Consider the following 243,793-nt stretch of genomic DNA (forward strand, 5'->3'; position numbering starts at 1 on the left):
AGCACGCTCAACACACACGCTTTGGTGTGTCTTTCCTATCCCTCCTTGGTTTGATTTCCACAGCCTCCACTGTTAAGGTTGTTGGGGACAGATGTTTGCATCTTCCTGTGCTGGTCACACGGCAGGGGGGGCAGTACTGGGATGGGTTGTTGGGGACAGATGTTTGCATCTTCCTGTGCTGGTCACACGGCGGGGGGGGGGGGGGCAGTACTGGGATGTAAGAGTAACTCAGAGGCCAGGCTGCGTGGGTACAGTGTGGCGAGAGCACTTAGGAGTCAGGCTCACTGGCTCTGGGCCCAGCCCTGACTATGACTCTGCGTGACTCCGGACAGGTCATTGCCTTTCAGGGCCAAGATCCTTCATCTATGAAATCCAGGGGGCAGGAAAGATAACCACCAAGGTTCCTCCCAGCTCTAATGTTCCATGGCTCTCTGGCACAGAGAACATGACCAGGACCAGTTTAAATATTACAATCCAGGAATATGGACAGTGGGCAGTGGGAATGGGAGTGAGAGGTTATCTTCATACAAGAAGTCATTGTTTGAGCGGTTCACGCCCCAGGGGTTTTATAGATGGTCTGAAATTGTCTGGGTCTCCTGCCAAAGAGCGAGAAGATAGAGCGAAATGTGGAAGGAGGCATGAAACCAATACGTAGGATGGAAGGAGATGTTTGACTTCCTGGCAATGAGGAGTTTAAGTCAGTTGCGTAAAGCCTATGCAGGGGACAGAGTTAGTCTCTCTTACCACCACGCCCCTACTCCTCTACCCCTTTCCCAGTGCCGCTCTCATGGCCGCCAGCCTGACAGAACCCCCTCTGCCCCCAGATGTGTGGCATCGCCCTGACTGCAGAGTGCATCTTCTTTGTATCCGACCAACACAGCCTCTACCCGCTGCTTGAAGCCACTGACAATGATGACATCTATGGGGCAGCCTGGATTGGCATGTTTGTCGGCATCTGCTTCTTCTGCTTGTCTGTCCTGGGCATTGCAGGCATCATGAAGTCCAACAGGAAACTTCTTCTGGTGGTAAGACCTTAAAACTCTCTACATTTCTCTCCTGGACCAATTTAGATGGATTGTTTCTTCTTCCCTGAGCACAGTGCTTCGGTTTTCAGTGGGGTAGGAGGGAGCACAGAGTGCCAGGTGAGGAGGGAGTAGAGGGGAAGACCCTCCCTGCAGTGAAGATTATCCAAGTGGGGTCAAAGATGCTCTCCTCTATGGGAAGTCCAGAAGAGTCCAGCACAAGAGAAGCTGAAGGGGAGACACCTGGAGGTCACCTGTTGAGTATTTTCCAGATCTTCGCTTCTCTGACTGGTGTCTGCATGGACCCAACAGATACAGCCAGGAGCTACACAGGCCAAAGGAGAGACAGTGAGAACTCAATAATTAGACTTTTTCTCTTGAGAGTAAGTAGTTTAAAATATTGTTTTAATAGTAATCAAGTGTTGATATATTAGGATATAAATCACAAAATATGCACGAATTTTTTAGAGAAAGCATGAGCTTTGCAGACATTTTTGAGCTCAAGGCTGATGATGTTGTGGGATGGCCTACACTTCCCATTTCACGCATTCACTCTGCTTTTCAGGGACCCTAGACACCCATGCTGGGCAACATGTAGAGAACAGCTGCAGCTCCCACCTGCCTGTGGAGGCTCTAACTCTGTGCACCCATAGGGAGGCTTCTGCCCCAAACCTCAGACAGTAGGTTGTGCCCTGCCTTTGCAGATGGGAGCAAATTTGCAGCCAGCCGGGCTAAGAACCCTCGGTGTTGGGTCTAAACTTCTACTCCCTTCCCCCATGCTCAGGACAGCAGTTTCTCGCCCTGTGATGGGGCCCCATCCCCACTCCCTACCTGAAATAACTCTCCTAGCCAAAGGCTGCAGGACCTGAGTTCCACCTTCATGGAACGAGTCCAGCAAGCTAAGGTGCTTGTTGGTTGGAACGAGTCCAGCAAGCTAAGGTGCTTGTTGGTTGGCTTTTCCTGTGAACTAACATCATCCTGGTACCTAGGGAATGTAGAATGTTTACATTCTCTGGGTCTTTAGTGTGAGTTAGTTCCAGGGCAAAAGAACCCACTTTTTCAGGGTGGGGTTAAGGAATGCAGGGAAAGGTAAAGAAGGGGCAGGTGTCCTTAGAGAAGAGCTTCAGCTGCATCCCAGCCTCACTCTGGGCCAGTCATGTGTGTCTCGCACAGCCGGGAACATCCTTCACCATGCCTGGCAAAGAGATGGAGCAGCGCGCCCTCCGCGCGGCTGGAGGAGAGAACACCTGCACCCTGTGCCTCCTTTCTGGAGCGTCTCTAAGGGGCTTCTGAGCCTCTTTAAAGGGAGCCAGCAAAGCTCTCGACAAAGAGCAATGCAGCCGCTAATACAGAGGGAGGCAATGCTATGAGGCCTCTGAAGGGGCTCCTGCTGTTAACTGAGTGTTAACAGTAGCCAAAGCCTTTTTCTGGGCGGAATGGTTAGGGCAGCAGAGGGCGCCGCTCTGAGAACCGCCCCTGCCCAGGGAGGGAGAACCGTTTGCCCTGCGCTCCTCCGCTAACACCGCCGCAGCGCCCCTTCCGCAGAAGAACCCAAGCACCATAAACGTATGTGGAAGGCTGAGGACAGCAAAGACAGGACTTTTGCAAAGAGTCCCCGTCCCAGCTTCGGAGAACATTTGTCCTTCAGATATTTGCCAGCCATAAACAGGGACAGTGTGTTGTGGAGCCATCACGTGTGCATGCGCACTCTACCACACACACACGCGCACAAACACACAGCAACAAAACACACAATGCGCTGTTTCACTCAACTGACCTGATGCAACTGGAGTGGGAGTGAGTGAGACAAGATGCTGGTGAAGAGCTGTGTACCCGGAGGCTGCCTGCTTCTCTCTAATAAGACTGGACGTTGCCAAGTGGGAAGACAGTTATTAAACGCAGCCCTATTCATCTTTGACCTGGGTAATCCTCAATTCTCAGTAAACCATAAAGAAAATGTCTCCCAATGAGAGGGGAGTTATGAGGCTCTACATAGTGTGTGATACACTGATTCTCTTGCCAGCCATTGGACGAACACACACACACATACACACACACACCAGTTCATTCTCTTGTATGTTTTTCCCAGTTAAAATGGAAATGCAGGGTACGGAACTGAGAAAGCTCTGTATTCAATAGTTGTTTGTTCTCCGGGGAAAGGAGAAGAGCTGATCCGATTAGCACCTAGCACCAAGTCTGGCTCTACGCAGCTGATCGATGAGGGTTTGTTGAATAATTATGTAAATGATCAGAAAATTATATTTAGGTGAATGTGCTGCAGAAAACATAACAGTTATTTGTAAAAACAAAAAACAAAACAAAAAACTCTCTTTGGAGGTAGATGTAATTCTTGTATTCCATTTGTTTCCCTTCCAGTATTTCATTCTCATGTTTATTGTATATGGCTTTGAAGTGGCATCCTGTATCACAGCAGCAACACAACGAGACTTTGTGAGTACAACCTCAAAAGACAGAGCAGAAATGACCATATGAATCATCATGACCATCATAACACTATAATAACTGACACATATTAAGCCCTTACCCTATACCAGGCATTGTAATATGCATATTAATAATAAATATATAATTTTTCCCCTCATAGTAACCCTATGAAATAGGTATTCATTTTATAAATAAAAATAAAATGAGACTTAAAAAAATAAAGTAACTTGTCCAAGGTTACGCAGCTGGTAAGGGAAAGTGGGATCCTGAATCAGGCCGTGTGATTCCCAGGGCCCAAGCTTGCACCGCCGTGCTCTTCACTACTCTGCCACAGCCACTGCGATGAGCAGGAATCCACCACATCTGAGACACCCTCCCATCCAGCACCCTGCTTTCTCTCCTTTTTTCCATTCCCTGGCCTAGGCCACCCCACAATGCCTGTCTACCCTTATCTCACTGGAATTTCTTTGGAGATGGAGGTCTTCTCCCTACAAGGGGGACTTCCGCCACCCAGAGCAGCCTTACTCCCACCCCCAGCCCTACTCAGTGACTCTGAGCTCAGTTTTACTCCAGGAGACAATGTTCAGGGACCCCAGCAACATGCCGAGCAAATCACTTCGCCTCCTTGAGGATTACTGTGCTAACTCTTCCTCTTGTGTTGCCTCCTCCCATGATAGTTCACACCCAACCTCTTCCTGAAGCAGATGTTGGAGAGGTACCAAAACAACAGTCCTCCAAACAATGATGACCAGTGGAAAAACAATGGAGTCACCAAGACCTGGGACAGGCTCATGCTCCAGGTAGTGCCTGCAGTCCTGGGGAGATGCCATTTGGTGCCTAAACCAGTATCCAAGGGCATATGGATGGTTAGGAATGAAGTTAAAGTGTGGGGACCACTGCCTCCAAGGGGGCTTCCTTCACAAAGAGACTTGACATAGGCAAGTTCCTCTGTTCCTCTCATTTACTGGCAGGGACTAGGGGGTGTACACATGACTCAATGGGACCCCTAGATCTATATTTTATTTTAAGCCAAGATGTTGATTAGCTTCCATTTATAGGAGTAATGACATTGGTAAGAAATTTAGATTAATCACACACTCTGCCTCTTAGAACTCAAGCATCACTTACATGAAAAAAATGTTGCCTCTGGGCTTCCCTGGTGGCGCAGTGGTTAAGAATCCACCTGCCGATGCAGGGTACGCAGGTTCGTGCCCCGGTCCGGGAAGATCCCATATGCCGCGGAGCAGCTGGGCCCGTGAGCCATGGCCGCTGAGCCTGCGCGTCTGGAACCTGTGCTTCGCAACGGAAGAGGCCACAGCAGTGAGAGGCCCGCGTACCCCCCAAAAAATGCTTTTAAGATAGTCACTTTATCACCAAGTTTGCTGAATATATTTATCTTAAAAGTTGAGAGATGCAGTAGTATTTATTTCTTCCCTTGAAACATTTTAGCAGAATTTATAAAATGGAAGGAAAGTGATGTGAATTGTGTTTTATCCCCTATCCTCAATTCTATCTAGAGTAATATGAGCTACGTGTTAAGTGATCTTCCTTTCCTATGTAGAGGCAGAACCATGTGCCACTAGGTTTTGGTTATTTTTTCCAGTTTATTTTCCCCCATTATAAAAATAATACATAATTGCTCCAGAAAATGTTAAAAATACAGAAAAGTAAAACAAGAAGAATTACTCACGATTTCTTCACCACAAAAATTTTAATTTTCTGATTCTCAATTTGCTCATATGTAACATGAGAATAATTATAACTCTCTGACACTAGTGTAGCAAGATATTCGTACTAATAATGATTAACATTTTTTAAGGGTTTACTATGGGCCAGGCATTGTGCTAAACGTGTTAAATGTATTGACTAATTTATTCCTCACACAGCTCTGTGAGGTAGGTACTATATTTGTCCCAATTCAGTTAAGGAAAATGAGGCTTAGAAAGTTTAACTCGTCAAAGGCTACAGAGCTCATTAATGGCTAGTAAGGTAATAAATGTAAAAGTATTTTGCAAACTCTACAATGTAATACCTTAAAAACACCTTCAGCTCTCATTAGGGGATTTTTAGTAAATGTAAGATACAGTATAATTTCCATATCTTCTTTCTCCATAAAGTCTCAGTTGCCACCTTGGTGGCTCTAGCAAGGATTATGGAAGAGAATTTTGTTTCTCTCATGTGCTGACAGGACAATTGTTGTGGTGTAAATGGACCATCAGACTGGCAGAAATACACCTCTGCCTTCCGGACTGAGAATAACGATGCCGACTACCCCTGGCCTCGTCAGTGCTGTGTTATGAACAACCTTAAAGAACCTCTCAACCTGGAGGCCTGCAAACTAGGGGTACCTGGATACTATCACAACCAGGTGAGTCCTTGCTTCTCCCAAGACCTGCCAGGAGGTTTTTCTGCTGTTTATGAAGAAAATACTGGTTAACTGTAGGTAATAGTCTCTCACTAAGGAATTCTGCATCCTTTTTCCTAAACCTCATGTTAACTATTTCCTTCTCTGTTAGTAAAATGTAAGTGCTAATCTAGGGCTGATCTGGGAAAATTTACATTTTAATAAATGAACAGAACGCGAGAATTGCAATAGCAGAATCCAATTTTGTTTAAATGAACACTATTTGTATAATGTATAGAATTAGTATTTTGAAAAATATTTATATCAAAGATTTGCTCTATTTTTGCAAAACGTAAATTGAAAGGGATGATATACAAAAGGAATGTTTTGCCAGTTCCAAAGCAAAGGCAATTGCTGAGGGTAGATGCAGTAATGGTACACCCACCTGCCTCATTCAGTGGTAATGTAGGATAGTCTTAATAAAATATTAGATTGGTGATTTGGGTAGAAGCTAATTCACATACAAGTGGTTTTTGAAAAAGTGTTTCCAGCCTGATGAGAATGATATGATGATCATGAAAACAAACATCAATTGAGTACTTATCAAATGCCAGACACTGCTCCAAGTACAATACAGATATTAATTCATTTAAGGCTCCGTGGGTAGTGCCACTTTGATCCTTATTTTACAGAAGAGGAAATGAGATACAGAGATGCTAATAATTGCCTTGCCCAAGGTCATGCAGCTGGTAAGTGGAAGAGTCAGGGTTCAAATGCTAGCAGCCTGGCTCCAGAGCCCAGACTCTAAGCCAAGAAAGAACTTGGTAATAATCCCAAAAAGCCCTGAAGAGAATCCTCATACACTTGAAGTCAGCCTCTGAGATGCTTACACTGCTGTGCATTACCACTTTGAGGAAAGCTAGTTGTGTGCCAGTACATTAAATAATTGAGAAATGCCAGACTCTTTGGTCTTGCAGGAAATAATACAAAATGCATTTTCAGAATGAACGACACGGCACTGCTGGTCATCATGCCACCCTTGGAAGGGTGCCTGGACTAGGATTGGTTGCATTAATCCGGAAAATGACATGGGAGTGATATAGATTATTTTGCAGAGTTGTTCAGAGCAACCCTCATTTAGCATTTTAGAAACATTGTTTTGGTATCATTTTAATTAGTTATATTCAGACTGCTAAAAAAATTAAATTTATTGCCTATAATCACAATATGCAATATAACGATCACTCTGAGGAATAATAAACTGCTTTTAACATTTCAACCTTGGAACTAGTCCATGCAGACGTATCTTGATTGGATTGTAATTCCATACAAACTGTATCATATCTTTGAAAGAGACCAAAAAGGATGTTTGCCATCAGATGATTGGTTTATTTCACAGCCACACTATTTTCCCTCACACATAGAACATTCTAGTAATAAGGGACACTTTTGTCACACCCTCCCTAACAGTCCTTGGACTCACCACGTCCTCTACCCACTAGGTATACCACAACTACAAAGTCATGTCACTGAGCAGTACTCCCACACCAAATTCCTGCATCTTGAAATTCCTCTCTGTCCCTGACTCCCTGTGCTCCTACTTTCTCAATCTCACTCATTCTTCACCCCTGACATAATCTCTTATCTACTCATCCTTCCTGCTTCTCCCTACCCTGGTCTCCCAGATTCCCACATGCCACCATTCTCTCCGAGTTACAGGTCCTGCTAATTCTCCTATAACAATCCTTTTCCACAAAGCAAAGTACGCCACCTCAGTACCTCATATACTTTACTTCTATTATTGCAGTTGATACCTTGAAATATAATTATTTGTTTGCAAGCCTATTTTTTCTATGAGTCTCCTTGAGGACCATGCATCCTTCAATTCTGTATCTTCAGTACTTAGCATAATGCCTGGCACAGAGAAGGCATCAATAAATGTTTGGTGGGTGGGCAAATGAAGAGGTGAATGACCCTTTTTCACATCCAAATTGTAGCTTTGCGAGATCTGCAACGCACAAAGAAAGGCTAACAAAACTAGGGAAGTTGTCACAAGTGTAGAAATAATAGAAACCCACCAAATATCACATAGCATGTCAGACGCAAATATATATGTTCTTACATCATGGTTCATCTGCCCCCAAAATGCTGTGTGCAAATTCTAATCACTGCACCTCAAGAGCATTATGATGGAACTAAGGAAGATCAAGGTAAGCGCCACTACAATGAGAAAAAAGCATCATGAAAGGCACTAAATGAGAAGAGGTGAAAAACTGGGGGTTTTGTCTGTGAGCTTCATGAGGGCAACACCCATTTCTGCCTTGTCACAGCTGAATGCCCAGCCCAGTCCCTGGCACCTGGCATAAGTGGGTTTTTATACATATTATTGGACAAATGACCACTTCCCAGGATTGTCAGGGGGATCAAATGAGTGATGGATATAGGCGTGTTTGTGAACCATCAAGTGTGTCACAAATAATATCCTTGTAATTATTACTTCTTATCACATTCCATTCTTCCTAATTAGGTGCCTGCTTTGTGCCAGACACTTGTTCTAAGTTCTAGAGATTCAACAATGAACAAGACAAAATCCCTGCCCTCGTAGAGCTTGCACTGTAGTATGGGAGACAGACCACAAACAAGTTACCAAACCAATACACAATAAATTCCAGGTAGTGATAAGTGCCATGAGCAGAAATAAAGCAGGATATAGAAAATGATGGGGGGAAAGGTATTTTTCTCTATGGTTGTCAGGAAAGGCTTTATTAAGATGATATTTGCACAGAGTTCTGAATTAAGTGAGGAAAGGAGACCCTCACTTAAAAAAGATTAAAGAAGAGAGTTCTGTAAAAAGGAAGCAGCAAGTGCAAAGGCCCTGAGGTGGAGGCCCTTAGCTTTTTGGAGGAACATCCGTATGGCAAGGCTGGAACAAGTGAAGGAAGAGTAGGAGGCAAGCACGAATCTAGATTTTGTAGGGCCTGAAGCTTATCAGATTTGTGGGGAGGGGTTCTCCTCAGGAAAAACAGTTTAAACTACACATGCAAAACTAGGTACAGGACTTTGAAATGGTCTTGCAAGGAAGCAGCCCTGAGCCCAAGCTTATTAGCTTTGCAGTGAAACAACCTCCTCTGGTGGCGGCTGGGGTCACAGAGAGAGGCAGGGCCATATCATACAGCACCTCGTAGCCATTGTGAAGACTTAGAATTTCATATTAAGGGTGGTGGGAAACTTTCAGAGGGTCATGAGAAGGAAGGTGAAGTGATCTGACATGTTTTACCAGGATCCCTCTGGCACTGTACAAAGACCAGTAGGGCACCGTGGGTGGACTCAGGCCTCAGGGAAACCAGCCAGGAGGCGATTGTAGGAATCCTGAAGTGAGGCCGTGGTGGACCAAGGTGGTAGCAGGAAGTAATAAGTGTTTGGATTTGAGATATATTTTAAACCCAAAAGTGTTTGCTTAAGAGAAAAACAGTTAAGGATAATTCCAAGATTTTTCATGTGAGCATCTAGGTGAGTGGGGGAGTCAGGTAGATGGAGAGGTGTAAATGGGGGAGAAATCAAGGCGTATATAGCGAAGGCAGGACATGCAAGTGGATGAACCAGGGACTGGGGCAGGGTTAGAAAGGATAGAACTTCAAGTGGCTACCTGGAGACCCTGGGCGGGGCCTAAACTTCAAGGTCAGCCCTTCTAAGACATTTCTCTCTGGATCTCAGTGTTCATAAAACCAGCCTGGTCATGGCATCTCCTAGGCATTCCTGTGATTCCAAGGGCTTTAGTGGAGGTCGCTCAGATGGCAGGTCTAGCCCCATACGTGTGTATCACTCCAGTACTTTGCATAGAGACTAGAACAGAATGTGCTACATATAAAACTTACCAGATTATGGCATGCATGAATGAATGACTCGATGAATAAAGAATGATTCACTCTCTCGCACGCACCCCGTGGCTCTTCTACAATACTATAAAGATATGTTGAAATATGATGTCAAATGAGAATTTACAAAGCATGGTATAGGAGTTCCTTAAATGACTAAAAAATAAAGCCTCTAATTTTCACTAACTGGAAGAACTTGTACTGAAAAACAAATCAAAAAGTGACCCTGCCCTCAAACAAATCACCAATAAAATCTTTGGGGAGAGGAAAAAAACTCAAATTTTATTAAGAATACTTTACATTGCCACATATTCAATATGAGAAAAATGTTATGCTAAAATAGCAGCACCTCGGTTAGATTGAATGAAAAAACAAATATGATATAGAATAGTTCTTCATAAGGATTATTCCTATAGATTATTCCTATTTCTTCAGTACAGCACAAGAACCTAGTTGTCCACAGGAATGTAGAAATAGCCTGGTTATGTTAAACTGGATTTTGGGGTGACATTGATTCAAATCAGCTTCCCACCCATGTCTTACATCTCTTTTCTGGTCCCTTTCATGTGGATATGGAATCGCCCACTCCTCCAGGGCTGCTACGAACTGATCTCTGGACCAATGAATCGACACGCCTGGGGGGTTGCGTGGTTTGGATTTGCCATTCTCTGTTGGACTGTGAGTATTTCCCATCACATGTTTCATTTCTGGGAGGATAGTGATAAGGAGAGACCTTGAGATTGCCCCTGGTTAACCCAAGCACGCTAGACTGACTAGAAAAAAAGCTTAGACCTGAAGGCTAGTCAAGAAGCTGCTGGCACCAGGGCAAGGACAGTGGATTCCCTCAGGAGGTAGGGCGTGAACTTCCCCTACAAACCAGATCCTTCTCTGGCTGACTGGGATGCACTTGTGTGCTCCTCCATCTCTCCAGATCTCATAAATTCATTTCAAGTAGATATCAAAGACAGTCATCTCTCTAGATGCCTCCTCTAACCTGCCTCCCTCCTTCCAAAGAGCTGCCTTCACCAGTCTCACCTTGTTCTTCCGACCACTCTATGTGATGCACATGCAGCAAGAGGGTAGAATGGTAGGTCTCAGCCCTGAATGCACATTTAAACCTCATGGGGGAGCTTGGGGGACAAAAGCATACCTGAACCCCAACCTCTGAGATTCAGATTTCAGTTGATCTAGGTGCAGGACCCAGGTCTCTTTTTTTTTTTTTTTTTTTTTAATTTTCCAAATGATTCTAACTTGTCGTCAGGATTAAGAGCCATTGCATTCAGGAAGCAGTCCCAAACTTTTGGTTTCAGAACTCTTTTACACTCTCTCAAATATTACTGAGGACTCCCAAAAGCTTTTGTCTATGGGGGGCTGTATCTATTGATATTTACCCTGTTGGAAATTAACACAGAAATTTTTAAAAGCACGTGTTAATTCATATAAAATAACAATAACAAACTAATTACGTTACTATTAACAATATATTTCTGTGGGGAAAAAGTGACTATTTTCCCAAACAAACAGATATGAGAAAAGTGGCAGTATTTTTTTTTTACATTTTTGAAAATCTCTTCAATGTCTGGCTTTAATAGAAGACAGCTGGCTTCTCATAGTTCATCTTCATATAATCTGTTATAATATGTTGCTTAGGTTGAAGGATTTGAAAGAAATCCATCCTACACACTGGTATGTAGTTGAAAACACAGAAGTGTTTTGGTAGCCTTATCTAAAAATAATTGTGAATATTCTCCTTTGGTACTACACAAAACTTGCTAAGTAGTAGTTTCTTAAAGGTTAGTTGCAATATGAAATCTGAAGCTTCATCAAAGAACTTTTAGGACTCTGTTACATTAAAATACATTACATTGGTTTGTCTTGCAGTTTGCATAAATTTTTTACCCATTCGTGATTCTAGAACATCATGCATTGGTCATTTGGGAAAATATTGGTTCACTGTGTGACAGGATGGACTCAGAGTCACCTCTGCCCCTGTGATGATGCTTAAGGCAAGATCATTCTTAAAAATCCAGTGTCACCTGAGCCTGAACGAACCTCATATCATTTTTCTGCAAGTACCAGATGTTTCTAAAACAATTCCTTATTTATTTTTCTTTTCCTTTGTATTCCAGTTTTGGGTTCTCCTGGGTACCATGTTCTACTGGAGCAGAATTGAATATTAAGAATAAGTGTAACCACCATACCACTCCCCACAGTGACTCTGGATTTGGTGCTGGAACTCCTAATATTCCACCTCTGTGCTCCCCGGGAAATTATGCATTCTTCCTCAAATTGCCAAGTCAGTTGGTGTGGAGTTTCTTTAGGTTCTTTAGGCTCTCAGACTCCTGAAATTCTTACCACTAATGATTTCACCCTGATCTAGGATTCTGCAACATTGTTATAGACCGTAGGAAAGGGAGAGTTTAGGATAGTAGATAATAACTATTGCCATCTCTGTTTATTTTTAATTTGGGGGCACAAAGACATTCACAGGAGCCTGTCTTATCACAGCAAGCCAAGTCTCTATTTGGACAGCAAATCTGCCTGTATTTCTCTCTGCTTTCTAAAAGAAACCTTCAAAGGCTTTCATTCATCTCAGTATTGTCCGCGTGAGAGAACTAAGGAAAAGACTGCTGAAATATATGTTTTGCCTTTGTTCTATGGTGGCTCCCATCTACAGAGACTCAAGTGATTCTCTTAATGCCACCTTGGGATCCTTTTATTCTCCAGGACAATACCCGATCTTGAGCGAACAATGGTTGAAGTTTCCTCTCAGACATTGCAGAGTGATAGGTGTTAGTAACCTCAATTCTCCCGCTAATTAAAAGTATGTGGACTCTGGGGGACAAAGGAGGGGCCTGTTATATATTTACCAATCTCATCCCATCCGAAAGCCCCTTTCAAATAAGGGAGAAGCAAGCCCGCTGTTAGATAGGTGATTTATGGTGATTTTTTTTTTTTTTTAAACATCTTTATTGGGGTATAATTGCTTTACAATGGTGTGTTAGTTTCTGCTTTTATGGTGATTTTTTTTACTGTCAAAATATTTCTCTTCTGATCTATGTTTCCTTTTGCAATCCTGAAGGAAGTTCTTATAACAACATTTGTCTACTCTTATAAATAAAGAAGGCTTTTAAATATGTTCACTTTCTTTTCTTTTTACCAGTGTCATAATTGGTCATATATGAGGCTAGCAAAATGGGTCTTCCAACAGAAGAGCTTAGTAGGCTCACGGGAATTAAAATTTAGGAGATGGAAAATGCAGTCAGGTGTGGCTTCCCTCTGGATACCGGGTAACCCTGCTGTACAGTTGAATGATTGGAACTTCCACGTTTACTTTTTGCTCCTGCTGCCCTTTGCCCAGAAGCGGGGATGCAGTTGCTGCTCCTCAGATCCTTTCCCCCTGCATCTCTGACTCCAACTGCTCAACTGTGTCCCCTAGGAAGGAAATGTACCTGTCACTTCAGGGTCCCACTCGCAGCTGACTCAGTCACATGGAGTAGCCCACTCCCAGGCCTCAACCCAGGTTCCTGTGCCTCAGTCTGAGCCCCGGGGCAGGGAGGGACAAGGAGGGGGAGGGCGCTATAGCCTGCACCTGGGCGGTAAAGCTGGGGGCAGCAGCCGGATCGCTGATACCCAGGACAGGGAGCCAAAGGCTCCTGCTCTGACACACAACCAGCTTGCCCCTCCCCTGCCTCGCTTGCCTCTCCAGGACAGGGCTTGGGGTGTCAAGATAAATGACACCTGCACTTGACTGAGAAGGTTCTCTCTGTGGTCTTTTTGAAGAGAGGAGGAGAAGGAAATTCGAGCTTACTCTGGGCAAAGCTTTGAAGCGCCTCTCTCCCTTCTCTCTGTCCATCCTCTCATGTGTTCTGGTGCCTTTTTCTTCTGCTGCTAACTGGATTTTCCAGTGCCCTCATGCGTGAGCAAATCCTGTCCCAGACTCACTCCTGCCTTCCCCCTCCAAGGCTTCGGAGCTTCAAAATTCTCTCCCTACAAGATTCCATTCTCCTTGTGACTTGATCTCAGCTAGGTTAAGGGAAAGCCTTTTTGCAAGCTAATTCATACTAAAGGGTGAGTGACAGCTAGTCCCCACTCTCTTAATCTTCTCTGCAGATTTTTCCTTAATAACTGAAATTGATCTCAGTTGGTGGAATCCAGTGCAACAGTGGGATCAGGAAAGAGCTATTGTGGAGGAAGATGGCCCACCTGCTGCTCGTTAAATCTTACCACCTGCCTTCTCTACTAGAAGTAACTAGAAAGACAAGGGGCCTTCAATTGGTCATTACCGTCCGCCCCCTCTCCAGCTAGCTGCCTACAAAATAAGACCCTGAACCCAGGTACTTACTATGTCCAGCCCCCAGCAGTTGGGGAGGACACACCCTTCAGCTGAGACAGACCCAGACCTGAGGACTTCCCTATGGAGAGTCCAGCCGTTCAGGACTCCTGCACTTCCTGCTACGGGGGTCTTCAGTTTAATCTCAGGGCAGCTCATGCTCTGCCCAGTTTCTGCTTCCATCCCCTCCACCTTCCCTGGAAGCCCAGACTTGTCCCTCTTCCATCTGGCTTCTGGGACAGAAGTGGGGCTCACAGCGAGACCCACGCCACACTGTTCAGGGTGAGGCCCTCACCAGCCCCACCAGGCCGGGGGGCGGGGGGAGAAGAACAGTAGGGCCTGGCTCTGGGTTGCTGGTAGGTTGCCGGGCTTGAGACACACCCAGAAAAAACCATCTTGAGAAACCTCCCAATCGTGCAACAGGCCTGCTTATCAGGTGGGCAAAGAACAGTTACCAACCTAACACTGAAAAATGGGTCAGGCTGACTCTGGGGTAGGTTTTACCTGATTGCAATACCAGACGGGTCATCACGCTCCTCGGTTGGCTTTTTCCTCCCCAGATTGTTACTCAGGTTCCTGGCAGGCTGTTCACCCTGAGCGTTAGGAAGCCCTCTGCTCATTTTTTTGGGCCCTATAACTTTTTTTCCACATCAGCTGTAATAAACGGGGACAGCTCCCATTCTAAGCAGCAGACCAGGTAGTTTCTGACTATCCATGAGGTAAAGAAGGAATAGTGAGTCATGCGAGTTTGAAAATCGCATCTCCGCTAAAACCCCACCCCCATCCACGTGACTGACAAGCCGGGCTGTGGTTGAGGAACTGGAAACTAAGCTGCTTTCTCATTTCTTGTTGTTGTTGTTGTTTTTTTATAAATTTATTTATTTTTGGCTATGTTGGGTCTCTGTTGCTGTGTGCAGGCTTTCTCTGGTTGCGGCGAGCGGGGGCTACTCTTCATTGCAGTGTGCGGGCTTCTCATTGCGGTGGCTTCTCGTTGAGGAGCACGGGCTCTAGGCACCTGGGCTTCAGTAGTTGTGGCTTGCGGGCTCAGTAGTTGTGGCTTGCGGGCTCTAGAGCACAGGCTCAGTAGTTGTGGCACACGGACTCAGTTGCTCCGTGGCATGTGGGATCTTCCCAGACCAGGGCCCGAACACACGTCTCCTGCACTGGCAGGCGGATTCTTAACCACTGCGCCACCAGGGAAGTCCCTGCTTTCTCATTTTTATAGAATGAACAACCTCCTTTGTCCTGTGTCATTTCCCTTTCCTGTTTCACCTCATGCAGATCCTTATCATCTCCTATATGTGAGACTGAATCAAAGAAGAAACCCAGAGGAGACTAGTTGTAAGCTATTGAGTTTGCTTTCACATGTGACGTTTTTATCACAAGGCTTGAATGGCCACATCCAACGAGGAGATCCAAAAACATCTTGGGAAAAGGCGCATTGCTGAGAAATGTATAGTTCCCAGACCCTTCTCTAACCCACCCTCCCCCTCACTCCCAATCAACTCCCAAAGCGCGCACACACACACACACACACACACACACACCTCCTTTGAAAAAGACAAATAGCCAGATCCTGGAGTTAAATGGTGCCATCATGCCCTACTTTCTAGTGGCCTCCACCCTGAGTTCCTCTTGAAAAAAGAGCAGCCCCTGACATCCAGAAGCTAGCCTGGCACTCACAACTAAGCCATGCTATTCTCCTGCTAGACGTAAACAATTCACAGAATACCAGCCTCAGATAAGGTCATGTAAAATGAGGCAAAGTGAGGCCACTTCATAATTCTGTCCAAGCACAATAACAAGGTCACCGTGCCACCCTCAGAATACCAAACACACCCTTTTTTTTTGCTAAAATAAGTGACTGCTACGTGCTCACAATTACAGCTCTATTCTTCCTCTAGTCCTCCCCGTGGGTAAATCAGAACTGTCTTGGCTTTCTGACAACGTCCAATACAGAACACATCCTGCTGGCTTAGAACCTCCCCAAATGACCCACCCCAAACCCAAATGCTCTCATAGACTTTGTCTGACTTCTTTTCCTGAGACACCTCAAGCTTCCCCATGGTGTGTTCTCAAGAACTTTTTTTTTTTACATAAGAAGTGGATTTATTTAGAGAGAAACACACTCCACAGACAGCGTGGGCCGCTTTATTCGATACCATGAAGTTGTTAAGAACATGAGCTTTGGAGTCAAAAACCTGGCTCCAAATCCCAGCTCTGCATGACTTTGGCAAGTCAGCCTCTTGGAACCTGCTTCAGGAAGACAGATCTCACTGGGAGGATTCCGTAAGATATGTAGAGTGCGTTAGAACAGCTAACAGCCTGTAAGAAATACCAACAGGAAGTTATACCATAAATCTGGTCTGAAGATCTCTGCTTGGCCTGTATTCCCTGGGAACATGCCAACTAATATCATGTTACTTCAATTTACTGCAACAAGCTTAATGAGCAAATATATTCGTCCAAATTCACTGACCCTCAAACAGTAGTTGAGTAATAGCAAAACTCCTATTCAATAGTGGAAGAATGTACTAGGGTATGAAGATAAGGCATTTTAATGGATATATCTCAAGTTCTGTACATTATTTCCAGAATCCTAGCTACAAATGAGATCTCTGCCCTTACTGCCTTCACAAAGAAATCTCATAATCTCCTGACAATGTGATATTCTGGGGGGAAAAAACAAGACACTAGAGTCAAGAGACTTGGGTTCAAATCTTATCTCTTCCTCTTACCAACTTTGGGAAGTTACTTAACTTGAATCTGTTTTTTCTTTGCAGTACTACATACACACTTACAGGAATATTGGAAAGTTAAAATTTAAAAAGCAAGGAAAATTCAAATACAGAGCAAGCATTCAATTAGTGTGCCTCACCCTTCACCAACCTCTCCACCAAGGCCCCAGATCTCTCTCTCTCTCTCTCTCTCTCACACACACACACACACACACACACACATACACATCACACACTCTCCTCTGTGAATATCTTTGAGAGACTGGTCTGGCCCTCTCAGCAGGTATAAGATGGTCTTCAGTGGACTTAAAACTAATGAAGGTGGCAATAGCTTAAACATTTAAAGTACTAAGGAATAGACTTAAAAATTTTTTTTGTAAAGTGATGGGCAAAAAAGAACCTATGAAATGTTCCTGAATATGCTCCATTTTGTGGGACATACTAATGGCTTTTGAGAGAGACTATATATGTATAGGACTTGGGGAAAGTGGAGGTTTTTAGTCCAGCAGAAAATGTCTTTCCTCTCTCCCAAGAGTCCATTCACAGAGCAGTTGGGGCCCCAGGAGACCCCCAGGGCCTTGAGTGGGAGTGAGGGGGCAAAGGGCAGAAAAACCAGGGAGGGAGTCTGGAAAAAAGTTTACAGACTAGATGAGAATGGAATGCACTTTCTTTTTTTTTTTTAATTAATTATTTTTCGCTGCGTTGGGTTGCTGTGTGCGGGCTTTCTCTAGTTGCAGTGAGCAGGGGCTACTCTTCGTTGTGGTGCGCAGGCTTCTCACTGCGGTGGCTTCTCTTGTTGCTGAGCACGGGCTCTAGGCGTGCGGGCTTCAGCAGTTGTGGCTCGCAGGCTCTAGAGCGCAGGCTCAGTAGTTGTGGTGCACAGGCTTAGTTGCTCCACGGCATGTGGGATCTTCCCGGACCAGGGATCAAACCCGTGTCCCCTACATTGGTAGGCGGATTCTTAACCACTGCACCACCAGGGAAGTCCCTAGAATGGAATGCACTTTCAAGTCCAGAAGATACCAAACTTCTCTAGGAGCTAGGACAGGGATGTAGAGTCAGGAAACCTTCCTTAAAGAAAGTGAGAAGCCCAGGGAATTCCCTGGTGGTCCAGTGGTTAGGACTCGGCACTTTCACTGCTGTAGCCAGGGTTCAATCCCTGGCTGGGGAACTCAGATCCCACAAGCCGCATATTACGGCCAAAAAAAAAGTGAGAGAAGCCCAGATGGAGGCAATATGGTGTAATGGAACCTCCACTTCCTCTTCTACCCTACTTAACTCTAATCAATAAAGTGTGTATAAAATTGTCATAAACCATAAAGCGCTATAAAAAGGAGTGCTACTATAAGTGATAAAAAGCCATAAAAACTTTTAAAGTAGTACACTCGTGTTAAGTATTTGTGGTGTTCAAACAGATCTCAGCAAGTATAGTAGGCTTATCTACAAAACTCAGAAAGCTTGGCCTCTTTGTGGCAAATGACAGCAAAAGACACACAGGGCGGGAAATTGGGAAAGCTCGGTTCCTCTGAGGCCAAACTGCCCAGCAGAGCAAGCAGGCAGCCATATGCCTCCTGCCAGTCAGGGGCTTCGAATGCCGTTGCAGGTACAGTGGCAGAGAAGGAAAAAAAAGGTCTTAAAAAACTATCTTCCAGGGTTCCCTGGTGGCGCAGTGGTTGACAGTCCGCCTGCTGATGCAGGGGACGCGGGTTCGTGCCCCGGTCCGGGAAGATCCCACATGCCGCGGAACGGCTGGGCCCGTGAGCCATGGCCACTGAGCCTGCGCGTCCGGAGCCTGTGCTCCGCAACGGGAGAGGCCACAACAGTGAGAGGCCCGCGTACCGCAAAAAAAAAAACAATCTTCCACCTCCAGAAGTTTCATAGTGAGTCATTTAAATGACATGTACTTTATCTTGGTTGAAAGAATTACCTGAAGAATATCAATAGGCAACAGTGGTTTTGAACATTTTAAAAAATGCAGATGCCTTGTTAATAGCTGAAAATACATAGGGAGTTCCCACATGGTACTAATTGTATTTTGTTTCCATTGAATGAGAAATTGTTCTCAGTATGGATCCTCAAATTCCTTGCACACACTATTCTCTTCCTTTACCCTCCCCAGCCATGACCAGGGACCCACAGCCTCCAAATTGGAGGCCCCTGGCACAGGCTGTTGGCAATTACAATAGTTCAGTCTGCATTAGATTATAATTAAGAAAATTGGGATCGTTAACAGATACAAACTACTATACATAAAATAGATAAACAAAGATTTATGGTATGACATAGGGAATTATACCCAATATCTTGTAATAACCTATAATGAACATAATCTGCAAAAAAACCCTGACTCACTATGCCGTACACCTGAAATTAACACAATATTTTAAATCAACCATACCTCAATTAAAAAATTGGGATGGAAAGCTAGAGGAAGATTCTGCAGGACACAAGAGGGTGGGGGAAAAGTAAGAAAACCATTATTATTTCTTTTCTAAATAAAGAAAAAACACAGCATTTACTTGTCCCTACTGGGTTAAAGGTAAACCAGGCCAGCCCTAGGTAAACCTGTCACGTCCACAAAATGCACTTTTCTTTCTTCTCCTTCCCCACGTGGGTGGTGACTGCTGTCTTTTTGGAAGCCCCAAATCCTCCTATTCCCTCCCTCTCCCTGTTTGGGAAGGATTATTTACACTAACTGGCTGGCACGCACTCATGTTGAATTTTAAAAATTAAGTGTCATGTAATAATGATGGATTGAGAAACCCTGGGGCACAGTTGCATAATACACGCTCAAGAACATCCACATCTACATTATTTGTGTCCATTCCCCTAGGCGAACAAAATATTCTTATTTCTGCTCTGAGCCAGTATCCATCCCCATTAACCTTCCTTAGATTATCCTCCCACATTTCCCGCCCCTCTCCCAGGAAGCTCAGCAGTACCAAATCAGTGCCATGGCCCCGCCTTCCTTCCAAATCAAAGGCCTCAGGAGCCCTGGCTCCACCCCTTCCTTTCCTCTCACCAACGAGGTGTGCCCCTGAGGCAGCCCTGCTGCGCCCATTACTGATCACAATCAAGCACAGGAGGATGAAGAGAACAAAAACACAACGCGGCCCAGGAGCCGAGACTCAGAGGCACCTGCCACAGGCCTGGAGCTGTCTCACAAGGAGGCTGCGCACAGAAGAACAGGATGGAACAACAGAAGGATGAACACGGGAGAGCGGGGGAAGGCTTAGTCTCATCTGTTTTGTTTTTAAGCAGTAGGATTACTGACATGAATACATCTGGAAGCTAGAACCAAGCAGGACCCTACGGGGCCTTCCTGGAAAAGACCCACCCCCATGTCTTGTTTGTAGAGAAACTTTAGCCTCCTAGGCCTTCCCTGAGTTCCAAAGAGTAAATTTAATCAGAGAAGTGAGAAAATGCAGAAAGAAAGGAAAACAGTCAAACAAGACAAAATAATAGTAGTTTAGCCATTAGACAAAGTCAAGGGCCTTTAGTTCCTTCTCAAGGGCTACGGATAATATTCTGAGCCATATCCTTTGAGCTGTTTGGCAGATACTGAAACCCCCATCAGGTGGAAGCAGTTAACTGTGTGCTGCCCACAAGCAAGTAGACCCCAGACCAGTTGGAACCAGAAGGTTGATGATGTTGACTCCTGGTTACATCATCACCAGCCAATCAGAAGACTGTCCATGAGCTGATCACACATCCCACAACCCCTCTTTCACCCTGTCTTTTAAAACCTTTCCCTGAAAGCCTTCAGGGAGTTTGGGCTTTTAAGCACTAGCTGCCCAGACTCCTTGCTTGGCGCCTGCAGTAAACGCTGTGCTTTCCTTCACCACAACGCAGTGTCTGTAGATTGGCTTCACTGCATGTGGGCAAGCGGACCCAAGTTTGGTTTGGTAACAAAACAATAGTAAAAAACAAGATTGACCACCCAAAGCTTTTTCATATTTTACTACAGAGGTACTTCCGATGTATTATTAGTTAATATGTAATTTGTAAACTGCTACTTCATATCCTACACGTACAAAATCATTTTACAAAAATGTTCTAAAAACTAGTAGATAAAATGTTACTGGAAGGTGTATCTGGGCAGGTGACACCTGCCGCAGGGCAGCAGCCATAGCAACAGTACAACCACCGCAGCTGCTCTCCGCCTGATGCGGTCCTTCTGCCACCTCTTCGGTCCCAAGTTCGTGGCATCTTCATTCTTCACCTTTCTCCCCTCTTCTTCGGCCTTCATCTCACCTGGGACCCACCTCTTCCCAGATGACCATGCAGGATAAATGAGTAACAGAAATATATCTTCAACCCTTTCCTGGTTCTCTGGGACATTCAGCAATCTTATCTCCTGTGGCATTTTTTATCCCAGAAAATATGTGTCACTTCAAACTTAAATAAATCTCCTTCAATCAGAGTTCTCAAATAGCCTTCATGGCATCTTCTGAGTGGTCCTTTTATACTTAGTCCTTCAAGTATCTACATTACAATATTTAACCCTCATGATCAAAACAATTGTTTTACATTCTGTATCACCAGGAGTTCTGCTAAGGAAATATGAAAGAGGGAGAATCAGCTCAATAACTGGCTGCAACAAGTTCTTAATGTGTGCTACTAGGGGAAGTCTCTAGGCCAAAATTATTGCAATCAAATACTCAGTTCCTCCAAATGTCAGCAGAAGAGCCAGGGTCATGGGCCAGACCAGAAATCCACTGTGATGTTGACGTATAAAGGATTGTAATCCACAGAGAGTAATTTATAATCACAACTGCTCAACCCATCTGTTCTCCAGACACGTGACACCTGATGTAAGAGCTTCATCCTAAAGATAAAGAACAAATGTGAAAGATAAGAATTTAACATCTATTTCCACTGCTTTTTGCCTTGTCACAAAGTTTGGCAAACGCATCTTTGTAAATTATTGCACTTGTTGGGTTTCCTACTGCAAAAGAAGTTTATTTTCCCCATCTAAGGTAACAGGTACTAACGATAGCCATGTGTTCACATGGCAAACCCCATGGAAGACCCTGAGGACCAATGATCAGAAGAGTCCTTCATGCAGTGAGCCCCCAGTCTACAGGACAGAAGGATGTACAGTGATACATCTCATCCACTGCTGACAGGTCCTTGGATAAGCTTCAGGGGATCTATGAATGCTCCGATGTTGCTGGGAGAACTTTGTGTCTGCAGGCAGGGCGGGGACTCATAGGAACCTCAAACAAAGTTAAACTGTATGCAGAGGAGGCTGAATGAAGTGGCACCTAACTTCATGAGGGTCACAGAGAAGGTAAATTTGACCAAGGTTTGAAAAAGAAGAAACTCACAGCAGAGAAGATGAGGGAAAGGACACCCAGGAAAAGAGACCACCCTGTGCAAGACACAGAGACATGTCAAAGAGCAGGATGTGTTTGAAGAAGAGGAAGTAATTGTGTGGCCGGAGCTTGAGGATGCAGGGAGAGGGGTGGTGTTGAACTGAATTGGTCTAGGAGCTGAGCAGTGAAAAGCATGCATTTCGGTTACAGTAACAATGTGGATGGAGACTAGAAGCATAAAGTTGAGCTAAATAAAGTCAGAGAAAAATAATACAGCATGATTTCATTTATATAAAATTGAAAAGCATGTAAAACTAAACAATCTTTTGTATATGAATACAAACACATGGGAAAATAAGAAAACCAAGACACAGCAAAAATAACTTTAATTATCATCAAAATTCCGGAAAGTATTTCCTCTTGGGGTAGGGGGAAGATGTGGGATAAGGAAGGGCCACACAGGGAAAGGGCGTAAACTGGCTAGAGGACACGACCAGTGGTCATGGTATCAAGAATCTTCAGATTCTTCATACAGTTGATAAGTATTCTTTTGTATCTATTAATTAATTATTATTATTTTAATTTAGAGAGAAAAATGCACCCCTATGAGCAAAGGCTCAAAAGACACATGGAAGATAGAAATAGCTGTTTTGTTAAAGTGGTAAGTTCTAACAAAAGGGCTAAAAGTCTTTTGATATTGTTTTAAAATGTAGACTCTAGCAAAAAGGCTAAAGGCCCTTTAATACAGTTTCAAACATTAGGAAAAAAACCCCCACCAGAACAAAGAAATGTAGATTTTTCAGACATAGCCCCCAAAAGAATTGGTTTATCTGCCAGGATTCCTTGGTGAAAGGGTTAATTCCTGGGGCAGGAGCACAAGAGGAGCCTAGAACAGCTCATCACACCAGAGCAAAGGGAAAAAAGCTCACAAAACGACTGCAGTTATGTCAAAGGATTCGGGAGCCCACTGGAAAAAGATAACATTTGCCAAAGACAATCTGAGCATCGAAAAGAATATTAACTACATCCAGAAGGCTGTAGGAAGCATCAACTCATCATTTTGAAATAAAAAAATCAATGCTGATTCTTTCCCTTTATCCTGCCTTTTCTATAAGAACGGTACCCCAGGGTACTCAGACAGCTGAAGAAGGCACATCATTCTTTGTAGAAAAATCTATCTAATAAATGCAGAAGGACTGACAGAATATCACAATTTTGCAATCCCTAATTGAATAATGAATTTAGGCAATGATCACCAATGGCTCCTAAAATAATTAGGTGAAGACTAATGGGGACCCTCACAATGACTGCATGAGGCCGACAACACGTGAACCCACAGAACAATCCTGACATCACCAAAACATGACCAGACATCGTGTCCCCTTGCTGGGATACAAAAGGAGATACATGGCACTATAGAGGAAGCGTTCTTGCCCCCAAATAGTACCAGAATCTGTTTAAGCCTCCAGATCGAAGACCTAGCTTATAAGGAAATGCAGAGGCACAAATTAAGTTATAGCACAGGGATGTGACTGGCAAAACCCACAATGTAGGAAATTCCATCAGACGAATGACCTGGTTTGTTCAATAAATTACAAGGGAAAAAAAAAAAGGAGGGAAGGGGGAACCTACAGATTAAAAGGGATTTCAGAGAAATCATTCAAATGCAATGTGTGGACCTTGTCTACAATCTGAATCTGAATAAACCAACTGTTTAAAAAAATTTATTAAAGCATTTATGAGATAATTGGGGAAATCTGAACACTGACTGGACCTTTGATGACAATAAGCAAGTATTGATAATTTTATATTAGGTATGATAATAGTACTGCAGTATTTTTTTCTTAAATTAGGAAGTTGAATATTTTATTAGTAAACTGTTTCTTATTTTCCTGCAAGGCTGTTGCTTCACTGTATAAAAATAGCACCAGCAAACACAGTATACTGCAAAATTAAGAGAGTAACGTTCTTCACTGGACACTGTACAACTAACAAACTTTTCTCCACTGCCATTTATTTCCAGTGGCAAGTTCATTGAGTATTTTGACCCAAATCCAGGGATGGCTGTAGGCAAGTTACAATATGATATACAGTTAAGATAATAATGTTATCCTTGAATTACATAATTTTCATAACTAGTTTTACCACAGATAATTTCAGGAATTCTGAATATTATAACTGGAGACTAGCCTAAAAGTCATAGGTGTTGTGAAAAAGTTGCATAGTGTTTATCTGAAGTCATTAGGAAGTTAAGGGGTACTTTCTTCAGGCAACATCGTTGCAAGTAGTTTCTTTTGCTAAAAGTTGCTTTTTAAAAATCTATCCACCACTAATTTAAGACAACTATGCTAGATTAAGTTGTTTCAAACTAGTTTATTTAGGGGTTCCATTTTCACTCCTCAACAGATTTTATGTATTTCTCATATGCTTCTTCACTCATTAGTTCATCTAGTTCTGAAGGGTTACTGAGTGTCACCTTGACCAGCCAACCATCTTCATAACAAGATCTGTTGACAAGTCCTGGATTTTCTGCTAGAGCTTCATTAATTTCAGTTACTTCTCCTGATAGAGAAGAAGAGAGTTCACTAGCAGCTTTCCCACTTTCCAAAGCAACAAATTCCTCTTGTTTGTTCAATTTTGTCCCAACTTCAGGCAGACTACAGTAAACAACATCTCCCAAAGCTTCCTGTGCAAAATTGCTGATTCCCACTGTTCCAACACCGTTTTCTCTTGTTACCCATTCACGTTTGTCTGTGAATTTACGACCTGACAGCAGAGTGGGTCTGGTGTGCAGCGCCCGGACGGCACCTGCCTGCAGTCCCCAGGGCAGCGGTGGGCAGGGCGCGCTGGGCGCAGAGATGGCCCGCACGCTCCGCGCCGCTTGCAGCGTCGTGTTTGCAGGGGTGCAGCGGGTCTCTGCGCAGCACCTCTGCAGTTCTTTTTTTAAGACTTCTCTTAAGGATACTATTGAAATATTTACACAGGAAATGCTGTGATATCTCATTTGCTTCTAAAGGATCCAGTGGGGGAGGAGAAGAAAGTGGGAGAAAGAAGAGAAGCCATGAGTTGTTAACTGTTGAAACTGGGAATGTGGTACATGTACATGTGAATTCAATAGATGTTCCCTCTGCTTTTGGGTCTGTCCGAAAATTACCTCAATAAAAAGCTTTGAACAAAATAAACTGGTTTATCTGATCAAATCTGGCATAGGACTAGTGACAGAAGAGACTACGCAGGTAGCCTGCCAGGCGCGTGGATCCAGGACTTACCGTTCTATATTCACCTCATTGCCTTGGTCTCTCTTGTGGAAGATCATAGTATATTTACCCACTTCAGGCAGTGGCCGGGTTATTTTCATTCTATGAAGCTCAACCCTGGAAAAATAACAGAGGTGTTAAAAAAAAAATTCTATCCCAATTATCTACCACTAGGCACTTAAAAAAGAATCATTTGCAAAAATTTACATATATATGCACATACACATATCTTGATCATTTAGGTATTAAAAGAAAAAGAATTTTCTTATGTTGGGCCTCAGGCAATAAGTCCAAAGAATCACCCTTAACATTTACTACTGAGGTACAAAGAAGATGTGTCAATTTACACTTTGTCATTTTCCAGAAACACCTGAGAAAATACACCTTTAAAAAATCAAGTGTCTTAGGATCCCTAATTTACTTAGTGTTTCCTTCTTTTAACAGGGAAAATAATGACTGTTAAATGTCACAAACCTAGGTTCAAATCTAGACTTTGTTATTTACAACCTTGGTAAGTCAATTCATTATTCCAGGCTTGGGTTTCCCGAACCGTAAAATGGCAATGGTGTTACAGAGCTGATCTGACAGCCTCAAATGAGACCGTCCACATGGAACATTCTTTGCAAACTGTAATGTACTATATAAGCAGAAAGAGGGTGGTGCCTGTTGCACAGGTGAGTAAATAAGTATTTAGTAAAGAAATTTCAGCAAATGTTTATGCTCAAATCTTGTTGGTTTATCCATAGCGTTAGTCAAGAACCACTCTGGAGGCCATGATGTTCTTATCAAATGAAAGCAAAACTTGGGGCTCCCCTTCACCTTGAAACCGAGGAGCAACAGGAAAAAAGAGAGTGAAGATACATCAGTGTAAAATTCTACTAGCCGTCCCATCTGGGCAGTGAAATAGATTTGGGGAACATGATGGATACGGTTGACTCCGAGCCCTTGCTATTCCTGCCCTGAAATCTAGCAGGTACCCTCTGTCCACTTCATAAGCCATGGCCACACAGGATGCTGATGGGCTGGGCCATGAAGTGCCGCTGCCCATCACTACGGCCATTTCTATGCAGCCTTTGGTCAGGGAGATCCGTTCCCTCCTGCCAGAAACATTCCAGAGACTCTCAGCCTAGACCTGGAAATGAGACCAGCATGGAGCCCGGCTTCTTCATGCTGAAGCAATGGAAAAGCAATGGAAAACATCTGGCAGCCACACGTATATTAATTCAGAATGCCAGCTGAGAAATTTTCTTTCTAAGAGGCAACAACAGGAGGAAAGGGGGGTCTCCTAATAGAAAGACCTTGTTACAAGTCTGAAGATACTGGCCCCAGGCTCTTGAATAATTACTTATTTCTGGGAGTTAGGGATACCCATAACTATCTGGCCATGAAGCCCAAGTTCAGGGAAGGGGGCTGAGAGGGGAGACCAGGCATATCCCCTTTGAACCCCCCAGAGCAGAAAAGAATCCAAGAGAATCTGAGGGTCATGCCAGCAGCCCCGAGTCAGGCCAGGGAGTCAGGCCAGCAGCTGCTCCCACGGAGTGCGGGGCTGGCTCGTGTATAAGGAGAGGACATCTTGGCCTGCTTCGGGGTGTGCAACTCCTCACAGGCTGCTGACACTCCCTGCTCTGCACGCTGGGAACCACCAGGGTTGCCTGGGGTCTGAGAGAAAGCAGAGGCTTAGAACAGGCCTCTGGTCACTTTCCTCAGGTGGCATTTTGCAAACGCTCTGGTCTGGGACTTGCCATTCACGGGTGAGACTCTTATCTCAGTAGGTAATACCTGCTGACAAGTCCACAGAGACCTCCACCAACACTCCCGGACCCCGGACACCCATTAGCCAGGACTACACCACCCTCCATCATTTCTGAACTGCCAGTGGCAAAGAGCGATTTGGGTCGCCCTTGCTCACCCCCCACCCCCTGCCACCCTTCAAGCCCAAGTCGGAGCCTCATGACCTGCTGGCCTGGCCTCCACAGGAACCACACACAACCACTGCTAGCAGAGCCCCATGAAGGGGACCTGTCTCTGTTGTTCACCTGAGTCTGAGGTCATCGTCTTCGCCTCCCCATCCCCAGTAGTTGTTAGAGAATCCATTCACCTTGAAAAACTGCTCTCGGCTTAGGGCGGTAACACCCCCAAAATACCCACTGTAACGTAACCTGGAGCGAAAGAGAGGAGAGAAATGGTTAGAATGTTAGTGCAAAGTCCTTTTGTTCTCCACAGATGCTTCAGAAGTCTCTGACTGCAGGGTGGGCATTCTAGGAACACTTTGAAGACCATGCACTTCCACCCACCCACTCCTGCTTGACATCCACCTCCCCACGTTCTTGGCCTTCCTTGTCTGGCCTTCTGTCCTCTGTCTAGACAAGCTCTCACATCTGCTCACTAAGCAAGGTGCCACCCACCTTTTATTGTTAGTGTTTGTGTGCAGAGGTCTACAGAGGTACCTGTCAATGTGCACTATAACATCAGATCTGGATGAGTGATTTCACCTCGTGTGCCAATCCAATGAATAGTTGTGGCTGCCAAGGGCTCTGGGTTAAGAGCATTCTGAGGCTGCATCCAGGTTCCGCGTGAACGAGTGGCTTTTTTACTTTTACTTTCTTTTAGGGAGTGGGGTGGAGACCAGGAGAGAGCTCCTATACACACTTTTTATGCAGACCTCCACTTATATGCATACAAATTTCCGTCTCAGAGTCTGTTTCCTGGAGAACCCAACATACCTTAATAACCCTGAGGTTTCCAGCTTGGGCAACTAGGTAGATGACAGTGCCTCTCACAAAAACAGGGTATACAAACTGATAATTAGGTTTTGAGAAGAAGACAAATTACGGTTTGGATAAACTGAATATGAGGTACCCTTGGGGCTTCTGCCAGTGGTAAAAAGGTTACAAGGTCCAAGTTCAGTACAGAGGAGTGGCTACAGAGATAGCTTTGGAAATAAGCTGTCAAGAGGTGGTACCTGAAGGCACAAGGGTAGGGAAAGCTGCCCGAAGACAATGTAGTAAGTGAAAAGAGGAGAGTAAAAAGGGTGGAGCTGTGGGTATACCAACAAGGAAAAGGGGAAAGAAAAGAGGTCAATCATTTAGGACTCATGGATTATTGGTAGACAAATTAACAAATCTGAGAAATAAAGATGTCCCTTGAATAGAACACGGTAACAATTCAGAAATGCAAATGAAGGCAGCTTAATAACTTGGATGTTACTGAATAAGAGGATGTGAATATATATGGAGGATCTCTAACTTTAATTAATGTCAGTTCAAAGTATTCCAGGACCAATAAAATATGTCTGCTTTTCTAGATAATAAGAAAAACCAAAAGGAAAGATCAATAATCATGTAGACACTTGCCATCTAATAGGTGGAGTCCCAGAAGTTAATTTGTAGCTCAGCTGTTTGTTTCTATGTTCTGAGTACAGATGGGGAGGACCCCGCTTAACCCACAATGGAAACAGATTTACTTACATACCCCCAACCTAAAATTCTGGAAAATAACAACCTAAAACAAACAAAAAGAACAAAGTGCTCAGAAAGCAGCTATTACTGACCAAGACATTGACTGCAGTGACTTGTTGCCATGGTTACTGGACTCTGGCTGGGAAGGGGTTCCTAAGCTACCTGAAAACTAGAAGCTTCATCAGAACACTGAGTGGAACCACTGCCCAGGCATAACCTGCCACGTCCCAAAAAGGGGTCGCCAGGAGGGACCCAGCACTGATGACTTGGTAGTGACCCATTAAGTAACGACCATCCACTGTGTGCAAAGCAGCTGGCTAAACGCTAGAATAAGTGGGCCCTGCCCTCACACAGAGTTGATAACCCAGCAAGAGAGGTGAACATTATCAGGGCTCTGAGGAAGGAGGTGCCACACGTCAGGGCAGGTGGGCCTGGGAGGATTCAGACAGGTAGAAAACTGGGGGAACTCCTGGCGATCAGAACTCTGTGACAAAAGGCCGAGGGGGAGAGAAGTGCAGGCTGTGTGAGGAGCACCGAGAGACCAGTTTAGCTGCAGTGGGAGGTGCAGGAGGAGACCAGTTGGAAAGAAAGGTTAAAGAAGTATCAGTTCCTCTGTTGCCTCTTAGGTGCCAAATATCTACATGTTTATTGATCTTTCCTTCTGGTTTTTCTTCTTCTCTAGAAAAGCATAAATAGTTGATTGGCCCTGAAACAGTTTTACTTATTTTTAAAGGACTGTAAGGCCCAAGGGTGGGGAAAATGGAGTCATCAAATAACAGTAAAGTCCTTGTAAAAAGCAGGCAGGTACCAAAGGAATTCTTGGCCATAAAATTTCCCACAGGCTAGTACAGATCTTTATCACTGACCCATAATCACTGGGATAAACAAGATTTATTTCTGTCTTCATCAGAGTCTGAGATAGTTGAGACAAGTTGCTTTAACTTCTTCCCTCTGCATGTGTGTAAAGTGAAAACACTTCTTGCGCTTCCCTTCATCCTCATGGGGCAGTTGTGACAATGAATAGTGTGCTGATTTAGGCTCTGTGGCACAGGGACACACAGTTACCAGCAGAGGGCAGACACTTAGCCACCTGCAACTGCACCTGCCAGCAACTAGTGGGACTTTGACCAAAGGAGGAAAGACAATAACTAAGGAGGAGGAAGACAACTCCTACATTACCTATGCAAACCTCCCCCAAACCACAGAAAATGAGGCAGTTTACATGATACATACAATAAATTAGAAAAACATAAATGACAAACCAGGACGAGAGGAAAACTTCAATCAGATAGAAGATTAGAATAGGAAATATATTAGAACTCTGATCTGCAAATAAGATTCTTTTCAGCTTCTAAAAGAAGGTCATGGATTTGACTCTGAGCTTCTTGCATCCAGATCAAAAGAGGAGACACATTCAATCACCTGGTTTACATTAGGAAAACTGTCAGTTACTCAAGGAAGACAAAGGCTTCCTGATTTCTAGTTATAAAAGAAACGTCTGGCCAATTACAATAGCAAGTTAAAACAGCAACATTCGTACAGAGGCTGTTTTTAGAGTGAGTGGCATCTGATAAAACCCACGATCATCACACCAAAGTTTTACTCAAGATCAGTTCCCAGCAGGAATGCCCAGAACTCATTTTCTTATGGTCCAGCTTAATGCAAAGATAAAATCTAGAATCCCAACAAAAGGCCTGTCCTTGATACAATCCTGTGTATCCATACTCCAAAAACAAACAAATGAGAAAACAATCCTGTGTGATTGTAATTTCTCACCACAGATGTCTAGAAAGACTGGGCAATGGGAAGTTATCACCCATGTCAAGGGTCTGAAGTACAGGTATTCTGTGTCGTAGAGAGTGACATCTTAATACCAATGAGTGGGCAGATGGCTAATACGCTTCTGAAAATACCAAGGTACCTGGCCATGATATGCTGCTTTCTTCAGTGCAGAGGTGGCTCACAGACAAGAAAGCAAAATCTCCAGATAATGATCAAGTTCCCCAAAAGAAAAAGTCCTGGGATTCTCTCCCAGACCCTTCTCCTGCCCTCTGGCCCCACTGCCCCTGGAGCATGGAGGCAGGAGTGGGCATCTGCCCCTCATCTTCTCCCCTCCTGCCTTGCTCCATCCCATACACTAAAGGCCAGCTGAACTGACCTTTCTCCTGTCATTCCTGGCTGTAACCATGTGTCAGCAGCACTCTAATTCCTTCCACAGGCACTCCAAACTCCTTACCAGACTGAACAACACCTGCCTAACCTGGCCCCTGCCTACCCTCATCTCTAGCGTCTCCTCCCTCCACCATCCCAGACATTCATTCTCCAGCACTAATGAACTACCCGCCTTTCCTCAAAACCTGTGCCATGTTCTCTCTTGCTTCCACATCTTGGAACTCTGCTGGGAAGCTCCCACTGATTCCACAAGATGAAGATGCCACATTTCCTGGACAACACCTTTAAACCCTTCCCTAGGTGTTTCTTAAAGAGAGTGTGCTCTCACCCATTGTGGCTTATTCTAGGTATTTGTTTATATCCCACACTTTACACAGGGACTAGGTTTAAAGTCTGTACCTGAGGCAAAGATCGCCTGCAGTCAGCGTTACTCCTGGAAATCTCTTGAACAGGCCGAAGTGAGAAACCTACACAATAAGAGCAACATGGAAACCAAGAGCAAGGGAGGCATCAAGAGATTCATGGTTTGCAAAAACTTCTTTAGCACTATTCTGTACCCAGTTTTGTACGGATCACTGGGATCTCTGCTTAAGACAGCACTAACCAACAAAACCTTGCTGTCATCTTCAACTTCTCCCTCTCTCCCAGCTCTCACTTCCTCCCAGCAACCAAGGCCTGCTGAGCCAACCTCCCAAAAGACTCCTAACTGATGTTACAGCTCTCCCCTCCATCCTCACCCTCGCTCTCCAATCCAGGCTCTCTTCCATGGATGGATCCGACCTGGGATCTTTGAAAGCCTTGGTAGTCGAGGTGTGATTCACAGATCAAACCCTGCTGCCAAAATATCACCTGGGAGCTGGTGAGATACACAGAATCTCACAACAGAATCCCCAGATGATTCATATGCACATTTGAATTCCAGACTCACTGGCTGAAAATGCAAATCTGATCCTGTCATCCCAGTTGACATGCTATTATAGGGACCAACAAATTATAGCCCGCAGGCCTCATCCGGCTGACCACCTGTTTTTGTATGGTTTGTGAAGTAAAGATGGTTTTTACTTTTCTAAATGACTGAGAAAAAATAAAAAGAAGAATATTTCACACACACACAAAAAGAGATTCATGGTTTGCATCTCATGCTCACTTCCCAGAGTAGACACTGGTGGAACCTCCCATTTTATTTTATAGTGTTATAGCTCTCTCTCCCTTGGCCTCACCCCCACCCCAAACTCTCCCCCTCATTAGCACGTGCTCCTAGTTGAATTTGCAGAAGTGAAGTGCAAAGCTGACACAGCTCCACTGCAGCTGCCTGTCTCCCCACAGCAGTACACACCAGGGAGTGCTGTGGGGATGGGCACTCGGCCTCATTCAGATTGGTCTCAGGGTCCCTAGTGCAGTAGCACCCCACATGTGAGCACACACGAAGGGCAGGGCTTGGTGGAGGCTGACAGGTAAGTGTGCACATATATAAGTGAACATATAGTTTCCCTTGTGGAGAACTTTCTTGGTCGCTATTTCCCCTCAGTTGTTCTCAAATAGGAACTGGTACAAAATAAGGTTGAAAAGCAGCTATGCCTCTCCGTGTGTGTGTGGTGGAGGGTGGGATGGGGCCGGGGGGGCGGGGGGCATGAAAGCAGAAATGATGGTGCCTGGCTCTTCCCACAGTGACTTTGAGAGAAGGGAACTTGTCCTGGGTGTCCTGGCTCCTGAGCAGACCACTTGATGGACATGCCCCTTCCCAGTCTCCCTCCGGACTCGGTCTGGAAACAAACATCACAGTCTCACAAAAGAGGCCTAAAAGCTGACCTGGAGGCACACTCTTGTTGTCTCTTAGAGGCAGAAGGCAGGGAGAGATAGCTAAGTTACTTGAGTTCTATTCAGCGTGGGAGCCCTTGCAAAAGTTCCACCAGGCGGGCCCTACAGGCGAGGCTGGCCGCCATTTGCAAAGCTTGGACTATTTTCCCTCCCATCTTCTCTCCCTTTTTATCTTTGTGATCCTCTGCCAAGGCTGCTGGCGGATTTTTTCCTAATAAGAAAAAAAATCGAATTTCTCTAATTCCTGTTTTGAACTTTAAGTGATATATCATGGACCATTTTTCCTATTTCTCATTTTCTGCAGACACGCTGGACACAGTGTCTGCACAGCCTTGATGATAACAGGCCAGGCTTCTGACCTAAGGCAGCTGTGAGCAGAGCCGCCTTACCTGTACCCAGTGCTGTTCCGGCCAACCACCAGATGCCTGGGCTGATCCTCACACTTGTAAAGGTTCAAATCGTTCTCGGGCACCAGGTCCACATCATGGAATATGAAGCAGTCCCAAATTTCATCCTTGAGAGCTTCTAGATAGCCCACATTCAGGAGTTTGGCGCGATTAAACTTTTTACTTCCAGCCTATAGATATGGAAATTAAAACTTGAAAAGCTCCTGAGACAAGATTTCACACTGTTCCCCTGTTCAGTTCACATGCAGGAGCTGGTATTATTCTTGCTAATGCACAAGAGTATACATATGACATGAAAATCTGACACAGTAGATGCAATAACAATAACAGGCCTTTTGTGTTTTTCTTTACGCTTCATACATACTTGTATTCCATAACTAAAAACACCTTGAAATGAGGAGCTGCTGTTTAATAGGTTTGGAGTTTCAGTTTTGCAAGATGAAAGATTAGTTGAGATTATTTACACAATAATGTGAACAAACTTAACCCTACTGAACTCTACAATAAAAATGGTTAAGATAGTAAATTTTATGTTATGTGTATTTTACAACAATTTTTTTAAAAACCATAGTTTTAAAATACTAATAAAGATAACGCTAAAAAAATTTTAAACATACCTTTATTTATTCCGTATAAAACCACAAAACCTTTCTTACATACCAGTCATGCCAAGTAGAATCACTGCTTCGCTGTTCAGCTCTTAGCTAATCCCAATCTTACCCCATGTAACAAACTTACACTAAGCTCCCCAAAAAATATAGCTTGCCAGAAAGGATCAAGAAATCCTGACCTATAAACAGAGAAGGTTACTGCTCATATACCTAAGCTACTTAAAAGTCTCGTGGAATCACTGTAAGAGAACCCGGATTTAACACTTCATGGCAGACACTAATCCTCATAGTGGCCTTACAGAGGACATTCGTTACTGGGTAAGGAAAGAACACAGTAAACCGGTAATATAATCAAAGCTATAGTATGAAACATTTTTTTACAGTAATAATTTTTTCATGGCTATTTGGATCAAATTCCTTAAGAATAAATTCCAGTTCAATAAACAGTTTATCATAACAAAAGTATAGGCAGTTCTCAAAACTCACCACAGTACTTTCCTGAAAAGAATAACATAAAGCAGACATAACTTTTCTATTCATAAAATTATATACTGGGGGGGTTGCTGTCCTGAGTAAGAACTCTGAATGACTAACAATGTTAAAAACAAAAATAATGATAAACCAATATAACAGTTAAATTTTGTTTCAAATCCTCACAAAATGGGGATAGATGTAATACATACACACACATTAATTTTTAAGACCCCCAGTTTATTATAAAGTATACATTGCAGAACAGCATCCTCTGATCTGTCAAAAGTTTTCCTAAAACAAATATTACCAGTTATAACCAATATTAGGCATATAGTTAATGATATTACTTGCATTCGGAGCATTTGTAAGGATTTGAGGGGGAATTATTTGGATGGCCCAGGACAATTCTGAAAAGATAGCCATGTATAGTTGTTGATGTCTTATTTTTCTTTCAATAAATGTTAATAACAGATAGAGGCACCTTAAATCACCCACTCCACTTAGAGCTAAACTCTTCAAAGCAGGCTACACTAATACTTACCGTGTTCCTACTAAATCATGCTTTTGGAAGCCAAAAAAGTGAATCATAAAAGTGAAAACTAGTGGCGTCCCTGGTGGCGCAGTGGTTAAGAATCCGCCTGCCAATGCAGGGGACATGGGTTTGATCCCTGGTCCAGGAAGATCCCACATGCCGCGGAGCAACTAAGCCCATGCGCCACAACTCCTGAGCCTGTGCTCTAGAGCCCGTGAGCCACAACTACTGAGCCCGCGTGCTGCAACTACTGAAGCCCTCACGCCTAGAGCCCGTGCTCCGCAATGAGAAGCCACCGCAACAAGAAGCCCACGCACCGCAACGAAAGAGTAGCCCCCGCTCGCTGCAACTAGAGAAAGCCTGCGCACAGCAACGAAGACCCAACACAGCCAAAAATAAATTAATTTATTTTAAAAAAAAAAGTGAAAACGAAACATAATGTTCTACATAATAGATAGTGGCAAAGTTAAAGGCAGAAAGGTGGAGACAGTCATAGAATTCCATGGCAGTTAACACACAGTAGTCAACTCCTCTGTCTAGATCCCCATTGAATAGCCAGGCTCAATAATAAAGCACAGTTCCAACATCTCATTGTGTAGTGTATAGCAAATGCAGAAGGCAATGTAAGGTCAGTCCCAGGGAAATATCTTTGGGCTTCACTGTCTGCAATGGAAGGGCTCACAAAAGAAAACAGGCTTCCTCCAGAGGATCACTTAAGAGCCAGTAAAATTTCCCAGCACTTATCCCATTATTCCACACTCTGGAACAAGAAGTGCCTTTACTACTTTCAAGGATAAATGAGATAAGAGACCTCACCTTTGATGACAGTTTGATGCCCTTTTACCCAAGACAGACGAAGCGCCTCACAGAGAGGAGGGTGTGGCGGGCAGAGGCCTGGTCTGCCCACACACTCACCTGGTGGATGACATAGATGCCATACTCCAGCTGCTGCCTCTGCAAGAAGGGGTGAAGGTGTTCTAGCAGGTACAGCAGGTGCTTCTCTCTGTGCCGGTGAGGGATGAGGATGGCGACCCGCTGCAAAGCCCTGCATTCCTCAGGGTGATACCGGCCTCTGTGCACCTTGGGGTTTTCTGCCTGTACTTCTTCCAGAGTGAGATCTGGTTTGAAAACGAGCTTGTTCTGGCCTTCTACAATAAAAACAGGACACAGGAACTAATATGAACAAGCTCGTCAAAGGCTGACAGGCTTACAGGAGCTAGTACATGTCACACACTTTGTGCTAGTTGTCTGGCACACAAGGAGCACTACTGTAAAGCCTCATTTGGTCACAAACTATAACCACAGAATCTATGACTCAGGTTATTGGCTGCAAAAACAGGCAAATGACATATAAGACCATTCTCTTGTGCTGGGTAACCAGTCCTGGCTCTATGATTCATCCGTAAGTAGAAAATACACTCTGTTCTGAGGACACTGGTGAAGAGCAGAGGTCAGGGGTAGACTGAGCAACTTCAAATTTGCTCTAACCTCTTTTCCTTCTCAAAATTCCAAAGGGGGAAAAAAAAAAGGAAGCCTCACCCATGGAATGAATGAATGAATCAATCCAACTTTTTTTGTTGTCATAAAAAAAAAAATTCCAAAGGAGGGTGAAGTCTCTTAAAGATCAAGAGCATTCCATGGAATCAAGCTCACGGACAAGGCCCTTTTCCCCAAGGTCCTTCCCTAAGCTCTTGAGAGCTATTCTAACTCCCTGAAACTAAAGCAGCGAAAGGAAATAGAAACTAGCCTCCCTCCCTAACTCAGCAGTAACAGGTATGGGCAACACCGCAAGAATCCTCCCATTGTTCCACGTGGCGAAATCCCCAATGGGGCATTGCTCAGTGAGTCTGGACACAGCCTGACTGGATGAAACCCAAGACCATCCATGGTAACCAATCTCGTGCAAGGCTTTAAAGATAAGGCTGAAGCCACTGACCCTCGCCTCAGACCCGATGAACTGGGAATACTGACTGGTAGGAGAGGAGGCAGAGCTCTGGTTAGGGAACACGCTTTTTACAGCTCGGGACCTCCCTGGCGTCCAGTGGGTTAGGACTCCGCGCTTCCATTGCAGCGGGCACGGGTTCCATCCCTGGTCGGGGAACGAAGACCCCACATGCCACGCAGCGTGGCCGAAAAAAAACAAGAAAAACTCCACCTATACTGTTCAAGGTACTTGCAAACTGAGCTATCTTCTTCTGGAGCAAAGCAGTCACCCACCTTTCCGATGTATGTCACTGTGCCTTGCTTCATGTGACCATCTCCTACCCTGGCCATGGCTGCTTAGACCAGGCTCTACTGTCCACAGCATGGCTGACAGACTCTGCCCAACAGCACCAAGAGCAAATAACTGACCTACAAGAGCCTTTCCACAAGGGTCTACACACAAGACATAGAGTCAGCAGGCAGTAATCCCTACAAACAGTAAGGAAAGGAGTTACAAGGAAAGGCAAGCTACCAGAGCTGCTGGGAGACGATGGGATGGCTGTAGAGATGTCTTCCTGTGTAGCCTGTCCATAAACCCCATCATCTGAATTAACCTGACCATGTCTCTGCTCTCGGCCCCGGAAAGAGCCCCATGCAACAGGTCTGATGTAAATCAGTCCCCTTGCTCACTCCCTCACTGTAGTAGCTTATTATGTGCCCAATCTTTGGGTGCCTGCTTCCACTCACTCTAGCAGTCTCCCTTACCGCCCCCGTCATATTTTCTCAAGTTTTATTCCTCCTTGGGTCACTAATGGCCCATCTTAATTTGTCGCTACTTATGTCGCCCTCTGGATCCATACTCAGTACCGTGTCACTGCCCATCTGTTTTCATGAATGCATCTGTTGCTTAAGTATGTTGAGAGAATTCTGAACAAGGGGGATGATACAGTCAGATATGCATTTCAGTAACTCATTTTGCTATCTCAACTTGTGTAATCTGTGAGCAGAACAATTTCCCTTGAACAATCCGGAATAATGTTTTGGCTTTTCCATGACTGAGTACAGAGAAGCAGCATGCCAGTATGATCACACTACAAGTCTGTGATGCAATCAGGAAAAAGGATCTGCAGGTTTTGTGCCGCTAAAAGCAAGAAGCCTCTGAAGAGCCCTAGACTGCCCCCCAGGGAGCTAATTAAGTGTATGCAGAGAGCCACCTCTGTAGGACCAGGGAGGAGCTCTGGACTTCATAGAGCTGGAAAGGATCACCGTGCCTTCATCCCGCCTGCATACTGTCTCCAGGGGAAGAAGGGCAAATGTGTAAACAATACACTGACTAGCACAACAACAAAATGTGTAAACAATACACTGACCAGCACAACAACAGAAACAAAGGTGGAGGAGCACCCAGGGAGCCTAAGATTAACTCTGGGGCAGTCCCAGAAACCTTTCTGGGAGAGAAGTGATCTAAACTAGATTTCTGATGACTAGACAGGAATCCGCCAGACACACACGGGCTGAGGAAAGGCATTCTGGAAAGACACTCCAAGGATTATCTGGAGAACTCTAAGCGCTTCGATGTTCTGGAGAATCAGAGGTCTGACAGAACCTTTGTGGGTTACATAGAATATCGCTGTGGAGTTTTTCCTAATTAACGTGCTCCCAAAGACCAACTTCTTATTCATTTAAATTGAAAGGCAAGATGTCAAAGGAGAATCAAAACATACAACATATTTAAGAAATAAACACAGAAATAAACTAAGACAACACTGAAAACATAATATCCTGTCCCTCGACTCCATACGGTGGACCAGGGGGATGTTAATAGATATGCCATGAGTGGAAGCTTGGATGTGCTGTCATTTCCCTGCAGATGCCAGGAGAACATGCCCAGGTTAGCCCGCTGGTCCCAGGAGGATGAGAAACACTGGGAGCAGAGCCACCGGCCTGGGTCAATCGACCCCCAGCTCATCACACATGCCTATCGACATGCCTGCTGAGACTTCTGCAGCTGGAGGATCAAATTGGGCATGTTCACGTAATAAATACTATCTGTCAGCAATACAAATACAGCTCACAAACATAATGTTGAGCAACAGAAGCCAGACACAATAGAGTACATAGTGTATGTTTCCAATTATGTGCAGTTCAAAAAAATCTAATGGATGGAATATAAGCTTAGAGTATGGGTCGTGACTCAAAGAAGCATCTCTGGGGTTCTGGGAAGATTCCATTTCTTAATTTACATACTGGTTCCACTGGTATGTTCATTTTGTGAAACTTAAGTGAGCTGCACACTTCTGATTTTTGTACTTTTCTGTACATTTGTTATATTCAAATAAAAAGTGTATGTACTACTTGTTAAAAAGAAAAAATAAATACTTACTGAGGTGTGGAGACACAGAAGAGCAGTTGTTAAGGTCTGCTTTTTTCACAGAGGCTTCCTCTGTCACAGTTCCTTTCTTCCCCAAAACTACACCCTTGTTCAAACTAGCCATGAGATCCTTTGCTTTAGAAATCTCTTGAATAGCACCCACAAAGTAGTTACTGGTGGCCCACCCAACCACCGTCAGGCATAAAGTAAAGAGCAACAGTAATCGGAATTTATAGGAAAGGTGGAGAGTCACGTTGAAGCTCATGTCTTTTATTATGCGAGCAGTAGGTATCTCTCGGCCTCACTGCAGGCAGGAAGCTTCAAGTTCAGCTTTTCCAATCTGATTGCAAACCTGATGACAACTGACAGTGCAATGCCTGCTTCTGCTTGGTAGTTCCGCTCCAGCAATCCCTAAAATGCAATCACAAAGACATGCTGTTTCAGATGGAAATCCTATCCTGAAATTATTCACATCAGCACAAACTGAACACCTATCCCCAACTGATTAACAGTAGTGGGAGTTCTCCAACGAGAGTTTAGAGATCAGAAAACCAGAGATTTTGGATGTAGAAGGATCCAACCATCTATATACCACAGGAGTTCTCTCTGGGTTCTCACCCCAGCTGTCATTCACCCCAGAAGAAAAGCCATTTCCAGATGCTGCACCGGTGGAGAAAGCAAAGAAGAGACGGTCAATGCCTCCTCAGTTCTGAGCTGGCACAGCCCAAAATACAGTCCTAATGGTTCCCTTTCTTAGTTGCCCCTTCCTGGCACAGCTTTAAGAGAAGGTGAACTCTTGTTCTAGGGCATATTTTGATCCAAAGAGAAAATAAGGGAAAAGACAAAAGCTCTTCTCCCTCTGTAAGAGCTGGAAAAACATGTTCCTTGAAACAGAGGATGAAAAATCAAGGATTTTTCAGTTATCAATGTTATCGTCACAATGAGACATTGGCACAGGGCACATCCCAGGAGGTTGGGGAGACGGCAAGGAACACAAAAGGATGCCAACACAGGAGGCCAAGTATCTGTAAGAATAACAGAACTACAGCACAGTGTTTAAGATCTGGGGTTTGGGTTTAGACAGAAACTATGAAACCTCGAGCCCATCACTTCACTGAGCCTTGGTCTCCTTACCTGTAAAACGGGGATAAAAATTGTACCTTCCTAGAGAAGTTACTGAGGGACTGGATGACCTAATATATTAATACGTAAAGTGTTAGCCCACCTCCTGATGCACAGTAAGCACCCACTAAGTGGGGACCATCACTGTTGTGATCGTTATATTATTTTACTTTACATTAAATGACTCTAGACTAGGGATGACCTACAGGCAGACACACTGGTGGCTGCTGGAATCACCACTCTACTGTACTGTATTTCTGTCAGGTGATGGGTTGTTATTTTGATTTCATACTTCAATTGCATGTAGTGGGATAGTATGAATTCACCTGCGAGAGGTGGCTATGGTCTTAGTTCCTGAAAAATCCAGTTTCTGAGGCCACATAGCTGAGGGCCCTCCCTGGACCATGGTAAATGCACTAAGATGATGAAGGCTACTTCTCAAGGCCCCACATCCTCTCTGCATTACCAAAACCACGTCTCTCCTCAAATTCTAAACGTGTTATCAGAAGAGTGCAGAAAATGCTAAAGCCAGGACACAGAATCTCCACAGCAAACATATCCTCAATTAAATGGACAGAATGGAGACCAAAATATATTCTGTGCCAAAATAACACAAAAACACGTATGATTAAATATTAAGTAACAAAAACAGAAAATAAATTCTTGCATATGATTACCACTAAAATTATAGAGTTAAGAAAACTCTATAAAGAAATATTACCAAAAGCTAGCAATAATTCTGTTAGGAGTATGGGATTAGCCAGGGGTGCTTTTTACCCTTTTCTTTCATTTTTGTAAAAGTATGACACACTTTTGTCCTTTTGTAATGAAAACAAAGTTGATTTTTTACATGAGATGTGAGGGACTTCCCTGGTGGTCCAGTGGATAAGCCTCCGTGCTCCCAATGCAGGGGGCCCGGGTTCCATCCCTGGTCAGGGAACTAGATCCTGTATGCTGCAACTAAGGATTCCACAGGCCACAACGAGGATCCCCACGTGCCTCAACAAAGAGCCCGCACTGCATGCAGCAACTAAGACCTGGCACAGCCAAATAAATAAATAAATATTAAATAAATAAATAAATAAATAAATGAGACGTGGGGATGTGGTAATTTACTGTGAAAAAGAAAAACAAAACACTCACACTTCCCTGGTGGCGCAGTGGTTAAGAATCCGCCTGCCAATACAGGGGACACAGGTTCGAGCCCTGGTCCAGGAAGATCCCACATGCTGTGGAGCAACTAAGCCCGTGCGCCACAACTATGGAGCCCGTGTGCCAAGAGCCTGTGAGCCACAACTACTGACCCCAGACGCCTAGAGCCCGTTATCCACATCAAGAGAAGCCACCGTAATGAGAAGCCCACCACCACAACAATGAGTAGCCCCCCCTCGCTGCAACTAAAGAAAGCCCGCTGCAGTGAAGACCCAACACAACCAAAAATTAATCAATTAATTAATTAATTTTTTAAAAACACCCTCAGCAACTCTCAAGATAGCCTCTTACTTACTTAAGGGTAGTATTCCAAAATTTTAGCTCTACATGAGTTTGAGGGAAACCTAGAACGCATTTCTCTCTAGACACCATGTTATAAACGTAGGTTAGGTTCCTGGATCAAACCACAAGAGAGATGATTTGGCCCAGGAAGCAATTAAACAGTATGGCGTGTGTTTAGGGTCTTGCTTAGGGTCTTTAGGCCTTGCTTAGGGGCTTGCTGAAGGCAGTAATAACTAATTAGAAGATTAATCGCTAATAAAAAGAGTGATCTATTTGTGCATTTACTCTGTGCCATGCACTGGGGCTAAACCACTTGTATTAACTTACTTAATTCTCATCTCAACTTTGTGAGGTAAGAATTATTAGTCTCCTCATTTTATAGAGGAGAAAATGAAGGTTGAGAGATTACGGAACTTGCCTGAGCTCACACAACTACTAAGTGGTAGAGCTGGGGTCTGAGCCCACGTGCTCAGCTCCAAAGCCTGGGCTTCTGCCACATCCTTCACATGGATGTTTCAGTCTCTTTCCTCCCCTTGGTACCTGGGTGTGCCCGGCACAAACCCTTGAAACATGCAGCCTTCTACCTGTCTCTTCCTGTCCCTTTCCTTGAGACTGTCTCTGAAATGGTTTCCTGGAGGTCTGTTTTCTTCCCTCCAGGTAACAGTAAGTCTGCAGTTTTCTGGAGCCAGACTACCTCTTGCAGACTTAATTGCAGGAGGCTTAAATGCTAGGATTGGCAACAGTTTTTGATAAAATCTCAGTCTTGGAAAAGTTAGACAGGGAACATTGTTTTCCTAAGAGCTGCTTATAGAGGGATAATGTTTCAAGAGAGATCTGCCCGGCCTGCTTATCAGATTGAAGGCAAACACTCTCCCCATGTTTCCATTTCCCCAGCTATAAAATGATTTTTAAAAATTAGCTTAATTTACAACATGGCTGTAAGAATTTAATGAGATGACACAGCAAACACACCTAGTACATTCCCAAGGATATAATAAATGTTGATTCTGATTACCAATATGATTCATGCTCAAATTTTATCAGCATGCTAACCAAGATGTTATCTCTGGAATTACATATTGAAATACATATTGAATAATTTTATTTTCTATTTCTCTGTAATTTCCTCTTTTCCTTTCAATGAGTATATACCACTCTTATAATTAAAAAATAATAATAATGATTTTTTAAAGAGAGCTCTTTTTAGGGCAGGTCACTCCTCGTTGGTGTTTGGGAAAACATCATCAGATTGGACTTCTTTGTAAAAACATTTAAATAAATGAGAGACCCTGAACTCTTCCTAAAAAGAATTTTCTCTTTCAGTCAAGGCTGTCTTAAGGCGACAGGGGAATCATGGTTATAGAGAACAAATTCAGGTAACATGAAAGAAGTTATTTTAGGGCAAGACTCACCACCCTTTTCCTTTCCAGCTCTGCCCTAGGGTTAGTTCAAAATGATGATGTTCTCATAATTTTGTTTTTCCTCCTCTCAATTCAACCAGTCTTTTCTGAGCACCTGCTATTTTCAGGCATAGTGCTAGGCACCAAGGGAATTAAGGTATAGTCCTTGCACTCAGAGTTTATTTCAGTCCTTCCTTAGATTGTAATGTCTGCAATTTGCTTTCAAATACGCCAGCTCCAACCCTGAAAATGGGGGAAATAGTTGAAATAAAATTGGCAAAATACTGAAAAGTACTGAGCAAGGTGATAGGTATCTGAGAGTTCATTTTCTTTTTCACTCTACTTTTTTGTATACTTGAAATTTTCCATAAACAAAAATCTAGCATGGAAGACAAGTTATAACAAAGGGTATATCAGCATGAATGCCAAGTATCATTCTCATTCTCAGAGAATGTCTATATGCACACATTTTTACACCACCATGGGAGGTCAGGGGAGGACACCAGGTGTCACTCCATAAATATTCACTAAGCACCTAGTACCAAGGAGAAAGAATGTGGTCTTCATTCAGCAGCCAAGAGCACTAAAATCAGCATTTCAATGTCTCTAAATCCATCTGGTAATCCTGCAGACACTGGATGTCTCATAGTGGGCAAGATGTGGCCCCAGGCACACGGTCCTATTCCCTTGGGCCTCTCTGGGGTAGCACCAATAAAAAGGCTGATATTTTGCTACTCCTTTTACTCCTGCAGAGCTCCTGAGAGCTGACTATTTGCAATCACATTGTCCTACCTTCCGTGGACCTCTGGTATTCATTCTCCCAATTATAGTTCCTTTACCTGGCTTCTGAGTGATCACTGCCCAGACCCTAAAGAAGCAATGGTTCTGTGAAAATTAATAAATGGAAACCTCACTGAAGTGGAACTGGGAGGCCAGAAGGGGAGATACAGATCACATCAATACAGATCCCAATAGGAAGAGACCCACCTTGCATCTTTGGCAGGAAGTGACCCCACTTTACTACCACCAGCAGGAGGAAGAAGCTCTTCTCTTTGCCCGGCAACACCTCAGCCAATGACAGACTGTCACAACTCAGTCAATGAAAAGCCACTATATTTCGATCTCCTAGTTTCCTCCAATGGACTTTTTGTTTATGACAGAGCCTCCCAATTTCCCCTTCTCCTCTATAAAAAAGTTTCTTTTCCTTTGCTTTACTGGACTTGCATGTGGTTTGCCATAGTTGCATGCCCCAAATTGCAATTCTTTGCTGCTCCAGAATAAACCCATTTTGCTTGTAAAATAACTGGCTGTTTTATTGTTTTAGGTTAACAGTTCCCTGGGCAGGGGGCAAGGGTGGGATAGAAATGATGACAGCCATTTACGTGTACAGGTCATTTAAACTCAGACTGAGTTCCTAATGACCAAAACTGGAAGCATTTGAGCAAGAAGATAATGATGGCATTGTATTTTAACCCACAGAATAAAATGAATAGCCATGAGTCCATACTGATATAAATGATCAAATAAATAAATGGGAAAGGGCAGCTCTTTCTTACACTAAACTTCCAACCAATAAGGAAGCAGGAAATGGGGGGTAAAATCACCATTAGGCAAACACCACTGTAAATAATTGTTGCAGACGAGATCCACCAATGGGTGCTAAAATTAGTAGGTAAAAATTTGAGTTTAAACAGCTTGCATAGTCTCAAAGTATCTCCCCTCAAATAATTATTAGCTACAAAGGGAAAGTCAGTAACTTTATAGTGAAGAAACCTAGCAGATATCACCTTAACCAAGTGATGAAGGTTAATATCAACAGTGATGAGACCTATCAACCTCATGAATCAGTGATGTATTGCTCTCTACAAAATAACTAATCAGTACTTTTCTACAGAATAACTTCATTCTACAAAATAACTAACTGGGACTCTTCAAAAGGGTCAAAATAATGAAAAACAAGGCAAAACTGAGGAATTATCTCAGATTGGAGGAGACTAAGGAGAAATAACTAAATGCAAGGTAAGATCCTTGACAGCCAGTGGAAACAGAAAAAAATTCATTAGCAGGAAAGCTGATGAAATTCAAATAAAGTCTATAGTTTAGTTAATAGTATTGATAACTGAACAATGGTTATGTAAGGGGCTAATATTAGGGGAAGTTGAGTGAATTCTCTGTACAATATTTGCAACTTTTCCCTAAGTCTAAAATTAATTAAAATTAAAAGTTAAAAGAAAAAGTCGAAGACTGTGTATAATCCAAGTCAACATACAGCAGTAAAATTAACTTACTTCTCAAAGAGAATCACTGTTTTTTGTACTCCTAGTGCCTCAAACTGACCTGACACATAGTAGGTGCTAAATGTGGTAAATAATGAATGACTTTCTAGGATATACTAGTTTAAACACACAAGGACACACAATAATCCCAGCTTACTACTAAAATAAATGTGACATGGTATAAAAGGAGAAAAAATAAAGACTAATAAAGAAGGGGAAAAATTAACTGGTATAAAATTCCATTTGGGGAAGATTTTTTAAATTGAAAAAGGCTCATATACACTACCAAATGTAAAATCGATAGCTAGTGGGAAGCAGCCGCATAGCACAGGGAGGTCAGCTGGTGCTTTGTGACCACCCAGAGGGGTGGGATAGGGAGGTTGGGAGGGAGACGCAAGAGGGAGGAGATATGGGGATATATGTGTATGTATAGCTGATTCACTTTGTTATACAGCAGAAACTAACACACCATTGTAAAGCAATTATACTCCAATAAAGATGTTTAAAAAGAAAAAGCCTCACCCCCATGCTAGCTCCCTTCGGTCTACTAATACCAACGCTCTCTTAAGGACAGAGGGCCCCACCTCTAATAAATGGCCCTTTCCCTTAGTCATGCCCACCACCTTTTGCTTCTCAGTCATTGAGTTTCCAAAAGCAGTACTCCTCTCTTCTGACTCTGGGAGGAGTTGCTGTCTAGTCTGCCACTTCCTCCCTGAACCCACAGAGCACACCAGGGCCGTGTCCCTGCCTCTGGGCAAGAGCTGCCTGCAGGTCCTACATCAACTGTTTTACAACAAGGGCTGGCATGAAACAGGAAACATGAAATCAATTTAACAAGCAAGGGACTGAAATTGTTTTATTTAGTCTTTGTTATGCAGCATGAAAGAATTCCTAAGAATTTCCAATGGGGGATTTTAATGGAGGCTCGTTGTGTACTTATGTGCCATTCTCAGCTATCCCAGGGAATCCTGTAGTGGGGTCACTTGCAGTTCCCTTTCTGCAGTTATTAGAGGCACATCAATGAGAAGGCTTGAGAAGGTCTGAAGGTCTGAGGTAATGGAGAAAACAAGGGCTTTGAAGTCACAAAGAGCTGAGTACAAATCTGGTTACCAGATGCATGAATGGCTTTGGGGAAGTGACCTAAATTTGATTCCGTTTTGCCATTTATTTTAAAAACATTTTTCAAAGTGTGGTTCCAAGAGTGCCTATATCAAAGACAGAGGGAAATTTGTTAAAAATGTAGATTCCTGGGCCCTACTCCAGAGCTAATGGGTCAGAACAACTGGGCCTGGGACTCAGGAAAATGAATTTTTAACAAGCTCCCCAGTTGAGTCTTATACGCATTAAAGTTTGAGAACCACTGAAATAAGAGATCGGACCTGTAATGCAACAGATCCCTCAGAAACATTCATTTTCCTTTGGGTGAGGAAAAGCAGTAAGAAGATATGTGAAAAGGAGATTTTAAAAATGCATTTGAATAGCTTTCAACTCCATCATTTAGAAACTTATTCTAAGAAATAATCAGAGAGGTAGACGATATTCAAACCAACATTACTAAAATAACCAAAAATTCAAAAGATTCAAAATGTTAACAATAGGGAACTGATTTAATTAATTACAATACCTACATATAATGGAGCACATGCTTTCCTTAAAAATGGTGCTTAAAAACTACATGGGGGGGGCTTCCCTGGTGGCACAGTGGTTGAGAGTCCACCTGCCAATGCAGGGGACACGGGTTTGTGCCCCGGTCGGGGAAGATCCCACATGCCGCAGATCGGCTGGGCCCCGTGAGCCATGGCCGCTGAGCCTGTGCTTCCGGAGCCTGCGCTCCACAACGGGAGAGGCCACAATAGTGAGAGGCCCGCGTATCGCAAAAAAAAAAAAAAAAAAAAAAAAAGAGAAGAACACCACCACTAACTTGCTTTGAATGTTTCCACTTAGAATTAAAGATCTTCAAAGAAATGGTTAGTTCTCAAGTCTTGCAAGCATCTCTGGAAAAAACACACATTATTATTAGCTCATTTTAAAGTAGATACTAAATACTTATCCTATAAAGTGGCCCACAGAATATACTAAGTGGCCCATAAAATATACTAAGAGAGTTAGTTTTATTGCCCCCTCCAAGACCGTGTAGTCAAACAGTTCAGTACTTCTCTTTAACCGACATTTTTAATCAGATTAAAAATGCACACTGAAGGGAAGCAAAATATGCCACACCAAAATATGCCACTTTGGCATACTGATTACTTTGAATTAAAGTTACTTAAGAAACAGCCAGTACAAGGACACTTTCACCCTCTTTTCTCCCCCTGAAAGCAGGAAATAAATCTCCCATGTGAAAGGTACCTTTTCTATACCAGGAGGGAACCAGGATCAGGCATCCTTATTATCAGAGATAAGAATTCAAGGTAGAGGGACTTCCCTGGTGGCACAGTGATTAAGAATCCGCCTGCCAAGGCAGGGACATGGGTTGGATCCCTGGTCAGGGAAGATCCCACATGCCATGGAGCAACTAAGCCCGTGCACCACAACTACTGACCCCGTGTGCCACAACTACTGAAGCCCACATGCTTAGAGCCGGTGCTCCACAACCAGAGAAGCCATCGCAATGAGAAGCCCACGCACGGCAACGAAGAGTAGCCTCTGCGGGCCACAACTAGAGAAAGCCTGCGCGCAGCAACGAAGATCCAATGCAGCCAAAATATAAATTTAAAAAAAAAAGAATTCAAGGTGGAAAGCACTGTATCAACTAGAGAAAGCCCGCGCACAGCAACGAAGTTGTCTTGCCAATTCTTCACGTATGTATTGTTTCTTTGTCTAAAAGATATAAAAACTGCCTACTTTGGTTACTTCCTGAGCCTCATATTTTTATGGGATCCCAATGGTATGAAATTTAATGTTTCTCTCCTGTTAATCTGTTTTATGTCAATTCAACTTAATTATTAGACCAGCCAAGGAACCTAGAAGGGGCAAGAAGAAAAATTTTTCTCCCCTACAACACAAACAGGCACATGAACATTTTGCAATTTCATGGAGTTTAAAGGCCAACCCTGCTCTAGAAGATAAAATTCCAAAAAGATAAACTATGGTCCTATTAAGCATTATCTCCTCCCCCAGAGACACAGTAAAGCACTCTGGCCCACCAGGCCAGCCCAGGTGCCTAGGATAGCCCTGGGCCCCTCTTTTTAAGCCCACTTTCTCAGCCTGGACCCTGAATCTTATTTATCTCTAACCAAGACTCCTTGACTTTCTTGCATCCTCAATGTTATTGTCCTTTCTTAACAGAAATTTAGAAATTATAAAAAAACAAACAAACAACAGCCTCAACCCTCAAATTTGTCTTCTTCCTACTCCCTTTCGTCACCAAACGGCTGGAGAGGTCTCCCTGTGCTCCGGCCGCCTCCACACCCTCATCCCTCACCCACTCTTGAACACTCTGCAACCCCGGCACACGCCCACCCTGTTGATAACTGCTCTCCTGAGCCTACCAACCCAAAGGCCTTTTCTCAGTCCCAATACTCATGGACTTTTCTGTTTTCTTCAAACCTAGAGTTAGCCCTTATCTAATGGAAGACCGAACACCAACAGATACGGATTGACAGGCAACGGATGGACGCAGAGCCAGACTAAGGGCAGGTATCTCAGGTACTTTAAAATCCTGTCGACCCTCACCACTCGTCGGCCCCTGAAGGTCCCAGGCGGGGATCAGCAATGGGTTTCCCAGTAGAAACGCTGGGGAAAGAAGGCTCCAAGGAGGAAGGGGCTTCTTCACGTTGATTCTCCCGGCAGGGAGAGAGGTGCTGGTGGCGACTCCAGAAACGCGACGCGGGGCCTCGGAGGCCGACCCCTGAATTCCCACCTGGCAGCATTTCGCCTGGGAGCGCCGCGGTGCCGCCCGCACCTGCGCTGGTGCCTCCCGCCGAGCTCGGCCTCCGCAGGCCCCCTGCCCGGCCCCACCGCCTGGGCGGAGGCAGAACGGCCCTCCAAGGCCCGGCCCGCGCCCGCCTTCGGCGCGGGGGACTGACCCGGCCCGCCGCCCGGGGATGCCCACACGGCGCCCGCTACCCTCCGTGCGGAATTGCGCTTCCCGGGCGCCGGCGGAGCGGAGGCCCCGCTAACTCACCCCTCACGCGGCCTCGACGAGCACCTCCCGGAGAAAAGGAAGGCGGTGAGAAGCGGCCGCAGGGACCGCCCCCGCCGCCCGGGAGGAGGCTCCGGCGCGCCGGCTCCGCCCCCCGCCCGCCCCGGGAGTCTCTTCGGCCGGGCCCGGGGGCGAGTCTGCGCGGTCCTCCACTAGACCCCCCGGACGCATTCCCCGCTCCCAGCTCCGCTACGGTCCCCCCGCCCGGCCACCCTCCCCGGGCGATGGAAGGAGCACCTGGAGGGAGAAGGACAGCTTGTCCTTTGGGTGATCTTAATAAATCCTTGTGCCAATACTGCGCTAGGGTCTGGGCGCTTCCCAAATTCCATCCTCGTAAGTACAAAGCTTTGGGAAGGAGGTAGGAACTTTCCCATTTTACGGAGTAGGAAACGGAGGCTTTAGAGGTTAATAAATTTACCTTACATTACCCTGACAGCTTTCAACTTTGTCAGCTGCACAATGTACCGAATTAACTGACTCCCATTTCACAGGACTACTGAGAATATTAACTGAACCAGTTGTGAGATGAGACATCCAAATTTCTTCAAAGATATTATTACAGAAAGCCAAGCAGAATCATATTTATACTAAAGATTAGAGTGAAAAATCAGAGTGGGTTCTGCTTAGGCAGGCAGGATAGAAGACTAGATTCTCCAAGACACCCTTCCACTCAATGGGGAAGTAAGAGAGTCTCCAAGAACCATCCCTACCCCAAAAGGAACAAACCATGGGAAGAACCAGTGCTGGGATGCTTAGACTCTAAGCAGGAGACCTGGGCTGAGGGCATACGGAAAGTCTCCGCAGACACTGATTTGGGACCGACATGAGAAGAGCCAAACCTGCGCCTTCCTCGTCAAGCCAAGGCTGCGGAAGAGCACTAAGGAGTTCCCAAGCCTCTTGTGCTCTGAGCAATGGAAACACACTTTAGAGGATGTATCCTCAATACACACTCCATAGGACTCAAACAAATTCAATTTTAAAAAACAATTTAAACAATTTTTAAAAAAATCACCAAGCACTGGAGGCCCACATGTAAGGACAGCCGGCAGAACTAATACCCAAGAGATTTAGACTCCCAAGGACATCAGATACTGGAATTGTCTGACACAGGATACAGGAAAGCTCTTTTTGAAATTTTTAAAGAAAAACAATATCCTAGAGGTTACTTACCAGTTACAAAGAGGATATACTACGCATTGGAGAAATCTGGCAGATAACACCTTAACCAAGTACTCAAAGTTAATTTCACCAATAGTTCAAACTGACATCACACATGAGGTGATGCTCTGAGGACATAACATCACCATTTTTGTATTCCTGCCAGAAATACATGACTAGAATTTAATCATGAGGAAACAGTCAGACAAGCCCAAATTAAAGGATATTCTACAAAACAATTGACCTGTACACTTCAAAAATGTCAATGTCATGAAAGACAAGGAAAGATGAGGAATGTTTCAGATTAAATGAGACTGAGGAGATTTGACATCAAAACTCCTGGACTGGGACTTCCCTGGTGGTCCAGTGGTAAAGAACCTGCCTTCCAATTTGGGGGGACGCCGGTTCGATCCCTGGTCAGGGAACTAAGATCCCATGTGCTGTGGGGCAACTAAGCCTGCGTGCCACAACTACTGAGCTTGTGTGCCTCAACTAGAGAGAAGCCCGCGAGCCACAAACTACAGAACCCACACGCCCTGGAGCCCGCGCCACAGCTAGAGAAGAGAAAACCTGCATGCCACAACTACAAACAAGCCCACGCGCCACAACGAAGAGCCCGCACCGCAACTAAGACCCGATGCAGCCAAAAATAAATAACATAAATAAACAATAAATAAATCTTTAAAAAAAACAAACTCTTGGGGGCTTCCCTGGTGGCGCAGTGGTTGAGAGTCCGTCTGCCGATGCAGGGGACACGGGTTCGTGCCCCGGTCTGGGAAGATCCCACATGCCGCGGAGCGGCTGGGCCCGTGAGCCATGGCCGCTAAAAAACTCCTGGGTTGGAAAAAATTTTGTTACAAGATATATTATTGAGACAATTGGAAATGAGTATGTACAACATGGTAGATTTAAAAAAGGAGTGTGGAAGTGAAGCTATGCCAGTTCTGAGCCCAGCCTTTTTTTTTTTTTTTTTGCGGTACGCAGGCCTCTCACCGGCGTGGCCTCTCCCGTCGCGGAGCACAGGCTCCGGACGCGCAGGCCCAGCGGCCATGGCGCACGGGCCCAGCTGCTCCGCGGCATGTGGGATCCTCCCAGACCGGGGCACGAACCCGCGTCCCCTGCATCGTTAGGCGGACTCTCAACCACTGCGCCACCAGGGAAGCCAAAGCCCAGCCTTTTAAAGGCAGTTTCTGCTTCCACTTTCACTCTCTCCCATGTGACAAAACAGTCACAGGCCAGCCCAGATTTAAAGGGAGGGGCAATATAGCCCCATTTCTCAGTGAGAGGACTGTCAAAGAATTTGAGGCTATTTTTAATCTACCATGCTGTACATACTCATTTCCAATTGTCTCGATAATATACCTCAAAACAACTTTTTTCCAATCTAAGACCACATATAAAGAAATCTCCTTAGTCTCTGTTATGGGCTGAATTGAATCTCCTCCAAATTCAGATGTTGAAGCCCTAACTCTCAGTACCTCAGAACTGACTATATTTGGAAATTTGGCCTTCAGAGAGGTCATTAAGTTAAAATAGGGTTTTTATGGTAGGCCATAATCCAACATGACCAGTGTCTTTATAAAGAAGAGGAGATTAGGACAGAGACAGCATAGACTGGGGATGACCATGGGAGAACACAGGAAGAAGGTGGCAACCCGCAAGCCAAAGAGAGAATCTTCAGAAGACACCAACCTGTCAACACCTTCATCTTAGACTTCCAGCCTCCAGAATTGTGAGAAAATACATTTCGGTTGTTTAATCCACCCAGTCTGTGGTATTTGTTATGGCAGCTCAAGCTAACTAAAACGGTCTCCATTAATCTGAAATAGTTTCTCATCTGTCCTTTTCTTTCATGACATTGACATTTTTGAAGTTTACAGACCAGTTGTTTTGTAGAATATTCCTTAATTTGGGCTTATCTGTTTCCTCATGATTGGATTCAAATTGTGCATTTTGGGCAGAAATATGATAAAGATGATATTATATCTGCAAACATCGCCTTATGTGTGATACCTATTTTTATTATTGGTGATCTCTAGAATCACTTTTTATTGGAACCCTGAGCCACCATGTAAGTAGCCCAGCTACCCTGATGCTACCATGCTATGAGGCAGCCCACACTGGCCATGTGAAGAAGCCAACAACCACTCAGATCCACCTCCAGCTGAGGCTTAGACATCATAAAGCAGAGATGAGCCCTCCCCACTGTGCCATATCTGAATTCCTGACCCACAGACTCATGTGATATAATAGTACTACATTTTTCTTTTCAACCTCTAAATTTTGGGGTCATTTGTCACATAGCAATAGATAATCAAAGCTGACCATATATTATATGATAATATTCTATCAATGTTAAATTCCTTGCATGTGATCCTTGTATTGTGGTTATATAGGAGAGTGACTTTATTCTTTTTTAAATTTATTTTATTGAAGTATAGTTGATTTACAATGTTGTGTTAATTTCTGCTGTACAGCAAAGTGATTATTATACATATATACATTCTTTTTCATATTTGTTCCATTATGGTTTATCACAGGATATTGAATATAGTTCCCTGTGCTACACAGTAGGACCTGTTGTTTATCAATTCTATATATAATAGCTTGCATCTGCTAATCCTGAACTCCCAATCCATCACTCCCCTCCCCCCTCCCCCTTGGTAACCACAAATCTGTTCTCTATGTCTGTGAGTCTGTTTCTGTTTCATAGGTAAGTTCATTTGTGTCATGTTTTTGATTCCACATATAAGTGATATCATATGGTATTTGTCCTTCTTTGAGATAAACAAAATGGATTAAGCTCTAGCTGGACTAGTCAGGAAAAAGAAAAAAGACTAAAATTCTCAATATCAGGAATTAGGGAGGTGACATCACCATGTATACTATAGGTATTAAAAGGATAAAAATAGATTTTTATGAATAACTTTATGCCAATAAATTTCACAACTTAGATAAAATCCCTTGAAAGACATAAATTACCACAGCTCCCACAGGAAGAAATAGATGAACTAAACACTTCTTTATCTGTTAAAGAAATTGAAACTGTACTTAAAAGCCTTCCCACATAGACATCTCAAGGCCCAGATAGCTAGTAAATTATAGAATTATAGAATTCACTAGCTAGAAGAAATAATATTAATTTTACACAAGATTAGAAATAATACACAAATTCTACACAAATTAGTATTTGTACTAATACCAATTTTACACAAAGAAGAAATAATACTAATTCTACACAAGATTGTCCAAAAATTTGAAGAGCAGGGAATACTAACTCATTTCATGAGGCCAACATTACCCTCATATCAAACCCAGACAAAAATATTACAACAAATGAAACAACAGATGAATATCTCAAATATACATAGAAGCAAAAATTCTAAACAAAATTTTAGCATACTAAATCCAACAGTATGAAAAGGATAATGCAACATGACCAAGAGGGGTGAGTTTATCCCAAGAATGCAGGATTGCTTTATGTTAAAAAATCAAACAGTAATTCACCATATTAGCAAACCAAAGGAGAAAAACCACATAATCACCTCAATAGATGCAAAATCTGCACTTGACAAAATCCCATAGCCATGACTGACAAAACATTCTTAGCAAACTAGGAATATGAAGGAACATCCTCAACCTGATAAAAGACATTTACAAAAATCTATAGCTAGCAACATGTTCAATGATGAAAGACAATGCTTTCTCACTAAAATCAGGAACAAGACAGGGATGTCTTCTGTCACTACTCACATTCAACATTGTATGTAGATACAAAAACCCTAAACATAATTTTAACAATCAAATTCAACAACATATAGAAAGAATACTACATCATAACCGAATGGGGTTCACAAATCAATCAACGTAATTCACTCAATCAATGTAATTCAAAAATCACTGTAATTCATCATATGAGCAAACTAAAAAGAAAAATCAGATGAAATAATATTTCTTAAAGAGTAATAAAATGAATCCAGATTGGAAGGAAGAAAAGAACTTTTTCGTAGATGACATGATTGTTTCTATAAAAATTCCAATGGAACATACAAAAATGCTACAAAAACTAATGAGTTTAGTGAGTTTGCAAGAAAAAGATGAATATTCAAAAATGAATTTCTGTATATTAGCAATGAACAATTGGAACTTGAAATATTAAAATACCACTTATAATAGCATAAAAAATATGAAAAACTTAGAGGCTAAATGTGACAAAAGATGTAAAAGGTCTTATACTGAAAATAACAAAGCATTGTAGAGAGAAATTCAAGAGACCTAAATGAAAAGAGATATATACTTTGCTTATGGGTCAGAAGACTCAATATTGTCAAGATGTCATTTCTCCCCAAATTGATCTGTACAGTCAATGCCTTTCCAATCAAAATTGCAGCAGATTGTTTTCCTTCAGAAGTTGAAAAGCTAATTCTAGAAATCATATGAAAATGCAAAGGACCTAGGATTCTGAAAAACAATTTTGAAAAGGAACAATTACAAACTCTAAGTAAAACCAAAAAAACAAAGTTTTTAAAAAGGGAGCATGGGGGACTTCCCTCGTGGTCCAGTGGTTAAGAATCCTCCTTCTAGTGCAGGGGACGCGGGTTTGATCCCTGGTGGGGGAACTAAGATCCCACATGTCTTGGGGCAACTAAGCCCGCACGCTCTAGAGCCCGCCCACCACAACTAGAGGAAAGCCCGGTGCACCGCAATGAGGAGCCCACGCACCGCAACAAAGGATCCCTCAAGCCGCAACGAAGATCCCGCGGTGGGCCGCTACTAAGAGCCGATGCAGCCAAGTAAATGAATAAATAAATGAATATTTTTTAAAAATAAGATTAAAAAATGGAGCATGAAATATGATATGAATTGAGCAAGTTATGTAGTATAAGAAAGAAGAATCTACTTGGCCTTGATGCTTGTTTCATTCTCCTTTGAATTGCTCAGATTTGGAGATATTGAATGTTAATCTTCTGAGCCAACCACTCAAAATTCTATAGTAAATTATATTTGCATAAGCACAAACTATGCTACAGAGTAACTTATTGATTTCAATTTTTAAACTCAATCAATAGATAAAATACAGAAAAATTAATAATACTTATAGAACAAAATGCAAATGCTATAAACCCTAACATTGTAAATGTAAGGGTAGAGAAGACAGAAATTGAGAGGTACAGAGATTGGGTGGAAGTGAGGGGAAGGGGAGAGGTGTAGAGTAATGTGAGGGGGCTATTTCTCTCTTGTTACCTAGTAGGGAATCAAGAGTCACTACCTATTCTTGATGGAGCAATAATTCAAAGGTTAAGCATGGTATTTAAATTTATAATGATAACCAAAAGATACATGGTAAATAATATCATTAACAGAGCGCATGAAGGGGAAAAGAAATGGAGAGATAGTTTCAATGAACTAGATTTATTATCATTCATAGCTTGGGGGTTAACAGACCTTGGATAAAGTATATAAATTAAGAAATAGTGATATAAGTATAGAGTTTATAATTATAGTGCTAACCATCAAAAGAATTAAAAACAAATTCTTACAGGTGGTTACCTTTGGGTGGTGAGACATGGGGGTGGGGGAGAGGTTTAAGGAATGAAGCAAGAAGCGTTTTTCTTTTTCCATTGAATACCATTCCATACCTTTTGAATTTTTTAACCAAGTGCATATATTGCTTTTATCATAGACAGTTCTTATACAATTTTATCATTTTAGTTTTGTTTAATTTTAGGTTTAAGGCACATGAGGAAATTATAATGTACCTATTTTTAAAGTTTTATGGTCTGAACACTTATGTTTTCCAGATAAACCTAAGACACTTCACAGCCTGTCTCCTCATGGGCTGATTTTAAAAAAACAAAACAAAACAGAAAAATGCTAACCCAATCCAAAAATAACAGAAAGACAAGTTAAATCTTTACTACAGTGTCATGAAAACATCAAAGGGGGACTCCACTCACAATACATTATAAAACCTTTTCAAATCTTCTTTCCCTGCCCCTCTCTCAATGTCTCACATCATATGGTAACTGCTCCCAAATCTCTCTCCTCTTCAAACTTCAACAAAACACCTCCCACGCTGACTCTAGTCTCCTTTACTCCCCTTTCTTTCTGGGCCTATTCTAAGTCTCTACTCGTTCAAATAGAAATCAACGTTCCCCTGATGTTCATTTCATCTTTTACCACAAGAGTCCTTCTTCTTAGTCAGGAGAAACTGGCATTATTATGATGCTATTTCTAAAAGAAAACCAAATTCTAATTTCCCCAAAATCTACCCCAAACAAATATTTGAGACATATCCTGCTGGAATTTAGTTACAAGCTAGAAGTTTCTCTACTGTAAGCATCTTAAAGATAGAAGTGGAGTTTTATTCATCTTTGTATTTGAGGAGACAACAACATGCTTCACACAGAGTAATGCTTTACACCAAATGCACATTTTACTGTTGAATTATACTTTGGAATAGCTTTTATGGAAAGTATAGGGAAAAGAAGAGGAAGAAAGCTAATGTTTACTGAGTATCTACTATGAGGCAGGCACACTATACCTTTATGGTGGTGATATATATTTCTACTTTCTCTTCTGGATCAGTAATTCTCAAACGGAAGCAAGAAAAGCAGATGCGGAGGAGTGCATGTGGGCTCTTGCTTTTCTTTTTGGAAGGTTTTTTTGTTTTGTTTCGTTTTGTTTTTAATTGAAGTATACTTGGTTTACAATATTGTGTTAGTTTCAGGTATACAGCAAAGTGATTTGGTTACACATGTGTATATATGTATATACCTATATAAGTACATGTAATTTGAAATGAACCTCCATGTGAGACTATTATTCCCCACTGTGTGTGCAAGCACACACGTAATAAAACATTCTCGTAACCCTGATTCATATAAACGAAGACACTTTTACAAATACTGATGTGTCCGAAATACCATTTGACCTTTAAGTGTCGAGGGTAGGGGAGGAAGATTATGAACCATTGATGGAAACTCTGTGTGTGTGTATGTGTGCTGTATGTGTATCTACAATGCATACACACTCACAAATGCCCACTAGAGGGCAAACGCACATCTCAGACGTTAACGATTACTGGGATGCCCCTTGTGGGCATTTTAATAATTCAAGCCAAATTCCTCTAAGGCGAAGGTATGATATACAGTTTAAGGTGTGTGCAAATTAACTTTGTGATGATGTTCTTACAAATAATTCCCAGGGAGAGAAGCTAAACTTACAGCTCCACAGTTTCTAGAATCTATTGTGACTTATTTTTCGTGCAAAACGTAGTATTAATACAGATAAATTCCCTTAATAGACCATCTGATTTCATATTTAGGCTTCAGAATGAACTAGTTGCGGGACTAAAGCAAGTGACAAGGCCAGGATTTGACCCCAAATAGTTCAACTTCAGAAACTAGGCATCAACCAGGATGCATCTCCACCTCTCAGTAAGGTGAGAGAGTAGGCAAGGAGGGATGCTGGTGCCCTTCCCCCTGGTTTGCCGCCTCCCTCTGTCCCTGTCCTGACCCCCACATCTCTGCCAGGCTTGGCCGACACTGCCTTGCTCCAAGTTCTTTAATGAATTCCCACTGCAGGATCAACTCCGGACTGGCACAAGCCAGCCATGCCACCAATCTCTCCCACACCCAACCATGCTGACACTTTCCACTCCCTGCACAAGTCCTGGTCTCACACACGTCTGTGTCCCTAGAAACGCTGTCCTTGTTTTTCTGAAAATCCTCTCCCCTATTATCTGCAGGAGAAATCGTCATGCTTCAAGCCTCCACCAGAGTCACCTCCTCTAGGATATCCCCTCGACTCAGCCAGGCAATCAGTCACTCCGACTCCAGGGCTCCCATCTGTCTCCTGATATTGCAGTTGCCAGTGTGCTTGGCTCTCTTGCCACTAGGGTGAGGGCTCCCGAGGGCATGGATGGAGTCTTTTCTGCTTTGTGTCCTCAGCACCAAACCCGGTATCTGGCATGTAGAGAATGCTCAGGAAATTTGACTGGCTGAATAAATGAGTAAATGCTGAGTGTAAACAGACTTTGCAGACTCTTGAAAATTCCAGCCTTCAGGAAGGTAATTCCTTCCTGGATCCCTTGCAGAGGTGTGAGAAGGGACGGAAGAGCAAGGGGCCGGAGCCAGAGTGGCCCATGCAAGAGGCCACAGCGCCATCACACAGGCCCCGCAGAGCTTCCTTTCTCTGGTACCCCAAACATGCTTCAAAACATTAAGGTATGTGGGAAGGAGCCTGCCCCCCACCTCCGCCAATCTCTCATATCCCACGCATCCTGTACAATCAGGTGAAACCCTGTATACTTCTGTAACTCTTCTCCTTGACCTCCATTGGAGCTCCTTGCTGAAGTGAGCATTCTCTGTATAAAAGTGCTTAACCGTTAGCGCCAGCTAAAGATACAGATATTTCCACCAAGAGACTCCTGAGTTTACTTAGACTCTTACCAATCTGATCATTAGAGTAACAGTTTCCAACGCAGGACTGGGGGCTAGCTCTGCTTCTTTACTATGCTGGCTACATTAGTTTACTAGAGCTGCTGTAAAAAAGTACCACAAATTGGGTGCCTTCTACAACAGAAATTTACTATCTCACAGTCCTGGAGGCTAGAAGTCAAGATCAAGGTGTTGGCAGGGTTGGTTTCTTCTAAGGGCTGTGAAGAAGAACCTGTTCCATGCCTCTCCCCTAGCTTCTGGTGGTTTCCTGCCAATACTTGGCATTCCTTGGCATGTAGAAGCATCACTCCAATCTCTGCCTTTATCTTGACATTCGTCCTGTGTGCATGAATGTGTTCACATTTCCCCCTTTTCTAAGAACACCTTTTGTATTGGATGAGGAACCCATTCTACTCCAGTTTGATCACATCTTAATTCATTACACCACAACCACCCTCTTTCCAAAGGAAGTTCACATTCTGAGGTACTGGAGTTAAAACTTCAACATGTGGGGCTTCCCTGGTGGCGCAGTAGTTGAGAGTCCGCCTGCCGATGCAGGGGACACGGGTTCGTGCCCCGGTCTGGGAGGATACCATGTGCTGTGGAGCGGCTGGGCCCGGGAGACATGGCCGCTGAGCCTGCGCGTCCGGAGCCTGTGCTCCGCAATGGGAGAGGCCACAACAGTGAGAGGCCCGCATACCGCAAAAAAAAAAAACCTTCAACATGTGAATTTGGTGGGGGACACAATTCATCTTATAACATTGGCCGTACTTTCTAAAGCAAAAATCAGTACACATCCTTTGGAATGTGGTTTGACAATGGGGCAGAATATTTGAAATCAGGACTGTCTGGGAAATATAGGGGTTTAGGGAGGATATTTTAGGAGTAAATCCAGGCATGTGCATGTTAATCTGAAAGGTTTTAACACACCACAAGGTAGATATCCATCTGAAGAAGTTCTTCTAAATAGAATAATTAGAGGGGAAACCTGCAGCTGCTTTAAATGATCAGTTCCCACGAAATCTGTGAGGACTTCCCATGAAATTAAATTAATGTGTGATAAGCTGGTGTTAGATAGATATACACACACAATCTTACTTTGAAAAAGTGCACCAGTAAATGATATTTGTGTACATCTGACTAGGTTCTTTTAGGATCCACATGGAGAATTAAATACTTGTATACTGAGGATTGAAAAGAGCAGAATGTTCCCTGAAATAGATGTAAGATTTTTCAAGTATAATCCTTTTTACAAACTGGTACCATTTTCCCACCACTGCCAACCCCCATGACTTTGAAACATATCCAAAAGGTATAATGAAAAACAATAGGAATATATTGTCCAACTTCCAAATGTTTACAATTTGGGGGATATAATTATATATTGAGGTAACTTATATCTGTAACCTCTGATAATTCCTGTCCTCAAACTAATTTCTGCATATTGTGCTTTCAAGATAGGAGTAAAAACAGGTCTGGGGACACCAGAGATGTAAGAAAAGTGTGAGCCACAATCAGAACTGCTTCCCAAGTTGCCCACAAAAGGCAACATATCTTCAGTGTTAGAAAACTGTTTAACAAGAGGCAATCTTACCTTTTCTGAAAATGTTTCCTGGTTCTAAACAGTTAAATGTAAAGTAAATCATCTCAAACTATGTTGGAACTGGGTAAGATATAAATAAATAAATGAAAACAAAATAAAGTCTTATAAATGTGTTTTATATGGGAAATGGGACCAGGCTGGGGAAATGGGAAAAATAATCCCAAGGAACTGGATCATGATGGAGGAAACAGAAATATTGCTCAGTGAGAAGATAGTAAAAATCACTCTACAATGGAATATTATTCAGCCATAAAAAAGAATGAAATAATGCCATCTGTAGCAACATAGATGGACCTAGAGATTACCATATTAACTGAAGTAAGCCAGACAGAGAAAGACAAATATCATATGATATCACTCATATGTGGAATCTAAAAAAAAAAAAAAAAGGTACAAATGAACTTATTTACAAAACAGAAAGGAGATTCACAGGCGTAAAAAACAAACTTATGGTTAACAAAGAAGCAAGCAGGGGAGGGATAAATTAGGACGTTGGGATTAACCTACACAGACTACTATATATAAAATAGATAACCAACAAGGACCTACTATATAACACAGGGAACCATTCTCGTTATTTTGTAATAGCCTATATGGGAAAAGTATCTGAATCACTTTGCTGTACACCTGAAACTAACACAACATTGTAAATCAACTATATTTCAATTAAAAAAAAAAATCACTCTCCTTTGTGTACTGAGCACTGGCCTGAATACAGGCCAAGTGCTAGGCTATTTCCTTATCTTATTTAATCCTCACAACAACTCTGCAAGGTAGTTATTATAACCTTGATTTATCAGGTGGAGGAACTAAGGCTCAAAGAGGTTAAGAAATTTGTTCAACCCAGGTCAGCCCCGGACCACAGCCCATGCACCCAGAGCTGGTGAGGGGCCTATGGGGGATCTGAAGCTTCTATCCTGTGCCTCTAGAGCATCTTCATCCAGAGAGGACTGAGTGAGAACGCCAGGCATGTTGAGGAAGGTTGGAATGTATGAGGAGGGGGGTGCAGAGGTAGACCACGGGGCGGGGGGCATGGAGGCCTAAAAACAGCTGTGTACTGGGAAAACAATTTTGTTCAAGAGGGCTATTTATAGGGATGTTTTTCCTCAGTACTCCCTTCCCCCATCTCCTCCCTTTTGTGTTAAAAGGCTCCTGGCAGATTGGTAAAGGGTTACAGGCAATGCACAGGAAACTCTGGAACACAATGAGCGGGGTGGAGACAGATCCCCACCCACCTAAGAAAATCACTTGTTTCAGTATTCGGAGACCCTGGGGGAGACAGATGGAGCTGGAACCACATCTCTGCTCCTTTTATTGGCTTTCTCCCAGCCAGAAAGGAGGCAACATACCCAAAGGGGTGCAGAACAGAGTAAAACGGGAAGCAGAGGCAAAATAAGAGGCAACAAAACAAAACAAAACAAACAAGACACTAAGATAAATGAAATCAGCCAGATAGCTAAGTTATCCCCTCTCCCAGGGACTCCTGAATTCTATGAGGAATCTAGTTTTTTCTTCCCAGAGTCTCTGTTCAGATTAGGAACTCCCAAGATACAGAGCAGGGAGTGAGAGAAGTGATCCCAAGCCCAGCTGCTGAGAGGAACCCCAGAACCTATTGCTAGGTCCTCAGGACAGACCCAGCCAGGCCTCGGGGGGCTGCCGGTTCCTGCAACGCCCCACACCCCCCAACCCAGACATCTTTCCCTCTGGGCCACCGAACAGACACCTCCACCCAAAGGGATACAAATTCAGACTTAGAAACTAAGGCCACTACTATATATAAAATAGATAATCAACAAGGACCTACTGTGTAGCACAGGGAACTCTACTCAATACTCTGTAGTAACCTAAATGGGACAAGAAGTTGAAAAAGAATACACATATGTATAAATGAATCACTTTGCTATACACCTGAAACTAACACAACATTGCAAATCAACTCTCTATTTTCCAATATAAAATAAAATTTTTAAAAGAACTAAAAAAAAAAAAAGACCCTGCACAGATTCCCATGTTGGTATAATAGTGATTCTACCCAGGGCACTTGGCTCTCCCCCTGGCCTTGTGAAGTCTCTTCTCTGCATGTGACTCTAGGAAGGAAGTTTCCCACTGCTGTTTGGCTGAGTCCAGCGCCCACGTGGAGTGGGACAAGAGGGTCTTGTGCTGCCTGGTTTGTTCATCGTTTCTGAAATACTGAAGAATCATTTAGTGCTACACTGTGCATTATGGGTCAAATGTGGCTACGGTTTTTAAAACACTCTGCAGGACACAAAAGATCTCTAAACCTCTTGCTTTTGAACAACATTCAATGCAAAGAAATTAGAATGTAACTAAAATATTGGAGGGGGAAAACTTATTTCTCAAATAATTTCAAATACTGTGTGCAGGTGTCTCATCTAATCTCTAGTCCTAACCTCTCAATTTCTACCCAGTCCTGCATTTTACACTATCAAAGGACTTTTCCTCCTGACAGCTCTGACATGGCCCTTGACAGGTATGTTTTATCTTTCTCCAAAAAATAGTATTTACCCTTACCAGCCCCCAATCCGATAAACTTGGGGTCATCTTGGGCTCTACCCCCTCCTACATCTCGTCTTTTAAATAAAAGCCTGAGGTTCTGAATTAGCGGGTAGGGGCATTGATCGATGCAATTTTATTATAAAAAGTTAGTAAGACTTTCTTTTTTGAAACCAAGTCTTTTTCTTTCTCATTATTCCCTCACCTTCTGCCCTTTCTACTCCAAAATGCCTAGTTGATGGGGAAGCAACTGAATCACATTCTCAGCTAGGGAACTGAGGCTGTAAAGCTGTGTTTCCCAATGTGTTTTCATTTATTTATTTATTTATTGCCCTGAGGAATACAGTTTTGCAACTCTAGGAACTGAAAAGGAACTTAAATACAGAATGCTTCAGAAACAAAGAGAGAGAGAGAGAGAGAGAGAGAATATCATTTATAATAATAATGTCTGTCTTTCACCTTTTAAGCTGGGAGTGGGACCATTTAAAGCCTTCCTCCTTCTTCGTTATCACCACAACTGCTTGCTCTTAGAACCACATTTAGAAGCAAAACTGGCTTTCATGGTTGCAGAGTTGGTGGAGCAATGGGAGGTTAGCTGCCATGTTTCAGGATGTAACGCCTGCAGGCTAAAGGTTATTCCTGCTTCTAGGATGGGGAGACTGATTCTGGTTCTCGTTCCTTCTCTCCCGTCGAGTTGACCTCTCCTCCACTCTGTTCTGTTTGATTAGAGATTGGTAATGTGGACCTCCCTCAACCCCACTGAGGATGCTTATCCAATCTCATTTGGACATTTAGAAGCAACAGTTTGCATTATAACCTACACTGGGAACCCATAGCACAGGGTAATGCAATAATGAGTTTGGCATACATAACTTTCTAGAAGCCCTTTTGCTCTGGCCATCCTCATCTTCTACTGGCTTCAGACCCTCAGAGTAGTGGTGGCTGGGCTCAGAAGGGGCACAAGACCTCTCTCATGGAAGAACCTTACCCAAGATATCAGTCTGCTAGGGCTGCCATAACAAAATAGCATACAGAAAGTGGCTTAAATAACAGAAATTTATTTTCTCACAGCTCTGGAGGCTGGAAGTCCAAGATCAAGGTGTCAGCAGGTTTGATTTCTCCTGAGGCCTCTCTCCTTGCCTTGCAGATGGCCACCTTCTCACCACCTTCTCATAAGGCCATGTCCTCACATGGTTTTTTCTCTGTGGTACACATCCCTGGTGTCTCTCTGTGTCCTAATCTCTTCTTGCAAGGACACCAGTCAGATTGAATTATGGCCAAATCTAATAGCCTCATTTTAACTTAATCACGTCTTTAAAGGCCCTATCTCCAAATACAGTCAGATTCTGAGGGATTGGGGATTGGAGCTTCAACATATGAACATGGAGGGGGGCACAATTCAGCCCATCACACCCAACAATCAGTGACAACACTAGCATCTTTATTTTTTTTTTAAACAGAGAACTATTGTTTTGTTTGTTTATTTTTAATTTTGGCGGCATTGGGTCTTTGTTGCTGCATGCGGGCTTTCTCTAGTTGTGGCGAGTGGGGGCTACTCTTCATTGTGGTGCGCAAGCTTCTCATTGCGGTGACTTATCTTGTTGCGGAGCATGGGCTCTAGCTGCGTGGGCTTCAGTAGTTGTGGCACGTAGGTTCAGTAGTCGTGGCACACGGGCTTAGTTGCTCTGCGGCATGAGGGATCTTCCCGGATCAGGGCTCGAACCCGTGTCCCCTTCATTGGCAAGCAGATTCTTAACCCCTGCGCCACCAGGGAAGTCCCAACACTAGCATCTTTAAACTGGAAAGGGGGAGAAGAAAGGGGGAGAGAAAATGTACGTAGCAGAAGGGTGTACCCCAGAACAAAGAATTCAGAGCATATTAACCACAGTCCATGAACAAGGAGTTATATGAATACTTAATTGGCTGGGCATGAGGAGAGGAGGGAGAACTCTAAAACTGCTGATTTCTACTCTAGCTTTATGGGCCCATTGGGTAAAAGAAAAGGCTAAATCACAGGTGACATTAAAATCTCCCAATACTGAGTGGGGGGTGAAGGAGGGGTGGATTGGGAGTTGGAGTTAGCAGATGCAAACTATTACATAAAGCATGGATAAATAACAAGGTCCTGTATAACAACTGTATAGCACAGGGAACTATATTCAATATCCTATGAGAAGGATATTTTTATCCATAATAGAGAAGAATATAAAAAAGAATGTATATATATATATATATATATATATATATACACAAACTGAATCACTTTGCTGTACAGCAGAAATTAACACAACATCGTAAATCAACTATGCTTCAATTAAAAAAAAAAATCTCCCAATATTCACTCTTGGTCTTCTGCATCTGTTTATTTACAGCAGAGAAGATTGCTACCAACGTTGGTGAGTGAAAGAAGCAGATGGCACATTTTGATAAGCACCAGTCTTAACCAATTGCAGATAAGATAAATCATAGGCAAGGACAGAACTCTTCTGTGGGAGTTCCATGTGAGCTAAGTGCTTTTTGCACCATGATAATCTGCTACAGGCATAATTTATATTATCACCAAATAGCTTAATTAGTCCTCCTGTTAACATTCCTACACTATTTCCATTTAACCTGCTTCCTGGGAAATCCTCAGCCCTGCGAAAAAACCCATCGGAACCCAAATCTGACTTCCTTCCACAGACCCAGAGAAAGGTACACATCTTAGAGTAAGCAAAGAGAAAAAGAAAAATGGGAAGAGAAAGAAAAATAGAAGGAGAGTGTCCAGAACAAGGGCTAGATTTAAATTCGGCAATTATCACAGGGCTTACTCAGCAATGAGAGGGGGCAGGGAGCAAACCGGGAGAGGGCAACCTTCCAGCTCCCTGGGTCAGGCTGTCACTGTGTAGCTTCATTATCCAGCCTGATAAATTGTGAGTTCTTCCCACCATAAGGTGTAGATAGTTGAGAGCTATCAGGTAGAGACAAAGAACCACCATGTACACATTTCAAATAAAGTTTGTTCAGTCGGTCCAGACGTAATGGACACCTTGTCCATTGTTCTGTATTACCTCAACCCTGAACCCTAAACAACCGGAAACCAGCTTATAACGAAGCAGGGGCTGAAAGGTCTCAGGCTGTTCCAGAATGAAAATTCTGTGATTGTGGGGTCCCTTTGGGGAATCCTCAGTAAAGCATAGAAGAATCTTTGGGCTGAGTCAGTCATTAGCTTTATGGTTCATCTAGGCAGCCCTGTTTTGTGACAACCTACACCTGCTGGGTTTGATGGTGCTTAAGGGGATCTCCTACATAGCTAACGTTATAAAGTGAAGTGTTTTGAGAATTACTTGTAAATTACTGTTTATTTAACTGGTGAACTTTATTGTCAGAAAGACCATATTTAATAAAAATTTTATATAATTAAAAGTAATTAATACTTGAATAAGGTCTGCTGATTAGTTAATATTACTGTATCAATATAAATTTCCTAACTTCGATAATTGTACTCTGGTTATATAAGACATTAATATTTGGGAAAGCTTGATGAAGGGTATATAGGAATTCTTTGACTATTGTAAAAATTTTTATAAGCTGAAATTACTTCAACATAAAAAGTTAAAAGAATGTTTTTAAAGCTTTAGAAAGGTAATTCACAGGGCTTGACAACTTATCCATAATTTGTGCTTAGGGGCCTGGACCCAGGAAAAGAGCAACCCTTTAGCCTCTCTCCTTTGCTACCAAAATGATGAAATGCACTGTAGGTCAAATACGAAAGTCTTTGGTACAGTAAATTCCTAAATAAATAGTAATAGTAATAATTATAGTCTCATGTGGAGATGCTTCTCTATAAATAAAGGAACAAGTCATTATACTAAATACCCTACCAAATATTCTCCAAGTAGCTTACAAGACGCTTAGAAATTGCTGTCGTGGGAGTAGGAAACAGGGAGTCATTGACAGGTTCTGAGCAAAGCAGGCAAACAACAACAGCAATACTTCAGGAAGACTCAACAGGCCCTTAGTGCACAGGATGAAATGGGAAGAGACAGGACTCAGCAAACCCCACTAGGAGTTATTCTAATAATTTAGGAGTGAATGGTCCTCACTGAATGGGACTGCACGGAAGAAGCACAGAGGAGAGGCATTTTGAAGGACTCATCTGTCTGGGCGGGACTAGACTGGAGGTGGCGGCGGAGAGAAATGAGTCAGTGGTTACTTGAAGATGTCTTGCCAAGATAACTGGGGCAATGCCGTTGTCACCGAGAGACCAATGGAAAATAGAAGGAAGGAGAGACCATACACAGAGCTTGGGCCGCAAACTCCAGTGGGGAAGACGGGCACTGGGGGCTTCGAAACTGGAGGGCTCACTCTCTGAAGAAGGTGGTGCCGCCATGCGGGCTGCCACAGCTTGGCATCAGCGGTCCTTGCCATAAGGAAATGCCCTTTCGGTGTGACCAGATCTTCCATTTTTGCAAGAGAAGCCAGAAATCCCGATCTCTTATGTGAAAAATGTTAACTCTTTAATGTTGGCAATTTATTTAAAAAAATTTTAAAGCATGGCATGTACTAAACCAAACACATCTGTGAGCCAGATTTGGCAGGCACGCTATCACTTGTAAGCTCTGACAAAGAGAGAAGGTCAAGGGTCAAAGTTCATAAACTGTCTTGGTGATACATAGGGAGATGAGAGACTGTAAAGGGATTCAGTGACTAAAATACTATATACCTAAAGCTTTTTCCAGCCTTCTGAGCTGTATGAATGTCCTTACCCCTCAAGCCTATACATGGATTTGAATTTACCCAGGAAGTTTAATCTAATCCTAAAATGGTTAAATAACAAGAATTTGAGTGCTTATTGTGTGCTGAGTACACAGAAGTCAAATTAACTGGAGAAGAAAAAACATGCCCTCCTGAACACTTGAGACAAATTATGAAATAACCTGGGAGACTGCTTTCTCCACATTAGGTCAGAATATCAGAGTCACCTTAAATCTGAGACATCCCCCCCAGATCACTTCCATTTAGCAAACTTTGCAATAACGTCTGTGTGAACGTTTGTGTGTGTGTGTGTGTGTGTGTGCGCGCGCGCGCGTGCTTGAATCTCTAACCAGAAATCTAATTTCCTGAGCAGTGGTTACAAAGCGGCAGCCTCCATCCCTCCCTCAGCTTGGGAGGGGACCTGGCTGGGTTGGGGGTACCTGGGCGCCGGAAAGGAGGGTGGAAGGTTGGGAGTGGCCGGCTGAAAACCGCTCCCCGTCAGGTTTCTCCGCTGGAATCCCTGTTTTTGTTTCCGTCATTACTCTTTAAGTGTCTGTGTAGGAGCAGACAGGCACCGAAATAGAAAGTGTCAAAGAGATGATGACAATGACGATAAAAACAAGGCAGGCCACTTTTTTTCAGTCCCACCTAGCCCCCTCCATCCAGAAAGCCAGCGCGCCTCCTCCTGCTGTCTTCAAAGAGCCGTCGGTGGGGCAGGAAGCGGGCGGCTCGGGCTGCGGGTGCTCCTAGGAGAGCGGCGATTTCCTCCCGAGCTGCCCAGTTATCTCCAGAGTCGCAGAACAGCTCTCCGAAGAGCGCGTTCTCTCCCCCACCCCGTCCTCCTCAACCCACCCACCTACTTCCTCCGGCTCCATACACACACCAGCACGGAGCTGCCAAAAATTTCCACCCTCCACCCCCCTCCCTAGCTAACTTCCTTCCAGCATTTCCTGAGCTGGATGATCCTAGGATTTGTAAGACAGGAAAAAAAGGAAGGCGTGAGGGCGGGCGAGAGAGACAGGATGCTTGTTTTTCGTTCTACCAAAGCCGTCTGAAGACAGGACAGCGCGCGCCGGACAGAGGACCTACGGCAGCCCCCGGGCTGTCTCCGCGCCCCTGGCCGCCGCCGGCTTCCCCACGCTCTCGGCCACTCCCGGTCTTCTAGAAGACGGACCGGAGAGCTCGCCCTCCCTCCGAAGCGGAGGAGAACGCCCGAAGACACCGCGGGAGCCCGTGAAAGTCCCTGGGACTCCAAGTGAGGAAGTGACATTCCCAGCGCGCCGGCCCGCCGCTGCCAGCTCCACACGGCCTGCGGTACCGCGGCCCTGGAGGAGAGCGCCGTGGATTTCAGGCTCCGCGCCCGCGCCGGGCTCCGCGCCCCGCGGGCTCCATGCGCGCTGCCCCGGGCCCAGGCTCTTCCCCACGCCCATGCGGCCCCCCAGCGCCGCGCCGCAACCACTGATCTAACCTCCCCCGGAGACCATCGCAGGCGCGGTGCCAAGCAGCGGGGAGGGGAAGACGGAGGGGCAACCTCTTTGGGACTAACTCATGAAGAACAAGGGTGCCAAGCAGAAGCTGAAACGAAAGGGAGCCGCCAGCGCCTTTGGCTGTGACCTGACGGAGTATCTGGAAAGCTCAGGACAGGATGGTAAAGTGCCTTCGCCTCCCTCCCCCCCCTCCACGCCCCACCCCGCTTCTTTTTGTTTGAGAGAGAGAGAGAGGGACTCTCGTAGGGCGTGTTGCCTTCAATTCCCAAGTTAATGTATTCCAGGCCTGAGCGCTCACTGTGCTTTTTTTTTTTTTTTAAACATACATGATTCTTAAGGTGCGTAACGCTGCCACCCCCGACGGGCAGAGGTTGTGTCAGCCCTTACGTTTGTGTCACCCAAGCCATTAATGGGCGGTGCGCCGGTGCTGCTACACGTTTAACAGGCCACCTCTGGGGCTTGGGGGTGGGGGGCTTGAGAGGTCCTGTTCCTAAACTTTGGATGTCGGAGGGGAGGGAGGAGGCCTCGATCTGTGGTGTGGTGTTCAGTGGGATTCTCTGGGTACGTAATTATGACCGCCTTAGGTGTCCCTCCCGGGCTCTCCGATTTCATCCGCTCACATCTTTTTTTATTAATGTGCTGGAAGGCGGGGGTGCGGTGGATCCTGGCCGGGGGAGTGGTTGCACAAACATTTTCTGAATTTCTGAACTGATGCCAGATATATAGTAGCTCCCTCCCTCCCCTTCCCAACCCCTCAGACCCTCTACCTCCTCTTGGTTTTCAGATTAGCGTTTGGTGTGTCTGACAAGAAGAGTGTTGTAAAAAGGTCACAGGGCCTTGATTTTAAAATAGTTTAGGGTCTGTACATGAAAAGGAGAGCCTCTATGTTTTCAAGGTCGGATTGGGAAAAAAAAAGGGAATCCTCCAGGGTAGAGACAACTTATTAAACGTTTGTTGGGGGGGGGAGGGCGAAAGAAAACAATCTATAATACAGTACCAGCATTTGAAGTGAGAAGTTTTTAATCAAAGGAAAGTTGAGGAAATTGAGCATTAAATGACTGCTTTTGTTAAGGTTGACTGGCCCTGCACTTACCCGTGACAAAAAGGCCTTGTCTTCAGAAATTTCAGTGAGGGAGAAAAAAGTCCACTATATGGGCCTTGTGTTTATACATAGATAGATACAACAAAGGGGGGAAACTGAAGGGCTAACTGCAGAATAACTCTGCCTCCAGGAAAATAATCTCAAAAACTATTTGATTAGCTCATATCAAATGTGCATCTCAAAAACAGAGCAGTGCTTTTGTTTCTATTTCATTTTTTTAAGGACTTAGTACCACCTAGTAATTTGCAGTGGTGTGATATTCCTGTGGTGTCCTTGAGTTCAGGGGCTGCCATGTCATTAGGACAGATGGCTTAGTATTTTACAGCTTGGGGGACCACAGGTTTCAAAACTGCCTCTTTTGAAACTGGGACACAACTGAGTCAATTCATGTAATCCTCTCCAACAATCTGGAGAGGTAGATTTGAAATAACATCCTTAGGTTGAGTTTTTCTGAGTGTGAGAGAACTCCAACTATGCATCTTAATCACTACCCTCAGAAGATCAGAATGAAATGGTTCTCCTCCACCTGTTTTTGCAGGGGGCCTTCAGGTTCATGTCCATGTTCACTTATGAATGCTCGTGGATACCACCTTTCACCAAGTGGGTGCTCTTCTGGGCCCTCACTCCAAAGCTGAGAGTTGCATGGAGGTGCTTATCAGTCCTGACTCATTCATACAATGTCACAGATCCTAGGATGAGCAAGGAATCCTAGGGTTCTGTGAAGACTCCTCAAAGGCAGCTTTAAACGGTTCCTCTTTCACCTGATTTATATTTTGGGTTTTTATATATGTTTTGTTCAGGAAAAAAAAGAAAAGGGGCTACTCTTAAAGAAAAAAAAATTGAAACCAGCACCCCGTGCTCTTCCTGCCCTGGGGAGAAGGGAGGGAAGCCGGGAGAGGTAAAGTGACCGGCCTAAGGTCATACAGTCAATCATGAGGGACACAGAGGGCTCTGGCCCACTAGCCTCCTCTCCCCTCCCTGGCATCCTTATCTAGGCCAACATTCTCCTCTAATGATTTTTTTTTCCGTTAATTGAAAGCAGACAGCCCTGCCCCAGAATCAGCAAACTTTCAAGATTGACATACCTGAATAAAGTTCCTTTGAAACAGAAGGAAATTGACCCACTTAATGATCCATACACCATTATTGTGCCACGTAGGAATTAGGCAGGCATAATAAGCAGCTTATATAAATGAGAATAATTAGGATTTCTTTTTTCCCACATCTAAAACTAGTTAAGCAGTTGTCTCTTATTTTTCTTTTAGTGTAGCATCAATAAATAGAGTCAGTGCTAATGTTTTCTCTAAAACAATGTGTCCTCCTCATGGACTTTCTGAAACATGTATTAGTTAATAGACAAGGCCTGGACTCTGCCCCCAGGGAGGAAAAACTGACCTGGGTAGTGCCCCTTTGCTCACCACCTTGGAAGTTCAGCCCAGAATCCTGAGGGTGACAAGTCAGCATGGTAACTAGGATCTAGAAGGCTGGGGAGGGCCTCACAAGACTGACATCCCAGTTACTCAGCTTTGGAGGTCAAGGATAAAATGAGGCAGAAAAGTGGATTCAGGTCTGGGAACACAAGGGCAGAAGGAAAGAACAGAGATGTGGGGAATCCAAGAGAGCCCATGTGTTTGGGGGGGGGAGGGAAATCTCTGAGCTGGGGTACAAGGCAAAGCTGGTGACAATTAGCTGTGCTCAGACCACCTGAACATGAGGAATTTATACCCCCGGACTGAGCACAGAGGAAAAATGTCATCCACTTCTGCCAATTGCTGTAACCCAGTCCTGCTACCTTCAACTGGACAAATCTAATGAGGCAGGGTGACAAATAGGTGTTTAACTTAGCGCAGACGTTGCTCGGGGCCAGTGTTGTCCTTAATCTTTAGGAAGCTGATGAAAAGCAGAAACCTTTCCTTAGAAACACACACACACACACACACACACACACAAATCGTGTATACAGTTTCTTCAGGCAGCCACACAGATGCCATGTTCAGGCTCTGCTGTTGGTTGTCCCAAGCTGCACATAGGGTTGATACGAATGGCCAATTTCCCCCTTTTGCTTCTTTGGCCACTTTTCTGCAGGCTGGTGAGATCACCCAAGAATGGCATGAAGTTGCTCCTGGCCAAGTTAGCCAGTGTTTCTTTCCCTTCCCCTCCAGCATGGTGGCTGCTGCCCCAACCCCTAGCTCTCCCCTGGGAACCAGAGAACTTTCTCTTCCTGTCTGGAATAGAGGGAGAAGATCATCACTTCCTCACTGCTGCTGCTGAAAATAGTACAGCTTTCTTTTTCTTCTTTTTGACCACTGAATACGAAGACCCTTGCTTGCAGCTGTGTGATGAAAACCACATCATTGTGTCACCTGCAGTTGGGAGGCTGTGGATGAAGCCCCGTGAGGCCAGAGTGCATCCAAGAGCATTTCCTACCTCTCCCCTCTGAATCAAATGCTCTGGGTCTTCCCACAGTGCTTGAAAATGCTGGGGCCAGGGGTCAAGGGACCAGTAAGAGAGCATTACAGGAAAGCTATCTTCTGCCTCCGTGCTGGTCCCACTCTAAGGGCTGAGGACTTCCTCACCCTTCCCAACAGTCTCTGCCATTTGACTCACTCCCTGGTAAAAAGGGATAATTGTCCATGCAGTGGTTTGCCATGATGGTAGCACAATAGAATCACTTGGGGAGCATGAAAAAAAAGTTCATGTCCAGGCCCCCTCTCAGAACAATTAAATCAGAATCTCTTGGTGCCCAGGCATAGGTATGTTTTAAAAGCTTCCTAGAGGGCTTCCCTGGTGGCGCAGTGGTTGAGAGTCTGCCTGCCGATGCAGGGGACGCAGGTTCGTGCCCTGGTCCGGGAAGATCCCACATGCCGTGGAGCAGCTGGGCCTGTGAGCCATGGCCACTGAGCCTGCGTGTCCGGAGCCTGTGCTCCACAACAGAAGAGGCCACAACGGTGAGAGGCCCGCGTACCACAAAAAAAAAAAAAAAAGCTTCCTAGATGATTCTGGAATGCAGGAAGAGTTGAGAACCACTGCTTATAGTGCAGGGGTTTACAGATCATTTTCTCCCTGGATAAGCAGCCTTGACTATTCAGAATGTACCCTCTGAATGTTTGATAAGAACCTTATTCCTGAAGGTTTTTTTCTAGTTCTTATCAGGTTGAAAAGAAAAAATATATACGTATTTGAATCGAGGGATTACAAAAGGTTCATAACAAATAAACACCCATTACAAAATATAATTTTAAGCTTGATGAGAGTAAGATAGCCCCAGCATTTCAAAGAACAAGGATAAGGCAATGGGAACTTTGAGGCGTAGCTATTCTACATTTCTGAAGCTAAGTCATTCTCTCACTTTGTTTATTCGCTTATTTAAGAAACCAGTATAAGGCGCTGTGGAGGTACGGTGGTAGAGAAAGAAACAGGCACTCCAGACTCAAGAAATTTACAGTCTAAGGGATGTGAACAAACTTTCAGAAACCAATGGCTCAATTAAGCTTTGAAGTTAGCTGTCATGACTGAAGGAGAAAATGCAAAAGCTTTTATCTTCAATTAAATAGACAAAAAATCCAAACATAAACAGGAGCAAAGTGTTAGCGAGGAAGGTGAATATTTTTCTGTTCACGAGAAGATTTAACATTGAATGGCAGGGGCATCCTCTTTGGGTTAGTGGTCTCCTTCCCAGCGTCTTGCCTGGCATTGTTTTCACACCTTTCCTAGCTAATTCTTCATCCTTTGGGTCTCAGCTGCTTCTGGAAACCTTCCCTGATCCTCCCAAGTCAGGTGCCCCCTGCTGGGGGCTCCCATTAAGAGTTCTGGAAGCCTACAGCCTGGGGTAGAATCCTAACTTTGCCTGTTCCAGCTGAGTGACCCTGGAGCAAGTTACTTACCCCCTCTGGGTCTCACTTTCCTCATTTGTGAATTGAGGATAAGAGGACTGGTGTGAAGAGAAATGAGTTACTATGGGCAAAGCACTTAGCAGAGGGTATGCGTAAGGTAAGCTCTAAATGTAGCTGTTGTTATCATAACACCCTGGACTTGCCCTAGCATAACCACATACTATCCATGACTGAATGCATGAGGGCTCCGATGAAGCGAGTAAATGATATGGTCAGATGGGTTAATTAAGCACCAAGAGGGACAGGAAGCAGATTAGTTGTCCTGCTGAATGGAGAGTTCACGGAGGGATTTCCCAGAGCCTCTGGGGAGTGGACCATCAGTATACAGTGGTGGGAGAGCAAAATGTCAACCTGAAACTAAGGGGCCCTCAGAAAGATCTGAGAAAGGTACCCAGCCACTCCCGGACCTTCAGGGAACTGAAAAAGAAGTCAGGTCCTGGAGGTGGAGTTTGTGCAGACAGAACAGCCACCTCATGGGCTTGAGTTCAGAGGGGCATCCCCAGATCTGGGCTCCCACAGTGAAACAGGAAGAACTAAAAGGAGAATTAAGGCTTTTAAACCTGGAGCAAGCTGACTGATTGCATGAAGCCAAACTGTAACTGACTCTGCATGGTCTGGATATGGTAAACAACCCACCCAGAGGATGGAAACAGCCATTCCGCCTACCCACATCCCTCCCTCCTGCCCAGTCTCCAGACCTCTGCCAGGAGCCCCTTGAGGACAGGCATAGCCTCGCCCTTCTTCCACCCTTACCACCCCCACTGGCAGCTGCCCAGATGCCTTCCAGCCGCTGGAGGCCCAGGCCTTGGGACTGCTAAGGTAGCCCCAGACCTGCCCTAGAGCCCAGTGGACCATCTGCTGGGGCAGAGGGAAACAAGTTGGAACTGGGAACACATTTTCCCATAGATGATGCTCTAAGTGGTGGATAAGCTCCCCAATGCCATTAGAGCTGTAGTTTTTGATACATTCTTTTTATTTCCCCCCTTAATCCATTAGGCATCTGTGGGCTAGCCTGGAAACCTTTTCCTGTGGGAGTGGGGATGAGGGGAGAACACATTCTAAATTCCAGAAGCTGACTGACCAAGGCAATTCTGAAGCACTTGCTAGGGACCGATTGTTCCTGGGGGTCACCTCCCTGCAGAAAGTTTCCTGGGATTCCGTGGCAGAGGGTGGGAGAGGAGGACAGGGCTGAGAGGTCCAGGACTCAGTCTGGGGATAAGAAGTGCCCCCCAACTCCTCTTCCATTAGATATTGGAACAAAGTAGTGATAGACCCTCTGGTTGGGACTACCCAGTGCTTATTTCCTCCAGAACAGGCTAGTCAGTGTGAGCTGCCGGGCACCTCCTCCCCTCGCCCCCCCCCCCCCAACCTGCACCTTCTGGGTCTTAGGTCTCCACTTTCCTTGGTCTGGTTCCTTCACCCCAGTCTTGAGGCCCAGGAACATGGCGCTACTAGCTCTTTCGATTTTCTATTTTGTTTTCTTTTTCACTCATTGCTTGCCCTGTATTGAAGCCAAAGTGGCATTTACCCACTTGTCACACTTCAGATTTAATTTTCTTTTTGCTTACAGGTGCATTCCCACCTGATTTTCTGTTTCTCTCTATGCCCCAACACAAATGTCACCCTTCAGTTTACTAGGTTTTGGTGTTCCTCCCTCAAAGTTCTGTCCTTGAGTCCTGACTGAGGTGGAGCCACAGCCTGATGGAACTTTAGGTATCTAGATAGCAGCCCCCCACCGTCCCGCTAATCTTCCCCCCAGTATGCAATTTTAGGTAAGCCTTAAAATAAGGGACCCCTGAGAAAGCATGATGACTTCAAATCAGAAGAGACAGATACTGGTGCTAGATTTTTTAAGAGCAGCTTTTGATAGAGAAAGCTGAGAACATTAGGCTGCTAAAGGAAGGGGGAGGAAGGGGGTGTGTCTTGGAAGGAGAGAAGGGACCCAGAAATGAAAGCTGAGCCCCAAACCACACCTGCTTGTTATTTTTAATTGTAGAGTTACAGTCTGCATTCATTGCTTACTATGTGCCAGTCACTTTATACGTACAAAGTAATATTTTCGAAATCTGTAAGAATTGGGCATTTTTACCCTTTTTACAGAGGAGAAAACTGAGATCCAAGAGGTTAAATCACTTGCCAAGATTGCAGAGATAAGATAGGCAAGATTTAAATCCAGATCTAGTGTGACTCCCAAAGCCAAGCCTGTCTTAGGCACAGACACAATCTCCCAAAATAGCATATTTCATAATTTGACATTTATGTTACAGTTTTGTCAAAAGAAAAAAAGAACTAACCTGCAAAAAGTAGCCTTTTCTCCCTTGCGTTGTTCTTCCCCCAGCCTAGATGGAGAATAGTAATAATAACAGCTAACGTTTGCATAGCACTTCACTCTCTGTCAGGAGCTTTTCACACACACGTACTCTAACCCCACCTACTAACTTTCAAGTCCCCTACCTTTTCCTCCCAGGCCCCTCCCTGCCTACTGCAGCCACAATCCTCCTTCCCTCCTGGAACAGCACTTGCCTTAGAGTCAGAGGCACCCAGTTTGATCCTCATTCTACCTGATATTCTGTTTTCTCACTGGCTTTGTGTTTGCAAGTGGACGCTGAGCTCGGCTAAAGGCGGGTGGCCTTGGGCAGCTCATGCAGATTGGGTAGCTCGCTGGCCTCCCTGAAGCTAACACACAGCAGGTGATTGATGGACCCTGTTTCCTCCTCAGGAAGCCAGAGTTAGAGCCCTTCTAGGAAGCTAAGGACCTGGGACATTGCTGATATGCTGGAACAGCAGGAATCCAAGATTGTTCAAGGTTCCCCACAAGGGCGCATAGCTACTCCCATTTAGAAATGGACCCAGGCTTTGCACGGGGTGCCCCAGAAACACTGACTATCCCTAGTGCCTCACCAGTCACTCCTTGGTATGAATCACATTCTTGGCGGGGCCCCAGAACCAACTGAGTTTCTGGGATCGAGTCTCAGGCACTCTTTGTTCTAGTTCAAGCCTGGCTCATGCATACTATGCCCTGGTACCATGCCCATGGCCTGATGCTGACCCAGTATGCCTCTGGGGCCCCCCTCGCCGCCACCCCCCAGAGGGAGAGGGGTGAATGTCACCCTCCCCAAAAGCACCTTATACCAGCTCTTGCTGTTACAGACAGCAGAAAACAGTCTGACATAAAAAGTAGGAGGCTGGCAAACTAAATCTATAGCCTTCGTGAATTGAGCTAATTTGTGTAATTATGCATATTTCTTTCCCTGGCTCTTTTCATGGTTTTATTCAGAAACCATCTTGTATGGGGCTTTCAATTCAATGCAACAAATATTTAATGGGACTCCAATATGCTGGATACTCTGGGGTTTACAAAGATGCTCTCAAGTTGCTCTCAGCCTAGTGGGTTGCGTAAGACAGGAAAATAACCAAAAGAGTACCAAGAATGAAATGAGGGTTCTACAGAAGGTGCAAGCGGGAGATGCTAACATTCAAGGCAACCGAGTGAAAGAGAACTATGAGTGGATTGTTTGTAAGGGGGGAATAAATCAATAAAACAGTAAACATCATCTGACCCGTGAGGAATGACGGAGATACGGGGAGATAGAGTGGTTGGTTTCTTCAGACAGGAAACCACATGGTTTTGCCTGACGCTTGTAATTGGTCACACCCTCCTGAGCCCTGGGGGAGAAGATGCTTAAACTGTGGGAAAGGTAGTTGACAGTGACTTGTAATGGCCAGGCTTGGAGTGGGGGGACCTCCAAGCCTGCAACCCTTTTGGCTGCACCCTTGGCCGGGGTGACAGAAGCTGTCTTCAGTGGCAGGAGAGTGATCCTACTGTCGGGAGAAGGCACTGTAGCTGATCACAAGTGTGGCAGTTGGTCTGGCTGTGTCTGCGCCTGGCCCAAGAGCAGGGGAACGGGAGATTCTGTTAAAACATAAAACTTTTAAAATGATGTCAACTGACCACCCTAAGTATGTTTCTTGATTAAATCTACATGTGCATAAATGTGCAGCCTCAATCTCTCCCCACTGCATGTGGAAAGTTCTCTTTTGCCCCCCCATTTTATTTTATTGTTATTTTAAATTTTATTTACTTTTGGCTGTACCACACAGCTTGCGGGATCTCAGTTCCCCAACCAGGGATTGAACCTGGGCCATGACAGTGAAAGCTCGGAATCCTAACCACTAGGCCACCAGGGATCTTCCCCCTCCCCCATTTTATATATGAAAACCAACTCAGAAAGATTAAGCAACTTGCCTAACATCACCCAGCTAGGAACTGGGAGAACCAGAAGTCAAACCATGTCTGTCCGACATTAAATTCCGCTTTCCTAGCTTTGTCTCCTCTGGACCCAAACAGCTGCAGTCATGCCGGCAGTAAATCAGGGTCTGATATGCAGAGCTGCTTTTATCCATGCATTGCCAAGGTGATAAGTTCAGCAGGATTTAGTTCAACTTTAATAAAACTGCTGGCAATGGAGTTCCCATCCCCAGTTTTTCAAAGTCAAACGTTGAGGTTCCAAATGGCAGGATTCTAAACAGAGAGCATGCCCTGTTACCATAAGTAGCCCCTTCCACCACTGCTTTCCCATCTGTTTCCTGCATGTTGAGTATTATTGGGAAACAATGATGTCAACTCTTCCATATAAATCTACACCTCCCTATTGCCCCTCCCCTACAATGCATATTTTTGTTCTTCTTTCTGGCTTTTGTCTTGCTGTTCTGTTCTTTAAGGACTCACGCTTTTTGGCGTCAGTTGTTGGCTTTCTTTTTAATATGTTTTAGCTATTTAAGCTTCATATTGGAGTCCCATTAAATATTTGTTGCATTTAATTGAAGTGCACATGCTTCTCGGGTCCATATTTGGAAAATCCTTTGTTTGGCTAATAGCTAGAGTATGGGCCTGGTGTTAGTGGAGAGAAGCCATTTTGCTTTCTGGAAAAGCAAAGCTGGATGCAGGGCTCTGAATCCGGCTCAGAGCTGAGGGCACAAACCCCACTCGAGGGCTCTCAGGGGCTGCATTATAGCTGTTGGACCCTGGACACGGAGCCTGCAGCTGAAGGTCAGGAAAATATATCCATCCAGTATCCTGTTTTCCCTTACCCAAGCCTGACTCTCCAATGAGACTTGGTTTCCTCAGTTCCCCTTTTTTTACTGCTCCTAAAGTCAACTTGGTTTCAGAAAGGAAAGGGGGGAGGCTGTTCTGGGGGCAGGTGGGAGGGGAGAGTATGAGTTCTGAATTATGGGTCCAAGAGTTCTGGGCCTCTCTTTTTAAGGCTCTGGCAATGATACTCAAACTTTACTGGGCATCAGGATGACTAAAAATGGAGTGTTTACTTTTAAAATTTCATTTCATTTAATTTCAGAATTTGAGAAATATTGGTTAAATTTTAGTACACTTTAAGGAGTATTAGAAATACTCCTTAAGTTCCCATTTGGACTCCTTGAAACAAAATGGACATCTAATAAAAGTTTCAAATGGGCATTTGCATAGGTCCAGTAGTATCTGGGTCTGTGGAGAACACACGATCCCACAGAATGAGTTCTACAGTTTTTAGGGCTGCAAGCTGTAAAGTGCCATTGCAGGTCAGTATTTGAGGTCAGTCCCTCAGAGATTCTGCTCTTGGAGGTCTGAGATGGGGCCTAGGGATCTACATTTTGAAGATGAGCTCCAGGAGATTGTGATATCTTTGGCCTACTGATCTCACTTTGACTAGCTTGTAAAAAGAAGCAGCTAAGTGAAACCACATGATTTTTTTTTCGTTATAGTTTTTATATTGCCCCAAATTTCAACAGTGAACATGTATTTTTACTACTTAAATTGAGGGGGGGAAATCTTTTTAAATTATTATGGGAATGTGGCATCTTGATTCATTGAATTTTTCATAAAGCCCTTTTGTTCCCCTCCTTATTTAAAAACATAATCTTCATAAAGCCTGTTAGTTTGGTATCCTGCCTTAATAGATGCAGTTTAGTGAAATCAGTTAACCTCTCTGAGAAGCAGTGCCTGTGGCAAAGTGGCTAGTATGTGGCTTTTATGCTGATAGTCTGCCTTGGTTCAAATCTCAGCTCTACCCCATGCTAGCTGTGTGACCATGGACAAGCTACCAAACCTCTCTGTGCCGCAGTTTCCTCATCTATAAAGCGAGGATTATGAGAATAATAGTGCCTGTCACACAGGGTCATTATGAGGATTAAATAAACTAGCGCACTGCCTGGAATTTAGTTAACCTTCCATAAGTGTTAACTGTGGTTCTTATTTCCTTGGTGATTAGAAATCTTATCCTGTTTCAGCCTCATTACTCAGAATGTGGTTCCTGAGTAATGCTACAGACAAGGAAGCTGAGAAGCAGATGAGAACAAATATTCCAAGTCTCCCATATATCCCTAGGGGTTTCCTTCTTTCTGTTTTTTTCTTTAATTCTCTTATATACACATAATTATTTATTTTCTTTGGTTGAATGCATAAAAATGCTGGTTTTAAGATTCATATCTGTTGATATAGATTTCTGGGGTGGGAATGTGGTAAACTTTCTAAATTGTACATTTCTGTAGTAATCAGAAAAAGAAAACAATTTAAAAGCAAAACTGGAAAGAAATAAAATGAGGGTTATGGGTTCTGGCAAAAGGCTATAATCATAGTGACCGCCATCCAACCTTCTACTTTCCATCTGTATTTCAGGAGAGTTATAAATCTGGAAAATGAGTCTGTTTCTGTCATTGATGGAACAGTGGAAAGCCAGGGTTTTAGCTGGCCTGTATGACATTTCACATGTGCCTGTTTCTTTGCTCCACAATTGCATTTTGACAGTTGACTGAATGAGGTGTATCTGGCTCAATTTTAGGCCATATGAACAGCATCTTAGGCTGTAGAGGGTGTGGATCAAGGGATCCACCCTGCACTCTTCACAGGTTGAATCAGATAGGGAGTCTGTGTTCATTTCTCAGTGCTCCATTTGAAGCTGGAAGCTTATACACAGGAGTATATTGAGAAGGTGATCAGGATGGTGAAGTTTAGACCTTTATTACGTCTCATCTCCAACGACTGTCATGGTTTCCTAAATTGTCTCCTTCCTTGAGTAGAAAGAAAATGAGCTCCTTGAAGACTGACCTTTCTCTGTTCACCTGTGTGTTAGGTGTCTACGGGGCTGGTTCTCTTCTGGAGGCTCTCAGGAGGAATCTTTGCTCCCTCTGGCCCGTCCTCTTATGGCCTTCTGTCTGATCTCCTGCCTCTCTCTTATAAAGACCTTGTGACTACATGAGATAATTCAAAATAATCTCCTCATCTCAAGATCCTTAGTTTGGTCACATCTGCAAAATCCCCTTTAGCTATATGAGGCAACATTTACAGATGCCAGGAATAAGGACCTGGACACTTTTGAGGCACCATTACTCAACCTACCACAGTCTTGTTTCCCCCACAGCATATGGTTGGCTCCATAGATATTAATAATGTGAATGAAGGGAATAGGGTGGTGATTGTGAGAGTGGAGGAATAGATGGACATCAGCATTTACTAAGCAGTTTCCATGCACCAGGCACGGGGTCAGCTGGGACACAGGGATGAGCAGGCATTATCTGTCCCTGTAGGGGCTCACAATCCCATGCAGGGGATGGACACATCCTCTGCTGAGCCTCACACAAACCACAGGAGGAAGTGGATATCATCAGTTCTGACTCAGAGGAGCTAGATCTTCTACGATGAGTGGAATCTAAGTAGTCTCTGCCTGAAGGGGCGATATTGCAGACAGAGGGAACAATATAAGCAAAGGTGTCGAGGTGTAAAACAGTATGGCAGGATCAACATTCTGGAGAGGAGAACAAAGGGAACAAGGTTGAAGCCTGAGCCACCTACCTTCCTGGATGAGGTTTATAGTAAGTTCCAGATTGAGAAAGGAAGAAGAATCTCGAGCCACATTCAAAGCGTGTGTCCTTTTTGCTGTTTCTATTGTTGCTGTTGAGAAAAAATTGGACCCTAGTCTAGGAATAAACTTCCTTCAGGGGGAGGAAAAGTGAGGTGCCCCAAGCAGCTGTAACTCAGGCTTTCAGAGTTCATTTCTTCTATTTATTTTCCATCTTAGGAAATTTCATTTCTCTCTGTCTTATGGATGATAACCAGAGTGATGTTTAACATTTCAAATCCACGTTTTACTGGAGGTGAAAATTTTTGTAACATTCGTTCCCACCTGCCTCCCGCTCACATTTCTACTCCATCCCATCTCTTTTTCCCTCCAGCTTTCTCTTCATCCTGTCATCCCCCAATTTAAGAAACCACAGAGCAGATATCAGACCTATTGTTCTTGCCAGTTCTACTCCCAGGTGCCCTTTTGAGCTTGGCCCCGTGTGCTCCCATTCCACTCTGGGCTGACTGGCCCCACCTCAGAGCGGTCTTCCCTCCCCACCGGCCTAGGTCCCATCTCGGAGGAGACCTCAGGGTCCCTTGGAGGTGGGACTCCCTGTCTTGTGCCCGCCTTGCCCTTGCCAAATTCCAGAACTCCAAGAACTAAAAATACTTCAGTTTTTGCTTCTCCTGCTGGCAGGCACTCAAACTGATTGTGTCCCTTGTGACTGAATAGCAGAGGCCCAGAAGGGAGTGAGACTGGCAGCATGGTCAGCCGCTGCCTGAGGGGGCAACAGGGGCTTGTGTTCACTGCGGACAACGGGCATCTCTCTTCCCCCTTCACTGGGGTAACTCCTCTAGCGGTGCTCTGCCATCCCTTGGCTCCTGAGTAGGAATGGCAGGGGTCATAAAAAAATGCAGGATGCGATTTTAATGAGCAATAAATACCTGCTACAGGTGTGAACCATCCTCTACTCTTGTAAAATTGTAAAAGTAATTGTTAAAAAGAAATCCAAACGATACAGAGATTTATAAAGTACAAAGTCCCTTCTCACATCCTTGCAGTCCCATTTGCCAGTTCACAGTCTGGGCTGGATTCATTGAGACCAGTTCTGTCACGAGAACTTTCCCACTGAGGGAAATATGCTCTATCTACACTATCCAGTATGGCAGCCACTGCCGCATCTGGCTGTTAGCACTTGAATGTGGCTAGTGCTACCGAGGAACTGAACGTTAACTTTTAATTAATTTAAATTTATGTAGCAACATGTGGCTCACAACTACTGCATCAAACAACACAGAGACCTTTCTCTGTGTATGTACTAAAAAATACACATATTGAATGATTCTCTGTTTTTTTCCCCCATAAAGTTAAAGTTACAACATACATATGTTCTGAAATATGCTGTTTTAAATAACAATAGATCTTGGAGAATGATCCATTTTTGTAAGTATAGTTCGATCTCACTCTTTTTAATTACTGCCTGAGATTCTGCTGAATGGATGGTTTTTTAAGTTAATTTTTTTTAAAAAATCAGGTATTACGTTCCTGTGGTTCAAATTGTAAAAGAATTTAAAAGGTATAGCAAAAAATCTCCCTCCTATTCCTGTCCTCATCCTCCCTGTTCCTCACCTGGGAAGGAACTAGTGTTAATTTTGTTGGAAATCTTTCATAGATATTCTGTGCATGTACAAGCAAATATATATATACTTTTAATAAAATACCATAATTTATTTTTTTATTGTAGTTGATTTACATTATTGTGTTGATTACTGCTGTACAGCAAAGTGATTCAGTTATACATATATATATATACATTCATTTTTTATGTGTGTGTGTATATATATTCTTTTTTTAAATAAATTTATTTATTTTTGGCTGCATTGGGTCTTCGTTGCTGCATGCAGGCTTTCTCTAGTTGTAGCAAGCGAGGGCTACTCCTCGTTATGGTGCGCAGGCTTCTCATTGCAGCGGCTTCTCTTGTTGCAGAGCATGGGCTTTAGGCGTGCAGGCTCAGTAGTTGTGGCGCACAGACTTTGTTGCTCCACGGCATGTGGGATCTTCCCGGACCAGGGCTTGAACCCGGTGCAGGCGGATTCTTAACCACTGCACCACCAGGGAGGTCCCTATACATTCTTTTTTTAATATTCTTTTCCATTACGGTTTATCATAGGATATTGAATATAGTTCCCTGTGCTATACAAGAGGACCTTGTTGCTTATCCATTCTATATCTAAAAGGTTACATCTGCTCACCCCAACCTCCCACTCCATCCCTCCCTCAATCCCCTCCCCCTTGGCAACCACCAGTCTGTTCTCTGCATCTGTGAGTCTGTTTCTGTTTCATAGACAGGTTCATTTGTGTCATATTTGGGATTCCACATATATGTGATATCATTAAAATACCATAGTTTATTTAACCATTTCTTTATATAGAAATCTTCCTCTTTTTTACAAGTTCCTAGAAAGCTTCTCTTATTGTCTAAATACTGTTCAGTTGATTTAGCATTTATTGAGTGTGTTGTATGGGCCATGCATCATTTTCGTTGACAACTTCTATTATCTGTTACTTATTGAATAGTAATACTGCTTCCCTTTGCTTATGATGAGGGTAGAATTTCCTAGCTCACTTACTTCTTATTATACCTTAAACTTATTTTCCAGTCTTCCTGAGGGATGTTGGTTAGTCAGCCCATATTCTGTCTGTGTGGAGTCCAGGCCCCGGGTTAAGGCTGAGGCTGGGAGCAGGGACCAGTAAGAAGCTATTTGCTGGCATATCCATGGCATCTTGATCACAGTGCTCTGGTCATCTGAGCCAACCTGGCCCAGACCATAGAGACCCAGGAAGAGCAGCAAAAGCAGGTGAAATGGAGGTGGCAGCCTAAACAGGAAAAGTATCCTAAAGTTGATCATACATATATTTTGCAGAAACTGAAGCCAGAGTGTATCTTAAAGTAGGATTGAAATTAGTTACGATCATAGATTCTTACAGTGGCCAAAAGGAGAATGTCTTGATGAGAGCTTGTCACCAACGTCACTCACTAAACCCTTCAATGGCTTCCCAATGCCCTCGAGACAAACATCAACTCCATAAATACCAACAAGGTTTACCAGCCCATCACACTCAGACACCTGCATCCTCTGTGGCCTCAATGGACACCACCTCCCCACCTGAGCAGGTCCCCTGGCCACGTTGTACTTCTCGTGGTTCCTCGAAAGTGCCGTGCTCCCCTCGCCTCCCCGTGTTTGTACATGCTCCACCCTCCGTGTAGAACACTCTCCCTGTCTCTCTTTTTAGCTCCACCACCTCAGTCTTGCCAACTCCAACCCATCTTCTGGGTCTCTGCTTGGATGTCTCGTCCTCCAGGATGCCTTCCCTGATCCCTCTGAGGAGGGGTTAGGGGCCCTTCCTGTGTGCTCCCATTGTACCCTGTACTGAATGTACCACTCTCACCCCCACCCTGTTCTTGCCTCATTCTAGACTCTAGCTGACCCTGGACCAACGCTGTGAGATCAGGAACCATGTCCCCTGGTTTATCAGTTTACCACTGGCGCCTAGCATAACGCTCACAGATATGTGTTGAATGAGTGGATGGACCCAGGGAAGGGCAGTGCTGTCTTGGGTGTGTGTGGTGGTGGGGTGGGGATGGAGGGTGTGTTCTGCATGAGTATTTTGCACATGTGTGTGCATCTGTCATGTGACTGTGTTTCAATGGGGAGACTGTGGAGGTGGAGGAGAAGCTGGGTGAGCTCTGGTGAAGCACTGGTGGAGCTTAGGGAGTCTTCATTTGGCAAATGATCAACATCTGGTTTTGGGCAAGTCATCCCACTCCCTGAATCTCAGTTTCTTCACCTAAAAGACAGGAATGAGAATTTGATGAGATAATATATGGAAGAGGGCTTTTAAAATGGAAAATAAATACTGTACTGATGCTACACTTTAGACACTAGTGCTCAGAAAGGGCTGAATGGCCCCAAAGGCTGTACTTACTGATACGCTGTGAATCTGATGCCTCCTTGTAGATATCACTCACTGCCATACTGGAAGGAAATCAGGAGAGCTGTTTCCCTTATGTGACCCTCCCACACAGCCTTGTGCCTCCCCCAGCCCTTCCAGCTTCAACCATCTGCTCCCAGCAGAGGGTCTTCAGGGTCTTGAAATAGGTCATGCAGGTGCACAGCTGGGGCTCCAGTGGCACCCCGTTCACTCAGTACCAGGATCCTCCGGTACCAAGGCAAACACAGAGATAAGTGAACCGGAAGCTAAATCATCATGTTCGAGCTGAAAGAATCTTAGGAAGTCTATCTATCCAAACCTCTCATTTAACACATGGAGAACCTGGGGCCCTGGAGAGTACAGTTGCTTGCCCAAAAAGATGCAGCTGGTCCAGTGAGGTTTTCTGGCTGCTCATTGGTGTTGGCCAGAAGTCATGGGTCAGCGTGTTTCTCAGAACCAACCAGCATCAGGGATCCCTGAGACAGGAGAAGAGGCTCAGATGACGATGCCTTTAGGAGAGAAGGAGGATTCATAAGACTACCTCACAGCTTGAGGAAAATATCCTTTATTATATAGCTGATTAAAAGGATGACATATATTTACTGGCACAGAAAAATGTCCAACGATATTTAAGTAAACGAGTTTACAAAACAACACCTAAAGTATACGTAATTCCATTTTGGTAACAATACATGTAAGAAAAATTCTGGAGGGATATGCTCAAAACGTTAACAATGGCTTTCTTTGGATGGATCCTTTTCTCTTTCTTCTGTATACTTTGCTGTGTTGCTACAGTCTGAATTTTTTTTTTTAATGATGAACATGTATGTTTATACTTTAAAAAAACAATAAGGTATTTTCATTTTTGTAAAAGCATACATATTCTCTAAATTTCAACTTTCTTTACTCTGGTTTTGTGTTCATCAGACACCTTTTGTCATCTGTAGCTTGCTCTCCTATGCAAGAGGCTCCATCTATATACAGCCTAGACCCAATTGTGAATTCCTATAAAAAATGATGACATTGCCATTTGACTTTACAAAGTCATCCCCTCAGAACTTGGTTGCAGAGGACAGATCACTCTCAGATGAACCTGCCAAATTCAGGCTCTGATTCTGCCAAGAAGACAAAGACCCTCCTACCTGTGATGACTCCATGGAGGCCCATGCACACACCTCTCGAGTCCCTCCCTAAACATCAGCTGGACCTACAGTCCTCATGGCCACTGCTTGGGGTTCAGGGTAAAGCAGTCTTGGAAACCTTTGGCATCGCATCCCTGAAGCCCCAACGTAGGGAGAGAGCTTTGGTTTGAGGTTGTGCAAAAGCATGGCTGGCTGGCTGGCTCCTCTGGCCACTAGCTGACACTCATAAGAGACTTGCATGATACCAACAGAGTGTGAGATACATTTTTGGGGGGTTTGTAAAAGTGAGGTCCAAGCTTCTAGAAGGACAGAGAACCTGCCAAGACTGCAGGGGACTGAGGGTTGGGGAGTAACAAACCCTTAGATGGCACCTTACAGAGTGCTTGCACCAAATCATCTCTTTGTGCTTCACAGTCCTGTGAGTTAGATGAAGCAGGTCATCATTACACCTGCTGCATAACGAGGACACTGCTGTTCCCAAAAGACACAAAACTAATCATGCCAAATCTGTGGCCTTTACTTACTACTCACTAGGATACAAGATTTATGTACATCGTGTTCATGTTTAAAGCTCTGGATTGGGAATCAGAAGACCTAGGTATTTGCCATGTGACCTTGTGAGATTCCCTTCATCTTTCTGAACCTTAGCTTCCTCATCTGTAAAATGGGGTTAATAATACCTGTCTAGCTTGCCTCATGGGGTGGGGATCTGACAAGACAATGGACATGAAAATAGTGTGCTTTGAAAATAGTGAATTGCTAAAGGATTATAAAGTATGACTAATTTCCCAGTGTGGTACTGAGGGATATGTGTTTGAGTAACTTTTGCTAAAGAGAACTGTTATTTTAGGACTGGATAAACTTAATACAGTCCACAACGATCCAATAACCCCCAGCCAGCTCCCTAGGAACCCAAACCTTCTATTTTCACACCCCCTGTCCCGCTTCGGGTAGATTCTCTGCTTTGAAGATAAGTAATCAGGTTTCCAGGAAAAGAGAGGCATCCCTGACCAACTGCTTCTTCTCTCCAAATCCCCTGGGTTGGAGTGGACTTGAGTTAGGGGCTCTTCCTGAAATAGTTGCTTGGGGGACCATACTTTAATCCTAAGAGACTGAGCTTGCCTGCTTATTTTGAGGGCTATTTAAGTACAAATAACTTTAAATCTGTGCTATGGAATTGGGAGATTGGAATTCACATATATACACTATTGATACCATGTATAAAATAGATAACTAATGAGAACCTACCGTATAGCACAGGGAACTCTACTCACTGCTCTGTGGTGACCTAAATGGGAAGGAAATCCAAAAAAGAGAGGATATAAGTATATGTATAGCTGATTCACCTTGCTGTACAGTAGAAACTAACACAACATTGTAAGCGACTATACTCCAGTAAAAATTAATTATTTTTTAAAAATCTGTGCTATGCTTTGCTTATAGCAGGGGCCACTAGAGAGGCCTGAAGGGAGGGCTCTGGGGTCTCCCCACCTTGCTTAAGCCAGAACACTCTGCCTTCTTCAGCGCTCTTTGTTTTATGCTTCAGGGTGAAATTTATCTGAACAAAGCACTTCAGGCTTAGAAGAAAAGTCTGAAAACCACTACTACTTAAATCTGCAAATCAGCAAAACTTTTTTGTCTCATGGTCACCCACCCAGCCAACTATTTATCTCCCATGGCCCCTCCTGACCTCACTAATACCTCCTCTCTGAGATCTGCTGCCCTTAGGTTTGCCCTGGAACCTTTCCTCTGGGCAGTCCAGGTGTTGTGTTGTGTCTTGTTTTGTTTGGAGATAAGACATTTCACAGAGCCTGCAGAATAGACATGCAAAGTCAGTTCTGGGGGTGAGGGAGGGGGGAGACTGCCCTGATATGTAACACACTGTTTTGTGTTTTACATGATGTGAGAAGGTTCCATTTTCAATGGAAACAGTAAAGAAATGAAGCAGAGCTGAAGGGCTGGCCTTAATGCCACTTCTCTAAATTTCTATGAATAGTTCCTGGCCTTTTCGCCATTGTGGATGTAAATGTGTCTATGTGAACACTGGCAACAAAGAATAATTTCTGAGAGGAAAAAAGAAAGGAAGGGGGATAGGAAGGAAGAATGGAATTGGAAGTTGGTACAGAAAAGGAACTTTAGAATTTTTGAAGCAGCCAACCTAGGTTGAAGTCCTGCCTTTGCTAATGATGTTTTGTGTGACGTGGGGTTAAGTACTCCATGTGACATTCATGGAGTAACATATATATGCTTTATGAGGATAAAAATATTTGTTTTATAGACCTCACAGGGATGTTATGAGGATCGGCTGAAACTGTGAATAGGAAGGGGACTTTCAGATTTCAGTTAAGAGGCCATTGTTGTTCCCCAGCTGAAGACCGTCATCATTTTTTTTTTTTTCACTGTTCTTTGAACAGATGGTTTCAAGGATTAGGGTCTTTCCCTCTTTCATTTTAATTTTGGAGCTTTGAAACTAAACCCAGCTGTGTCTACAGTTTTTCAAATGCTAGGTCTCAACGGTTTTTCACCAGGTAGAATTTAAAACTGATATAAACGACCTCCATTGGAACTCTTGAATAATAACTATTGTGATAAGAATAATTTACAGATAACACTATTGACAGAGGGGTTATACTCTAATCTTTTAAAAAAAATCATCTAATAATTTGAATTTTGCTCTGAATGTAACTTTTCTACTCTGCAAATGCAAGTATGCTTGGTTTTTCATGAACTTCACTCACATTATTTAGAAAAATGAGGTATTTTTTCTTATTGATCAACTAATTTAATTTAGTTTCACAGAGCCTAAAGAAATGACACTGTCCTTGTTTCTTGCCTAACGTAGCAAATTTCCAAATGATATAGATTATTTACATATTTTATTTAGACTTCCTAAGACAGCTAGGACTTTTTTACACTTGTGTACTCTTAATTGAATGCTGTGGAATCAGTCTCTCATTTATGATTTATTTTGAGTTAAACATTCAAATCTCTGTCTAAAAATTTAAAAACTAAGCTCAGCTAGTTTTGTGGAATGTAGTAATAATTCAATGAGCAAATATTTCTGGGAAAAAAAAAATTGAGAAGTAATGAAAACAAGCTAAACTACATTCCAGTATTGGATGGACATCCATCTCTTGGTCCAACAACATGCCCATTTTTGTTTTGTTTTGTTTTTTTTACGTACAGGTCACATTGCTCCCAAAAAAATGCCTTTCAAAATAAGCGATGCTGCTGATCTAGTCTATCTTGGGATTCATTGTTAAAAAATTCTTCACTTCTGCTGCCTTCTTTCGGGCAATACCAAACAAACATTAACAACTGTGGAGCAGATGTTCTAACTGAAGAAGATTCCAAAGCTGGGCTCAGACATATCCCCAACCAGAACAAGACACCAACCACAGAGATTAATCTTCTGGTATGGGTGTTATGAGATAAAAGCACCTTCTGGATTTCATCACATATTTTTATAAAACAGTCTAGAGGGTTTTTGTTTGTTTGTGTGTTTTAGGACAAGGTGAAAAAGTTCTTCCATTTTGTGAGCCCAAGTGTCATATAAATGCTTATGTTTGGTGTTTGGATTTTAGGCAAAGTAAACAGAAGTGCTTTCTGTTCCGCTATTATAATTTTTTAATAAGATGATTTCTCTACTGCTTTTTTTTTTGATGGAAGATATTAAGAAATCACTGTACCTTGTAGCATAAGACTTTTTAAGACGCTAAATTTCACTGCATTCCATGAGTTGCAGGATATCAAACAAGACAGTTCCCACCTTCCATCTAGGTACCCATACAAAGTCTTATGCAACCCAAACATCGTGCTCCCTATTTCTTCATTTAACCAACAATTGTTTGTAGAAATCCTACCATTGTCCTAGTGCTGAAACATCCTATCTCCTGGCTCTAGTTAGCCTTTAACTGTGAAAGTTTGAAAAGAACCATAATTGGTTCTTCCTGCCCACTCTAAGCTATTCCAGTGAATGGAAATAGAGTGATAAAGTTGGGGAGGCTGGAGGGTGATGATGTAGGGGAGATTAGAGTGTTGTTAGGGGAAGACAGCGAATCCACGAAGGTCCAGATTCTAGCCCTCAACTGAGTGGGTCCTCCCACCTCATTAGGTGGGGGCGAGGGGGAGTGAGAAATAATCCACACACGTTGAGAACAGCAAGAGAGGTGAGATCCGCAAGGGATCTCCCCTGGTAGGGGAAGAATCAAGGGAGGGGAATTGGAATCACCCAAGACATCATTAAGCCCAAACAGAGAGCTTTCTGTGTATGGTTTGGTAAATTCCGTGTTCACCACCCAGGGAATCCTAGATTTCAATCCCAGAACAAGAGCTTTGCCTTCTACCTAACATAGTTTCAACATAATTTCAGCTCCATCAGTTGTTTTCATACAGTATCTAGTGTTAGAGTATGTGCAGGATACTTCAGTTTTCTTCGTTCTACCAGATCCTCACACAAAACCAAAGGAAACCTGCTTTTATTAATTAGTGTATATTTTCACTGCTGCATAAGGATCTCAGGAACACACAGCATGTAGATATGAGGCTTTCTTGGTTTTCTCCCATTCCCCTCCCTGTGTAAAAGGAATGGGCTCCAAATAAGGGAGCCCATTTTGTTAAACCTTTGTTTAAGCATTTCTCAATCCATAATCAACTGCTTGAGCTGAGATACAAAATGCTGCTGTCAACAGTCTTGGACTCAACAGGAACACGTCGAGTTCATTTTGCACATCTAATCTCCGTGATTAGAAAATATTCTCCTGATAAGTACATTTATTATAAAAGAACTTTTCATGGTGCCATTTTCAAGGTGCCAAACCTTACCGTTTACTCCCTTATCTCCTTTCCTAAGTAATTATGTTTATGAATGTATTCTTTCCTTTGCCATTAAGAGTTGTATTCCGATCTTGTTCCCTTCCGCCCATGAATCAGCATGTCCTTGCCAATCAGGAATCAGCTGCGATCGCATCATTTCCTTTTTGTGTATTCTTATACTCAGACATTTGCCCCTCCTCTGGCCCATCGCAGGCATGTCCTTCCCTTTCATTAATGTATTGGATGCGTAAAAATTGCCCATCCCCAAACCCTACCACACTGTTGGTGGGAATGTAAGTTGATGCAGCCACTATGGAAAACAGTGTGGAGTTCCTCAGAAAACTAAAAATAGAGTTACCATATGATTCAGCAACCCCACTCCTGGGCATATACCTGGACAAAACCATAATTCAAAAAGATACATGCACCCCCATGCTCACAGCAGCACTATTCACAATAGGCAAAACATGGAAACAACCGAAATGACCATTAACAGATGAATGGATAAATGAGATATGTTATATATAGACAGTGGAATACTCAGCCATAAAAAAGAACGAAATAATGCAATTTGCAGCAACATGGATGCAACTAGAGATCATCATCCAGAAAGAGAAAGACAAATACCATATGATATCATTTATATGTGGAATCTAAAATATGGCACAAATGAATCTATCTGTTGGGTTGGCCAAAAAGTTCATTCGGGTTTTTCTGTAAGATGTTATGGAAAAACCCGAACTTTTTGGTCAACCCAGTACAAAACAGAAACAGACTCACAGACATAGAGAGCAGACTTGTGGTTGCCAAGGGGGAGGGGATGGGGAAGGGAAGGACTGGGAGTTTGGGATTAGCAGATGTAAACTATTCTATATAGGATGGATAAACAACAAGGCCCTACTGTCTAGCACAGGGAACTATATTCAATATCCTGTGATAAACCACAATGGAAAAGAATATGAAAAAAAGAACGTCAATATGTGTCACTCTGCTGCACAGTAGAGATTGGCTGAGCATTGTAAATCAACTATGTTTCAATAAAAAAATTTTTTTTTAATTACTCATCCCCTTTAACTCCCACATACCCTTTAAATTGTGGAAAATCTTTCAGTTAATGGGAAAATTGCTCAAGTACCTCTTTTCTTCTTTCACCCAGGACTGGTGACTTCCTTTATATATATATATACACACACACACACACACACACACGAATGAAATTGCTACTGAATATATATTTATATCTTTAAGAATATATATCCATAAAACATACATTATATATGTAAAGTTTTTGAAATAAATATCTCAATATTTTAATTAATGATACATGCTTATCCCCATTGTACAGAAATTAGAAAATACGTGTTTTAGAAAGAAAAAAGTACTTGGGTTAATCCTACCACAGAAAGATATAATTTATTTCCAGGATTTTTTTTTCTATGTATATTTTCCACATAATTGTGATTACATCGCATATATCTAATGATGGGTCTTACTTTTCTCCCTTAGCATTACAACCTAAGTCTTTATTCTAGTCATCAAACTGTACTTTTAACATTATTTTAAGGCTCTGTAATATTTTATCATGTAAATGTACCAGTTTATTTACTCCTCCCCATTATTGGACATTTAGATTACATATTTTTTAATATTATAAAGAAGGCGACAGTGACTATTTTGAGGCATATGGCTCTTTGTTTATGTTATAATATTTCTTTGGAAGAGATTCCTAGAAGTATAATTACTGGATTAAAAGGTGTATAATTAGTCAGGACTTTTTTGGTTGGGAGCGAAGGAACTCAAACTACTAAGAAAAAAAGGGGCTGGTGGTTATTGATTCATATATGTAAACCTGAGCAAAAGCAAGGGTAGGGGCTGGGGGGCTGGCTTCAGGAAGCTGGAGGCTGAGGCTGGAATTGTAGCTTTCTGATTTTTTCTTTGCCTCTGGAATGGCATAATAGCATTTAGCTTACAGAGATAAGTGAAAACAGATATAATGCAATTCAAGTTCCTAACCCACAGTGACAACCCTGCACCATCTTACATCTTTTTTTTAGAGCCAAGATTTTATCAACTTGCCTTGCGTGGTGGTTTAGCTTTCACCCATCACTCCTCCTGGCACCTTTTCTCCGTTTGGCCGGCTGTGTTTCTTGGACGTCTCCCGCGTGCCAGCCAGCTCTTGCACCTCACACCCCCATCTCTGTTTCCACTCGGACTGCCCTGCCCAACCATCTCCCACCCCAGCCTCCCACCCCAGGGCTGGGAGGCCAACGTGGAAAACAAAGCAATCTCTGATGGAGAACCGGCTGGTTTGGGAAGGAGAGGCCAAGCAGAGGAGGTTCGCGGGGCGCTCTTTTTCGGCAGAGCCCCTCACTTCACTCCATTTCCCTCTTTGCCTGCTCCTCTGTCGTTCGCTTGCTGACCTGGGTTTAGGTCACACCCGCGCCGGGCTCCGTGTCAGGGATGGGACAGGGGACAGGGGCACCGGCCCAGCCCGGCGCAAGCTGCGGGGTCCTGCGACACCCCCTCCCCTTCCCCTTGCCACTCCCTTCCCCTCCTCCAATCCGCATCCCCAGCCCTGCCCCCCACCCCCACTCCCCACCCCCGCCAGCTGGGGAGACGGAAACTCCTCCCTCAAGGCCCTTGGGACCCGGGGGCGCACAGCCGCGCTCTGTCCCTTCAGGCGGCCTCTTCAGCTTTCCTAACGTCAAGGCCAGGTTCCCTCGGATCCCTCTCAAAAGAAACAATGACGCTGGCTTCTGCTCCCTGCGCCTCGGCTTCCTCTCCCGCCACTCCGCCCACGGGTTTCTGATCCTCTTTAGGCGTCCGGAGCCCGACCCCCTGCGGCTTCGGGGAAAGCCCTGCGCCCCCGCGCGCCTCCCGCCGCTTCCCGAAACCCCTCGGACCACACTGAGTCACTCGGCGCCCGGCGGACTCCTGGGCGCAGCCCGGCCACTAGCTCCCGCCGCCTTCCCGGGAGCCGGGGTCCCCGGCCACCGGAGGCCCCGGCTCCGACCCGGCAACTCGCGTCGGTGCGGCCCCGGCAAAGGGTGGGGTCCTCACCCAGGGTCAGGGTGCAGACCCGCACCCAGAGCAAGAACAGAGGGAGGAGGGCTGCCCTGAACATCAAACACGAGTTTTGTTTGTTTGTTTTCTTAACCACATCCAGGAAGAAGGGAAACCTGTCAGATAACAGGAAAGGAAGAAAGAGAGAGGATACATCAGAACTTTAGAAAATTGTTTTAATTGCCTCATGTGACATACTATCAGTTGAGAGAGGGAAACCTGTGGAAACACCGGTGGGGGGCTGGCTCAAGGCCTGGTTAGGCCATCTGGGGCAGGGCGGGGTCCGGGGCTGGATCTCACCAGCTGGAGGGTGTCGGGCAGGTCCTCTGAGCTTCAGGGTCTCGGGCGAAACGGAGCGAATCTTTTATCACAAAATGTTTATATCACCTTTGCGGCTTATATCCTTTCAAAGGGAGGCATTAACTTCATTGTGAAAATCTTCAGCTATAGTGAGAGATTTCCTTTTGCTCTCCCCGCCTTGCAGATTAGTTACATTCTAATGTAGGTTTGGACTATTGATGCTGTTTCCATGTTTCCTCTCCTTCATCCTTGCCCTTCTGTCCAGGTGGGTCCCCCAAGGAGACAGAGAAGGTACACTCATGAGTGAAAAAGAAAAGTTGGCACCAGGGACCTTCTGCCACTGTGAGCATTCTTTCTTCAAGTATAATATGTGAGGTTCCTGCCATCCTTGCTTTTTAACCAAGGGATGAAGTTCCCTGCAGGAACAACGTGATAGGGATCTGTTATCTGTATCTGCAAGTAATCCGAGGCAAAATGATCGCTGTAGAGCTTTCCTCTCTTCTTTCTTTCCACTTTTTAGAATACGCCACCTTCTTTAGCCCCCCATCCACCTTCAGGACACTAAATATTTTGAATTCACTTCAAATCCTCCTAGCACAAATGCAGAGCCATAGGAAAAGTAGGGACCGTGTAATGTGTTTATCTGTGGTATCATTGCAGTTGTAAGACTTCAACTGTCCTCTCTTGTAAAGGACAGTCCTTTATTCTGAAATTCTGTTCTTTATAACTTTATTTATTTTGAACTGTCCATTCTACTATGAAATAATAATGGTTCTTATTGGTTTTAGTTGATGTCCTCTCTCAGAAAAATTAAAAAATCAGTAAACCTGTGTGAGTTCCCCGAAATCTTTTTAAATTGATTCATGAAAGCCAGAAAGCCTGGGCACCATTGTTCTGTTCAACATCTGGTTCACACCGAGATGCTAGGGGCTTCTTGTTGCCCCTCCCGAGGGCATTTGTATCTATTCAAAGAAACTGCCAGAATGAGAACCTCAAAGAATTTCTAAGGAGAGATGTGAGGAAAATATATGGTAAAGAGGCCTTTCTAGACTCTCTCAACAGCTAGCGCTTGGTCTAGTTAAAGGCAGTACAGTTGTATCTGTTCTTAACTGCTGGCATTTAGCAATTAGCATGACTTTCGGTGGACCACTCCTTTTAGTAAAACAGAGAACCTGTTTTGAATGTGCTAGGGTCTCTTGGTCTTTCAGTTTGCACATCAGCAAAAAGGCTAATGAAGATGCTATGCTTTTCCTTAAAAGGTGAAAACTTGGTCATGTGGATAAGTGATAAGTACTCTTCACTTCAACAGTGGCGTACTGTGGTCTTAACATGGCACCATCTTAAATTAGGCCTCACTGGTTAATATTTATTGAACGCTCACAGGGTGTTTGGTGCTAATCAAAATATCCTCAAGCCACAGAATCACTGCCTTCTGGTAAGTGATGGTGCAGCGAGGTCTGACTGTTAAATGGCACTTACCCACGTCAGTACAGACACTGTACAGTCATAGCCATTCCTTTGGGATGTTAAAGATCAAATTTTGCTTAAAATTGTTTGCTTAGATTTGAGAAGTAGGGGAAAGGCAGATTTTTAAGTTTGAAATGAACATCCTAGGACTCCTGGCCAGGAAGCCGTGCCAGCTTTCAGGCACATCAGTACTATTTTGCAAACGCTTTCACACACGACCTCTGTTGATCTTCCCCAAGACTGCATGAGGCAGACTGGAGAGTACTGTTGTTCCTCTTCACAGAGAAGGACTTTAAGCGGCTTGCCCAAGGCCACACTGCCGGCTGGGGAGTCTGCTCAGAGTTTGCTTCTCCCACTGCCCTCCTCTCCTTCAACTGTCATCTTCACTGCGTGCAGACCTCCGGGAGGGAGGGGACAAAGCGTAGAGGGGACGCCGCTTCCGGTGCCAATGCCTAAGAATCCACCTAAGGAAAAAAATAGCCATGCCGGAGGGCAGGGTGTTTGACAGCCAGGGAAAGACAGTGGGGAGAGGACTTTGAGGGAAATGAGAGCTACCAGTAATTCTCAAACTTTGCTGCATATTAGAATCACCTGGGAATTTCAAAAAAATCTCAGCACCCGGCTCTCGCCGCATGCTGATTAAATCAGCATCTCTGAAGGTGGAAGTAGGCCTTGGTATTTTTAAAAGCTCCCCAGGGTTTTACAGTGTGCAGTCACATTTGAAGATGAGTGACTTAGACTCCTGAGACTTCAGTGTGCGCAGGAATCACCCGCGGGTCTTGTGAAGATGGGGGTTCTTATTCAGTAGGTGGAGGGTGAGGCCTGCTATCATTTAGCCATACAATCCAATGGCCCGGAAGAGCTCCATGGAGGAGGACAAGTTCGGGCTGGGCTTGGAAGGTTGTGTAAGATCTAGAGCAGAAGCATTCCGGCCTGTGTGGTGGACAGTCAGAAGCATGCAAGGGGTGCTTTGGGGGACGATGGCTGGTCCACTGTGACTAAAGAGGAGAAGCTTTTCAGTGAACTGATCTACACTATTTAGCCCTTGGCAGTTGACTGCCTATTGTCTCAGATGCACGTGTGCTTTCCTCTTCAAGATCCTTGTGCAGAGACCTGTGTTTTACTTCTTTTTGTCACATGTGATGCTAAGCCCATAGCAGGCGTCCAGAACCTGACTGAGGTTTGCATCTCCACTTGCTATTCCCTCTGCCTGGAGTGTTCTTCTGATACTTACCCTGCTCACTCACTCACTTCCTTTGAGACTTTAAACTCAACTGTCACATTACAGAGTGGGGCTCCCACTATTTAAACAATATGTAAGTAGGGACTTGGCCACCCTATTTAAATGGAAACATCTTTTCTTTTGCCCACCCCTCCCATACACTTCTTCCTGCTTTATTCTTCTCTTTAGTACATCTAAAGAGAACCATCTAATGTATATTTCGTTTATCTTGTATATATTTACTTTTAAAAAAATCTTGCTTACTGTCTGTCTCATTCCGTTAAAAGGCAGCTCCACAGGAGCAGAGAATTTGTCTGTGTTATTCGCTGCCTCTTCCCAGTGCCTAGGACAATATTAGACACTCCACAAATATTGACTGAATGAACCGAATTGAATGCGTATACAATGCTGTTGCCAACACAAATAACTTCAACATTCGAGGCAGAAGAAACCAAAAGAATTGATCTTGCTACTGTTCCATTTTAGAAGGGGAAATGATGACAGTATTTGGTCACTAGGTAGGAAAATTTGGAATAATGTGTCCATAAAGATAAGTTGTCCTCCCCGATGGACAAGAGATCTGCTTTAAATGTCCTGTATTATAAATCTAGGATTAAATGTTTGGCTGATCAAAAAGGTCAAGTATCTGAAAAAAATATTTTTTTCAAGGATACCTCATAAAACCATCAATTATTAATTTCATATTGAAGTATTTAAAGAATAGAATTAATTCAAGTGACGGGAAAAAGTAAAGTCTACCAAGTATAACAGATTAAATGCAAATGAGCTGTTAGGAGGTAGAAATATAGGACCTGAGGGGATGTTTACGACGGTAAATGTACCGGTGAGTTGTGGGATTTAGGGGTTGGAAGTGACTTTAAAGGTCATGGATGATTGTTTTCTGCAGTGATGGTAAGCTCACTGCCCCACAAAGCAGACACTTGTGTCAGTGAACAGCTCCACGTATTGGAAACCCTTCCTTCTGTTGAGCCGTTGGCAACGTTCTTACACTATGCAAGTATAAAGGACTAACTGCTCATTACCATTACACTGGAGAATTCTTCTTCTGGACAGCATTTCAGAGTTGAAGATATCTACTGTATCCCTTCTCCTCCCCACCACCCCACTTCCTACATGTTGCCAGAAACTCCAACTCTGTTCCGAGCCAAATAACCTCAGTTCCTCCATTTTTCTGCATAGGATATTGTTAGGGTCCACTTGAACTTCAAGGTCAGACTCTTTTGAACCTGGCCCAGTTTTCCTGTGCCCCTCTTATACTGTGTTCCCCAAAAAGAGACCTGGGTGTCAACTGAGGAGCCCAGAGTGGTGTTCTCCCTCTTTCTAGACACTGTGCTTTCTGCTAATGCAGCCTGAGAGATTTCATTGTCCTTGTCAGCCACATCTCACTTTGGAAGTCATGTGCTCTCCGACTGGTAGAAGCAGCAGGGCAGTGAGTTGTGCCCTCGGGGATGAAAAAGTGACACTCAAAAGTGAATACACATTATATGGCAGTAAAAAAAGTTATAAAAAGTTTTAAAATTGAATGTGGCATTTCCCTGCTACTTTCTCGTCTATACTTATTATTATAAAGATACAAGCTTTGTACAACATTGTAAAGGGACTATACTCCAATAAAAATTAAAAAAAAAAAAAAGATACAAGCTTTGGGGTCAGACAGAAAAGCTACCTCTGCCCTTTCCTCGTCATGCAGGCTTAACCTCTGAACCTCTGTGTTCTCATTTACTAAAGGGGATTATAATACCCACTTTTCAGGATTGTTGGGGAGAGGAAATGAAATCATGTATGTAGATGTCTGGCATATAATAGCTGCTTGAAATGATAGCTCCTGGAAAAATAATAATTATTATTATTCCAAGAAATATCTATTGGACAATTAAATCACCCATGATGAGACTTCATGACAATGATCACATACCTTGGAAGGCACCTAAAAAGCCTACGGCAAAGAAGTCTGTCTGAGAATATGAGCTCAGGGTGCAGAGTCCCCAAAGGACACCCTGAGTTAGGAACTTTGGGGGTCCCTGCCACTTTTACTTTTGCCTTTTACGTCGTGGTGGCAGATGGTCACCGAGCTCTTCTTTCTCTGCTGCTTACTCTCTGGAGCCACAGGTCAGCATAGCCTGCGACGAGTCCCGTAAGGTTGCCTGACGGTGCCGCTGCAGGACCAGAACCATGTGCCGTGCAAACCCCACACGCTCCCTCCTACATAAAATCCTCGCAGCCTGTGTGAGCGGGAGCAGCTAAGAGGAAACAAGAGGGGGTGAAGGGGAGCTAGAGACCCGGAGAGCTTAATATGGTGGGTCTGTCCTGGCCGGGATCCTTTCTTCGTCGGCCTGCAGCAGCCCGTTCCCTCTTTCCCGTTCACTTCCCTCCTTCTTTGCCAGGCCCAGGACCCAGCTATCCACACCCTCCTTCTAAAGAGCCTCCAGTGACAAACAAAGACCCCTCACAAGGCCTTGCCACCCCCATCCAGCCGTATCCAAGGTTACGGTAGGGAACTTGGAAACCGGACTTGGCCGGGAGACAGAAGATGCCCTGCGTGCCCGCTAGCAGAGCCGCGCTCATTCCACAGCAGCCATGAAAGGACAGACTGTTCTGGGGCCGCGCCGCATCTGCAGTGTCCCCACCGCAGTGTCCCCAAGCCTTATTGTGTGGGTCCTCACTGGGGCAGAGAAACTGGTAAACGAAGACCTCAGATGGGTAAACAAACAGAGACACTGAGGGAGTCACCATGGAGAGGAGAATGAGGCTGTGTCTAAGGCGAGCGGCTTTTCCACTCTCATCAGCGACTCCCCCAGTTGCTCCATAAACCCAACTGGTGTGGTAGACATTTCCATTCAGTTGACAGATGTCTGAACTGATCTAATCTCTCTGGTTAGTGCTGTAGTCTGAGCCTTCAGGAAAGGCGCAAACCAGACTGAAAGGCAAGAGCGAAATGTAGGAGAAATTTCGCGTTGGCGAAATGTAGGAGATGGGGTTTGTGTCTTTTCCCACTTGCCTCTTCAAATCCTTAGTGGATTGAAACAGCAATCGCAGAGAACCCAGGGCTGCACCAGGGGTGGAGCGTGGCCTGGCTAGTTCTGCCCTTTGCAGGCAGGGTGATGCCAGCAGCTCAGCCTGCTAGCTTCGTAGGAAGGACCCACCGTCTTGCATTGCACATCAGTGGCATGACTGTTCTGTGACCCAGGGTGAGCACCCTGTGGTCTGTATTGCAGTGGCCAAAAAATGGGGCAGGGTGTGCCTTCCTTTGCTGGGATGAAAACCAAGGCTCTAGGCCCCCAGTGGCTTTGCCCGTTTTTAGCATTGCTTTGTGGTTTACAGTGTGGATGTTTTCTTTCCACCATCACGTAGTAAACTCTAGGTTTAGAATCAAGAAACCTGGGCCTAGGCTTAACTTTCTGACAACCCTATCACCTCCCCTCTTGGAATCCCCGTTTCCTCATCTGTTAAACGAGGAAGATGGAGATGGCGTGGAAGTAGCTGGCAGATAGGGCATTCTGTAGTACTTTGGGGAGAGACCTGGCCTTCTTTATCTCTTCGTCTTTCACCCCACAGCACTTAGGAGAAGCCGTTACTAAATGAGCTTTGAAATGCTTTTAAATAGACAGTCATGTATATATGCCGTGCATAGAAACAGACCCATGCCGTATATGTGCAAAACATTTATAAAGCGTGCGCCTTTGAAAGCATCAGAAATAATCTCTGCTGTCAAACTCTCCCCTCACCAGGGCACTTTAAAGCTGCTCTGCTTATCAATGGCTCCTTCAGATCCACCACGCTGCACATTCCTCAGGAGGTGGCAGGGCTGGTGGTGGGAGTGGGGTTGTTTATAATTTTTCAGATTAAAATGTCATTGGGTGCTCCTCTGAAACTGCTGACATATTTCAAACATTCACTTCTGATGGTCTGCCCTTGCTCTGATGAATTCAAGGGGTGCTTGGCTAGGACCTTAGGGTTCCCAGATCTCCTGTAGCCCCAGGGTCCCACGCTGAATAATTGAACATTGTGTGAGCAGTGAATCGTACTTCTGTAGCACTTCATGCTTGAGACGAGATAAAAAATGTCATTTACACAGTTGTATTTGGGGGAGAAAGAGGATCAAAACTGGCTCTTTAATCAGTTTCCTTCTACATGTGTGTATAGTATTTCTGCACAAATATGTTCTGAACTTTAGAACGATTTGAGAGAAAAGAATAAAAATGGAAGGGCTTAAGGAAAGTGATATAAACTATTTTTAGATTTTAAATTTGAAAATAATTTAACTTTTGGGTAAAGCAGTAATAAATAGGACTCTGACTCCAAGATGGATTTTGAGTGGGAAGGAGGAGTCAGGGAAGTTATGTATATGAAGCTCCTGGCACTTTAGGAAGTATTCTGTAATTCCAGACTGGAACGGAAATCGTCAAAAGTGTTCTGAATCTAATAGCCAAAGGCAAACAACTTGACATATTCACTGTCTCCTCTGGCTTTTAACATGTCTCAGGCATAATCACCTCGATCAACCATTTTTAAAAATTGGAGATTTATAAAATATGATTTAATATGGACCAAAAAATTATAACAGGATTGTAAGATCCAGGGCTCTGCTGAGGGCCTGTTGACTCAGAAGGGGCCTCACAGGGCAGCTAATCTCCGCCTAGCCCAGCGCGGGTATCCTGGACCCCAGGAGCTGCGGGAAGTGACGTTCCCCTAGGTGAAGAGCTCCCCGTGATCCAGAGCCCCTCCTGCGTTTGAGCCACACAGTGCATCTGTCATTTCTACCTCTGGGTCGTGATTTGCTTTCCAGGGTCACGGAGTATATGTCTTCACCTACTCCTGCATGAAACCCTTCACTTATTTGGAAACAGTTCTCACTTTGTCCTAAGACTTCTCTTTTCTGGGTTCAGCACCGCCCCCACCAGCTCTTTCAACCACTCTTCAAATGAGGTGGTGTTTAGGTCCTCTGGACTCCTCTTCACCTTCCTCTGGATGCCCTGTATTTTAAGATGGGCCTCTGCAAGCTGCAGCCAGAGCTCCAGATGTGGGATGTGTTCTAGCTGGAGCAGACTACACACACACACACACACACACACACACACACACACACACAAGTTCGAGACCCTATGTTTCCATTCGCAAGGCCTGGGGTGGGTTAGCGTTTTTGGCAGCCTTGTCTCACCACTCACCCACATTGACTAGAGGCAGGCAACTGCCATGGTCTTTGTCCCGGGCTTCCTGGCAGCGCAAGGCAGAGGTCAAGGTGCTCTCATAGGGACAGTGAGTCCCCTCCTCTGTGCCAGGTGCTATACCTGAAATGTGGTAGATGTTATTTAATTCAGTCCTCATAGCAACTCGATTAGTTGCTTCCATTTTCCAGATGAGAGCACCGAGGCTCAGTGAGGCTGAATGAATTGCCTGAAGTCACAGAGAAGCAGTCAGGGCCGGCTTGGTAAGGAGCCGAGGCTCGTCAGATTCCAGGCCCACACGTTTTCTATAACACTATGCTCCCTTGATCAAAGGTGCTGTTGGTTCCATCTGCTGAAATATTGGACCAGAACCGATCAACTCAGCATTCCGGTTTGAACCAGGAATGTTTGTTGGAAAGAAAAGGTTGTTCTTCCTTCTTCAAAAGAGGACTCTGAATTTCCATTAGTATGAATATTCTAGTATGGGCCTATCATCCCTGTATCTGTCCCAACTTTGGGGGAAGATATTTACGTTTTCTAACTGTTGTATGTTTCTAGAGGGAGGTGAGATTAGCAACTCCCACTAACATATTCAAGGAGCATGTAAAGGAGTATTTCTTTAGTATTTGAAGTTGTCCTGATTCTAGTATACTAGAATCTGTTTATTACATCTACCCCAGGTGTATTCTTTTTTTTTTTTTTTTTTTTGCGGTACGCGGGCCTCTCACTGTTGTGGCCTCTCCCGTTGCGGAGCACAGGCTCCGGACGCGCAGACTCAGCGGCCATGGCTCACGGGCCCAGCCGCTCCGCGGCACGTGGGATCCTCCCAGACCGGGGCACGAACCTGTGTCCCCTGCATCGGCAGGCGGACTCTCAACCACTGCGCCACCAGGGAAGCCCAGGTGTATTCTTTTTTAAACATAATGTTATTTTTCTGAGCTTCTTAATACAGATGATAAATGTCTGTTTTAGAAGAGATTGCTACATTATTATTATATTGGAGCTATGTCTAGCTTGTATTTGTATAGCACTCCACAATCTTTGTAATGCTTGTGTACCCATACTCTCTGTTTACCTTCACAACAATTATTTCCTCATTGACAGCTGGGGAAAATGAGCCGAGGGAGGTGCAATGACTCATCTCAAGAATCAGATCACAAAGAAGCAGAACCAGGATAGAAGTTCTGACTCCCACCCCATTATTCCTTTCTTTCTAATCAAGCTTGCCTCTTAATTAGTAGGTCTTTTGATCATTACACCTCATTTATGAGACAGCCACTTCGTGAGAAGTCAGGACTTTGTGAGAAGTCAGTACTCAGGTAAAACTGAAATAAGCTGCCAATTCTATTTATCGAACATGGCAAATTGACACGAGCAGATGGAGGAAACGTTGCCTTGGGAGGTTTAAATGGCACTGCCTCCATTATGTTTGGTCCTTGTTATCACTGGCAGTCTCAGAGTCACTGATCAATCCTGGCATATGTGCAATGTCATGGAGGGTACAACCTGGATGTGCCCTAGGCAGTGCCTCAACCCCTTTAAAGATGAGGAAGGATGGAGCCAGATACCACGGGGGCCTGATGCCCAGGCACCCGCTCCATGCACAGTGAGACCCGTCGCCCTTCCAGCACCTTGCTGACCTCCCTCACTGGCGTCCCTGACACTTTGTGTCCTGGCTCACCCTCACCTCCTGTTTGGCTTGCCGTCTTGGCCCCCTCTCCAACTCCCACCCTGCCCTTGTGTCCTGGCTCCTTGGCAGGAGTCCTGGCAGACCAGACACTTGCGTGACTGTTGGTTCCTTTGGCTGAGCTCCCTAATCCCTGCAAGCTCTCTTCCTGGCTTCAGACCCTCGACTCTGCTTCTGGAAACATCCCAACAGTAGCTTTCAGCTCCCTGGTGAGATGCTCTTGACAAAGGCCAGATTTTCCTGTAATTAGGGAGCTCCGGCCTTGGGGCCATGTGATTCCCCTGAAGTCACGATTCCTGGGCCCTGCCGGCCAGCCATCTGCAGGTAAGGTAACCATGTAATTTATCATCCATCCTGGAGCACCTTAAGAATGGAAGGGGGCACTATTACTAATTTCACCTGCACAACTGGATAAACAGGGGCCCTTCCTGGCCAGTGGGGGTATATTCCGGGTTGTAGTCACTCTGTAAAGCAACATTACACATTTACTGCAGATGGACTCAGTGCCAAGCACCACAATGGGCACTTTACACACCCACCTATTCAGGTAATATACATATGATAATCCTATATGTATAATGTTACCCCCATCTTACAGAGGAGGAAATTGAAGCTCAAAAAGGTTAAATAATTTGAGTGAGGTGACATCTAATAAGTGGCGGGCCCAAGCCTGACTCCAGAATCTTTGTTTTGAATCTTCCCTTTGGGTCCTGACCAGTGTAATAATGGAATCAATAAAAATGAAACTTTGGTGGAGAGATGATAGAGTCAGCCCCTAAATTAAAAATGAGTTATGCTGCAGGGGAACACTTGTACATTGAATGCTTAGAATTTGAAATGCGTTTTCCCATGGAAAAAAAAAGGTCTAAAATGGTGGTTAGGCTCCAAGGCCAATCAACAGAAGTCTATGCAGACTATAATTTCATTGTGGTTTACTCCTCTATGTAATACCGAACTGGAATAGGAAGCAGAAGCCATAGGTTTCTATCATAGTTCCTTTACTTACTGGCTGTGTGATTTGGGGCAAGTTACTTAACCTCTCTGAGCCTCAGTTTTATCATCAAAATTGCAAAAATGTCTAGAAAATGTTCTAGAAGCTAGAAATAATGTCTAGCTTCTAAAAAGTGCAAGAATCACAGGAGACAATGTACATGAATGTCTTTTAAAAATAGCACTTGTAGTACTATAAGAACTGACAACAACTTATGACATTGCCAGGAGGCAAGTGAGGTTTCCAAGAACCCTAACTCTGACCCTCAAAGTGGAGACAAAATCTCTTGTGGGCTGGGAGGGGTAGTGGGCAGGTCTGGGAGCCTCTGGGGAAATGTGTCCTCCCGAGGTGGAGCTGGTGGCATTGTGAGTGGGGGGGAAGAGGGATACAGGAGGAGAAGGGTGTGGAGGAGGAGAACACATAGGCTCCCACAGGGTTTGGAGGCTCAGTCAGGAGAAGGGCCATATGTGGTAGCCATGCTGCCGTGGGGATCTGGACTGAGAGGAGCAACGGCATTGGGCCATGGCTGGGAGGTGGGATAACCACGGGGCTAGTGTCTCCAAAGCCATGGGAACAGGGGCTCTTACTGCTTTTGGGTTTGGAAAGAGCAGCAGACATATCTATGGATTGTTCACAGTTCATCAGTATAGGGTGCTCTGTGTTGATCAACTGTACAGGGAATCTAGATCCTGGGGTTGAGTTTAAAAACAGTGATTTCTGAACAAAAAGTCTATAGAAGACTCACTTAACTATATAAAATTTTATTTCATTTTTAACAGACTCTTTTCAAGGCCCACCCATGTATCCTGTATTAGTACTTCATTCCTTTTTATTGTCGATTAGCATTCCTTTGTGTGGACATGCCACCAGTTATTTATCTATCCATTAGTTAATGGACATTTGGGTTGTTTCCACTTTTTTGGCTTTCATGAATAATGCTGCTGTGAAGATTCATGTATGAGGTTTTGAGCAGATGTATGTTGTATTTCTCTTGGGTAGATATACCTCGGAGTGGAACTGCTGGATCATGTGGTAAATCTATGTTTAATATTTTGAGGGACTGTGCGTTTTAGTAATATATGTGCAAACATATCTGGTATGTTGGTACATTTTTAATACTTGTCCTTTAATAAACATTGTATTCTCCAAGGATGTTAGTCTGGAGACCTCCAACTTGTACAGCCATCCCCTAACGCATGTGGATTCGACGACAGGTGTTCATTTTAACAATCGGTTCATATTGGTTTGAATAGTTTGAGCTTGTTTCAGATGCAGCTTGTGTCTCCAACCCCGTGGTTCTACACATTCCTGCATTTAAACAGTAGGTGTCAAGTAAACAACAGTAACAGAGTGATTACAAATAGGGGGAAACAAAACTTAAGTCATTATATGAGAACTTGAGGTTTTTATTTACAGCCAAAATTTAAAATAGTGAAATAGAGTGTAAACTACAAGGTATAATATTTTTGTTTCATAAGTGCAAATTTTAGTTCATACATGAAACACTTTACTGCATATGAATATCTTTAAAATAGAATTCTATTTTTCCTTTTCAAGTAAATTGATTTAAAACAAAAGAACAAAATGAGGGCTTCCCTGGTGGCGCAGTGGTTGAGAGTCCACCTGCCGATGCAGGGGACACGGGTTCGTGCCCCGGTCCGGGAAGATCCCACATGCCGCGGAGCAGCTGGGCCCGTGAGCCATGGCCGCTGAGCCTGTGAGTCCGGAGCCTGTGCTCCGCAACAGGAGAGGCCACAACAGTGAGAGGCCCGCGTAACACACACACACACAAAAAAAAAGAACAAAAGAAGAAGATAACAATGAATAATTATTACTGTATTACTATTATATGCTTATTGCTGAAAATAATTCCTTTATATAAAGGAAGATGGAATTAAAAAGGACCTGCTCTGGATGTTGGATATGCTGGGCGTGCTGCTGTGTATGAGCACGTACAAGATGACCGGGTTATTTAGGGAATATTTCTTGTGTGGAGTAAGCTTGAATTGGTAGAAGAAAATGGAAACAGATTAGCTTCGCAGTGTGGAAGGAATTCCTGGCTAAGTTCTAGGAATAGGGAAAGGTCCAGAGTCATGAATTACCGGGTATCTCAAGAATGAATGAGAAGTGGAAGTTTGGGGCGTTTGTAGAGAGGGTAAACCTGAGCCTGGGTCTGGAGTAGAAAGCCATTTGAGACTCCCAGACAAGAACCTTGTGGAGGAGGGCTTGAGGTCCATTATTTTGGCAGCAATATACAAGATGAATGGGGACAACAGGAGAACACAATCCAAAGGTGAGTTGTAAGTTAGTCAGGTAATTCAGACATGAACTAATGACACTCTCCTTTGGGTGGGAGTTACAGGAGTGGAGAAGGAACAAATCAAAAGGTTCTTACAAACTCAGTATAGGAAAGATGTCAGTTTCTCCTTAAATTGACCTATAGGCTTAATGCAATTCCTATCAAAATCCCAGCAAGTTTTTTTGTAGACAAAGACAAGCTTATTCTCAAATTAATATGGAACAACAAAGGCTCTAAAATAATAGAGCAATCTTGAAAAAGAAGAAGAAAATGGGAAGACTCACTCTACCCAATATTAAGGCCTAGTACATAGCCACAGTATAAAGGTGGTGTGGCAAAGGGATAGACACATAGACCAATGGAGCAGACTAGGGAACCCAGTAACAGCCCCACATGAGTACACCCAACGGATTTGACGAAGGTGCAAAGGCAATGCAATGGAGGAGGGATAGCCTTTACACCAGAACTGGTGCTGGAGCAATTGGATATCCACAGGCTGAAAAATGAACCTCCACCTAAACCTTACACAAAACTTAACTCAAAATGGATCATGGACTTACATATAAAATGCAAAACTATAAAACTTTTAGAAAAAAAATAAAATCCTTGGGGTCTGGGACTAGGCAAAGCGTTCTTAGACTTCACACCGAAAGCATGATCCATAAAAGAAAAAACTGATAAATTGGAGCTCATCAAAATTAAAAACTTTTGCTCTGCAAAAGATCCTGGTTAAGAGGTAAAAGACAAGCTACAGAGTGGGAGAAAATATTTGCAAACCACATATCTGACAAAGGACTAGTATATAGAATATATAAAGAATTTTCAAACCTTGGCAATAAAAAAAAAACTGAACAATCCAATTAGAAAATAGACCAAAGATATGAGCAGACATTTCATTGAAGAGGATGTACAGATGGATAAGCACATGAAAAGATGTTTACCATCATTAGCCACTATGGAAATGCAGATTAAAACCACAATGAGATACTTGTCATGTAGTCATTTTTAATTTTGCTGAGCCACACATTTATGGCAGACATTGAGGGTCTGGTGTATAGAAATTAATAATTTAGCCAGCGAAAGAGCTTAGCTCACCCCTGTGGCCATCTCTTAAGGTGACTTGTTGTCTTTTCATTTTATCATTTAAATTCAGTGCTCTAGTGGTATCTCCAAATTTGGAGCTCCACAGAAGTCTCCAGAGGTATCTCTTCCAAATGCGGGTATATAATTCCAGTACCATTTAGTGACTAATTAGATATAGGAGTAGCTCTAGTGTCTATGAAAATTGGCGCCATTTGACCCCATCAGCCGTCGAATAGCAATAGTTACGTGGGGTGGACAGAGCCTGGGCCACTTAGCAGTTGTGTGATGTGACAAGGGATGATGTGACAAGGCACCTCTTTCTTTGAGACTCAGTTTCCTCCTCTGGAAATGAGAATGATGATTCTTACCTTGCAGGGTGTTGTGAGGATCAGATCAAAACCCACAGATAAGAGGTATCCAGCCTAGTTCTCAGTGTGAGTGTGGGTATTGTTTTCACACACAAGCTAAGGCTGCAGTCTCCAGGAGGAATTTAAGTGACGCTCTTTCTGGAACAGTTTAATTCTGTTGACCATATGGCCAAGAATATGAGACAGTCCCATATTTATTATTCTGCCTTGCTCTTCTCTGAAGTATGCTAATGCATGTCCAAGCACATATCTCGATTGAAAAGCCCATCGCTGATGTTATGTAAGAACCAGAAATCTGTGCAGAAGACATTCCTGCTACCTCTCAGGGGTCTCCCAGGTGTCCTCTCACTTTCTAACACAAGACTTAGAAGCTCTGGGCATTCCTGGAATGATGATCTAAACCATACCAGACTGCATAGCACAGCTTGTACCCAACCTGGTCCCCATCACTTTTTTCTTAAGATGATAATTGTTTTACTTCTTTATATTCATTGTCACATTCCTCAAAGTAAAGTCCTTCTGTGTTTCACAGCCTGATGTCCTCTGACTCAGTGTGTGTGTATCTGTATGTAACAGAATGTGTGCTATGACTGTTTGTGCTTTGAAGAAGCAGTTCTGTCCTAGGCCAGCAGCTTCAAGGACTTTCTTCTGTTTAATAAGCCCTGCATCGTCATCCAGCTGTAGCAATGCCCTGCTAAAAACAAACTGAGGTCATTCATGTGTAAATGGAAACACACCAGGAAAAAAATTAATACCAAATGTACATCAAGATCAAAAGAAAAAATAAATTTCTCAATAGAATACTCAGAGCTATGCAGAGACCGTTGGTTACTGCTGGTTCACATAAAATTGAAGGTCAGAGCATGTGTCAGTAAAATTCTTAAAAAGGCTGTGACCAGCCAGAGGCTATGATTTGAGAATCCCACAAGGATGATTCCTCAAAAATCCAGCTGACTCCTGAATTACACAGGGCATATGTTTCCCCAAAACACTGTAATAAATGCAGACTATAACTAGGAGCATCAAGGTCTGTGGAACTCAGGACCCACAACCAAAACATTTCCGTTAAAAAACAAATACACCCAATATTGTAATGAAATTAGTAGCCATGTAATATTTGATCACAAATTACACTTTGATGAATTTTCAAAATCAAAAATATGTAGACACATCATGATAAATCATTCTTTTGGTGATCGTTGTCTGGTGAGTCTACAGAGGTTGAGTGTGGCTCCTTGAGTCTAGATACATTCATTCATACATTCAATCAAGCATCCGTTCAAGAAATAGTGATTGAGCACCTAGTAGGTGCCAGGGTGTATTCTGAAAAAGGAGCAATAATAGGAAGCTAATTAAGAGAGGGACTCAGAGTCAGAGAAACTCAGCTTAAATACTGGCTCCACCATTTGCAAACCAAGTGATGATCAGCAAGGCAGTAAACCTCTCTCAGCCCCTGATTTCTCACCTGTAAAATGAGGATAGCTATACTTGCCTTGCAGGGTTGTATGGATTGGATGATGTAATACATATGAGATACTTAACCCAGTGCCTGGCACACAATAAATGTTCTAAGGAAAAAGGAGGTGGTACTCCAAAAATTTATATTCCCTCAAGTCATAGATACCCTGGTATCTTGCTCCCACCTTTTCTAAAAGAGTGCTGCAAAAATATCCTCACCCATCCACCCACTCATACAGTCAAAAATATACTTTGTAGGCAAGGAGAAGGGCCACCAGGAGGTGGGGACATGCGGAGGCAGGCTTAGAAGACAAAGAAACCTATGAGAAGAGGAACCTGATCAGGTTGTCGAGACTGGCTTCATCCTTGTTCTCTCTCCCTTTTCTCCGAGAGACCAGGTGGGGAAATAGCCTCCCCTTATCTCTACTGGGAGGGGAGCCCACCGACACTTCTGGACATCCTGATGCCTCTGACCCAGTGAGGATTCTGGCTCCCTGACACAACCACACCTGGGGCTGCCCCACCCCTTTCTCAGTTCGTCATCTTGTTGCAGGGAGCTAAATCATGAGAGGTATCCCATGGATAGGCCTAAGGTGTGTCAATAGGGTAAATAGGAGTCTGGGAAGATTTATGGATGTGGCTTTGTGAGTGTGAGGCTTAAAGGGAACACTGCTTTGGGGAAGGGACAGCAAACAGTAGGAGATGGACTCAGAAATAAGGTTACCATATTTAGCAAATAAAAATACAAGACACTCAACTAAATTTGAGTTTCAGGTGAATTACAAATCATGTTTTAATATATATCCTATGCAATACTGGGAAAATACACTAAAAATTATTCATTGTGTATCTGAAATTCAGATTTAACTGGTGCTCTGTATTTTCTCTGGCAACCCTACTCAGAAAGGGAATTAGGAGAACATCCTCCATTCTCCTATGATTTTGTCTGATACCAGATAGGAAGCAGCATTTCTGGACAGGCCACCAATCAGCTATTCTGCAAGTGTACCCTTGTGTGGTTAAAGCATGTGACACAATTCCTTTGGGAAGCCATGGAGTCAGAATCGCCATTGTGCAGGGCATGGTGCTGGGCGCTAGGGATCCAGAGAGGAGTGAAACAGTCCTGGATATAAGGATCCACTCACTCCAGACGACCAAGTCCAGTGGGATGATAGCCACTATACAAGCAGCAATGGCAATTTTCAATATGTATTGGAAGTCTATTGAGATATTGTTCCAAGCACTTTTCAGATTTTTATTTAAATCTCATCCTATGAGGTAGACTTTATTATTAACTCCAGTTTACAAATAAGGAAACTGAACCTTATAAGCATATGATTCTTTACCCAAATTGGGAAACATTGTAAAGTGAAAGGCGTTACTGTCTGTAATTACACAGAACGACAGGCAGGACCTGGCACCTAGCCGGCACACTAGTATTATGGCATCGACCTCTAGGAGATGTGCCCACATCTCACTGGCAGAAAGTGGCAGTGGGAGGATTTGAATCCAGGCATAATGGCTCCAGCCCTCGTCCCCTTAACCAGGAACAGTAGAGGAGGCGATTCATTTAGATGAATTCCCTCTTATAGACTCTAAGTTCCCTGAAGATGGGGCCTATTGTTTTGCTTTCCGTGGCATCTTTGACGACTAGCATGCAGCACCCAAAACACAGAGTGGCTGCCAAAACATACCTGATGGACGGATGAGTCTGGGAGGCCTTCATGGTGGAGGTGGGACATGAGCACAGCTTGAACAATGTAGAAGACTAGGGCAGGGACCTTTTTCTCTTCCCTGATCTGTCCCTCTTCCCAGACGCTTGAGAGAAGGTAAGTGAGAGAGGACTACTAAGTGAGCTAAGCAAGTGATGCCAAACCAAGATGTCGGGACATACACCGTGAAGTCTGCTCTCGAGACTGAGTCATGAAGGGCTCTGTCAGCCCTTGCCCACCTCTTTTATGTGGACACCCAGGCACCCACTGCCTGTCCTCTCCAATCCCTCTCAGCTCCCCTGGATTGAGAATCCGTCACCTGGCCTGGATCCTGAGCAGTCGACTGCCCTCCACTGGGTCCCCCACAGGATAGCAGAGCTGCTCTATCCTCCATATAGAGCTGATCCTCCTTGTAGGTTCCCCAGTCTCCTCAACCAGCTCAGGCCTGCTTTGCTCTGTGTCCCCAGGCCACACCTGCCACACTGCCGGGAGAGCGCCCTGAAAGACTGCTATTCCGTCTCTTTCTCTTCAGGGAATTTAAGCCACTGCAAGGCCACACCCTCTTCAAACGGGAATCATGGAGTCTTCAAGACAATAAACAAATGCCTCCTCCTTGCTCAGGGTCAGCTACTCGCTTTTTAAGAAGAGAAAGCACATTTTCAGAAGGGGTGAGACAAGCCTCTGACAGCTGCCTCCTTTTCCTCTCTGTCCAGAAAGATATCGTTAAACCCAGCTGACTCCTGCCTGACAGATGTAGAATGAACAAGAAAGAACCCTTCCTGACGTTTTTGTTCTACCCACAGTTTAACTGCATGTAATTGAACTCACTAGACTATAAGCTGAGGTCACAGGCAGCGTCTTATAAGATACTTCTTTGAATCCCCAAAATCTGACACGGTGTTTTACACGTGAAGATCCAATAAACATACTTAATTTGGTTTGACTGCTAAGGGTGCGCCTCAGCTTAAATACCCTAAATTAGGTCTGACACCAAAGTGTTAGTCTGGACCAGAGAGAGGCCTTCCAGGCACTTAAACCCTAATCCTCAAAACTGGAAAGAAAGGAAATCCTAATGACTTTTCAACACTCCTGTACCCTTTTCTCAGTCTCCCTCTAACGCTAGGGCTTTACCACTGTCCAGCTGAGTGACCTTGGATAAGTCCCCAAACTTCCTGGAGCCTCAGTTTCCTGATACTGAATCAAGCAGGTTCAACCAGGTGATTTTAAGGTCCCTTCCAACTGTGGCAGTCCAAAATTCCAGGATTCTGGTTGACCAACCCGTGGAAAACGGGAATGGAGTATGGAGCAGATGCTTGCGGGTGGGGATGGGATGGCTGAGAGGGAGAAAATAAATACGGAGCTGGGAAGGAAAAAAAGCCCTGGAAACAAATGTGTACTTTGCATCTAATCTGGTCCTTGCTAGGACAATGTCATCTCGCCACGTCCTACGCAAGGTCCAGCTGATGCTCACGCACCTGGCCCCGCCTTTCTTTTCATCATCCATCCATGTGTGCACTTTGTCTTGTTCTGTGTGCTGCTTGAGCACTAGACTATGAGCTTAGATCATGGGCAGTGGCTTATAAATTGAATAAGATAGACATAGCTCCTCATGGAGTTTACTGAAAAAAATGCAGGTGTTTAAAAACACAGAAACAAAACCTACTCAGTCAAGTATCAATTTGTACAGGTTGCCCTAAGACTGTATAACAAGTACTCAGTCCTTTTGGGGATCAGGGATGGCTTCCCCGAAGAGGTGACCTGGTGGTGAGTCACCCTGTGCCTAGATTCTCTCCCAGAAGGCTTCTCTGCTTCTAGGTTCCCCTCACTGTAATTGGTACTGACAGATCTTTTAAGACACCAATTTCTTGCCATTGTTTTCTTCCTGGAAGCTTTACAGTGGCCTCCTTGTGTGCAAGCTCAGGTAGAGACTCAGTCCCCATTTGGAGCCTCTTTAGGCTATTACTCCCAGCACAGGCTGCTGCCCTCTGGTGCCAGAGAACCCGGGGTGGAATCCCTGACCCCTTCCCTGACCCCTTCTGGGTACCCAAGAAAAGGGATCAGAACCTTAGCCTTACCATTTAAAAACTGCCCATTCTTGGGCTACCGTAGGATCAGATCTGACCACTGACATTTTCTATAGCAGAAAACAAGCAGCAGGGCTTCCCTGGTGGCGCAGTGGTTGAGAGTCCGCCTGCCGATGCAGGGGACACGGGTTCGTGCCCTGGTCTGGGAAGATCCCACATGCCGCGGAGCCACTGGGCCCGTGAGCCATGGCCGCTGAGCCTGCACGTCCAGAGCCTGTGCTCTGCAATGGGAGAGGTCACAACAGTGAGAGGCCCGCATACCGCAAAAAAAAAACAAAAACAAAAAAAACAAGCAGCAGAAAATTCCAGTTTTGAAGCTGTTAAGGAAAAGGTGAGGAGAACAAACATTAGGAAAAAAAAAATTTTTTTTTGGCCACATTGCGCGGCTTATGGGATCTTAGTTCCACCAGGGATCGAACCCAGGCCCATGGCAGTGAAAGTGCCGAGTCTTAACCACTGGACTGCCAGGGAATTCCCCAAAAGTTAGGAATTAAAAGCATAGAAAGCTGTTTGGTACCTAGCTTCTCTAACTCTAGAAGTAAGTGTCTTCACGGTAAACTAGCATTTTCTTTATTAATTGTCTGTTTTTTAGGTATTATTTATGACTGCTCCTCTTCTGAGAAAGTGCCCAGAACTTTGACAGTAATCTTTCATGCCATCTTTATCATTTAGCCTTAGTCCGAAACAGATCTGGTGAGGATCTTGTCTAAAGACAGAGCTGAAAGGAGGGGTCTCAGAGTGGTAAGGGGAGGAGTGATCAGGCTCAGGGAATTATAGTATCTGGCTTCTGAATGAAGCTAGCTCTGCATAGGAAACGTTCAGAGAATACTAAGTAATTCATGAGTTGCAAAACCTCAGGATAAAAGCTTGAATATCATCATCCCTCGCTGTTTTAACAAACCGCAGATCGCCATTAATTTTGCCTGATTTTACATAAAGAATAATGCACTCCCTGCAAAGGAAAAGGTGCAGCCTCTCGAGGAGCCTATCTTTTTGTTGTGATGTTTCAGCGATTCAGAGAGAAAGGTGGGGAAGGGAGGAGTGTCAGTCTCCGAAATACTCTACATCATATCCCTCAACTATGTTCCCAGAGGCCAAAAAACAGAAACTCAGAGAAATTAGACTATCTTGATTTGCATCATAAACTAGTGTCCAGAATTCTAGACTATACAGCAGAGCTTTGTGTCCAGTGTTTTGGCGATTTACTCTATTTGAGTTTACAGGAAAGGCTCTAGAGTAGTGTTCTGAAGGACCACGGAGCATCTGCGTGGGGGGTACATCTCAGTCAGAAGAAGGAGAACGCAAGGGCATGAAGCGTGGGCTTCAGGGACCCATGGGGGGTTTGCTGTGACTAGAGACGGTAGTGTGGGCGAAGGGATCACAAAGAACCAAGCATGCCCCCATGTGGCTCTTGGTCTTCGCTAGGGACAAACGCAATCAGATCTGTGGGGTTTTTTAATTAATTAATTTATTTATTTTTGGCTGCGTTGGGTCTTCGTTGCTGTGCACAGGCTTTCTCTAGTTGCGGCGAGCGGGGGCTGCTCTTTGTTGTGGTGCGCGGGCTTCTCATTGCGGAGCATGGGCTCGAGGTACGGGGGCTTCAGTAGTTGTGGCTCGCGGGCTCTAGAGTGCAGGCTCAGTAGCTGTGGCGCACGGGCTTAGTTGCTCCGCGGCATGTGGGATCTTCCCAGACCAGGGCTCGAACCTGTGTCCCCTGCACTGGCAGGCTGATTCTTAACCACTGTGCCACCAGGGAAGCCCTTAACAAACTTTTTAAGAGGATCTCTTTCAGAGTCTCTCCAAGAGTAGTCCTGAGAATTTGCAGGGACATCTCTCTGGGAAGCTGCACTTTTCTTAAGCTGCTGAGAGCCTCTTTTGCACACCAATGTATGAGAACCTCCAGGAGGCTGGTTTCTAGGCAGGATTCCCTGCCTCCGTTTCAACCATTGGGAATGGTTGGCCCTGGGTCCAGTGTAAATTCTGTGTATGTTGATGAATAGTCATAAACCATGAACACTAAAGAGGTTTCAAGTTCTAATAGAAGAGGGTGAGATTTGGTGATTTTTTTTTTCTTTTGCTCATCTGTATTTACATTTTTTTCTACTTGCAGTACTTGGATACTAAGAAAAAAGAAAACGCTAAATAAGATAAATTTAATGAGCATCCAGTATTTGCAAGCACGGAACAAGCTCATGGAAGAAATGAGTTGCCCCAAAAGGGTTACATAGGCAGGGAAGTGCCGTTGTTTTCAGCAGGAAAGCCGGGCCTTGTAACAACAGGAAGCTCTGGGAGGCCGCAGTACCCAGGCTTTCAAGCAGAGCGGTTCTTGAAACAATGGCTGCCTGTGGCTCGGGAATATTGGGCAGGAAATGAAAGGATGCTGGGAGGGGGTGTGCCAGAGGAGCTGATAAGCGCTACCTGGCTGTTCTTCACTTAGGCCCAGCAGGCCAACGATGAAGTTGTTTTTCTAAACGCTCCCCATCTTTCATTAGCAAAGATGATTTTAGGAAAACACAGAAATGAAAAGAACCCATGGTGCCACAGGTCTGGAAACCATTAGAAAGCTAAGCCTCCCAGGAAACCAGAAGGTACAATAAGCAAGGGAAGGTATTTCTTGCTCTCAGGACACAGTCCCTTCAGTTGGGGGGGACCTTCAGATGAACTCAGCACCATTTAAAGCCAAGTCCCTGGAGGACTCCAGCCTCCATAATAATCAAAATAGCACTGGGGGACTTCCCTGGTGGCGCAGTGGTTGAGAGTCCACCTGCCGATGCAGGGGACACAGGTTCGTGCCCCGGTCCGGGAAGATCCCACATGCTGCCTGCGCGTCCAGAGCCTGTGCTCCGCAACGGGAGAGGCCACAACAGTAAGAGGCCCGCGTACCGCAAAAAAAAAAAAAAAAAAAAGCACTGGGGTTAATAGGAGTCCAGCCGTACCAAAGGAGACATGTGTAAACCTCCTGAGATTGAAGTTTATATTTATTTAACACAAATTTCTGTTCTCATGGGTGGGACAAGTTGGGGAGTCAATTAACAATACAAAAACAAAACTAACAAAATAGAATGCTAGTGTTTTGCCCTAGAAGACCGAGATAAAAACCAGAACCAGTAGGAGTGAGGACCTGAACATTGCAGGTAGAAGTCAGATCTGCCTTCTTAATTTCTAGCCCAGCTTCATCCAGGAGGTTCAGAGGTCATGGGATGTTAGACCTGGAAGGAACATTAGCAATCGTCTAGATCCAGAACTTGAACCTAGTGCAGATGAAAATCTGAGGCTGGGAGTAGGTATTTTTTTGGTCAAGAATATACAGCTGGTTCATGTTGCTTTAACTGATAGGTACCCAGCACCGAGTACCTGTGAGTCACCTGGGGGCAACTCAAAGAGGAACACAGTTACTCTCCTCAAAGGTCTGAAATCTAGTACCTGGAGGTCAGGACTAGAACCCAGGTTTCTTAACTCCATGTTGTTAAGTCCTTCTTTGTCATCAAGTTGCTCTTAGAAATGAAATCAGCTCAGCTTTCTGGTCTTCCCCATGCCTGGTCTGTGCCTGGGTTTTCCTGGTGTGGAGGTTAGGTTTATACAATGTACTGGAAAGTGCATGAACTTGGAATTCAGACAGACTCATAATTGCACCCCAGCTTTGCCACTAGCTGTTTGACCTTGGGCAAGCCATCCGACCACACCAAACCTTAGTTTTCCATCTATAAAATAGGAATAGTAATGTGTACACCTCAGAGTTGTGAGAATTAAATGAAATAATTATCGTTAAGCATGGGACCCCACCCACATAGCATTTGGTAAGTGCATCCCATGACCACCTACTAAGGCATGCAAAAAAAGAAAAAAATAATGGCCTGGACACACTCAGACGAGAGAAAAACTTACACTGTCCTCATTCTTCAGATGACTGGTGTTAGTGACCATACAGTTCAAGAAGCTGGTTTATTTTCCCCGTTTTGTCTCATTAGCCTGCTCAGCTCCATCCCTTCTCCTTCTGGGACTCTCTCTGGAGGCAGACATGGCCATCCTCTTTATCCATCACTGCAGAAGAGCCTCCATCCGTGGCGTCTCAAGGAGCAGGTGGCAAGAAAGAGAGGGTCTGTTAGTCCAGGAAATAAAATCTTGATTGGGTGATCCAAGCTGACTGTGGTCTTGACGCAGTTCGACTGAGGAGTTAAACGACTTGTTGGCAATGCTAAGGGAATTGATGCTTACAGCTGGGCCTGCGAGTGTGCTGGGGCATGCCTGAAAGAGCTTTCTGGCATCCGCAAGCAGCCTTATGGAGTGAGTGATGTCTGCCCGACAACTCCCCTGAGAGCCAAGTCAGACAGTAGGAAGCACGAGCCAAAAAAGTTTTCATAAATTATACAAAGCCTAGCAGCCTCCATGTTCAGCAAGGGACAAAAGGGACATTCTCAGCAGAGGGACATTTTCTGCACCATTCCTGTGTACCCGGTGAACAGGGCCAGCTCTAAGCCCAAGGCCGTGTGAGGGTTTCTCCAGGTTTGTTCTCTGTGTAGCCTCATCACACCCCACCCGGTTTCCCTAGTCAGCTTTGCCCTCCCTCATGGTCACAACCCTCCCCTCCCCCAAACCCAAAAACACCCCGGAGGCCCTTTCACAGTCCCTCCTAGGCTGTTTCCACTTGCTCATTAACTGGTGATGTGTGGTCCCAGATATTTCACTGCCCTCAACCAGCCTTTTATCTTTGAGTCACAAAGGCACTTACCTTTCTTTTTATTTATTTATTTTATATTTATTTATTTATTTTTTTGCGGTACGGGGGCCTCTCACTGTTGTGGCCTCTCCCATTGCGGAGCACAGGCTCCGGATGCGCAGGCTCAGCGACCATGGCTCACGGGCCCAGCCGCCCCGCGGCATGTGGGATCTTCCCAGACCGGGGCACAAACCCGTGTCCCCTGCATCGGCAGGCGGACCCTCAACCACTGCGCCACCAGGGAAGCCCAGGCACGTACCTTTCTTAAAGAAATTTTCGGAAGCAACTAGAAAAGAGTGAGGCTTCTCACCTCCCCTTTCATCCTCGGCAAAGCGTACGAGGTCCTCTGCACTGACCCTAAAGGGACGCCTTATTTTCCTTTGTTGGATCGATATGTTTGTGGCAAGTCTTTTCCTTCATATTATCCCCTCCTCCACCCACCTTTCTCAAAAGCCTGTTCCCTTGAAGGGAAGAATTCCAGGGTTACCCCTACTGAGGCAACTGCATGGATTGGACATTATTCTAAGGGCAGTGGGAAGCCAGTGAATGTTTTGGAATAGGGGAGCTTTTCCATAGTGTTTTAGAAAGATTTGTTTGGCAGTGGAGCTCAAGATAGAATGCAGTCTTCCTAGCCTGTCAAAACTCCAATTTACCTGAATTTACCTTCTCTTCCACCAGACTGGTCTAGTCAGCATTCCTGGAATTCACCACATTATTTCTTGTTTTCCCATCTTGTTTATACCATTCCCTGCGCTAGCTGCATCAGAAAGTGGGTGATGTTTACAAAGTGCTTATTATATGCCGGAGGCTTATTTAAGCTTTCTGCATGTATCACAGTATATAATTGCATCACATTGTATCTTATCACATCACAGCATCTCAAATCACCCCCTAGGAACCAGTGTCTGAGTTCTTATTGCATAGCCTTGTACGTCCTCCTTTATCCACTGATCAATCTCACAGCATCATGCGGCCCCGGGGTGAGGGTCTTGCCTCAGCCCTCTCTAACAAGGTCCCTCTCATACTGTCAGCTCTTTGTAATGTACACAATTTCCTGTTCTTGTTCAACACCTAAAAGCCCTGCCTGACTTCCCCCACCATTGTGTAATCTTTTAGAAGAACTTCTGTCACGTTTTTGTGCCTCTCAAGGGCCCTTAACATATTTTGCTTGATCGTTTCATACCGGCCAAGTTACTTAATAATCTGTGAGCTTCAATTTCCTCATTTACAAAGCAAAGATAAATACCTTCCTCAGAAAGTGGTTGTGAGGACTGCACTGGGTACAAATAATGCATGAAAGTGTAGTGCTCAGGGGTCAGCACCTAGTAGGTACACAGTATTTGTCCGTTCCCTCTTGGCTTCTTGAGGGCAAAGATCTTATTCACCTTTTTGTCCCTTGGGCCGGATAGCCCTGCAGTACATCTGCTTTGGTAGAAGGAGAATCGTTGTCATTGGGAGGAGTGGGTGTACGGATGACAGAGACCTGAGAGCTCAGCTGGGATGAGTCAGGGTGTGGAGCAGAGGGGGGATCTGGACACTTCTGTGGGAAAGAGCTGACTTGATTTGGCATCTGAAACCCTGGAAGTGAGGAGGGGAGGGGACTCCAGGATATAGTCTTCCATCAGGAGCCTCACCCAGCAGTGGAGCAGAGCTGGTTAGGCAAATACTTCTATTTAACAAGGAGTAATTACCTCACAGGGTCATTGGAAAGGACTTCAACAAACATGGAAATTGCCTCACTAACTTTAGAAAGCCCTTGGGCTTCTTTAACGAAACTTGTTTTTTTTTGTTGTTTTTGCGGTGCGCGGGCCTCTCACTGTCGTGGCCTCTCCCGTTGCGGAGCACAGGCTCCGGACGCGCGGGCTCAGCGGCCATGGCTCACGGGCCCAGCCGCTCCGCAGCATGTGGGATCCTCCCGGACCGGGGCACGAACCCCTGTCCCCTGCATCGGCAGGTGGACTCTCAACCACTACACCACCAGGGAAGCCCGAAACTTGTTTTCTTAAAAACCAATTTTTTTCTTTAAAAAAATTATTTGTACCTCACCCTCATTATAGAAAATTCAGAAAAGCAAAATGAAGAATATAGAAAAGCAAAAACATACTATTAGCCTTTCAGTGTGTGTGTGTTTTATCATTTGAGAGATTGTGAAGGGTTGTGTAAACGGGACAGTCACTCTTTGCTCTTTAAATTTGTGTATCTTTTTCATTTTTATTCTTCTCTTCCCCAGTGTTATTGCAATATAATTGATATACCCCAGTGTATAAGTTTAAGGTGTACAGCATAATGGTTTGACTTACATAAATATATTGTGAAATGATTACCGCAGTAAGTTTAGTTAGCACCCATCATCTCATATACATACAATAAAAAGAGAAAGAAAAGAAAGAAAAAAATGTTTCCTTGTGATGAGAGCACTTAGGATTTACTCTCTTAACAATTTTTGTATATAATGTACGGCAATGCTAGCTATAATCATCACGCTGTACATTGTAGCTCTAGTAATCATTTATCTTGTAACTGGAAGTTGGTACCTTTTGACAACCTTCATCCAATTCCTGCTCCCCGCTTCCCCCACCCCCTCCTCTGGTAACCACAAATCTGATCTCTTTTTCTATGAGCTTCATGGTTTTTTTAGATTCCAGATATAAGTGAGATCATACAGTATTTGTCTTTCTCCAACTTATTTCACTTAGCATAATACCCTTAAGGTCCATCCGTGTTGTCACAAATGGCAGGATTTCCTTATTTTTATGCTGAATATTATTCTGTTGTATATATATGCCACAACTTCTTTCTTTTTTAAGATTTATTTATTTATTTGGCTGCACTGGGTCTTTGTTGCTGTGTGCGGGCTTTCTCTAGCTGTGGTGAGCAGGGGCTACTCTTCACTGCGGTGCATGGGCTTCTCACTGCGGTGGCTTCTCTTGTTGCAGAGCACGGGCTCCAGGCACACAGGCTCAGTAGTTGTGGCTCGCGGGCTCTAGAGCGCAGGCTCAGCAGTTGTGGTGCACGGGCTTATAGTCCCTCCAAGGCATGTGGGATCTTCCCAGAGCAGGGATTGAGCCCGTGTCCCCTGCATTGGCAGGCGGACTCCCAACCACTGCGCCACCAGTAAAGTCCCTGCCACAGCTTCTTTATCCACTCATCTTTTGATGGACACATGTTTCCATGTCTTGACTATTGTAAATAATTCTGCTATGAACTGCGATGTGCAGATATCTTTTCAAGTTAGTGGTTTTGTTTCCTTTGGATATGTTCCCAGAAGTGTGATTGCTGGATCATATAGCAGTTTTACTTTTTAATCTTTTTGAGGATCCATACTGGTTTCCATAGTGGCTGTACCAGGTTATAATCTCACTAACAGTGAACAAGGGTTCCCTTTTCTCCATATCCTTGCCAGCATTTCTCTCGTCTGTTTTAAAATAAATTTATTTATTTATTTATTTTTGGCTGTGTTGGGTCTTCGTTTCTGTGCGAGGGCTTTCTCTAGTTGCGGCAAGCGGGGGCCACTCTTCATTACAGTGTGTGCGGCCTCTTCACTATCGCGGCCTCTCTTGTTGCGGAGCACAGACTGCAGACGTGCAGGCTCAGTAGTTGTGGCTCACGGGCCCAGTTTCTCCGCGGCATGTGGGATCTTCCCACACCAGGGCTCGAACCCGTGTCCCCTGCATTGGCAGGCAGATTCTCAACCACTGCGCCACCAGGGAAGCCCTCTCTCTTGTCTTTTTGATGATGGTCATTCTAACTTGAGATGATATCTCATTGTGGGTTTGATTTGCATTTTCCTAATGACTAGTGATGTTGAGCATCTTTTCATGTATCTGTTGGCCTTTTGTATATCTTCTTTGGAGAAGTGTCTATCTTTTGCCCATTTTTTACTTGGATTATTTGGTTTTTTGCTATCAAGTTGTTTGACTTCTTTATATCTTTTGTATATTAACCCCTTATCAGATACATGATTTACAAATATTTTTCCTATTCCATAGGTTGTCTTTTCATGTTGCTGATTGTTTCTTTGGCTGTGCAGAAGCTTTTTAGTTTGATGTAGTCCTGCCTGTTTATTTTTGATTTTGTTGCTTGTGCTTTATGTGTTATAGCCAAAAAAATCATTGCCAAGACCCATGTCAAGGAGCTTTTTTCCTATGTCTTCTTCTAGGAATTCCGTGGTTTCGTGTCTTACATATAAGTCTTTAATCCATTTCAAGTTAATGTTTGTGAGTGGTATAAGATACAGGTCTAGTTTCATTCTTTTACATGTGAATATCCAGTTTTCCCAGCACAAATTTTCCCAGACTGTCTTTTCTCCATTGAGTATTCTTGGCTTCCTTGTGAAATACAATTGACCATATATTCTTGGGTTTATATCTGGGATCTTGGTTTTTTCCCACTGATCTTCTTTTCTGTTTTTATGCTAGTACCATAACGTTTTGTTTACTATAGCTTTATAGTATGGCTTGAAGTCAGGAAGTGTTTTTCATTTTTTTTATCAGCATATATTGCTTCTGTAACTTTTTCAAAAGGAACTTAAAAATAGATGTTAACCACTAGGTGTTGAACCCCTAAAAGCCATCACCACAGTAAGGTAGGGTGTGCAGTGGTAGAGTTTCAGGCATATGGATAGTCAAGGGCAAGGAACCAAACAGCTCTCCTTAAATGGTGCTTCCATACCTGGCCACTAACTCATGGGATCTGCTCTCTTGATGGGGAGGGTTTGAGTCAAGTGGGTGTAGCTTGGGGCTTTTCCTAAACTTCCTCCTCAGTGTGGTACCATGAAAAAAGCATGAGCTTTGGAGTCAGACAAACCTAGGTTTGGATCCCAACTCTGACACTTAGGAATTGTGATGTTGGGCAACTTGCCTAACCTCTCTGAGAATCAGCTTTCACATTTTCAAAATGGAGAATTTTATGTCTTTTGTGGATTGGCTATGATTATAGAATGGAGAATGCTGTTAAAAGAGAGAGAGAGAGAGAAAAAAAGCACCTCATGTAGTGCCTGGCACATTAAAAAGTGTTTTCCTCTTTGAAGGACCCAGATATCAATGGAGGACTGAAAACCCATCTGGAGAGTAATGACCAATCCCTTGTTTAGCAAAACATTTCAAGTGCTTGCGTTTTCAAAGCTATTCTAGATGAATGAGACAGAACTATCCTCATTGTCCCTAAAGAGCTCACAACTTAGTGATGGAGATAACATAGGTTCAGGCAACACCTAGCACTTAGTGCTGGATGAGAGCAGGTTTGCAATAAGTATTTGCTGAATTGGATTTTTTAATGAAAAGTTTTGGGGAAAGGTAAGATATTCTTATAGTTCAAAACTCAAAAGTATAAAAGAGTATACAATGAGGAGTCTCCCTCTTACTCATAGCCCTGGCCTCAGCTTCCCAGTTATTTTTCCCATAGGCAACTGAAGTTATCACTTTATCATGCATCCTTCCATAGATATTTAATGCATATACAAAGGAATTGTATAGCTGTTCTGTTATTCTCTCTTTTTAAAAAAGCAAATGCTTGTATACCATTACACTGGCCTGTGCCTCATTCTTTCTGCTTAACAATATATCTTGGAGACTGCTGTATATCAGTACATGAAAGTTTCCTCATTCTTTTTGATGACTATATAGTATTCCATTATATGGATATTCTATTATTTATATAAATAGCTTCCTATTGATGAACAATCTCATGCTATTAGAAAAATTGCTGCAATGAATAACCTTGTAGATACAGAAATGTTCTAGAATTGGAATAATGAAAAGGTTCTGAAATGTGATTGTTGCTTAACTGTCAATGTAGTGTAAACCACTTGATTATGTGCTTTAAATGGGTGAATTTTATGACATTTGATTTATATCTCAATTTTTTTTAAGTTTAGAGAAATAGAAAAAGAAACTTTACTCCAAGGAGGACGGGCTAAATCCTGACATCTTTAAAAAACAATTTTCCTTGGAAAATTGGAAAGCAGTTAATTTGCTTTTTGTAAAGAACAGAGAACATTATACTTTAAAAAATAAACACCACGAATTTTCAGACTTTTCTATAATTCTACGTTAGGTCAGGAGGAAGAGAGAAGAGGTTAAAACAGGGAGGAGAAAGAAGAATCAAAGAGGGAGAGTTGCAGGAGGACAGCGACCCCTCAGGCAAGCCAAGGCCCACAGAGGCTGGGAGGAGCGTGCTACAGGAGACATGGAGGCTCAGGAGACATGGAGACGCAGGAGAGATGGAGGCACAGGAGACATGGAGGTGCAGGAGATATGGAGGCTCAGGAGAGATGGAGGCGCAGGATCAAGGAAGGAGGGGACAGAAATACAGAGCAGGAGCTGGCAGAGGGAGAAGGTACAGGAGCCACTGTGATGACTCTTAGATTCCTGCGGAATGGAAAGCTGGGAAGCTCTCTGCTCACAACCAGAAATAATAGAAAAGTGATTGAAATCTTTACTTCATCTCTTAAAAAATGCCGTAGTAGAGCGGGCTTATTCACAGCACAGCAGAGCTGCCTGAAGCCCTCACTCTCTCCCCCGTGCACAGCAGGAGATTCTCAAAGATTTCTTCCCTGTTCAGCGGCTTGTCTCTCTCTGACTCTCCCCCTGCAAGTATCAATTCTTCATCCACCAGTGATCCTTGGTCCTTTCTATCACCTCAGTCAAGGTGATGAATATATCCATCATGCCCCAAAGTTTCCTCGACCCCTCTGCAGCTCCTGCCTCCTGCCTCTTCCCTGCTCTCTCCCGCTATAAATTAGTTTGCATTTTCCTGAGTTCTATGTGGATGGAATCATATAGCATGTACTCTTCTATAGAATGGCTTCTATCGCCCATATGCTATATCATCCCTTGTTATGGCTGAGTAGTAGTCCATTGTATATATGTACCACTAGACTTTACTCTGATGGTTAGGGATGCAGGACCCAGAGAGGGAATGAAATATGACCAGTACAGGACCTTAACAAAAATCCAGAATGGGGCGGGAGGAGTGCCATATTTCCCTAAAACACAAATGCAATTTGCACTGTGAAAGAATGAGGCTGCCATGATCACATAACTGATCAAATAAAACAGTGTTTGTTCCAATCTCCATCTCCAGATCTGATCAGATTCCAGCCATACAGGGAAGTGGGGTAGCTTAGCAGGCATTACCTCTGGGGGGATTCAGAGAAACGATTTGATTGCTGGCCTTTTCTGCCCTAAACCCTTGAAGAAGTTTGGAATTGAGGAAAGAAGTACCCCCACGTTATTTATGAGTATAAAATGACTTTTAGTTGTAGCAAGTTGGACCAAATGAAACAAAGGACTTTAAAACGTTTTGTAAATTGTAAAGCACAGATCAAAGGCAAAGCCTTCTTTTCCGTCAGAAACCACCTCAGGATTTATTTTGTGCTCTGATTAAAATTTAACGTTAAAGATCGCTGCTCCAGGAAAAACGAAACCAAACCAAACAAAAAAGGGTCTTAGAGAACCATCAGTGCGATAATTCAAAGAAGTCATAATGTTATATCATAATCCTCAACTGTGTGTACCTCTGTAGGAGGAGACTTAATGTTCTTTGGGTCCATGATAAATCCCACAGAACTAGTTCTGTGGCTCCAACCTTCTATAGCAACCTAAACAGACAATGGAGGCTTTCTTTCCATCTATACCTACTCGGCCATTTTGTATCAAGCTTCTATCCTGTCCAGAATCCTAGGGTGTCCCCAGTTTGGTTGGGCCCCAGGAACAACAGCCTAAAGAATTCTGAGACTTTGAGACGATACTCTTGGCAGCCCCTGCAACACCACCGACCAGTATTACCTTTAGAGCCTTGCTCCCCGAAGTATGGGCTGCAGACTGGCTGTATCTGAATCACCTGGTAATTTGCTAGAAATGCAAATTCTTGACTCCCTCCCTCCACCCTCCCATTGGAATCTGCATGTTAACAAGATCCCGGGGGTTTGTATCCACATTAAAATATGAGAAGCTCTGGTCTAGACAGTCGTTCTGCACCTTCAGCATGCATCAGAATCACCTGGGAAGCCACTGCTGCTGCTGGACTTATCTAGGGACCACAGTCTGAGAACCACTGCTCTGGCTCTAGAGCTGGATGATTACAGAGATCAAGTGGATCCTTTCCCATTTACTGAGTATGATGGAGAATTCCTACGTCTTCCAACTCGGCCCAAGATGAGAATCCAAGAAAGCTAACATGCCTCAGGGACCAGGACCATGGCCTTTTCCCTTGGGTTGTTTTAATATTGCCTCCTGGTTAAACAGAGCTGTGGACGAGAGGTTCTGGGGCCTCTGTACCAAATTTATGGCAGAGGCTCCATCCGGGAATGTGTTTTCCTCGCCTTTAAAACAAACGGACGCTGAGGTTATACAACTGAGAGCCATGCTACTGGGAGGTGGGTCTTTGAGAATGGGATAGGACAGATTGGTGACCCTGCACTGCCCGTCTGTGGAGTGTTCCTTATAGAAGCCCTTTGAGGCTGAGGCTTTTGTCTTTGAGTCCTGCTTGGGAATGTTCCGAGCTCTCAATCCACCTGTGCTGTGCAGCAGCCGTATACCTTGGTACAGACTCACATTGTGAAACACATCAAGGTCAAGCACAGTTCCAGGACTGCTGCCTTTGTATTATGAAGATACACCTCAATGCATAGAAAAGTGACCTTAACCAGAGAGGGACACAAAAGCCATTCTGAATAGGGAGGTGAGTGTTGACTTGTAAGACGTTGGTCAGCTCTACCCCAACTGCCCATCAGATGGGAGGCAGCAAACTGTTTTCACCAAGACTGAATCTCACAAATGATAAATTTACATCATCATATAGAAGCTTCAGATAGGAATAACTGTCATTGTAGAATGCTGCTTATATGCCAGGGTCTGTGCTAAGTATTTACAAGTATTACTTCAATCCTAGCTATGAGGTTAATATCACTGTTATCCTCATTTTACAGGTGTGGAAACTAAGAAATGGAATTATTGCATATTTTGCCCAAGGTTACAAAGGCAGTTTGGCATTCAAACTTGTGCTCTTGACCATGACCTTGCGTGGCAGGTTACAGAACAACATCTTGTTGTGGGTGGGAAAGAGTCGACCTACTGTGCACAATAGGGATTTTTTTTTTAAAAAACAATACAGCTTTTTTAAGCATGAGAACTCTGTTTGCTTATTTATTTATTTATAAAATTGATTTAGAGGCATGAGGCATAAATAGGGCTCTCACCAAGAACCCTATTTCATAAAATAGATCAAAGTATAGCTTTTCTAACTGAAGCCAGGCAGGGGCTCTGGACCCCTGCCCACACTCACAGCCCCTTCTCCACCACACCCACTCCTGCCCTGCATTCACACACAGGGAATAGTTCCACCTCTGTGGTCTCTGACCTCAATATTTCCAATCCCAACTTAACTTCCTGCCCTCTTTCCACCTTGGGTAACTAAGAAGCTTCTCACCAGTTGGTCATGAATGAAAGGGGCAAAACATGGATGTGTCCTGGAGAAGAAAGGCTCTGGGGATGCACAGCCTTTGAGAAGTGGGTGGAATACTTTCAGTCTGATGAATTTTACTCAGCACCTAAAATGATAGTTAGTGGTTGAAGGAAATGATGGGGGAGTTGTTTAGAAAGTATTGTAATAGAGAATCCAGGAAGAATGTTGAGCCTCAACACCTAGTATCTACCCATGTAAAAGGTCCAGTCCAGCTTAGTACTGTGTGTGGGTATGATCACGTGCATTAAGCATGAATGGGTTGGCTTTAGTCTAATCCAAGGCATTAAGGGACTGAGTATGTTTTGGGGGAGTGAGCACAGTGCTAACCCAAGCCCTGGTTCATGGAGTTCCCATACCACCTCTGTGCCTGAGGACTTCAGCACCCAAGGCTTTGGTAGTTCCAGACCATCTACAACAGTCTCACAGAGGGACCTCCGGTGGATCTGCCCAAGGACCAAAGTGGCAAGTGACTTGCCACTCTCTCCATGCCATCCAGAAGGTCTGTGGCTGCCATTCTGGGTCACTCATCTGGCTGGGTTGATCAAGTGCAGCCCCGAGGAGAGAACAGCATAGCCAGACCCTTCTACCCAGGCACTGGACTTCTAGAGTGGCAGGAATTTGAGAGGCCGTGTTGGTCCCTTATATGAGGTCCATTCTATCAATGACTGGTTTGACCCATTTGGTGGTGGTGCCGGCGGGGGCAGGGGGGAGGAGGAGGTTCTCACCTTTAAAAAAAAAAACACTTAACACCTTTAAATCACCTTTAACATTTTGGCAGATATTCTTCCAGTATTTTTTCCCTTTGCAGTTTTTTAAACATAGCTGAATTCACAGGGTATATTTGATTTTGTGCCTTGTTCTTGTTTTACCTACCTACATCATAAGCATTTTTCCATGTGTTAAATCACTTTTCATAAGCAACAAGTACTCTTGAGTGAGGTAAATAAATTTACCTGCCCCTTGGTTTCTTCATGTGTAGACTAGGCAAGAGCTCTCTAATTTTATCACACAACAGTCACCTAGAAGGCTTTTTAAAACACAGATTGCTGGGCGCCACCTCCAGAATTTCTGATTCAGTGGGTGTGAGTGGGGCCTGGGAATTTGCATTCCCAACAGGTTCCCAGGAGATGCTCGTGCTACTGGTCAGGGGACCACACTGGGAGAACCAGTGACATAAGGAGTGTTGTGGGATTTCCAAGGTCACTGCTGGTTTCAAAAATTTAAGTGTTAGCATATTTTACAAATTCTTAAAAAAAAAAGACCTAACTTTTAAAACACATGGGTTTTCTAAACTTTAACAAAACCCTATTTTTTTTTAAATATCAAAGAACATCATCTACCATTTACAAGTAATTGTTTCCACTTGTAGCTCATATGCATTCCATACTTACTTCTCTTTGAAGTACCTCGATTTTTAAAAGACTATCTTTAAAAGACAGTCAGACTTATACCTAATACTTTATTTTTTCTTTTCCTTTGCATAGTTCCATATGTATTGAAGAGCTGTGCAGAATTTATAGAGACTCACGGCATTGTGGATGGAATTTATCGGCTTTCAGGAGTCACCTCAAACATACAACGGCTAAGGTAAGCCAAAGAATAGCCCCCCAAAGGATTCTCCCATGATCCTTCCTCTGTCCATACCTCTATCTGCAGGTGTTGGGGGTATTAAAAACTGAAGGGATTGAGGGAAGGATGGCAGGGCAGAAGATCAAGTGCTGATGTTTTCAGATGCCTAACTCTTCTAAATCTAATCGGGAAGCTCACCAATCTGATGTAATTCTTTCCAACAAAAACTCCTGAGGGCTTTTCATCTGTTCCTATGTCTTGCACCAGATTTATCCCTCTTAGGTAGATTCAATTGAACTCAAATGATTTAAATTGCAAGTTGAGAAAAAATGATTTATTATTACTCACTTGCCTGCCCACAGCTCAGATCCCCATTACATGGTATTCAGAACTTGCAGGTCATCGTGAGTTTTTCTGTTGGCACACACTCAACATTTGATATTTAGTCTGGTCGAGAAATCAGAAGTCTGCATGATTGTGCATTTCTCTAATTGATGCCTGTATTTTTAAAATTATTGATAGAGGAACTATTTCCAATTCTATGGATTTATCCTAAACAATTCTAAAATGCATCCTAGAATTTTTTGGAAGAAATTTCTATCACAATGAATTAAGAGGACAGTAGTCTTCTTTATATGTATTATATCTGTAAAATAAAGGGAGTGTATATAGTGTATATATAGAATATATACATTATATATAATATATGTACTGTTCCATGACTAAAAGAATAGGTTTATGTATTTTGAATATTGTTCTTTAATACAAAAAGAACATATTTTAATGTATTTATTATATATTCTTTAGTTACAAATGTAGACTTTTCAAATAAAACATTCTTGTTACAAGATTAATATGTAAAACTTACATGTGCAGGTAATTCATTTTTTTATCTTCTTCCTCCTATTTAGTTTTCTCCCCTCGTCCTCAAATCTCAATTGTCATGAAACTATACCAAAGGAATAAAACATTCTTTTTACTCCCAGAGAAGTGATAGCTGTTAAAAAATAACTGGTTTATTGCAGCCAAAGGTTTTTAACAGATCTATGTGCTTACATCATTTCACTAATTTATTCATGTGACATTTTTCAGAGTTTCAACAGCAAGTATTTTTAACAGTTTACTCTTAGCTCTGAAACATACTTACACAGTAGCTGGTATCGTGGAAGGACATTTGGACAATGGCCAATTCTTTTTCACTTAAGGACTGACCTTAGCCTTGACAAGGGAAATTTCTGGCTAACTAAATAAGCTCTAGATTGTTTGTGTTCTGCCCTCGTAAGAAAAACACATACCTATGAATTTGAGGCCATTGCATGGTTTGCTTTTCAAGGCCTCACTCAGTTCCTGTCAGGTTCTGACAGCATCAGGGATTTCCCTTCCCTTTATTAAAGGGGCAGAACCCGACTACAGGAGAATGGGCAGCAAGCTGTTTCAAGATGCTGGTTCTGAGAGTCTTGTTGACTTTGTCACTACATGTTTGACCAAATGAATACTCTCAAGAAAGCTAACTTCTCTTCTGCATTAAAGCTCAGATTTATCATCTTTTAAATATATATATATATTTTTAATAAATTTATTTATTTATTTATTATTTATTTTTGGCTGCATTGGGGTCTTCGTTGCTGCACGAGGCTTTCTCTAGCTGCGGCGAGCGGGGGCCGCTCCCCGTTGCGGTGCCCGGGCTTCTCTTGCTGCGAAGCTCAGGCTCTAGGGCGCGGGCCCCAGTGGGTGTGGCTCGTGGGCTCCAGAGCGCAGGCTCATCAGCTGTGGCGCATGGGCCTAGTTGCTCCGCGGCACGTGGGATCTTCCCGGACCAGGGCTCAAACCCGCGTACCCTGCATTGACAGGCGGACTCCCAACCACTGAGCCACCAGGGAAGCCCTAAATAGATTTTTAACTTGTAAGTATATATTATTTGAGGCAGTATATTCATGTAACCTTGTTAGTAAATGGTTTTTTTAATTAGAAATGAGGCCTGGAATCTGACGATGCTCCCAAGCACCCCACTATAGGTTGTTTAAGAAGATATTTGTAAGCTCATTTGTCCTGTGGGAGCCACTATCAAGCAGCCTAGAAGTTTCCATTCAGCATCAAAGGGAGAGTTGATTGAAGTTCTCAAACCTTGAGTTTGAGTCTCCAGATAAAACAAGTTTGCTGACATGAATATGTGGACGTGAATGATAACAATCTGACTCACCCTGGTTTTGGTCTCTCCTCCAAGAAAGAGAAGTTCATTTAAAACAATATTTTGGAAAAACTGAACTCTCAACAGGGTTTTTGGAAAATTGTTTTCATATTTCCCCACTGTTCATAATTGAGACTACAGACATAATGCCATGAGAAATCCATTTGTAAATGGGATTATGTCTTTCTAATTACAGCAGCTTCTGCAGGGAAGATCCAGACCTGAAGTGGAAATCTTTCCTGTAGCTTCCTTGTGCCTGAAATAGAAGGTCTTTTTGAGTCAAGGTCAAAAATATGGTCAAATCAGCAGTTTAGGGTCTTTTTACCCCCTAAGCAACCAAGTAGCTGCTGACATAGAACACATGTTCCTGGGATTGTTATGTCTCTGTCTGTGTTGTTTCAGGCAAGAGTTTGGCTCAGATCAATGTCCAGATCTGACAAGGGAAGTGTACCTCCAGGACATCCACTGTGTGGGCTCCCTCTGCAAGCTCTACTTTAGGGAGCTGCCCAACCCCCTCCTGACTTATGAGCTCTATGAGAAATTCACGGTGAGTGTTTGGATTTCCTTTATGGTTACTGGGTGGGATGCATGGATGGGCCAAGGAAAGTTTCAGCACTAAACTTACAATAATAATACTCGCCAGATGGTTGCCATTATCTTCGTGATGGAAGCAGGATGGTACAGTGAGGAAAGTAAGGTAGTGGGACTGTTTGCTAAATTTTTCCTTTCTTCAATTTTCAGAATCATGTTTGTTTGTGTGTAAGAACTGGGTTAAATCATCTCCACATTTATGTAACCAAATGCGTGTCATTATATAGGGAGGAAACTAAGAACCAGAGAATGAAGTGACTGGCCCAAGGTCACTCTGCCCCCTAGCAGGACAGGAACCTGAGGCTCCAGATGCTACCCCCCGTGGCTAATTCATTTCGGGCTATTCCTTCTATGTTTCTTTTGGGGGTTGCACAAAGAGGTAGGTGGGTAGAGAAGGGAGAGAGAACAAACAGAAGTCAACAGAGAGGTCAGAAAGCTGGGAAGAGAAAAGATTCTGGGAAAAGCAGCCGACAGGGAGTGCAGGTTAGGCCAGTGAGTTGGATTGGTGGAGGATGGATGGGCAAGAGCAGAACACCTATATAGCAGCTGTATGGTCACCAAATAGGGTCCCCAAAGGAAAATGAGAAAGGAGAATAAATGCTTAGAGCATGTCTTTTTAAAAAAAAAAAAACTTTATTTGAGTATAATTGCTTTACAATGATGTGTTAGTTTCTGCTTTATAACAAAATGAATCAGTTATACACATACATATGTCCCCATATCTCTTCCCTCTTGTGTCTCCCTCCCTCCCACCCTTAGAGCATGTCTTTAAAGACAGCATTAAAAATAGGGCTTGGACATTTGGCTGCAGGTGGGGAGGTGCAGAGTAGGTGAAGAGTTGGGTTTAACCAAGCTAGAAAAAGAGGAGGAGGGATATGAGAGTGTGTGCAAGGGAGTGATTGAAATAATTGACCATAGAAATTTGTCTGGATAAGAAGGGAAATGAGGGCCTAAGGCAGGTAACAATGAAAAATTAGATCAATAGGTCATTCATCCCAGTAAGGTCAGCAGACTGTTGGAGTAGGGTGGTCAGAGGGGATGTTTGAAATTAAGGTTATGAAGGAGTTGCAATTATTGGTAAGGACCAGATCTAGGCTCTAACCCTGGGAAGGAATCTTTCTTATGGCTCTTGTAATGAACTTATTTTGAGCATATAAATGTTCTTCAGTTTGAAATTATATAGGGATAAATGAATGCTTTTTAAAAATTGGGCGTGTACCATTAAAATAGATTTAGGAGTTTTCAGTGATACAGGGAAACACTCACTATGATAACTGGAAAAAGCAGGTACACAGTTGTATATTAAGACATGATTAAAAAGAAAGATGTTCACAAGATTAATAGCTATTTATTTCAATGATGGGATTATAGATAGTTTTCCCTGCTTCTTTATACTTTAACTTTCAAAATCTTATCCACTAAAAATACATTAATTTTTTAAAAATAAATATATATATTTATTTATTTATTTTTTGCTGCATTGGGTCTTTGTTGCTGCGTGCGGGCTTTCCTTAGTTGTGGTGAGCAGGGGCTACTCTTCGTTGCGGTGCGTGGGCTTATTGCGGTGGCTTCTCTTGTTGCGGAGCACGGGCTCTAGAGCACAGGCTTAGTAGTTGAGGTGCACGGGCTTAGTTGCTCCGCAGCATGTGGGATCTTACCGGACCAGGGCTTGAACCCATGTCCCCTGCATTGGCAGGCAGATTCTTAACCACTGTGCCACCAGGGAAGCCCCCCATTAATTTTTTAATTAAAAAAATATTAGGTCAAAACATACAAACAAACAAAAGTGGGCATAAATGTTGACCACTTGAAAAGCCAGCATAAACCAGCTGAGGGGACTCTTAAAGATCTAAGAGGACCTTGAGATCTAAGGCAGAAGGCAAATGAGCCTCCACTCTGCATGGCTAAGTCATTAATAACGGCAGCCTTTGACCCTCCAACTACAGAGGAGTCTTTCCTGGGAACCAGGAGGAAAGGTTGTGGGTCTTGTGTGTCTGTCAGATTATCATCATCATCATGATATATAATACTCAATAAAAATAATCATCCTCAATAAAAGACAATTTGGAAAATGGGGGAAAGTAGAAAGGAAACCTTGGTCTCTCTTCTTAAAGACCAGAGACAACTGCGCTTAACACAGGGTTATTTCCTTCATTCTTTTACTCTTTGCATAGTGTTTTTGTTGTGTTCTGTTTTTCTAAACCAAACTAACTTTTTATTGTAAACATTAAAGCAATCCAGAAGAATATAAAGGAGAAAGTATAAATCACCTGAAATCTCACGTCCTAGGCATATTTTCTATTAGCATTTCAGGAGACATCCTTACGGATCTCTCTGTCTCTCTCTCTCTGTCTCTCCCGTTCTCTCTCCCAACTTTTGTTCCTCAATACTACATATTGCTGTTTTGGAATGGTGCTAATTCAACAATGTGACCATCTTTCCATGGTAACAAATACAGAGAGGCACTCTTTTTACAGCGTATTCTCTCATACACCTGATGATTTCTTAAACCAGTTTCCTACTGATGGACATTTAGACTTTTTGTTTCTTTCTTTCTTCTTCTTTTTATTTTTTTTTCTTTTGGGCCGCACCATGCAGCCTGTGAGATTTTAGTTCCCCAACCAGGGATCAAACCCACGCCCCCTGCAGTGGAAGTCTTAACCGCTGGACTGCCAGGGAAGTCCCAGGACTTTTTGTTTCTGAACATTTTGCTTTTTATAAACAACATTATAGTGAACATTTTTGTACATATATCTTTATACTTTTGTCTGTTTATATCCTTATGAAAAATATCACAGAAAAAGATTTACTGAGTAAAAAGTGCTTATTTAAAATTTTGTCACACGTTGCCAAATGGTTCTGTAGAGAGACAAGAATGTTCTTTTTCCTGCAGCCTTGCCAACACTGAGTATTTTCAATTTGTTAAACTGTTTGACAATCTCAGTCAACCAAAAATATATCTTACTGTTCTTTTAATTTGTGCGTAAGACTTTCTTGTTTGTTTTCTGCATAGTTTTAGTCTTCATATCACTATACAGTTTCATCCTTGAATAAGACAACAATATCATCACGTTAACTAACTGAATGAGTCTAATTTAACTAAATTTCATTCTACAATAGATGGGGGTAGATAGGAATTCTTGTCTAGAGACTTGAGAAATACAAGTTTCTTCTTAGATCTTGTTTAGAGGCTCAGAAGAAAACCCATGCTGATCTCTCCCTACTTGTGTTCCCTGACATTGCTAATCATTCTATCTCCCACAGCGACAAAAAATACCAAAGCAATGTTATTGTCCACTGGTCGTCAAATCTCAAGAAAACTTAACATTGTATTTAAACATAGTTTAGTGACACTAAGAAATAAAATAAAAATGTTTTGTTGTGACAACTGAGTTCTACATACGTAGGACCTAGTGATGTTAACTATGTAGAAAAATTTATCATTGAGTAGATTGCTTTGATCACGGTGACGAATTATGAAAATATAAGCAAACCTTCTACAGGGACATGGGAACAGCTCTATCACATTGTCACGCATTCTTACAGTGATTTATTTAAACTCACTTGCACAGCTGAAGTAGAATAACATTTCAATGGAATATAACAGAATTAGAAAAATATTAATAGAATAATAATAATTATGATATCTGCCACTTATTGAGTGCTTACAACATGATAAGCTTATTACAAATATTATTTCATTCAATCCTCAAATAACTCTGTGAAGTAGGTTTTATTGCCTCTTTTACAGATGAGTAAATTGAGGCTCTGAGTGACTTTTGCCTGGGTTTGTACAGCTAGTAAATGGAAGTAAAGATTTAACATTCTGTCTCAGAACTACCACACTATTTTCAAAATAGATTTAACAGCTCTTAAATAGGCTCAGGTATTAAATAATTTAATATGAAATAAGGAAAACATCCCAAACTGGTGAAGGAACAATTCAATAAACAATGTTAGGAAAATTGGCTAAGTGTTGGGAAAGGGGAGAACTCAAGTTACATTCTTACCATTTAGCGAATTTCAGGGTGGAGAAGGGCTTTCTAAGAATAAAAGCAAAGGAAAAAAAAATCACCAAAGACAAATTTAACAAACTAAACTACATATAGATTATTGTTTTCTCTATTTAAAAATACATTAATAGGGCTTCCCTGGTGGTGCAGTGGTTAAGAATCCGCCTGCCAATGCAGGGGACACGGGTTCGAGTTCTGGTCCAGGAAGATCCCACATGCCGCCCACATGCAGCAACCAAGACCCAACACAGCCAAAAATAATAAAATAAATAAATTTAAAAATACATTAACAAAATTAAAAGGCAAATGACTATGGAAAACATTTACAGTAAAGATGGCAGGAGATTAATATTTTTAATTATATAAAACTCCTACCTATCAATAAAAAATAAACAGATAACACCCTGAAAAACAAATGAGCAAAGAACCTCAACAGACAATTCATAGAAGAAATATAATTATTTAAAAAGTATAAATGGGGAATTCCCTGGCAGTCCAAGGGTTAGGACTCTGCTCTCTCAGTGCCGAGGCCCCAGATTCAATCCCTGGTTGGGGAACTAAGATTCCACAAGCCTCGCAGCCAGTAAATTAATTAATTAATTAATTTAAAAAAACAACTTAAAAAATATAAATGTATTAGAAAAATATATCTGCATATTAAAGAAACATTTTTTAAATGTTAGTATTTCATGCTGCCTAGCCTGTGGTGACACTGGCTCTTTCATAGTTTTCTATTGCAAGTGTAAATTGGCTGGACATTGCAGAAAGTCATTTGAAATTACTATCAAGAGTCCTAAAATGCTCATATTTTTTAATACAGTAACTCTGTTCTAGGACTCCATTCTAAGATAATAATCAGATGTGCACACAAATAATTGATTTACAAATATTTCACTGCCATATTACAATAACAAAACTGGGGAGTATCTACACGTCTGACACTAAGGGATGGGTTAAATAAATGATAATAACTCTATTGTTTTCAATCCTGTGTAGCTGTGAAAAGTCATATTTCTGAAGACTATTTGCTGTCCATAATATAAAGTTAAATGGAAAAAAGCAGTATAGGCAACTAAATAGGAAATGATGCCAGTGTTCATATTTGGTGCTGGGGAGCCCAGACACATTGCTTCCTTTAATGCTTCACATGTGAGTAGGTTAATAGTAGTTATGTCTGGGTGGTGGGATAGCAGGTGCTTTTTATTTCCTTCCAGTACATGTATTAGTTTCATGAGGCTGCTGTAACAAATTACCACAGGCTTGGTAGCTTAAACAACAGAAAGTTATTCTCTCACAGTTCCAGAGTGCAGAAGTCTGAAATCAGTTTCACTGGGCTGAAGTCAAGGTGTCAGCAGGGCCATGGTCCTTACAGAGACTCGAGGGGGAAATCTGTTCCTTGCCTCCTCCAGCTTCTGGTGGCTGCTGGCATGCCTGGGCTTGTGGCTGCATCACTCCCATCTTTGCCTCCGTGGTCACACTGCCTTCTCCTGTCTGTGTCAAATCTCCTTCTGCTTCCCTCTTTTAAGGATACCTGTGACTGGATTTAGGGCCCACCTGGATAATCCACGAGAATCTCCTGATCTCAAAAGCCTTAACTTAATCACACCTGCAAAGACTCTTTTTCCAAATAAGGTAACATTTACAGGTTCTAGAGATTAGGATCTGATATCTTTGGAAGCAACTCTTCAACCTACTACACTACATTTTATTTTTATCAGAAGAAAAGTTTATTTTAGGAAAAACTCAATTTGGGTCAGATTGATTTAGCTAAAATTGTTACACCCAAGGTAGAGAAAAGTTGCTGCTTCAGGATTTTTAGAGAAGGCAGTTTAGAGAGGTATTAAATTTTATATTGAAATTACATCTTTGTGTATCAGTCTCCTTCATTGAACTGTAAGCTTCCTGAGGACAGAAACTGTATTTATTTTATTCATTATTGTGCTTCCTTTCCCTGCTCTCCAGCTACTGGAGAATGTTGTGACTGTTACCTAGTAAACATTTGCTGGCAGGTTGCTTGACCCACACATGTCATCTGAAGTGTCACTGGGGGTGGACCACTGGTGTGTGGCATCAGGCAGAGGCTGACTGGCTGTGAGCTCAAGATAGCTGCCAATGGGGCAGCAGCCAACTGTCCTGGGTTGCCAGGGATTCCCCTACTTTTAACTCTGAAAAGTCCTATGTCCCAGGAAACTCCTCAATCTCAGGCAAACTCTGCAGATTGGTCACCCTGCCAGGAGCCAAAAGTTGAGGGGAATTGTCTCAGCAAACCTGGTGCTCCTCATTCAGAAGGTTTGGTTCTCGATGGTACTGTCCTGGAAGTGTGGCCAAAATGAGACTTTCTGGCATTTTCAAATGCAAAGCAAAATACGGACTCATTCACTTACTCATTTCATATAACAAATGTCTGTTGAGCACCTGCTATGTATACCAGGCAGGCACAGTTCCAGGTGCTGGGGGTTTAATGGTAAGCAAGACAGATAAAATCCTTCCTCTCGTGAAACTTACATTTTAATGAAGGAGATAGATGATAAATGAATTTAAAGCATAGCTCTATAATCTGAACTGTTGATAAGCAATACGAAGCCAGTTAATGCAGAGTACAGGGCAGAGAATGATGGGGACTGCTATTTTTGGTAGGATAATCAAAGGTCTATGAGGTGATATTTAAACAGAGACAAGGATGAAGTGAGGGAACAATTTGTGCAAATATCTGGTGAAAGAAGGTGCCAAGAAGAAACAGCAGGTGCAAAGGCCCTAGTCGAGGACATGCCGAGCTTGCTTGAGGGAATATATGGAGGCCAGCATGGCCCATAGGGAGCAGGCAAGGAGGAAATGATGGGAGACTGGGAATTTGCAGATGGGCCAGGTCACGTAGTTGTGCTTGCTGCCATGGGTGTGACAAAGACAGGTAGGTATAATGACTGTCTGGAAGAGAACAGTGGTTGTCTCTGGAGACTGAGGGTCTGCAGTTGGAAGTCAGACTAACTTTCTTCTGTGTATTTCTTTGAATGCTTTGCCTTTTTTTTTTTCTTTTTTTGCGGTACACGGGCCTCTCCCGCTGCGGAGCACAGGCTCCAGACACACAGGCTCAGCGGCCATGGCTCACAGGCCCAGCCGCTCCGTGGCATGTGGGATCTTTCCGGACCGGGGCACGAACCCATGTCCCCTGCATCGGCAGGCGGACTCTCAACCACTGCGCCACCAGGGAAGCCCGCTTTGCATTTTTAAAATCATGTGCATGAATTACTTTTTAACCTAACGGCTTAGAATAATTAAAAATAATAAAGGTGGCTTTATAATAATTTTTAAATAATTAATACAAAATAAAGGGCAAAAACTGAGTTGCAGCTGGGCGCAGTTGGAAGGGACAGTCACGGGTTGTTTGTCCCCCCTGGTGATGGGCCTTCCCCGGGCGGCAGGGGTAGAGGTGGTATTCAGGTAAGCAGAAGAAAGTAGAGCCTGGGCCCCGCCAGAGGGGACTGGAGTCCAGCCTTCGCTAGAGTCCTCCAAGGACAGGAAGCTGGTCTTAGGGATACTGATTGGAAGAGAACAAATAGTCACAGAGTCAGCCTAGATCTTTTAAGCTTTAGCTGTTAGCAAGATTGGCTTGGCTAATGTTGAGTGAAATTCTCTTTCAGGCAAAAAATTGGGGTGGGCAAAATTTCAACTCCTTTCCCTCAATTCCCCACTGATGTATTCTGCTCTCCTAATGGGTGAAGACAAAGAGATCGAAAAATAGCTTTGCAGTGAGCAGACCCTCTGGAAGAAAAACAAAGATCTAGAGAGATTCCAAATAGGATTGGGGTGTGATAGGGAGTGGCTATAAATAGTGAAATGAACACCAGTCCCAAATGGGACCTGCAGGCATCAGGGGTGAGCCCGCCCAGCCTCTCAGAGCAAAGGTGACTAACATCTTCCTAAAATATTAAAGGAACTTTCCATGAGGGCTGTTGAATTGACCTACACCTTTTTTTCCCCAGACACATTTTTAGAAAGTGGGGGGAAGAGGGGGAGGCTTGGGAAGGGTGTGTGTGTGCAAAGCTTTGCAAAGCTCATCCCAGCTTTGCCGAGAGAGGAAGAGAGGCCTACCTCTCCTCCCCATTTGCAGGATAGAATGTGGGAGGATCCACACCCGCATTCCTCTGCCCCTCCTTCCCCTGAGCTCTCTCCCTTCACTTGCTTTATGAGGTTCTCCCTGTCTTGGGAATCAGGGTCTTCTCCACAAATCTGTTTTCTAAATGACAGCTCCCAGGAAGAGGGCAGAGGCGTCAGGTGTTTACTCCGGGCCCCATGCTTGTCCTCACCCTATACATCCTGCACGTCTCAAAAAGCAAGGATTGCCACAGAGATCATGCTTATGCTGGCTCCGTTCTCAGGCTTGCAAACCCACCAGAAGATTGAGACACCTGTGATTGTGACCCTCCCAGCCCCGAATTTCTCCCCATTTCTGATTAGGAAATGAAATCTAGTTTTCCCACATAGAAATTTTTGATTGCCTTTGAAAATTGTTAGCTTCTGTGAATGCTTTACTTCATTTAAGTAAAAAAGTCAAACAAAAACAACTTGGTGGTCAAAGCTCTGGCATGATGTCCCACTTAGGGAAATGGAGCACGGGTAGTCCAACAGATCGACAGGGAGCACCTACTATGTGGCAGGCACGTTCTAGGCACTGGGACTCATCACATCCCTGCACTTACGGACCTTACATCTAGCAAGGAAGACAGACAACAAGCAATAAGCCTAATAAATAAGTATATTATATGTATGAATAATGATGGCAAGTGCTGTGGGAAGAAATGGAGACAAGTGAGGGGGGTTGGAAGGTCTGGGTTGGGGGAGCGTGTTGGAGTTCTCCTCCAAGTGAGACCAGAACAGACACAGCAAGTGTGGCCTAGGATAGGGTCCAGCAAACAGAAGGTGCCCCATAAAGTTCATTTCCTTCCACTTTTCTGTGCCCCCAAATTCTCATTACTGAGGGTTTGAACTTCAGCCTTTACATTCAAGCAAGAAATGACAGTGAATGACCGAACAGCATAAGAAAACCACACCACAGTTAGGATCTTCAAATTAGAGAATATATTTTCTGATTATACTTTTCATTATATATAAATGGAAAGCAAGTTTCCAGCACTGTGAGGAAATACAAAACTGTGTAAGTCACATATGCCTGTGACTTCAGGGTCACAAGGATTGAAGTGAGCTTAGGAGCCCCTTTTCAAGTATCTCTTGACCTGAGTGGGATTACATAGTTATTATGCATATGAAAGGACTCAGGGAGCTGTAGCAGAAGATTTGTACATTTTTAATATATGTAAACTATACCTCGGTAAAAAAAAAAAAAAAGAAGATGTAATTACCATTGACCTTGAACTTAGGTATGGCTCCCATGCTGTCAGTCTTGAGCACTCAGCCACTGCACTGGGAGGGGCCCTTGAGCCTGAGCACAGGCAGGACAGAGTCTCAGGACGGGACACAGGGGACTGTGCCCAGGGACACCTGTGTTGTGCAGGAGCCCCGGGCAGGACTGTGACCACACTGCCTTTACTGAAGCCCCAGCCTCTCCTTGAGGGCCTGGGCTGAGGGGGGAACCAAATACCCACACCGGAAACAACCAGAGAGCAAGTCCGGACAAGGCCACCAGGTCTCAGGGGCAAAGCTCTTATCCTGCTGAGAAGGCACGGCTTCACGTCGTTCCTGCTTCCTGGCATCAATGACAGGCAGCCGGGTCAAGGGATAGTCTCAGGCTAGGTGGGGAGTGGCTGTTTGCACCCAAAAAGATAGCTGGCTGAGTAAACAGGGAGCCAACCTCTCATCTCCATCTCACTCTGTCTCCCTGTCTCTGTTTCTCTCTCCCAGTGTGAGTCTCTGTGACTCTCTCTGCCACACGGGACACACCCAAGATTCTACACCTTTTTTACCAGATACCTACCAAACATCTGAGGATGCACAGAGACCCTGTGTGCCCACATTGTTAGACACCTCCCATCATGAACCCTCAGAGATTTTAGGTGGTTTGTTTTTTCTAGAAAAGCATGCCCCCTGGAAGGACAATCTCTAGGCATGGCTGGGAGGCTGGAGTACCAGAAACCTAAATAAAACCCGCAGACACAGGTGGGTGTCCCCCTTCTCGAGCACTCACTGGACTGCTTCATTTCCTCTCTGCAGGAGGCGGTGTCCCATTGCCCGGAAGAAGGCCAACTGGCCCGAATCCAGAATGTTATCCAGGAGCTCCCCCCATCCCATTACAGGTAAGAATCCTTGGTAAAAGCAATTCACAGCCTCTCAATGTGATGTAATACCATAGATGCAGGCTAGCATCATAAAAGGGAACAAATTCAGTGGACAGTGGCTTTCCCAGGGCAGGTTGAGGGGAGAGAACAGGTCACTTTTATCAGAGTGAGTTGGTGCCTGACCAGAGACACTGGTGGGAAGGGACAGCCCATGTCTAAGTTACTTTCAGAGCACCCCTCAGAGTCCCACAAGAATCATTCTGATCACAGAAGCCAGCCTCACAGAGATAGTCTAGGTTCTTACCGAGGTTCATAGCACAACCAAATCTATGGAAACCAAGATGGTTCTTTATTTTTCGCGGTACGCGGGCCTCTCACTGTGTGGCCTCTCACGTTGCGGAGCACAGGCTCTTGATGCGCAGGCTCAGCGGCCATGGCTCATGGGCCTAGCCGCTCTGCGGCATGTGGGATCTTCCTGGACCTGGGCACGAACCCGTGTCCCCTGCATTGGCAGGCGGACTCTCAACCACTGCGTCACTAGGGAAGCCCCACCAAGATGGTTCTTAAACAGGGTTTGAGCTCTTGAGCGTTTGGCTGACTGTTCTGTCTGTACGCTCATCAGTACCATCCCTTCCATCATTTCATCCTTTCATTTCATTCTCACAATTTAGCCCCTAATCCTACCACCTTTCCCATTGCTCCCTAAGCCTGCCTAGCTTTTACCAGGGGGGCAGGTTTTGATGTGGTATAAGGGCTTCCCAGCAATAACAGATGTTATTCATCCATCAAATGAGCTCCCTAACAAGTACCAGGTACCTGTAGTTGTGAGAATTACAATAAAAGCTGAGATGGGGCCCAGTTTCAAGACAGTATGAGGCAGTGCTGCCCTGTGTGAAAGGAGGCACAGGCTCCAAGTGATGTGAGTCCCCTATTCTGTCTCTGGCTGGTGCTCCAAGGGCCTCAGCTGACTTCTGTCAAACCCACCTCTTCCCCACCCACAGCCAGTATTCCTGAGGCTAAGAAAATTGCTTCCATCTATCTTGATATCTTCCTGATAGTCCTCCAAAATTCATGAGATAGAAATATTTTAGAGTCTCTTAAACTTTAGAAATTATCTCCAGATTCAGGCTTCACACAGGCTCCAAATTTTCTTACTTTGCTTTTTAAAAAATGAACCGTTACAGGACCTTGGAATACCTGATTCGACACCTGGCCCACATCGCCTCCTTCAGCAGTAAGACAAACATGCATGCCAGGAACCTGGCCCTGGTGTGGGCTCCAAACCTCCTCAGGTAACCACCACCCCTCACCTCACTACCCCAGTGAGCTCAAAGCAGCCCCCAATTCAAACAAAGACTGGACTCTTCAAAAACCGAAGCCCCTTGTAGACAAACTTTTGGCTAAGTGGTTGTCACACGTGGGAATTAAAGGTGATTTTTTAATTTTTTAAAAAATAAATTTATTTTATTTTTGGCTGCACTGGGTCTTCGTTGCTGCGCGGGCTTTCTCTAGTTGCAGCGAGCAGGGGCTACTCTTCGTTGCGGTGCACGGGCTTCTCACTGCGGTGTTTTCTCTTGTTGCAGAGCACGGGCTCTAGCTGCACGGATTTCAGTAGCTGTGGCACGTGGGCTCAGTAGTTGTGGCTCGCGGACTCTAGAGCGCAGGCTCAGTAGTTGTGGTGCACGGGCTTAGTTGCTCTGCGGCATGTGGGATCTTCCTGGACCAGGGCTCGAACCCATGTCCCCTGCGTTGGCAGGCGGATTCTTAACCACTGTGCCACCAGGGATGCCCAAATGTGATTTTATTTTATTTATTTTATTTTTTTATTTTTTGCTGTACGCGGGCCTCTCACTGTTGTGGCCTCTCCCGTTGTGGAGCACAGGCTCCGGACGCACAAGCTCAGCGGCCATGGCTCACGGGCCCAGCCGCTCCACGGCATGTGGGATCTTCCCAGACCGGGGCACGAACCCGCGTCCCCTGCATCGGCAGGCGGCCTCTCAACCACTGCGCCACCAGGGAAGCCCCCAAATGTGATTTTTAATAGCTAACCTGGAAACTGCTAACCATGGAAACTCTGGAACCCAGAGGTATCTTCTGGCTATTACCAGGATGTGGCCAATGTTATGGGTCTGTATGTTATAATTTCCTGAAAAGGCCTTTCTGGGTCTTGGGGGCTTCCTTTGCTTTTGTTGGTTTTGGTGGGGTCCTAGCTGTCTATAACCTGAATCAACTGCTTCATATGACTTCATAAATGATGACCTGCCCTTAGAACAATTGTGTGGAGGTGGAAGAAGATCCTATAAAGAAAAAAATTAATTCCTATATATTCACTAATATAGTGTTTACAGTTTTGCAAGGTATAATACCTGGTAACTGTTTCGAATTTGTTCAGTTTGTTTGGAGAGTCCCTTTAATTGATCTTAAATAGTTAAAGTAATACAAATTAACAAACTATACATTTAGGAACTGGTGGCTTGTACAAAAGGCCCACTGGCTCCCCCTTATGCTTCATGGGGTAGGGCAGACTCATTCACTGAATGTGTTTCTTCCACGGTTCAGGTCCAAAGAAATTGAAGCCACTGGTTGCAATGGAGATGCAGCCTTCCTTGCAGTTCGGGTCCAGCAGGTGGTGATTGAATTCATACTGAATCATGTGGATCAAATCTTTAACAATGGTGCACCCGGGTCTCTGGAGAACGATGGTAATGGCTCCTTCTGGCATACACCCTACCAATCACCGTTCTTTGCCTTAGGCATGGGGCCCAAGAATAAGTTAGAGTGGGCTGAGATCTAGCTCTCAGTGTCAACTGTGTGTGTGTGCTGACTACACTGCGTGTTTGGGGATCGTGCATACATACATGTGTGCCTGTGCAACAAAAGTGTGGTATGTATGCGTGTGGCTCTAGCATGTTTCTGATCAGTTGCATACATGGCCTATCCCATGAATGTGGTGTGGTGAACTGGAATACCTTCTGTTGCTTTTAGTGAGTTCTTAAACTCTTCCAGTTATTAGCTAGAGACACTGGCAATATTCTGCCGACTATTAGATTTCATCTTTACTTTCAGTATGATATTTCAGAAGTCCTAAGTGAATAAATTAAGAGGCATCCTATTCATACTCACATATATATTCAGAATGCCTTCTCTTTGCAAGCATTTTTTTTAAATAATTGAACTATAATTGATTTACAATATTGTGTTAGTTTCAGGTGTACAGCGAAGTGTGTGTATGTTATGTATGTGTGTGTATATATATATATATAAACCATTATAGTTTATTACAAGATATTGAATATAGTTCCCTGTGCCATACAGTAAATCCTTGTTGTTTATTTTACATATGGTAGTGGGTATCTGTTAATCCCATACTCCCAATTTATCCCTCCTCTCCTTCCCCTTTGGTAACCATGTTTGTTTTCTATGTCTGTGAGTCTGTTTCTGTTTTGTGAATAAGTTCATTTGTACTATTTTTTAGATTCCACATATAAGTGGTATCGTGTAATATCTGTCTTTTTCTCAAGCATTTCTTGAGTGCTTACTTTGTTCTGCCCTGCATAGGGCACTAGGCATACAGCAATGAGTGTGTGGGCGCATGTATGCAGAGACTAGCTAGCATTGAAACCCACTATATACAAGAAAAATATAGCTATTTCACGCTGGATGTGATGAGATGCAAGATATGATGTTTCAGTCCTGTAGTCTCATAATAACATAAGTAACCCTAGCAATGCACTGGTATTGGTTTACGCTGATTGAACTCATATGAGCCTAATTTGTAAAAATCAAAAATCCAGCTGATCAATAAGCCTGTTAACTACCATTTGTGTGAGGGTGATTTTCCAACATTAGCATACGTCACATAACTGGGAGGGCTTATTGAAACACAGATTACTGGATCTCATCCCCAGAATTTCTGATTCAGCATGTCTGGAGTGCTGCCGAAAATCTGTGTTTCTAACAAGTTTCCAGGTGATGGAGCTGCTGCTGGTGGTCAGGGCCCACACTTGGAGAACCAGTGGTGTATGAGAGCTGTATCTGCAAAATATTTGTATTAGCTGATCAAAGCATTCTTTTCTACTTTGGCTAATATACTTGGGAAAATCAAGCATAACCATCAAAGTAATCAATTGCAATTAATATCAAATTTTGATTTCTGGTGTAATTGTTCCCACCCCCATCCTGTCCTCCATGTGGTTTATGATCTTTCTTTTAAAATTCACATACCATAAAATTCACCACTTTAATCATTTTAAAGTGTACAATTCAGTGGTTTTTAGTGTATTCACAGAATTGTGCAAGCATCACCAGTATCTAATTCCAGAACATTTTCATCACTCCAAAAAGAAACCCCACACCCATTAAGTAGTCACTCCACATTTTGTCTTCCCACCAGACTCTGGCAACCATTAATCTACTTTCTGTTTCTGTGGATTTTGCCTCTTCTGCATATTTCATATAAGTGGAATCACACAATATGTGGTCTTCTGTGACTGATTTCTTTCACTTAGCATATGTTCTCATGTATCGGTATTTCTGTTTTTTATGGCCGAATGATATTCTGTTGTATGGCTATACCACGATTTATTTATACATTCATCAGTTGATGGACATATGGGTTGTTTTGTACTTTTTGGTTATTATGATGCTGCTGTGAGGTCATGTACAAGTTTTTCGTGTGAACATATGTTTTCAATTCTCTTGGCTATATACTTAGGAATGGCTGACGTTTCTTTTATCTTTATTTTAACTCGCACATTATGGATGTATTTTTTATTGTAAGCTATATAAATCCTTTTTGAAAGTAAAGGAGAAATAATATGCTTTCATTCATTCATCCTTTTGAGTCAACCAATTATTTATTGGGGACTTATTCTGTGCCGGGAACCATGGCAGGTGCTCCACATGTATCATCTCATGGTCTTATCACAACAACCATCATAAAGTTATCAACCCTCTTTTATACATGAAGAACCAGAGAACCAGAAAAGCTTAGTATCTGGTAGGACTGAACACTGAACCTAAGTCTTCCAGCCTGTGCTCTTTCCTTACCTTGTGCTGACTCTGAGAGGAAAAAATAGTTAAACAGATAAATAAACCATTGCGGAGAATTAATGACTCTTGGGAGATGTTCTTCTTGACAGCAGATTCCATTCATTACTGTTAGTGTTAAGGATGTTCCTAATTCCAACCTGGAAATGCCTGTTCTTTTTATGACCATTGCCTTAATCAGCTTTTGTCCTGCATATTGAAATCCAATTTCCTCTTGAGGCTTTAACTCTTGATTGCCTCCAATAATTATTATTCAGTGCATTTCATTTAAATGTTCTTGTTATGAATTCTTATTGACTTCGGTACCATACTTAATATTTACACAAAATGGAATAAGTCATACGCTCTGGAATTTGAGATTTAGAAATAGGGTTCTACTTCAAATTGGAAAGATTTTAAAAGTCATAGAATCCAACACCTTTAATTGATAGATGAGAGCAGTGAGGCCAGAGAGATTGTGATATGCCAAGGTTTATTAAAACATAAATATGTAGCATTGGGCACCTCCAATGTGCCAGACACTGGGGACAGTATCCAAAACGGCCTAGCCGCTGCCCTGCATAGAGCTATAGTCTGGCCACAAAGACAAACAATAAATAAGTTTACAGATAAATACATTACCACTTCAAAGACGATAAATGCCAGGAAGAAAGTACAGCAGGATAATGCGATGGTCAATGACTTGGGGGTATAATTTTGGTACAGAGTGGACATGGCCTCTGAGGAAGTGATCTTTGAACTGAGACTTGAATGACAAGAGAAACCAGTCATGTGAGGATATGGGGGATGAACGTTCCAAACACAGAGAACAGGGAGTGTAAAAGCTCTGAGGTGGAAAGGAGCTCATTGCGTGGCAGAAAGTCAGCCAGTGTAGCTACAGAAATGCAGTCTCCAAAGTGGGGTGCCCCACCCAGGGGACGCCAAAGACCAAAGTATGGGTATTGGAAGAAACTATTAGAATTCTTTTCCATTGGTTTTATTGTATACTTTGTAATTTCTATGATGTTGTATGTTTTCTATTACACATAAAACAAATACAGTGGTATATATGTATAACTTACAGCTATATATATGTGTATACAGTGGGGGTATACATTGAAAAAATTTTACTGTATATTTTTATAGACCACTGTGTCAGTGGGCAAAGAGGAGAGAGGGAAAGCAGATGGAGGGTCCTGGTCGGTCATGCTAAGAGTTTGGTTTGTCCCCTGTGCTGGGGAAAGCACTGGAGGTGTTTGAACAGGGCGTGCGGGATCTGAGCATCTGGGTCGCTATGTGGAGCAGAGACTGAAAGGCTAGAAGCAGGGAGACCAGTTAAGGAGCTATGGCAGAAGTCAGGAGGGAAATCATGGTGGACTGGACTACATCTTCCTCAACCTACGTCCCAATAAACATATCTTCAATAAGTTGAAGATACCGTTAAGTCGAAAATGCATTGAATACACCTACCCTACTGAACATCATAGCTTAGCCTAGCCTACCTTAAATATGCTCAGAACACTTGCGCCTGCCTACAGTTGGCCAAATCATCTAACACAAAGCCTATTTTATAATAAAGTGTTGACGAGCTCATGTCATTTATTGAATACTGTACTGAAAGTGAAAAACAGAATGGTTATAAGTTTACTGCTTGTTTACCCTTGTGATTGCGTGATTGACTGGGAGCTGAGGCTCCCTGCCGCTGCCCAGCATCACAAGAGAGTATTGTACAGAATCAGTAGCCTGATAAAAGATCAAAATTCAAAGTACGGTTTCTACTGAATGCATATTGCTTTCACACCATCCTAAAGCCGAAAAATTGTAAGTTGAACCACTGTTGAAGTTGGGGACTGTCTGTGCATGTTAGCAGTGGAAAGGAGGAAAGTGGCTGGATTCAGGATATATTTTGGAGGTGGAGTTTCAGGACTTGCTTATAGGCTGGATGTGGGGGAGAAGGGGTACATCAAAGACAGGAATCAATGAAAAATACCTACTCCAGGTTTGGCTTACACAACTGGGTGATCCATGGTGCTATTTACCGATTTGGAGAGGATGGGAGGAGGTACCAGTTTCGAGATAAGGAGCAAAAACCACAAGCTCTGTTATGAGATGTAAAGCTGGAGATGCCTATCGAACATCTAAGCAGAAACGATGAGTAGGCCTTAGTATACTGGAGCCTGGAACCATGGCAAGAGGTGGGTGCTATGTTTCCTGATCCTGCACTTTGTTTTTCTTGTTGTTCCAGTTGCTCCCAGAATGATTTAATGTTTTAAGTAAATAAATAAGTTTTAAAAAGTCATAAATAATCTAGGATCTATGAACAAGTATTGAGTCAATTAAATTTAAATATTTTTAATCTCCTTTGGATTCAGTGGGAAAACTGGGTTAAAGTTGGAAACTTCACTGAAAAATCTTTAGGATCACAGATTTATCTAATTGTAGTCCTGCTGAATGACGGCCACTATCTCCTCCTTGGAAACGCCCCAGAGTCATATACAGTCACATTGTCTGCAAGGCCTTTTGTCAGTGGTTTTATTTCACTCAGAGAGGGTCATGCTCTGCAAAGAGAAATAGTGCTATTGAGGTGCTTTCTGAAAATTAGCTGAGTCCTATACCAAAAGTGATTTCTTAGTGTCAATTGGTCCAAATTACCCTTGAGTCTCTTTACCCCTTCCAAAGTTACAGAAAACTGGCAAGGTTGCCAAAATACTAAGTAGAGGCAAACTTAGACCTCTTCGTTTTTACTTAGATCAGAGTTTCTCAGCCTTGGCCCTGTTGACATTTAGCGCTGGATAATTCTTGTCGAGGGGCTGTCCTGTGTATTGTAGGATGTTTAGCAGCATCCCTAGGCTCTACCTGTTAGGCGCCAGTAGCATTCCCCCACACACCTGTGACAACTAAAAATGTCTCCAGACATTGCCAGATGTCCCTGGCTGGAGACAGGGGGTACAAGATTGCCCCAGTTTGAAAAAAAAAAAAATTGACTTGGAGAAAAGAGATAATCGTGGACACCATTGATCTGTCATCATCACTTCCATTCTTTAAAAAAACGTACAAGAATTGGCTTGCATACACTTGAAGATGATTGCGTAGTGAATAAAAAGCCACTTATCTCTTAGGGAATAGCATAGCCATAAAATGTCTTTCTACTGCAGAGATACAAGGCTAGGTAATTTCAGGAAAGTCGAGGCTCCAACCTTCAATTCCCCTGGAGCCTATGTTCTCCAGCTGCGGAGAGGAGGGGTAGTATCCTGCCCTACCCTAGACGAGTGAGGCTGCCTCTGTGGCTGAACACACATTCCCACCTGACCAAATCATTAGGCAGTTCCCAGGGGCAAATACCCACTACTGTCACTCTGGCCCACAGTAAGTGCTCAATATATTTGTCGTGTGCAGGAATGAATGAAGAGTCTGAAAAGTACAGGAATGCAGGCTGCCTTCTGAAGCCCCTGTGTGCCCCCTGGTTGGTCCGGCCAGGAGGGCTGTCAGATCCCCACGTGTAGTCTCTGCCCTATAGACCCCACCACTCCCAGGAGAAGCCCCTGTCAGGAGGTCAGGAGGGGCTGTGGATGGGGGTCTGGCTGGAGCCAGTGCCCAGGCCTCCTCCCAGGAGGTCTATGAGCTCTTCTCTCCTCTTTACAGAAAACCGGCCGATCATGAAGAGCCTGACGTTGCCAGCCCTCTCCCTGCCCATGAAGTTGGTGAGTCTGGAGGAAGCTCAGGCCCGGAGCTTAGCTACTAATCACCCTGCCCGGAAGGAAAGGAGAGAGAATAGCCTGCCTGAGATTGTCCCTCCCATGGGCACCCTCTTCCACACTGTCCTTGAGTTACCAGACAACAAGTAAGTGTCCTTCTTCCAAGTTCTGGGAGATGTTTAGGTGGAGGGGGACGGAGGAGGAAGCCATAGAGTCTCAGGGCTGTGATGGCAGCATGGGCTGGGGGTGTGGTCTGGGTTGGGGGGTAAGGAAGCATTCCAGAAGAGAAGGGAGCTGCCTCCACGACATTCACCAGCGGCTGATGCCTTCACTCACTGCCCCAAAGTCATCAAGAACGTGAGCTCCCACCGGAGATCCCTAGTACCATGGTGTGGGTGGGGCTCATAGGTGTCAGGAATCAGAACTAAAACCCTTTACTCCTTAGTTGAGACAAAATAAGCTTGACATTTTCAAAAGGAAGGTTGCAAAACACAAAAACTTGACCACCTCCTCCCACCCTGCACCTCCCACGGGACCTATGGAAGGCGTAGGGATGAGCGGAGGGCAAGCTGACGGAGAGCACCGCTCTGGACTGAGACCTCTGGGAACATGGCACCTGGGGATGTGCATCCTGGCTTCTGTTCCTCCTCTCTTACCTGTTAGAGCCCTCCCTCCCCTCCAAAAACAAACACCATTCTCATTCATATCTTCCCTCCCTTCTCCTTCTCACTTATTCTGTGGTAACCCTGGTCTCCACACATCCCTCTCCCAGCCCCATGTCCCACTGTAAAAAGGAGGCAGTGACTGAAGCAGGGGTCCGAAATCCTAGGCAGACAGTAGGTAGAGGAGCCGAAAGGCAATCTTTTCACTGGAGAGTGTCTGCCTTGCTGTTTGGTCAGTGAAAGGAGGTATGAAAACAGACCTCTCAGACCTCTTATCAGCGTCCTCCTTACGATGGTGAGGCTGTTTCCCCCTGGGGAGGGAGAAAGAGTGCTGCCACGTTGCACAGGGGTAGGGGGCGCCTGTCACACTGTGTGCTCTGAGAAGGGTATCTGGAACTCACCTGGCGAGAAACCCCTATACTTCCTGAAGTGCATGGATGGTTCTCTCTCTCTCTCTCTCTCTGTTTCGAAAGACTGATCCCCACTGCCCCTCCCCTCTAAATCCCTGAGAATAAGACTTCCACTCAGGGGTCAGGAAGACTTCCTCTGAAGGACAATCAAGTTCACTTTCTCTGTGCCTTCATACCATACCTCAAGGTATGCGATTATGTAAAATCCACCCCAAGGCCTAGTGCTTGAAAACATCAGGCCAGATCCAATAGAAACCACTAAGCACTGCAGATCTGTCTCTGATGGACTGTAAAATCATGCTGTGCTTGAGACCTGGATGTTCTATGAGAACCCTGCAGAGCAAAGGTCCTCTGTGGGGCCCACAGGTTGCAGGGTTTCATCCTGGAACTTTATGAAGTCTGATAGCAAGGCCGGCTAGAGCCAGGCAGGGCCTCTGTGATGAACCCTGGTGGCACCAGGCCCTCTGGCCCAGTCTAGCACTCAACTTTCCCTGCTTCATCAGAGAAATGAGAGACAAAGCCAGAAACACAGTGACTGCCCTCTGCCTTTCTCTGCAGTGACCGCTGACCACACCCAGCAGCCTGCAACTCTCCCAGGCCAGGCTCTCTTCTAAGTTGCTTTCTCATCCACCCCCTTTCCAGTCCACTAAAGTCTACCCCAGCCCCCTCCTCGCCTGTGGGTGTCCCAGCAGTGTGGCTGCAGTGCAAGGAGCATAACAGGACTGAGGTCTCTGGCCTTTAGTGTTTACTCCTGTAAAAAAATAAGTATCTTTGATAACCCAGGACTGAACTGCTTACCAGAATTCCCAGAACTGTGGTTGCTTGTGACCTCTGAGTCTGCCACCGACCCCTGTCTCTGTTTGCCCCCTCCCCTGCCTGTAATAGCACATCTTTGTCTCTTCCTCTGGGGAATGTGGTCCTTCACTCTGACTCATGAAAACCTAGCTTGGTCATCATGGGCATCCCCAGACAGGGTGACAGTCAGGCTCAACTTGGATTTTAGAGAGAAATTTCCTGATATGTCAGAGCTGTTCATAACTAAGAACATGTTTGGGGTATTCCTTCTCAGTTTAAAAGTCCCACTGAAATAGCTAGTTAGCAAACTAACCCCCTGTGGCTTGGCTCCTTTAGAAGAAAGCTCTCCAGTAAATCAAAGAAGTGGAAATCAATATTTAACCTGGGACGTTCTGGATCAGACTCTAAATCAAAGCTGAGTAGAAATGGGAGTGTATTTGTGAGAGGACAGAGGCTCTCAGGTAAGAATCAATAGCAGTTATGTTTATAAGATATATATATATTTTTTTTCAGTTCTGTTTCTTAAGTCTTTGGTTTGATTATGTCAAATTCACTAACCCTGAAAGAGAAACTTATAAATTAACTGAAGAGTCTTTTTGGTTTTTTAAAATAATTTTAGATTTACAAGAAATTTGCAAAAATAGTACACAGAGAACCTGTAGACCCTTCACACAGCTCCCCCAAATGTTAACATGTTAGATAACTGTAATACAATGATCAAAACCAAAAAATTAATATCAATATAATACTATTAAATAATTTGCAGATGTTATTCATATTTGGCCAGTTGTCCCTCTGATGTCCTTTTTCTGGTCCAGGATCCAGTCCAGGAACCCGCATTGCATTTAGATGTCATGCCTCTTTAATCCTCCAACCTAGGACAGTCCCTCAGTCTTTCTGACCTTGACACTCTGGAAGAGTTTTGGCCATTTATTTTGTAGAATATACCTCAGATTGGGATTGTCTGATGTTTTCTCATGGTTAGATTGAGGTTATGTCTCAATGTGTCATATCAGGGGGCACATGAAGTCAATATTTTATTGTTGGTGATGTCAGTTTTGAGCACTTGGTTAAAGTGCTATCTACAAGGTTTGTCCCTGTAAAGTTACTATTTTTTTCCTTTGCAATTAATAAGTATCTTGTGGGAGATATTTTCAGACTATGCAAATATCCTTTTTTCATCATACTTTCATCCATGCATTTTAACATCCATCAGTGGTCCTTGCCTGCAACAGTTATTACTGTGGTGTTTACCAAATGGTCATTCTCCATTTCCATCATTCCTTCTACATTTATTAATTGAACTCTACTGTAAGGAAGATCTGTCCCTTTTCCCCCAGGGTGAGGGTCATGATTTTTATTTTTTAAATTATTTAATTTATTTTTGGCTGCATTGGGTCTTTGTTGCTTGCACGGGCTTTCTCTAGTGGTGTTGAGCGGGGGCTACTCTTCGTTGCGGTGTGCAGGCTTCTCATTGAGGTGGCTTCTCTTGTTGCAGAGCACTGGCTGTAGGTGCGCGGGCTTCAGTAGTTGTGGTGCGTGGGCTCAGTAGTTGTGGCTCACGGGCTCTAGAGTGCAGGCTCAGTAGCTGTGGCACAAGGGCTCAGTAGTTGTGGCTCACAGGCTCTAGAGCGCAGGCTCAGTGGTTGTGGCACATGGGCTTAGTTGCTCCACGGCATGTGGGACTTTCCCGGACCAGGGCTCGAATCCGTGTTCCCTGCATTGGCAGGCAGGTTCTTAACCACTGTGCCACCAGGGAAGCCCCAGGGTCATGATTTTTAAATAGGAATGCTGCCCTGTGGGAATTACATGTGAGTAGTGGTTAGGAATTGATGCAGGAGGGAACTGAGGGAACCACTATATAATGGGGAATATAACCAGTCCGGCTGAATATTGTGTCAGAAAGCGGAGGCCATAGAAATTTGCCACAAAGACATTTAGTGTTATAAATTGAAAGCATAATTGCTTAAAAATGAGGGCAATTGTTATGAAAGCAAGTAGTAAAAGGTAAATGTACAAATGTAATGAGCAAACTTGATTGAATACTAGTTTGAAAAAAAAAAGGACTACAAAAGATAATTTGGGGGACAAATAGATTGGATTTTAGATGATATTGAAGAATAGTACATTCTCATAGTGTGCTGATGGTTCTTAGGAGACATATGCTGAAGTTGAAGTATTTAAGGATGAAGTGTCAAAATACTGAAACTCACTTTCAAATGATTCAGCAAAACATATGTATGTAGGTAGATAGATAGATAAAAAGAGATAGATACAGCAGACATGTGGCAAAATGTCAACCTAGGTTTAGAGGTCTCCAACTTTTCTGAATGTATGAAATTTTTTTTTTTTTTTTTTTTTTTTTTTTTTTTTGCGGTACGCGGGCCTCTCACTGCCGTGGCCTCTCCCGTTGCGGTGCACAGGCTCCGGACGTGCAGGCTCAGCGGCCATGGCTCACGGGCCCAGCCGCTCCGCGGCATGTGGGATCTTCCCGGACCGGGGCACGAACCCGTGTCCCCTGCATCGGCGGGTGGACTCTCAACCACTGCGCCACCAGGGAAGCCCCTGAAATTCTTAATAATAAAGATTTGGGAGGAAAAACTAATGCCAATAGGAAAAAATGAGGTAATATTTTTAAGGACCTTCCTCAAGCCCAGTGATAATTGTACTCCAAGGATCATAAAGCACAGATGTTAGAAATTGTCACATTGACCTATTGGAGTAATGAGGGATGTCACAGGGTATAGCAAGTACAGTGGTTTAGGCTGTAATTAATGACAAATCCAACTCAATTGGCTTCTGCAAGGAGGGAGTTTATTGGGACATCCAGATGTAGGGAAGGCTTCAGGGGTGGTTTAGTACAGTGGCTCTGTCTCCATTTCTCCGCGTTTTCCTCAGCTATGCCCTCCCCTGTCGGTCAGCTTTATCCCCAGACTGGCTTCCTTTGCCTCCACAAAGTGGCTACAATAGTTCTAGGCTTTACCTTTGACTCTCACTATATCCAGAAGGAGAAAGAAGATCATTTCTGGTAGCTTGCTCCTAAGGAAAGGGACCCTTCTTTCCTGGAAACCCCAGTTAAGAGTCTGTCTGCCCCCCTCCCTCCGCCCCACAATAGTAGCCTTCACTGAGTCACACGGGTCAATCCCTATGGCTACGGGAGTGCCCTGTGCTGATTGGCTTAGGCCTAGGTTCCTGAACCAATCACTGGCATGAAGAATGGCATTACACCCCTGTGTGAGGAATGAGATGCACCCAAGATGTACAGGGCTCTGTGAGAAGGGGAAAGGGAAATGGATTCTGGGTAGGCATCTACAATATTCATTATATAGGGAAAAACGTCTTTCACAAAATGGCAAGATGGCCAGGTGAAGAGGGCAGGTTGCTATAGGTATGGTCGAGCAGATACAAATCAAAAATTAGGATTCTCAAAGGAGAATTTAAGGGGGAGTACCTGGCAGGAAACCCCTGACTAATAACAGATTTGCTGAAGCACATCAGAGGAGCCCTTCAGTTACAGAATCAGTGACACAATGAAAAAGGTTCCCCGAGTAACAAAAAGTTTAAAAAAATAGAACAAAACAATCGAGTAAAAATAGATTAAATGATTTTCTTTGATCTTGACTTATGAAGATTTCCACCCCCTTGTGGTTTTCAAAAGGAAGAAGCCCCAGGTGCTGGATCAAACAACGGTAAACTCACAGAATGCACAGGATGTCCCTGGCCAGCTTCTCAGCTCGGCCGCACCTCAGAATCACCCGTAGAGTATGGTCCACACCCACAGCAGCTCTGCCTCAGGAGTTCTGTGGTGAACTCAGAGTACTGGTAATTTCTAAAAAGCTCCCCAGGTGATTCTGATATGCAGCCGGTGTTGAAAACCACTGCTATCTCATGAATAAGCTAATCAGAGATAGTTCATCAAACTGGCTGAATTTTGATGAAATTCAGGGGTGAAATTTTGATGAATTTCAGGGGTGAAATTAAAGAACCATCAGCGTCAATATAAGTGGCTCTCTGTGACCTTGACTACTGCCCGAGTGGCTGCTTTTCACCAGAAGATTGTTGCTGGATCCCTAGAAGCTAAAAACTGGGGGGTAGGGAGTGGGGAGCCTTCTGGTCATAACCCACCAGCATGGTCACCGTAAAATGGCACGTGGGCTTGCTATTCATTGAAATATGCGTGTGAAAAAAGGAAATCAGTGGATTAACATATTTATTGATAAATAATTTTTAAAATCTTTTTTTAATACTCCATATTTAAGAGCATTTTAAAAATTGATTCACCATGTATATAGTATTGGGGGTGTTTTTTGGTGCGGGGGCAGGTGAAGGTATGTTTAACCATGTTTAGAAAATGGAACAGAAATAGGAAATACTAAAGGATAAGAAAAACTTGGGTATTGACTGAATGGAGGTGCATAAACTTTGGAGTCTCCCAGACACTGGTGTACTGGAATTTGTATATTATCAAACAGGAAGACTCCAGGGAACCCTCCAGAGTGAACTCCTTTGAGTAGGGAAATAAAGCCATAGAGATAAACCAAGAGAGGGGAACCCAAGGACCCAAAGAAAACTGGTGGATGCATTTCCATGAGGCCAAGGTGCCAGACAGAAAAATATAATCTAAATACAGTTAGCCCTCCATATCCACAAATGCAGGACCTATGGATAGGGAAGGCCGACTGCAGTACACCATTTACATAAGGATCTTGAGCACAGATGGATTTTGGTATCCGTGGCGGTCCTGGAACCAGTCCCCCCAAAATACCAAGGACGATTGTGTAGTCATAGGCCAAGGATGTCTGAGTGCTTAGTTTCTATCCAGACAAGGAGCCAGGGAATTCTTGACTGTTCCCAAAAGCAGCTACTGTGGCCACCGGGACCAGAAGGAGCTGTGTTGTCAGAAAGAGGGTCCAGCAGGAAAGGTGAACACTGATGGCCCTGCAACCAGATCGCTTACCCATCCTCCGTGACACTCAGTGTCACCTGGTCACTACCCCTGAAGGGTGATACATGAAACCCAGAGGAAGGCCAAGAAATGCAGCTCTTGGAAAACAAAGGCAAAATCTTGTCTCAGAATACACGAACGGGGAGTTCCCTGGTGGTCTAGTGGTTAGGATTCGGCACTTTCACTGCCATGGCCTAGGTTCAGTCCCTGGTCAGGGAACTGAGATCCCGCAAGCCGCATGGTGCAGCCAAAAAAAAAAAAAAAGAATATACGAATGAAGGGAGGCTGGCCAGGCAGTTTTAGAAGTTGTTTTGTAATAGATAGCTAGTGGGAAGCAGCCGCATAGCACAGGGAGATCAGCTGGGTGCTTTGTGACCACCTAGAGGGGTGGGATAGGGAGGGAGACGCAAGAGGGAAGAGATATGGGAACATATGTATATGTATAACTGATTCACTTTGTTATAAAGCAGAAACTAATACACCATTGTAAAGCAATTATACTCCAATAAAGATGTTAAAAAAAAAAAAGTCATTTTGTAAACTTGTGGGAATAGTCAGTCTTCCAAGAATGAGAATTCTGGCTTACCTCTGGAAGTAAGGAGGTGGAAGGCCATCTTGGTGTCACCAAGGCTTTGGGTGAATGTTGCTGTGTCCTTCCAGAGCCCAGTGGGACCCAGGCAGAGATAAGCCCAGAGCCTGGGAGGCCAAGGGGCTAATTCAGAGCCTCTCAGAAGGAGCAGGGTTTGGAGCAAGAAGGAAAAAAGAATCTTTAAAAGAGGGACAAAGTAAGTGTGAGTTAGGGCACGATTTGGGTTAGGGCCAACACTGAGTGCTTCTTTTAGAACCGTCTCCTGAGTTTACCCTTGTTGCTGAGCCCTAGTTTATCTTGAATAATATCAACAACAACAATAAACAATAGTTACTTCTTCTTGAGCATTTACTCTATTCTAGGTTAAGGCAACCTATTTTATATGCACTACTCATTTCATCCTCACAACAGCTCTACTGTTCCTCCTTTTCATGCCAAAAAACTGAAGTTTCAAAAAGGTAAGTTGCTTCTCTGAGGTCACACAGCCCAAAAGTGGGAGAATTGGGATTCAAAGCGAGATCTGCCTGGATCCAGAGTTACCTTAAAGCCACAAGTCCTGGGGCTCCCGGTCAGCTTCTAAATTGCCCTCTCTCCCCTCCTAGCAAGTTTGCCCTGGAAGCCTTCCTGAAAAGACATGATGATGTTTGTGAAAGTGCCTAAGCCTATGCCTGAAATAATAAGTTTTTATTTATTTAAACCATAATCTTCTGAAAACCTACTTGGGTGGCTTAACAAAGATGCATAGCATCCACCAGGCACACAGCAGGTGCTCAAAAAAGGTTCGTTTGGTTGGGATCTGCTCCAGGGTGAGGCTGGTGGGTGAGAGCATTGGGGAGCAACCAGGCTGCAGACATCAAGGAGCAGAGCTGCACGTGGAGAAAGGTGACACATGGGAGAAAGGGAGAAAAGTACCCCTGGGCTCCCTCTCACCTGTTGTACCAAATTCCTGGGTGTTGAGCAATGTGGCTGCAGCCAAGAATTCTGCTCTCTGGCCTAGTCAAATAGGAGGGGTTGCCTAGAGCCCCATGGATTCTACTCCATGGATGAATCTTTGAGTCTTTTCTGTACAATAAAATCGGGTTCAGGACTCCTCATTTGCTAATAGCTACGTGACAAAATTGTAACTTACCCTTATCTGTAAAATGTTAATAAACCTTTGATCTACAAATGCCCTATTTTTATAAGGTCAGTCCCACCAAGAAAGTAGGAACATCTAAGGTGGAGTGGGGAATGTTTTCCAAAGGGGAAAATTATAAATACTTGAAAAACTTCCCTAAAGAAATTTCTTTTTTGTACTTACAGCCTGACCTATTGTTCTAAACACTTTCTCTGAACAAGCATTCATCAGGGATATTTTTTCTTTTGTCCTTAGTGGAAAAGGCTACTATCCGACCAGCTAAAAGCATGGACTCGCTGTGCTCAGTGCCTGTGGAAGGTGAGATTTTTCAGTTGGATCTGGAACTGGGGATTACAACTGGGAGATTGGCGCTCCCACACCAGACTTGCCTTCCTAAACCGCAGACCCTGCTCAGCTCCAGTCATGGCCACACACAATCCCCCAGGCCCAGATCCCTCCCTGACTTTCCGGAACTCAAGGGGCACACACAGCCCTTGCAGTAACCTCCCCTACTCCACGAGGCCTCTTTCTCCAGCCTGTCTCCCCACAGCTGGAGACAGCAGCCTCCTTGCATTCAATCCTGAGCCAGGTAAAGGGTCAACACCTGAAAACTAAGGCAGAAGAGGCTCCCCCTGGGGCATAAAGAAGAGTTTTGAATTTAGGTGTTTCCGTAGGCATTAGCTTCATTGTGTTTGTCAAGTCATGATTTTGAGTTGGTAGAGTCATTCATTCCTTCATTCATCAATAAACACTGACAGGCACCAGCCTGGCACGTAGCTGGACATTGCTGGTTGGAGCAGATGTACATACAGTTGCATGCCAGGTTACACCCATCACCAAAGCAGCACCTCACCATGTTAGTTCTTACAGCTCCAGCCTTAAGGGCTGACTTGCCTGTAGCCCTTGCTTCTGTTTTTGTTAAGCAGCCAACAAGCACTGCTACAACTGGCAATACACAGGGCTTCCCTAGCAGCAGACTGTTTAAACTCCCCCATGATTGTACCATGACTTTCGAATCCCTTTAATACAAGGTATGTTGCTCTTTGATAAATGAGGCAGCCTGAAACAAAACAGAAAATCTTTAGAACAACTTTCAAAAAATAATACTAAACTTGTAAAATATTCAATGAGATCTTTTTAAGCTGGCTCAATCCTTTTAGCATTTTCTCACCTTTATATTCATCAATTTGCTTGGTTTTGAAACCTCTTGGAGGCAGTTCTTGCCCAGTTTGGCAGGATTTAATATTTCAAAAGCTAAAAGACACTAAAAGCTAGGTCACCACTTCCGTGGGCATTGGGCAGGTTATCTAACCTCTCAAGTCTCGGTTTCCTCATGTGTTAAGGGAGATAATTACACTTCTCCTACAGAGTGGTTCCTAAGAATTTTAAACTTAATGTTACCTAAGATGTAGCACTTAGTGCCTAGTTGGGAATTATTTTCCAGATCCCTGGCAATTCAGTTGTTGTCTCCCAGCTTATTTATTTCACACACAGATTTTTTCTCTTCTTTGCCTTCACTTCTAAGTCAGTCAGGAACTCACTCCTCACAACTGTGCTTTCTAACATTTAGTTAATTTACATTTCTAGTTTCTCGTCCTCTGAATCAGCAGGAGGAAGCCTGGGAAAAGGCAAAAAGGTCTAGCTGAGAACAGCATTTGTTTCCTTGCTGGGAAATCAAAACCCCCGTTTGGGTCCATCTGCCAGAGAAGACTTAAAACAATAAGTTTTAAAGTTTTAAAATGAAACAAGATTCTGTTATTTTGGCCTTTTTATATTCATTCTGAGCAAACATCATTCTGTCATCTCCCACCTTCTTTTTATTTTTTCATGATCTACATTTAATGCTTGGTGGATGACAATTTCAGCAGTGTCTGTCTTTTGGAAACTGCTCTACCTGCAAAGTTTAAAACAGATACATACGATACAACAAAGTGGTTCTATCAGGGCATTATGACAAGATTCTGTGCACATAGGGAGATGTTTCCTCTTGTCAACCAAATGTTATGTACCTGTCTTTATTAGGATAGCTATGCCCTTATTATCGTGCTATGCCTTTCCAATATTCAAATATTGTGTGCCTGCCCTTACTGGAAGGCTGCTCAGTGATGTGTGTGCTCAGGCTGCTGACCACGTTTGTTTGCTTTTTCACTAGGGAAAGAAACCAAAGGAAATTTCAATCGAACAGTCACCACTGGTGGATTTTTCATTCCAGCAGCGAAAATGCACTCGACTAGCACTGGCAGCTCATGTGACCTCAGCAAGCAAGAGGGCGAATGGGGCCAGGAGGGGATGCCGGCGGGGGCCGAGGGGGGCTTTGACGTGAGCAGTGACCGAAGCCAGCTGCAGGGCGCTCAGGCCCGGGCCCCGCCTGAGCAGCTGAAGGTGTTCCGACCCATCGAGGATCCTGAGAGCGAGCAAACAGCCCCGAAGATGCTGGGTATGTTCTACACCTCAAACGACAGCCCCAGCAAATCTGTCTTTACCAGCAGCCTCTTCCAGATGGAGCCCTCTCCCCGTCACCAGCGCAAGGCCCTGAACATCTCCAAGCCCTTTGCTGTGTCCGTGCCACTCCGCGTGTCAGCCGTCATCAGCACCAACAGCACCCCATGCAGAACCCCCCCAAAGGAGCTACAGTCTCTTTCCAGCCTGGAAGAGTTTTCTTTCCAGGGCTCAGAGAGTGGAGATTGGCCTGAAGAGAAGCCACTGGGAGTTGAGACTTCTACAGGTAAAGTAAAGGAGAGGGTCTCTTTCCATTGCAAGAGAGGAAAAACCAGACTTAAACAGAGTTTGCAAGGCAATGTAGTGAAGCGGTTAAGACTGCGGGCTCTGGAGCCAGACTGCCTGGTACAAGTATAGGCTCAGCCATTTTGCTGTACAATCTCCAGCAAGTTAACATAACCACTCCATGCTTCAGCTTCTTGATCTGTACAATAGGGATAATGTTAGTATTAAGTTGTGAATATTAAATTAGTTAATAGATGTAAAGCTATCAGAACAGGGTCTAATACACAGCAAGTACTCAGTAAATGTAAGGCAGGAGGGAAAGCTCATGGAATGGAATGCAGAGCTGGAACTGGGGATTCAACTCTTCCAGACACAATCCACCCATCCCACATTTCTACCTCACATCTGCAGAGAACATGGCTAGCGACCCTAGCGGTGAGAAAGAGCATCCTCCTCCCAATTTCCTTTAAAAAAAAAAAAAAACACAGGGAGGACTCTGTGTTTGGGCCTGCTTGGGTCACATGCCCAGCCTTGGACCAGTCACTGTTGGCAGACTAATAGGATTCTAAGATTGGCCAAGCGAGAGTCCCTGGGCCGTCTCTGGAGTGAGAACCAACAACCAACTGTGAGCCACACAAAAGGGAAGTAATGAGAACCTCAGAGGAGAGGATGGCTGACAGACAAACCAATAAATGCTCATTGTGGTTTAAGAATATTTCTGTTTCAATTAATATTAGCTAAACCCACACACCTATAGTCACCTAATCTATGACAAAGGAGGCAAGAATATACAATGGAGAAAGACAGTCTCTTCAATAAGTGGTGCTGGGAAAACTAGACAGCTACATGTAAAAAAGAATGAAATTAGAACACACCCCAACACCATACACAAAAATAAAAATTAATATAAGCTTGCTTTTTCTGATCACCTATCATGGTGTCAGGCACTGTCCTAAGTGTTCTACATGTATTATCGCATTTCTTCTCACCACAACTCCATGAGGTACAGGTAGTTACTATTATCCCCATTTGCTTAGAGAGGAATCTGTTAACTTGCCCGAGGACTCATAGCAAGGAAGTGTAAAAGCCAGGATTTTAATCCAGATTTTTAAAAATCCATGCTTTTAAGCATTCTGCCATGATCCCTCACGTGTTTGCTATGGGCTGTAGAGTTAAAACGATTGTTAAGATGCAGTCCCTTCCCCCAGCAAGCTCCAAACTAGGAAGGGAAACTGAAACTCGGCACCCACCTGCAGCACAGGGTCAGCTTGTGGAAGTAGCCTAACACGCCCCTTGGGCTTTTTTTTTTTTTTTTAAGTATAGTTGATTTACAATGTTGTGTTAATTTCTGCTGTGCAGCAAAGTGATTCAGTTATACACATATATATACACACACACATTCTTTTTTTATATTCTTTTCCATTTGGTTTATCATAGGAAATTGAATATAGTTCTCTGTGCTATATAGGCCCTTGTTGTTATCCATCCTATATATCATAGCTTACATCTACTAAACCTAAGCTCCCGCTCCATCCCTCCCCCAACCCCTCCCCCTTGGCCACCCCAAGTCTGTTCTCTGTGTCTGTGAGTCTGTTTCTGTTTTGTAGATAAGTTCATTTGTGTCATATTTTAGATTCCACATATAAGTGATATCATATGGTATTTGTCTTTCTCTTTCTGACTTCCTTCACTTAGTATGACAATCTCTAGTTGCATCCACGTTGCTGCAAATGGCATTATTTTGTGTATTTTTATGGCCGAGTAGTATTCCATTGTATATATGTACCACATCTTCTTTATCCATTCATCTGTCGATGGACATTTAGGTTGTTTCCATGTCTTGGCTATTGTAAATAGTGCTGCTATGAACGTAGGGGTGCATGTATCTTTTTGAATTAGAGTTTTGTCTGGATATGTGCTCCTTTGGGCTTTTTGAATGAGGGAGAGTGTAAGTACCCAAAGTATCATGAAAGGGGTGTTCAGAAAGGACTTCAGTGGCATCTAAAAGAAGCAGCCCTCTCAGGAGGATTCCAGGAACACTTCTCAGAAGTGGTGACATTTGGGCCTTCATAAATGGGTAGGACTTCCGAATGCAGAAAAGATGGAAAAGGGCATTATGGGCTGAGAGGTGCTGACTGTTGTGTATAGATTTTGGACCCCAGCTGGGCAGATTCAGATCTGAGCTTCACCATTTTGGGGCAGTGTGACAGCTGGTTGATATCTCTGAGCCTGTTTCTCTTCTGCAAAGCAGGGATGGCTCCTATCTCAAGGGCTGGGATGAGGTCCGCATGGGAAAATATTCATGAAATGCCTGCTCAGGGTGTGGTCCTCAGAAGATGCTCAGTGAACATCAGTCCCTTCCCCTCCCCCTTCCCTTCAGGATGGGGCACAAGAGGACCAAAAACGTAGGGGAATTAAGTGATGCCCTGTCTGGAGAATGCTCCATGGGCTGCTGTGGGTGGAACAGAGTGAGGGTTAGAAGAGGAAGCGCAGCCTTTGAGGAAAAAAGTGTTTCCAAAGGCTTTTATGTGATTGGCTGTCCTTTCCAAAAGAGAGGGTCCCCAGGCCCCAAGGGGTCTTTGGCAGACAGTCTGTTACTTTTTTTCCCTCTCTCCTTCCTTCTCTCGGTAATTCAGAATACCCAGTCTGTATCAAATTGGTCTTGGAAAGACACTGATGGAGACTCCAGTCTGCTTCCCTGACTGTGATTAGTAGCAGCCAGGGCAGAACAAGGGACCCTGTAGGAGGCAGCCACGTGGATCTAGGACCAATGGCCAGAGGGAGATGCCAAAAGTTTCACCGACAGCGGAGGGCCCCTCACCTTGCTCTCTGATGGAATTAGGTTCACGTAGGTTACTTATCTTCTTCCATAATTATTCCAAATGAAGAACTTCACCTTCCTTAATAAATTATTTTTTCTTTCTTTTGTACGGTAGCAATAGATAAAAGAAATAGAATTAAAGACAATTTTCCAGGTTACCTGATTTAAATTTTTAGTCACTCTGCTCAAACCCATTCTTCTACTTTTGGCTAAACTAGGCAAAATTCCAGTGCAACCCAAAAAGTAAGAGATACCAAGTAAGTATTGCATTATAACTAAAGTGTTGAAAGTTAGATCATTGATCGCTTTGAATGAAAAAAAAAAGGATTATTCAATTAGTCATAATAATTAATTGTCTGACTTCTGTCTGATTCAAGGCTACGTCTTGGTAACCTCCATTCTTGGGTTGGGGGGCGAGGGGGGGATCCTTCTGAAAGGGCTGACTTACAAGCTACAACTAACACTCTCTGGGTCCCCTTCTAGAAATGCTTATTAGAGGGGGGTCAGAGTAACCATATAAATTTAACTTTAATTTAAACTTAAACTCCAGAATTACCCTAAGAGATATTAGGAGTTGCCTCATTCTTCTTCTGAAGAATGTACAAAAGAATTCTTTTAAATAGTTATATTTTAGTGCATCTGAAACAGGAGTCTACCTAGAAAAATATGTTTTGCCTATCTCATAAACCCATGGTTCCGTTAGTTAAGGTACAGGCCAAGCTGCTGTCACATAGAGAACAAAACACAGTGGCTCAAACAAGATGGGGGTTGATTTCTATCTTGCATACCAGAGGTAGGTGGATGCGCTCGGGGAGATGCTCTGGGGTCCCAGGTTCCTTCAGCTGTCCCCAGGGGTGTTGTTCCTGCCTGTGTGGTCAAAGTGAGCGCAACAACCCCCCACCAGCACATTCCTGCCTGTGGGAAGGGGGTCAGGGGAGGCGCCCAAGCAGCTTCCACTTAAGGGTGGACCCAGAGGTTGCACCCATCACTTCCACCTCCATCCCATCTGCCATAACTCACATGGCCATGCTGACCTTCAAGGGAGGCTGAGAAGCATCGCTGGCTGGATGGCCAGGTACCTAGCGAAACCTGAGCGGCAGGGAAGGTTCTATTTCAAAATGAGGAAGAGAATGGATACTAGGGGACGTTAGGAGTCTCTGTCTCCATGGTCACCCACTTCATGCATAAAGCATCCCATGCTGGGAACCTGACAATGCCCTTCCGTTCTGAGCTACAGAGACTCTTTTATAGCTTACAAGTATCCAGCAACCATATATATTGGACTCCTAGGCCCTTAGAAGATAGTTTCTAGACATAGATGCTGCCTCTGTCCTGAGGAACTTAACCCGGGGATGGGCACCACATACAAGTGAAAAGAAAATGGTAACCTGATGGCTTGGCACCGCACGGGTTATTACGGTGAGTGCTGCAGGAAGTGGAGGGAAGGAGAGCGTGGTCTGGGGAGGCTCCAAAAGAGGTGTTATTAGGTTAGCGTCTTGAAGACTGGGTTAGAGTCGAGTCTCAGGGAGGACCAGAGCAGGGGAGTATAAGGCCTGTCAGGGGTACCAGGTCTGCTCAGTGTCACGCAGGGGAGTGGAGAAGAGGGGATGTGTGGCTGAGCCAGAGTGAGGAGGGCTTTGAGCAGGACAGTGAGTGATCTGAACAAGCTCACATGTCATGCAGACCCTTCCTCCACTCCTCACTTTAAGAGTCCACAGTCAATGAATGGAAGACCCTGAGCTTTACAAAAAGAGACACTGGCAAACATCCAACTAAGAGTTCTTAGTAAAATGGGAAAAAAATATTTTAAAAAAAATCACTGACGCATTACCCTTTTACCCAGAAGTTTCACTTCCAAGAATTTATTCTAAATAAACAGCTGCACAAGTACAAAATGTATATGCACATCACGGCATTACTTGTAATAGCAAAAAACAGGAAACAATCCAGACGTCCACCTTTAGGAGGTGGATTGAATAACTAAGGTGCATCACTCACAGTTGAGTCCCATGGAGTCCACAGTTTTGTGGGCCCGGCACCATTTCCTCAAACTCTTGTTCATCTGCGGGGGACAGTGTGCACACGGAAGGCATTGTATCTGAAGTGTTGGCCTTGTGTTTCTGGTTTTCTGCCTCGGGGCTTTCTCTGAAGGGAGGAACTCACCCAGCCCTTGCTCAGGAAAGCCCAGAAGTATATGGAGAGTTAACTGAGGCAGCTCTTACCCAATAGGAGATGGGAGTCAGGGGATTAATGCCCCAGCCATACACCCTTTGGTGGAATAACTATGGGGCATATTCCTCGTGGTTCTTCAGAGGGTCACCAGGGACTGAGTTCTGGTTGCTCACTGTGGTAGCCACTTATGGATTTTTCCTCCATCACTGTCTCACCTCCTCACTCCTGCTTCCTGGGACCACCTTTCGAATAAGCGACCTGCTGCCAGGACCTTGGCTCAGGCTCTACTTTGAGGGGAACTCAAACTAGCCCACATCCTAAAGAACAGTTAACCTACTTATATTACTAATATGGCATAGATTTCAAGATATGTTCTTAAGTGAAAAAAAATGCAAAACATGGAATAGTATAAATCACAGGCTATAATCTGTGTAATAAAGGTGGGGAATAAAAAATATATGGTACAAGTATCTGCTTATATATGCAAAAATGAACTATGGCAGAATAAACCAGAAACTAGTAAAAATGGTTGTCCATAGGAGACAGTGGAGGTGTGGAACAGAATGGAAGCAACAGGGATGAAAGCAAAACTTTTCTGAGACCACTTTTTTATGTAATTTTAACTTTTCAACTCTGTAGTTGTTTTACATATTCAAAAATTAAGTTAAATTTCAAAAAACAAGCCTGCTAAGTGATGGGCAGAGGAAAATAACACTTTGTCAGTTCTGAAGCATTATTAGTTCTGACATCAGGATGCTACTCCTGGGTCTGATCTTAAAGCCAGCACTGTGGTCAGAGGCCTTAAGTCACCAGCATAACTAGAGGCAATGAGAATAGTTCATTCTCAACCAGTAAACTTTTCTGAGCTTCTGCTGTATGTCTGACACTGTACTAAGTGCTCTGCCTCTCTAATCTACTTTATCCTCACAACAGCCCTGTAATATATTATTATATATTATTATGCCATTGTATCAAGGTTACAAGATTCACTGAGAAACTAGCATTTGAACTCAGGTTTCGTTAATTCCAATGTAAACAATAATAATATCACTGAGGATCTGCTGTGTAACAAGCACTGTGCTAAGTACTGAGTCTACATTGTGGAAACAGCCTTATACAGTGAAATAGGACCTTCTTCAGGCAAGGCAGTAGGGGCCAAACATGAAGTCTGCCTCCCTCTCTAGTGTCTTGGTAGATGTTTAAGATCAGAGCTTAATCACTTTAGATATAAAGATATATCCAAACTGATGTGCAGATCACCCCTGGGAAGAGTCACACGGGAAGCTGCAATCGTAATCATAATACATCTTTGTAGCTTGGTGTAAATCACAGGTTTCCGTGACCTTAGGCAAGAGGCAAAAGATTGGATTAGCGCCAGCTTTCTCAACCTCAACACTATTGACATTTTGGACTGGGTAATCCTTGTGGGGGGCGGTCTTATGCTTTGTAGCATATTTAGAAGCATTCCTGGCTTCTACCCGCTAGATGCTCGTAGCCACTCCCCCCGACCCGGTTGTGAGAGCCAAAAGTGTCTCCAGACATTGCCAAATGTCCCCCGGAGAGGGGAGGGGCAAACGGTTGCCAATCGAAAACCACTGGACTAGATGATCTTCAAGGTCCCTCCCATCTCCAACAGTCTGAGACTCTGGGATCAGAGGACTGATCATTGGTAGGAGGAAAGGGTAAAGAATGTGAGGGAGCAGTGAGCTGGGAGAATTCCCTCCATCCATGTGACACAGAACTAGTCTGGGACAAAGACTGTGCGGGGAACGGCCTCTCTTGAATGGAGTCTCCTTCCACTGATAACTCTCATCCTCATTGCAGCATCTTTACCTAAGAAGGCAGCTCTTGAGAATATTAAGCCAGGACCAGATGCAGTGAGAGCCCTGGAATGCAGCAAAGGCCTTCCCCAGGAGCCAGGCGGCCAACCGGAGAAGAAAACCTCAGAACACTCCCTAGGCTCTCGACATTCAAGTGAATTAGAGAAGAAGTTGGATGCAGAGAAGGCGGTGGAGGAGGGTGGAGAGACTGGCCAGGTGGAATCCAGCGCTCTGCAGGAGAGCCCTGGGGCCAGAGGTGAAGCAGTGTTTCTCCATGAGATGGTAAGGTGGACTCACCGCCTGGTCCAGCTAAAGTTTTTTGTTGCTGTTGTTTGTTTGAAGAGCCAGTTTCTGCCAAGGGGACTTTACGGCACAGCCTTCTAATCAGGTCTGGGATTTTTTTGCAGTGAACTTGTCAGGGATCCTATGGTGATACGAAGTAACCATCCAGCTCAGATTCCCTAGGACCGACTCAACTCTATAAATATTTCTGACCTGAAGTCACCATAAACCAGTAACATGTCCTGGGAATGCAGTGCAAAACCTGCTTCTCGTGTCCTGGTCCCAAACGTGATGACCATTCATGGGGGCCAGCTCTCTTCTTCCAGACATCCTGGATGGACAGTTGTCTATGTTTATTTGTAAAAATCTTCTGTAAGATTTTCAGGATCTACTCCTTCCTCCTATGGCTCTGGAGAACTTAAAACATGATGCCAGAGCGTACTAAACCTTTTCCACTTTTTAGAGGTGGGATTCTCCAAGGTCTTTTGCGGGGGGGGATATCCTTGCTCAAGATGAAGTCGTGAGGAGGTTTTCCAGGGACATCCAGGGAGGAGTCTTACATTTGAGAAATAGCTCTGTGACCTGGAGGAGTGTGCCAAAGGGGAAAAGAAAACTTTGCCTTTTAACTTGCTTCCAGGAACTTGGTTTCTGGGACACGCACAAAAGGCTTGTGGACTGGGAGTTAGGGCAGTGCAGGCACACCACAGTGGCCTCCGGAGGGCTGAATAAGGGTTCCTGTAAGGTGTGTTTGTATTTATAGAAGGAGAAGGTTGCAAAGAGTATTATGGGGATTGAATCTGGGGAGGGATCAAGTATGAATGACATTGCTTTGAGAAGCAGATGAAGTTAATGCTAGAAGGAGAACCAGGCTGGATTCATGGAAACAAGTAAAAGCAGCAATTCATTCATTCATTTAAAAACATGTGTTAAAAGCCTATTTTGTGTCAGACACTCTGATGAGCACTGGGATCACTGCAGTGTACAAGACGGTCACCATCACTGTCTTCTTGGAGCTGACAGCTTAGTAGGTGAAAGGTCATTAACCAAGTCTTTTCTAGGGTGATATGGAAGTATGAGTCCTGTGGGAGCATATAACAGGGGGATGCAACCTATTCGGGGGGGGGTCACAAGGGTCAGGGAAGGCTTCTCTGAAGAATAGATATTTAGATTGAGAACTTAGCTAGGAGAAAGCGGTAGGGAGCAGAGTAGGAAGGGAGAGACTCTCAGGCAGAAAGCGTAAGATGTGCCATGAATTTGAAATGGGAAAGAGCACGAAACATTCAAGGAATAAGAACAAGGCTGGAGAACGGGAATGTGGACTAGAGAAAGTGAGGCTCAGAGCAAAGCAGGAGCCACGTCAGGCAGGGTTGCTTGGAAGGGATTTGGAGCTTAACCTAAGGGCAAAGGAAACTCTTCCGATTTGCTCCGAATTTTATCTTTTAAAGGTCACTCTATTCTGTGAGGAGAATGGCTTGGAGAAGGGCAAGACAGGAGGCAGGGATGGCAATTAGAAGGCTAGTCTGTGGCAGACCAGGGGAGAAAAGATGGTGGCTTAGACTAGAGTGGGGGAACCGGGGATAGAAATGGAAGGCTTTCAGAGCTATTTGGAAGGTCAAGTGAATAGGACTTGGTGAAGGATTGGATAAGGACTGAGGGAGAAAGAAGAATCAAGGACAACCCATGAGTTTCTGATCTGAGCGAAACATGCACTATGGTCCACTTAACTGAAGTGGCAGACTGGGGGTGGAGGGGAGTTTAGATGTTCATTTATTCATTTAAATGTATTGTTTCTTAGTAAGAGATCAATAATGTAGGAGCTGCAGAGAGTAAAGAGATGCCTCTGACCTGAAGGAGGGCACAGTCTAGTAGGCAAAATAGAAATGTACACAGATAAATGCAGTATAGTAGAATTAGATCTCAAAAATACCCCTGCCTTCTGACCAAGTAATCCTACTCCCGGACAGTTATCAGAAGGAAATAAAAGAAAACAATGAGCCCACTCAAATTCACAGACCCCTTATTGAGCAGTTACTCACAGTATACCAGGCAACATTTGGCCTTGAGGAATCAAAGATGGATGAACACAGTTCCTGATGGAGGAACTCACAGTCCATTGGGAAAGATAAGACAAGCGTCCAATTAACTGTAATGTGAAATGACATGTGATCAGAGCCAAGGGAGAAGTGATGTCAGGTGGGTAGCATGTCAGACTTCCCAGAAGGGCCGTCCGCCCCTCAGGATAGAAATGCCTCCCCAAACTGCTTCTCCTCGGGACAGAATTAGGCCTTGAGATAAGAAGCAAAAGGAACTGAAATTTGCTTCCCTGGCCCTGACCAGGCCTCCCTTCATCCCTTTCCTTTCTGCAGCTGTGGGCTTTGTGTAGGGAAAGGGAGGAGCCGAGGAGGACAGAGAGAAGCTGGACTTGAGGGGAGACAAGGACAACAAATAAGATGGCGCAGGAAGCACCCATCTCAGTTAACAGTGGTTATCTGTGGGGAATTAGGGGTATATCATTTTGCTATTTTTCATCCTTCTTTCTTTTCATATGTATCAAATCTTTTTTTCCATGTGGAGTATGTATTTCTTTGGTAATAAGAGGGGAAAGCTATTTTTATTTATTTGGAAAGCAGGTGTCAGGACAAGAGTTACCATTTCATTCCACTGGGAGACTCTCATTCTTGTGAGCCATCGGGTCAACCTGAGGTTATATGAGATCAGGGGTTGGTTTGTTTTATTAGGGCAACAGTGCACAGGGATTAAGTGCTTATGTTCTGGCGCAGACTGAGCTGGAATTCAGTCTTGGTCTGCTGCTGTGTGGCTTTGGTAAAATGTTTAATCTATTTGAACACAGTTCTCCTCATCTCTAAAATGGCAGTAATTACAGTAGTAGTTCTCTTTTACGGTTCTTGGGGAAATTAAGAAAATACAGTTAATGATGTCATGGCACACGGTAAGCATGAATAAACAGCCACAGTTATTACTAACGCTGTATCCTTTGTGTGCTGAGGTTAGCGCCGCCAGGCACTGCTCCAGTCCCTAGACTCTCCCTGGGAAACAGTGCGGATGTCCGCGCCGAGAGAGTCTTTGGTTCTAAGTAATCAGTTTCTTGATGTTTTTCAGGATGAAGATGATCTGGCCAACGCCCTGATCTGGCCTGAGATTCAACAAGAGCTGAAAATTATTGAATCTGAGGAGGAACTCTCCTCCTTGCCACCACCTGCTCTAAAGACCGGCGCGACTCAGCCTATTCTTGAGTCTAGTCCAGGGCCTTTTGCTTCCCCGGAGCCTCCTGGGAGCCTGCCTTGTGGCTCTGCCCCAGCTCCAGTTTCCGCCCCTCTGGAGGAGTGGACTAAGGATCCAACCAATCAGAGCACACCGGGCACTTCCGCAGCAGCCAATAGAGAGAAGTCGGAGACAACCAGCATCCTCCATAGATCCGAGCCTGAAAAGGGCCAGCGCCCAGACCCTGCCAGCCTGACTCCTCTGGAAATGGTTCCATTTGAGAAGTCTCCTCCACAAGCAGCAGCGGAGGTGGGGGGCCCAGGGAATCTGTCTCCTCTGCTCCTGCCTGTTTCTCCTCCTCCTCCAACTCCTTTGGAGGAGGCGCCTCCAGTCCAGCTATTGAAGGGTGGCCCTGAGAGAGAAGACTCATCTGGGAATTTGAGAACAAACCCGTATATAGATCAGCTGAAGTCCAAAGGCAGCCCTGGGATTCCCAGTCTTTGTCAGGGAGAGGAGGCCTCTTCAGAACAAAGTGAAAAGCAAAATTCAAAGAATGCTGCTTCTGAGGGCAAAGGCTCTAGCTTTCCAAGCCCAACCAGGGAGGTTGAGATTTCTCCACAAGGAGAGGAGGATGTAGCCCACTTAGTACAGGAGCCCTCAGACTGTGATGAAGATGACACTGTGACAGACATTGCCCAGCATGGTCTGGAGATGGTGGAGCCCTGGGAGGAGCCCCAGTGGGTGACAAGTCCCCTGCACTCACCCACCCTTAAAGATGTACAAGAGGCCCAGATGCAGGGCCCCCAGGGCCACCGATTGGAGAAGCGGCTTTCCCACAGGCCCAGCCTTCGCCAGAGCCATTCTCTAGATGGCAAAACCACGGTTAAGAGCCAGTGGACTCTTGAGGGTTCCTCCTCCAGCAGCTGTGCTAATCTTGAAGCAGAGAGGAATTCCAACCCTCTGCAGCCCTTGGCACCCAGGAGCGAGATTACTGGATGGGATGAGAAAGCCATGAGGTCCTTTCAAGAGTTCTCTGGCCTGAAAAGGACAGAGGTTCCTCACAACCAGAAGGGACCAGGTGGTTTGCAGCCCAAATCAGCAGAATCCAGCCCTGTCAGTCTAGCAGAGGGAAAGGAACTGGGGACAAACCTGGGGCCACACAACCCTCAAATTGAGCAAGGCAGTGATCCTGGGCCAGAAAACAGCAAGGAGCATTCACCGGGTGTGCAAGACAGCACCTCACCTGGAGAGCATCCCCCAAAGTTACAGCTGAAGAGCACTGAATGTGGGCCCCTAAAGGGGAAAAATAGGCCTTCTTCTCTCAACTTGGACTCTGCTATTCCCATCACTGACCTCTTCCGGTTTGAGAATGTGGCCTCATTTGGTTCACCTGGAATGCAGCTCTCTGAGCCAGGAGACCCAAAGATCACATGGATGACCTCATCTCACTGTAAAGTAGACCCCTGGAGGGTTTACTCCCAGGACTCTCAGGACCTGGACATTGTTGCTCATGCCCTGACGGGCCGCCGTAACTCAGCTCCTGTGAGTGTGTCAGCTGTGAGAACCTCCTTCATGGTCAAAATGTGCCAGGCCAGGGCAGTCCCAGTCATTCCACCCAAGATTCAGTACACCCAGATCCCACAGCCCCTGCCCTCTCAGAGCTCAGAGGAGAGTGGGGCTCAGCCCCTGGAGAGGAACCAAGAGGAACCCGGCTCAACTGGTGGAACCTCTCAGAAACTTGCCCAAGATGCTTCTCTCTCCTCCTTGGAAAGCCCAAAGGAAGAGAAACCAAAGCAAGATACAGGAGCCATTGAGTCCTTGCCAGTGGATGCCACTGCATCTCGCATGTGCGAGGGATCCACCCTTTCTCCAGAACCAGGGTTAGTTAACCTGCTCTCCACTCAGGATGCAGTAGTGCAATGTAGAAAGCGCACATCAGAGACAGAACCATCTGGGGACAACCTTCTTTCTTCAAAAATAGAGCGACCATCAGGGGGTTCTAAGCCTTTCCACAGGTCAAGACCAGGAAGACCTCAGAGCCTAATCTTATTCAGTCCTCCTTTCCCCATCATGGACCACCCGCCCCCCTCATCTACAGTGACAGATTCCAAGGTCCTGCTGTCCCCTATCAGAAGTCCCACCCAGACAATTTCCCCTGGCCTTCTTTGTGGGGAGTTGGCAGAAAACACATGGGTCACACCAGAAGGGGTTACACTTAGGAATAAAATGACCATCCCTAAGAATGGCCAGAGACTGGAGACCTCAACAAGCTGTTTTTACCAGCCCCAGCGGAGATCAGTGATTCTGGATGGCAGAAGTGGGAGGCAAATAGAATGACATCAGTTCACCTGCTGGTGTCTGAGAAAATGTCATGATTCATCTGGAAGTTATTACAGAGGCAACTTGCCTTTATTCCAGGCAGAGGTTATCCAAGTTCGGGCTTATTTTGGCCTCTTCTCTTTCTTCAGCCTTTTGACCATTTATTAATTAGGCCATTTGCCAGGAGAGAGGTCAAGGGAAGGACCAAGAGATGACATTTAAATAAGCCTATTTGAGCAGGCAGGGAAAAGTCAGGTTAGGGAAAAGGATGAAATGCTGGCCTCCAGTGATATTTGGGGCTTATAAGTTGCATCACTCCCCCATTGCCATTATCTAGTACTGTTGAGAGCTGGATGTGATGTCTTCTGAAAGAAAATCCTTTGCCTGTGTTGGAAAATGTTGCTATTGAGGTTTGAAGGCCTCCTATTTACTTCATGCTTTTTAATGCTCTTTAAAGCATGTGTTCTTTTAGACCAGTTTTCTGATAAGCTTTGTAAAAGTGTACTATCCAGAGTAGAAGCAGGTTTGGAAATGCAAACTAACGTACACTTAGACATCCAAGTGGGTGAATATAGCCATGCTTTCCCTGGAATCCCTGCAGATCTATCCCAGATGGCTCCATATACCAGCATAGAAAATCAGAATCTATACTCAAGAGCAAACTCTGAGACTGGCACAATCCAAGAAGACTTTCCGGCTCTGGCTTTTATTAATTTGGGACTCCAGCTGCCATGATCCTGCCCTGTGATTTATAAATCCAGTAGTCGGGCAGGGTGGGGGCTGAGCTGAGGGTTACCTCAATTAAATGTGCTAAATCTTCATTTAGTATGAGATAGTGATCTGCTCTCCTTCCAATATCAGAGTTCACGAACAGATTGTCATCAAAGAGGAAAGCCTCACACATAGGCAGAACTACCCTCCAAACGTTAAGTGTTTAATAAATTGGTGGGACTTTCACAGAAAACACCTCTAGCTCAGTTTCACTCTCCTTCCACACTAGGCTGGGACCAGAGTACCAGAGAGGATAAGAGGGGAGCCCTAGGAGGAGCGGGAAGAACCCTTGCAGGGTGGCCATCACTCCCGCTTGGTGAGAGCTGCCCTTCTTGAAAATGTATTTCATTTTAGCCAGTGGGTACCTTACTTCCTCCCTCCCCCTCCATTGGTCAAGAGCAGATTTGAGACACCCCTCCCCCTTCCATAATTCCCTTCATCCAGCACCCACCCCAGGCACTCAAATTTGCTCTTCTCCTGTCTATGCAAGCAGAAGCAATAAACCAATCTGATTTTATTTCAGTTATTTGGAACTTCAAATGGTTCTTTCCTTTTCAGCTGGAGAGAGGAAGGAGAATTAACATAACCTGCTGGCAGATTTCTGGTGCTCTTCCAAAAAGGGCTTCACAGGAGCCCTTCTCAATGCAAAACCCATCATGGTATCAAACCTTCTAAGACAACTATCTTGTTTGAGAAACAAAGAAAGATAGGACCTATTTTTAGCTCTATGCACCTCTTCTCAGGTTCAAGGCTGGCTGAACTCTGTCCAGAAGCTCAATCGCTGCAGACATTTCTCTAAGAGCTAGCAGTACCTCTGGGCAGACCTCACAACCAGGGCTGGCAATGGGCTGGGTAGGGGCTGAACTGAAGTTACCTCCTCCAGTGAGAAACTGGAAGCTGATGTCCTGCAACAGATACATATTCCTCTCTCCCTTCTTCCTTGAGAAGCCTTACAGAGAGTTTTGAAATCTTGTCCTATACCTTTTAAGCCAGTGTCTGTGACAGAGATAAACAGCAAGCCAGCTGACGAGTTCTGCTCTCAGAGGGCACTGAGTGAGCAAGGGGAGCAGTTAATAGGCCTTTGGTCAGTGGTTTTTGCATTGGGTGAGCAGACATTGGACCAACAGCCAAGGAGATGTAAACCCATAAGAAAAGTCCTAAGGTATAGCATTTTTCCCCTAGGCAAGAAAGGTGAAGGAATATAGTGGTGCCAGATGAGGAAAGCCGTGTTTAGGAGATTTGAAAAGTACATTTCTGCCTTATCAGAAAATGTGGCAGACAGGCTTTATGTCAATATCAGTACACTGTGGTGTCTACATTTTGATAAAGACCATGTTCCAGTTAGGATGTGAGAGAGGGAGGGAACTGCACTTTGCTTCACCATCAGAACTCTGAGCCAAGTAATGAAATATTTAAACTATTTTATGATTATTTAAAATTTTTGTAACACTTAGAGGATATATTTTTATTTGAGGATAGACTGAGAAGCCACCATTTACATAACAAGTGAGTTCAACTTGAGGCACCTATGTAGATTTATTAAATGACTGCCATGTTCCTTAGACTCTGACATCTTTCATTTGTAGCATCATCTTCAGAAGTGTGAGTGTGTGGATATCATCCACATGTCATCACACACACACAGTGTGTGTGACAACTGTCTGGAGATATTCCCTACTCTGAGCTTTCCCAGCCAATCAATCCAGAAGGCCTTGGAAGCTGACTCACCTTCTTGGTCAGTGTCCTGCTGCTAAAGTATGGACCTCTCCATAATCATAAACTTCCTGTGAGCTGGGGCTAGCCTGGCACTGACGAAATTCCATTCCATGACAAGGAAAACTCATTACATTTTCCCCTTGAAATTGTTCCCCCCAAATCTCCTGAGATTACCTATTTGGTCATCCACTTGGGACTGAAAAATGAACCCCCTGAGAATGGCTGGATGAAAATCAGACTGCCTGCTTCCATCTAGGGGAAGGAGAGAAGAGGTGGTGCTATTTATAGGAGGATCTACATGGTGCCCTAGAAAGGGCTACAGAAACAAATTCTCAAAAGGCACCTTCAAATAAACTATGAGTCATCAAAATGGGGGTGGCTGATTTTAAATCCTGAATTTAAAGTGAAATGCATGTATATTCTAATGTTTCCTTCAGTGTTAATGGTTGCCTAATAAGATAATAACCTATATTTATTGGCAAAATGGCCCTCTCAGGCCAACCTTTTTTTTTTTTTTTTTTGCCAAAATGTAGCAGGTAGAGGGAATTTAGTTTTTATTCTCTACTTCAAATGGAATATGAAGGGTCCTGATCAAAAACCCCATTAAGACACTGTTAGCCTAATCTAAGCCCTAAAATTCAAAATATTGGCCAAGGCAAAATTCTGAATTCTGGGGAGATTAAAAATGTAAACATCATCATCCTCAACAGACAATATTTATCGAGAGCTTAGTAATATTGCCCTGGGTACCTCAGAACTCTGAAATTCCTGAAGAGTCTAATGAAAAAGGGGAGAGGGATGGCAGCAAATGAAACAGCCTATAAGCAACCAGGAGCAAGATCTAGAACCATTAAGTTACCAAATGAAAGCAGCAGGGGAAAACAGGTAGCAACTTAGCATCTTCTAATATGATTGCTAATAGTGTTCAAGTTACCTACTGACTTTAATCAAATTAAACACAATTACAAATCCAGTAGAAGGTACCAGGAAGACATTCAGGTGTTGAGAATTTTGCTTTGATCACTTAAAAACTTAGCGAGTGGTAACTAAGAATAAATAGTTCTGAGGTTTTGCATGGTCTTAATTAGTTTGGCTGTGAAGTCTTGTTGGATCTCGGCAAATGAGCCAGGTAACATCAGGGTTCCATACTCCCTGAGAGGGGGTTTTAGACACTTCCACCATCACAAAATGGGTTAACTCCTGTTGATGATGAAGTCATAGGTCCAAGATAAATTGTTACTTTCGTGTCTAATGTTTAGCACATGATAATCACATTTGCCTAAAGTTGGGTGCGTCAGTCGATTGTCTACACAGGTCTTGTGTTCTGCCTGAAGAGCTACTGGGAAACCTAAGATTCATTTGTCTGAGATTGGAATGGGAGAGGTTCAGGGTAGGTCCAATTCCCACCAGGATTGATTAGGACTACATTCTACCATGGCCTGTCCTATCTGATGACAACATGAATCTTGGGGTTAAATGTTGCCAGGAGTATGATTTCAGGCATTTCCAGCAGGAAGGTCAGTTCAAAATGTGGAATGACAAAGCATGTGTCCTCCTTTGTCAACACCTTTCCTAGCAAAGTTAGACCAGAAGAGGGAGCAAGCACCTTTCCAAGCATGGAGAGGAATGGGAGATGGTAGAAGGGTGATTGCTTAAGATCAGGGTAAGTCCATATAGGATAAAATTGGGGTCACCACTGATCAACTGGCACACATTCAGTAGCGTTGAAGTTCATGAGCAATGCAGGGATCACTTCTATGAGGATGAAGGAGGATGTAGTTACATATAAGAAACCTATGAAATTCAGAGCCATGTGTTTTACTGGATGAATCACAATGCTTTGCATTAACTTAATGCCATAGTACTTCCTGGCTTATAATTCTGTAAGGTAAAGCACTTTCTCAAAGGAGTCTATTAGAAAGCCACATGATTTCAGCTGTTTGTTGAGCTTGACAAATATGTTTCCAAACATATAATCAAAATGTTTTTCTATTGATTAAAAAAGCATAAATATTAAACCTATCCTTAGAGACATTTAAGTGTAATTAAAAGATTGTTATCCTTTAAAAATGTACTCTAATAAATGATATAAAACGTAATGCTCATGACGGCACTATGAACTAGAGGACATGGGATCAGCAAAATCAATAATAGGAAAAGTGGACTTTATGCATTCAGGCTCATTGTTCTACTTTGTTCTGTTTGATGTCATTTTTTATTACTTCAAGGTTTGGTCTCCTCACAGCACAAGTCCTGATCGTTTGCTTCAGTAAAATTTTCTTGCTTTGTTATTTTAAATAATTGTCAAATATTTGCAACTTCACTCTCTTACTGTTGCAATCATACATGTCACCCAATATACCCAGTATAAATCAATGGATGTTGTCATGAAAAATGAGAAGGAAAAAAAGCTATTACTTCTCAAAACTCCACAGCTTAAGGAGTTATGTGGGTCTACCTGCAAAGATGTGAACTCAATTTTTCTATTTCTTGAATTAGTCAGGAAGGACTATTTTTTCAGTGATTTTTGTTAATGGTGCTCTGAGGGAAAAAAAGCAAAGGTTTGCTATCGTGGCATATATTATCACAGAAGGGGGTTGGGGGAGGGGAGAGAGGCACTCAATGAGCTGAAATGACAGGCCCTTAAAAAAACAGTCATACAGCCTAGGCTCACAACTTGGTGATATTTGCAGTGAAAAATATTGTTGCCAAGGGTATTAAAATTCTAGCATTTCGGCAATATTCTATTTAGAACTTTACACCACCCAGGCCTGCTCTTGTTCCTTCATTGCAGCCATAAATGCCTTTTATCCTATATACTCCCAGATCCCCACACTTCTCTGTTTCTCTGAGTAAGCCTACCACTCTTCTCCCCTGCCAAACTGGCAACACACAGTTCCCCTCACTCCTAATCTTTCCTCCAGTTCCTCTAGAGTGCTTCTCTCCTTGAATCTCTTCACCGAACGTTGCCTCCACTTCTTAGAGCTCAGTAAAAGTTGACACTCACCTGAGGATGCTTCTTTCCCTGCCCATTTCTCCCACATTACACAGACTACAAAAAGCACAGAAATTTTATCCAGTTTCCCACTCCTGCTTCTGCACCGTTTCTTCCCATCTCATGCAAAAATCTCATTACTGAAATTTACGGCATCCAGCGATTTTACCTTTTCTGTTCTTTGTGGCCATGATATAGTCCACGTGCCGGATTTCCCAGTTTTCGGCACCAGACTCTCTACCTCCTGTCCCATCGTCATCCTGGATGACTTCAACGTTCCTGAGGAAAACTCATCCTACACCCTTGCCACAATTGCTTACGGCTTTTGCCTCTACTGAATTTTGACCATCTGCTTCCAGGGGTACACATCAGGCTGTTTCATAACCCAGAACTCTATGATCCTGAACTCCCATATTCTTCTCAGAACTCCTATCTTTGCTCCTTTATTCCTTCTACTTGCTCAAGATCACTAATGCCCGACCCAGCCCTGCTCTTTCTGATGGCCAGTACTCCCACCAGACTTCATTCTTCTTCCCCAGCCTTTCCAGACCCCAAGGTGCATCATCTCAGCTATTCTCATAACTCCCTTGGCTACTAGTCCTTCAGCTATACCTGCCTGGCAAACCTCCAAACCAGGACCAGGACTCTTACCACCCATCTTACTACCCTTTTACTGTGTCTATTGAGTTAGACTACAGAAAATCGTAAAACCATGAAGAAAGCCTTTGTAAATTTATGGTTTACCACCTCAGCAGTGGCCTCATTCCCAAAACTCATAAAGGCTATTCCCCCTCCCAGATGGACCACTCCTTCGAAAACATAATTACTTCTTACTTAACAAGTTTATGCTATCAGATACCTTGCCACTTCCCTTATTCATACGTGTGTCCCTAAACTCCGTTCTAACTCAGGAGAAGCGCTATTCCTCTTCCAAACGGCTCCTTCTTCCCAATTCGCTACTCTGAACCAACTGCCACCCGAGCTCCACTCTCACTGCTTCATTAAACTTCTCTTACTAAAGTTACCAGTGGTCTCACAATCAAATCCAACAGCCAATTCTTAGTCTCCTGACTTACCTTCTATATTTGATACTGTAATCATCCCTTTCCTGAAACTCTAATTCACCTCATCTCTTGGACTTCCATTTCCTTAGTGTTGCTCATTTGAAAGCTTCCTCTTCCTCTGCCCTTAAATGTTATTCATCAGAATTCTGTCCTTCCTTTTTCACTGTACATACTTTCCCTACATTATCTTATTCATGTCCATGGCTTTTTCTATCACACAGTGCTGACACCCCACCCCCACTTTTCCCATTTTCTCTTATATGGACTTTTTAAATAGTTGGCTAATTGGTCTCCCTGCTTTAAGTCTCACATCCTCCCATTCTCCAAACCTATCCTACATATTGCTGCCAAAGTTATCTAATACAGGATAGTGGTTCTCATCAAAATCCCCTGGAGTGTGTGTTCAAACAGATCTAGGTATTCATCCAGAGTTTCTGACTGTTAGGTTTGGGTTAGGGCTTGAAAATTCCCATTTCTAACAAGTTCCCAGTTAGGTGATGTCAATGCTGCTGGTTCAAAAATTACACTTCCAGAACCCTTGACCTGAGAACTCTTTGGGTCATCGTTAAATCCTCGGCTTAAAATCTCTCATTAGATAGCTTCTGTCTACAAAAGTCCCCAGCCTTCTGTCCACTTAAGAATTACCTGAAGTACTTGTGGAAAATATGTATTACTGGGCTTCACCCTCAAGATTCTGACTTAGTAGATCTGATGCAGTGCCCAAGGATCACTCCTTTGACAATCTGTGACCTACAAGATAATAAAAATCCAAACCACTTAATGTGGAACTCGAGTCCCTCTGTAATCTATTCCTTGCCTAGCTCTAGCATTATTGAACTATTAGTTAAAAACTTAGTGCAAGTCTATGCGAGTTTTTGCCTCTTCTGTTCCCACTGCATGAGCCCTCCCTCCCTCTCTCATCTCTGTGGTAAACTAGTGCTGCTTCAAAATGCATCATGTGTGTTACTGATGCAGTGAGGCATTCCCTGACACTGCAGCTTCCCAGCAAAGTTGATCATTTTCCTGCATTAATTCTGTCTCTTGCATATACTTCCTTGACTGAGCACATTTGTGTTACAATTATTTACTTTTTTGCCTTCTAGTAAATGCACTCTGAACATGAGTATCTCTGGCACTCAGCAGTATCTAGCACATAGTAATTGCTCAGTAAATAGAAATGAGAGGGGTGGTGTGGAGGTAACTGATAGGGAGGGGAGGGAAAACAGCTTAGGGAATAAAACATGGAATCAGAGTAAACAGGATATTGAGGAACGTTTCCATCATGCTAATAATGCCTGTGAACTACCCTCCTCTACTCTGACACATTTACTCACCTTAAGCCACCCAGACAACTGGTCAAGCAACTTCTTTCCTTTTCCAGTATCCCAAGTTCACCTAACTGATCTTTTGCTATACCATTTTTTCCACATACCATTTCCCGATATTTAACAATTACAAAACAAAGGCCATTCTTTAATGGGCATGCATCTCCCCCATCACTAAACAAAGATGGTGTCCTTTATATCACATGATTCCTAAGTAATAGGATACACAGGTAACTAGTAATTCTTCTCTCCCCCATCTGAATGTGGCACCTACAAATGTCAGCTAAAATGAGTAGAAGCATGATGAACTGAAGGGTTTTATCTCCCTGATGCTGTCATATCTGGAAGGAGAAGGGGGGCATTTTGCAATTCCTTTAGTCAAAATTAATTTTTATTTATTATATTCACTCATTTGTTTGGCCAGGTTGGCATCTGGTCCTCCTGTGCTACTTCTTTAGAATATGGCCAAGACAGGTCAAACCAGAAGGGGGAATCATGTCAGCTTTCAAGACTAGTCTATTGGGCTTCCCTGGTGGCGCAGTGGTTGAGAGTCCGCCTGCTGATGCAGGGGACACGGGTTTGTGCCCCGGTCCGGGAAGATCCCACATGCCACGGAGCGGCTGGGCCCATGAGCCATGGCCGCTGAGCCTGCGTGTAAAGACTAGTCTATTATCTCTAATAATAGACTAGTCTATTATTAGCCCAGTTATCTGGGCTACTTTTCAATGACAGAACCAATCTGGGGCCATCGTGATGAGACATCTTTATGCCCAGGCCACCCATTTTGCTCTTAGCTGTCAAGTAATCTCACCAAAATATTAGTCAAAAGAAGCATATCTTCAAGACCCTAAGGAAAGAATATTGAGATGGCAGCTTTCCCACCTTCCCCCACTCAAGAACCACCATATTTAGGCTGAACCACTTTACAAAAACAACCAACACACTGGTTATCTTGTTATTTTTCCAATGTACCAAAATTATTCCCACCTGAGGGCACTCACTTTGCTGTTACTGTAACATGGAATTCTCCTCGGTCTTGCTTCATCTGATCTTTGCTCAGAAATCATCTCCTCGAAGATGCCTTCTAGGGACTTCCCTGGTGGCACAGTGGTTAAGAATCCGCCTGCCAATGCAGGGGATACGGGCTCAAGCCCTGGTCCAGGAAGATCCCACATGCCGTGGAGCAATTAAGCCCATGCACCACACTGCTGAGCCTGCGCTCTAGAGCCCGCGAGCCACAACTACTGAAGCCCGCATGCCTAGAGCCCGTGCTCCTCAACAAGAGAAGCCACTGCAATGAGAAGCCCGCGCACCGCAGCGAAGAGTAGCCCCCACTTGCCGCAACTAGAGAAAACCCAGGCGCAGCAACGAAGACCCAGCGCAGCTAAAAATAAATAAATAAATAAATTTATTTAAAAAAAAAAAAGATGCCTTCTAGCAATGCCATTCCTAGCACTTTCTATTTCCTTGATCTGTTTTTAATTTTCACTTTACCACACCTATTGCTACTACCAGGAGACATTAAATTATATGTTTGTTTACAGCATATTTTGCACCCCCCGCCCCCCACATGGTAAGCTCTTGAGGTAGGGCCTTTGCTTTTCTCACTCACCGCTATATCCCCAGTGCATAAAATAGTGCCTGGTGGCCAACACGTATTTGTTGAATGACTGAATACACTCATATTGACTGCCAAATTACGTAACTTAAAAAAAAAAAAGTGTATCCATCAAAATATTTAAGGAAACAATGGTTACACATAGTAGTCACCTTGGGTAGCTGTACACACACCTACTCCTCACAATGCTGCCTTTGCTGAAAACCTGTTGGGGACTCTTCTGCAAGAACTGTTTTCAGAGCCAGTTTATGAATTACGTGATTTTTTTTTTTTTTTTACTTCATAAGCCATATTGTGTTTCAGTGTAAAAAAGCCAAAGTGAGCATAGAAAACACATGAGAATATATTTCAGGCTCTCAAGACAAGGCCTCAGAAATTCAGATGACTAGTGACATCAACTGACTAAGTATATCACCTCTCAAGAAAATGGACTGAAAGGGGTTAATGCTCACAGACATGAAGGCTCTGGAGTATGAAATTCAAAACACACACAGATCAAACTACCTGAGGACAAAAAAGTAAATTCTCATATTTCACTTCTGCTGGTAACTCTAAACATGCCTCTGTAGCAGAGTTGCTGCTAGACTGCATCCATTTTTCCAGTAACTTGGTGTCTTCAACCTGCCCAGACCCCAGCCCAGGGGATATGTGCTCATCTTCTCCCACTGATCTAGTCACACACCAACTCCTTCATAAGTTTGGGCACTCTATTCTGTCCTAAAAAGTATTCTTTCAAAACAGCTAACAATAAAAGGAAAATCTTTACAAGCAAAAGAAGTGAAAGAACAGGGAAAATGAGAACAATACCCTGTTTCAGGGTAAGAGCTCACACAAAAGTATATTTAAATGTCATACGGCAGATAGAACGCTGAGTTCCTACCTTAGAAATGCTTCCTCCCAGTAGGCAGCAAAGAGAACCCCACCAGGACGAAAACCCACTTTTGCCCCATGCATTCCAATACTATCTGCCAATCAGAAAAAAAAAGACAATGAGTGCTGTCAGGCAACTCCACTGATCTCTCTCTTTCTGTAGCAATAAGGCCAGCTAAGGACTAAAGATAATGAGAAAGACTAGAAGGAAAGTAGACACGCAAAAGGTACTGTGTCAAGTGATATATGAGATGTGTTCATAAGTGAATAAGTTATTCCAGAGCCATACAAACAAATCAATCTCTTTACTGGAGAGGCACACCTCTCCTCTGTATATTATTCAGATATACTAACACAGAAAAGATCACATCATCTTGTTTATGGATACATTTAATGTCCCTTGCCCTCCCCACCTTTCAAAACATAATAGTATACAAAATATAAAATATCTTAAATATTTATAAAAATCGCAAGAAAAAAATAGAACGTATGAAAATATTTTTATCTGAGTTCTCCCTCACTGTTGAGAGGCAGCTTAGTTTGCCTTGAGTTCATAATTATTGAGTGGATAGGAGTATGCCCTGCCTAATACTATTCTGTCCCGGAGGAGCTTAAATAAAACATAGTAGTTGCAGAAGAGGATGAGAGCCATGGAAAGTGTATGGTTCCACTTCTCCGACCGCAGCAAGGAATAGAGCTGGTAGAAGACAACACTGCCCTCAATAAGGATAAGCAGATTTAACAGCCTTAATGGACGATGAAACAGGAACTGTAAGGAAGTTAAAAAGCAAAATGTTATTTCATAGAAAAGACTGCAGTAATTCTCACATTTTTCTTCTAAAATCATTTCATATTTACAGGCTCCTATGTGCACTAACAAGCAGATCTGCTTATTGAGTATCAATCAGGCTATTTCTTGCTATAGAGACCCAAACCCTTTCTTTTTTGCTCAAGTAATAATGAAATACATTTTATTTCAACACCCCGAGACATGAAAAGGGATTATATCCAAAAGAACTCTGCCTCAAAAATTTTTCCTAGATTTTATCTTAGGTATATATTTTATTTGAGATAACCAAAAGTATATTTATTTATCTAAGACAGGGGCTGGATAAAGGACCAAATGGGAAATATTTTAGACTCTCAAGTCAAGAGACAAAAACTGAGGATATTATATGTAGGTAACTCATAACCACTTAAAATGTAACTGCTTAAAAATACAAAAATCATTGTTAGTTTGTGGGCTGGTCTAAGACATAAACACCTACACTAGACAAGTCTGCAGGGAGCAGTGGTAATATAAGTTGAAATATCAATACAGTAATTTCTTAATTTTTTTCTTAAACTGTTACCCACCATGCTGTCTGTTTTATTTTGTTCAGTTTTTCTGGGTATTGATAAGTAGGGTGAACAAAGACAGAACAATGAGGAAGGAGGGAAAAATTAGTCAGAATTAGAGTTTGGCTAAAAACAGACCTGTTTTCATTCCCACCAAATTCTTCAGTCTAAGAGGCTAAATCCTGGTTGACTAATAAAAATGTATTATGAATAGGAAGATAGAGGTCAAAGAATGCAAACTGTGATAATGGTAGTATATCAGATCTAAAAGAATAATTTAGACCTCAGGACTCGAATCCGACAATAAACCAAATCATCATGACAGCTCTGAAAGGTAACTGGGTTCTCAGGATCCTTCTGCAGGAGGAAGAACATGTTTACCTGGGTTTTATTACATGATCTCCAGTAATATCATGTATAAAATTGGCTCAGAATTAACATTCTAAAAAAAAAATTAGGCAATTTCAGATTCTGTGGCAATTATAACAATTATAATTAAATGTGCAAGTAAGCTATAAACTGAATGAGTAAAAATGTGAGGACAGCCAGAGCTACAGGTAATAGGCACATTTTAAGTGAGTGTTCTTAAACAGTGTGCCTAAGAATCATTTCCAAATATGCAAATGCTGCAAATTCCTAGGATCCTTCAGAGATTCTGACTCTAAGTGACCCAACGACCACTTTGAGAAGCACTGATTTACTTTGGTCACGCAAAATCAGTAACAAGTTAATTTCCTTAATCTTTCTTCTATGGATTCCACCTGATTCTTCAGCTGTCCAACACTAGCAAGGAAAATACTTATATTTCAAGCAGAAAATTTTAATAAACTATCTGGTTACTGTAGGTTTCCAGGGGACTGCAAGAGCCAACAGATGTCCTTAATGGCCTGTGGAACTCAGCTGGCTGAATTAAATATTCTGTGTAGAAACCAAACGCTTATGTAGTTGTAACCTAAGTCCACTCCTCCATCTTAAGGCAATCCCACAGGAGTCTAGGAGATTACGGTATTTCCCTCATTCAAAGGCCTTTCACCTTGCCCCACCCTCCCCTACCATATTATTTATAAGCATCCTGCCCTGATGCAAGTTTCCAGTATTTAATTAAAAGGCCCTTAGTAGCAAACGCCCGCAGAGCCAGGAAATCCAAGTACCCTCATGAGGAGCTGGGAGGGATGGAGGGAGTGATGGGAGGGAGAAAGGGATTCAAGCATCTAAAAAATAAATAAAATTTCCAATTCTTTTTCAGAACATGCTCTCCATTCAAAGGCAATGCACTGCACTATGTACATTTTTACTAAAAACAGTTCCCTGCATGTACCTTCTTTTCCCCTCTCCCATCAATCAGCTGGCCTTTCTCTTATAAGTAAATACTTTTGCCTCCTAGAGCCAGAATTTCTGGAAAAGTGAAAGATCAAATAGAACATAACCCAAGGTGTAAATTCAAATGGAACAGAACCTGGATTTAGTGGGTGTCTACTGCTTTTTCCTTTTAAACTTTTAAGCCTTTTTTCCTTTTAATCCAAGAGAAGGTAAAAGGCCACAGATCATGGCATTTGCCTGAGTTTCAAAGGGGAAGTCAAAGTATTTTAAGGAGATGATACATATGACAAATACCAAAAAATAAAACCATCACATTATTACTATATTAAATATTGCTTAAGGATACACAGATATATTATAATAAGGACACCACTAAACCAAACTACTGCAAATAAAAGTTGTAAGATGAAAAATGGAAGTCTCAAATAATTGTGTACTTGTTTCAAGTAACACTAGACTCAACAAATTCCAATGTAACTAGAGAAATCAGTCAAGCTATTAAAATTGAGAAATAGGTATTTTCACCTTCAATCTGCCTTTCAGAAGATATTTCCAAAGGACAGAGGCCATTATAGTAGTAAAATAATTACCCTGTCTTAATTTCCTAGTATGTGCTACACACTGTGCTAGATGCTTACACACAGAGTAACCTCCTAACACTTACTCCTAAGCTTATGTTTGAAAAGAAATAAGCTGTACTTGCATAAAAGCGGGCATGGGATACGTCTGAAGGCACTGCCACGTTGTAAGGCCCCATGGCTCTATATAAGCACCTGCTGTGTCGCACCAGCACCCCTTGAGGCCATATTGTATTTTCTGACCAACTAAGGGAGAAAGAAATGCAATGTTAGCCTATTGGCAATTACAGATAAGACAGTGTCTGGCAAGGCCAGCTATACTTCTATGGAAAGGATTAAGTATTCAAGGCTTCATCTGCCTGAATTCTGAAAATACAGTAATTCCATGGTCAAACTGGAAGCAGTCAAAAAGGATTTATTATAACTTCATTGCTATATAGTAGAGAGAAACTGCAAGGTTAACTCAGTGTCAAAGGACTTAAGAGGCTTAGGAGAACAAGCAGAAATAAACGTGTAAGGAAGGCATCTATGAGCCAGAAAATCCAGTGTAAGCAGGTGGACTGTCACCTCAATCCCAAGTGAGTAGAGTCTATTGGTGGAAATGCTAGAGGGAACAAACAAGAAGAGAGAGTGGATGGTAGTAAGAGTAGTGGAGAAATTCACACATTATCAAACTAGCATGACATTTACTGCAGAATTACATCCCAAAAAGCTACAGAAAATCTATTCATTTATCACACACTTCAAATGCTTCATATATGTGAGAAGCTATACAGAAGAACACAGAGACACACAAGGTACCGACACACAGACTTTTCTTTTTACCACTTTCTTGGTTTTTTTTTTATAGAGGTTTCTCTAGGAAAAAGAAGTTATGGAAGAAGCTTCATTCTTTCCAGCACCAACGTAATGGAGTTGGGGTGGGGATGGGGATCTTCAGGTTAAGCTTTTTAAAAAATCTAAGTTAATTCATCTCTTCCTGATTTTGGAAAGGTTAGTTTCCTAGGGTAAGAACTGGGACAGCATTTTAAATATGTTAAAGAAAAAAAAAATTCTAGCACCCTGAAGCTTTCCCAGTTCAGAAAATGTTCCGTCAGCCTTGCTCACACTTACCAGCATTAAAATGATGATACACCTCATGGCCATGTGCCATCAGGAGCCTGAAGATGTACAGTACTAGTACTGTGGATTGTATTTTCAATTTTTATTGAAATTTGTCCTTTGCCCACAGTCGGGTTTCTTTTCAGCCTGGCCCAATCTCTTTTCAGTTCCTGGGCTTGAAGGCCTGTGCTAATCTGTATCAGACATCAAGGCAAATAATTGAAGGGAGCACTCTGAGGGGGAGGGGGAAGGGAATGTCACCTCAATCTGTCCCCCTTAATTAGGAAAGAATTTCTAGGTGATGAAATTTGTGAAATGTTCAAATTATAAAAGGAAGATGAAGATGGTCCAGGTCTGAGAGAGAGGCATGATGAAAGGCTCAGAAGCAAGTGAATAAAAGGGTTCTAAAGTCAGTCATTCTGGACCACAGGGATCATGCAGAGAAATGACTAATAGGGGGACACAATGAGAGGAATACTCAGAGAGAACTCACTTAGGGACAGTTTTCATTCAAATTTAGGAAAAGCAGGGCAACATTCATTAGTGAGTTTAGGAAGAAAAGAAAAACACAATTAAAGATGCAGGCTAAAACAACAACAACAAAACAAAAAACCCAAAAAGCAAAAATAAATAAACAAATAAAATGCGGGCTAGGAAAATCACTAGTACAAATTTACATTTATTAGAAAGAAAAGATGAGAGAAGCAAATTCCAGCTGCCTAAGTATAAGACAATTATCCAGCAGCTATTCAGCTGTGGCAATGAAGATGAGAAGATGAATCTCACAGTCTTCTAAAGAAAATTAAAAATATGTCATGACTCTTTGAATTTGGGCAAAGGGTTAGGACTGAAAAGAAAACTCCAAGATTATAGCTTGGGAAATAAATTACACATTCTAGAGTGACTGGGTAGTTGAAAGGTAGGAGGCATTTAAAGAGGGACTGGGGATGGTGGTGGAAATGAGTTAATATCCCCTGCGTTCAGTTTAGAGGGATGATAAGCACCCACGTAGACAAAAACTAAAAATTCAGTGTTCAAAGCCAAGAACAAGAGTGACATACAAAGCAAATAAACATGATCAGCAGCATGTAAAAAGGTGTTAAATGGTGTTATCCTCTAACCTACTTACATGTGCTGTGGAGCATTGCTGTAGGACCCATGTTCAAGCTTCTGCCACTTGCCCAGGTGAGCAGCTGATTTATGTAGCAAATCACAGTATTTGGATGGCAGCAATTGTGTGGTGAGCATGACAAAAGCATTGATCCACACCATAATGAGGTGCTCACATGACCAGCGCATGTCATAGTACTGGGTACTCTGGAAGAGATCAGAAGAGAGAGAAATGATCCATGTACTGGTGAGCAAGAAGGCAGGGATGGTGCGTGTACATACACCCTGCAGACAAATGCCACTCTGAGTCACCCATGCATTTGTTGTCCTCCTGTCTGTGCAGAAAGTTCAAGAGCAGAGTCCTCCAAAATCCTTCAACCTGACTTTCTGGCTGTATGAGTTAGGGTTGGAAGGGAGAGGCGATTATACTTTAAGTGCTTCCTTTCTAGAAGTGAATGCTCTCTGTGAATGACCACTCCAGCTGCAGATATGCTTCTCAATGGGTGAAGGAAGGGCACTGAAATGACCCAAAAGATTTTGGGCCCAAGTGACATCCAGACCATTTTTCTTTTCTACTAAAGTAAAGTTTAAAGGTTAGATTAAATTCAAGGAAACTCGTGATAACCATGATAAGATCAACCATGGTAGGCTGAATTTTACTGAAACCTCAGTCCTCTTAAGCTACCACATATGGATTCTAAGTACAAGTTTATCCTCCCCAGAAACTGGGTGGAAAAAAAAAATCTTAAAAAAAAAGAAGAAAAGAAAAGAAAAGAAAAAAAGAGGGGACCACCACGGGTGCATCACAGATATGGAAATATCTATCCACCAACCAGGTATTAGTGCACTCCAGATGCAGCCGAACTCCACCATCCAGGCTGCCAAAGGGGAGACAGAGAAAAGGGGGATTAAATAAGAAATACCCAGTTTATGTCATTCACACACAAATCCAGGAAGCACATAAAAGCAAGTAACCACTTACCTTCACAAAACACAGGGGGAGAAATGCAACATAGTAGGCACTGAAGAGAGAGTTGAAGAGAACTTCCTTGATTCTGTGGTTGAAATCTGCTTTCAGACATTCTACTTCATTGCGAATGAGGTCTGGAGACAGGGGGCAGCTGTGGCTGGGGATGGGTGTGGCATTATTAAACTGTTCTTTTAGAGACTCCAGCAATAAGGAGAGGAAGTCTTTGGACTTGGCCAAGCCACCCACAGTCGAGGCACTCTCCTCTACCGCCTGGTGCTGAACCATGTAGTTATAGTCTGCAAGAAGAAGATGAGCTCTACTATCTTGGTGGAAACAGCAGAGAGGAACATAAACACCAAACCTGCAGAAAAAAGGGAGTATGAAAATGAGACCACAGAAGCCACCTAAGATCAGATCATATAACTGTGTTAGTAAAATAGTCATGATTCATCAGAGTGAATGTAATATAATAGGGACTTTGCTGACAGTAAATCCATTATCTGGGAAGCTCTTTAATTTCTTCCCACAAAGGCAATATATATTCACTGTAGAATAGGAAACTACAAAAAATCACGACAATATAAACTACCCGGAAATAATCATTTTTATAATTTTTACAGTTGGGTGCACAGACTTTATACTTTTTCTTTTATATGTTTAGCCTCATACAGTATAAACTGTTTTGTATACTGCTGTTTTAACTTTGGGTGTGTGGTTATGTAGCATGTATATATTGAGCTTTTTCTTATGGCATTAAATATTTTTCAGCAACAATTCTAAAAGGTACTATAGTATTCTCATGTAGCTATACCATAACTTACCTATTTCTCTCTTGTTAGGACTCAGGCTGTTTCTTACTTTCCACTACTATAAATACCATTGGGATAAGTAACTCCCCACACAGATTTTTGTGTACACCTGGTATTTTTTGAATGGCTTGCCCTTCAAGTTTCCTCTTCTTAGTGAGGGGGCTCCCCTGCGTACCCCCCCACCACATCACCCACCATACTTCTACAGGCACTCCGAGTTCCTCTTGCCTGGTTCTTTTTCTCCACTGATCTTACCACTCCATATATTTTACATGTTTTTTATTTTGGGTTTTTTCCCTTTGGTCTATCCTCCCCTCACTACAATGTAAGCTCCAAGAACCAGAGATTTTAGTCTGCTTATTAGTTCACTGCTATATCCTTGACGCTTAGAATAGTGGCTGAAACATACTAGGCACTAAATAAACACTTGACGGATTAATGAAAACAATTCTAAAAGTACAATAAATAAATTTTTACAAGTAAAATTACTTGGCTAAAGGACTGAAAATTTGTGAGCCTTTTCATAACTTCTTATAGTTGCTCCAACTTTGGTTCCTTAAAAAAATTTTAAACACTTTCCCAAGTCCTCATTAAGTAACTTCCACATTGTAACGTAGGTATGTATAGGTATGTATTATATTGGGTTGGCCAGAAAGTTCGTTCGCATTTTTCCGTGCCATCTTGCGAAAAACCAGAATGAACTTTTTGGCCAACCCAATAAATAAAATGATCATTTCACTGACATAAATTTAGATATTAAAAATAGCAAATAAAAAGACATTTAGTTATAAATTTTATTTAAAAAAATTAACAAACGTCACTTGTTCATAGTTCTCTATAGAGGGAGAAAGGATGAGCTTCTTGTAAGTTAAGAAGATGGTTAGCAGCAGCTCTGGGATCCACTGTGAATGTGCCCTGGAGTAGTAGGATGGGAGGGGGTAAATGCAAAAGTATCATGCTAGGATCATAAGCTTGAAATGAGCTTGCCACTCTGTCAATTTCATGTGACCATGTCCAGGCTAGCCTGCCAGAGCATGAGAGACTCATGGAGCAGAGCTTAGCTGTCCTAGTTGCCTAAACTGACAGCTGGTCAATCCCACATATGTGACTGAACCCAGCTAAGATCAGGAGAGTCTCCTGACTTCCAGCTGATCCCAACACATACACACATACACAGTAAATACATAGTGTGGTATGCTACCATGGCTCTGTGGATGTTCGTTACAGCATCATATGTCAATAGATAACTGATACAGGGTAACATCAAAGGCTTAGAGCATGGAGAGCTTTGTAAGGTAAAGAAAATGATTCATGAATTTTAAAAAGGGTTAGTAAATATTTAGACATAAAACTTGTTTAAATTACATGATTATTTCATTGTTTTATAGGGATGTGGAGAGCCTCCAAGAATAAAGCTTATTTACATATCTAAAAAAATTAAAATGTTTGCTGGCCATTTGATGATGGTAATCCTCTTCAGTCTGGCCAAAATATTCCTCGATATATCCATAATAAGCCTTTCAAGTTAGACAGGGTTAACCTTCTAAATGATTCAACCAGCTATTGTTGATAAATAGAATAACTAAATCATGTTTCCAACTCAAACAGCTGAAATATTAATCTAGAAATACAGAAACAATTGATGTAAAATATACACCTTATAAGAAATCTGAATCATGAAAAATAATGTTTATAACAAAGAAAATTCACTCTGTATGAATTGAGTTGATGAGTGCCTTAAGTAATCGTTTAAGGAATTTAATTAGAACCTAACAGAGTACAACCAATAGAAAGACTCTTCCTGCCATCTTGGCCACACAATCTCTGAGTATGCCTTTATTTTATACTGTCACTACCCATATAAATTCATGCTTACACTGCAGCACCATAAACAGTATAGAGCAATGATTCTCAAACTTGAGCTAGCATCAGAATCATCTAGCAGGCTTGTTAAAAGACAAATCCTGTGCCATACTTTCTAGAGTTTCTGCTTCAGTTTGGGGTAGATTCTGAGAATTTCTATTTCTAACAAATTTCCAGGTGATGCTGATGCTGCTGTTCTGGGAACCACATTTTGAGAACTACTGAATTTAGAGTAATGGTTAAGACAAGGGCTCTGAATCAAAAAGACCTGAGTCTTTCTCATTAATTGTCTAACCATGGGAAAAATTTTTAACCACTTAATCTGTCTTTACCTATGGCAAAGATTGCTAATTGTCTGCCAATAGCTACTGTTCTCCTGTTTCTTCCATAGCAACAGAATTTTTTTGTGTGTGTGAATAGCGGAAATATTTATTCCACCCAGCAAAGTCAAGAAAAGTGAAGTTCCAACACTATTCTTTTGTCTTCTCAGTTATAAATAAAAGAACAGGCATTTTATAAAAGACATACACCTGGCAAATGAACACAAAAATGTTCAACATTATGAATCATTAGGGAAATGCAATCAGACTATAGTGAGATACCTCTACACACTTTAAAACAGCCAATATTTTAACTACTGACCATACCAATCAAATACTGGTGAGGACTACAGGGGAACTGGAATGCTTCCATATTGTTGACAGGAATGCATAAGGGTACAGTTATTCATTTTAGAATATGAAACCATATATTCATATGAAGACTTTTATGCACATGTTCATAGTTAGTTTATCTGTGGTGGCCAAACTGGAAACAAACCACAAAACCCCTTCTGTTATTTTTCAGGAAGAAAATGAACTACTCATACCTGCAACTTAGATGATTCTCAAAATAATTATGCATCATGAAAGAAAAAGACAAATACAAAAGTATACATTAAGATGCCAATGGTATTAACAGTCTAGAAAACACTAATTGAGTGGGAAAAGAAGTAAATCAACTGTAGTTGCCTGGGAGTCCTGGGAGACATGTCAGAAGGTAGATATTGGTGTTGTATGTTTGTTATTATGATGATGGATCTGTGGCTTTACAAGTATTAAAACCTACCAAGCTGTACATTTTAGGTATGTTCATTTCAATGCATACCAACTATACAGCTCAATTAAGTTTTAATAGAAATTGGCTTCACATAAAAATCTGAATCTCCTTTTCAGTAGAACTCTGCCAACCACAGGTTAACTCCATCACCTCTCCTTGTACATGGGAGGGATTCTGTTGCAGTAGCAATGAAGACTGGTGAGCAATGAAAGGTGTTTCCACTTGAGTTATCCAGGAACTCTGCCTGGGTCCTAAAAATCACATGCCTGGACTACACGACTTCCACTCTCATGCAGCTCCAAAATCACTGGTGGTTCTCACAACTGTCCTCATCTCAGGGTGACCTCTGAACCCATCAAAAATTCTGACATCCAGGACCCAACATTAGTCCCACAGAGCCCTGCAGTCTACCCTGGGAGGCCTTGCACAACAATGCAAATTAGACCACAACTGGAGTGAACACTATTCTCTGCCATGATACTATCCCCACTGAGGTATACAAAGTTTGCAACACTCACAAAACCTATTCCTTTTCATCTGGACAGTTCAACATGGCTTTCAACATCAGTCCAACAGTGAACAAAAACCAAGAAGAAAGCGGGCTTAAATAATAGTCTTTATTATGGCATAGAGCAGAGCAAACTGAGACAGATAGTTTCCAAAAAGGGTGACCTGGAGATAGAAAAATCCATCCCGAGCATGACATGAGACAATGCCACCAAAGAAGGTGCAAACTTCTGTGAGCCACCAGCAGAACCCAGCCTGGATCTCCATGGTCAAAGGTGGTTAGGTCCTGTCTTAGCCAGCTGATGGAAGAGAAGGACAACACCTAAGTGCTCAGCCTATTAATGCTTCACTCCAGGGGACAGGAGAGCACAAAGGTCTACCTACCCTGACCACAGTGAGGTGACTAATGCCCAGTATGGGGATCATAGCAACAGGATTTTTAGTTGAGATACAGCTGCCCTGCTAAAGACTTAATTTTCCAGCCTCCCTTACAATCTATCCTGCTAGGCAGGGTGGAGCAAAAAGATAGCAGAAGCTTGAGTTCTGACACCATGGAGTTATCACAACTATCCGAGATAACTTAAATACACACTATACAGGAGAGAGGAATGAGCTTCTAACTTTTTAAAGCCACAAGCATTTTGGATCTGTTATAGCAGACTAAATATACTACCTCCTGGGTCATTGTGATGATTTCATGAGGTGATGTTTATAAGCACCACCTAGCCCGACACTTAACACTTAATAAGAGCTTAATAAATGATAGCTATCTGTTAACATCTAACAAAGAAGGTTTTAGCCAAATGTAAACAAGTTAAAACTATGCAAAATAGTTTAATAAGCTAATATGTACAATAATATACCACTACACAACCATCAGAACGGCTACAATTTTTAAAATGGAAAACATCAAATGCTGGCAAAAATGTGTAGCAACCAGACTCTTATAGAATTGCTGAAAGAATAAAATGGTATCACTTCTTTGGGAAAAAGTCTGGTAGATTCTTATAAGACTAAACATACTCCTACCTTGTGGCCTAGCAGTGCCACTCCTACATATTTCTCCCAAGAGAATGAAAAGGTATCTTTGCAAAAAAAGACTTGTATTAATAATGTACATAACAGTTTCTTTTTAATAGTAGTCAAAAACTGGAAATAAGCCAGATGTCCAACAATAGAATAAACAAACTGTGGTATATTCATACAATGAAATATTACTGATACATGCAATCACACAGACAAATCTCAAAAACAACATGCTGAGTCAAAGACAGCTTGAAAGTGTACATACTGTACAATTCCATTTATATGAAATTCTAGTATTGGCAAACTAATCTATGGTGTAAAAAAAAATCAAAACACTGTTGCGGGCTTCCCTGGTGGCGTAGTGGTTGAGAGTCCGCCTGCCGATGCAGGGGATGCAGGTCCGTGCCCCGGTCTGGGAGGATCCCGCGTGCCGTGAAGCGGCTGGGCCCGTGAGCCATGGCTGCTGGGCCTGCGCGTCCGGAGCCTGTGCTCCGCAACGGGAGAGGCCACAGCGGTGAGAGGCCCGCGTACCACAAAAACAAACAAACAAAAAAAAAAAACACTGTTGCCTCTGGGAGACAGGGGGATTGGGTTTGACTGGAAAGGGACATGAAGGAACTTCTGGAGTAATGGTGATGTTCCATACTGGGATAAGGTTTTGAGTTACACAGATATATGCATTTATCAAAACTCAGCATATGTACACAAGATTTGTGAATTTTATTGTATATGAATTTTATTTGGTGGACAGAGCTAATGAAAATATTCTTCATTGGTAGGAGAGCCACACCTCTTGGGGATAATCTTAGTTTATGTCTATTGTCTCAGCTGTATCCCAGTTTAGAAAATAAGTTATATGGTCACTCTAACCACTGATTTTTCCAATTTTCTGGACTCCTGCTTTATATTGAAGAATTTCATTTCCCTCCCTTTTATACTATCATTTGCATGACCCAAATAATTTAAGACTTACTAATAAAATAGTAAAACTGGAGTACTCACGGGTAGCCAAGGAAAAGGAGATTGAGGACTGAATGGCTTCGGAAGAGATTGACCAGGGTCCAACAAAGTACCCATCCACACAAAGTAAGTAGCACCAAGCGAGCTGATATGAGAACCATGTAGTGAATCATTGATGCTGCACCCGCCTTAGTGGCCTGTAAGTTTGGAAGCACCAAAAAGAAAAGCTTATAAGTGACTTTATTCAAAAGCAATGTGACTCAAGTAAGGACTTAGTAGATTTAGTGGAAGGTAAACTGTGGGAAAAAAAAAAAGAAAAAAAGGAAGGAACGAAGAAGAACTGTCCATCCCACCTTATCTTCCTCATTCTTGAAGATTCGATCTCCCCAGGGACAGTTAGCTGTTTCCTCCTTGAATTCCCATAGTCCCTCACAAAGACCTCCTTTAAGTTCTTATGATATTGTCTAATTTATTTACACTGGGGCTTCTCAAAGTATGTTCCATGACCCACACTCATCAGAATTACTGGGGCTGCTTACTGAACATGCAAATTCCTACTGACTTTCACCACCAGATATAGGGAACAAAAATCACAAGTCAAGGAACCTGTATTTTAACAAACCAACGAGTGATTTTTATATACATAAAGATAGCGAGCCACTAATTTATCTGACTCCGGACTAGACTGCCATGGCCTAAACAGCAGCAACAGTGTTTCTATTTTTCCTTGAATCCTCCCCCCAATCTGTTTGCTGAATTAATGTTTAATAAATTACCGAAACTTCAAAAAATAATCAGATCTTCTTTGACAAATCCCTATATAAATGTTTCTTTTTTGATTTTTGCAAATATGAAAATAATGCATGATCATTACTTCTAGTTCTTTACATCACAGCTGTTCAAATATTCTTCTTTAATCCCAGATCTTTAAAACTGATTAAATATAGTAAGAAAACATACTTGTCTAAACATGAAGCTCTGCAATGTCATTTTCTTTCAAACTGAACTAGGAAGGAATGAGTGAAATGCAGGGGAAAATGACAGATTCTTATAACCTCTAAAATAGCATTGTCAGAACTGAGAAAAACAATTTTCTGGAGTCAACAGCACATGGGAAAGGAGAAGGAGTTTTTCAGGTCCCTCCTGTATATCCATTTCTTAGTTCACCCAACATACTACACAGCATATATAACATATACACAATATATACTATTTGTGTAGTTACTTATAAATGCAAAGAAGCAGTTGAATTAATACTACGGCCTGGGCCTTAAACTGTAGAGTAGGCTCAAGCTGTTCTCAGCCCAGCAGGACAAAGAGTTGCATATCACTCCCCTGATACATACCTCATGCCAATGTACCTCATGTGCCAAAGTCAAGGGAAGGCATCTAAGCCACTGGAATTACTCCATTGCCTCCATTCTCAAATGTTTAGGATTAGTAATAAATTTAAGTTTAGTATTTGTCTTTCTTGGTTGGGCAGCCTCATAAAGACATCATAAGGACCTCAAAAAGAGGTCTTATTTGTCTTGGTTGCCACTGTATCCCCAGGACCTTGTGTAGTATCTGTCACATATAGGTAGCACAAGAGCTTGGGGTTTGGAATAAGGCAAAAATGACGAATACATTCAAGCTCTGCTGCCCTGGTGACACTGGGATGAGTGTGACGAGGAAAAGAGTATGTTGCTATTGGAGAGTAAATAACAGGAGATCCTAACCTAGGGAGGGTCAAGATTAGTCCTATGCAAGTGTGGATGCTGTCATTTTAAAATTCTAAGTTTTAGTAAACTCAAACAAATGTCTCTTGCTAGCAACTCCACAAATGGTATATAAATAATTTCAAGTGAATGTTACTTGAAACAATGTTTTAGATGCAACTCTTTATTTACATACATACAACTCTTCTTAACAACAGTTACCTAAAATCCATCCTATTTTTACTGCAACTATCAAAATTAGAAAGATTGTACTGGAGAACTCGGAAGATAGAACTAAGCTCCTATTGGACAAATGAGATTTCTAACAGTTGAATTAGTATATCACACTTGAATTTTAAATATACTGTAAGAAAACCTTTGAAAAAGAACTAGCACAATTCATGTAAGAGTAAAGAAATTAATTTATAATTGCATTCAAATTATACTTGGACATTTCACATTTTCAACCTCTAACTAGCTCTAGCTACAAGTGATAGAATACAGTGAATGAGCTGTTACCTCTGAGATGAGGGCCCATACAAGCCTCCTCGCAAGCATCACTGTGATGAATGCTGCCAGGTGGTAATCAATGAGATGAAAATTCTATAAGAGAAACAAATAACTGTATCAGAAAGAAATATGTGTATCCAGTTGGAACTACTACATGAAGCGGTTTGCCCCCTCAAAAGACTGTCCTATATCATCTTACACTTACAGACCACAGGAATTTGAGGGACCTTGAAGAGACTACCTACCTTCTACTTCTTTCATGACAAACTGCTTTAACTTTTCAAACACTATTTTAAACTATCTGGAATGTAACCTTCTCCTTTTTTGCAAGTTTACTGTATTAGAAGGAAAAGATTACAGTTTTGGGTTAACAAGTGATAACCTGCAGAATTATGGCAAGAATAATTATCTAAAATGCCATATTTATAATGAGTGTCAAATTTAAATTCCCAGGCTTCAAGAGTTACTGTTGTTGGTCTCTCTTTATGAAAGCTTATATTAATCCAATTGGGCATCTACTAATCTAAACTCCCTACTCACTGATACATCAATACATTCAGTCTTTTCCCCTTAGCTTGATTTAAAAACATGTCTTATATTTGATCTCTTCTTCCTATAAAATGATAGCATTACCTAGATGCTATGTATGGTTCCTTCTAGTTCTAAGTCTGTATATATAACTGTGATAATAAACAAAATGAAAAATCAATAGCAAAAAGAAAGTTGCGATGTATTTTCATTTTGATGGTCAGAAGGTCTGTAAGTTTCCACAGTCCTCCTTCAAGAATTTCTCAACTTATTCAATAAATATGAACTAGACACCCACAGCGTGCCATGTAGTCTTCTAGATACTGAGGATACAATGCTGAAGAATGATAGACAAGATTCCTGCTCTCCTGGATCTTACTTTTTACTGCAGTGTGAGAGAGAAAGGGGATGGCAGAGATTACTAGTTGTTTCTTCTGCCATCACAAAATTTAACTGGACACTGACTCCTAGCTGACTAAAGGTTCATTTCTCAGCCTCCCTTGCAATAACTACTTGCGGCTAAGGGACACGAGGGAAAGTCATGTGTGTGACTTCCAAGCCATGCCCTTAAAGGAAAGAGCTGTCTCTTTCTGCTTTCCTCCTTCCTGCCAGCTGCATGTGATGACAGGAGTTGGAGCCTTTGGACCATGGTGTCTGAAAGAAGCACACTGGGTGGCAGAGCAACAGATACGAAGAGTTGCCACACTGGCCTTTTATCACCTACCTACTTTTTATACAATAGGGAAATAAACATCTGTTCTGTTTTAGACACCCTGTTACAGCAGTTAAACCCACATCTTTAATAATAAGTTGCTTAAGGGGGGAGGGCAATAACAATAAACAAACTAACAAGCAAAAGCATTTCAAATAGTTATGCTGCTGGTAAGAAATAAAACAATAATGACTGGGAAGGGAAGTGCAGAACCAATTTAAATTGGTGCTTAGGGAGGATATCTCTGAGAAAGTGGCACTTGGGCTTACAGCTGAATGACAAAAAAGCACAAGCCATGACAAGATCTGGGGGCAGAGAGCTCCAGGCAGAGGAAAAAGTAATCACACAGCCTCTAAGGCAGGGAAATATATGCCTGGTATGTCTGAAAATCAGCAAGAAGGCTGGAATGAGGTAATGAGCAATAAAAGATTGAGTTTATATATTTTTTCCTATGGGGAAGTCATAAGAGTGTTTTAGGCAAAGGGTGCCATGATTCTATTTGTATTTTAAAATTATCATGCTGATTGCTGTGTGGAAAATACTGTATTGGGGAAAGATCAGTTAAGAAGCTATTGCTTTCAATTCAGATGAGAAAACATGATTGATTGAACAGGGTCAGTAGCGATGGAGTGGCCAGAATTGGGATACATTTTAAAGGTAAAGCAGTCAGATTATCAAAAGAGTGGCTTACCATTCCTCAGACCATTTCCTTTTCCCTGTCTCTCTTTAAGTGTCTGGATTCTAACAATTATTTATCCCCTCTTAGTTTTGAGACTCCTCCCTGCTCATCCTACTCCTTCAAAATAATGGAAGCAAATACACTACAGGCCCTAGCTAATGTCTGGGGGTCTTATGTATCACCAATCCATCTAAGACATTTTTTATATCGAAAAATTTAAGTGCCTAACGTACCTCATTGTTAAGCAAATTTTGTTATATTCTAAATCATTGAAAACTAGTAATCTACTTATGATTAACTCTTTATAAACCAGAATATTTGATTAATCAAAGTGCTCCACTCCTGAATATTCTGAATAACTTACTACACCACTTTTAGCTTTTATGTTTCTTAGGGTTAAGACTCACTCAGCTAATTATCTGATAGCTAGAATGAAACTTTACATATTCAGGTGCCCACATTTTCTTTTTGATAATTATTAAGATCTTGAAAATGAAAACAAAAAACCATATATATAAATCTGACAAATTTCTGAGTCAGGCATGCCTAACAGAAGAAAACTTAAAAGAGACAAACCACTAGTTAAGACATAAGTCCCTTGGCGACCATCCCAGTCAAGCTGCCACCTGCCATGCTTGAATACCTTCAGTGGTGGGAAGCATTTAGGTCTGTAGCAGTCCATTCATCTTTAACAGCTCACTGATGCAGGCCCTCAGATTCATAGGCTAAAATCTTATTTGCTATTCCACATATGTTACTCTTAGCTCCACAATTAAATTTTAAGCTTTGTGTGATCAAGGATTATGTGTGGCAGATAAGTTAGCCAGTCCACATGGTAACCTCCTTTAAGTGTGCCTTCTTCTACTGTAGAGACTGGAAAGCTAAAAACTACATTTCCGAACTTTCCTGTAACTAAAGTTACTAGATTTGATTTAATGTCTGCCAATCACATAAACTGAGTAAAGTGGGGAGAGGGGCAGGGTAAAAGGCATCCATTTTTGGTGGTATGAGTCAGGCAAAGGAAGCATAATTCTGGAGTCAGCAGCCATAGCAGCACTGGCTCCCTCCATTTCAAGGCAACATTTATAAGGGACTTTCACAAGAACTCCTGTCAGAAATGGTTGACTGGGAAAAGAGCTCTTTGATTACCTTAAAATTCAGTAAGTGAGAAGTTTCCATGGGATGTCAAAGTGAAAAGAGTATAACAGAACTAACCAATGGTACTCATGGAGTAAACACAGAATAAATACAGGAAGCATAGCAGATAGGTCTGAATTTGAGTGTTCACTTTGTCACATGTGATTTTAAGCCAGTTTCATAACTTCTAGGTCTTATATTTCTCACTTATAAAATGGGAGTCTTAGAGTAGTACCTACCTGTTTTTAGAAAGAATAAATGAGATAATACTTGCAAATAACATAGTAAATATTTTAGCAAGTATTTGCCAATGTCATTGTTAAGATACTGAGGTATTTACTTATAAAACTATACAGCTGATGGCCATCATCAAAAAATCTAGAAACAATAAATGCTGGAGAGGGTGTGGAGAAAAGGGAACACTCTTGCACTGCTGGTGGGAATGTGAATTGGTACAGCCACTATGGAGAACAGTATGGAGGTTCCTCAACAAACTACAAATAGAACTACCATATGACCCAGCAATCCCACTACTGGGCATATACCCTGAGAAAACCGTAATTCAAAGAGTCATGTACCAAAATGTTCATTGCAGCTCTATTTACAATAGCCAGGAGATGGAAACAACCTAAATGTCCATCATCGGATGAATGGATAAAGAAGATGTGGCACATATATACAATGGAATATTACTCAGCCATAAAAAGAAACGAAATTGAGTTATTTGTAGTGAGGTGGATGGACCCAGAGTCTGTCATACAGAGTGAAGTAAGTCAGGAAGAGAAGGACAAATACAGTATGCTAACACATATATATGGAATCAAAGGAAAAAAAAAATGTCATGAAGAACCTAGGGGTAAGATAGGAATAAAGACACAGACCTACTAGAGAATGGACTTGAGGATATGGGGAGGGGGAAGGGTAAGCTGGGACAAAGCGAGAGAGTGGCATGGACATATATACACTACCAAGTGTAAAATAGATAGCTAGTGGGAAGCAGCCGCATAGCACAGGGAGATCAGCTCGGTGCTTTGTGACCACCCAGAGGGGCGGGATAGGGAGGGTGGGAGGGAGGGAGACACAAGAGGGAAGAGATATGGGAACATATGTATATGTATAACTGATTCACTTTGTTATAAAGCAGCAACTAACACACCATTGTAAAGCAATCATACTCCAATAAAGATGTAAAAAAAAAAAAAAACTATACAGCTGGAAGAAGCCTTAAAGATCATCTAATCCAACCTCATTTTACAATACCATGGCCAAAGAAGGATTTAAAATAAAAATGTTTATTCCCTTCTCATACTATCTTGAATATCTTGGTCCACATTTCCTTTCTATGTTCACCAGGCCAGGGAGGTTTTCTAATCATTTATAAGTGTCAGACACATACAATCTACCCAGGACAATAATCTTCTTTCTCCTAGAGCATATCTCCACTATCCATCCAAATCTGCCATTGCTGACCACTTACCTACTAGGTCACCTGACTATCCTGAACTGTTGTTTTATATACCTATCTGTGGAGAACCCTCTGTGCATCAAGATTACCACAGCACACTAAATAACTGGAAAGAGTTACAACTGCTGATGCATTTCAGCAGAGATGGCTAGTTCTTATCTCATTTTATTTTGGTAACAGAACCCAATTTTACTCAGGGTAACAATGAACCCAGCTAAGGTACTATATTGTCCAACCTCCCTTACAGTTAGGAGTGGGTACTTGTGAAAATGATGTGAGCCTGGCCTATAAGAAATTCTCCTTTATGCTTCCCTACATTCTTTCCCCTTTCTGGAGAACAGGGACAGACCACAGCCACCTTGGAGGCCACATGCTAGAAGATGGCAGAGTCTCCAGCGGCCTGGGTCCCCTGCCAATGGAAGTGTGCTACTCTTGCCAACCAGGTCAACTGCCTCAGACTGTTACATGTTTGAGGCATTATACAATTTGCGGTTTATTTGTTACAGAAGCTATCACTATCCTCATATAGCCATCAAAAGGATAAAGTTCCTGGAATATAATCATACTCGCACCTTAAACTTTCAACAAATTTAACATGGTGTACAGAAAGCTAAATATTAAAACCCTTCTGTGATATGTTTATAATAAATTACTTAAATGTTTTCTGCATTTTCATTTATATTTTTACTACTTCTGGTTATGGACCAAAGCCAGATATTTAACTATCTTATGACATTATATTCTGAAGGTAATCTGTGCTTTAATATAAAAACATTTTATTCCAAGAAAAATTAAGAAAAATAATTTCTACACATAAGTTTTCCTACTAGTTTCTTGGCTAAGTAACATGAAGAACTTAAAGGCCTGTTAAGACTTACCAATGAAGTACAAGAGGCAGGATGATTATAAGGATACCACCACACTGTTTTATATATGTTGATGTACTGAATGAACAGAGCAACCAGCAAGTAGATGAAAAAGAGAAATTCAAAGAGCAGGCTCCCATCCACAGGCAAATCAGGAATTTGGCAATGACGAACAGGACCTGGGGTGATTAAGGCTGTGATAGGTGGGACCGGAAGGCCAATAGCACTACCATTCCTAAAAAGAGAAAATTATGGTTAATTCAAATGGTGACATCTTTCAGTGTCAAAGAGCACAAAGGGGTTCTGCTTCCTTCTTCACCTACACTTTAACTGTTGGCCTTCCTCAAGACTCTATTCTGGGACCTTTTGCTCGTCTCTTTCCCCTCTGTACACTCTCTCTCCGTAATGTAATACATGGTCATGGCTTCCATTATCTCCTACATGCTGAAAACTAACATTTCTCTCCAAAAAGCTCACCGCTGCATTTTAGATCCATGATATCAAGTTGTCTACTGGACATCTCTGTGGTTCTCCTCCTACAATCCTGACCCTAGTCCATGGCCCACCCAGTTAGCTGCCCAAATCAGAAACCTGGGAGTCATATTAGGAATTTTCTTCTCTAAATCATATATACTCCACTTTATAAATCTTTTTCCAAACTGCACTCTCCTCTCTAAACCCACTGCCTAAGTTCAAGGAGTTACCATTTTTCACTTGAACTACTGAGGTAATCCCTCTAAATTCAACTCTACTTTGACCAAATCCTCCAACCTGCCTTCAAAGATCTTTCTAAAGTGAAACTGATAGTGGACTCTCTTGCCTAAAACTCTTTAGTGGCTCTCCACTAATAGCATAATATCCAAAAATGTTTAGTCTGTCCTATGAGGCCCTCTGCTTAACAGACTACTCTCATCTCTTATCACTCCTCCACATGCACCCTATATACTACCCATGCTATTTGCTATCTGTGAATATACATGCTATTCCTTTGTATACACCATTCTTTTCACCAGCAATGCCCTCCACAATCACCTTCCTTAAAGTTTCATATACACATTTACAGACAAAATCCTTCAAGACTTTTAAAATGATCAAACATATCCTCTAAAAGCTTACTCTGACTCACTCAATCAAAACTGATTCATCTCTCCTCTGTGCCACCATTATACCTAAACTCTGCCTTTATTGCACTTTTCATACTGTTATACAGTTTTTTTCATTATACTGTTATATAATTTTTTTGCATACATCTTTTTGTCTATCAGATCATAATCTTAAGGACAGAGACAGCACTGTTCCTAGTTTACTGCAAATACATACCTTTAGGCTGAGGAGACAGCAGACCAATACAGTCATTAAAAAGAGGGAGATCTCTTAAAACACAAATTAAAATGTAGAGATTTTAATCCCTATCTTCTTCTTGTTCTTTCTTCTAAGTGTTTTTGTAAGTCACAAATAGCTGGGCTATCTAAAATGATAAGATGAGGGACTTCCCTGGTGGTCCAGTGATAAAAGACTCCACACTCCCAATGCAGGGGGCCCGGGTTCAATACCTAGTCAGGGAACTAGAACCCGCATGATGCACCTAAAAGATCCTGCATGCTGCAACTAAAGATCCCACACGCAGTAAGGAAGATACTGTGTGCCACAACTAAGACCTGGAGCAGCCAAATAAATAAATAAATAAAATGATAAGATGAGGGTAAGGAATAAAATTTCCCATTGTTTATATGCCTGTGAATAGAGATCTAAGGGTCTACTATTGCTAATAGAACAAGGAAAAGAGGCTTGGTTTGGTTATTTCCAAAGAAGATTCTAGAGAAGGAACAATATTACTGTTACCATTCTACTCTAAAATTTTCAAATATAGAATTCTACCATTAGTATGTGACATTTACAGTACTTTAAGTGACTCATGGGAATATGAACTCTGCTCATTCTGAACAGTTAAGAATACCATGGCAGAGGGCTTCCCTGGTGGCGCAGTGGTTGAGTCTGCCTGCTCATGCAGGGGACACGGGTTCGTGCCCCGGTCTGGGAAGATCCCACATGCCGCAGAGCTGCTGGGCCCGTGAGCCATGGTCGCTGAGCCTGCGCGTCCAGAGCCTGTGCTCCGCAACAGGAGAGGCCACAACAGTGAGAGGCCCACGTACCACAAAAAAAAAAAAAAAAAATACCATGGCAGAAACTCAGAAGAACTAGAAGGGAAGAACAGGGATGGAAGGAGAGTCAGAAAAAATTATAAAAATTTCTTCCCCTCATTCTCAGGAGTGCACTCCAACAGAACAAGCTTACCAAGGAGTAGGTTGTGATCTACCAGTAGGTCTCAAAACCTTACTTGCTTAGTCATAAACCAATCATTAATACACCACTATCCTCTGATCTGTTCTGGGAGATGGGCTGCAGCACTGCACAACTCCAGGAGGTATTTTTCACACAGAATACAACATGAAAGGTGCCCTCTGGAGTTGTTCAAGTTGGTGAACTTGGAGAGAATTAATGCCAGCAGCCATTCTATTCCCTCACTCCATTTAATCATAAAATACGGAAACAAAAAATTCTGATGAGGAGCCTCTACTCTAGGATAAACTAAACATTCTCTACAGCAAATAAAATTTCTTATTCCTCTTCAGTCAGAAGTACATGCTAAAATATCTGTTATGATTTAAAGGTTTTTACAGAATTTTCCTAAGTAAAGCAGATTAATTCTGCTGTTAACAAAGTTAATAACACTCTGGGCTTCAAGAAAAATATTAAAAACAAAATACAAAAGATCTATATTTGTGGAACTACCATATGATCCAGCAATCCCACTCCTGGGCATATATCCAGAGAAAACCATAATCCAAAAGGATACCTGCATCCCAATGTTCACTGCAGCACTGTTTACAATAGCCAAGACATGGAAGCAACCTAAACGTCCACTGACAGATGAATGGATAGAAAAGATGTGGTACATATATACAATGAATATTACTCAGCCATAAAAAAGAATGAAATAATGCCATTTGCAGCAGCGTGAATGGACCTAGAGATTGTCATACTAAGTGAAGTAAGTCAGACTCAGAAAGACAAATATCATATGATATTGCTTATATGTGGAATCTAAAAAAAGGTACAAATGAACTTATTTACAAAACAGAAACAGAGTCACAAATGTAGAAAACAAACTTATGGTTACTGGGGGAAAGGAGATGGAGGGATAAATTGGGATTGGGATTGATATATACACACCACTATATATAAAACAGGTAATAAGGACCTACTGTACAACACAGGGAACTCTACTCAGTACCCTATAATGACCTATATGGGAAAAGAGTGGATATATGTGTATGTATAACTGACTCACTTTGCTGTGCAGCAGAAACTAACACAACATTGTAAATCAACTGTCCTCCGATAAAAATTTAAAAAAAAAAAAAAAGGATGCCCTCAATCCTCCTCCCTCATACTTGGAAAAGCGCTGCTCTTCTGTACACCCATTAAATTCTGTCCCTAGTTCCCTTATCACACTTATCATTCATACAGTATTGAAATATTCTCTCCCCTGGTAGACAGTAAACCACATGTAATCAGAAATCAAGATGTTAGGGAACTACTGACCAAAACAACTCACCTTGGCCAGACACAATAATAACTGCTTGCATGAGTTATCTCGTAACAGGAGATCCCAATAAGGAACATGGTGCTGCTGCTGAAAACTAACTGGGAGAATTTGGGAGGGGCCAAAAAGAGGGAGGAGATGCCAGCCCATAATATGTCCTGCCAACCTCCCAGAAACCCTCATGCTAGAATCCATCTTGGCTGAGAGATACGTGCGTCACCAGGAAGTACCGAGTCAGACCAAATATGGCACAAGCAAGATGACTGGCCAGAGACAACCCAGAAAGCTAACCCCATTACCATAAAACCTGAGACTGCAAGCCAAGTAGCAGAGCAGTTTTCCTGGGTTCCCTTACCCTGCTGCTCTCTGTCCGGGTGCCCCTTCCAAATAAAGTCTTTTGCTTTGTCAGTTAAAAAAAAAAAATCTGTTATTTGTGATAACCTATACAGCCTTGGCTATTATACTTCAAGCCAAAAGACAGAGACAAACATCAAATATAGTGATCCAGAGAATCAGTTGGAAAGAGGAAAGTAATTCTATATGTTAAAAGTTTGAGAGGAAATATGATCAAAGATCTTATAACCAAAAAAAAAAAAAAAGAGCTAAAATAAATAGACTTGGTCAATACATCTCAGAAAATTAATTACGGAGGTATCATTTAAGAAAAATTAAAAGTATTGTTCCTAGGGCTTCCCTGGTGGCGCAGTGGTTAAGAATCCGCTTGCCAATGCAGGAGACATGGGTTCGATCCCTGGGCCAGGAAGATCCCACATGCCGCGGAGCAACTAAGCCCGTGTGCCACAACTACTGAGTCTGCGCTCTAGAGCCTGCAAGCCACAACTACTGAGCCTACGTGCCACAACTACTGAAGCCCATGCACCTAGAGCCCATGCTCCACAACAAGAGAAGCCACTGCGATGAGAAGCCTGCGCACCGCAACGAAGAGTAGTCCCTATTCGCCGCAACTAGAGAAAGCCCGCATGCAGCAACAAAGACCCAACACAAACAAAAATAAAATAAATCCAAAAAAAATGTATTGTTCCTCTGAAAGAATATAAAACAGATTCAAGAAGAGCAAAGTGACACAAATGTTTGAGATACAATGTGGGAGAGTTCCAGTCCCAGATATCCCACTAACCAGTTGTGGTTTTTGAGAAAGTAACTTTATATCCCTGAGCCTCAGTTTCTTCATCTATAATACAAGGGTTGGAAAAGATTCTCTTCAAAGAACTCTTCTCAATGCTATCACTGAATATTCTCTTTCAAACTGTGTTGCAGGTCCCCAAGACCATGACTAAGCCTGATGATTCACTAGCAGGACTCACAGGACTGCACATATAGTCATGTTCATGGCTTCGATGTATAACAGCAAAAGAATACAAATCAAAACTAGCAGATAGGGGCTTCCCTGGTGGCGCAGTGTTGAGAGTCCGCCTGCCAATTTAGGGGACACGGGTTCGTGCCCCGGTCCGGGAAGATCCCACATGCCGCGGAGTGGCTACGTGAGCCATGGCCGCTGAGCCTGCGCTTCCGGAGCCTGTGCTCTGCAACGGGAGAGGCCACAACAGTGAGAGGCCCGCGTACCGCAAAAAAAAACAAAAAAAAAAACTAGCAGATGGAAAAGGTACCAGGCAAAGTCCAGAGGAAACCAGGTGCAGACTTCCAAGAGTCCCTTCTCAGTGGAGTCATATAGGATGCACTTAACTCCTTCAGCAACTAGTTATGACAACATGTGTGAAGTGCTGTCTACCAGGGAGCTTCATTAGAGGCTGAGCAGGCAAGGTTTTTTACTGGAGATGAGCCACGTAAATACTCTTTACCTAGCACTACCAAAATTCCAGACTCCCCAAAGGAAAGCAGATGATCAGCATAACAATCCTTAGAAAGGACTGCACAGGAGGCTGGCACCTGGGAACCGGACTGGTAAACAGTCCCCTCCACTGATACAAAAGCTTCCCTAAATAATAAGAGTGCCTGAACTATTTGTGCAAACAATATGAATTATGGTGAACCCTGCTTTGTCCTTGTATGCAGGAAAGAGTTAACATAGCAGACCTAAGACTGGCTTTTACGGAGCTAGCAAGCAGCACATTTTAGGTAAGCAAACGGATAAAGCAAGAAAAATTTAAAGGAATAAAAAAGAACTAAAAGGGATAGAGAAAGCAGTGATCATTCGGACATGCTCAGGTGATATTATTAACTAAGCATACAAGAACAAAACAAAGAAAAAAATCACTCTTAGTCCTTCTCAAATAAGATTCTCCCTCAACTAAAAGCTCTCTAAAAACTCAGCAGTTCACAGTATATCCTCCTTCTTTAGATGGCAATCATCTAAGCACATAGTCCCAAGAACAAATCCCTGCTCCCCACAGGTAGAAAGCAGGACAGGATGGATTTCAATTCTGATTGTGTCACCAAACTACCTCTTTGACATTTTCAAGTTTAACTTCAAACAGGTCACAAACACCTAACAAACAGGGGCAAATGCTCTCTTCTTCTGCTGATTTCTGTCTTGCAGAATCAAGTATAATATCCAAAATTACATCACACTTAAGCAATTGTCTATTTATCTCTTCAATACTCTACAGACACTCCAGAAATGAGTTCTCTGCATCTGGACATTGTCTTTCTTTATACACATCCTTCCTAAAATCATATTCTAGGCTATCTAACACTGGTTTTATCCACACTTTTTATACCCTTTCCCCAGGTCTTGTAAAACAACCTGTTCTAGGCTGCTTCTTTCCCATCAAGAAACAAATATAGGACTGTCTGTCTTCTTCCAAAATAACCCCTATAGGTAAAAATGTCACAAAATAATCCCTCATAATAGCTTTAGTGATTTTTCAAAACATGAGCAACTATTATTTTTCACTTTATTCTAATCTGTTGAAAAATAAGTCCTTCTCCCCACCAACACCATTAATTGCTAAAGAAATATACGTTAAGGGAGGAAAGTTGATGGAGAATGGTAGATCAAGGCAACCATAACTAGAACCTGGAAAGCCAGGATAGAAGAGCTACAAGGAAGACAGATCACATGCTCAGAGCTAAACTCATTTAAGAGCAGAGGTATTTTCTAAATGTTCTTAGTTCTTCCCAGTATTCTATCTGCAGACTTAAGTACATGCAGAACCATCTGAGAATGTGGTTTTCAGCTCTTTTTAAATAGCAGAACAGTTCATATTCCCTCCCCCAAAAGATATTTTACATGGTATCCTAATATTTAAAATACACAGGAGAAAAAGTTAGTCTCATTAAGAGAGAACTGGGAAACCTAAAGCCTAGACTACTAGGCCTGAATGACTTTTTCTCCCTTCTTTGTGCTCCTACAGCAGCCCAAAACACTGAGGAGGGTTTCCATGGGACGGTATGAGAATCTAATCTAATCTAAGAATCTAGGGAAATCCTCAAAGTCAAAGTAAATGAACAAAGAACTACTGGAGGGCTTCCCTGGTGGCGCAGTGGTTGAGAGTCTGCCTGCCGATGCAGGGGACACGGGTTCGTGCCCCAGTCCGGGAGGATCCCACATGCCGCGGGGCGGCTGGGCCCATGAGCCATGGCCGCTGGGCCTGCACTTCTGGAGCCTGTGCTCCGCAACGGGAGAGGCCACAGCAGTGAGAGGCCCGCGTACCGTCAAAAAAAAAAAAAAAAAAAAAGAACTACTGGAGTTAATACAGAGGCAGAGTTAGAATACTGTAGCTAGCTAGAATCTTAGCTAGGCACAGCTATGATTTTCTACTGCAATTTGAAAGTACTGAATCACTAAACTGATGGTCAGTATATATTAGTAAAATTAAAGCATGAACTTCAAATAGGAAACATCCTTCATCTCAGTATCTATGCTGGATAGTACCTTTCCTCAAGAGCTTTTTCACATAGTCTGATTTTTTCATTTTTCTTTATTAAAAAAAAAAAAAAAAACATGTTATTTGTAGAAATTTTGGAAAATTCAGAGTAAAGTTTTTAAAAGTTACTGCAATTTACTACTTCATTTATTTCCAAGCAGAAAGTACTTATTTATGAAGCAGAAAGTATTACCGTTTTTAAAATGAGGAAATCCAAAGAACAGGAGAGTAAAAATATTACTCTAGGATAAATTATAAGTACTCTGTATGCATATGTAAATATAAAATTTGGATTGAAAATTAGTATAATGAGAATCAGCCTGGAAAGTCCCTTCAAACTGGAATTTCAGGGAGAGCCCCACTGAAATGACAAGATCAGAAATGATTCTGAAGACAGAGTAGAGCTTGGGGTGGAAGGTCAGAAAGAAAGAAGGGCAGGCCAGAAAGAGAAAGTGCACAAATAACATCAGGAGGGTCTGAAAAGACAAGAGTAGTACTGACTGCTAGCTGTGAAAAATAGAATCCAGGCCAGAGAAAACTCTATTCAGGGAGGAAGCAGAAAAAAAAAATTATCTTGACCAAACAATCCAGTAAAAGCCATCTCTTTCTACTGCTACATGATTGAACCTCCTGATGAAATGAGTTATCCTGGATAATTTTAGAAATAATTCATTCTAACTTTTGAAAATTAGGAATAGGGATAAATTTCCATTGAGAAAATCAAATTCTTTATTCTCGTACAACATGACACAAATCTTAAGATGTTTAGGCTACAGCTGATAGTTTATTCATTTCATTTTGAACAAAATAATTTTTAAGACCCTTGACAGAATATGACAATTTTAGAATCACATGTTAACTGTCTATTTTAATTTGCCCTCCCCAAAAAAGAATGCTAGTAAGTAGTTAAACCATCATATTCATCTTGAATGGTAATTTATTTCTCTCTTCTTTTAATAGCTGAAAAAAAAGGTGATGACTAGAATTTGGATTATCAGCCATAAGTATGAATCAGCCTGTTTTCACTTTGTGGGCATCACAACTTTCTATCTCCAAAGTATTCTGAAATACTTCGTTTTCAATCTTTAGGGTCAGGATTTCTACTTCAGTGTCAGAAAACAATCTTGATAAGCAAATATCTGAATAGTCTGTATTAGTCTTCTGTATTAGCCTTACTGATCATAGGATATTACAAATTACGCAAAGTCTTATTTCTTCTTTACCTGTTTCTCAGGCCTGTTCCATTGCCACAGCCCCCACCAACCAAAGTCTGCAAAGAAGGTAAAGCTGAACGGCTTAGCTGCTGCCGACTAGGGCCCCTCCTTCCACCGGGCATGTCCAGGAACCAGTCTGCTTCCAGTGCCACCTGTAGCTGCAACCCAGGTTAACGGTTGTCAGCCTGTTTCAACACTGAACAAAAAGAGACATTTAAATATCAGTTTACTATTTTTAAAGTAGGCAGTGTAACAAAACAACCAGAAAAACTGAGTGAGCAGACCTTGTAAAACCAGATTGTCAAACAAATGCTCCCAATGTCTATTACCTAGTTTATTCTAATGAAAGGACTACTCAGCCTCCAATGGGTCAGAAGCCTAAGTTCTAATCTAAGCTCTGTTTGAAAGATATTACAATCAGGTAGAAATTTACAAGAAACATTGAATATATACATTTCCAGTTCAAAAGTAGTATTTCACAGGGGCTTCCCTGGTGGCGCAGTGGTTGAGAGTCCGCCTGCCGATGCAGGGGACACGGGTTCGTGCCCCGGTCCGGGAAGATCCCACATGCCGCGGAGCGGCTGGGCCCGTGAGCCATGGCCGCTGAGCCTGCGCGTCCGGAGCCTGTGCTCCGCAACGGGAGAGGCCACAGCAGTGAGAGGCCCGCGTACCGCTAAAAAAAAAAGTAGTATTTCACAATACGCCACTTGAAATGCAGAAGAATCAGCACTGTCCAAAATGTTAGGTTTCGTTATCAAGGGAATCTAGATTCTGAGATCAATTCTTATCATGACTTCCTAATATCTGACTTCTTATTATCTGACTTGGAAGCATTTAACCTCTGAGTTTGTTTCCTCATCAGAAAAAAAAGCGTTCCTTGTCCTACAGAGGTGGTTGTCAGGACTGACAAAGATGCCTGAAAGTACATCAGAAGGTCTTTTAACGCTTTAAAAGTAAAACTGTTCAAGTGGTATTCCACATGTTAGAGTGAAAATACTGGAAAGAGCTCAAGTGGATGACTACTCCAGAAAAACTGATGTAAAATCATTTAGAAATTACTGAAACTGCAGGATTAAAAGACAAGTAATACATAAAGACCATCACTGAAAAGAAACTGTTTTTATCAATCTATGGCAAAGTCACGGCTCCGCCAATATGGATACCAAAAATCTGTTTCCTAAACAATACAACTTAAAAACTGAAGAACGACGCCGTGGAAAAACCTTGGTTTTCAAAACGTTACAGCAGATATCCTCTGTTCCCTATTCCTAACAGCTTTCGGCTGCAGATTAACAAACGCCAGGTGAGGCAAAGCATTCAAACCGTTGAATGTAGAGGCAGCTGGTCCTTGCTCAATTAACCAGCAAAGGGTAAGAAAAGTGTGGAGCAAAAAAATTGGGACGGAAGAGGACGAGAGGATGGGGTGGGGAAAGGTGGGCGGCGAGAGGACCACAAACTTCAATAGACTGGCCCCTAAGAGGGGATGACAAAGCGGCCCCCGCCGCGCAACCTGGAGGGCCGAAGCAGGCCAGGGACAATCGGACAGCGCGGCAGCTCGGTAATACTCACGCATGGAGGAGGCCAGGCCAGTGGGGAAGGATCCCTGGGAGAAGGCGGCTTTACAGGCTGGACCCCAGGCAAGAGAACTCCCTGCCCAGGTTGAGGCGCTACAAACCAGTTGCTTGCCCGCGGGTCGTCCCCTCCCGGAGAGTCGAGAAAAAGTGTCCTGGCTTCGCGCTGCCAGACCCAGACACCGAGTCAGTGCCAGAGTCAGAGCCAGAGCTAAAGCTAGAGGCAGAGCCCGGCCCCGTCAGCACTCATCCTCAGCCTCCATTACCACGGAGCTGAGCAGACGTGGCAGCGCACAGTGGTGACGTCAGCTCCGCGACGGCCTACCGCCCCAGCCGCGAACAGGCCCCGGAACTACACGAGAGCCAGGGAGGGAGCACCGCACCACGTCTTGCGTGCACCTGCGCAGTGGAACTCGCCTTCTCCGCTGGTGTCGCGGTCCCGCCTTCCCCGCTAGTACTAACCAACGTATTTCCTCCCAAGCTCCAACGACGTGCGGACAACCATGTTAGGGCTTATTCCTGTTATCTCATGGACTCCAAGTAACAACCGTGTTCAAGTTATCAACCCCCTTTTTACAGATGGGGGAGGTTGGGAGACATCACCTGAGCTCAAGTCACTGCTAGGTAAAGGAGATGGAGCCGCGAAGTCGTGCTTCAGCAACAAACCTTGCGCTTATTTTATGTTAAGAAAAGGACTAGGTAGATTGTGGAGTTACAAAAGTGAATATCCCAAAGAGCTCACAGTCTAGTAGAAGAAACAATACACCAGGAAAACACAGTAATTACAATTTATTACAATAAATATAACATTAAAAGTATGCCCAAGGGGACTTCCCTGGTGGCACAATGGTTAAGAATCCACCTGCCAATGCACGAGACAAGGGTTCGATCCCTGGTCCGGGAAGATCCCACATGCCGTGGAGCAACTAAGCCTGTGTGCCACAACTACTGAGCCCGTGTGCCACAACTAATGAAGTCTGTGCACCTAGAGCCCATGCTCTGCAACAAGAGAAGCCACCCCAATGAGAAGCCTGCACACCCCAAGTAGAGTAGCCCCAGCTCGTGGCAACTAGAGGAAGTCCGCGTGCAGCAACGAAGACGCAACGCAGCCAAAAATAAATAAATAAATTTATTAAAAAAAAAAAAAGTATGCCCAAAGTCCAGAGACAGCATGCAAGACACGGTACTAAGCTCTGTGGGTTGTGGTGTCAATCCCAAGAAAATCTTCACAGAAAGCTTGGGGTTTAAAGACAAGACTGCAAGAACGAATAAGCCGTTTCATTTACACTTTCCTTTATATAACATATATAGCTGTATACCTATACTGAACAGCAAAATGTTGACCACTGTTTTTTTCTCTGAGTCACCCCAACTGTTATAAACTGCTATTACAAAGAGATGTGTGCTATATACTATCTGCAACCCTTTGGGGTCTAACAGTACTGTACACATTCAGGTGCTCAACAAATCTATGCTATTTAGTAAGAAGCAGTTCGAGGTTGTGAAAGAACTACTAGCCTAGGTTGCGCCCGTAACTGTGAATCTGTGGGCGAAAAACATATCCTCTCTGGCCTTCAGTTTTCTGGCTGCAGAGAATAAGATGTTTTCAAGACGTTACAGGATGTAAGAGACAAATATTACACATATTTTTCCCTGGGGATGCCATTTATTCATTCTCTCCTGGGATCCGATTTCACCTGAGAGCGCGCGCGAGACAGAGGGAGAGAGAGCTATATATGTGGATATGTGGATAGCTCGGCTCTAAACAAACGAGCAGGTGGTCAGCTACAGCCAGCCCGCACCGCACTGTGGTTAGCTGCGCGGTGGGTGCCCAGCTTCCCCGCGCCGCCTTCCCAGGGACACTTTGCGGCTGGCCGGGCTCGGGACCAGGATCCGGAGGCAGAGCTGAGCGCAGCAGTCTCACGGCGGGGCGGCCCTCCGCCCACGTGGTGCGGCTCCACGGCCATCTTTGTGCGGGGCTGCGCTTCCGCCCGCTCGCGCTGCAGCCTGGGCCCGGCAGTGGGAGGGCTGGCGATGGAGCGGTGGGTGCGCTCCCAGCTTCGGTTGTGGCTGCTGTTGCTACTCCTGTACCCGGTGCCGGGCTGCCAGAAGGAGTCAGGTGGGCTCCGGACAGGGCCGAGCCCACCGCTGGGGCTCGGAGTCTGGCCCGGTCCCGAGGCGCTCTCCCGCGCCCCTCGCTCCCCGTTGCGGCCGCCGCCACGCTCGTGCTGTGGCCGCTGCGGGGCAGAGCTGGGCAGGGGGCACGGGGGCACCTCGGAGCGGAGAGTGCGTTTAGGTGTCTGGCAGTGCTTCTCCTGCCCAGGACCCTGGAGAGTAACCCATCCTCCGGAATTGAGTGATAGAGGGGAGGGGAGGGCCATGCCCCTGTTTACCCACAGCGGGTATGGCCCACGCTCGGCTACCCCGCACTTCCCTAACACACTGGGGGATAATTCGTGTGTGTGTGTGTGTGTGTGTGTGTGTGTGTGTGTGTGCAGTGTTCTTAGTCCATTGCCAGAAGAGATGAAGGGAAGGTTAATAATGCCTGGGGATTTTAATCGATCCTCTTTGTGGAGCTCAGTTTGATTAGTAAAAGTTGAGAATCCGTGTCACCAGTTTATCCATAACCTTCTGAGTGTCAGGCATTAAGCGTGGAATTTTTCCCATTTCTTGGATACCTGGCAGCCCGAGTAAAGGGGCAGACTTGACCTGAGTGCAGGAGAACTGTAGAATGAATCCTTCCTGGAGGTTCATTTCCACCAGTGGGATGAGAAGAGGGTGTCTAAAAGTTTTGACCTTCTGTTGGTTCTGCCTGCTTGCTGCTAGTCAATAAGAGTGCTCAGGAGTATTTTGTTAAATTTGTTCCTTCACTTTTTGAAGGTTCAAAATGGAAAGTATTTATTGACCAAATTAACAGGGCTTTGGAGATTTATGAGCCATGTTCAAGTCAAAACTGCAGCTGCTACCATGGGTGAGTTCTTTTCTTTGACGTGTCTTTAAGAATTTAGATCTTGTCAGGAGGAAATTCCCTAAAATCCCCAAGAGACCTTGGTTGCAGTGGTCAGAGAGCCAAGCATGTTTTGAGAGCAGATAGGGTCCTTGCGGTGGTTTTCTTATATTTCTGGGGGATAAAAATACCCTGGGAGAGGAGAGGCCCAGGTGCCTGTTAACTCCTTGTGGGAATTAGTACATGTACTTGTCTGCTTTCTCCCCTGGACTGAAAGCTTCTTGAGGTCAAGACCTATGTCTTATATTCACTGTCATATTCCTGGTGCTGGCTCTCAGTAAGTACTCAATAAATACTGTTGAAGGAATGAACATATATTTAAATGAATCGAATCATAAGTTTCTTGTTGGTTATCTTTAATGTATGCAAATTAGGGCTGGAGTGTGTTATGGTAGAAAGATTACTTTGAAATCAGCCTTGGGTTCTAGTCCCAGATCCAAGTCCCAGATCCGAGACACTTCACTTCTCTAGATTTCAGATTCCTCATCAGCTAAATAACAGGGTCCTTTAACTCCTCGTTATGTTATTCTGTGATTCCTCAAAAAATTCACCTGATGTGTGTGATACTTACTGAAAACTTGCTATGTACTGAACTTTAAAAGGGATTCAAAATAGTGTAATTTCTGGTTACTCCTGTCAGTCATACATACCGCTAGAGTATGCAGGGTGGTAGGGGCCAAACAGACTAGAACATGGGACTCAAACAGTGTCAGGCTGTAAGGCATAGACCATACCTTCTGTGAGATTCAAAGAAGGGGAGGTCAGTGGGACTGCAGTGACTGGGAGGACGTGGGTGTGGCATGAGCAGTGAAGGAGGAATATACATCAGGCCAAGGAGGGGCAATCCAGATGGAGGGAGGTAGAAGAGATATTGACTTGCTTTTTCTTTTTTGTGGCTTTGTTGTTTTTGATATTTTAGATCGCCTAAGGTGCTTCCAGGAAAGAGGTTGCTCATTCCTGCCCTCTATTCTTTCCCAAAGCTTACGTGTTCTCTAATACTAAGCCTAGACCCACAGATAGGAAGTAGGTGGAATGGTATTATTCTCTTGGCCTGCCTTCCTTGATGATTCCCATTCTTTCCCAGTGTCATAGAAGAGGATCTGACCGCTTTCCGAGGAGGTATCTCCAGGAAGATGATGGCGGAGGTAGTCAGACGGAAGCTAGGGACCCACTATCAGATCATTAAGAACAGATTATACCGAGAAAATGACTGCATGTTCCCCTCAAGGTAAGAGATATGAGGTACATATATCTTCTGATCTTATTGCATAAGGGCTTACTTGATACTACTCTTATAGAGAGTCCAATGAAAGGGACTTACAGGTAAACCCTTCCTCACATTTCAGAAGGACTACAAAATAGTGACAAACTCTTCTGCTTGCCTGGGAATTTTTCTTGCCAACCTCTCTTCTCCTATCTCCTATATCAAAGCCTGTCTCCTCTCTCTTTGTAAGGCTGAGGCACATCACTGATTGTACTGGCTGTGACTCTGCCCTTTCTCCTTCCCCAGATATAGTAGCTGCAGGACACAGGCCGATGAGACCTAGCATGAGTGAGCTGGGCTGAAGGAGGAGGAGAAGCGTTGACTGACTGTCAGGGCCAACTACTATTCTAGATACCAAGTATTCAAAGGAAGGTGGTGGAAAAGCAAGAGAAATAATGGGTGCTGCAGATTACGCAGGCTCCACTGGCCAGGACTTCAGGTGTGAGAGCTGAAGTTACATATCAGTGGGCTGAGAGCTGGCGGGGAGCAGGGAGGGTCACAGACTGAGCCTGGAAGTTGGCCTTAGGCAGCATTATGTACAACAAGTGATAAACCTTCCTCTTAGGAGTCTTTTTTTTTCCCCCCGGCCCTGCCACTCGGCTGACCAGGGATCAAACCCGGGGCCTTGGCAGTGAGAGCACAGAGTCCTAACCACTGGACCATCAGGGAATTCCCAGGAGTCTTTTAAAAAAACAAAACAAAACCTCTACTCTTTATGAAATTACAAAGTACAAAACCCAGAAGCCAGGATATTCCCTTACTAAGATCTTTTTTCTAAATGATGTTATATCATTACAAGTAAAATAAATAAGCAGTATTGTAAAAAACATGCATCCATTTGGTCATAAGGATTTATATTATTTGTTTGTAATAACAACTTTATTATGAATTAGTATACTTTCACTGTAATGTAAAATATGTAAAAACAAGAACAATAACAACAAAATAAAGATCATTTAATATCCCACACTCTGAGGTAATCACAATTTTGGTTATCAAGTGTCAGGGGCAAATAAGGTGGTAGTGGGGAAAATCACTGAGGTATTTTAAATAGACATTTGTTTCATTACTTGGAACAATAATAGAGACTTTAACTACAAATTATGAGCATAGAGGAATTTGTAATTTCTACAAATGAGAAAGAAAATATGAATATAGACATTGTTGGACTTTGAAAGCTTTTCCACTGTTTAATAGTTAGCTGAACAGTCTCCAGATCAAATTAAGTAGCGCTCTCAAAGTGTCTGAAAGGCACATGGCTCTTATTCCAGACCCCAGAGCTTTTTGGTCAGAATCATGAGCTCTTAGAAATATTAAGAGAGCACAGGACCTTTCACTGACAATGAAAGGTCCTAATGTGTTGAAAGTTCCCTATTCCAACTATTAATACATATACAACTAAGGAAAATAGAGTTAAACAAAAGAGAAATAAAACGAAATATTCAGAACCAGTGTCCTTAATGAAATGGACACAGTTGTGTAATATCTCAGACTCTCATCTGGCCAAAAGAAGTATCTTTCTAGGTCTAGGTACTTTTACTTCACCCAGTTTGAGAAATATCTATGACATTTAAAGTATTCAGTTCTGAACAAAAGAAAATGTAAACTCAGCCTTTCAAGGATGAGCTGAGAGATTTTGCTGAGGAACTGGAGCACCATCTAATTAACACCGGAGGGAGTTCCCTGGTGGCCTAGTGGTTAGGATTCTGGGCTTTCACTGCCAGGGCCTGGGTTCAATTCCTGGTCGGGGAACTGAGATCCCGCCAGCCATGTGGCGTGGCAAAAAAACCCACAAAAAAACAGAAATAAACAAACAAAAAAAAATACGGGAGTCACATCATTTCAAAGGTAGAGAATAATAGTATTATTTAAATAATAGCTTTAGTGAAGTATGGTTGACATAAACTGCACATATTTAAAGTGTACAATTTGATAGGTATATATATAACCAAAATAACATATCTGTCACTACTAAAAGTTGCCTTGTGCCTCTTTGCAGTCCTCCTCTCCCCCTTTCCCCGCCATGCCTTCCTCCCACCCCCGTCCTCAAGCATCCACTGATCTGCTTTCTCTCATTATAGATTATTTCCTAGAGTTTTATATAAATAGAATTGTACCGTATGTGAGAGAGTGCTATTTTAAAAGCTGAATGGGAAAGAAAATAAATGTTTCAGCTGTTACGTGTAAATGTACTGCAGTAATACATTTTTTAAAAAACTTTTTAACGAGTAATTTTTTTCAGTATCAAAGGAGTGTTACATGGATAAACAACAAGGTCCTACTGTATAGCACAGGGAACTCTATTCAATATCCTGTGATGAACCATAATGGAAATGAATATAAAGTAAGAGTTTATATATGTGTGTAACTGAGTCACTTTGCTGCTGCACAGTAGAGATTGGCACAGCATTGTAAATCAACTATACTTCAGTAAAAAAATTAATATTGGGTCTTTGGATATATGAATAGGGTGTATCTTTCCATTTACTTACATCTTTAATTACTGTCTCCATTGTTTTGTAGATTTTAGTATGTAGGTCTTGAATGTCTCTTGTCAAAATAATCACAGGGTATTACATATTTTTGATGTTATTGTAAATAGTACTTTATTAATTTCATTTTCTATGTGGCCATTGTTAGTATATAAAATATGCTACATTTCTAAATTCATTTACTAGCTGTAATAGGTTTTGGCTAGATTACTTAAAAGTTTCTACATAGATGATCATGGATCTACAAATAAAGTCAGTTTAAAATTTTCTCTTCCTATTATATATCTTTAATATTCTTCTTGCTTTATTGCATCTGCTTGTATTTCCAGTAAAGTGTTCAAAAGAAAAGAAAAAAAAGGAGTGTTACATGCACATGGTAAAACATTTGGATAACTCAAAAGTATGTACAGTGAAAAGGAAGTTTCTCTACCACCGTACACCCCCCTCCACCAGACCACTAGTCCCTGAGTCCTTCTCTCAAGAGACAACTACAATTACCAGTTTCTTTTACAGCCTGCCAGAAATAATCTCTGCATATACAATTATCTAGATTCATCAACAAACTAGAACATGCTATATCTTCTGTTCTGCAACTTACTTTTCCTTTCCTTGTAACAGTAGATTTTTAAATTTTTCCATAGGAGTACATGGAGAACTCTTTCATAGCTGCATAAAAACCCATTGTATGGATTTCTTTATTGAGTCCTCTATCAATGGAAACTTAAATGTTTCCCCACCACTCCCCTTTAATTTTTTTTTTTTTTTTTGGCTGTGTTGGGTCTTCATTGCTGTGCATGGGCTTCCTCTAGTTGGAGTGAGCGGGGGCTACTTTTCATTGCGGTGCATGGGCTTCTCACTGCGGTGGCTTCTCTTGTTGCAGAACACAGGCTCTAGGTGCGCAGGCTTCAGTAGTTGCAGCACACAGGCTCAGTGGTTGCGACACGCGGGCCCTAGAGCACGTGAGCTTCAGTAGTTGTGGTGCTTGGGCTCGGTAGTTGAGGTGCGCAGGCTCAGTAGTTGTGGCTCATGGGCTCTAGAGCGCAGGCTCAGTAGTCATGGTGCACGGGCTTAGTTACTCCACGGACATGTGGGATCTTCCCGGACCAGGGCTTGAACCGGTGTCCCCTGCATTGGCAGGTGGATTCTTAACTGCTGCACCACCAGGGAGGTCCTCCCCTTTCATTTTTGACTAATGTAAACAATGATGCAGTAAACATCCTTGAAATTAGACCTTTGAACACTCATGTAAATACATCTGCAGGCTAAACTCCTAAAAGTAAAATTAATTGGCCAATTAATGTCTTTTTAAAATCTTGATAAATAGAACCAAATATCCTCCAAAGAGGTTGTGCCTGTTTACACTTTCACCAGCCTTGTATCATGTGCTCAGAATAGACCTCACACTCTCACTATGTATTATCAGACTCTTTGATCTTTGACAATCTGATTGATGAAAACTGGCATCTAGCTTCACTAGATCTTTTCTTTTGTCATGGTGATACTTAATTTTTTTATTGAAATATACTTGACATATAACATTGTGTAAATTTAAGATGTACAACATGTTAATCTGATACATTTATTTTCATATGATTGCTATTGTAGTGATAATTAGCACCTCTATCACCTTACATAATTATTCTCTTTTATAGTAGTGGGAATGATTAAGTTCTAGTCTCTTAGCAAGTTTGGTAATTATAATACCATTTTGTTGTCTATACTCAGTACACTGTGTATTAGATCTCTAGGGCTTATTTACTGCTTATTGTAAGTTTGTACCCTTAAACAACGTCTGTCCTTTCCCCCTATTCCCCAGCCTCTGTTAAGCACTTTCTCTGTTTTTATAAGTTTGGCTTTGGGGGCATTTCCTTATAGTAGTACAGTTGACCATCTTTTCTTATGTTTATGAACTATTGATATTTTTTGTAGTTATCACCCTGTGTATAAATCAATATTTTAAATCAGTCATTTTCATGCTGCCAGAAAATTTTGGTTAGGCCTTGGAATGTTGCCCCTCAGTATAGTGCTGGTCAGGACCTCAAAGGATGGGGAAGAAAAGTTAGCTGTCAGTGTATACTCACTTTTTTTCCAGAAATCCTCTGAGAATTCCCAGGAAGTCTATTCTGAAAGCAATATTACAGTCTTTGTGATTATATACATGGCACTCTTTCTGGCTTGCAAAACTGATTTTAATAGTGTTCTGTATTCAGGTTGAAGGTAATGAAAGGTTTCCTATCCTTCCTCATAAACTATGAGACTTAGTTATGGTGGAAATAAAGATAATGTCTTTGTGAGATGCAAAGCCCAAGGGACACAATTAGAAAATCAGCTTTTCCAGTTCCTATCAAAATTTGTATCTTGCTTACTAATTAAACTATTCCATGTAGGAGAAATAAAGAAATGCTGGGAATGAAAAGAGGAGAGGAAATGGTGGGAGTAGCAATAACACTCCCTTCAAACTTAGGATGATCTAGTCGGAAAATTTTATTAAGTATTGTAAGCTGGAGCAGCTTAGCCAGAAAAGGTAACTGGCACCATATGGAAGAGTGGAGTAATCCTTTCAGGAGCATTGCTCTCAGGACACTTTGCAGGAGGCTGATTATCTGAACACTGGCTTGTCTTACTTTGAAAGTGTAAGCGGGACCCTGCCTTGTCCGAGAGCAGGCACTGCTCTGGTGAAGTTGTGGTATTTCTGGTTGACAGGTGTAGTGGTGTTGAACACTTTATTTTGGAAGTTATTGGGCGCCTCCCTGACATGGAGATGGTGATCAATGTACGAGACTATCCTCAGGTTCCTAAATGGATGGAGCCTGCCATTCCAGTCTTCTCCTTCAGTAAGGTAAGTATAGGAAGAGCCATATGAGGGGATGGAGGGTGGTCCTCTAGCATATAAGCAGGAGATGACTGTGGCAGAGTCTGATGGGTGATGGTGAGGATGAGGCCTGAGGTCCAAAAGTGGGTCTGTGTCCCTGTTAGCTTCACAGTCATTGAACGATAAGACTGAGGAGATGGGGTTGAGGACCCGTAAGTGATGTGAGTAAGGTTGCTTGTGTTTATAGGGCTAAGGATGGAGGGTAGGGAATGAGAGAGGCCTGAGGAACCTCTAGGACATTGGAGGTGGGATTCAGAGATCCTACAGAGCATGGGAGAGAGTGGCCCAAGAAAACTCATGGGCTTGAAGTTAGGGAAAACCTGCATTCAAAGAAAAGATTTGTTGAGCTTCTACATTGTATGTATCAACCATAGTATTAGGAATCGTCTGTCCGGCCACTGTATCCCAGGGTCCCAGCCTGGCTAACAGTGAGACTGAAGGTGCTAGATAACTTCACACAGTTTGCACCCAAGCAATGTAGTGAGGGGATATGCCTGCGATACCCGAGAGGGATATGTGAGGGGGTGATCTTTGGGTCTAGTTATGGAGAGATAGGAGTACTAGGACACACTTGTGGGCTTGGAGAACTTGGGACAGTGAATATCTTAGTGCTCAGGTTCTTGTAAATGGTGTATTAGCAGGAATGGGCCTTCATTCCCTAGAGACTAAATATGAAAGCATTTGGGGGCAGGGATGGGAGGAGGCTAGAAGAGAGTGGATGGGAGATTCTATGGGAGAAGAGTGGGTTTAAGAAAACCCTCTGAACTTTGAGAAAATAACTCCATTTCTGATTTGGTGTCTCCAAAGCAGAGGAACTTTTCATCCCCACTTTTTCTTTATCACAGTTTACTTTCTCTCTAGACTTGTTTATTTCCTGTGTTGCAAGTGGGCTGAGGCCACATTTGTGTTGCATTTCCCATGCTTTAGCCTCATTTCTCAAAAGTGCTTGGTCCCGTTATTTCTCATGAAGCCCTCTCAGAAGAACAGATAGAGGCTCCCATGTAAGTCAGTAAGGACTTTGTGTTTATTACTTATCTGTTTTTTCTGTGGATAATAAGTATGACCATCAGTATACTAACTTTCCTTTCATCTTTAATCCCCTCCCTTTTTTTTTCTGAACCAGTGACTCTTAGTTTGCAAGGGAGGGATTTTAGTCTGTCAGCTTTATAATAAATGTGCAGTTTCTTTTGAACAGCTGTTATGCCTGAGGTGCTTGATAAATCACGTACCATTTTTTTAATATTTGAAAGACAAACAGCATATTGCATATGTAATTCCAATGGAAGAAACAGTAGAATTAGAGGCTTATCAGTGACCAGAATTTTAAGAGAGGTAACCGTGTAAAGGGAACAAATGGTTTCAAACTTTTTTCAAAAGATGTGGGATAACACCCCTCCCCCCGCATTCTGCCCATCACTACTTTTGACCCTGATCAAAAAAGAAAAATAACCAAAAAATAACTCACAATTTATTGACCAACCAATGTGAGCTCAGCAGTGCCACAGTAATAGGTAATACTAACACTTACTGAGCATTTACTTTGTGTCAGACACTGTTCTAAGTTTTTTACATGTACTAACTCATTTAATATTCAAAACAAGCCTATTAGATAGATAATATTATTGATATTATTATTTATCCAGTTATAAAGGTAAGGAGACTGAAGCATAGAAAGATTAAGTAACTTGCCTAGAGTTGGAAAGAGGTGGAGTCAGATGATCTTTCTCAAGAGCCCACACTCTCAACCATTGCACTATGTTTCCTAATTCTTGCTCCTAAAAGACCTATCTAGGAAATAACTAAGAACTGGTAAGATAGTATACACTCCAAGTGTAATATCAATTAAAATATGAGACAGCTATGTGATCATTCAGAATTGGGTATATTATTTCCCTAAACTAAAAACTCCAACAGTATATGTCCTCTAGAAAAACAGAACTTTGGGGAACTGGAAAAGTTGACCTTTAGTGTGATTTCGTATTCTGGGATTCAGTCAGCCCACGAATTTTAACCCATGGTCATTTTTGCCTTTTAGCATCTAGAGTCTAGACTTTGAAGACTAGGGAAAATATATCTTTGACAATATAACACTGGAGCAAGGCCTTTTCCAGATCCCGTGGCATGAACGCAGTTTGCTGCTTCTTCTTCCGCTCTGAGACTGACTTAGAATAACCTCTCTGTTTCTGTTGAAGACATCAGAATACCATGATATCATGTATCCTGCTTGGACATTTTGGGAAGGAGGACCCGCTGTTTGGCCAATATATCCTACTGGTCTTGGACGGTGGGACCTCTTCAGAGAAGACCTGGTAAGGTAGGTCCTTTAGAGAGGTTTTATTTATCCCTCTTTGTGGGTCGTCTTGAAGTAAACAGTGAAGTATAAACAATTAATTTTGTTTAAAAGGACTAACTTTTTGTTTTTTAAGGACTAACTTTTAAGCTAAAAATGAAAGATAAAAAACTATAGCATAAGCAATTTTGTATGTGTATAAAAATGTTTACATATCCATAGAAAAAGAGCAAAAGAACCTACCCTAAAGTGTCAGCAATGCTTCTGTGGGAGGGATTCTAGAAGCCTCTTCTTGAAAGTTTTCTGTACTGTTAAGTTTCTCTAAATAAGAGTGAGTTACTTTCATAAGTAGGAAAAAATGAATGACCATACTGTGGGGAAGGATAGAAAATTACTTGGAAGCACATAAATGTACTTGGTAATTAAGAGCTAAGTCCTTCAGGCAGGGATGGTGTGGGTATAAATGTCCCATAGATATCTCAAGTACAAGCTTATTCCAAATACTCTCTAATTCACGATTGAAACCTGCCTTGGCCTGTTGACTGTATCCCGCCATTATTTCAGAATTTAGATTGTCCAGGTCATCAAGCTGTACGTACTTCTTACCTAGCTACATTTTACATGAATCATTCCAACAACATTGGTACCTAATGAGAAAACTTCTAAAAACACACCTTTCTAGGTATTCTCTCAGATGTAGGGAAAGCAGTAGTTTAATTCAACTTCATTTCCACAGATATCTATCACCTGTACTATGTGTGGCTGGAGATTTAAATGAGATGAAGAGAAAGTCCCTTCTCTGGAGAAGCATATAAGGCCGCGGTCCTCAGTGGCAGCTAGAGCCACTGGGTAAAGAAACAAGTTTATTATTCAGTAGGTATAATTAGGAAGTTATTTTTTAAGATAACTTGGTCTCATACTTCATAGAACTGGACCTGGAAATTGTTCTTGTCCAACTGTTTATTTCAGAGATGAGGGAATTCAGGCTCAGAGAGGTTAAGTGACTTGGTCAAGAAACCAATTTAGGCCTGAAGTCTAGGTTTCCAAGTGCATTATTCTCTCCACTTGACTACTTAATATTTCCTGTGTTCTCCAGACATTGAGACCATCATTTCTTACTTAGCATTTCATTTTGAACATAATTTTGAGAGAGGGAAAAATAAAAATGTCTTAAACCTTTTTTTCTCCAAGTTATTCCTGACTTTAGTTTTCTAATCCTTTTTCTGTTTTTTCAGGTTCTTGCAAATACCCTTTTCACACTCTTCTTTTTGTAGCTCTTTTCCCACCTGCTGTACATCTATTTTGTTTTTAAAATCATTTTAAAAACAATTTTTTTCTGAATATGAAACCTTTACATGCTCATAAAAATTTATAAGTGTGTCCAACTTAGGCAACTTTTTCCCCGCTTATTGGTGTCTTAGAAATCTTTCCATGTCAGTACATATGAAATGACCTCATTATTTTAAACAGTTGCATGGTATTCCATCAGATAATAATTTATTGTGTCCTTTGATGGACATGTAGGCTGCATGTGTAATATATGCATAATTTCTTGTTTTCTGGACTATTTGAGAATATGTTGCATACCTTATGACCCTGTACCCCTTAATACTTTCGTGCATATTTCCTAAGAGCAAGAGTGTTCTCTTTTATAACCACATTGCAATTGTCAATTAGAGGAAACAATATTAATTTAATACTTAGTTGTCCCAATAATGTCCCATAAGGCATATTCCCCCTCCAGTACAGGAGCCAATCCAGCATCATGTGTTGTATTTAGTCCTCATGTCTCTTTAATCTTTAATCTGCAGTAGCTCTTCAGTCTGTCTTTCTCTTCCGTGACTCTGACATTTTGAAGAATACAGGCCACTGAACATTTTTGATACAATGACACTGAACATTTTTAATAGAATGCTCTTCAGGTTGGTTTTGTCTATTTCCTCATGATTAGATTCAGTTTATGCACTGCTGGCTCAGATACTTACATAAATGATTTTGTGTGTATCCACCTCTCGTTAGAGATGTTAATTTTGATCACCTGGTCAAGGTGTTATATCAGGTTCCTCTACTGTGTAGTTACCGCCCTTGTAAACTAATAAGCAATTTTTAGGGAGATAGCATATGTTTTAAAATCTAATCTTAAGTGAATTTGTTTTTCTTTTGATACCTTCCCCTTTTATTCTTCAGTTGAACCTATTCATGATTATAGAATTGCAATTTTATTTTTCAGAGCCCTCCGTTCAGAATCTCTAGCCCCATGATTTCATTTCTCACCTTTAAACTTTAGTAATCTACTTGCTTATCTACACTGATGTCTGCCTGGCATTTTCCTATTTTTATCAACTTTTGGGAGTTTGTTCCCATTGACTTACTTTTCACTTTGTGGAAGAATTCAGTGTCCCTGTGCATTTAAAGAATTCACTCTATGGTCAGCGGAGAGGTGGGGTTATAAAAGAGGGCTGGGGCACCACCAAGCTGTGGTGGCCACTGTTAGTGCTTGCCGGGAGACAAATGTCCTAACATGGGTCATTTGAGGGGTGGGTAGGTGGGTAGGAAGAATGAGGGAGAAAGAAAACAGAGATGATACTTGGTTCAAGTCTGTGTCTGCGGCTTTCCCCAGGGACCAAGGAAGTTTATACTCAAAATTTCAGTATAAATTGATGCATTTTTTGTTGGGTAGTTTGGCAGTATATATGAAAATGTAAAATGTTTATATCCTTTGACCCAGCAATTTTACTTCAAGAATTTATCCTAAGAAGATAATTAGACAAGCATGCAAAGATGTGTGTACAAGGATATTCACTTCAGTGTTGTTTCTTAAAGAAAAAAGTTTAAAACTACCTGAAAGCCCACCAGTAAGGAATGAAGTGAATTGCGACATGGTTATAAAATGGAATACTGTGCATGAATGGAAAGTAAAGGTAGCATAGGACTTAAAAACAGGGACTCTGGGTTCAAACCCTGGCTCTTATTAGCTGTGTGACTCTAGACAAATTGCTTAACCTCTCAAGGGCCTCAACTATAAAGTAGGGTTAATGAAACCTACCTTGTAAGGTCATGAGAATGAGTTTATATTTATATAGCACTTAGAACACTGCCTGGAACATGGTAAGTGCTATATAGGTGTTGGCTCTTATTATTATCTATAATATGTCCTAATAAGAATGTTAGCTAGCAACATGCATGGTATGATCTCTGTTATATAGAGCAAGGTTTTTCAATCTCGGTACTCTTGATGTTTGGGGCTAGATCATTCTTTGTTGTAGGGGGCTGTCCTGTGCCTTGTGGGTTGTTTAGCAGTATCCCTGGCCTTTGCTCACTAATGCCAGTAGCAATCCCCTAGTAGTGAAAATCAAAAAATATCTTTATATACGGCCAAATGTCCCCTTGGGTAGAGGGGCAAAATCACCCCCAACTGAGAACCACTGATGTGGAGAGATGATTGGAAGGAAATTCTTCACTGAAATGTTAAATTGTTAAAAATAGTTATCTGTAGGTGGGGAGATTCCAGATGAATTTTTTTTACTATTAGAATTTTATATAATGAGTATATACTATTTTTTTCATTAAAAATAAAAAAACAAAAAAACCAATTGCTATAGTGTTTATATTTTGGTGGGAGGGAATATGAGACAGAGAAATAGTTGGACTGGAGAATCGGGTAATGATGATCCAGCAAAGAAAGGACTAGAAGATAAGCCAGGAAAATAAGAGCAGTGGTCTCACCTGAGAGAAAATGGGACACTATCTGAACCTGAAAAGTATCTCTACCTGAAAAGCTTATGTTCTAAATCTCTCCATTACAGCAAGTAGCTCACCAATCCCTCATTAACTCCAGTTCAGTCCAACCCCCTCCTTTTTCAGAGGAAGACTCTACACAAACTTCTGTGAAGGGTTCCTACAAAGTAAGTTAAGAATGATGCATCTGTGGACTAGCAGTTTCAGCAAGGAAGGCTGGCTGTGGTAATGGGTACTGAGACCTGAGTTTCAGGGACTTCGTCTTTATGGAGCACTAAGTACAGTTCTGGGGATACCAGGTACTTTGGAAAATCAGACTAAATCTGATGATAACTCCTGTGCATCTAAAACATGAAGTCAGGAAGTGATTTGTTTCCTTGCCCTTAATTCAGTTTCTGATATTTTCTGCAGTTGTCTTTGCCTGTTAATTTTATCAATAGACTCTAATTAAAGTGGGGAAGAAATCCTCATTGTACTGAATTAAATAGCCCTAAACATGTCACTTAGTTTTGGGAACTTTTCTTTCAATGTTGTTAACTTATTTACCAGGCCGTAGATTTGTAGATATTGCTTGCCAGCATCTCCATAGGAATGAAGTAATAACAAAAGGGAACATAATGTTATTTAGAGCTTTTTCTTTGGAGTAGCCCGGATCAGACTGATTTCAGAATGTAAAGATCTCAGCTAATCTTCAGAAATGGTTCAAAGTCATCCTTATATAGTTAAGGAAGAAACATAGAAACTAATGAAATCTATTTTTAGGTCAGCAGCACAGTGGCCATGGAAAAAGAAAAATTCCACAGCATATTTCCGAGGATCAAGGTGATTATACTTTCTGACATTTTACAAAAGTATTTTTCCAGTTAATGTGCAAAATATTAAGTAATTTTGAGGGTGTGAGGAACCCTAGTTTAAAGAGAAAGCTAAGATAACTAAGAAATAAACATAGAATCACAGAATTTTAGACTAGAGAAGAACTCAAATGATTTGCCCAAATCACTCTAAGTTGAACTGAAATTCCAAGAAGTAAAGTTCATCTGTCCAGTCATTCAACAGATATTTACAAAGTGCCACGAGTGTGATGGGCTTTGACTATGTATAATGCTGAACAGAACAATGAGGTGTCCTCTTGCCTGAGAGATTACAGTTTCCTAGGAGTAGCTTATGATCGTGCCCACAGTCCCTCTGCCACTTAATGGCAGGGTGGGAACCATCACCAGCTCTTCTGACTGCCTTTTTCATCAGACCATGTGGCTGCCAAATAGTGGTGGAAGCGCAGACTGAGACTGGTGAAAATGGAGAGGGAAGCAGGGAAGGAAGAGAGGAAGAGGGAAAGAGAAAAGGTTGGGGAAGGACCCTGTCCATGTTGTTCAGCTCCGTATCCCTGGTGCTAAGAGCAGTACCCACCACATAGATGCAGAATGAGTACCTGTTAGACAGATGAATACAGAAGAGAATGTTTAGGGAGAGAGTTTTGTAGTTTTCTCAGAGCATCCTTGTCCGAGGTCACGGCCTCTCTTCACTCGCAGTGGACTTCAGCCCAACAGCAACTGCTTATGCTTCCTTACCAACCTCTCTGGCTCTCAGATCTTCAGATCAGATTCTTAACTTGGGATCCATGTGTGGACTTCAGGAGTTTTAGGGATTCCTTGAAATTATATGGGGATATGTGCATTTTTCTAGAGAGGGGGTCCACAGTTCTCATCAGATTCTCAGGGGGTCCATGACCCCTCAAATGTCAAGACCATCTGCTACTAGGACCATAACTAGGACTTTTTCTACATGCAGTTTTCAGGTGTTTGAGCCTTTCAGTTTTCTTTTTAATTTAAACATTATACTGGATTTTACAAAGCACACCCCACAAAGGTCACGTAGCTATTATGGTGAGTGGTGATTACCTAGTCACACAGCTATGAGTACCAGTGATTAGAGGTTACATGAATCTTCTAAAAGGGAAATAACTCCCTGGGATATGGCTATAGTGCCCAGATCAACATAATCCTAAAGACTAGAATGCAAGCAAAGAAGGGCCAAATACTCCCCTTCCCTGAAGGGTAAAGTGGAGAACAGCCCAGGACCTCCTAGTTGCTGTAGGATCTAGTATCCCCCTCCTCTTCTATTAAAGTAACCAATGAATTGTCCATCAGTGTGTACAGTCTTTTTCATTGGGTCCGATTACTGCTTCCCTTTCAGAGATTGAGAACAGTATTATGGTGTAGGACACATAGTTTTATGTCATGTGTTTCTTTTATAGGACAAGTCCAGAACGAGATCCTCTCATTCTTCTATCTCGGAAAAGTCCAAAACTTGTTGATGCAGAATACACCAAAAACCAGGCCTGGAAATCTATGAAAGTAATCACCAATCATCTGACTAGAACTACAGCAGTGAACATTCTCACTCAAAGAGCGTTGCCACCTGGGTAGAATTTGAGATTAGGTTTCCTCTCAGTGTTGGGATGAATATAGAGAAAGGTCCATGGACTAAAATTAGCATATATGTAAATTATTCTTTTTCAAACTCACATTGCTTTTCTGGCCCATATTATGACTTGTATTTTATACAATTTTGAAGGTTTAAACAGAGGTCACAAACTTTTTGTGTAAAGGACCAGATGGTAAATGTTTTAGGCTTTGCAGATTCTAGAGTCTGGGTTGTGGTTACTCAGCTCTGCCACTGCAGTGTGAAATCAGCCGTAGACAATATGTAAACGAATGAGCATGGCTGTGTTCCGATGAAACTTTATTTATGGCACTGAAATTTGAATTTCATGTAATTTTCCTGTGTCATAAAATATTCTCTTTTGGATTTTTTTCCAGCCATTTGCAAGGTAAAAATAATCTTAGTTTATGTGTTGTGTACAAAAATAAGCAGTGGGCTGGATCTGGCCTGTGGTCTGTATGTTTGCCAACCTCTGGTTTAAACCAGTGGTTCTCAACCCTGACTATACAATCCAACTAGAGAACTTAAAAATGAATAGAATGAATCAGAGTCTTTGGAAATGACATATAAGCATCTTCATTTGTTTAAAACTCCCCAAGTGACTCTAAGGTGAAAGCAATGACTGGCTTCTTTGGTTTGAAGTCCATCTCTATCCTCTTAACTCTTTCTTGCCTTATTCAAAGAACCTTAAGCCCTAAATGTCCTCATCTGAAATTTCCATATACCATATGAGGATGATATGAGAAAAATGTTTAAACTTCTTGTCAGAAAAACTAAGTAAAAACTAAGAAATACTAAGTAAAGCTGCATGTATTTATTATGTGACTGCTTAATTCAAACAGGAGCAAATGCAGTATAAGAAACTTTGTTAAAAAATAAAAATATGAAAAATGTATCCATTCAGCCCAGCATCTACTATGGGAGGCTGCAAAAGCAAACAAGACTTGTTCCCCTCATCGAGTTTACCCTCTGCTAATGTGGCTGGAATACAGATGGGGGTCTCAAACTCCGATACCCCCAGGGGCTGCACTAGTGAGCAGGAGAGAGTGCTGAAGGTCTGGTCATTGCTGCCCAGGGGAATAGGAGCTCTCTTTGCCAAATCTTCCTTTTTTTTCCCCAAGAAAAGTTGGAAATCTGCGTTTTTGTAAGAAACACCCTACCACCTATAAATGTTGGCAGTGGTTAGAATATTTATTTTTAAATACTTTGTGAGCTCAACAAAATTTGTGTGTGGGCTACACCTCTAAGCCCACCAGCCACCATTTGTAACCTCCTGTGCAGTATGATTTACACAGAGTGAAATGTGCTGCAGGCCATGACCTCTGAGTTCAGGGGATTCACATGGTTCCAAGGGAGCTTAAACTCTAAAATCAGACAGAACCAGGTTGAAACCCGAGCTCTTCTACTTAGGGCCATGCGACCCTGAGCAAGTCTCCCAACTTCTCAAAGCCTTGGCTGCTTCATCTATAAAGTGGGATAATCATGCCTCCTGACTCTGTTTATTATAAGACTTAAATGAGGTCATGTTGATGAAATGTTTAGCAATGCTTACTGCACAGTGGTCTTCAATAAATGCTCCTACTCCTAGTGTTAATAACTTCCTTTTCACTGAAAGGATACCTTGGGAAAGCCAGCTGCTAAGGATGTCCATCTTGTGGATCACTGCAAATACAAGTAAGACTTACAGAACTCCTGACTCTCCTAGTTTCCCTATTGCTTTTGGAATAGCTTCACTTTGGGTGAGAGTTTTAATACTAGGGTCCAGGTGGGGTTTGTGAAAGTCACATGAATTTACTTAGCTATTATTTTCTCAGAGTCTGCTGTGCACAAGGCTCTGAACTAGGTTCTGTGGGAACTGTGGAGACATGAAATGTGGTCCCTGCTTCCAAAGAGCTTGCGTGCTTGTAATCAAAGGGATGGGGTTCCTTCTCTCCACAGCCCGCCCAGCCAAGAGCTGAAGTTAGATCAAGTATTTATTAGGTTATTAAAAACAGTTTACGGTCCAACATGAATAAAGCATATGTAACTATTATATTTAAATGCCAGGACTAAGGATTATATGCACATGTAAAACCAGGTCAGGAGGAGGGCAGTGGGGGGATTCAGAGAGATGAATGCTGATTTTCCTGCACAGTGGGAACTATAGGGTAGAAGCAGCTCCGGTTGGAGACAGGGGAAAATGCATGGGAAATGCTGAAAAGAAAATGTTCTTTTCTAAGTTAGCTTTTTTCCAAGGAGCATTTCTTTGAAGATTGATTAGGTATGCCTGGTTGTCTTCTCCAGATTTCATAAGAGGGAATAGGGAACAGGGCACGCCTTTGACCAGGTAGGGTACCCTATGGGAAAAACAAGGCTTTGGGAGGCCATGATGAGTTCAAGACTTTAGGCCTAGAAAAACTTGTAGCAAAGGGTGAGGTGTTGTTTCCATCTGAGCCTTGTATCCGCTGTACCCAGCACCCAGCTGCTGGCCCTATCAGTCTCTCCCTGGAGAAAGTATCCCTTTTTTCCCCTCACCCTGATATCCCCAGGAACAACCTCTAACCCCTGGAACAACAAGGAGTTTATAGAAACTTCACAGGGACATGCTGATGTGTCCTTGAAGACTGAAAATGGAAAAGGAAAGGAGAGGGGGTAATAAAAGGAAAGAAGGGTAAGAGGGAGTAAGAAAAAAAGGTCATATTTGTGGAAGTAGGCATATAGTTTCAAGTATATTTTGCTCTTTCTTTTCCAGGTATCTGTTTAATTTTCGGGGTGTAGCTGCAAGTTTCCGGTTAAAACACCTCTTTCTGTGTGGTTCACTTGTTTTCCATGTCGGTGACGAGTGGCTGGAATTCTTCTATCCACAGCTGAAGCCGTGGGTTCACTATATCCCAGTCAAAACAGATCTCTCCAATGTTCAGTAAGCAGCTCTCCCCCAAGCAGAGTTTCCGATGACTCCCGCAATCTGCCTCTAAGTCCCCAGCCATTTAAGACATTTACTCCTGATGACTTTTTCCATTGAAAGCTTTTTATTTTTCATATTTGGTCCTCAAAATAGTATTGCATTATTATCCAACTAGGCTGAGTGGGATTTAATTTTTAAAAGTTCTCTAATGCTGATTTAAAATGTAACATTCAGACAGTATGCAGTGAAAAAGCTCTAATCTCTCAAAGACTAGAGATATGGGTATTCAATTGTGTTATATTGTCAAAAGGACTTTCAGATACAGCATGAAAATTGACCTCAGTGAAACTGAGGCAAGTTTCCTCTCATGGAGGGAGGGGCTAGGATGAGGAATGGAGAAGGGCCAGAAATGTAAGCTCAGCGCCCTCTTCTGGGGGCCAGAGCAAGAAACAGGAGGGAAATTTTTTTCTTTACTATTGATTTTTGATGGGTATCGTTGAACATTTCTCTGTTTTTCCAAATATGTTCCGGAACTACAACATTGTCTTCCGCCTGTGTGTGAGATATTTGTTGCTGCTGTTGTTGTTGTTATTTTGTTCCTGTGAGGACCTGATATCTTTGCTTTAAAAAAGAAATAATTCACTATCCACATATCTAGAGATTAACTATGGACCTCACTCTATGATCTCTCTGACTTAGTACTAATGAGCTTGGTCTGTATTTCAGAGCCTAATAATTCTCTCCATTTTAGGGAGCTGTTGCAGTTTGTAAAAGCAAATGATGATGTAGCTCAAGAAATTGCTGAAAGGTAAGTTCTGTTCATTTTTCTTTTTCCACTTTATCATCCCCATTTTGCCTGAGCTAATGTCATAAGAATGCTGTTACCATGGTGATACCTGAATTTCAGCCTCATTATACAGAGATGATCAGAATCAAAGCTGTCTTGGGGGAAAACACACATTCACATATGTCCCAAGCCCATACTTTGTAGAGTTAGACTGAAATCTTTGAAGTCATTCAAGTACTGTTTCTGAGGATTGGCTGTTTACATATTTGTTTGTAAGAAAAAAAAATCATGTCTATTTCCAAATGCGTGTGTGGATATGATGGCTATAGAGTTGGTTCTGAAGATCAGAGTTAATTTATATAAAGTACTCTGAACAGTGCTTGGCACAGGTAAAAACGCTCAAGTGTAAGCTACTAGTATTATTCAATGGTGTGCTTTATTCTTGTTAATCTTGTCTCTAGGGGAAGCCAGTTTATTCTGAACCACTTGCAGATGGATGACATCACCTGTTACTGGGAGAACCTGTTGACTGAATACTCTAAATTCCTGTCCTATAATGTAACAAGAAGGAAAGGCTATGATCAGATTATTCCCAAAATTTTGAAAACTGAACTCTAGTAGTCATCATTGAGCCATAGTCCTCTCTATGGCAGATCTCAGACATCCTGTGGTGAGAAGCTCACTGTGAGTGTGACACCTATACCTTGGATACTGTTACCAAGCCAAATATCTGGTTTTCCTTATCATGCTGCACCAAGAGCAACTTTCGAGAAAGATCCAAAATATGTTTAATATAGATATGAAGCAGCTCAACACTTTGGCTGAATAAGGACCAGAAATCATGAGATGTGGGTTTTGAACCCGATTCTGCCTTTCATTTTCTTAGGACCAATCACAGCTTGTGCCTCAGATCATCCACATGTGTATGTCCCTCACTTTGGAACTGACTGTGCCCATGGGATGATGCCCTTTGTCTCATTGTTTGGAGTAGAAAGTCAATCCTTTGGAACTAGTACAACTCATCACCGCAGTTCTGCAGTTATTCTACACTTGATTTCTGTCGCTATATTTTAATGTAGAAAGCCCTTTAGGGTTTGTGAAAAATACTTGGGGATTATTTCCTAAAAGGTCTAAGGAAGCAGTAGTGTGCCATGCCATGATGTAGGAGCTCTCTTTTGTAAAAGCCTAAACTCTTTGGTACTCAGGAGATTTCTATAAAGCCATGTAGAAGGGGGCCAATTGCATGAGCAATTTTTGCAATTGGATTTCAAGTTCCCTTTTTGTACCTTCACACCCTTCTTTATGTTCTCTTTCAAAAAGAAGACATAAAAACCTCTTAATTTAGGAGATGGTCCTTACTTTTTAGAGGAACTGTGCATAAAACAGCATCTCTTCCTCATTCTTCACACGCCCTTAATATTTTTCCTCCTTGAGTTGGCGGTAGTCCATGCTTGCAGGGATCTCAAGGAGTCTTCATGTGTGAAATGGTGTTAAGTTGGGAGTTTAGAGCATTCAACTTTAGCACTTACTTATATAGGAGATGTTTGTTTTAGTGCACATCCATGTTGGAGTGCTTCCTTTTCCCTTTTTGAAAAAGACATTTGGATAGTAGTTTAATCTCAGGCTGTTCTCCCTAACATAGTTGAAAATGAAGAAAAAATTTTAGATTAAAACCCATATAGCCTGTCCCTGGTGGCACAGTGGTTAAGAATCCGCCTGCCAATGCAGGGGACACGGGTTCAAGCCCTGGTCCAGGAAGATCCCACATGCTGCAGAGTAACTAAGCCCGTGCGCCAAAACTGCTGAGCCCGCGCTCTAGGGCCTGTGAGCTACAACTACTGAGCCCGTGTGCCACAGCTACTGAAGCCCACGCACCTAGAGCCTGTGCTCCGCAACAAGAGAAGCCACCCCAATGAGAAGCCCACGCACCACAACGAAGAGTAGCCTCTGCTCGCCACAATAGAGGAAGCCCGTGCGCAGCAATGAAGACCCAGCGCAACCAAAAATAAATCAATAAAATAAATTTATAAAACAAAAACAAACAAACAAAAAAACCCATATAGTCTGATGACACAGAACCAGCCTTGTCCCTTAGGCCCAAACTTTCCACAGAGAAATCAACTGTTTGCCATTGCCTTTTTTTTTTTTTGCGGTATGCGGGCCTCTCACTGTTGTGGCCTCTCCCGTTGCAGAGTACGCCTCTGGACGCGCAGGCTCAGCGGCCATGGCTCACGGGCCCAGCCGCTCTGCAGCATGTGGGATCTTCCCGGACCGGGGCATGAACCCGTGTCCCCTGCATCGGCAGGCGGATTCTCAACCACTGCGCCACCAGGGAAGCCCTGCCTTTGCCTTTTAAGAACTGTTTGGTATTAACTGGTTTCAAAATTAGTAAATGTGAGATTCAGTTATATAAAATCAGAGACTTTATTCCACTTGTGAAACAGGTGTTGGGCCTTTTAAACTCCCTTTCACAAAATTGTAAGCCTATGGACCTTCTTAGAGGACCTGCTGGTAAGATCATTGCATAGAATAAGGCAGGTGTTAAAAGTTGGATTTTTTTGAGTATTAAAAACTCATGGGAGGGGCTTCCCTGGTGGCACAGTGGTTGGGAGTGCGCCTGCCGATGCAGGGGACGTGGGTTCGTGCCCCGGTCCGGGAAGATCCCAAGTGCCGCGGAGCGGCTGGGCCCATGAGCCATGGCCGCTGAGCCTGCGCGTCCGGAGCCTATGCTCCGCAACGGGAGAGGCCACAGCAGTGAGAGGCCCGCGTACTGCAAAAAAATAATAATAATAACTCTTGGGGACTGTGTTCTTAGGTGCTATAAGTCTGGCATTAAGCAGTCCAGATTTCTGAGTTGTACTGTGGTTTTGCCTAATCAATAGGAGGCCCTGGTAGATACTATCATTCTGTTTTAATTTTCTTCTCACTAAACTAGGAGCAAAATTTTCAGTTCTTTGGATTAGGAGCTGAAGGTGCATTTCCCTGGGAGTGTTTCCTACTTTGCTTCAAGATCCAGCTCAAGCATCATCTTTCAGAACCCTTGTTTTCATTCCTCTAGGCAGTTAGAGGCTTTCATAATACTTTGCTCATGCCTGTATTATATGATATCACATTCCACTGTAGTTATTTGACTGTTTCTTCTACTGTTCTGTGAACTTCTTCATGGGTGAGAATCATGTTTTACTTACCCTGATTTCTCCATTATCCAGCACAGTGCCTCACACAGAAGGATGCACAGAAGAATGTTGGAAGGATGGATGGATGGATGGATGGATGGATGGATGGATGGATGGATGGGGACAGCAGGCTTAACTAAATCCTATTTACAGACTGCCCAGACGTTGACTTCAAGGGGGACTGGACAAGACTGTAAGAATTGGATCAATGTAAATTCTCACCTGCCTTTTGAAGAGTTAATAAGAACATCTTTGTATTTAAGTACAGCAAATGTTATTCAGATTTTACAGTTATTTGTTTACCTCTGCATAGATGGTATGAAGATGGTGTGTAATGACATGTAAAATGTATGGTTTTGAAAATAATTTTTATCTCCATAACTTTTGAAGTTGTTGTTGTTAATACTATCTGGGTCTCAAACTTACCATTTCTTCCTCAGAGAGCTAGAAGCCACACTTTTCTTCAAGGAAAGAAAATAATTGAATTTATTTGAGTGAAGTGGGATACTTGGATAACACAAGTAATGATTTTCCTTTATTTGGGGAGTATTATCATCTGTGTGATGTTGTCAACGCGCCACCTTATTCTGCTGTTACATCAGGTTTTCCTAACAGAAGAGAAAAGAAACCACCTCTAGCTGGTTTAAGCAAAAGAACTTTTTAGAAGGATATGAGGGCATCTCCGAGTAGTTGGAAGGGTAGAAAGCAGAGCAGTTTCAGGAATATCAACAAGGGTTTGGATAGTTTCTGGAGTGCTGCTGTGTGCAGTTCCAGAGACAGCCAGGCTCTGTCTCTCAGCCCAAAATTCCCAAGAGAAAAAAATTTAATGGGCTCCTTTGGGTCAGTTCTGAAGAGGATAGTTCCCTACCCTTTACCCCTGTACTGACTATGAACAAGAGCAACAGAGATACATTAAAAAAAATCTTCTCGTGCATCTAAAGATGCCTTCACTTAACGTAATCCTACTGCATCCCGAGGTAAGATGTGGGTGAAGCAAAGGGGTACAATTACAAATCACTCATTTAATATTTATCAGATACTTCTTGAGCATTTACTGTGCACAGCGGTGGGAGATAAGAAAATGTTTACAACAGGCTCCCTAGCATGAAGGAGCTCTCTAGGTGAGATGATAAAGTAAAAATAATATGAGAGGCTTCATAGGCAGAAGGTAATTAAGGTGTTATGAGGCCTTAATCATAAGGCCAATTATTCATAAAGACAATGTGGATCTGAAGTTTAGAGGGAGAAGAAATTTCTATCTGGTGCAGATGGAAACTTCCTGGAGGTAAAAACTGAGTTACACTTTGAGGGATGGTTAAATGAAGTGGTCCTTGGAGTTCTCAGAATTCGTTCTCTTTACCTGTGGTAACAGTTTATGTCATATATAATATAATAAAATGTAATATATGTAGCAAGGGCAGTA

The 243,793-nt window shown here is 43.0% G+C and overlaps 5 protein-coding genes across 9 annotated transcripts in view; 3 read left to right on the forward strand and 2 right to left on the reverse strand.

The window, feature by feature from the left end:
* The window catches only part of UPK1B (uroplakin 1B), a 10,795-nt gene extending 358 nt beyond the window's left edge, over positions 1 to 10,437 (forward strand). The window contains exons 2-6 of the mRNA XM_022574972.3: positions 825 to 1,025; positions 3,399 to 3,473; positions 4,145 to 4,267; positions 5,656 to 5,835; positions 10,281 to 10,437. Of these exons, the coding sequence (XP_022430680.2) occupies positions 825 to 1,025; positions 3,399 to 3,473; positions 4,145 to 4,267; positions 5,656 to 5,835; positions 10,281 to 10,424 (723 nt within the window). The 3' untranslated portion in view covers positions 10,425 to 10,437. The remainder of the gene's footprint in view (positions 1 to 824; positions 1,026 to 3,398; positions 3,474 to 4,144; positions 4,268 to 5,655; positions 5,836 to 10,280) is intronic.
* A 5,646-nt stretch (positions 10,438 to 16,083) lies between these two features.
* B4GALT4 (beta-1,4-galactosyltransferase 4) lies at positions 16,084 to 49,621 on the reverse strand. Of its 2 annotated transcripts, none has more exons than XM_022559004.2 (7): positions 49,517 to 49,621; positions 39,111 to 39,509; positions 35,720 to 35,952; positions 33,170 to 33,357; positions 27,369 to 27,491; positions 25,345 to 25,449; positions 16,084 to 21,585 (listed from the first exon to the last, which is right to left on the reverse strand). In XM_022559004.2, exons 2-7 carry the CDS (start codon positions 39,361 to 39,363, stop codon positions 21,453 to 21,455), a joined length of 1,035 nt encoding a protein of 344 aa, XP_022414712.1. In that variant the 5' UTR covers positions 39,364 to 39,509; positions 49,517 to 49,621; the 3' UTR covers positions 16,084 to 21,452. The 2 variants fall into 2 exon arrangements, with proteins under 2 accessions (XP_022414712.1, XP_089766694.1); XM_089910568.1 differs by lacking the exon at positions 16,084 to 21,585 and adding an exon at positions 24,999 to 25,085.
* A 19,231-nt stretch (positions 49,622 to 68,852) lies between these two features.
* On the forward strand, positions 68,853 to 186,311 carry ARHGAP31 (Rho GTPase activating protein 31). Its single transcript, XM_022559385.3, has 12 exons — positions 68,853 to 69,635; positions 130,838 to 130,940; positions 133,513 to 133,657; positions 143,880 to 143,962; positions 145,129 to 145,236; positions 146,504 to 146,646; positions 152,615 to 152,813; positions 154,871 to 154,995; positions 161,441 to 161,503; positions 163,338 to 163,910; positions 170,727 to 171,004; positions 174,125 to 186,311. The coding sequence occupies exons 1-12, from the start codon at positions 69,536 to 69,538 to the stop codon at positions 176,561 to 176,563; spliced, it is 4,359 nt and encodes a 1,452-aa protein (XP_022415093.2). The 5' UTR covers positions 68,853 to 69,535; the 3' UTR covers positions 176,564 to 186,311.
* An 883-nt stretch (positions 186,312 to 187,194) lies between these two features.
* Positions 187,195 to 217,714, reverse strand: TMEM39A (transmembrane protein 39A). The gene is made up of 9 exons (XM_022559516.3): positions 217,417 to 217,714; positions 215,857 to 216,043; positions 207,191 to 207,413; positions 201,801 to 201,884; positions 199,627 to 199,781; positions 193,334 to 193,682; positions 192,371 to 192,558; positions 190,266 to 190,386; positions 187,195 to 187,673 (listed from the first exon to the last, which is right to left on the reverse strand). The coding sequence occupies exons 2-9, from the start codon at positions 215,967 to 215,969 to the stop codon at positions 187,440 to 187,442; spliced, it is 1,467 nt and encodes a 488-aa protein (XP_022415224.1). The 5' UTR covers positions 215,970 to 216,043; positions 217,417 to 217,714; the 3' UTR covers positions 187,195 to 187,439.
* Positions 217,715 to 219,380: 1,666 nt separating this feature from the next.
* POGLUT1 (protein O-glucosyltransferase 1) lies at positions 219,381 to 242,751 on the forward strand. 4 transcript variants are annotated; one of them, XM_089910570.1, is made up of 12 exons: positions 219,381 to 219,537; positions 220,299 to 220,389; positions 220,607 to 220,702; positions 221,510 to 221,653; positions 226,885 to 227,020; positions 229,246 to 229,367; positions 233,844 to 233,903; positions 235,336 to 235,435; positions 237,139 to 237,197; positions 238,255 to 238,422; positions 239,159 to 239,215; positions 239,656 to 242,751. In XM_089910570.1, the coding sequence occupies exons 1-12, from the start codon at positions 219,453 to 219,455 to the stop codon at positions 239,810 to 239,812; spliced, it is 1,275 nt and encodes a 424-aa protein (XP_089766696.1). In that variant the 5' UTR covers positions 219,381 to 219,452; the 3' UTR covers positions 239,813 to 242,751. The 4 variants fall into 4 exon arrangements, 3 of the variants coding, with proteins under 3 accessions (XP_089766696.1, XP_089766695.1, XP_022415488.1); XR_002642761.2 differs by lacking the exon at positions 220,607 to 220,702 and having other exon boundaries at positions 219,383 to 219,537; positions 239,656 to 239,878; positions 242,404 to 242,491; XM_089910569.1 differs by lacking the exon at positions 220,607 to 220,702 and having other exon boundaries at positions 242,404 to 242,751.
* The last annotated feature ends 1,042 nt before the right edge of the window (positions 242,752 to 243,793 follow it).

This window comes from Delphinapterus leucas, chromosome 4 (genome assembly GCF_059928025.1).
Source record: "Delphinapterus leucas isolate spDelLeu-1000000601 "Yukka" chromosome 4, BTC_Dleu_Yukka2, whole genome shotgun sequence".
NCBI lineage: Eukaryota > Metazoa > Chordata > Mammalia > Artiodactyla > Monodontidae > Delphinapterus > Delphinapterus leucas.

Bases quoted from the DNA above. Each gene is read 5' to 3' on its own strand.
- B4GALT4 (XM_022559004.2), bottom strand. From the start codon at position 39,363: ATGAGCTTCAACGTGACTCTCCACCTTTCCTATAAATTCCGATTACTG. The intron at 27,492-33,169 runs GTAAGGCGGCTC...CTTTCGCTCCAG, and splicing joins CGGAACAGCACTGGGTACAG to GTTACGTTACAGTGGGTATT. The intron at 21,586-25,344 runs GTAAGTCCTGGA...CTTTATCTTTAG, and splicing joins AATGAGGTGAATATAGAACG to GATGAAGCTCTTACATCAGG.
- ARHGAP31 (XM_022559385.3), top strand. From the start codon at position 69,536: ATGAAGAACAAGGGTGCCAAGCAGAAGCTGAAACGAAAGGGAGCCGCC. The intron at 143,963-145,128 runs GTAAGAATCCTT...GAACCGTTACAG, and splicing joins CTCCCCCCATCCCATTACAG to GACCTTGGAATACCTGATTC. The intron at 146,647-152,614 runs GTAATGGCTCCT...TCCTCTTTACAG, and splicing joins CGGGTCTCTGGAGAACGATG to AAAACCGGCCGATCATGAAG.
- TMEM39A (XM_022559516.3), bottom strand. From the start codon at position 215,969: ATGCCCGGTGGAAGGAGGGGCCCTAGTCGGCAGCAGCTAAGCCGTTCA. The intron at 207,414-215,856 runs GTAAAGAAGAAA...TTCTCTTTTTAG, and splicing joins GGAACAGGCCTGAGAAACAG to GAATGGTAGTGCTATTGGCC. The intron at 199,782-201,800 runs GTAACAGCTCAT...CCAAACTTACAG, and splicing joins TATGGGCCCTCATCTCAGAG to GCCACTAAGGCGGGTGCAGC.
- POGLUT1 (XM_089910570.1), top strand. From the start codon at position 219,453: ATGGAGCGGTGGGTGCGCTCCCAGCTTCGGTTGTGGCTGCTGTTGCTA. The intron at 221,654-226,884 runs GTAAGAGATATG...TCTGGTTGACAG, and splicing joins GACTGCATGTTCCCCTCAAG to GTGTAGTGGTGTTGAACACT. The intron at 227,021-229,245 runs GTAAGTATAGGA...TTTCTGTTGAAG, and splicing joins CAGTCTTCTCCTTCAGTAAG to ACATCAGAATACCATGATAT.